Source organism: Sitophilus oryzae, unplaced genomic scaffold, assembly GCF_002938485.1.
Source record: "Sitophilus oryzae breed Bouriz unplaced genomic scaffold, Soryzae_2.0 scaffold_1716_pilon_pilon, whole genome shotgun sequence".
Taxonomy (NCBI): domain Eukaryota; kingdom Metazoa; phylum Arthropoda; class Insecta; order Coleoptera; family Curculionidae; genus Sitophilus; species Sitophilus oryzae.
Window position 1 is genome coordinate 2,282,359 of NW_022146409.1, and position 253,606 is coordinate 2,535,964.

Sequence of the window (253,606 nt, forward strand, 5' to 3'; positions counted from 1 at the left end):
TTCGTCCGGTTCTGCCTATGTTATTACTACGGTGGTCCGGTCTGTATATTTATTATTTACTTCATAATTATTACTAGGATATCAAATATATAATAAAATATAATTCCTATATGCATTATAATTCACATTACAGGTCATTATAATCTATAATGTCCTTCCTATAGGAAAAAAATATATTGTTATTGATAAATAATCCCTAGAAACACATTGGCCAACTTTGTATTGGCCAAGGTGTGGCACAGATTACTCTGCACATTAAAGATTCACCAGAAATTATTAATCATTGTATATTAAAAAATATCCAAATACATATACTGAAATTAATGGTGATTAAAAATATAAATTCCATAAGCACCACAGACTTTAAGATACAATAATGCCCATCGTGTGAGAAATGTACTTGGCTTGTAATGGGCTAAACTAAGTATATCTCTTATTACCCAACTCTGGCATTATCGTAATACTAAAGCCCTTGTTGCATAAATAGCTAAAATAGACAGTGACAGGCTTATAGACTGATCTCTTTGTAATTTACTTTTAATGATAAACGTAAATATTCCTGTATTTTCGACATATAGACCCGAACATAAGAAGTCATTCTATAAATGTGATGTTTATAGATCTAGAATTAGAATCTCTGTAAATTGTGATCTCTACAACTTCGCAGGTCGAAGATTTAGTCATCTTAGTGTAATTTTATATATAGTCTTTGAGATTTATATTCGGACCATAATAAATAAACTGACTAAATGTTTTTAACCTTAGACAATCCATATTAGATTATAATTAGTTTTAGGATAAGTGAAATGCAACTTGATTGATGGTAGTCGATATATTGAAAGGAACGGAGAGAAGTGAATGAAAAATTAATATATAAATAATTTAAAATACAGCTCTACAATAATGAGCTAAAATTTATCAGCAAACAGAAAAAGTCTGATATTTTTTTAAATATTAAGAACACTTTCATATTTAAGTTAAAGAACTACCAATTTTTCCCTATGAGGCGACGGGTTTTTAAGATATAGGTAATTCTTATTAATTTTTCTAATAAGAAAATATATTTAAAACATTTACCTATAAATTAAAATTTTACTTAATTTTTACATAAAAACCATATCCATATTTAGAGAAATAATGTAATCCTATACCCTGGTCTATAGTTTTGGAACTATTTTTGTAACATTTAACAATAAAGTTACTTTCATAACCAAATAAATTGTGAAATATTTTAAACCAAAACCGTTGATTGAAGAAATAAGAAGATGCGCAACCTTATGGGCGATTTCGTGGCACAAAACATCTCCGAGATGTAACTGGCGTTATCGTTAGCCTGTCCGAGATTTAGTTTAGTTCTGCGCCGCTGCGCGCTGATAGTCGTTAACAGCGCAGCGGATAAAGAATTCTGTACCGTAGTTCTTCTTTCAGTCGACAGAGTAAGTGGTTGCCGGAGACACTGTTGCCAGAACTACGTATTAATCCGCAGATTTATGGAGTACAGTACGTTAATAATACGGATTTTCTATTATTAAATTATTTAATATAGTATTATATAATAAAACGAAGAACGGCGTCGGAGTCACACAACAGAGAGGCTTAACTTAATCTTCGCTAGTGTATATGTGCACTAGCGTTCAAGATACCCTGTTGTTTGTACGAAGACTTACAAGATGACGAGGAAAAGATATCCAAATTAAAGAAAGTCCAAAGCTTCTTCCATGGATGGCGGTTGTGGAGCAGGTTGTGGAGCAGTATATCAAAAGCCCCCACGCAAAGAGATTAAGGAGAAGAAACAGTTGGCTTGGAAATGAAGATTACTGTTATTGCATATGTAAAATATTATGGTCTGGGTAGTAAGTGGTTTATTCTATGTTTAGGACGAATAAATGGTTAATACATAAACGCGGGTTTTTCATGCAAAAATATTTTTGTAAAACGTATTACAGATATTACACATTTTAATATGGCAACACTGTAGTTTTCAGTTCCACATTGTTCCACACCGTTTTCGGTATGCCTTTGCTGGCCGAATTAGAAAAAATAAGTGTTTTAATGCTTTGGCCGCAGAACGATTGGTGGCTCCACCGTACAGCACTTGAGACGTAAGGGGAAATCAAATCAGCATTGTCACGAATTCGCCCGTTAGGTTGCGTATAACCAATGCTTTCAATCAACACCAAAACTAATAATTAAACTGCCTCTATAGTTTCATCTAAAATATAAGAATGATTATTAATTTAATTTTCCACCTTTTAATAACTGTTTGCTGTATGGCAAATATACAAAATAATGTATTGATTTATCTATCGATTTTCTCTATAGTCGATGAAGTCTTTTTGATTTACTTTTTTTACCTTTAATACTAAAGTTATATTCATAACCAAATAAATTGTGAAATATTTTTGAAATACATTACAACCTTTATAATTTTCTATTACCGATGTTAGTGAAAGCTACTACTAAGCTCTATAGTTTCATCAAAAGTAAGAATGATCATCTTTTTTAATTTTCCATTTTTTAAATAAAAATAACAAGATAGTAAAAGTTTAAATATTACACTATTCCTACCTGTACGCCCTTCAAATTTTAAAATTGAGTTCCTTAAACTATACAGTAAGTAAATATGTATACCATATTGTAGTATACAACAAACCAAAAAGGGATAATAGGTAATTTAAAAACGCCAAAATTATCATCGATTGTCATTCCCAGTCGTCTTTGGCACCGTTTTTTTTTCGATCGTATGGTAGATCTAAAATTAGAGCAAACAGATTGTAAATAAAACTTAATTTTCTACAACCATATAACCTTAAATAAAAGAAAACAGCTATAGAAATAATAAGAAAACAATAACAATTAATCGTTTTAAAAACAGTTAAATTACTTACAAAATATAAAAATTTACCAAAATTTTAGTGTAGCCGAATTAATAATAATCACATTTTTCTATGGTAGGTACGTTTTATTTCAAGTTACATAAAAGGTTTTTTTAATCGATTCAGAATCTGAAAACGTATAAATCTATGTAACTTATTAAAACTCCATTCTTTTGTGGTATTGTCATTATAATTAATAATAATTTCAAACTGCAAAACAAATTGATGTATGCAATTATTATATTAATTATTAATACTAAATCTGGATGTTTAATAAAATCAGTCTTTCAATTTATTATCAGTAATAATTATAGGATCCCGAATAAAATTCGAACCCGCCACCACTGCTAAAATTAATACCCTTAATTAATTCAGCATTATCTCTATGCACATCTGCGGGCTCGTGTTTTCCATTCCAGATCAAAATGTTTATTCGAACCGACATATATCGAACGTTTGTGTGTGTGTACATATATATCTGCTCGTTCAATCATTTTGTACTTCACGCATATATAATTGTTAAAGCTGGTATTCTAAAAAAATGTAAATTCCAATTGAATAGTTAATTAACTGTGTATTTTTAGATTAATATATATGTGTTATCTATTTACTGAATGTTTAATAAAAATGAGATACTTCTATCATAACTTATTCGGTGTTGTATATAATATACTATTTGTCTAAATATTTTCATGTTATAATCTTTACTGTCAATGTTAATAAATGTTAAATAAAAGGGAAATAAATGACAGCTATTAGTATTTCTTAATCTGCCAAATGTCATTGCTACAAGAGCATTCTGTCCCCCATATCCTATAAAACATATATATGGATCAAAGGCCTGTATTTATCATTATACATTCAGTTTTGCCAAAATAAATTTAAGCTAGTATATTATACGACTAAGGCTAAGCGCAAATTGAGTCGCGTTTATCGCGTGTGACATGACCTGGCGCGACTGACATGACGCGACGCGCCACACATGCTTCGTAGTGATGCGCAAATTGGGATGCAGTTTTTCAATAACTAACCTCTGCAACCGTATAAAAGCGTCTGCATTAAGATGTCTGAACAAACTCATCGAAATAATTATTGGTTTATTACTAAACTTTAGTTATGAATCAGAATCAGTTGATTCCGAAGAAAAAAGTTTATTCTATTCTAAATACGCGACGCGCCTATAACTGTGTCTCAACTACAGAGACGCGCGCTGGTCAGGTAGCGTGCGACAAAACTCGCGTCGCGCCATGTCATGTAATACGCGATATACGCGACTCAATTTGCGCTTAGCCTAAAAGTACAGTAAACTACTTATATAAGTACATATTTTATAGCACCACTATAAGTCAATAACGACTTGGACCACTTAGTCCGATTTTTTCTGCTTTAATCATCTATCAAACAAAACTGACTATTTCCGCCATGATCGCTGCTTGTATATCCTTGTTTCTCTCGCTCGTTGTTTCTCGAACTTTCGACACGCCATCTCTCAATTTTTCTTGAAATCATCGCGGCCTGTACAAAACAAATCTTCGGCGTGTACATAGTGCCATCTCTCAGCTTCGCCATCGACTCTATAGAACAAGCTAGACTATTTTTCTTATAGAAATCTGCCATTACAATTTGATTACACTAGAGATCTCTTTTCCGTTAGGGCTGGTCGTTTCATCTTTTATCAATAGATGTCGACTCGCTTGTGGCCTGTAACTAGTGATGGGAAATTCGGATTTTTTTCGAGAGTCGATTCTTTGGTTCCAGATTCCAGATCATCCCAAAGATCCGGATCTTTATCGTATCTATTCTCAGCTCACAAATAATTTTTTGTTTATGCCTTATTATTTTTGCATTGGTGTAATTTTTTTTGTTTTGCTTTTTAATTGCCTTGGTGATCTGGCACCCAGAATAGGAAAACTGTTTTTTTACAACCTAATTTGTTCAGCTTCTCTAGGCATTCTTTGACCAACTTCAAATTGATGGTTACTGAGTTGATCGCTTTTAGTGCTGCTTGACTATCGGATAAGATGGCTATTTCCTATTTTCGATAGTTCCTATCTAAGATAAAGCTACGCGTCTTTCGATAGCGTTAGATTTCTGCCTGAAAGGTGCTGGAGTAGGTGCCCCTTGATTCGGAGTATTTAGTTTTCGGTCCAAATACCTATCCCTATCCTTGCTTTGGTTTTGGAAGCATCAGTATACCTGGTATGCTGATGCCATATGTGAAGTAAAAGACCATACCATAACGTGGTATAGTATACCACGTTATGGTATGGTCTTTTACATCCCGAGGAAACGTTTCTACCCAATCCTTTTTATTGCTCAATGCTACTATCGGTACTTTATTGACATTTAAATATTTTTCATTATAAGGGATATGTAAATAAAGAAAAATCCAAGAAAGTGTCAAAATCGTTCAAAAAAAGCGGCATAACGACAAAAACGTAGAACTGTCCGTCCTCTCAAGATCAATCCTACAAAAATTTGGGAGTCTATAACTATGACTCTATGACTATTAGTCTAGGCGCAAATTGAGTCGCGTCTATCGCGTGTGACATGACCTGGCGCGACGCGAGTTTTTGTAGACTACAGAAATGAATGGGACAGCGCAAATTGGCAACAAAACGGAGCGCGACCCGCGTGATCTGACCAGCGCGCGTCTCTGTAGTTCAGGCTAGGCGCAAATTGAGTCGCGTGTGACATGACCTGGCGCGACGCGTGTGTTTTGACTCGTGTATTTCAGACACAGTTTCGGCCTCGCTTTCCCGTGCATTATTTTTTATTATTGAATACAGTAAAATATCTACTTCGGCATCATATCTGATTCTGATTCAGAACTAAAGTTTAGTAACAATAATTGTTTCTATGGCGAATCAAACATTTTTATGCAGTCGTTTTTATACGATCGCAGAGCGAGTCACTGAATAACTGCGTCCCAATTTGCGGACCACCACGCAGCGCGTCGCGTCATGCCGGTCGCGCCAGGTCATGTCACACGCGATTTTATTTGCGCTTAGCCTCAGTTTTTCACGCGTCGCGTGCCCCGCGTTCGCGTGCGTTATTTTTATTATTGAATACTGTAAGAAATTTTCTTCGGAATCATCTGGTTCTGATTCAGAACTAAAGTTTAGTAACAATAATTGTTTCGATTGCAAATCAGACATTTTATGCAGACGTTTTTATACGGTCGCAGAGGTGAGTCACTGAAAAACTGCGTCCCAATTTGCAGACCACTACGAATCGCGTGTGGCGCGTCGCGTCAGCCGCGCCAGGTAATGTTACACACGGCTCAATTTGCGCCTAGCCGTAGTCGCATTTACAGAGGAAGCCAAGAGCGTATGTCCTTTCCGTAATGTGGTCGTCCATTATTCCGTCCTGAGACAACCCCTATTTGCGGCATCTTTTTGATTGGCACCCTGTTAAAACGTGTATTCCCCTATTCATAAATATACGTAAAAATTAGGTTTTAAGTAAAAATAATACTGACGGAGTTCTATTATCGACGAGTCTGAATGTTTTCATTAATAAATATATTGTTTTCACTATTTTCACAAGTTTCAGCCTTCAGAAGAGTGACAAAACTTTTTTGACAGCGCGTTTGAGGTAGCGCTGACGCTTTGTGTCCCCATACTGCCCTGTCTGACTGTTATATTTTTGTTTTACATTGTATTCATCTACAAATTTTCAGCCTTCAGAAGACAGTTTGGACGTGTTAATTAAAATTACACCTTCGCGCGCTTCTCAGCGCCAGGTATCCCGTAACTGCCCAGACAGCACAGTGACATTAAAGACATCTATAAGACAACTTGTTTCAACATTACTGACATCTCAAAGACGTCTATTTTCAACATCTTTAAGACTTCTTGAGTACAATGTCTTTAAGATATATTTTAACAATGTACCATTGCGATAAAAAAAGTAGTACAAGAATTAGTAGTCCCAGATAGAACTCCTGGTCTATAAGGATATCGAGAAGTGGATATCGTCGAACAATACAATTATGCCATCTTTTTAGGCATTACCATGAATTTGGTAATAATTGGTAGGTATACGTCTATACGTGGCGAAATAAAAGTATAAAAAAATTACCTACTTTTAAAAATGGGCAATTTTTTAAGTTTTTTTTTATTTTATTATAGACCAGCAGATTAAATCATATTTTGTTGTACTACTTTTTTTTATCGCAATGGTACTTAAGATGTCTTTTAATATGAATGAAAATGGGAAACAATGGTGAATTATAAAATAAAACATCTTCTTGGACTGGCATTATTGTCTTTAATTTTTAAATTAAGCATGTTTCTCTCAGATGAGTTACACTGACCAATATGAAGTGAACAGTTAACATTTTATAATAGTGATATATCTGACCGAAACGTTATGTATTGGTATTTTCTTCTTGGACAACAACTATATATATAGCATGTGTTATCACGCGCATCTAATATATGAATCATAGAAATAAGATAATTGTTCAAATATATCTAACAACCTAAATGTTTTAAACTTACCTGGCTTACCTACAATATCAGCTTTAACTTCTTTGATCAGCTTTAATGGTGAAATTTTGGTAAATTCTCTGATGAAACTTTATATCACGTCCCTTTGCCAAATGGTTTTGCGCGCCTTTTTACAACTTACAACAACGACAAGAACAAACATTTTCCGCGGGTTTTTTCAGAGATTTTCGATCACATAACCTGACATAACCTCACATCAACATCGACCACAACCACAAAAGATAACTGTCACGCCTGTCAATCGTCATATTTGCGCCTATAAATTAAATCAGGATAATGTTTTTATTTCTGTTAAGTATCTGAGTAAGCTGAGTATCGCCTACTCTAGAAAAAAAACGAGAATAGAAAAAATTAAAAATCTCTAAAAATTTCTAATCATTTCTAATGTCATTTTAGAGACGTCCTAAAGATGTTTTATTTCGTCATTTTATGAATATCTTTAAAATAATGTCCAAAAGTTGTCTTATTTTAGTCTTTAGGCGTTAAGATCTAATTAAGATATAAAAAAGACTTTAACACTAAAATGCAATCAATTTTGAAAATATGGGCCTTCAGAAAACTCTTGCATGTTTTTGCACCCGGCCCTTGGACTATATGGCAAAACTTGATGCCACCATCTGATTTCGATCATAGGGTATTTCTGTTTCATCGGTCACCTTCCCGACATCGTCACGCAGTTTCGTCCTACCCCTTTAACTCATAAGTAGGTATCTATTATTATTATTTCACTGAATGTTTTTAATAGCGTACATTACTACTGGAGCAAATTATATCGCCGCTCCGGAAAACGATACAATTTCACAAAGGCAAAAATTACACTTTAAAATTAAAAATATCTATAATAGGAAATAGCCGTGATTTATTAATTATTGCACTTTTGGGTTAAAAAACTTTTTTTTCATTTTCACACTTCTGTAAAATTGACCGTTCTTCCGGAGCGACGATATGTATTTAGAAAATAAAAACAGAAATAAATTTAAAATGAATCTTTATTTATCGACGCAATTTTTTTAAGTAAAAACTTTTTTTAAATGCAATGCCACTATAACTAAAGGCGAACATTGAAACAAAATCGATACAAAAAATGTTATCGGATACACCGCACATCTAAAGGTGGAATGACTTCAATTAAAATTATATTATTATTATTATTACGTTTAAACATACGAACAAAAAATAATATTTAATATTTGATCAATAATATTAATGGTGTATCTGTTACTTAAAATTGTATACACTGGTTTTAATCGTTAAAATAATTATAATTGACCGCAATCAGCTACAGTGATCTTCTTCGAGGTCTTGCCGGACTGTGAACCAAGAGATTCGATTTTCTTAACTACGTCCATTCCTTCAACGACTCCTCCGAAGACAACATGCCTAAAACAAAGAAAAACAACGTTAGAACTTGAAAATGAGAAGTAATATCGACAACAATTTTCAACATAAAGAAATATCTAAAATTAAAAAAAAAACAGTTTATTTGTTCAAATAAAGAAACGAAAAAAAAATAAAAATTAGCTATAGATAGTAATTTTCAAGTGAAGTAAATAGATACGTTAAATAAATAAATCAAGTAGTAAGTAGTAAAAACCAGGGGGGTGACAGTAAACCGGAAAATTGGAAACAGTTGTGGCGCGGTTCTACCCAGGCAGAAAGCATGGCCTTCTAGACTGTCCTAGACAAAAATCTGAATATTTCTATATGATTTCTGTCAATTTGCTACATGAACATTTTTTATGTAATGCTCTATGTCCTGTTCCTTTGTCTTTGTCTGTAACAACGTCAGTCTCTGAGGCCTCTGGCAAGGTCGGGCGCCATTTTAATTTTTGCCGTTTAGATTTGATTGGAAGTTTGTTTCTGATATTTCGGCTGAAATTTATAAGTACAAAGATGTTTTTTGATATAAAGTTCCTTGTTAACACTTTAATAAAGTATATATGATATTAATTACATGAAGAAAATGATGAAATCGACGTTTCGGCGTGTAGCAGGTATGGGCCATATTATAGGTAAAAATAGGTAATATATTAACTGTTTTTATATTTTTTTAGCTTTAAACCCAAGGATCTTGGGATATTCTTTCAAGGATTTTTCCGTATCTCTACTTTAAAGACTGATCGGTGATTTTGAGCAATTGAAAGCAAGTTATACAAGGTAAATTATGATTATTGAACTATTATTAGCCTACGTTAAATTTCTACAAGATGAACAGAAATGCGTAATTACATATCACATAGGTACCTATTATGTATTTTCATAGCAATAATGCTATAAATCTATGTATGTAGATTATTTTTAAAATACAAATGAGGTATTAGATGTATATGTATCATATTTTTTATTCATTTTATTTTCATTCAAGTCCTGTTTGATTTAATTCACAAAAGTCTTATGTAGGTACCTATATTTATATTTTTTACATATTTTTTTTGATTCCAGGTTTTGTGTGGGTTCCGGTTGCCTTTTTCCTGCTTCCAGTTATTTATCCGTGAAGCTGTGAAAACATTTATTTATCTTCAAGTTTCTGTAAGTCAATGCACTGTTACTTTACTAATTCGCTTTAACACAGCATCTCTGATATTATTTAAATATTTAATATTGATACAGTAGTTTATTGGTTTATAGCTCTTTAATTGTGTTGATTTGCATATTTACATTGTTCTAAATTCCAAATAAATATTTTTGAGTAATTTTGTTGTATTATTTACTACTAGAAAGAGTAAAAAGTATATTAACCCTCATTTAAACCTCCCGAACAGCCCGCCATTAAAAACCGGAAACGGAAATAAATTTCATAAAATTGAAATTGTCATGTCTATGTCATGTCAAATGTCCCAGCCGCCATATCTGAAAATTAGTTACCCAGGCAGCCACGCTGTTTCCATAATTTAACATTGACTTGACACTTCTTCTTGTATTTATTATTTTATGGTAAAAACTAGTAACATGATATTAAATAACCAATAAAAAATTTTGCAAACAAAATGTTTGTTAACCTTTTGATATTTTTATTAAGGTATATTTGAATATTGAAAATTTAATGTCATTTTTCGATATATACAGCCCCACTTCTGTCGGTAACGAAATAGGTCAAAGTTGAAATCAATTTATTGCGAATTTTATATATTTATGGATATACAAAAGACGTAAATCAGTTGCTTTAAAACAAAATAAAAACTATGTGAGTATTTTTGAAGATTTTGATATTTGCAATTTCAGATTGCATGATTGTTGATAATAATAATAAATCAAAAAATAACTGTAAAAATGTGTCCTAGAAAACTAAAAAATATTTCTATATGAGGTACCTATAACAGATAATAAATCGAAAAATAATTGTAAATGTTATAAAACTATATAAAAATATCTATTCATCAATTTAAATGTTGGACCGATTTTTGAAGTAATTTCGTGTGAATCCATTAGACCGCTAAACGCAGGGATTTATTTTAAAATTTATGACAAAAATATGTGACAAAAATTCGCTGTTCGAATACATATCATTTGCAAAGTCTAGTGCAGAACCTATTAGGTTCTAATATAGAGACTATATCTTCATTCCCGAGAATTTAGAATCGTCAGAAAATATGTTGGTTTTTTGAAACAGTTGTATGTCTCCAAATTCCTACCAAAATTTTGATCTGCAGTAAGTACTATACACTTTGGCATTAGATATTTTATTAGGAGTAAAAATTATACTTTTTTGACGATGATGTACCTTTGAAGGACCATCTATTAGCCTATCTAGCCTCTATCTTTGAAGGACCATCTATTCCGACTAGAGAGAGGCACAAAAAGTACATTTTTACTCTGAATAGAATACTTTTTTAAACGTTACAAATAATCTTTAATCAATTTCAAACATTGCAAATAATATAAGCAGTAATCGAGCAACAATTATTTGTACTCTCATTGAATTTGACAGTTAATATCAGTTTAATAATATATTTCTGTACTTTTGTGCTTAGGCGTAACAGTCCTTTACTTTTATGCCTAGGCGTTAAAATGACAAAAATTAATACTTTTGAGACGTTTGAAAAAAAATCCGGTTGACCTGAAGGGAGCGATTTTTTTGCGGAATATATTGGTGACTGATGTGGAAAAATGACACGCGCCGTAGAATTGTTAATGTTATCGGTATCGGGCAGAGTAATAAAGATTTAGCCATTCAGAATAGGACTTTAATTGGAAATAAGTCCTAGTCGTTTGGAAATCCGATTTAAATATAAAAAACCTGATTTAAATATAAAAAACTGATTTAAATAAAAAAAATCTGATTTTTTTGTTAAAAAAATCATGATTTTTCCCAACCACTGTTTAAATATAATATGACTAAAAAGTTTTTATGATCAAGTTTGCAATCTATATAGAGATACCAACGATGCATAGATTTTTTTTTGTGATGTTTGCAACACTGATTCTTATTTTTTATTTAATCTATCAATACATCGATCGGCACATGAACGCATTAAACAAGTTGCAACAGAGACACCTTACACAAATGTTAAGAACCAAATGGTTCCCTCACGTATCAAACGCATCGGTCCTTGAAAAAACTATCTGCGAGAGCGCTATTTTAAGTCAAGATTACTAAGTCCCGCTTAAGATTGGCTGATAACGTATGCAGGGTGCAAGAAAACAGCTACCAAAATATCTTCTTTACTATGAGCTTGTTTTTGAGGATATTTTCCATGAAAACTTAAAGGGGATAAGCATGCAGAATCAGTGGGAGGAAGCAGCGCACAACAGAGAAGAATTATAAACAAAATATAGCAAATGAGAAGAATTATAAACTCAATTAACAAAGACAACCAAAAACTAAAAAGGCAACAAAGTAATGAAATTTTTGAATGTCCGGAGTGCGAAAGAGATAACATCCCGTATAGGGCTTTTCAATCACAGAAAAGCATGAGAGAAAACGCCATGCATACCCATCTTCTGATGCGAACTGAAGCCAGGCGAACCAGACCGGTAAACTACGGTAAAGAGCGATTCCTGAAAAACATCGGTTTGATACGGAACGGTTTGGTAAAATACTGGAAACGTCAAATGTTGACGTTTTCTAAATTTCAATACCTCTATTATAAAATTTATTTTTTTTATGCATTTTTAATGTACCTATATTATCTGCTTTTACGTTTGCTTCTTCTTTTCAATAGAGTTTAATATTGAAAAGTACTTTATTAATAAACAGTTAAACTCGTTAGACAGCTCAAGTGAAGATCCAATATTAAGACAGATCAATAATAAATAAACAAATCTAATCAATATTTATATTTTTATAGCTCACAAAACATTCACGATTATTTGTCTTGTTTTTCATGTTTTCTTTAAATGTTCCTGACTTTAAGAAACAATGACTGCATGATAAGTTTAAATGGTCCTAAAAAGTAATTCTATTTAGTTAATGAAATTTATTTATACTTGCCTACCTCCATTGCTTTTGGACGTAAATACAAAATATTATTACAAATTTTAGAAATTAAATGAGAATTTCACTCGAACTTCCAATATTTGCTTGATTTGGTTTGGTTTGATTTATTCACATAAATGACATTGATCGACAAGCAAAACCAGAAAAACCAGCATTCTCGCGCTGGTTAGTTTGGTGACAGTTATAACCGAATTTTTCAGGAACCGTGTTCTGTAATAAGAAAACTTTCAGGAAACCGATAGAAACGGAACATAAAACCATAACCAAGGTAAGCAACGGAATACACCCTTAATTCACATTCAAATGCTTTATCTGGCCATATTTTCGATCTAATCTGTCGAAATATTCCTTGATTGGTTGGACAGACTATACACTGTTCCAATGGAATACTTTATCTCGATTTTTTAACTGGACAGTAAAATTAACTTATGCAAGAACTTTCTGTGATGAGCACTCTTACTTGTTGAAAGATAAACATATTTTTTTTTCTATGTTAACAGTTCACATTGCTTAATGCAGTTTAATGGTACAATTTTATAGTGTTGAACATTTATAAGTAAAAATAAGCGATGATTTTAAGTATGTAACTAGGTATAGGTTAAGTACAGACATAAAATATAAGACGAGTTTCCCTAATAAAAAGGTGGCAAGTCACTACCCACCGACATTAAAAAAATCAAACACGGGGACCTGATCGATACCAGTTGTGTGTGCAACTGCTAATTTCCTTAATTCTTTATGTGGCTGGCTGGAAACGGAAACAGAAAGTTATTTATTCATACTCAAATTACCTAATTCATCACTGTACTGTACGACATAGGCATGTAGATATGTACACAGAAGAAACAAATTGCAGTACAAACACATGCAAAAGGTTAATAGTAGTTATTTTCTCCAATAAAACGTACTTTAAAATATCCTGAAGAAAGATATGTAATTTGGTATAAGTTTACTAGTAATTCAGTATAAAGGGTGACAATTTAAAAAAAAACTCATAGACGTGTTCCTGGGGTCGAAATATACCACCCCTGAAAATATTTGCACTTATTTAAGACTCACCCTGTATATTCTTTATTTTGCGATTTTTTTTAAAATGTCAAATATGACATACCCGAGAGCAATAGAATATTTTTAATGCCATTTTAATACAAAAACTACTGCCAAAGTTAAAATTTCACTTAAATCAATAAATAAAAAATCCCATGCGATGCGGACCTTATCCTGTGATCCTTTAAAAGGTGTAGCATTAAAGCATTAATAGAGAATGTAGGCGGGAACTCAGGAAGTGTTAATGATTGAGCTTAAGAAAAAATATTTATTTATAGATAAATCGATGTGTATTATCTTGAAGTTCAAAAGTTCCCCGCTAGTTAACATTGCCATTTTACACAGGGTGTTTCAAAAAACATGATTTTCAAAAACACAATCTTTCGTGGGGAGACTGCTCACGTAAAAATAAGACGTATTTTTCATATCAACATAGGTCCTATTCTGCTTTGTTTCATAGCTACAGAGTGTTAAAATCTTAATATTCTTTCGATTTATTATAATTTTCTTCTAAGTACTTTTAGCGTTTCGAATTAAATTTTGAGGGTAACAGTTACTATAAGTGCTACATTTTAATGCTAAATGTGTAGGCGGTTTAATGCCAACTAAAAGTTATCTCTTGATATTTTGTCGAATTCGGCCTTCTTGGTGGGATAAACGCAATGTTATTAATCACAATAATTAATAAAATTAAAATAAAAATAAAATTAATAAATTATATATTTTACCTAATTTATTATTAAAAATTAGTACCATTCGTTGTTATTATTACTCCAACCTTCAGCAATTTCAAATAAAAAAATAATAGTATTCAAGATAATTACAAAAGACCTAATTTAAAAAAAAATTTAACATCCTGTAACTCTAAAACTACATATGCATTTCTACACCCATGTTAATAGAAACATGGGGTGTTCCAAAAGTTGTTTTTCTTGTCATAAGATTTTTAAAATATACTTTTTCTTTTTTAATACGTCTCTCATGTTATATCTCGACATGTAAACAAATTATTAAACACCATTACGAAGAAACAATGTTAAAATTCCCCCATTTTCTACTCAGTCAAGTTTTCAATGCTATTTTTTGCATTCATCTATGGAGGCTTTCAAAAGTTGTTTTTCAAAAATAAAAACTTATATTAGTATTATCTAATTTTTTTTGATAGTCCTGGATAAAGTATTGTTTTCTACTCGCATATAATGGCTGTTAGTCACTTGGATGATTCCGTCCGAAGTCATAAGCTTCATCCGCGTGAATAACAGCCATTATATGCTCGTTCAATAATATACTATTAACACCCTGTAGCTATGAAATAAAGCAGAACAGGACCTATGTTGATATGAAAAATAAATCATATTTTTAAGTGAGGAATCTCCCCACGAGAGATCGCACGTTTTTTGAAACACCCTGTATAAGTGAACGGATTGTAAGAAGATTAAACGAAGCAAATCTTATGTCAAGAATGCCTGCTTTGGGACCACAACTTACTAGGTCTGTTGACTAGGACCAAAAACAAAGGCGTGGTTTTAATGTAAAAATTACGAAATAACGTTAGTGTCTTCTTCAAAAGCTATCATCTCTAACAAAAATAAAACTATTGAGATGAACCAAAAACAAACTATAGAGAAAGAATGTAGTCTGATGATAAAATGATTTTTACATTCCTTCCTGTCGTAAACATACTCCACATGGTGTTTCTAACTTTCACCAAAATATGATGAACATTTTGTTTCCCCTAGTATAATTGACAGACAGAAACTTTCATTTTTAAATTAGAAAGAGGTACTAAAAACTCAAATAATTTAGCTACATATTGTTTAAAAACTCATCAAAATGGGCCGATTAGAACAAAATATATTAAACTTTAAAATACATCAAAATTTTAAGATGCCCGTTTCAGTCAGCATCAGCAATAATCACTAGAACTTGAACCATCTGATATTTACCTGTTATCTAACCAGGAGGTTTTGACCGTGGTGATGAAGAACTGTGATCCGTTGGTGTCAGGTCCGGCGTTGGCCATCGACATGATACCGGGTCCCGTGTGCTTCAGGGTGAAGTTCTCGTCTTCGAACTTGTTGCCGTAGATTGACTTGCCACCGGTGCCGTTGTGAGCGGTGAAGTCGCCACCTTGGCACATGAAGTTGGGGATGACGCGGTGGAAGGTGGAGCCCTTGTAGCCGAAACCCTTTTCGCCGGTACAGAGGGCGCGGAAGTTCTCCGCGGTTCTTGGAACGACGTCGGATCGGAGCTGGAAAGGGTCGGATAAGAAAAGATTAATACCATAAAGAACTTTAAAAGTAAAAATTTACGTATATTTGACCATTATATCGCCCAGTCCCAGTAATGTAAAAATTAGGGATATGCTAGTCTATCAAAACGTTAGTGCTGTAAAGAATAATATACTAAGGGCTGGCAAAGGTTAGTTTTGGGCCGAGATTTCCATATGTAAGAAGAGTACAATGTGTTTATAATGTACTGAACAAAGACAGAACAGTAGAAACGTTGCCGAACATATGAAATAAACCGAGAAACTATGCACATTGCTAAGAGACGTGGAAGGGGACTTAGCAGATTCATCGCGGTCGACCGGTTGACCCAATCAGTACTTAAAATTCTAGGGAAATGTGTATATCATGCGTTCAGCTTCACGATTTTATTTATTTAATTATGTCTCGTGATACTATATTTGTTTATTTATTAACGAATCGTTGTAATTTTCCCTATAGCTTGTAAATTTTTAAGTGCAAGTTAGAAACACTTGCACTTTTGGTAAAAATAAGTGGAATTGAGTTGATCGCCCTATTAGAATTCAAAATTGAACTCAAACTCAACTCAATTCAAAAATCGATATCTCGAAATCCATTAGAAATAATTGATTGTAGTTTTTTCAAAAAGAATTCTTAATATTTCTGCTATATTTTCTTCGCAGACAGTATGTGAAAACCTTTATAAATAAAACTTACACGTTTGCTGAAAATTGCAATGCATAAAAATTAATCGATAGGTTTTTCAAAATTTTTAAAGGGGAAGAAACAAGCCTATCAAATTTTTCTTATTTAAACATTTTGTAAAAGATCCGAGCTTCAAAATAAATAAAAAGTTTCAATATCTAAAGTAGTCCTTGAGTTATCGCGTGTTATGTGTTAAAAAGTTGGGTTTTTAAATTATGGCGATTACTGACGTTATCGCGTTATAAAAAAATTGACACACTAACGATATCCTTATAATTCCATTTCAGATGCTCAGAAATATATCTAATGATTTTATCTACTTATCTTTTTCAAAAAAGTATTTTAAAAATAAGCGGTTTGCGATCGCGATTTTGCTTTACTTGATAGGGAAAGGCGTACCGGAAAAATGTGGCAACACCGCAACAGCACACCGTCGCATTTCTCTCACTCCGACTTAATAAGATCCCTATGCAATTTACTACACATGTAAATAATGACCCAAAAGTAAGAGCTGGCAACTTTTGGCACGGTATATAAACGAAGGTCCGATATTCGGTTAATATCGACATTACCCGGTTAATCTTGAGAATAACACACAACAAAACAACCAAAAACAAAACCAAACCCAAACATTAACCTGTTAATGTCGACATTAAGCGGACATCGGACTTTAACCGTAACATATACATTTCATTAGATTTTTAAACATAAAACTCTTTTTTACACGACAATTTAATCGTCGCTAAATGAAATACATCTAATAAAAAATAAAAAGAAGCACCTAAAGCGACTATTTGAGAGATAAATAAATTAACGACTTTACAAAGAAAATTGGGAAATCGTTGTTTTTAGAATTATGAATTTTGTTATAGCTTGTTTGATAGGTTTATATTAAAATATCCTATGATCTCTTTAGTTATAGCTGTATTTCATTAATATTAACATTTTAATGGCTTTCTTGACCACGCACATAAAACAAAAATATATTAAAAAGGCTGAAATTATTACACTGTTTAAAAAAGAAATAATTATGAGATAAGTGTTAAAAGATAATATTATATTTATTGGAATGGAAATCTTGCAATACGGTACCAAAGATGATGTTTCGACTTTTCTTCAGACAAAATAAAATTACTTAACACGTATAATTTTTGTCTATTTTTCACCTCTTATTTGACCTCAAATCCAAGGAGGCAATACAGAAAGAGGTATATAGGAGGGCTAAACCTAAACCGTGGAAGGGTATGTATACCCTCGTAGGAGGTAGATGTCTACTCCTCGGAGGATGAACATCAAAAATGAATGCCAGAGGAGGGTGGGAAATACCCTGTCCCCCATACAACAGAAAGCTCCCCATGTATGATGAGTTATATCAAGAAAGGGGGACACAATAAATCTTTAAGGTCGCGGGTCGCGGTGATTAATCCCTATTCTACACATATATACTTCTCATTCTACTTGCATTAAAACTGATAGTTTTACTGACGTTTGTAGAAGAAATAAATTATATCTGGACGCTCTATAAAATATGTACGATATACAAATTATACACGAACAAATCCTTGCCAAAAATATTTTTGTATTTCCAGACATTTTAATGCGCTCATTCATAAGTTCAGCCTAATTTACTTTTCCACTTGCATAAATTCGTTAAAATACACCCACATTACAATTAGTAAAACTAGATACAAACTGAAAAGCTTTTATAAAATATAGAAATAATTCATTAGAATTAATTCATTTTTCAATTACATAATGTAAAGAACAAGTTAAATTAACGAAATAAAAAGTAAAAAACAATGAAAAACGAATTGAGCATTCCGTCTCTTTCTTTTATACCAATTATACCATATCGGCAAGCGACTGTCTTGGTATTCTGTACTTTACTTATTATACATGGGTATAGGAATAGGACTGAATTGATATGGCGATATTCTAAGTCAGAGGAAGAAAACTGCGAAGTGTTTATTCTATAACCACTTAATCCGACACCTTACTTCATGAGCTTAGAAAAAGACTTGCTCTCATATCTTTGTTCAATACATATTATAGTACTTAGCGTATTGAGTGGTACTCTTCGTACACGCGAATATCAACACCCAAAGCCAGATCTTGCTCCTTGTATCTCTGGAGGAATATTGGTGGCAAACTTCCACTTTTTTTTTATTGTATGTGGATGTGGATGGTATCGAGCGTGATTAATGTATGTTGATGTTTATTTCGGCATAACCTAACTTAATCCATTAAATTTATCACTGTCCATTCGCAAATAATTGCAGTAATATTCAGACTTCATTTTGTCAACAAAATCATATGACTAAATTGTTGTCTGTTCAACGACTTTTTAGCCTACAATCTGCGTTTTTTTTATCGTATAATTATAGGTAGCGACTATGTAACGACAATGCGAGTGACTTATTAAGGAAATGAAATATATTGACTTAAGAAGTTATTGCAATAAGCTGACGATATATGTGTTTACATTTAGTTCACGCTTTTCTATATTAAGAAACAAAGTGTAAACATGAGTCCATTAGTAAGTCTAAGTCCAGAATCCGCTTAAAATTACTTATAATGGCTGATAATCGGACACTCGCCGAGTCATCATCAATAAATGTCATATACAGGGCTGTACACAGTATGTACCCTTATGTCTTTACAAAGGATTTTTTTTTATTACTGACATTTTTCAATGCGACAATGATTAGAATGGTCATTAAAGGATTCAGTACTGAAAAAATTTCCAGTTCAGGGGCTTGGAACACCCTCAAAAAGAAAATTCTACTCCTCCAACTCCCAATGGATGACATACCAAGAATTTATAACTTCGAGAAACACCTCAATCCCCAATATTGTATTGAACAATAAAGAGGATTGGAAAAGAAAAACGTTTGCTCAGAATGTAAAAGACCGTACCATAACGTGGTACACTGATGCCTCCAAAACCAAAGCAGGGACAGGAATAGGAGTATTTAGGTCGAAAACTAAATACTCCGAACCAATGGGCACTACCCTAGATCATATACTTACATGAATACATCAACGCCATAAGTTTAGCATTAAAAATATATCTCCAACATCACGACGTACCATTTTCAAACCTTCTTTATTACACTTATGAAACGTTCACTAGCTTTTTCCGAGGACCTTAATTTGCGCATGCGCATTAAAAGTTGCACGTATTTCCCAAATAATCAAAATTTAATACGGTTTAGAAAATACAAATCATAGGTACAAATTATACATTGTTATGGAATGGAAACCAAGTTTTCATTGTCATCATATTGTCACAATCATATGTCATAATATTATTTACATATTGTAACGACGCGCGACGCTTGGTTTTTTGCGTTTTTTATTTTAAAAATTGTATTAATTACTCTTTTATCGACCACTTTTACCTATATAGCCAAGGATGCAAGTGTCTCAGTGAGAAATTAATTATAAGTTTGCGCAATAATTATATTTCCATTTTTTTTCGTTGGACTTACTAAATACTCGTAAAAATTACTAGAAAGTGTTTGGTGTGTGGAAGTTCTAATATAAAGGTCCTCGAATTATCTTTTCATGGGTATAGGTAAAGTATTCAGTTGTTTTATTTATATTAAACCACATGGCATACTTGTATTTTTTATATAATTTAATTGTTGTGACAGTAATTCCATTTATTGTTCAAATATATGCATTTTACAAATTAAATTTTTAAAATTAATGTTCAAATTTGGCGCGTGGACGATTGGTCCTCGACAAGGATAGATGGAGTAGAAGCACCACGTGTGCAACGGTGCTTGTCAGATATAACACCCTCCGAATTTGGCATTTATTTATATATCAGTCGAAAGCATACACTTAAATAAGAATTTTAAGCAAAAAAAAATTGCAGATGAACCACAATTTATTGAAAAATAAATAAATTGAAAGTGCATTTTTAGGTTATGAAGTTGTATAAGCGTGTAATTATTGTAAAATATGACGATTATATGCATTTTTTTATTAATATAAAGGTCAGAATTAATCATTGAGGAGCATTAATAAGTCATAAATCAAAAATAGAGTTGGTGATATCTTTTGTAATATTTGCCTGATCGATTTAACTCTTTCGATTCAAACTTGCCGCCGTAGCCGTCTGTCACCATTTGTTGTTAAGGATGTAAGCTGCGTGAGCATTGTTGCCAAGGTTATTTCTTGTTTGTATGATACATAATACCGTATGATCGAAAAAAAAACGGCGTCCAGTTGGCTTGGAAATGACGATCGATGACATTCCCCATATAATTTTACATATAAAATGACAGCGATGTTCATTTCATAGCCATGGCTTACGCCGTTTTTTTTCGATCATACGGTACGTTACATGATACAAAAAAAGTGTTGAAACCGAAAGAGTTTTGATTGCGTTGGTTTCAACCTTTTCGTGAGGGTGTTAATCTTTTGTTTTGTTTTTTATTTTAATACGAATCTGATTGCTTTCACTTGATTTTACGTGCCGGTCGCCGGACGAACAAATTCTTATACAATAGCGCTGTCACGATAAGAACAGATTATAAGTTATTTTAAAATCAAGACATTGAAAGCACTCAGATTCGTATAAAAATATAAAAAAAAACAACAGATTAACCCCCAAAGAGGTTGAAACCAACGCAATCAAAACTCTTTCGTGCAACTTTATAGTTATAAATAGTCAGATCTTGTAGGCAAAATATCAGCTATGGGTAGGAGCAGTTCCTCAGGCGATCGCCTTTTCTTGATTTTAAAATAATTTATAATCTGTTCTTAACGCGAGTTTTCTTCCGACCAGCACGTGTTTTTTTAATGAACCTTTCAAGAAGAAATGAATGAATCTGGCAACGCCGACAAAATTTGGAGGAGTTTTCGCATATAAAGTAGCCTGCTCTAGCAATAATTAGATGTTTATTTTTTCATTAAATTATGGATCATCCACACTTTTTTTGGCTTGAAATACTTATTTCGATGTATGCTTTCGAGTGATATAAAAAAAAGTACAAAATTCGGAGGGTGTTATATCTGGCAAGCACCGTTATTTATTATTATTATTATTTAACAAATGGATAGTAAAATGAAAGCTTAACAATGAATTTTTATATTATTCGAAATAAAGATGGGAGATGGTCTGTCCAACAGGAGGATCCAGCAATGCCAGTTGTGTCGTCATTATAATTCACAGGCATATTGTATTTTCTGTTTTTTTTTGGGATGTTGTCTATCGAAATCTCTCCTGATTTGTTGGGGAGATTATAGTATGTTTATGATTCAACAAAAATTACTTTTCAATAGCCCAATTCAAATAGAACAAGAAAAAAAATGATAACACGTAACATAATGATAAAAATATGAACTACGAACTATAATTATTATTATATGTATGTATATAGTTTATCTAACCAAGGTTCTTTGATAAAATTAAAAAATAAGATCAACCAAAACTTGTATTATAAAATTAGACTTTATTAAAAATATTCAACATTTTCTACACACTTTTATACAAACACGTAGAAAATTAATGTTCTACGTGTCGTGACCCAACCCTGATCATGATGGAACTAATTTTAAGTGTGTAACAAGTAACAAGTATACAGAAAAAAAGTATGTACTTGTATAAAAAAACATAAATAAAGCTTGATATTCAATTTTCATAGTTTTGAGAAAAAGAATGCATAAGTACCATATTTTCTGTTAATTGCATTTTTTATGTTATTAATATCTACAAATAGGTATTTTGTCTAAATATATTAATTTTGAATCGAGTTTTGAATATTAAAATAGACATATTTACATGCCATAATTTTACAAGATAATTATCGACAAGTTAAGTGATATTAAATATTAATTACATAATCTTATTATCTGAAATAAGATTTTTTAGAGGAAAATGAAAAAAAAATCGGCAGCCAATAAATTAATGAGATAAAAAATATTGCAAAGCTGAATATGTTGAGTCATACTGTAGGTATATGATGAGTAATCTCAATTGTATTAAAAAAAACACATCACTTGGAACAAAGTTCAAGATCTTGAGATACCAAAATACTTCAAAAACCTGATAGGAAGTGAAGAGAGACAAATTGAAGCAATCCTTTGTGTGATGAAATGAAAGAAGTAGCTAGCTTAGCAAAGCCAATCGTTTTTAGCCTAATAAGTAATAGCCATTGGCTAAAGACCTGTAGACAAATTGGTCACTGGCTTATTTATATGAATGCCTTGCCTCCTGTATAAATACCTGCTGTTGTAGAGATAGGTAGGTATAAAAATACCATAAAGGCAATATCATGTATATCATAGGTTGGCTGGAAAATTTAATTGTCTTATTCATTCTAAATGAATGACAAGCACGGCAATCGCTATTCTACTAATTTCCCGGACTTTTATAAAAGTGGGTCACTTAGGTCATGTCATGATTTGTGTAGAATGAAAACAATGAAACAAACAAAATAAAATTCGTGTACAATAAAATTCACATTCAACAATAGTACAAGAATGTAGGTATTTCTTCTCTTAATGAATATAAGTTAAAAACAGAACATTCTAATGGCAAAAATGGTATAATTTACCTATATTACCTACAACCATTAATATAAATTGCCGGAAATATCGCACATACAATTTATTAATGTTATAAGAGATAAATCTTGTTAGTCATAAGAAATTTCCATTAAGTTATGCTTCTTTATTAGGTTATTATTCACTTATAAATGCACGACGATTTATTTACCTTATAAATAATTCCTGTTCATCATAAGATTATTTAGTTAAGTATGAATAAATTTGACAAACTACTAAATAGCGTTATCTACTAAAGAGAATCGTAAATCTCTATATATAGTCAAAAAAACTCAGTTCGTTGCACATGATTACTGTGATCTATGCAGTGGAAAATTACTGTTCTCTGTAGAAACTAGAAAAGTAATTTGCCGGCAACCGTGTTAAAAAAGAAAGAAAACGATTGAATCCTGACATTGGAAATATGCGAGTTCGATGAGTAACAAAATATTAACAATCCCATATTAACATATAAGGACATCTCGCAACAGAACCTTGAAAGAAAGCCGGTTGCTCGTTGTTTATGGGTGGAACAAGATACGATAACGAAAAAAGTAATTATCTCGTCCATAAACAAAGATTAAAGTCTACTAAACTAAACTACTACCTAAATCCCAACTCTAACAAACGACAACTGTAACATATGTGAATAAATTAATAAGTAAACCGGCATATAAAAAATCAAGCATGGTGGTTGTCAGAAAATGTGACTACTTTCTAGGGGGCTTCGCTTACAATTGAAGAAACAAAAATAGTGTGTTTAGCTTACCTCAATTACGATACGCCCCAAAGGCTGATTATCAGCAGCCATATCGAAGAAAACTCGTGGATGAGCCATTTTACTGCACAAATTTCTTAAAATCGACGTATCCAAACCAGACCGCAAAGTTGTACACCGACCGGCGAATGCGCTTTGAAGCGAAATGGAAGCGGCTTGACGAGAGAGAACGAAGAGGGCCATATTTACAGGAAGTACAACGTGAATCAAAAGTGTTCTAGAAAATTTCAAATAAAATTTAGAGAAAAAATAGTTATTTAACAAAGTTGAAATTTATTATTAATGAATTATTGAACATTAAGTCTTTTTTTAATGATTATGAAATTTACTTCAGTTAAAAATATACTAAAAATAAATACCACATGCTCGTTTTAATGAAGTAAAAGAGCGCACGTTCAAATCTTAGTTCCTCAGATTAAAAATAAAAATGACTTAATCTTTAACATATCCATTAAAAATGAACAAATAGAAATATATCTCAAGTATTCCTTGTTTTTAGGATATATGTTCAGTCCTTTATACAATATGAATAAATAATTAAAATTTAAAAACAATTAAAAGATTTCAAAAACGCATATCATAGAAAAATTTCGGAACGTCTTATTTTCTAAATGACATTTGACGGGACGATTTAATTTGACATTCGTTCAAAACAAAATGGTTGCATGTTGCATTTTCTAAAGTGACATATGATCAATCAACAAGAAATATAAACTTTTATTTTTATTGTACTTTTTAAAATGAGTAACTTGGGAAACTATAACAAAAATGCTATTTGGGGAAATAAGCCTGTTATGAATCAAGGTAATACTTTACCGCCACAGATGGGGACGTTAAACAATTTAAATCACTCCGGAATGGTTCCCTTTCAACAACAGCATCAGCAAGTTTTTCAAAATATGGGACTTAATCAACCAAACATAGGACTTGGACTACAACAAATGGCCAACAATCAATTAAACGCGTCTTTAGCTTCAAACCCTATATTTCAACAGCAACTTGGTGCTGTTACTTATCCAAATCCGAGAGCTTTAAATCCAACTGCATTTCAAACACAACCTCCCAATAGTAATCTACAAAACAATTCTACCCCAGGTTTGAAATACGGTAAAGTTTGATTTTTTTATAATAAATGTTTTTTAGGAGTTAAACAAAGAGTATTCAAGGGCATCATAACTCAAGTTCATGATAATTTTGGATTTGTAGACGATGAGGTTTTTTTTCAGTGGAATGTTTGTGATAAAGGTTCCAACCCTGTTGTAGGCGATAGAGTTCTAGTGGAAGCTTCTTTTAATACATCAATGCCTTTCAAATGGAATGCCACTCGTATTCAGGTTTTACAAGGCAATCAGCATGCCTCTAGAGATCCCAGAAACAGTAGTGGTGTGGGAAATTCTAAAGTATATTCTTCAAATTCAAGTTCCTACAATGCAGTCCCACCTCCTCTTGATAATGGTAATGGGTTTAATAGACGTGGTGATAATAGAGATTTTGGTAGAGACAGATCAAAACCTTCAATTGGGGAGAGAAGAAATAGGTCTAGGGATAGAGAGGACGATGATCTAGATAGGAAAAGAAGAAGAGATGAGAGAATGAAAGAAAGGGAGAGGGAGGAAAAAGATAGGAAGTCTCCAATAAGAAGGAGGTCGAGATCGCCTAAAGTTAGAAGAAGGCCTAGAGCGGTGCCAAGATATATGGTACAAATACCCAAAATCGCTTTAGATTTGTAAGTTAATTTACTATATTATATTTAGTGTTTTAATAGAGAAACTGTTTCCATTTGTGAACGAGGAATGTTTGTGAATGTTTAGGATCATTGTGCAAGAATGTTCCCTTATAAGAACATGTATGAGCATAGCCATTTTTTATAGTGATTCTTTATTTTTGAGTCTAAATAGCATAAGCTGTCTTTGTCTCAGGGCAAAGTTCTCCAGAAATAAATGCTCAAACACCATTGTTCTAAAATAGTTCCATGTCAGGTATTCTATTTTAAATTTTCACTCTCACATCAGCCACACACAGCTGACAATTACAGTAATGTGATTCAAATATATTTTTACACTAAAGTTGTACCTTTTTAAATGGAATGCTGTATATTTTTTTCATTGAGTGAATAAGCCATAATATTAATATTCGAAAAATACCATCATGTCAGTCTATGGGTCTGTACCAAATGGTTTTTGAGATATGGCCATTTTAAAATTACTTTCCCACACCTTTAAAAACTCGCACAATTCAAAAATCACAAATTATTGTAACTTTTTTACTGTTTGTATGTTATAGTAGTTTCTTCGCCAAAAATATTAATACTGTACTAGATACTAACCAGTGGCGGACTAAGCCTGTCGGGAGCCCGGGACGACAAAGCTAAATGTGGCCCCCGGTCTATAATAATGATGTACTTCTAATTCACATTTTATAAAAATTGAATGAAGTATGTATAATGGTTGACAAAACTCAAGTATTTATACAGGGTGTCCCAGGCTGAGCCTGCGTTAGAAGTTTCTAGAGAACTACAATATCTAGATACAAGATTTTGTGCATATCATTGTTTCACAATGAGATCTATTGATTAAAAATATTTTCAATATGGCGGCACTTTCGGAAGTACCGTAAGTTGACAGCAACTTACTTATTTTAAATGGGTGACATCATTTTTTATTACATACTTAAATTCTCTGTAAAATTTTGTGAATTTTGATATTAAACACTCTATAGCTAACGTTAACCGTTTTTTGAGAAAAAAAAATATAATAATTGTTGGGAGGAAAAAACTGCCTGTCAAAAATATGTATATAGCCTAAACGTCAAATTTAGTAATTGCCACAGCCACTGTACCATAAAGAGAAGACATGTGGCTATCTATGTCAAAAATTAAATTGTCCGAATGTCATGTAATAATGGTCACAGCTGTCATGGAACTGAGCGATTAAAAAATTATGATAAATCATTTTTTTTTAAATGGAAATTCACTTTTTTTATTTCACTCGTGAAAGGGCTTTCGATACTTTCGTTTTTAAAATTTGTTACTTTTTGACTTCCTGTACCTCAAATAATTCGTTTTTAAGTTATTTAAGATTTAGCTTTAAAGTATGTCCCTGGATTGTCTTCATAAGAGGAAAAACTTTTTTATAATTGATATTTTGAGAAAAATGCATTCTTCATAAAAAAATTTGCTTGTTTTAAAATGGTTAATCCCGTTTATACTTTTCCAAATTTCCTAGGCGTTTTTGAAAAAATTAAAAAAAAACATGAAAATATGGTTGAATTTTTTCCAAATCCCAAAAATCTAAACGCGTTTCTATGGTAATATATCTGCTTTTCCTACAATGGTGTGGATTTACACTAAAATTGATACACCTGTCTTAGACAAAAATAAAAACAATAGTTTAAATTAATTTTGCAATGATTTTTTTACTTGAAGTGTCACAAGGACAGTTTTACATACAAGAAGAGAAAATTATTGTCATCTAGTATCTAGTTTTTGACTTACCCTGTATATACTAACATAATTTATGAATATAATTCATTTTAGTATAAGTAGTTTGGCAAAGATTTAAAAATAATTTAACTTACTAGTTTATAATTTAGGAAAGCTTTAAACGTAGTTTAAAAATGGTCATATTTCAAAAGCCTCCAATAGAACAGCTCACGTGGAGATTATTTGGAACACTGGCCCACCCTGTATATGATTATAATATAACTTAATATTTAGGGCTCAAGCAGACGTACTCGAAATAAAAAGAAGATATAACAATTTGTATATACCCTCTGATTTTTTTCACACCTACGTACGCTGGGTAGACGCCTTTCCACCAGACAAACCTTATGCACTAAATAAGCCTTGCTTGTTTAATATTATGAATAAGGAACTGGAATCTGTAACTGAAAATGATGCAGTCCTGGAACCGGCAGATGCTGATTATAGATTCTGCGCTAAGGTAATAAAATATGTGTTGTTTTTGTGCAGAGTAATTGCAAAAATCCATCTATAGGTTCTATAATCAATTTTGTTTAAGTACAGACCTAATATTTTAGGATACCATATTCACTTGTCTAGGGTGTCTCAATTAGGGATGGGGATTTTTTTTTGGATATATCGATAACTATCCATAGATCAAATAATAATAGGTGACTTTAAAATTATCAATATATGAACATAGGAATATAAATAATCATATACATATCAAATATATACGGATTATCGCCTATCCCTGCAATGTGTTGGAGTTGAAGCCGAGTTAGAGACAACTAGATAATCGGTCCATGTATATTTCACATAAGTTCGTCTGTTAGGCAGATACTGGCGCAACAGTGCAACTCCAAAATTCCGAATATCGATTAGCCAGGATTAGCCAGTTGTCGAATGGGAACGCAAACGAAAGCCGTACGAAATTGGACGGAGCCATACGAATGAACAGCTGGTTTTTTTTTTTTTTTTTTTTTTGTTGGTGAGGGGGTGGTTGAAAAATCTTTTATAGACGAATAGTGATCATTTCCATGGCCTTCTCGAGAGAGATGGTCATAGAAATAACCCCTAGACAGTGTGGGACTCGTGTTGATACCCACTAAAAAAAGTCCACCTCCGAGGAATCAGCCGCCGAAGAATGGTCAGCTATTATTCCTGCTAATATGTGGGGAAGAAAAAAAAAGGGGGGGTGTGTGGGGTAATGGGAGGACTATATTATGAGAAGGGGGGGGACAAAATTAATTGTCTAGATGAATGGTTTTAAGATGGGAGTATTTGAAGTTTCTATAGTCCTCGGAACAGCTGGTGCTAGCGTCTAGTCTCTTATTGGTCTGGATATCCGATCGATAATTTAAAATCCTGGCTTGCGCACTACGCTTGAGCACAGCTAACTGAGCGACTTATGCAAATTCCTTCAGAAGATTTATATACCCATTTCACCGGCTTGGCTTCACAGAATGCAGTTAGGAGTCGATATTCTTTAGTTAATATATACAGGGTGTCCCAGGCTGAGCGTGCATTAAAAGTTTCTAGAGAACCACAATATCTAGATCGGAGATTTTTTGCAAATTATTGTTTTACAAAGAGATCTACTGATTAAAAATATTTTCAATATGGCGGCACTTCCGGAAATACCGGAAGTTGACAGCAACTTACTTATTTTAAATGGGTGCCCCCAGTTTTTATTACATACTTAGGTTTTCTGTAAAATTTTATCAATATTGATGTTAAACACTCTATATCTAACATTAACCGTTTTTGAGAAAAAAATATTTAAAATTTTTGGGCGAAAAAAACTACCTGTCAAAAAAATTTGTATAGCCTAAAAGTCAAATTTAGTGATTACCACAGCCACTGTGACATAAAGAGAAGACATGTGGCTATCTATTTCAAAAATTAAATTGTTCAAATGTCATATAATAATGGCGGTAGCTGTCATGGAATTGAGCGTTTAAAAAATTATCATAAATAATTTTTTTCAAATGGAAACCCCTTTTTTTATTTCACTAATAAAAAGGTTTTTTAATTCATTACTTTTTAACTATACATGTTCCTATACCTAAAATAAATTGTTTTTAAGTTATTTAAGATTTAATTTGAAAACGTATATTTTTCTTGATTTTATCTAGCCTTCCTTTGACATTAAGTGTCAAACGGTCAGACAGTTTACTTCCATCTGTCAAAAAACGAATTATTTGAATTTCCTATATTATAAATACTGTCTCAGTTTAAAAAGTGTATTTATAAAAATATATCTCCGTATTTTCGCTCTTTAGTGATATCTAATAGTTGATATTATTAATAATATTCCATATGGTCGAAAAAAAAAACAGCGCAAAGTTGGCTCGGAAATGATGCTGTCTTTTTGAACAAAGCGTCACAATATGACATGGCCAGATCTATTGTTTTACATCGCTTGACGTTTAAAGTCATAGGGTACTGGTTAAAATCAAGAAAAATATACGCTGTGCAACAAAATCTTAAATAACTTTTAAAAGATTTATTTTTAGGTATAGGAATATGTATAGTCAAAAAGTAACGAATTGAAAAGCATTTTCACTAGTGAAATAAAAAAAGTCGGTTCCGTTTGAAAAAAATGATTTATGATAATTTTTTAATCGCTCAATTCTATGACAGCTGCGGCCATTATTATATGAAATTCGAACAATTTAATTTTTGAAATAGATAGCTACATCTTTATAGCATCATCTTTATGACATAGTGGCTGTGGTAATCACCAAATTTGACGTTTAGGCTATACACATATTTTTGACAGGTAGTTTTTTTCGTCCAAAAATTTTAAATGTTTTTTTTTCTCAAAAAACGGTGATTGTTAGATATAGAGTGTTCAATATCAAAATTCATAAAATTTTACAGATAATTTAAGTATGTAATAAAAAATGGGGGCACCCATTTAAAATAAGTCAACTTCCGGTATTTCCGGAAGTGACGCCATATTGAAAATATTTTTAATCGATAGATCTCATTGTGAAACTATGATGTGCAAAAAATCTCCGAGCTAGATGTTGTAGTTCTCTAGAAACTTCTAATGCACGATCAGCCTGGGACACCCTGTATATGTAAATATTATATGAATAATATAATATTTGAACATATCGATATATCGGTCACCTATCCATATATATGGTGTGTGCATTTCAAAATTGGCTCACCCCTATAACATTTTCATTTTTTAGCCGACCATACCAATAGGTATCGGCAAAAAAAAAGGATTAGGATCGGCAAAAAAAAAGTTTTTTTAATTTCACTCAAAATGAGGGGTCACAAATGGGTCATAAATGACTTAAATACAAAATGTTTTCGTGGTGTCTGTCTGTCTGTCTGTCCGTCTGTCCGACTGTAACACTATAACTCAAAAACCGCTGAACCGATTTTAACCAAATTTGGCACAAAAATACTGTGGCACCCGAGAATCTGGCCATTAGTTTTTGGTGGGGTGGGGGTTGGTAAGGGGGTATAGGAGGGGGTTAAATACTTAAAAAAATCGTAACTCCAAAATTACAGTAGCTAGCGAAACGCGGATTTCAAATTAAGATTAGGAATAATATTTGCAACAAAATTTGTAATAACATCAAAATCAGTCAAAGTCGCAGTTTTCGAGATATTAACATATTTTAGTATGGGCGGCTATACGTGCCTCCCGGTGCCAATTTTTTTAATAAAAAACGAGATTTGGTATGTTAGTATTTTTGTAGTTTAGTTATTATGTTTGTATTTGGTATACGTCTCTTAACCTGTGGTCCGTGGAGTATGTGTATGGGGGTCCGCCGTCTTATCTATGAACATTTGAATTAATAACTAAATGTCTCAGCAAGTCTCGTAATCATTAAGCTTAGCACGCTGAACGCTCGTAGATATATTTTCTCGATTGCCTTTATTGTAATCTAGTCCAAAGACAATTACAAGAGGCACTGACAAAAACATAAGCATAATATATTAGATATAACGTACTGCAATAATAGCCTTTAGTCAAATGCTAGACCATATCAAAAAATCATTACTCAATGCCAAAAACACTGGTAGCGTTTTTGGAATCCTCAGGTGAGGAAATGTTGCCAACGCAAGTAGAAGACGAAATGATCAAACACCTCCGCGGTTTGAGTTCATCTTTTCGGGAATATTTCTCAGAACCAGACAGAAGTAAAAACTGGATAACAGACTGAAAAAATGAATTAATAGAAATATCATGTCATTCAGCTTTAAAAAATAATTTCAAAGAAACTTCTTTAATTTTTGGGTGAATTTAAAAAACGTTTATAAAGAAATATCAGAAGTAGCACTGAAACATTTACTGCTTTTCTCATCCATAATACCTCTGTGAAAAGGCATTCTCTACTCTTAAATACTTCACAAACAAATACAGCAACAGATTACAATTGGGATCCGATTTGAGATTATAACTAAGTAAAAACATCAACACGCATATTACTAATTTAGTTGCAAGAAAGCAGCACCAACCTTCACATTAATACAGTATTTTTAATTTTTATTAAAATGTATTTTTTGTACTAAAATAATTTATTCTAAAATTTCTGTGTTTTTTTAATTAGGGGGTCCTTGAAATTGTGCTTAATTTTTAGGGGTCCACGAACTGAAAAAGGTTAAGAAACGCTGGTATACCGGGTGCGTCTCAAAAGTGGCTTACCCTTATAACTTTTTTTATTTTTTCAGATATAACAATATTTGGTATGTTAGTATATGCACAGATTATACAGATTATAATCTTTGTTTTTTCTTTATTGTTTTTCGTGGTTCCAATTTTCGGAATCGGGCACTAGTTAGGTGACTAGTTTGCGCACATAGCACGCTCACTTATGGCCTCTAAAATTGTGCACAGCGCCTGACCGGCACAGTTATTAGAGAGATATCGGAAAACCGAATAGCGTCATCCAGTATTTACGCGTACCTTATCATGGTTACGATATGCGCGAGTCAATTTTTAACGCAACACCCGCTAATAACGTTACCGCCTGACGTAATTTGCGGATCAATTACACCAAGAGCTCTTTCTAAATAACCTCTGATAACGTTTAAAAATTGCTTAAATGGGCATGTGCGGGTATTTGACAACAGGAGTCGGCAGGCGAGATCTTTTATTTTAGGTTATGTTTGAATTGTTTTGAATTATTGCTTTAGTTTTATTAGGTAATTTGATATTTAAGTAGCTGGGGGATTAGTTTTAATTAAATAAATATGGCCCAAAATATGGATTCCACCTCTTCCAATACTAAAGAACCTATAAAGAGTCTTAGGTTTGCAGCAGATGACGACTTAGCCCTTCTAAGAGAATTTGTTGCTTGTTGCCCTAAACCCACTGACAGACGTTGAACAATAAAGCACTGGAAATAAGTACTTTAGCCCTTTAGTTTTAAAATACCTAGTAAACAAAACAATTTCAAAGTTTTAAATTCAAAGTTAGGTTAAGTTTAAATAGCGGACGCAACGCGATCAGAATTCTTTCCGATCCGATAACTATAAAGCTGTAGGCACACTGGCGCGATCACGGCCGCGATCACGATCACGATCAGGGATTTAAGTATACAAACACTTTATTGCTGCCCTGATCGTGAAGGTGATCGCGGCCGTGATCCCACCAGTGTGCGTGTAGCTTAAATGAAGAGAGTTAATATCACCTCACGTAAAGGAAATAACACCTGGCCTTATTAACGTCCATGCACGCTATTCGGTTTAGCGATATCTCTCTATTACGCTGTTTATTGTTATTTTACGCGAGTTTATTTTTGCGCACAGGAAATTTGACTCGTTTGCACATCGTCATAAAAAACAATTTTCGTACCACGAATTAGGGACAAGATTTTTATCTGTATACTTATAGGATACCTAATCTGTGGTATATGACATAAATTATTAAATATTCAATTGTTATCGGTCACTTCCGGTTTCACCGGAAATGACTACAACTTTTGATTTTTAAATGGCACCCTCGGTATTTTTTTTCTTTATTCGATAGAAAATGACGCTCTGAATCGAATGACATATCATATGTCAACTTTTGACATTTTGGCATATAGTTTATTTGAAATTGCAACATGCGGTTCATAACGACAATTTGACTCAAAATACCAAGTGTGTGGTATCAAATTATTCGTAAAAAAATGCTTTTTCCAAATATGCTAATGAGCCACCCTCGTTCCATTTGTAAAAATTGAGATATGATTAAAAATACGATTTGGGCATCTTTTAACCGGTCAGGACAACACACTAAAAACATTAGACGATCAAATCTATTTTTCCAAGGCTTCTTGATTAAAAATTAGTGTTTTTAACACAGTCATGGCACTCTAGATTGAAATTTAAAATAGAATTTGTTTTTGAGTGACTATGTCAAAAATTGACAATGTCATTCGATTCAGAATGTCATTTTCTATCAAATAAAGTAAAAAAATACTGAGGGTGCTATTTAAAACTCAAAAGTTGTAAAGTGACCGAAAACAATTGAATATGTCAATCAATCCCAATTTATGTCATATACTAACATACCAAATCTCGTTGTTTTATCTAAAAAAATAAAGAAGTTATAGGGGTGAGCCACTTTTGAGACGCACCCGGTATAATAATAAATAATTGTTTTTGGTCACTTCCTGTTTCACCGGAAATGACTACAACTTTTGGTTTTTAAATGATACCCTTGGTATATTTTTACTTTATTCAATTGAAAATGACACTCTGTATAGAATGACATATCATATGTCAACATTTGATATTTTCGCATACAAAAAACTCGTATTGTAAATCTAGAGTGCCATGGCTGTGTTAAAAACATTAATTTTTAATCAAGGTGCCTTGGAAAAATAGATTTGATTATCCAATGTTTTTCGTGTCTTGTCCTGACTGATTAAAAGATGCCCAAATTGTTTTTTTAATCATATCTCAATTTTTTTAAGTGAAACAATGGGGGCTCATTAGCATATTTGGAAAAAGCATTTTTTTTACAAATAATTTGGCACCACATGCTTGTTATTTCGAGTCAAATGTCGTTATGAACCACATGTTACAATTTCAAATAAACCGTATGCGAAAATATCAAAAGTTGACATATGATGTCATTTTATTCAGTCATTTTTTATCGAATAAAGTAAAAAATACCGAGGGTGTCCAAACCAAATTTAAAATACAATTTTTTTGACAGAAATGTCAAAAGTTGATATATGATAATATGTTATTCTATTCAGAGTGTCATTTTCTATCGAATAAAGTAAAAAAAATACGGACGGTGTCCAAACCAAATTTAAAATACGATTTTTTTGTAAACAAAAATGTCCAAAGTTGGCATAGTATGATATGTTATTCTATTCAGAGTGTCGTTTTCCATCGAATAAAGTAAAAAAATACCAATAGTGCCCAAACCAACGTTAGAACCCACATTGCACAGACTATATTGTTTGGACAGACGCGGACTCTCCCCTACTCTTTGAAACACCCTGTACAAGTGAAGATATTATCCTGAAATAAAAATGTCCCAAAATTAAGTTCTTTATTGTAGGTCATACATAGATGTCAGACACAATGGAAGGGTCCAGGGGAATAACTTGATAAGCGGCAATTTCTAAATTTTTGTATTTGACAATATTATACGAGTAGTAGGTCTAACTGATCCCTAGAAAATATATAAACTCTGCAGAGCAATTAGTTCTTAAACCCTAGGATATATATACATATATATTTATGCCTAGTACCTATAAATAAAGAATACACGGAAAGAACCTGATAACCACCAGCCGTCTGGTGCTTTCCTGTAAAATTAGTATAATGGCACTTATTATGTTTTTCCCCTGGACTCTTCAATTATACAAGGCTTTGTGTATAAAAAAATCTTTATTTAAGGTAATGTTAATGAGTATAACTGGTATAGAGGAAATTTATCAGAGGTGTTTTGCTATGGCCGAAGATAAAGATCGCAGAGATAGAGACAGTGAAGACAGAGATTTCGTTCATCCCACTCGATTGATAAACTTTTTAGTGGGCCTACGAGGAAAGAACGAAACTATGGCCATAGGGGGCCCTTGGAGTCCGTCTCTGGATGGCGAAAATCCGGATAAAGATCCTTCAGTATTAATAAAAACCGCAATTAGAACCTGCAAGGCTTTGACTGGAATCGATCTGTCAAATTGTACCCAATGGTAAGTTATGAAATGGTAATTTTTATGGATATGACCTGGATAAATATGTGGTGTCTTTATATGTGCCATAGATATGAATTAAGCTGCCTGTATTTTTCTTCAATTTTTGTGAAATTTGATATGTTTTAACGAGCATTATTATGCACTTCGATACTTGTAGGTATCTTAAAAATTACTATTGATGATAAAACTTTATGGCGAATGTCATTGATCGTTATTTCTAAGGTAACTTGATACCATTTCTTCGTACTAAGTGTATTTGTTAATTATTTATAAAAAACAGTTTAGTCAAACCATCACTAATGTATATCTCAAACAGCCTGATAGCACAAGAGCCTAATTATAAATGCAAAAAGCGTTTTCTTGTGTACAGTGTAACATGCCAAAAGATGGGACCAATTTCAATATTCCAGTAAAATTCAGACAGCTTTGACACGTTTGTAGATGGACACATCCGGTACGTTAACAATAGGGCAATAAAAACCGTCGTTTAACAATAGGGCAATAAAGATATTCATGGTTAGAAGAACCAGCTGTACCAAACCTGAGAAGGTCCTGACTGCACTAGTGTGGGGTATTAGCGTTTTAAGATTTATTTTAAGTTTTGTTAAAATATATTTTGTTACACAACGTAAAATAATATGATAATTTTAGCATTTATTTTTTTATTTAGTTTCAAATAGTTAATGATATTAGAAAAGGCAGAAAACACATACCATGGAAAATCTTATTTTTAACACAGGTTGTCAATGAGGAAAATGCATGTTTTTAAATAATGGTTTTAAAAAATAGTTCATATAATTACAAATTGAACAAAAAAAATCGTTGATATTGGTTAAGAAATGCCTCTAATATAAAATAATTAAATATTGTTAATTTAAATGGCCGGGCAAACGCTCTCTACCGCGCCTTGCCGCTGTGACGTCACCCGCCGTTCTTCTGGTTGAGTGGAGCCAGACGCGTGTTTATTTTACACAGTTTGCTTTTAAAGGCTGTTGAATCCGAGTCAAAATTTTAGTTATTTGTGTTAATTAATACATAATTAGTAGTGATATTTATAAATAGTAATGGATGAGCGAAAACAGAAAAAAATGGTCCAAGGCCAAAAGACAAACGTTAAATTATCCTCTATTTTTACGATTTATTGTTGTGAAGATCATTTTGATGTAAGTTCATATATTTATGTATATTGTCTTACATAGGTATATGAAATTTGAATGTATGTACTGGGTTATTCATTATATTTTGACACCCACATACAGCCTTAACTGCAAGTTTTAGAAGAAAACATTAAATAAAAAAGTTGCATGGTTTTTTATATACTCTCTTTTAAAATTAATTCTAGTTATACAGGGTGTCTCAAAAAAGGTGGTGCAGAAAATTGTAGGTATTTTTCGCTTTTCAACTGTCAATATTTCGTAAACATTTGAAGATAGGTATAGGATATTATACATGAGATATATCTAGAATATCTAGAAATTTCCGAAGAATCCAAAACTATATAGGGTGTTTCACTTAAAAAAGTAACTTAATTTTGGCGTTTGCTTATGGGACACCTTGTATAATATTTTCATTACCGATAAACAATTTATTTCCTATAATTTCGTAAAAAAAACAATCTTTAAAAATAACAAGGGTAAGGGGGTGTCAATATATAAAAAAAAACTTTCTTTTCCACGCTATGCTGTGAGTTATTTTTCCACGTACTAAACAAATATTTTTGTCTCTTTTCACTTCTACATAACCTACAGCATTATCTCCATACGTCTCCCTATCTGATCTGAAAAATAAGTTTATAACATTAATTTATAACTATATAAAAGTTCGTAACAGTAGGTACCTACTTATACTAAAATATGCCTCAGTACTACAAAGAATAAATGTTTCATACCTCTCTATTTTTTTCCTAGTAATTCAGCACCAATAAATTGGGAATATGTATTTATAAAAGCAGCCAACATAAAAGCATCGACTTTTGGCAAATTATCTGATTGTGCTTTTACAAACCCGGAATCTGCCATTACTTAAAAAATTCTCAAAACACACGACACATACAAATAATAACTGCACAAAAACGCATCCTTCAATCAACGCTAAAAGCAACAAAAATGTCTTAGTACGCCACCTAAATACGTACATAAACGGAACACGTCTGGCTGCTGCTGGCCATCGCGCGTCGACGAGAACGGCGGGTGACGTCAGACCAATAGAATATCGTTTCAATTCGCGAGGCGTCGTTTGCGTTATCCATAGTATTTTAATAGCCCGTTTTATAAAATTGTGGTACTGCTTTCAAGAAAAAAGTTTTTTTTTTGCATTTACACATATTCTAATAAATTGAACAGTTTCTGGCGAAAAATAAAATATATGCATCTTCCTCATTGCGGTTTACTTACTGGGAATAGTGTAGATGGGAACAATACTGTTAATTCAATATGATGGTTAGAGAACTGTTACTATTATTAATAAATAACAATTAATATGCGACTATACAGGGTGTCTCAAATTTGAGCCTTGCACTGGGAACTCGGAAATTAGAGAGATACGAAGTCAATTAAATGAAGGCATAATTGTGCAATTTGGTACTGATCAGAATACCACCTAAACAGTTTAAAAATTCCCAAACCTTCTGAAGATTTTTGAATAAAAAGCCAATACATTTTCAACGCAATTTCATTTCTGTTTTTATAATTCTTAAGGTAGCATTTGATGACCATCAAATTGCGCAACTTTGCCACCATTTAACTAACCTCGTATCTCTTCTAGTTTGCGAGATCCCAATGATGAGGCTTTTAATTTGGGATAGGTTTGGTTAGGTTGGTCGAAATTGGTCTGTTTTAACAGAGAAAACATATTTCCAGACTAGATAGAGCAAAACCGACATAGATGTTTTCATGAGCTTGATTTCTGAGACACGCATAAACTGATGGTTGCTCCGAAAATATAACATAAAATCAGTTCGATGAGATTGATGCCATGCCACTTTTAACCAGGCATAGGAGTAAGCAAATCATTTTTTTTTCTTCGGAAAGCATAAACCATCGGTAGCTTTGTCGACAAGCTAGCGTCAAATCGCAGGGCCTCAATCTCATCGAACTGATGAATTTTATATCGTGGGGAGATTTCCTCACCTAAAAATAAGATTTATTTTTCATATGGACATGGGTCCGATTCTGTTTTGTTTTGTAGCTATAAAGGATTAGTCTTCATCTTTTTTGATTTATTATAATTTTCGTCCAAGTGCTTTTAGCGATTCGAATTAAATTTTGAAGGTAAAAGTTACTATAAGAATGATATACAGATTGTTAACTGGACGGTTACTTATTGGGGAACAGAATGGCAACACTGCCTACATTCCAAATGAGTATTAAGCTAACCTGCCGATTCGTCCCGTCGCCGTTGCGTCGTCTCGACGAGCGGGCCGAGGTTGCCATATTTCAACCATAAAGCTCTCGACGCAAGTAATAAACAAATTAACAACCTGTATTTTAATGCAGAGAAAGTGTCGACATATTCACCAGGGCCGTGCATATGGGTTACCACTGGAATTTTTTTTGTAAGAAAAATATGTGCGCCACTGACTTTTTTCTCTTGTGAGTATTGTATAGACTTTTAAATGTTGATTAAAAGCTGTCTCTTGATATTTTGTCGATTTCGGTCTCCTTGATGAGATAAGAGCAATTTAATTAATTTGCCTTAATCCAATTCTATAATGGCAACCTTTAAAAAATGTTAATGTCATCAACTTGCTAAATTATGTAAAATAGTACATAGTACTCATTGATTCCTCGTAAAAAAATTGAATAAAAGTTCCTATAAACATGGGTGCGGAAATGCATAGTTTTAAAGTTACGGGATGTTAAAACTTTTAAAAAATAGTCCTTTTGTAATTATCTTAAAGACCATTATTTGCTGTAGGTAGCACTGTGTTATACATTTTAATAAAATGTAGTAATATAAATTACATTAAATAAATAATTTATTAATTTTATTTTTATTTTATTATTTGTGATTAATAAAATTGCGTTTATCTCATCGACAAGATCAAACTGGACAAAATATGAAGATACAACTTTCAAACGGCATTAAATGGCCTACACAATTTTGCTAGTAAAAGAAAAAAGTCAGTGGCGCACATGTTTTTTTTTAGAAAAATATTCCAGTGTTAACCCATATGCACGTCCCTGGTAAATTTTTCGACCCTTTTTTAGCAATAAAATATGTAGGGCTCATAGTAACTTTCACCCTCCAAATTTCATTCGAATCGCTAAAAGCACTTGGAGGAAACTTTTATAAATCGAAAAAAAATGAAGACTTAATTCCCCTGTAACTACAACACAAAACAGAATCGGACCCATGTTGATATGAAAAATAAATCTTATTTTACATGAGGAATCTCCCACGAGATATGGCTCATGTTTTTTGAAACACTGTATTTTCGGAGCAACTTAGCTATTGCTAGTCGAGTAAAATAACACAGCGCGGCGATCTCGATATAACGTGGCCATGGAAAAAGGTGTGCGAAAAATATTAAAACTATTAATTTTGTTTTGTTAATCCGAGTTGAGTTGTGGTTGTCTGAATAGTCGACGGAGCAAGAGAATATAGCATATAATAAGTATAAATGAAAAATGCAAACATTTGAATTCGCGGTTATGTTAACTGGGCTTTAGTGTTTATTTTTGCTGAACATTCTGACAAAAGTAACTACTACTCTCATAGCCTTTTTACATAAAAGGCAGCTAAATTCTGTCTATTGGTATTATATTACCAAAAACATTTATGTACATACATACATACCTTCTCCTCGATACCGCTGATAGCATCGGGAGACTAGCTGTCTGTAGCAGGACCGAGTGTGCGTCGTCACGACCTACTCTCCACTCCTCAATTATTATTTCTGCCGTTGCTGTTGATTTTTTTGTTCATTCTGACAAACCGTCTATATTCCCGCCCATAGGTACCGCTTCGTGGAGCTGTATTATCGGCGCAACGAGACCACGCACAAGGGCAAAACGGTACCGGCTAGAGTCGAGACCGTGGTTCTCTTCTTGCCCGACGTGTGGAGCTGCCTGCCCACGCGCCTCGAGTGGGACGGACTACGGCAGAGCTACCGCAGTCGCCTGGAAAAGATCCTGAAAGTTGGGGAGGAATCGGACGACGGCAACAGCGTCAACACCGCCGCCGCCGCCTCCGCTACCAGCACCACAGATGAAAAGGCACCGACTTTTATTTCTATACGTATAAGATAACTAAAGATAGTCAAGTCATTAAAAACACATAGGCTAGGTATTACTGTCGCTGTGAGCTGTGGCTGGGCCAGACTTCATACTCTCTCAGACGCCAATATTTTTTATCTCTTTTTTTTCTACACTGAACGAACGATGATTTGAATGAATGACAGGGCGTGAGGTATATGTGTGTCAAAAACATACCCGGTTTTACATTAATCAAAAATATTAATTTTATATTATCCACTATACAGGACGAGGATTCAGCTGCTGAGAAACTGGAACCTACCCATTATTCGCAGCTGGATACTAAGTGGATGACGGTGGTGGATTTGCGTAACGAATTGAAGGCGAGAAATCAGAGTTTTAAAGGTCTGAAGTCGCAGTTGATCGCTCGTCTTAACAAGATACTGAAAGCTGAAGCACAGAAAGATGGGGAAGAGACCGTAGAGAAAGAAAATGGAGATGATGTTGAGATGGAAGCAGTGCCGGAAGAAAAAGAAGAAAAAGAAAAGAAAGTCGAAGTAAGTAAAAACTTTTATATCCAAGTAAATTATGCAGGGTCGCTGATATGTATGGGAACCATGGTACAAAGGAAACAAGGTATGATCGATAGCGGCTTCAATTTCGTTCAGTTTGCGTATATCACCTGTGGCGTCATATGCCATACAAAAACATATCCATATTGTTCAATTTCCACTAATAAAAAAGACCTAAAATAGGGAAGATTTAGGACATAACCTCAAATGTTATGTCAAATCATGAAGCTTGACATTTGAAAAGTTATGACACATTTATTATATGTCATCTGTTTGATAATTTGAAATTGGCGCGCGGAGCTTGCCGACCAATGGTGCCGCTTATCACCTGTGACGTAGTGACCAACCTGCGCAATATCATACCTAGTTTTCTTTGTATCATGTATAGGAACGGTTGATTATTAGGTAAAATATAAGAGGTACCCTTAGGAGGTACCACAAAAAGTTAATTACAAAAGTTATAGGGTTTTTAAATATCTATTAGCGGGTAATTAATTTAAGTATCCAGGGCCGGGGGGCGGTCGTAAAGTCGTGGCACATCAAAGTTTTATTTTTTTTTAAATGGAACTCCCTGTATATTATTACATATTTCAGTTCTTCCAAAGAGTAGATAAGACAAGAGACGACAGTGAACAAAGAAGTCGAATTTAGCGAGAGAGACGCAAATATATTAAAATTTAAAGGTCCCATCAAGTCCCATTTTGTCTGTTGCCGAGTATATTTCTTTGAAAAATAAACAAGATTTTCTGAAAATAAATTAATAATATAAGAAGGATATAAGTAACGTATGTTAATACGGAAATGTAAATTTTTAGTTTAGGTTGGTTTAGGTTCTTTTTTCGCAATATACTGATAATAACAAAGAAACAGAATGTCTGTAGTTGATCGATTTCAAAGATAAACAGATAAAATCTGAAAATCTGACAACGGCGTATTTTATTTATTCTAACCTATGATTTTAGGACGCTAATCAGCTGTGCTAATCAGGCTTAAACATAAACAAATCTGATTAGTTGTTTTCTTGCATTTTTGCCTTATAAAGACTGCAAAAATAGGTCTTATTCTTCGACAAACATAATATTTCACTCTTTTCCAAAGGATCCTGAAAAGTATTTTCATAGAAATATACTATATAATTATGTTATTAAACTAAATGTAATCCATAGTTCGAAGACATGGTTAGAAGCTTGTAATATATTTTTACAAAAAAAATTGAGCAACTCTATTTTTTTGTACGTAAACTCCACATTGGGATATTACACTTGTTCAAGTCCATATGTAAAAAAAATACACGTAAATAAAATATTTCTTACAAATCGACTTGGTCACTTTATCTTGTTTACCAACGATATACAAAATATTGCTTTTATTATCTTTATTCCCCGACAAATATGTTTCTAATTATAATTTATTTTATATAATATTTAGAAAACTCTTTTTTTTTCGTTTCTATTTATTTCTTTACCCATACAGTAACTATTTAAAAGCTATACAGGCAAGTTTTAATAATAGTCTATTTCATATTTCCTGCGAAAAAATTACGAAAATTTAAAGGGACAAGCGAGACGAGGTCACTCTCCCCACCACTCAAACATGAAAGGTACCGCGCTAACTGTCGTCTCTTGTCTTATCTACTCTTTGGTTCTTCCTTCAATACTAAGCAAAAATCGAAATACCCATAATGTACCTTAAACCAACCGTTTCCGAGTTATTTACTCTTAAAAATCACTTAAACCATTCGATTTAATTAATTTCGATGCGTTTGGTTTCATTTAATGATGTCATTCTGCGGAAATGAATTCGATACGAATATTCGATAGAAAATTAAATTCTGAATAGAATGACAAATCATACATATATGTCAACTTTTGACATCTTGACGGAAACAAAATAGTATTTTAAATTTCATTCTAGGGTGTCACAACAATAAATGTAACAGTTTGACTGGAAATACCAAATATGTAATACCAAATTATTCATAAAAAATGCTTTTTCCAACTACGCTAATGAGCCACTCACGTTTCATTTGAAAAATTTGAGATACGATTAAAAATACGATTTGACCAGGACAAGACACAGAAAATGCCCCTTGATTAAAAATTAGTGTTTTTAACCCAGACTTTTTTTTTAAATAAAACTCTTTTTTTGGCGAATCAATTTGCGACTTTGGCTTATTTTGAACCTTTTATCTTTTAACAAATTGTCAAATAAAAAAAATATTAGCTCAAAGATACAAATATTATATCTTGTCAATGTTAAGTTTTGAATCTATCATATATTCGAAAAAAAACGACGTCCAGTTGGCTTGGAAATGACGATCGATGACATACCCCATGCAATTTTACATATAAAACTGACAGCGTTCTTCATTTCATAGCCATCGCTGACGCCGTTTTTTTTTCGATCATAATGTATTTCTATCAGGTGGAAGAGAAAAAATTAGATGAACAACAAAAACGTCTGTTGGAGAAACGTTACACGCTGCCTGAACAGCCGCATCTTATCGTACATCCATCCAAAACAGCCAAGTCTGGAAAATTCGACTGCACAACTATGTCGCTGTCTTTGTTACTTGACTACCGTCCAGAGGATACCAAAGAACATTCTTTTGAGGTACATTATTCTATATTAGGAATATATAGATTACGTTAAATATTTTATATTGCATAACTGTCAAAAAATGATAAATTTTCCTTTAATGCTACCTGAAAGTTCAAAGAAGTATTTAAAATGTTCACATTTTATCGCTATTTAGGTGTCGCTTTTCGCCGAACTATTCAACGAAATGTTAATGAGAGATTTCGGTTTTAACATTTTTAAAGCCCTGTACGAATTACCTCAAAAGCCAAAGGAAAAGGAGGAGGACAAAAAGAAAAAAGACGATAAAAAAAGCGACGAAAAGAAGAAAGAAAAGAGAGAGGAGGAAAAGAAGGACAAAAAAGATGATGAGAAAGAGAAGAAATCTGAAGAAAGGTAATTTTACACTTTTTTGTTATTTAGGGAATTAGAAAATATTCCCAACAAATTATTTTTTCATTATTGAGTTTATATTTGAAGGGTCCAGGGGAAAAACTTAATAAGTGCCAATTTCTTAATTTTAGAATTTTACAATGTTATAGTAGGTTAAAATATAGAATACACGACAAGTACCTGATAACTACCAGCCATCCGGTGTCCTGTAAAATCAGTGAAATAGCACTTATCACGTTTTTCCCCTGGACCATTCATTTATTTTATAATTTATCCTGCATTGTTTTTTTATAAAAAAATTGTGCGTGCTATATGAGCATATTTCAAATGAAACTTCTTACTAACAGCTATTGAATTGAAGGATTTGAAGGACATGTTTGAAAAAATGTAGTTTGAAATGTTGAAAAAGAAATACATTAATAAATAATTTGCTTCATTTTCACCAAATTTGTATTAAAATGACCGTCTGTCCGTCTGAGGACTCCATTCCGGTACCTCTATTTACGTGTTGAGTTTGGCTCCAATCGACCCATAATTAAGAAAAACATCCTAGTGATTTCGTCCATTTAGAGGCATCGGCTCGAAACGTCGAGGGCGTCATCCTGTAGCCCGTCTCCAATTATGCCAAAATCGACCCACATTATTCTTCAATGTCAAATCCTTAGATGAAGATGTTAACGAAACGTCGTATCCAACTTTGCAGAGTGAGACCGTATGCATCGTCGTACCTCACATAGCCTACCCACCAAATTTTGTAGCGATCGGACGACATCAACTTTGACGTTTCTTACGTCAAAACTAACTGCCACAGTGACACGTGTCGTACGCGGTCAAGTTGGCCTTGGTCCAATCTATCGTCATACCAAATTTCATTTAAGTCGGACGTTTTTTTTGCCATTGATGATGGAGTTTCATAGCGCACGAAACGTCGTCAAAATATCGTGAAAAGAGGATCTACATTCCGAGTTTCAGCCCCCTAGCTCACATAGGGCTTATAAATTGCATACTTACATAGATATTCAAAGAAAAATAAATTATACAATAATTGTGAGATTGTATGATTTATTTTTATATTGACTCTGATTGTATTGGTTTTCTTCAGTAGGATTATTATAATTATTTTATTGTATTTCTTAGTGATTCTAAAAAAGACAAGGAAGATGAAGACAAAAAGAAAGAACACATTAGGGATTCGAAGAGAGAAGATCGCAAGTCCGACGACAGTGAAGATGAAGAGGATGACGATCAAGAGGACAGAAAGGATAAGAGAGATAAAGACAAGAAAAAGAAAGAACGTGTTAAACTGTACACGAGAGACAAACATTTGTTGTTATCCTTCGTGTATTTTGATCAAACTCACTGTGGATATATTTTTGATAAAGATATTGAAGAGTTGCTATATACTTTAGGTAAGATTTTTCTTTCATATTAACATACTTCTGAGGTTTTAAACGTTTTTATGATTAGCATTATTAATTGATGATTACAACCTAAAGAATAGAGAAAATGAGGTGTATTAATTAATTCTGCGAGAGGTTCTAATATGGCCGATCTAACTTCCGGTTGATCAGTGGCGTTCGATTTTTTTTAATGTTATAATGAAAGTAGGATGCATTCGCCAATTTGCTGTGTTTTTTTTTCTGTTGAGTGAAATAATATTAATTAAAATAGATGAAAAATGAACAATTATCATTACATAATTATGAATATTAATGAAAATACATAAAATTAACGAAGGTATCCTAATTATATTTGACTGGTAATAAATAATGCGGAAATATGCAAAAATAAAAACGAGTTGAAATAAAAAAGTATTTTTGGTATGGTTTGATAATTAATGTTATATTCTTAATCATCGATTCACAATATTAAATATCTGTGTAAACTAAACGTGTATCCATAGCAATGTTATACCCCACTGGCAAGGTTTGGGTTTGGGTTGGGATTTCCGTATGTAAGAAGAGTACAATGCATTTATAATGTACTGAACAAAGAGAGAAAAGTAAAAACGTTGCCAAACGTATGAAATATACCGAGAAACTGTATACATTGCTAAGAGACGTGGAAGGGAATATGGCAGCTTCGTCGCGGTCGACACTGGCACACTGCATAAACTAAACATAAAATTTAAATCCAGTACTTAGAATTCCAGGGAAGGGTGTACATCGTGCGTTCAGCTTCACAATTTAATTACGTCTTATACTTTATTTGTTTAATTATTAACGGATTGATGTAATTTTCCTTATAGCTTGTAAATTATTAAATGCAAGTTAGAAATTAAACGGCGACTCTAAAATGCCCAGACCACTTTTGGTAAAAATAAGTGAAATTGAGTTGGTGCTAGACAGTGGTCGGTGCTATTAGAAGACTGAATTCAAAAATCAATATATCGAAATTTATTAGAAATAAATGATTGTGGCTTTTTTTAAATTCTTAATGTTTCTGCTATATTTTGTTCTGACAGTATGTGAAAATCTTTACAGACAAAAAAGTTACATGATTGCCGAATATTACCATACACTAAAAGTTGATGGACGCTTTTTAAAAAAATTTTGAATGGAAAAAACAAGTCTATCAAATTTTTCTCATTTAAACATTTTGTTGAAGATCCGAACTTCAGGATAAAAAAAGAAAGTTTCAATATCTAAAGTGGTTCTTGAGTTATCTTGTATATGTGTTAAGAAGATGAATTTTCAAATTACCGCGATTATTGACGTATTATGCATCATTATAAAAAAATGGACACCATAATGATATTCTTATAACTCGATTTCAGATGCCCAGAAACATATGCAATTATTTTATCTAGTTATCTTACCAAAAAAAACTTAGAAATAAGCGTCTTTTGACCAGGGAAACCCGCACTTGTATCTCCGGCAAATGTGGCAACGCCGCCACAGCTCACCGTCGCATTTTTCTCACACTGACTTAAAAGATTCCTACGCGATTCACTTCCACACACGTAAATACCGACCCAGTTGAATTACTGCCAGCGCGATATACCCAATTACCTTTTACCTCATTAATTGCAGGTTTAAGTCTGTCCAGATCGCAAGTGAAGAAACTCGTTAGCAAAGTGGTAACGAGAGATTCGTTGCATTATAGAAAGTTGACGGACAAACCAAAAGAAGAAGAGAAAGATCAGGAGGAAGCTGAAGAAATTCAGAGCGCAAAAGCAATAGATTGGCACGAAATTGCTCAGGGCAACAGAAAATTGCTTTCAATATTTTCCAGTGATGAAACTTCTTCGGTTAAGAAATCCAGCAATGAAGATGCAGAAAATTCTAATTCCGATAGCGGTAAGTTTTATAGAAATTTAGAAAAAAAAGAAAATTGAAATCAGTAATTTTAATTATTTGATTTAATATTAATATACATTATGTCCCCGAATTGTCTTTCTAACAGTGCCATACTCTGTACAGAGCGTCGGCTACCTCTCGCATGTACTTATATGTGTCATCAGTACTTTACAAGTACACGAGACCTACTGTTTATCGCCGAATCCGAACAGCACTATTTGAGAGGCTGTACAAGGCAAATATACTCAAGGTGGTTTGCCATTGCCTTCCTTGAGGTGGCGGCTCACTGGTCGCTCTATTTAGATAAATAAATATTTTTATTTAAATAAATAAAGCGGCCGTACTGGCTGAGGATCGAACCCAGTACCATCTCATCTCTTGCACCGCAGATCGACCCACTGCTTAAACACTGACACACTGCTCCAACAATTGAACTGCTTGAGGCTATGGCCGGCCACGGATTGTCTTTACAAGAGGAAAATCTTTTTTATTATGGACATTTTGAGAAAAATGCATTCTTCATAAAAAAAATTGCTTGTTCTAAAATGGTTAATCTGGTTTATACTTTTCCAAATTTCCATACCGTTTTAGAGAAAACTTAAAAAAACATGAAAATATTATTGAATTCCTAAGTCCTAAAAATTAATAGGCTTTTCTATGGTAATATCATTCCGAATTCATTCCTTGGTAGATTGTTAGAATTTTAATTAATGTAATATTATTTGCTGTTTTAATAATGATAAAGAAGCACAAAATTTATTTAGTTCAGTGCTACGAAATGGGTCATAATAGTTATTGGAAAATGTAATAGTTTAACATCAGCAATGTATAAAAAAAATGACGTTAGTAGAGGGAGATGGCCGATTCACCATCCTCCACAATGTGGAGGAGGTGGAGGAGTGACTAACATTAATTATTAATATGTATAATAGGCTAATAAACAAGAATAAGCAGGTTTGAACCGCTTTAAACCGCTTTAAAATAGAAATAAACAGGTTTGAACAAAAAAATGAACAGGTCTGTTGTTTAAAGCTAAAAAACGGTTCAAAACAGTTCAAAAGCGGTTCAAAGCGGTTCAAACCTGTTTATTCTTGTTTATTAGCCTATTATACATATTAATAATTAATGTTAGTCACTCCTCCACCTCCTCCACATTGTGGAGGATGGTGAATCGGCCATCTCCCTCTACTGACGTTAATCAAAATTAATAAGAACTATGTATCAAAGAATGAAATCGAAATGATATTACCATAGAAACGCCTTTTGATTTTAGGACTTAAAAATTCAATCATATTTTCATGTTTTTCCAATTTTCTCTAAAATGGTATGGAGATTTGGAAAAGTTTAAACGGGATTAAACCATTTTTGAACAAGCAAAAATTGTTATGAAGAATGCATTTTGCTCTAAATGCCATTAATAAAAAGTTTTTCCTCTTGTAAAGACAATTCGGGGACATACTGTATATGATTGATGGTAGAGAGCTGTCGTACCTTACCGATACCGACGATTTTACAGAATAGCGCCCCAGGTGTTATTTCCTTTACGTGAGGAGGTATTAACTCTCTTCATTTAAGCTACACGCACACTGGTGCGATCACGGCCGTGATCACGATCACGATCAGGGCGGCAATAAAGTGTTTGTACACTTAAATCCTTGATCGTGATCGTGATCGTGATCGCGGCCGTGATCGCGCCAGTGTGCATACAGCTTTATAGTTATCGGATCAAAAAGAATTCTGATCGCGTTGCGTCCGCTATTTGTTTACTAGGTATTTTAAAACTAAAGGGCTGAAGTGCTTATTTCCAGTGCTTTATTGTTCAACGTCTACCAGTGGGTTTAGGACAACAAGCAACAAATTCTCTTAGAAGGGCTAAGTTGTCATCTGCTGTAAACCTAAGACTCTTTATAGGTTCTTTAGTATTGGAAGAGGTGGAATCCATATTTTGGGCCATATTTATTTAATTAAAACTAATCCCCAAGCTACTTAAATATCAAATTACCTAATAAAAATAAAGCAATAATTCAAAACAATTCAAACATCAACAGCCGGCCGGCTCCGGTTGTCAAATACCCGCACATGCCCATTTAAGCAATTTTTAAACGTTATCAGAGGTTATTTAGAAAGAGCGCTTGGTGTAATTGATCCGCAAATTACGTCAAGCGGTAACGTTATTAGCGGGTGTTGCGTTAAAAATTGACTCGCGCATATCGTAACCATGATAAGGTACGCGTAAATACTGGATGACGCTATTCGGTTTTCCGATATCTCTATAATAACTGTGCCGGTCAGGCGCTGTGCACAATTTTAGAGGCCATAAGTGGGCGTGCTATGTGCACAAACTAGTCACCTAACTAGTGCCCGATTCCGAAAATTGGAACCACGAAAAACAATAAAGAAAAAACAAAGATTATAATCTGTATAATCTGTGCTACTAACTACCGAATTTTGTCGACCGGCGGAAATTACTGGGAGAGTGGTGCTACTAGATGTTTATACTATGGATTAATGTCAAGCCGGTAAAAAAATTAACCTCTAAGACCAAAGTCCGCATAAGAGTTTAAAGTGCTTAAATAACGATGATAATAAATTCGGACATCAATCATATACAGTATGTCCCCGAATTGTCTTTACAAGAGGAAAAACTTTTTATTAATGGCATTTAGAGCAAAATGCATTCTTCATAACAATTTTTGCTTGTTCAAAAATGGTTTAATCCCGTTTAAACTTTTCCAAATCTCCATACCATTTTAGAGAAAATTGGAAAAACATGAAAATATGATTGAATTTTTAAGTCCTAAAATCAAAAGGCGTTTCTATGGTAATATCATTTCGATTTCATTCTTTGATACATAGTTCTTATTAATTTTGATTAACGTCAGTAGAGGGAGATGGCCGATTCACCATCCTCCACAATGTGGAGGAGGTGGAGGAGTGACTAACATTAATTACTAATATGTATAATAGGCTAATAAACAAGAATAAACAGGTTTGAACCGCTTTGAACCGCTTTTGAACTGTTTTGAACCGCTTTTTAGCTTTAAACAACAGACCTGTTCATTTTTTTGTTCAAACCTGTTTATTTCTATTTTAAAGCGGTTTAAAGCGGTTCAAACCTGTTTATTCTTGTTTATTAGCCTATTATACATATTAATAATTAATGTTAGTCACTCCTCCACCTCCTCCACATTGTGGAGGATGGTGAATCGGCCATCTCCCTCTACTAACGTCATTTTTTTTATACATTGCTGATATTAAACTATTACATTTTCCAATAACTATTATGACCCATTTCGTAGCACTGAACTAAATAAATTTTGTGCTTTTTTATCATTTTAAAACAGCAAATAATATTACATTAATTAAAATTCTAACAATCTACCAAGAAATGAATTCGGAATGATATTACCACAGAAAAGCCTATTAATTTTTAGGACTTAGGAATTCAATAATATTTTCATGTTTTTTTAAGTTTTCTCTAAAACGGTATGGAAATCTGGAAAAGTATAAACCAGATTAACCATTTTAGAACAAGCAAATTTTTTTATGAAGAATGCATTTTTCTCAAAATGTCCATAATAAAAAAGATTTTCCTCTTGTAAAGACAATCCGTGGCCGGCCATAGCCTCAAGCAGTTCAATTGTTGGAGCAGTGTGTCAGTGTTTAAGCAGTGGGTCGATCTGCGGTGCAAGTGATGAGATGGTACTGGGTTCGATCCTCAGCCAGTACGGCCGCTTTATTTATTTAAATAAAAATATTTATTTATCTAAATAGAGCGACCAGTGAGCCGCCACCTCAAGGAAGGCAATGGCAAACCACCTTGAGTATATTTGCCTTGTACAGCCTCTCAAATAGTGCTGTTCGGATTCGGCGATAAACAGTACACAACACCCGCTAATAACGTTACCGCTTGACGTAATTTGCGGATCAATTACACCAAGCGCTCTTTCTAAATAACCTCTGATAACGTTTAAAAATTGCTTAAATGGGCATGTGCGGGTATTTGACAACCGGAGCCGGCCGGCTGTTGATGTTTGAATTGTTTTGAATTATTGCTTTATTTTTATTAGGTAATTTGATATTTAAGTAGCTTGGGGATTAATTTTAATTAAATAAATATGGCCCAAAATATGGATTCCACCTCTTCCAATACTAAAGAACCTATAAAGAGTCTTAGGTTTACAGCAGATGACGACTTAGCCCTTCTAAGAGAATTTGTTGCTTGTTGCCCTAAACCCACTGGCAGACGTTGAACAATAAAGCACTGGAAATAAGCACTTCAGCCCTTTACTTTTAAAATACCTAGTAAACAAATAGCGGACGCAACGCGATCAGAATTCTTTTTGATCCGATAACTATAAAGCTGTATGCACACTGGCGCGATCACGGCCGCGATCACGATCACGATCACGATCAAGGATTTAAGTGTACAAACACTTTATTGCCGCCCTGATCGTGATCACGGCCGTGATCGCACCAGTGTGCGTGTAGCTTAAATGAAGAGAGTTAATACCTCCTCACGTAAAGGAAATAACACCTGGGGCGCTATTCTGTAAAATCGTCGGTATCGGTAAGTTACGACAGCTCTCGATACGTATTTGTATATAGTAAAAATGTGTTAATTGTTGTTGCCATAGTTACCGATCGGTCCTATGGCAGATATCGCAAATTTGTACCGACGAAAATCGGTATCTCTACCGTGCCCTTGTCAACCTCACGGTAGAGATACCGAGAGTCGTCGGTACAAATTTGCGATATCTGTCATAGGGCCGATCGAAAACTATGACAACAACAATCAACACGACGCTCATTGGCCGTACGTACCGATAGCTGTCGGTAACTTGCCGATACCGACGATTGTACAGAATAGCGCCCCTGGCTTTATTAACGTCCATGCATGCTATTCGGTTTAGCGATATCTCTCTATTACGCTGTTTATTGTTATTTTACGCGAGTTTATTTTTGCGCACAGGAAATTTGACTCGTTTGCACATCGTCATAAAAAACAATTTTCGTACCACGAATTAGGGACAAGATTTTTATCTGTATACTTATAGAATACCTAATCTGTGTTAGTAGCTTGTAGAGCGTTTCAGATGCAATCAATCCATCGTTCGCGCTGCGAGAGTCAAGCGTTTCGTCCCAGAACAGCATGGATGTAAAAAAAGTCAATACCAAAATGTGCATATACTTACCGTACCTTATACTTTACTCAACAAAAGATTTATTTTGTTTTAAATGAATCTGCGAGGTCTCTGGCTAAATTTTGACAAAATTTCGATTTCAAATTCATTTTTCGCCTCTTGTACCAATCTGCTTTATTTGCAAACTCGAGCGAAAATTTGCTCTAGTACCCGAGTATTATCACTCGATTATTGTAATCGCTCTAACCTTGAGTACTCGATTATCTAAATTCATCGGTTAACCCAAAATTTTCATTTTTAAAAATATTTTTAACCACCATTTGTTTTAAGGATTAACGGTGTACCAAGGAGCTGTGGTGGATATTGGAAAACTCCTCTCCCAACTAGAACGAAGCGAAAAAGCCAGAATAGAAACGGAACAGCTAATGGTGGATCTTAAAAACGAAAATAACAAGCTGTCCGAAAAATACAGCAAGTCAAATTCGACGATTAAGCATCTCACTACCGAAGCGAAAGATTACAAAGAGAAATTAAGAAGTACGAGGATGCCTTAGGACGCGCAAACGTAAGTTTTCACTTTTTATGTCTCTTTCTTAACGGTTTCATCGTCATCATAATCATCATTTTCAGCTTATTCAACCATTTCCGATTATGGTGTACACTCCCTCACATATTTAGATACTTTCTTTGTAGTTGGGCCCTTGTAGTTGGCTATGCAGGCCTAAGTTATCCCGACCCAGTTCCTAATATCATGGTCCCATCTCAGATTCCGTCTTCTTCTAGGTCTCTTAATGTGTGGTACCATGCAGTATTGTGGTGCAGCTGTTGCCCGTCCTTCTTGCCAGGTGTTCTGCCCATTGCCACTTGAGGGATTTGATTCTGTGGATGATATTACCTGGATCTTTTGTCACATCCACTCTATTCTTTTACGGTCTTTCTTGGTTATTCCCAGCATATTTCGTTCCATTGAGCGTTGTGCGACCTGCAATTTCCTTATAATGTCCGTTTTAAATATCCAAGTTGCTCGTACATAGGTCATGACTGGTACTACACATTGGTCAAATGTTTTCTTCTTTAGATAAAGTGGCATTCTAGATTTGAATATGATGAGTTTCTTCCATAGGTACTCCATAATAACTTAATTCTTCTGTTGATTTCTGGTCAGTAGAGATCCCGAGCTGTGTATTAGTTGTCCCAAATATATATATTTTACTATTTCCAGTGTTCATTTTTACTACCAACCTCTATTTTTTCAGGCACATGCTAAGTTGTTCCAGACAACTTTGATAGACATCCGCGATAAGATTGAGCCAGTCTTAAAAACGGCGTCTCACAAAGAAGAAAGGAAGGACAAAGACAGGGATAGCGACAAAAAGAAACACGATGATGGAAAATCGAAGTGGGAAAGAGATAGAGACACCGTGAAACGAGATACCGACAAAGAAGTAAAAAAAGACCAAGAAATTAAAAAAGAACCTAAAGAAAAAGATGAAACTAAAAAGGAAACCGAACCTGTTAAAAAGAAAGAACAAGAGACCGACGAAAAGAAAGAAGAAAATCAAAAAAGTGAATCAACAGAAAAAGAATCAAAATAGTCGGGTTAATGTGAGTTTGAATTTGTACTACTTAAGTGTTTGGGAAATATTTTTTGTTTTCTTTTTATTAAAGGGGTTTAGTAATTTTGCACACAATAGGAGTAAAGCGAAAGCGTTCTTTTTATTAATACTATTAAAGTAGGGTTGCTTCTTATTCAGCTTAGTTGTAAATGTTTTGGTTCTTCACTTTCGGTTCAATATTTTTAATAAACTTTTTGAGACAGACGTGGGTTTTATTATATATTTTTAAGTTCAACATCATAAGTTCACATTAATATCATGAAGTTATAGGTGTTAGAAAGAAAGGTATTGAAATAAAGAATAAAAGACAGTATAGAACATTTAAAGACACTTAAAAAAATACAACTAAGTGATGCTAAAAAATATTAAAAAGAAAAAAAAAGTTACAAAGAAGATATTAAACTAAAATAATAAAAACAAAGTACAATATATAAAAAGAGTGGATGAAATTAAACATTGTTAAAGAAGTTATCTACAGAATTATAAGAAAATAATTTTAAAAAAAGTGCTCTTAAGAATCTGATTTAAGATAGACATTCGAGTTAAGCTTCATTCAGAACTTCAAAATTGGGGGAATAAGTGGTTTCAATTAGCGTTTAAGTTTGTTCCTCTTATTTCAATGTAAGCATTCAAAATGTCGAAATTAATGGTAGTAATTTTCAATTACTCGAAAAAGTTAACAAAACCTTTAGCTTCATTCAGAACCTCGCAATTAGCGGTTCACACTTTATACTTTCATTTACACTTTATACTTTTTAGTTTATGATCATTCACAATGTCTCAAAAATAAATTAAAATTAATAGAATATCCTAGAACAACTTGAGGTAGTCAGTAGTGATAGAGAAAGCCCAATATTTAGCTTATACAGGTAAATACAGGTTATACAGGTAAATACAGTTACTTATAGGGGAACAGAATGGCAACACTGCCTATCGAGAACGCATGCACTTATAGGGTTTTCTGCCGACTAGTCCCGTCGCGTTATCTATCGACGAGCGGGCCGAGGTTGCCATATTGCCACATTGCCGCGAGTAATAAACAAATTAACAACCTGTATAACAATAAACTTTTGATTTCTAACTACAATTTCTCTTGACGGATGATAATAAAAGGCGAAAATGGAATTCACACTGCAAATTTTTAAGTATAATTAATGGAAAAGTTAAAAGTTTGTTAACTTTTTCTACTAATTGAAAATTACTACCACTAATTTTGACGTTCTGAATGTTTACATTGAAATTAGAGGAACAAATTTATACGCTAATTGGAACCACTAATTTTGGTTATGAATGAATGGAATGATTGAATGGGGCTTTATAACGATATGTGGTATTATTTTGACTTCTTTGACAGTTAATGTGTGTCATAATAAGCCTTAACGCCGCTATTTAAAAACATTATGTTCTCAATTGAGAAACTGTATTTTTTTTTAAATATAAATAAATGTAATTAACTTAAAACATACCTATGTTTCTATTAAATATTACATTGAGTCACTGAATCGACATTTGGTATGTTAGTATATGACATAAATTAGGATTGATTGACCTATTCATTTGTTTTAGATCACTTCCTGTTTCACCGGAAATGACTACAACTTTTGATTTTTGAATGGTACCCCTTGGTACTTTGTTACTTTATTCGATAGAAAATGACATATCATATGTCAACTTTTGACATTTCGAATATGGTTTATTTGAAATTACAACATGCGATTTATAAGGACATTTTGACTCGAAGTACCAAGTGTGTGGTACCAAATTATTCGTAAAAAATGTTTTTGCCAAATATGGTAAGCCCCCTCGTTCCATTTGAAAAAATTAAGATTTGATTAAAAATACGATTTTTTCGCATCTTTTAACCGGCCAGGAGAAGACACTATAAACAATAGACGATCAAATCTCAAAGCTCCTTGATTAAAAATTAGCGTTTTTAACCGTCATGGCACTCTAGATTGAAATTTAAAATATAATTTTGTTTTAAGCGGAAACGTCAAAAGTTGACATTTGATATGTCATTCTATTCAGAGTGTCATTTTCTTACCGAATAAAATAGAAAAATACCGAGAGTGCCATTTAAAAATTAAAAGTTGTAGTCATTTCCGGTGAAACAGGAAGTGGTCGAAAACAATTGAATACGTCCATTAATCCTAATTTATGTCATATACTAACATACCAAATCTCGTTTTTTTATCTAAAAAAGTAAAAGTTATAGGGGTAAGCCACTTTTAAGACGCACCCGGTATATTCATCCGTTGCGTATCTGAGGGACAAAATTTTCATGACCTGCATCGACAATGCTTCGAAATAAACTAAATCAAGCGATCAAGCGAATCGCTCGCTACTTACTACTTGCCGTTCATTACCGAAATAGTATAGTAGCCCGGTACATGACTGGTATACGGCCGGTATAGTAGCTCGCCGAGTCACTTATTATAAATTATCTAGGAGGGAATCCAGAATTACTACTTGAAGATATTGTTTACTCTTTTGTATATAAATTAGTAGTGGGAACTATCGAATGAATACTATCGAAACATTCGATAGTTGCAATTCATTCGAATAATTCGATAGCTAGTAAGAAAACATTCGTTGAAAACTATTCGAATAAAAATTATCGAATAGATGCGTCATCTGCCTTGAAATATTGTATTCTAGTAATTCGGCACCAAAAACCATTCATTTATAAAATTCATTCATTTATGAAATTCATTTATTCGTCAGGATCGATTATAATAAAATATTAACTGGATTTTAGTTGTCGCCCGGCGACGTAGGTTTCTTTCCGAGAAACCCGACAGCAGTCGGTGGCAATGCTATGAAAGAAGCCGGCATCTTTGATTTTTTGCGGAGTCATAAAGATAAGGACACATTATTTTTTTTATTGAGGTGCTAGTATTTACACAGAAAATACATTATGAAGGGCGCTGTTGCCATATATTGGTATTAGTTGATATTAGCAAAGAATATTATTGTTTGTCTTTAGTTAGTTAGGGATAGTATGTCTATATATTTTGCATTTTTTTTATTAATATTCTGTTGTTACACTGCAATAATACTTGTTATTTTGGATGTAGGAAAATGATTTTTAATGTTTTTAAGCAAAGATTGGTTTAATAAAAAATAATAATAACAGTAATGATTTGTTATACCTATTAACAACAAAATTTAAAATAATTTAATATATTTTTTTACGTAGTAGCAAAATATAAACAACAAATTAGATGTCAAAATCATTTATATTAGATCCTATTTAAAAATAATATAGTCTTTAAATTTTTTGGCAACGTTGGTTTATTAAATAATAATAATTACAGAACTAATTTGTTATATTAACAACAAACTTTAAAATCATGAAATATAAACATTTATTAATTTTCTAAGCATGCAGTGTAATGGAAGGAAAATATAAATAAAAAATTAGAAATCAAAATTATTTACATTAGGTACTTTGTATTACTATTTAAAAATAATATTTACTTTTACTGGCATTTACTTTAAAAAATAAATGCAATATTTCTTTGCAAAAAACTACATGTAAGAGAATTAGCATAAACAAAATACCAACATCGTTAACTTTTTTTTAAATTGGCATGTGTAAAACTTTCAATTTAATTTTCTCATCCTATAGTTTGAGTTCGATAACATTTACTTAACCACATTACTTAAATATGATTATTAAGTTCAACTAATTCATATTATTAAAACATCTAAAATACAAATATGTATTTTTAAAATTAATTCTAAGTTCATCTCATCTCTCTTAAAAATTGCTTCTTCTCAAAATTTCCCATTAAAAAATAGACCATATACCATATAAAATAAAATAATTGAAAGATCGGGCTACGGAAAATCACACAAATTTTCGGAAAAATTTTGACCACCTGCACACGCACACAATCGTCAATTTAAAAAAAAACTACTATTCTAGTATTTTAAATATTTTAATAAACGCAAAAATAGCACAGTATTTATAAGGCGAAGTTATAAAAATTTGGAAGAAATAATAATGCACTCACGCACACAAAAATCAAACGAATACTAAATTTCATTTATCAAAAGCATTCGATAGCAACGATAACCATTTAGTCGCACGGCGAGGTTGTCACATATGCTTTAGTATACAAATGAATGAATGATTTTATTCGAATAAAACCATTCGATAGTTGAAATCATTCATTCATTAACCATTCGATAGTGTAATTCATTCGATAGTTCCCATCGCTAATATAAATATAATTTTAAATTACTTAACCACAGCCAACAAAACTGAAAATACAGATAGTAAAAGTTAGATTAAGATGAGTTTACAAATTTTATCAGACTTCAAATAAATCAATACTATTTTGCAGTGGACTTGCTGCTAAGTCTTGCGGACTTAAGTTATGTTAAAAACCGGAGATAGAAGAATAACTTAAGGAAATAAAATAGATTTAAGCGTAGTTTACACGGGCAAGTAAATTATTGCAAGTATATGTCTGAGAGCACTTCTACCAAACTTGCATAATGTAAACAGTATCCGAAGGCACTCTCCCAGCAAGTCACAAAACTGGCGGGGAAGTGGTTGCGACGAAAGACGCTTGCAAGTGTAAACAGGTTGGGAGAGTGCTCTGGCAAGTTAAAATTTATTTCCGTCTTGTTGAAAGTTTTTGGTGCAAGTGATTTTCGAAGGCGTGTTAAATAACGATATTAACGGAGTATGTGGTTGACAGAAGATACCATCACTTTGATTAACTTATTTGAAGGATTTCCGGAATTGTGTCAAAAAAATCGAAAATTTACAGAGATAGAGCTAAAAAGCAAAAAGCAATCAAATTTATAGCTGACAAATTCAACACAACTGAGGCTGAGATTCAGTGGAAGCTACATACTATTCGTACCCAAGCAAACCAGGAGTGGAACAAAATTATAAAAAGAAAAAGTAAAATCGACTTCTGACATTCGCAGAAAATGATTTAAATGCTTTGGGTCTTCATTTCTTTTTTTTAATAACATCGCGTAAGCTCCAAGACTAGGCCTTCTGGCAATCCATTCTTTAACCCATATATTCTTTTTCTAGATTTTCTTGACTGTTTGCGTAAAATTGCAACAAGAAGAGCAGTGGCTGCAGCTCTCTTTTTACGGCGCGACATTTTCCTACTAAACAATATACTTGTGCAATATACACTATACCGTGTATACGTGCATGCAATTTCTTGCTGAAAGCATATGCCTAGAAAGTACTTGTTGCAAGAAATTGCTTTAAAATTTGCTTAAATGTAAACACTATCGCAAGTTACTCTAGCAAGTTCTATCGCAATTTTCTATCCCGTGTAAACTACGCTTACAAAAAAAAAACCTCAAATCTCTATCTTGCCTTGGAATTCAGTTTGAAAAAGATACATTAAATAGTTTACACTTATTTCGCAATAAACCAACAACATACTGAATTGAAAATATGTTTATTATTAATAAAATCATGAAGTCTTATCTATTTTACATCATTTGTCACTTGGATAAAAGTATTTTATTTCAATTAAAACATACCTCGTCTCATAAAAAATATGTATATTTCAGATAAACAAATATTTCCTATTAAACAAATGGTAAAAATCTTCAAAGTTTTATTCAAATCTTTATAAACTACATATAAATATAAACATTTCAATTGAGAAAAAATCTCATGGCATTAACTTTGAAGAATTTCTAAATATAAAGTTTATTTTCTTTAACACATAAACATATATGCAAAAAAGTAACTGAGGAACACAATTTCAGATAAAAGCTTAATTTCTAAAAATTATTTATAATAGGATAATTAACAATAAATAAATATTTACATATTAGAAAGTGCACTTAATGATACATACATAATATCATAGCCTTATGTTAAAAAAATAATATTGTTTGTAATTATTTAAAATTTCATTATAATTCTTTAAAAATTATTGATTTCTCAAATTGTTCAAAAAATTGATACTACTTGCTCTTCACAGGACATGGTATAATAAATTCTTTTTCCTATGTTAATTTTGATCTCATTTTCATAAGGCTATCACATTTTAACATTCTATAAACAAGTATTGCTTGCTATCTGAGGCACTACCATTATCATTATAACAGCGCTAATAACACACAGACGAAAAAATTAAGTACTTAAACGTTACAAAATACAACGATACTATCACATTTCAATGGAATGTTTGAATCCGACTTGAATAAATACAATTATATTAGATTTAAATTGCCTAAGTCTAAGTGGGTGACAGGATATTAATTATTGTATCTTTTTTTCTATCACTTTTCTTTTTGGTCCACCCAGAAATTTCATTTAAAATTATGATAATTACAGGTGCCAAAACATATTTTCTAGAGTACAAAATACAGGCTGCCCAGAAGTTCTTAGTTCGTAGATCTATTAGTCTAAGAGTTAGCAATGTTTTCGAGAAAGTATTTTAAGACGTCTGGCTCTTTGATATATCTTTTACTATGCTCTCTGGAACAGCATGCGGCCACGTCTGGCTGCCGATACCTGTTGCGTTCACTACTGCGCATCGGAAGAAGATTCAATATTTTTTTTTTAATTTAGTCCTATAAATCCTAGTATTGAATATAAATCGAACATGTCTCCATAGCGCAGTGCGTAGAGTTTCCGAATACGAACCGAGAATTCCGAGTTCGAATCCGGGTCAGGTTTTTTTATTTTATTTTCGTTTATATTCTGATAGTAAAGTATTAAACAATTCTGGAGATTCAAAAAAAAACAAATATATAATACATTACTATCAGAATATAAACGAAAATAAAATAAAAAAGTTTTTGCCCCGACTCGGATTCGAACTCTAAACACCTCGCTTAATAAACGAAACCTCTACGCGCTGAGCTCTGGAGACTCGGTCGGTTTATATTCAATACTAGAATTTAAAGGACTAATAAAAATATAGGATCTTCTTTCAATGCGCAGTAGGGAACGCAACGTTTACCGGCAGCCAGACAGGCCGCATGCTGTTCCAGAGAGCATAGTAAAAGATATATCAAAGAGCCAGACGTCTTAAAATACTTGTTTTTCCGACGTTGCTATCTCTCGTACTATATCTAATAGAAGCGACATCGCAACAAGCATAGAAATATCATTTTATTTTTGGCTTTACTATATCTATCAGTGAAGTTTAACAAAGACAGCGAGGAGGTCCTTGCCAAACGTTAATATGAAGTGGAAATATATAGTCTATTCAGCAAGAAAATACCCTATGATTGAAAAAAAGAATGTCACAGTAGACTTTGAAATAAAAATCTTTGAAAAAAAAATTTCAATTTCTGTTAGGCCGAATTCTATACGTCATATGACAATAATAATAATAATAATAATCTACGTCATATATGACAATAATAAAATAACTTTTTTTTGACAATTTGTCAAAAGTTTTCATACACAAATCTATTTTCAAAAAACATTACTAAATTAAAATGCTTATAAATTTTTCGTTTCTCTCAAAACTTTTTGATTTTTTTTTTCATTTAACTATTATTACTCTGGATTCTTGATGTTATTTTAATAAACGGGATTCCCCAACATAAATTATTATTAATTACTTTTTCACACGCCACTTTTTTGTATTGCATGGTATATATGATATCGATAGATAATATCCAAAAAATGATAAAATACCGAGTTAAAATGATAAGCGGCAACTATCACTGTCATTATATTCTCTCATTGAACAAATTAAGCATCTTGTATTTTAGTTTTTACATTTGAAAAAAGCTTTAGATATATAACAACTATTATCGTTGCTATAATCTATTCAACAGGAGGATTCCTGACAGTAACAGTTGTGTCTGTAATTTTAATACACAGGCATTTTTGGATGTCGTCTGTCGACTCGTCTTTCCTGACCTGATATAAAATATACTATTAATAAATTCATTTCAGATATGGCAAAGTCACACTGACATGATATTATGCTTAGTTTGACGCCATTTCTATTGGATCACACGGTATTTTATTATATAAAATAAGAACATTTTTTCAATTAATGGCAGTCATGTTTGACATATTAATTAAAAGTTACCCCTTTTAGACGCAATCTAAGAAAATGAAATAACATTCTGGTAACATAAACGATATATGAAAACCTGGTCATCCTGTATCATCACAAAATAAAAAGCACAGAAGAAATACTTCAATTCTTGGAATTAACTACTTAGGATGTGTTCCATATATCTGATATTCAAACAAATTTATTAACATACGGTTTATGCACGGAACAACATTCCCAGTAACCAAGTAATTTATCCTATTCAAAATTGGTTACTATCAGATATAAATGAAACACACTTAAAATATTTGGGAAACTATTTACTTATTATATGTCAAAAAAAAGGAAAAGGTTTATTTATATTCCACTTTATATTTCAGTTATTTGACTTGACTATTGTGAATTAACCTTGAGAAGCTATAAAATAGAGATAGCTAAAGTATGTTCAACGAGCTAGAGAAGATTTCGATAAATAAAATCTAAAAAACGACAGGAAATTCGATTGACATGTGAATTAAAATTACATATCACAAGTCACTGTCATGTATCCGATCTTAGGACAGACTTTAGTAAATTCTATCCACAGAGAGATGATGTGACAGTGCAGATTGCAGATGTCTGCCATTTAAATTCAAAAGTAGATGTATTTCCTGTCATCTCTAATCTCGTTGGACATAGTTCAGATAGACAGTAATCTAAATTGCCCTTAATTTGCCTTAAAGACATTGCTTTTTATGACAGTATATCAAACTTTTGTTGAAATATCAAAAAATTGGAAAATCTTGAAATATCCCTTCTGTGGAGTCTATATTCTGTGAGGAGGTGAGCGTCAAAAATTCTCAGCCTGACAAAGATTCTGGTGTTTCACGACGCTAAAATGTTGAGGCGTCATTGGTTCGTCTTATTGACTTGAACCAAAATATTTGTTGTTGAAATGGTAGATCCAGATATAATCTTAGATCTTGCTTATACTTAATGAAGACTAAAAAAGGAGTAAAGGCGGAATTACATTGAATTCACGTGAACACACATGAGCAATAAATTTGATGAGACCGATGTTTTGCATTTATTTTATTAATCAACACATCAAGGGTGAACACATTATTGTCACTTGGGGGATTCATGTGAAATCACGTGATATTGCGATTGTTTCGCGCTCAAATATTCTGTTTTAACATCAATTTCGTGAGGGGTGAAAATGTAAGGGTTGGAAAATGGAAGCAATTCTAATAGAAAAAATGCGTTTACACGAGGTGCTTTACAATAACCGATCAACAAATTACTCACTTTTCAAATTAATGTCATGAACCCATTGCCTAGTTTTAATATTATCAGCAACCACAAGTAAACCACATGCGTTTTCTAAATCTTCTTCAAACTCAGAAGATGAAGATGAAGAACTATTTATTTGATTCATTAGTACGTTAAGTAGAGGACCTAAGTTGTTAAACTTGAGAAGAACGCTGAATGAACGAGAAATGGCTTTCGGTTCATAATAAAATGCGCATAATATAAAAGAACGACGTGATACTAATGTGTTTCGTTTAAACCACACGTGAACTCACTTTTACTGTGATAGCATGTGAACTCACGTGACGTGACAGTAATGTAATTCCGCCTTAATAGTATTTTGATATTAATGTATAGTAGAAAGAAGCGACATCATGGAAATACTTTCCTTTACCAGTTTTGCCAAGGCAAATCATCTGACACATTTGAATTTGGTTTAATTTTGTTAAAACGGGTTTGTTAAAAATTGTTGAGCCTATCCTACTATATAATTTAAATTAACATGTTAAAGAAACAAAATACCCACTAATAAATCACAATAACCACAATTGAAGCTAAATGTTCCTCGCGGTTGCGCTAATTTTGTTGGTTTAATTCGTTCTTAAGGCCGCTTTACAGTTTTGCTGCAACTTTTCTTGCATGCGTGCGCCTTCTGACATTTTTAAAAAGTTGCTAGTCTTTTTATTCAAATGTTTATATACTTTATATTCATCTTAGATCTACCTTTTTTAGACTCATATATTTTGACACTTACCTTTAAGTGTGCCATGAAATTTAATAATCTAATTGTACTATCAAAAATGGTACAATACACAGTTAAATACCATAATACACAATTTAATGCACATATTACAATTTGCTTGAAATATACTATAAAAATACAACATGCATTAAAATTCTATATATAAAAATTATCTAAACAACTAACTATGTATAAGAAAAATCGCTTCATTTTAAATATCATAAAGAGTTTATATATTTGTAATTATTAAAAATGTTTAGTCACACAATGGAGGACTCGCACAAGCACGCCCGCTTATGGCCTCTAAAATTGTGCACAGCGCCTGACCGGCCCAGTTATTACGCTGTTTAAACGGGAGTTTATTTTTGCGCACAAGAAAATTTACTCGTTTGCTCATCGTCATAAAAAACAATTTTCGTACCACGAATTAGGGACAAGATATTTTTATCTGTATACTTATAGGATACCTAATCTGACACGACAATTCACACTATCCGTTCCGTTTCTCTTCCGTTCCATATCCTTTCCTGGAGCCGCTATCGATCATACCTTGTCTTCTTTGTATCATGTTGTGAAACTATTGTAAGAGTCAAAACAGTAGAAATGTCAAATAGGAGTTTCCTACTGAGTTTGGAAATATCTATATCCTTATTATCTAGTTTTTTTTTCATTGCTTCAATAATTATCTTTTCAGTGGAGTTTAATGTTAAATACTTTGTAAATGAACTGTATAACTCGTCAGACAGTTCAAGTCTTTTTTTTGTCAAAAAAGAGATTGAAAGACAATTAATAAACTCACCAGAAAAAAAAACAGACTTTTGCGCAGGTTAATTTGGCGAATAATGGCAAATATTTTTCAGTATTCGTAATATTAAAAATTTCACTCAAAACATAAGACACAGAACAGAAAACCATAACAATAGTAATAAAGGGAATACAGCCTCAGTTTATGCCCGTATCTAAACACAAATATACCATCATAGTTGCGCGTTGGTGTAACTTTTAAGTATGACATTTCTTATTAACAATTACCAAAAATGTTATATACTGATTTTTTTAAGAATGATTTTGCATAAACATTGATTAGTTTTCAATTTTTTATCTACCAATAAAATTTAGTCACTACGAAAATTTTTATTTTGTCAATATTTGGAAAATTTAGAACACACACACACACAGTCCCTGCATATTAATTCTTAATTTATGGATGATATATTAACACCTATTTTCCAAAAATAATTTAACAATTATTTAACTACATTTATTTTATTCTGCTTCAAACCCCAATTAATAGATGTCTAGTATATAGTAATTAATATTAGATACATTTGCATCCCCATATAAAATTTAATATATAGGGACTGGTCAAAATATTCGGAAAATTGACAAAAAATCGAAACAATCGTCAAGTGACAAAATTTGGAAGGTGGATATGGAATGGGAATCTAAAAAATACCCCAACAAAATATTCTTCTTCTTACAGTACCATACTCTATACAGAGTGTCGGCTACCTCTCGCATGTACCTGGTGATGTGGGTCATCAGTGTTTAACAAGTACACGGCACCTATTTGATAGGCTGTACAAGGCAAATATACTCAAGGTGGTTTGCCATTGCCTTCATTGAGGTGGCGGCTCGCTGGTCGCTCTATTTAGATAAATATCTTTATTTAAATAAATAAAGCGACCGTACTGACTGAGGATCAAACCCAATATCATTCCATCTCTCGCACCGCAGATTGACAGAATACTGCTTGCGCTACGGTCGGCCATCACAAACAAATTAATAAAAATATTAATAAATAACAATTGAGACAGAAAAAAAAACGTACGTGTGAAATGTGCTTTAAATTTCGCGATTATTTTTAATGTTTCAAATAGATAAATAAGCGTTTTTACTCGCCCCATTAACGCCCACAATGTGGTTGACTGGTCGGTGATGCTTTTGCTGTGGAGTCTTCAATGTATCTTTTAAGCCAATTTTTTAATGTAGTTTTTTGAGAAGGTTTTGATGTCCAAAAATGGAATAAAAAAAATTTCGAAAGATTGACTATTAACAAAGTTATTAACTCAATCCAACCCTTCCGACTGCAAACCCAGTAGTTCCTAGATTTTCTTTCTCACTAGTCAGTCGTTACTACTGTCTGCTTAATAAATAAGGATACTTTTCGACATTTTTAATAAGAAATGTCAAATTTTACATATAAACCAAGTCGCACAACTATGAGGGTAATTTAATTTAAGGTTTTAGACAAACAAAACTAAGTGCGTTACCTAAGTCCACTTGCAATAACTAAAAAATCATAACTTTTTTGCGGAGACTGTATATGGAATATACGCATTTTTGGAAATTATTATCAAAGATGTTTATGTGTATATTTTTTTTGTAAGTTAAATAAATACATTTTTTATTATAATTTAATTGACACAAATATCAAATACTTTTAAATATGTATACTTAGTGCTTATTCTGAAAGAAAAAAAAATAATTTTCAAATTCTAGGAAACACCATAAAAAACGTAGATATTTCCCATTCATTTGCTACAGAAGAAATATAAAACCATTTTAAGATGTGTGCAAAACTTGTTTGAAATTATAACATATTAAAAAAATTATCTTTTTGCTGTAGATTATTTTTTTACTTCTATAAAATGTTTAGCTTAGTACTGCTCTGATTAAATAAAAAATAAGTACATTAAAAAATGTAAAATAAGTTTTTCTAAACAACTTAACAAAATTAAAATAATATAAAAACTAATTTAAAAAAACACATTCAAAAACTGAAATGCATTATCGTTACATTAATACTGCTCTTCGAATCTTTTAAAAATGTTGTTAATAAAAGGAAGCTTAAAGCCACTAGTTGCAATAAATAATTATTTAAGTACAAATCTGAGTGTAAAGTACAATGTTACAGCCTTTTATTTTGTCCTATATTCAACAGGCTATAACTTTTTTTATAAACAGAATATAACTCTATTTGATACAATTTTTAAAAAATTTAATACACGACACTTAATACTGTATGACCAAAAAAAACGGTGTCCAGTTGGCTTAGAAATGACGATCGATGATATTTTATATATAATTCTACACATAAAATGACAGCGATCTTCATATCATAGCCATCGCTGACGCCGTTTTTTTCGATCATATTGTACTACATATAGGGTATTCCATTTCACATTAAAAAAAAATATTGTTAACATTGTAGAATAAATATGATAGTTGCCACTGACAGTTGACAGTGTACGATTTTGACATTTTTGATAACGCACATCAGCAAAAAAAATAAAAACACTAAATCACCACAATACTTTTACTTTTACACTGGACGCACGCATGTTAGCATCATCAGCAGATGATTAAGCGTCCAGTGTAAAAGTAATAGTGTTTTGGTGAATTGCGGTGATTTAGTATTTTTATTTTGCTGTTCAACGCCAAAGGTCCCAACCCCCAACTGTAACGCACATCAAAACATAATAAAAATGCTACAATTTGCTTTTTTAATTACCGTCTTATCTCAAAAAATAAAAGAAAGAAAAGAAATTTAAAGCCTGTTAAAAATTTGAGAAATAAAATACTAACACTGTATAAAAAATATCGGACGTTTTGATAGACAGTATATCCATCAATAAACAAATTTGACTAAAAAATAAACACTAGGACGTATTTTACACTCTATATTTTGTCCAAGGTACTTTTTTTTCTGCTATGGTTTTTGATGTCCTTGTACAAAATATGTTTTAGTTTTTCTCTTTTCATTGTTTTTTTTTGCTTTAAACAGATTTACTAATCTGTATACAAAAAACGAAATGACGGAAGGTACTTACATTATTTGACGAAACGTGGAATCGAAAGATTTTCAGTGCTTAAAATCGATAATTCTTAGATTTAAAATTGTTGCTGTATTATTTATAAAAAAGACTTATTTGTCTTACTGTATGACGCAACATCTTTTGGGTTTGGCGTATTCTACGTTTTCTTGTGTCGTGTCGCCGGTAAACCTGATGATATCCGTGGAATTCGAATTTTGGGGCGACGACTCTGATTCGTCTAAGCTACCCACCGGAGATGCGTTGCTGTTTCTAATTTGCATCCTTTGCTTCTTAAGGTCAGCTAATGTTCCGTTGCCATTTATTGTCACAACCACATGAACAGTTACCTAAATAATAAAAATCGGGTGTTTTACTATGTTTAAATTTATTGAATTTTGTTATAAAGTTTAGTTGATATAATCAAATAAATACAGTATGATCGAAAAAAAACGGCGTCCAGTTGGCTTGGAAATGACGATCGATGTCATTTCCCATATAAAATGACAGCGATCTTCATTTCATAGCCATCGCTGACGCCGTTTTTATTCGATCATACGGTATTAGTGATGGAAAAAACCGATTAATTTCAATAATCGAGTACTCGAGTATCAAGCGATTGCAATAACCGAGTGATCACTCGAGCGAAATATCGCTCGTATTTAAAAATGCGGTTTTTTGTTCGTCGCATGTTGTAAGTACTCGTTAACGCCAAGCAGTAAGCTGCGTGCGCAGGGCACATATTCTTTCGGTAATGAACGGCAAGTAGTAAGTAGCGAGCGATTCGCTTGATCGCTTGATTTAGTTTATTTCGAAGCATTGTCGATGCAGGTCGTCGAAATTTTGTCCCTCAGATACGCAACGGATGAATATACCGGGTGCGTCTTAAAAGTGGCTCACCCCCTATAACTTTTTTATTTTTTCAGATAAAACAACAAGATTTGGTATGTTAGTATATGACCTAAATTAGGATTGATTGACATATTCAATTGTTTTCGGTCACTTCCGGTTTCACCGAAAATGACTACAACTTTTGATTTTCAAATCGTACCCTCGGTATTTTTTTTACTTTATTCGGTAGAAAATGACACTCTGAATAGAATGACATATCACATGTCAACTTTTGACATATTCGCATATGGTTTATTTGAAATTGTAACATGCGGTTCATAACGACAATTTGACTCGAAGTACCAAGTGTGTGGTATCAAATTATTTGTAAAAAAATATTTTTCGAAATATGCTAATGAGCCACCCTCGTTCCATTTGAAAAAAATTGAGATATGATCAAAAATATGATTTGGGCATCTTTTAACCGGCCAGGGCAAGACACTAAAACCATTAGACGATCAAATCTATTTTTCCAAGGCTTCTTGATTAAAAATTAGTGTTTTTAACACAGCCATGGCACTCTAGATTGAAATTTAAAATACAATTTGTTTTTAAGCGAATATGTCAAAAGTTGGTATATGATACGTCATTCTATTTAGAATGTCATTTTCTATCGAATAAAGTAAAAAAATACCGAGGGTGCCATTTAAAAATCAAAAATTGTAGTAATTTCCGGTGAAACAGGAAGTGACAGAAAACAATTGAATACGTCCATCAATCCTAATTTATGTCATATACTCACATGCCAAATCTCATTTTTTATCTAAAAAAAATAAAAAAGTAATAGGGGTGAGCCACTTTTGGGACGCACCCGGTATATACGGCGTCGTATAAATTTACTACCTGCAATGTATGTCGTATGTCACATTAAAATCGGATTTCAACACAGCCATTTTAACACAGCCATGGCACTCTAGATTGAAATTTAAAATACAATTTGTTTTTAAGCGAATATGTCAAAAGTTGATATATGATACGTCATTTTATTTAGAATGTAATTTTCTATCGAATAAAGTAAAAAAAATACCGATGGTGCCATTTAAAAACCAAAAATTGTAGTCATTTCCGGTGAAACAGGAAGTGACAGAAAACAATTGAATACGTCCATCAATCCTAATTTATGTCATATACTCACATGCCAAATCTCATTTTTTATCTAAAAAAAATAAAAAAGTAATAGTTGTGAGCCACTTTTGAGACGTACCCGGTATATACGGCGTCGTATAAATTTGCTACCTGCAATGTATGTAGAAAATTCGCTCGGCTTTTTATCGAGTATGTCGTATGTCACATTAAAATCGGATTTCAATTTATTTCATTCTAGGATCGCTTGCGTTCGTCGCTTGGTACTCGTCACTTGCATCGCTCGTTCATAATCGAGCGATGTCGGTTATTTCAATAATCGAGTACTCGAGCAAATTTTCGCTCGAGTTATCCCATCACTAATAAATGTATCTCTAAAATAAATGGAATCGACGGCACGATTAAGAAATATTGATAGGTTCATACTTCGTGAATTAGTCCTAAGTTTATCCTTAACATTAACCTAAGATTAACCCTAAGAAATTAACCTTAAGAAAAAAAAGAAATGCCGTTTATACTCCTAAAATAATCAATATACTCGTAAGCGCTTGCGCTCATATAAATCATATGTTTTGAACTAACCTAAATTCACAATTATTTTTAAAATTTCTAATACTAGAGAAACTAATTTTTACATTAATAATTTCCAGACCAAAAAATACATAATTTATTAACATTTATAAACCGTCAAATTCAACATGTCAGATATTATTTCGAGAATTCTTAAAACCCCTAGTTTTGAGCATGCGCGATTCTATTTTGAACTAAGCTTGATTTTCATGCGTCCGCTATCCGTTGATACGATGGTCCGATATTAATTTTATTGGTTGAATTTAAAGACTTTGGTTGGTTAGAAACGGTTAACCAATCGAAGCCTTTAAATTCAACCAATAAAATTAATATCGTATCGTCGGACAACGGATGCATGAAAATCAAGCTTTAGCATTAGCCCTAAGAATATAAAATACCCAACCTATTAGGACTAGGGCTAATGTTAGGATCGATACAACGGCAGCATGAACGCTAGCGTTCGTTTGTTATAACGTTAACGTTTTAACGTTAACGTTACGTATATTCTTGGGGTTAGGACTAATGTTAGTGTTATGGCCACGATACACATAAATGTTTAAGTATGTCGTTGTTATGGCTAAGATCGGAAGCATGTACCCACCAGAAATTAAATTTTACATTATTTGTCACTAGTTTAAACAGGGGCCTAAAAATTCTGACGTCACTTATGAGCACTTACCATGATAAGCATCATTAAATAACGGAGAAATATGGCAACGATGTGCGGTGTTATGACTGTTTCTCAGAAGTGCGTTGTGTCGCTGGGGACACTTCAAAGAATCAATGAGATTTGTATAAAATTCAAACAGCTGTCAAATTTGAATATAGTACAAATTTTGTTGGTTCTTTGAAGTGTCACCAGGGACACGTCAAAAGAACCAATGAGATTTGTACAGAATTTAAACAGAGCTGTCAATTTTAAATTTAGTACAGCTCTCATTGGTTGTTTAAAGTGTCAAACAGAACCTGGTGCTGAGAACGGGGCTTAAGGGATGTGTTACTTTGACAACTTTGACAGTTAAAATGCCATAATAAACGTTTCACGCTAATAAATAATATGTCACTATACGGGCCCTGGTCACTTTATTTGGTGGTCAGTATTTTACTAGAAAATATTCTAATAAATAACACAACACTGGAAATAGTAGAAGAATACATATATTTGGTTTGGTTATGAACGGTTGGGAAACTGCAGGTCGCACAAAGCTCAATGGACCGAAATATGCTAGTAATAACCAAGAAAGACCGTAAAAGAATAGAGTGGATACGACAAAAGGACCCAGATAATAGATGTCATCCACAGAATCAAATCCCTCGAGTGGCAATGAGCAGGATACATGGCAAGAAGGACAGATAACAGATGGACCGCAAAGATACAGCATGGTACCCAAGAAGAATTAAGAGACCTAGAAAAAGACCAAACCTAAGATGGGATCATGATATTAAGAAATTAGCAAGGATAATTTCATTAGTTAAAAATATAAAATTAAATCTTAAATTAATGTAAAATTAAGCAAATTCTAATCTAGTCAATATACAGAGAGGAGTAAGACAGGGATGTGTGCTGCCTCCTTCGTTATTTAATGTTTATTCTGAGGCAATTTTTTCGGAAGCTTTCTCTTCAACAGATTGCGGTATTAAAGTCAACGGCGAAGTCATTAACAACATTAGATTTGCCGATGACACAGTTCTTATTGCCGACTCTGATACTGGTCTCCAGAGTTTAGTGGAACGACTTGAAGGCTCCTGTAAGAAATACGGGATGAAGATCAATTCTCTTAAAACTAAGGTCTACAAGTTCAAATATTGGGGTCCTGGATAGTTTAACACCTTGAACAACGACGTGGAAATAAAAATCGGAATAGAACAAGCGAGAAATGCATTTTTAAAAATGAAGAACGTCTTCCAGAACCCCAGATTGGACCTTGAGTTGAGAACTAGGCTCGTTCAGTGTTATGTTTGGTCAATCCTATTATACGGAGCAGAAACATGGACACTGAAAGTTCAAGAGATGAATCGCCTCGAATCGTTCGAAACATATGGATATATCGAAGAATGCTTAAAATTCCATGCACAGCCCATATCACAAATACCGAAGTCTACAACAGAATAGGCAGAGAAAGAGAATTGCTCAATATAATAAAAATAAGAAAAACATCATACTTAGGGCATATATTGAGAAATGAAAAATACCCCGTCTTACAATTAATAGTTAAAGGTAAAATTGAAGGAAAAAGAGGTCTCGGCAGGAAGAAACTATCTTGGTTGAGAAACATCAGAAACTGGACTCACCTAACTTTTGAAGAACTTATAAGGAAAGCCGAGAATCGTGAAGATTTTGCCAATGTGATCGCCAACCTCCACGAAAGAGACGTACGTAACGAAGAAGAATAAGTCAATATGTGAAATATTAGGTTTTGTTTTGGTCCGTTTATAAAATTGAGAAATTAATTGGAAAAAAAAATAAGGCTAACAAAATTGTATTAAGATCGATTAACCCTGTATAAAGATAATACAAAAGATGAGCTTACCTTGCCGTTTACATCGGTGGTATACGTTTTTTCTTTCGAATCTAATATTCCACCGTCTATCGTCGAATCGTTGTCTTTACCATCTGGGTCTCTCCTGTCAAGAGTTTGTAAAGCGCCTAACAATACCAATAAAAAATCAATAATACTATATCAAATAGTTTTGTAAATACTTACCGGTGTTTGAATCTAACGTGTCTATTCTTTGCTTGTTGTTATTCGTAAGATTGTAATCTAGATTGTTGTTGATTGGTGCGCCGTTACGGACAGCGCTTATTGGAGGAATGTTCGAAGATATGTCGTTATTATCCAGTTCCTGGAACACAGATTATTTGTTATTGGTTCTTTTAAAAATGTATAATTACTTATTTGATAACTATTTCGATTGCTTTAATTGAATAAAAATGGTAAGCTAATTATATTAATAATAATATTCTAGGATCTAAAAACCGGCGTCAGAGTTGGCTTGGAAGAGAAGGTCACTGTCATTTGATACAGAGTGGCGTCTCTCATACGACGCGGGGGCTCCAAAGGGAACGGTAGTTTATATTGAAATAGAATTTTGGAGCATGTAGGTTAATTGAAAGAATTTTATAAAAATATATAGGATTCCACAGGGTGTTTCCAAAGAAAGCAGTTAGGCATCAATGTCGTGTTTTTTTTTAAATGGAACACCCTATGTATTAATTAATTTATTTCGAATTCTAAAAAAATAGAGTGAATTTCATTAAAGAAGCATGTCTAAAATGTAAGATTTTTGACATATTTTACATTTTGTGAATATGAATATTTTAAAAAAATAATTTTAAACAGCTACCTAAGTTATAATCTTAGTAATATACCCTTTATAGCTTGATATTAAATTAAAATAAGCATTGTATGTTAAATCATATTAAAATTTGACCCGAATAGTTGTACAGGGTGAGACAAAATTGATATTAAACATTGGTCACTTGTAAAACCAAGTTACTCTTTTATTTTATGCAAAACACCCAGTATATTACTCTGAGATTCAATGGGGCTATTAAGAAAAGAACATCTAAACGAAAAATAAAAGAGGCTTTTTTAATACAGTCTAATAAAAATAAATGTATTGCTCAGGCATCTGTAGAAGTTAGTAGTGTATATATATATATATTAGTGTATATAGTATTAATATAGTATATTAAATAGTAGTGTATATAGTATTAAAAAAAAACAAATATTTAATACTTAATATACTATAAGAATATAAACAAAAATGAAATAAAAAAGTCTTTGCCCTGACTTGGATTCGAACTCTGAATCATACTCTACGCACTGCTCTATGGAGACATGTTCGATTTATATTCAATACTAGAATTTAAAGGACTAATCGAAATATAGGATCTTCTTTCAATGCGCAGTAGAGAACGCAACGTTTACCGGCAGCCAGACGGGCATGCTGTTCTAGAGAGCATAGTAAAAGATATATCAAAAAGCCAGACGTCTTAAAATACTAGTTTTTCCGACGTTGCTAGCTCTCGTACTATTATGTTTTGTTCTCAAAACTCTCAAGAACTAATAGCAAATCGATATTTATTGAAGACGTTTTAATTGATATCAGAATAAATTTATCACTTGCCAAATTAATTACTACGATTTTTTGATGATCATTAAAGACAGAAAATTTGCATATAAACATCGATTTTGGATTTAAAAACTATTTATCAAGACACAATGTTAGAAAAACTATGTAAAAAACGTGATGTTCCAGTGGGTAATTTTCGAATAAAAAAATAAGCCGATAAAAATAAATAAAAAAAAACTCTAAATGACTTACTTTATATGACAGACATACGACAGTTGTTTTTCTTCGTCTGATCATTTTATTTTAGCCCAGACCACTGTCGCACACAAGCAAAAAGAAATAAGCTTCTTTGTACCGAGTTGAGCTAAGTAATTATATAAAAACATGATTTTTATTGTTTTCACTTAAAGAATTTTTTCATATTTCTAAAGATTTATAAGTTATGCTTGCGGCAACGACGTGTCGGGCAAGAAAAAAAAGTATTATTAGTCTTAAGTTAATTATTGATGGCTTAACATCAAACTTTCCTGCAAGTGTAGCCCATATGTTCACTCATACGAAAAACGTTAAATAATTAATTGGTCTAAACGCATCTTAGTCCAATAATTATTTTAATGATTAGTAAAATATATTTAATGGCGTATGATTTAATACACAACATACAGTGACCGTTAAAAAGTTTCACTAAAAAATCGTAAAACTTTTTATAACTATTGATTTATATAAAACCAATATTCATATAAAAATGTACACAGGTGGTCCAAACTATATTCCGGAAACTTCGGCAGTATATTCTGCAGATAAAAATAAGTAAAAAAGTTAGTATGTCCTAAAATGCTTAGTTTTGGAGATACAGGATGTAGAAGTTTCATTTTTATTTCGATTTTTTCCAAATAATTTATGAAGTAACGCCAATATTTGGAGGAAAATTGGCGTCTGGGAGTTTTTTGACATGAGAAATTTGACTTTGATGTCAATATGACTCCTACGTGATGTTTCCTCCCTGTAGGGTGCGCCACCTATATGTGTTTTAACTGTTTTGAAGAGTAATAACTTTTCTCTTCCGATAATAACTTGTCTTTTGGTAAAAATCACTATGGGCAACCGTTTTCAAGATATTTAGAATGGAAATAGTCAATACATGCCATTATTGACAAAAAATAAACACGTTGAGTAGATAGTTTGATAGTTATTTGACTGAAATAATAAATTTGGGAAGTTTTTATTTTTTTTAAATGAATCATAATTAAATTTTTCGGAAAAATAATGATAAAACAGTTTCTATTAAACTTTTGGAACAAAAAACTTTTCAAATTTATTATTTCAGTCTAATAACTATTTAGTCGACAGGTTTAATTTATGTCAATGATGACAGGTATTGATCATTTCGATTCCAAATATCTCACCATAACTCGTAACGATTTTTACCAAGATACTTTTTTTATGTAAAAAACGTCGTAAATGTATATTTTTTTACTCAGTAGTTTTATACAGGTACGGACAAAAAGTTATTACTCTTCAAAACAGTTAATAAATATGTAGGTGGCGCTCTCTACAAGTAGGAGTCAAAGCAAACTTGATCGTACAACATTTTGACTGTATGGTACTTACCGAGCCACTACCAGCTTGCAACCTTAACCTAGCTTCTTCAACGGCGTCTCTTCTTGCAGTCAAGCCTTTATCTCTCAAGGACGTTCTACGGACGGACTGGGTCCTGGTGTTACTCTGGGATCGCTTCACTTTCCTCTTCGCTTCCGCTTGTTTCTTGATTTCCTGTTCCGTTTTCAGTTCTAGTATACGCTCTTTGATTTCTGGATCTTCGCAGATGTCTGTTAAGAAATATTTACATATGAAGATAGATATAAAAGCAAGGCTTTTCTAATTCGGTTAAATATAAAGAAATACATCAATCATCTGAGCTATCGCTTCTGTGATTAAACTCTATATAACGAGTCAGGGAAGATTTCGACACACGATATCCAAAAAATGACAGAAAAACACATTTTTCCTGTAAATTAAAATGACAGACACAACTGTCACTATCACGGATCTTTCCGTTGGATAGACTACATTTGTAACAGCAACTGTGTGAAAGCAGCGTTTGGAGAAGCGTTGGGCTTCTCAAAAAGAATATACAAAAAAAATTAGTCTAATAACAAATATTTTCCTGACACAGACGCCATCTACTAAAGTCTGCCTAACGAGTCAGATTTTTCCAGTCAGTCATTTCGACAGATGATAACAAATAACAAAATAAAATTTACCTGTGAATTAAAATGATGTATTCTCTCATTGGACATAAATATTCAAAAATATACATACATAACATAAATCTTGGTAAATAACAAAATATTTCATATTATTATAGCTTTTTAGTCTTACCTCATTAGCTAACAAAGTCCGTTATTAGACTTTGTTATAACCCTATATCATATTATACAGGGTGGCGCACCCCATTCGCCTCGGTTGATTATACGAAAAAGGAAAGATTAGAAACAAAATATTTTATGGGTAAATGTGGGAAGACAATATGCATAATTTAAAAATTATTTTGAAATGTACAGGGTATGTCAGAAATAAGATCCACCCCAAAGTTATATTTTTTCTTATGGAACACCCGGTATTTTATTTTATATTTGGATCCGTGAACACAAAATAAGGCATTTATTATAAGAGTTAAATATGTTTAGAAGCTTTGGTTTTTGAGATATTTAAGGGTATTTAAATATGCATGCTATAATAAAAAAGACTGTTAACACCCTGTACAGCTTGTCAGAATTAATTCTTGTGTTGACTTTTAAGTCAAAGTAATAAGCTTTACTGAAAAATTTGATTGCTTCGTTTAGTGTATACAGGGGTATCAAAAATTTATGGTCTATTTTAAATATTTATTTTCCATAAAACCCTGTATTTTTTTAAATAAATCGAAGCAGATTCAAATGCTCTTTCAAACTATATTAGGGTTTCCTATACCATCTAACTCATATTTTGAATAAAGAACATTGTTTCAAAAAAATGGCAATCAAGAGGGTAGTGTGTCGTCATGGCAAGTTTCTAGTGACAGTTAGTAGCTATTTTCAAAATCGAAATTAGTTTATAAACTTTATTTAAATTTATACCAGTTTCCTTTTATTTAATTTACCCCTATAATAGTTTAATAAATAATATTTATTAAATATGTATTTATTATTCTATCAAGAACAACGAAGAAATAGTTCTGTAATTTATTTTACGGTGACTTGTAGATATATGGATTTTCTATAAAAGAGCCAAATACGGCAAATTCATTTTCTTCACTTCCAACGACAGGTGGAATGCTGCCTAATAGGTTTTTTATAAACCACACTACCAGCTCTGAGAAATAGAACAAGTAATTTTTCAAAGGAACGCTTATCAGGAAGATTCATATTTGAATATCTTTGAGCAAAAGCTCTTGAGACCAAGAAGCAATTTTCTTCATAAAATAAAATCACTAGTAACATATCCATTCGTTTCGCTAGCAGATACTGCTGTATTTTCTTGATAAATTAATGAATACTTAAACTGTTGTAGGTAAATTTAAGTAAACTGTTACAAATCTACATAATAATGTCCATAAACCAATGTCGATTTTGAAAATAGTTACTAAATGTCCCTAGAAAATTGTCATGGCGACACCAGCCATCTTGATTGCAATTTTATTAAAAAATTGCTTTTTATTCAAAATCTGAGCTAGATAGATATAGAAAATCCTAATATAGTGTGAAAGAGCATTTGAATCTGCTTGGATTTATTAAAAAAAAATACAGGGTGTTGCATTTGAAATAACTAAGTTTTTATATAAAATAAATCCTTAAAGTAGATCTCAGCAATTTTTGGTACTCCTGTATAAATTTAAGGAAGCAATAACATTTTTCAGTAAGGTTTATTTCCCCACCTTTAAACTCAGCACAAGATTAAAGTCTGAAAAGTAATGTACAGGGTGTTAATAGTCTATTCTATTGTAGCATGCATATATAAATATCTTTAAATATCTCAAAAACCAAAGATTTTAAACATATTTAACCCTTATAATATATGCCTTTTTTTGGGCCCAAGAATCCAAAAATGAAATAAAATACTGGGTGTTCCATAAGAAAAAATATAACTTTGGTATGGATCTTAGTTCTGAAACACTCTGTATATTTCAAAATAATTTTAAATTGTGCACATTGCCTCCCCACATATACCCATAAAATATTTTGTTTCCACATCTTTCCGTTTTCGTATAATCAACCGAGGCGAATGAGGTGCGCCACCCTGTATACTTACATGGATAAGTAAATCGCTATGGAAACTGTCGCAAACATATCAACGACTTCCATTTATCTTCTTTTTTTGTTGCGGTGCTTCTACTCTATCTATCCTTGTCGAGGACCTATCGTCCGCGCGCCAAATTTGAACATTAATTTTAAAAATTTAATTTGTAAAATGCTTATATTTGAACAATAAACTGAATGTTTACTGTCACAAAAATTAAATTATATAAAAAATACATTTAGCCATTCCATACGAATATCAATATTCTTAGGAACTCTAACAAGAAAGTATGCATGTGGCTTAATATAAATAAAAGAACAACTGAATACTTTACTTGCATATGAAAAGATAATTCGGGGACCATTCTGTTAGAACTTTCACACACTAAACACTTTCTAGTAATTTTTACGAGTATTTAGAAAGTCCAACGAAAAAAGAAATAAAAATATAATTGCACAAACTTAAAATTAACTTCTCACTGAACTCACTTGCATCCTTGGCTATATAAAAGCGGTCGATGAAAGAGTAATTAATACAATTTTTAAATTAAAAAAAACCCAAAAAACAAGAGTAGTTACACAATGGAAATAAGATTATGAAATATGATTATGACAAGATTATGGCAATATGATGGCCTCTGATGGCAATGAAAAGTTGGTTTTCATAACAATGTATAATTTGTACTTTCTAAACCGTATAAAATTGTGATTATTTTGGAAAAACGTTTAATGCACATGCGCAAAGTAAGGTGCTCGAGAAAGACAAACCTATTGAACGTTTCATAAGTGCAATAAAGAAAGTTTGAAAATGGCATGTCGTGATGGAGACATATTTTTTAATGCTAAACTTATGGCGTTGATTTATCCACGTACTAGGTTGATCTAGGGATATAACTATCATTAAATAATGTCTAAATGTTGACCTTATCTAAAGAAAATCTATCAGAACTTCAACATTAGATGAGTCTATGAGAAATATCTACAGATCTCCATATAGCTAAATTTAGCTTTTATCAGGGGCGGCCCTAGTAGCACTGGAAGATGGTGAGGCACATTAGAAGAGAATTTTTATTAGTATGTATATAGGGTGACCATTAGTACGAGGAAGTCAAATATCTTCGTAGTTGACAAATATATGAAAAAAACTTCTATATAAACAAAGTGCATATCCTAAAAAAATATTTTCTGTAAAATTGCAATCGCATTACCATTTTTCTGTACAGAATTGGGTTCAGCATAAAATTCAGCATACTTCACACTATTGATTTATTTGAAGCACTGTATATGGGGGATTTCCATGATAATTCATATTTGAAAAATTTCATTTTTTAAAAAGTAGTAAAAACCTGGAGTGAATTTAACTTATTGATATATTATTGCTTAACTATGTATATAGCGATACTGCTATGTAGGACAAAAGAAGAAATCCGAGAAAAATTCACATTATTTTATACAGGGATTTATTTATGGCACGGCCAACATTGCAATATTATAATGCTATATCTCAATTTTTTTAAATGCAATACACACTGTATATTATTTTTAGTATTTTAAATACCTACAGACTTAAAAAGCGCAGATTTTTGTATTTAAAATATTTCTAAATTTTTAGCAGTTGCCTTAAGCCTTATGTAATATAATTCGCTGTAATATACCGTATGATCGAATAAAAACGGCGTCAGCGATGGCTATGAAATGAAGATCGCTGTCATTTTATATGTAAAATTATATGGGAAATATCATCGATCGTCATTTTCAAGCCAACTGGACGCCGTTTTTTTTTCGATCATACGGTACCTATTACATAGGGCTATTGCAACAGTAAATTTTTATCAAAACGACCTCAGGATATTTTGTCTTATATATTTTACTCTGTATGGTAAAATTTTGTTTTTCTACCAATCCTATAAAAATAAAACAAAATGAAATCTCTGTAACAGGTTGCTTTACTTTTTGACTATACAGTACACAATTTATCTAGAAATGATTCGTATTCGAAAAACTTTACCTGGGAAGTCCTCTGATGATGCATGGTCCCTCTAAATCATCATATCAATCAACAAGTCACTGCCCACTTTTTAGGTATTTACTTAATACGTTGTAATCAGTAAGACGAGTAATTAAACATGCAATTCACATTAAAAAACGTATATATTAATCAATTAGAGACAAAACAGTGCAATAACCGGCAGAGTTAATTCAAACTAATACAAATTCCCAAATAATGCAATTCTGCATTTTCAGCCTGTCGCCAGCTGTCGCCTAAAATCTCTCAGGCTGATCGCCGGGAACTGATCGGGAAGTGATACATATATTTAACGAATGGCTTTTAAGGTTTAAATTTACATTTGAGGCTCGCCTCAATACGGTCTTTTTACGCGCTACTACTCCATACATTTTATCTCTCTTCAACTAAAGGTTTTGCCTATGCTTTTTCTTTTCATTCTATAGATTTAAGATTCCAGTGAACGCTGTCGCTCCGTCAATGCGATATACCACAATGCGTTAGACAAGGAAAGACGAGAGGCAAACCTCTGCACATATACTTCTTAAAGAACAAATGAGATGGATATATATATCGTCGTTTGTCGCATATGGGAAAGGAAGCGCGTTTAAAGGAATACCATCGACGTAATTTATTGTAGAATGACGGATAAAAAATACAATTATTATTGATGCAAATAGGGAAAAAAAATATAAAATTGTGATTAAAGATGTATCGATTAATACGTGTAATTCTTCAAATGTATTGGTGAGGCACTGCCTCATCTGCCTCATAGGACAAGCCGCCCCTGGCTTTTATATAGTTTTTTCTTTATTCTTTTTGTTTTTGCTTTTAACGATGGAGAGAAGTTAAACCAGTGAAACATCAAGTGTATTTGATGGTCAGGCAAATTTGTTTGTAAGTAAATAGCCACTGATGAAAATCTGGTTTCTGTTTAGATTTTAACGACGGCATTTTTTGGCAAAAAACACAAAAATAGACTACTAAGTCTTACTCTACTGAAAGACAAATTGCATATGAAGCATAATGGGCAAAATTCCTTTGAAATTCTAACCGAAAAACCGATGATTTTACTTTTTTAAAATGAACTGAATAGTAGATTGCCAGTGTTGATATGAAACATCTCATATTCTAGAATTAATTAGATAGACATTTTGCCCTTATTTTAATAAATGGTAAAATGTATACCTGAAGGTGTTTCTTCGTTTCGATTTCTTGCATTCAAATTGGCCCCTGCTTGAGCCAGCATCTCTAAAACTTCTATCTGTAAAAAAATAAAACAACTGTCATTTTTAATTAGTAAGCAACAAATAAGGAACTAAAAATACCTACATCTTTCTAATTCCAACCAAAGCAAATCTGACTTTCTACAAAAAATTAATTATTTTGATAAAAAAAAAGGTAAAAAGGAGGCAATTTTAGGTTATCCAGAAAAAGAGGTAAATCTCTATTAATTTCTTTTACGTTTTTGTTAAGCAATTAAATTTATCATATTATTTTTAACAAGCTAGTAATTTTAATAAGTTAGCACTTGGCAATGCCACAGCATGTGTATCATATGTTTAGTTATAACGATATGATTTAATAATAAGATATGGAGTATGCTTTTCAGAACGCTCCTGGGTAGTGAGAGCAAATTTAGTATTTCATTCAAATTTAATTCTTTTTGTCTTACTCGCTAGTAAATTTGAATAAGATATGTCTATTTGACTCTTGGACATTTTTCATATAGTTAACCAGTATCAAGAAAAAAACATCTTAGTCTTGAGAATAAGTGTTTAATAAAAAAATGCGTAGGATGATCATTTGGTAATGTAAATTAACATATTTAATTCAACGTCCACTATTACACAATTTAGGCCTTATCGCACTTACATGATTTTTTTTCATAAAACGATCTGAGAAATCGCATCTAAATCATTGTTTTATTTTATTTGAAAACGTCTTGTATATTTTAATCTGAATGGTTCAAAGAATGAAATATGCATCTAACTAGATGTTTCAGAATTATTCTTTATAAAGTGTAAATTAAGGTAATAAATAAGATTAAAAGATTAATTAATAAAATTAAACAAAACAAAGTATGAGTACTAATATTTTTAATCGTTTAATCAATTAATTATTAATACTTTTGTTCTTAATATCTTTCTTTTTACCTTTTGAAATAGAAAGAAAATAATATATAAGTGTTCTGAAGACCTTCTTCATGAATAAAATAAAGAAAAATGTTACTTTCTGAACGGCGAAAAATACTTACGTGACCCCAGCAAGCTGCCGCATGCGATGGCTGCCAATCATCTTTATCCTTCACGTCTGTCCTTACACCGTGCTCTAATAAAAACTCCACTACCGAAAGATACCCGTTGGCTGCCGCAATGTGAAGCTGCAATAAAAGAGAAATATACCATACCTATAGATACTCTCATGAATTAAAAATATCTCGATTATATAAAATGTCACATTTTAAGAGTCTATTACGCTGTACTGTTCGGGTCTAATTTCCTTCTTCATTTGTGTAAAAATACCTAGCCAGTTTTACATAAAACGTTAAATGCCGAACGCTTATTTTGCTACTTTTTCGGACTAGTGAAATGGACTCTTAAGTCCATAACATTCTTTTGTATCTTGGTATGTAGTACAGCGTACAAAAATCAGTGTAACAATTAAATTAATTTAAAATTACTCTTATGCTATAGTGGAAATTCCTAGAATTTTTCTACTTTCGACATATTATGATATCGTGTATGGTAATATTTTTTGTGATTAAACAAAACAATACTGTATGATGGATGAAAAAAAAACGCGTTGACTGAAATGAAGATTGATGTCATTCCTTACAAAACATATTTAAATAAACAGCAGTATATTTTATAGCTCGCTACCTATATACACGCGGCAGAGAGTCCACGTGGACTAGACGAGTATGTCACGGCAAAACACACCATTCAAAAATGACAGATGATATTTCAATTTTATTGGTTTGACGGAACGATGAGCGACAAACGGATGCCGACGCGTATGAACTCGCCTTTAGATTTTTGAAGCTTGTCAAAGTCTTGCCAAATTATAAGTTATAATTTTGTGTCAAATTATGTCAAATATCTGCGTTATGGAAGATGATGCATTTTGATTCGTGTTATTACGTGTATTTTGTGTCTTTTGAAGTCTAGTGGAGGAAAAATCGAGGAAAAATTAACTGTAGACCCAGAGCACAGTTTATAGTTAATATTCACTGCCCAGGCAGAAAGTCTTATACACCAATAAAGTTACCATCAATAAAGTTTGTATACCATCTCGTCGTAGATAAGTGCATCTCGTATATGGGTACAAGGATCGTACTAAAGATATACTAAAAAATGGAGTACCTACCAAGCTGTAAAATATCACACGATAGGCAAATAATGGATTTTAGTACTGCAGAAAAATAATGTCAACAGGTACTGATTAAAAAAAATTAAGATTAAAGTTAATTAATCAACCTTTAAGATATAAAATTTTGTAAATGTTATTATTAATAAAATAGTTTGTTTTATGTATGTTGTTTTATTTATTCCTGTAGAATATTACAAATTTGTATTTGTACATAAGTTATATTGATTAATATAATAATAAATGCGGGAAGTTTCTTGAAGCTTGTAAGTAACAAATAGTTCTTTTTTATATTCTTTCTATGAGGTGTTTTGTTCTTGTTTGTTTTGTATTAACACATACCGTTTTTTTTTAATAAAATAACTCGATTACGTTCAGTTTTATACAGTTTTTTTTTCACAATATTTTGAAGTAATCACTTGTCAGTCAAATTTTAAATATATTAACTTCTTTACGGATGCTTCGTAGCTACAGAACGCATAGATGTACTGTTAGGTGGCAGACATAAATGTGTGTTATTTTTGACACTGCATTACAGCCCCTATTTAGAATATTTTGATTTTAAGAGAGATTAAACTTTTATTATATAACTGTTTTTACTTGTAGATACCGACTTATTTTTATTTAAAAAGAAATCTATTTTAATTGCAACCTAATACAATACATTTTACAAATATACAACATAATATCGTCGCTTATCTCGCGTAAAGGCGAAAAATTATTAAACTGAAAAATCGAAGAAATGAGTTATGTCACTTGAGACTTCCTACAGGCACAACTTTTATCTCACAAAGTGCTGTAACTGTATCTCTCACGATATCAAGGTAGTGATCGTATTTGGATTCAACGTACTATCTTACAAAAATTACAAGTTCAATACCAGGTAATTTTTTATTTTCTGAGACAGTGGATGATATAGAAAAAACTACTGAATAAGTATAGTATCTTGCTTCATTTGCAAGTGGAGGACGGCTTCAAAAAGGGAAAATTCTCTGTAGTTAAAGTGGCACAATTTTCCAAATAATCATCAAAGTTACGGAAAAAAGTAACAATAGAAAAGTGTACCATCGGTTAAAAAAATAAAATACTTTAGGTTATAACCATTAGTTTAGTGATACAAAATAAAAAAAACTTTATTTTTCAAAATTAAAAGTGTTTTATAATAAATAGCATTCTAACATAATATTAATCACACACTGGACCTCTATTAATGCACAGAAAAGAAAAGAGGGAAATTGTTTATTATTACTATATTCAAAAATAACGCGCAGATACGATATTTTGAATTGAAAGCAAATTCCAAGCTGTTGTTTTCATATTTAACTTGTTTGTTTTTAAATATTTCCAAAATATTATTTACAACAATCGACATACAAATAACTCAACTATTCCAGCAGTGTTATAAACTTTTTCATTGTTAATTTTTCAAATTAAATTTGCATGCATGTTACTGCAAAAAAAGTTGTCATTTATTTTAATTCACAAATTAAGTATGTCCGTGGTAATTGTATAGAAACAGTTATAAGAAAAAAAGTTCAATACACACAACCAAACTTATATGGAATCGCTCTTTATTTCTGACTAAATTTCTTGCAAGGATAAAAATTAGTATACAACTTTAAGATAAGGCTTTTTGTTGTAAATAAACATGATAATAAAGAATAATTGACTGCCGCTATTTATTTTCTTTTGATTTACTTTGTGTTCAGTAGTAAAATCACGATTGTCCGGTAATTTCCATTCTATCCAAAAAAATAAAAAAACGCCTTAAGATGGATTAACAGATGTACAGAGGGAAAGAATTATTGCTCTTACCGAACAAGGAATGCTCAAAAGAGACGTAGCAGAGATCGTAGGCGTTACCCAGGGTGTTGTATCGAAACCAAGCAAGGTACTTGGAATTAGGAATACACAAGGATAGGCCCAGACAAAGTCGTCAAAGAGTCACAACTGAACAAGACCGCATTGTGTGGAAAATCGCTAGACTAAATCCCAATGTTTCTCATCCAGAGCTACAAAGATAACTTCTGGCAGCTACAGGTGTGAACGTTTCAGTTGAAACCATAAGAAAAAGGCTTCGTGCCCGAGGGTTTTACAGTAGGAGAGAGTTACGGATACCACAGTTATCTCGGCAAAATAAAATTGACCGGCTAAATTGATGCCTTCAACATCAAAACTGGACAACTGAGAATTGACAAAATGTTCTTTTTTCGGATGAGACCAGAATTGGCCTAAGATCAGATAACCATCGAATTCGGGTTCTCAAGCTCCAGGACGACTAGCGAGACTTCTGTACCAAGATATAAAGTAGGAACTGTAATGTTCTGGGGAGGTATTATACTGGGAGCAAAAACTCCATTGTTACCACTTCAACAAACTTTTAACGAGTGGGAGATATGTTGATTTGGTGCTAGAACCAATCGTTAGTCTTTCGAGAGCTGCAATTGGGGATAATTTTAACTTCATGCACGACAGTGCACCTCCCCATACCAGCAGAGTGACTAGAGAATATCTTGAAATGGAAGGTGTCAGTTTTGGACTGGCCTGCATGTTTACCAGATTTAAATCCTATCGAACCCTTATGGGACTAGTTCAAAAGAAGGGTTAGAGCTCGTCGAAACAATCCAGGAAATCTTGCACAGCCTTAAAACATACCCCAAGACAACATTGATAATTTAATAAGAAGCATGCCAGCGCGGATAGAAGCTTGCATAAGGGTTAGAGGTGGCAATAACAAATATTAATATTTTCAATTTTCTTTTTGTTTTTGCTTTTTTGCCATTAAAAATTTAAATCTTAATTTGGTTTTTTAGAAAACCAAAAAAATACCATTTTGATTATTTTGGGAACCGATTAATTTTTTTATTGATATATGGATTATTTTTCATTAAAACTCATTGGTAAGGAGTGAGTTTTATTCATAAACACAATATCTTCATACGTCTCGAAAATTATGAAAAATTATAGATGATTCCATATAAGTTTGATTGTGTGTATATTTTATAGTAGTTGACTATGTCATTAAATATCGCATCTATTTATCATACTAAACAACTTATTTGCATAATTTGAAAACTTATGTAAACATTTCGGGCGAATTAACATTTTTAAACCAAATACAATTAACATGAAATTAAAGAAATCTAACACCCTACATCAATGAGAATCCTACAGAAATAGAGGGAGTACAAGCCATCAAAACTTGTCCATCCAGAAAAGACAATAATTTCAATAGACGCCCAAAAATCGACAGAAAATACAATCTATTTTTGAATAAAAATGACAGTCATGTATTTTCTCGTGGGACAGACCTAGAGAATATTGAAAAATATTAGATTTAGGCAGATAAAATAAATAAGATTAAAATAGACATTCTAACAAGAAACCCCTATTAAAACTAAACTCCCACTCATTGTCAATTTTAAGGACGCTACAACTTATACAGAAAATAAATAATATCAAGTAAATTAAGTTTAAATAAAAGAAACTATCAAAAATGATTAAAAGTATCGTACCGGTGTGGCGCCTTGAAAGTCGTACTGATCCAAACTTTCCCCTTTTTGTACCATAATCCTCATATCGTTCAGCATCTGCCTCTCGGTGCTCGCTCTGGTTTCGTCTATCAGTTGCTGGGTAACTCCGTTCTTCGCCATCTCGCTCTCTATGTAATCCAAGGCTTGTTCATCCTCGCAAATGTCGTAGGGCATGTTACCATCGGCGTTTACCGCTAAAAGATTCGCACCCCTCGAGATTAATATCCTAAAAAAAAAACGAAATTTGAAGGAAATTTTATTAGTTAAATTACGAATTTTTGGTATAAATTAATTGTGTTGTGATACTTTAAGCTTAAAATTTTTTACAAGGAGACCTTGCAGTCGAACATTGTTCTTTTTAGAACCTATTTTAGTGCGAAATGGTACAAAATAGCTTAATAGCCGTTGCAAAAAAAAACTTATCGCAACCTTATTAGTACAGAACAACAAACAAAAAATGTAATATACCAAATACCCTGTGAATGCGATAAATTTTACATTGGTGAAACATCTAGACCCTTAAATGTTAGAACTAAAGAACATAAAGATTATTTAAGAAAGGGAAATTTTCACAAATCTAAGATATGTCAGCATTCTTGGGACACAGGGCACAGAATAAATTTTAATAACGCCAAAACTATAATGAAAGAAGCGATAGCCTCTAAAAGAAAAATAAAAGAGGCTTTTTTAATTCAATCTAATAAAAATAAATGTATTGCTCATGGATTTGTAGATGTTAGTAATGCATGGCAATCGCTTCTTTGATTTTAAAGAACAATAGATACAAGATAAATAAACATAAAATACGTAAAATTTAAAAATAATCATACAGAAAGTTTGGGGCTTTTTGGTTTTACCCATAGGTTTTACCTTATTAAGTAATTGTTATCAGGTAGTAAGTAATTGTTAATTTTAAAGTTTAAATATCAAGTTAAAAATGTCATTTTAACAGAACGTCAACGGTTTCTTGTAGACGTATCTGTTTTAAAAAAAGTAGTGTTCTGGAATAGTTGAATTTAAATATTTTAAATGTTTTTTTTCTCTATTCTTTGTATTTTTTTGCTTCCGACGACGGAAAGAGATAACTTTCCGAAACGTTAAGCATTTTTTTTTGCTTTGTTAGGCAAATTTGTATTACCGTAAACATAACTTCTAACAAGCAGCGTCCGTTTAGGTTTAACGCAGAAGTGTTTACAAAAAATAATTATTTTATTTTGTAGATTTTCTTGCAGCAGTGGCGAAATACCCATACAGGATTTTTTTGGAAAGATGAATCCGCCACATAGGTATAGACATTTTTTTGTTTATATTATAATTAATTTATTTTTGTTTTCTAAAATCTTTTGATTAAAAGAAAATATGTAAAAGTAGACAACGCTATGCCGATCAAGCTTAATCAAGCGACTAAAAGTTCATTTGGTATGATCTATATCAACAACTCCTATAATACCATTTTGTAGGAGTTAATATCTATATACACATACACATATTTAAATTTAAAAAATATATCATATATTTTAATGATGAAATTAATATATAATTCCACTATAATAACCACAAATTTAGATCTAACTAAATTTAATAATCGTATCTACATATATCTTCAAATTCCGTATCCATAACGTGGATTTAAAAAATATCACAATAAACCATAATTATTATTTGGAATGTGTTTACACCATAGCGCTGATACCAAAACTATATAGGAAATCAGAACAAACAAGTTTCAACTGATAATACAACAGGAAAAAGAACATGGCATTTCTAAACTATTGTTCATCTGATGAATTGATTACTAACTGTATAAATAAATAAATAGCTCTTGTTTTTTCTAAATTTCCAATTCTAGACTTATGGCCAGTTTAAGACCGAAATATTTCTCTGTGCGACGTCAAATAACCAGTGCGTGTCAATATATTTTATACTTTTTTTTCAGATTTCAATACATTAAAATTTTCACAAAAACTTGAGACAATACACGTACCTAACTAGTTTTAAATGACCACATGTAGCTGCCGCGTGCAATGGTGTCCATTTTTCGCTGTCTTCCGCATTGACATTCGCTCCGTATTCCAGTAAAAGTGACAACATGGGTTCGTTGTCATCTATGCAACACTGGTGCAAGGCCGTCAGTCCATCTTCGTTGCAAGAATCTGGACTCACGCCTTTCATTAGCAATCTTCTTACTGAAATAAAAGAAACAGGGATTTATAATAGTAATTTTAGCATAAAACCTACGACCTTCGTCATCGAACTAATAAAACACATTAAACATAATACCATACATTAAGTTTTTTGAAACAAGGCATGAGCCGTGGATAAAGAAACTAATATTAGTACAGTATGATGGAAAAAACGCTGTCCAGTTGGCAATCGATGATATTTTCCATGTAATTTTACATATAAAATTACAGCAATATCCATTTAAAAGCCATCTCTCGATCATATTGAATTTCAAAATCAATTTTTTGGCAACAAAAAACCTACAGCTATGGCACTGGCTGCTCGTGAATAGAATTATCATAGAATATAGTAGCTTCAAGAGACCTAGAGGAAGGCCAAACTTGAGATGGGACTATGATATTAGGAATTTGGACCCAAATACAAAAAAAGTATCTAAATATGAGAGGGAGGCTACACCATAATTGGAAATGGTTGAATAAGCAGAAAATGATGATGATGAATGATGAATGATAGTAGCTTACAATGTAATGTGTACCAAAATTAATTTAAATAACTTGAGAGGTTGGGGTATAAAAACATCCGAAGTCAAAACCAGAAAACTTTTAAATGGCTGGCAAGATTTTTATACAGATTGGCGAATGTAGTATACACCAACATTATAGACGCAATTAACAGCCGCAAGGTCAACAAATTCAAAACAGCTATATCAAGTCTGGAAGACATTAAAAATTATGTACCAATTTAAGCTGAGGCAACCTGGTATACAGATGATTGAAGAACTTCAGTGGAAGTAGGAGCTAGCTGGAATAGTAGGGATGACCAAAGAGTAGCTCCCCAAGATGACCACAGTAGATTACCAAATAAAAGCTAATTTTGTGGAAGAAATAATAAGGCAACGGAGAACACACCGTTCTGTTGTCATCTTCAAAGGTAGCAAAACAGCACTATAGGTACTTGATTCCATAGTAGTTAATTATAGACTAGTATGAGATTGTGATGCTCTAAATACAATGGGAGAACGTTGCAAAATTACGTTACCTTGAGCACAGTCCTCGAGGACACGAGCATCACAACAGCATCGAAATGCAAATGAAATGCCCAAAGGAGATCCATCAGTACAATCCACTGGATCCTAAACTTTCTGCAGTGCTGCAAATTATATGAAAAAAATACTCTAGAATGGTCAAAACATTCGCCAAAGCAGAGAAAAATTGTTGGTAGACCTAATAAGCAAAAAATGAAAATTGTCAAAACTTAGTAGTTGTTACCAGCAGGGCCTTGCAAGATCCTTAGACATTTAAAGCTGGCGGGATTAACAGACAAAGTTATCTGTAGACTCTACCAATCAGAATATGAAACGACAGACAACATTCAGTCATGGTGATGATATGTATGGCAATGTCTAATAAATGGACGTCTCCTTGTACTTGGCGAGATGGCTATCTATTGTCAAAGACCTATATGAAAAGTTACAGATTATTACATTTTCTGGAAAATATACGACTGGAGAATGTAATTTAGAGATCAGACGACTACAATAAATATGTAAAGATCGCAGTTGTCAAAAGCTACCTCATAAAATCTAATATCTTATCTAATACAGTGGCTACTGCAAGTTGGTGTAAAAAAGTGGCACTGGCAAAAGAGGTCGAATGCAGGCTCTGCATGCAAAAGGTAGAAACTAGGAAAACATCAAAATATCTTGTCCAGCCGGGAGCCATGGGAACAATAACTCAAATTTAATTATAAAGTAAAACTGTGCTGGACTTAGATTAAGACATCATTAATTACTTTGTAGAAGTGTTTAATAAAAACTGGATATAATTTCAACTCTATTAATAGCTAGGAAAAAAAATGTTGTAAAGAATTGTTACCTTCGTCTATGTCGTTTCTAGCTGCAGCTTCCAATAACACCACGCTGTCCTCAAACACGATGCCTCTTTTGTTGCTCTTCAACTGTTTGTTGTTCTTCTTATGCTCCTTGTCCTTCTGCGTGTACAGCTTCAGTTGCTGACTGCGCCTCTTCCTGGCGAGCATCAGCCTATCTTGGGTGGGCATCTGTTCGATGCGGGGCATTTCTTCTATTAATTGAGCGTGCTCCATCTTTGAGGATGATTCTAGATTATGTACATATAGTATCAGTCTTTATTCTGAAAGAAAAAAAAACATACCATTAGTCACAGTATTTCTTTTTCCTAAATCCAGTGATCAAAAATCCCGGGATTGAATGCCCTAGTTGGTAATCAACTACATCATCACTATATTGAAATCATTGAAAAAAAACAATAGACTACAATAGTGAACCTAAAGAACATTTAAATAATAATGTAAATTAAATAATGGCCAAACCATAGTGTAATGTTTAACTTTATTGCTAATAAAGACAAGTTTATTATTATTATTATTTTCCGTGGGTAGAATAAAATGCTTATCCTCTTAATCTATTATACAACATTTTATAGCCATTATCCACTAATACTAATTACTAAATAATGAATGAAAATAAAAGGAGGAAGGTTTATTAAAACTTAAGTTTTTATTTTCTTTTAATTATAATTTATCACGAACTTTGATTTTAATACTGATTTAAATTTTCAAAAATCATGTGTTTTAAATCATAGATTGAAATCGTTTCAGTACTGAACATTTCAGATTAAAAATTATTTCTATAAACTCTTCTTAAAAGCGTTTAAAGAAAAACACACCATCCTACGTTTCATACTTGAACTTTTCGTACCTCAGCAAGTCATTTAAACAATTACTGTTTTAAACTTGATTCATTTCAACAGTAGTAACTATTATAGGTCAACTTAATACTTTAACTTTACTTTATGTTAAATAAGTTTAGTTTGACCTACAGTAAATTCGTTAATATATGATATGTTTATTTGTCAAATAATCTATATTTCGATATACACACTAAAAGAAAGAATATAGTAAATATACTATAATGTGATAATGTTGAATCAAATATACAGGGTGTCCCAAAAATAAGTGCAGATATTTTAAGGGTGGTAGATCTGGTCAAAAGAAACATATTTTCTCTTTGCCATTTTTAAAATAAATTGAAAATAACCGAATTATTTAACTTAGAAAATAAAAAAAAAACAATTTGTCATTAGTTCGAAATAAAGATTTTCGTAAACCTCATAAAAGTGATGTTTTAGTTACTATTCGGTAGTTACCGTTAGGTTTGGTCGGTTTTCACTAAAAGGGTATGTACTAAAAATAATTAATGTGTTTTTTTTTTCTAGAACTATTAGTAATGGGCACTGTACGCACATTTCAATAACCATGTTCATTCTCAGAAAACTTTGCAAGTATAATAATTACGAAAAATTCTGTTAATAAGTTTTCTTTCATTACCAAATTAGAACTTCTGCATGGGATGCGATAATCACATTAACATCCTCGGCATATTTTCTATTGTTAACAATATCTATTTATCTTCTCGATATTATCTTAAAAGGCAAACGGTAGTATACTCTAAAATAGTGATCGTAATAGTATTTAACCTTCGGCTATTCCAAATATGTCACATTTAATGGATGATCTGTATTGTTGTCGGTTCAGCTTACAACGTATACCGTTGAGTGGTGATTATTTTTGAATTAATTTGCCCACGTAAAATAAAGCCAGCTTTTATATCATTCTGTATTAATTCCTTGTTAAGTATTCTTAAATTTATTTTATTATTTTAAGTATTCTAAAATTTATATGATATACTATTATTTCTTTCCCTGCTGCGAACCCACAAATGGATGTTCGTGATCACATTTGTCCACTCTTTTTTACTTGAGTAAAAAATGTACATGTACTGCCAAAAAACATTTTACTGCCTAGAGACTAGCGAGTGCCAGTGACTGCGAAGAAAACTGCCTAAGTCTGTCGTAAGACTGATGCCAACGACTGCCAAAATGTAATTCCAAGAGTTAGACCCCCTCGACCCCTCGATTCTTCCACTGTCATCCTTCCATCCATCCACTCCCATCCTTCCATCACGTTCACTGTCTGACATTGCGAAGCCATGACATCCTCTTCCTGCCAACACCCCATTCTTTACCTTAATCTTTCCTTCAATTATCAACTATTGGAATTGGTATATCTCCTTATGTATCACATGACCTAGATATATGCTGCTTTTGGGCGTTTGATTGTGCCCAGCACTTCAGCAGTCTTTATTGATCATTCTGAAAATCTCATTGTTTGTCCTTTATGCATGGAATATTTAGCACACGCCTATAAATCCACATTTCAAATGCTTCGATCTTGTTCATACTGCACACATTTAGTGTCCATTCCTCCATACCATAATGTAATACCGGCCAGACATATAACACTTTACAAATCTAATCTTACAGCTACAGAGAGAAGGTAGAATGACTAGGAGGGGGTTCATCACCGCGACCTTAAAGATCTATTGTGTCCCTCATTCTCGGGTTATAACTCATCACACAGTCTATAACTCATCCTACATGGACATTTTCCTGTTGCAGGGAAGACAGGGCATTTCCCATCATCTGACATTCGGACAGTATATGTTCTTCCTCCGAGGACTGGACATCTACCTCCTACGAGGGTATACACCCTTCCACAGTTGGGGTTTGGCCCTCCGCACCCTTCACAGTCGAGGAGCTTGACTCCGGCTGAGAAGGAGGCTGGAGGTTTGAGAAGGAGGCTGGTCCATTTTGTCCACTTCTTTAACTTGGTTAACTTATCCTTAGGCTAAGATCGAAATCAGTATAGGTGGACACTTTTCTGAACTTCATAAACGCACTGCGGGTAGTTTCAATTCGACATCTGATTTCGGTACCGGATTTCATACAGTCACGTTCCTAAACATTTAAATTTATTTTCTCGTTCTATTGATTCATTGATCAGACTTGCGTTTTGAAATTCTTGTGGCTTGCGAGTAATTATCATGAATTTAGTCTTCTTGGTGTTGATATTAAGGCTCATGTTCTTACTGCTGTCACCAATATTGAGCATATCTTGCAAATCTTCCATTTTATCTGCAATTAGAACTGTATCGTCCGCATAACATATGTTATTGACTCTCACATCATTCACCTTAATGTCCACATTACGCTGATTTAGGGCTTCCTGAAAGATGATTAAAATAAAGCCGTTTTTGTCAACACCGACAAGTGCTGTAAAACGAACTAATGCTGGGTTCCTCAGTGGACAACATCACGCCTTGCTGCCCCCCAACGTGAGAATGCCTTACTCTAGTATATTGTACGCTCAGTAGTTTTAGGATTTAGATTAGTGGACACTTATTCAAAATTAAAGACAATAATTCCAGTCCAAAAAGATATTTTATTTCCAATAAATAAAAATATTGCAGACATGTTACAGAGAACATATACTGTATAATTATAAAAAAAGTGTGTAGATATTGTCTAGCTATTCTGATAGACAGTCTGTGTTGTAATTTTATTCAATCATAATTAACATTAAACCTAAATATATCGTTTTAACAATATGTATATCAAACTTTAAATTAATCAAATGATTTAAGCAAACTGGATGTTTATTTAAATCATTTTCTGGGCGTCGATAACAAATTTTATTTTAACAATTTTCCCAACTCAGTCTCCCAAATCGTTAAAAAATATGAACCTTGAAATTTCAATTCAAATTTAGTTAGAGCTATTAAAAATAAAACTAAAAATGTAAGGCGTGAGCTGTAGATACATTTATAAAATCGATTTTAGTATACAGGGTGACTCTTTTTAATATTGTAAAAAATACATTACTTGTATAAGACCAAACAATTTTTGACCAAAATGGGTTAACAACTGACAGTATCAATAATTACAACAATATATTGTCAAATTTCAATTAAGTTTAAATATTTTTCTGAGTCTCTGAAATCATCAAGATTTTTCTTAATTATGGGTCGATTGGAACCAAACTCGACATGTGGATAAAAGTACCCGAATGGGAGTCCTCAGATGGACAAACGGTCATTTTAATACAAATTTTGTGAACGTGAATCAAATTATTTATTAATTTTTAATTTATTACTTTTTCGACATTTCAAACTACACTTTTTTCAAACATGTCCTTCAAATCCTTCAATTTAATAGTTGTAGAGGACATAAAAATAAAGGGAGAACTAAGATCACCCTATGATAAGCAAAGACAGAAATACAGTCTAATCTGTAGTAGGTAGTAGGTCTACCAGCAGGACATTGTAAACTTAATAGGCATCTAAAGCTGATGGGATTAACCAAAGAAGTCAATCTGAAGAAGAAACGACAGAAGACAGAACACATTTTATGTCTGGGAAATGTGCGATTTTTTGTACTAGACAAATATATCAGTATCAGTATCTAATACTAATATATCAATATCAGTATCCAAGTTGCCGGACTTTTTGAACATGGATCAGGAAAAGACCACAATATATGTAAAAACGCCGCAGTGGCACAGACCGATAGCCACTTCAAAAATTAGGCGTCTAGCTTAGGCTCATCCTTTCATAATTCTATAAGAATATCCAGGAAAGAATTTGTGTAAAACTTCTGAATTGTTCCAAATGATTACATTGAACGCACTACACTAATATATTATTGTATAGTCTTGTAAACGAAGGTTGAAACCACGGCTTAATTTGTCGACCGGGACTTTTCAGGCAGATGGTGTGTTCGCTGGGGAGTAGTTTAGGGAAAAAATTGTAACACCGTGCTGGTAACAAAAATTGCTCCAAATGGCAAATATCTGCCAAAATATGCAGTTTACAAAATTTTTCTTGGAATAAAAAATGAACCTTAGGTAATTCTACCTACTAAAATGGACCTTATAATTTTTTACGTAAATTAGTAGTGTTCGAGATATTATGCCTCGTAAATCCCTGAATTTTCTCTCCAAGTCTTAACGTTCCGGAGATAGATTTCATAAGCGTATCATTGATTGATGAGACAAATTGTTTAATAACTCGGCTAAAATTTAATATTTTTTGATTATTCAAAGTTCATTTAAAAGGTAGAATCAACAGATATCACATTTTGGAACTTATTTGAAATTTGTCACATTTTATGATAATAAAAAAAACCGGGCAATCATTCCATGGCCCAAAAATTTGCAGATTTTTACAAACTTATTCATATTTTCACTAATAATAGCTTATTTGTCGGCCTATTAACCACGTACGAGCTAGCCCGACAGGACAGATTAGTTTTGCATTCATTCCACAAGGCCTTATTATCTAGTTCCTCCTGAGTATCTCAATTTTGAAGAAAATGGACATAAACTAGTACTAATCTAAGGTAGAGGTGTGTAGTTCGTGAACGAACTAGTTCCAATGAACTATTCCGACCCCGGAATGAAAGGAACTAGTTCCTGGTTTCTCAAAGAACTAGTTCCTCAGGACCTATTCCGGGATCGAGACTGTGACCGATATAGAATGATATGCGACGGCGACAGATCGGCTAGCGCGCGTAGCCCGATTGTAGGCAGGAGTGGGGAGTGCCAACCGCACGTTATCGGATCCGGACCTAGAGGAACTAAACCACAGAATATACTAACGAAAAAGAAGCCCAAGTTCCTTGTAATAAATCGGTTCCATTTTCGTAACGCCATCTCTCGACAGAGCTGACATTTACAGGTTAGCCAAAGGGGTGCGGGGCCGGGGGAAAAAAAATTGTAAAATACACTTTTTTTTTAATTATTTTTATTCGCTATTTGCAATTTCATTTTTAAAACATATTATCTGAAACAATCACATAATATGTCTTAAAAATAAAATTACAAACGGAAACAAAAGGAATTAAATAATCTGAAAATCTACAAAGTTTATTGATAAAAAAGTTAGGCTATGCTTGGCTATGCAAAATGATATATTAAGGATAACCAATTTGGTATAACATTGTTAAAGAAACATTAACAAATCATAACATATCAGATCATAGAACTAAAAAAGTACTATTACATAAAAACAGGTGATACAATACTTCAAAATTAATTTTAACATAATATCAAAACCGAAAAATCAAACTGCAAACACAACCACACTTATCACAACAGAAATTAACACACACTTCCGCGGCAAATGTCCAAGAAAGACTGATCATTCTGATTGGTCCTGGTCCGGTCGTGGCTCACGTCGTAATGTCGGTAAGCAAAATCCCTGTCCAAAATCTTGACGATCAGCGCCATCACCCGTCATAATTGGGAAACTTTTGCTGGAACCATTTTGAATATTTCACTTACATGGCCCTGAACTAAACTAAATAAAAGACTAGTTTACGTACGTACGAATCGGGCCAGCGCGATCGGTGCTAGGCAGGAGTGGGGAGTGCCAGCCATATGCCGTATGTTATCGGATCCGGACCTAAAGGAACTAGAGGAACTAAATAAAAGGCTAGTTTACGTATGGATCAGCCTGCGCGATTGATGCTAGGCAGGCGTGGGGAGTGCCAGCCGTATGTTATCGGATCCGGACATAGAGGAACTATTCAAAGACTAGTTCACAGGAATCTATTCAGTCGGCAGATCCGAGATATAATACAAGGCGACAACGATGGATTCGGCCTTGTCTATTGCCACAGCCGGCGCGGCGTAATTACCACAGAAAATTGTCGTGGATACTGTTTTTGATTTTTAGTTTGTTTTTTAAATATTTTATGGGAATGTTTCACTTTAGGTCCCTAAAATTAAGAAATATCTTATAAAACGAAGTAGATATTCTGAATTTTTAGTGAGGAAAAATGCAATTTTTCGTAAAATTTTTGTAGTATTTGCTCTAATTGATTTGTGATATAGTTTTTTAAACTCTGATTTGAGTTTCTTTTTTATATTTTTTATCTGCAATAAAACTTACCTATAAGGGAAATTAAAATAACTTTCGTTGCACATCATAATACGACCACCAGCAAACTCCATAAGACGACGCATGGTGTCATTGATGACGTGGAACAAAAGTTGTTTGAATTTTCCAATATATATTTTGTATACTCCAATTTCCCTATATATATTTTTAACATACACAATTACACGTCTCGTTATATCTCCGTACATTATAAAAATTATACAGATCATACTGTGAATAGTTCTGACTGACAATGAAACGCATTAGCAAGCAAGGGGGATGTCAATGTTAGTCGGGAACTATTGTGAACTAAAGACCTAGTTCAAGGAACTATTTCCCTGGAGGAACTAGAACTAAGGAACTAGTTCCTCCCCAGGAACTAGAATTCCCACTAGTGATCTAAGGGGACGAATTGTTTCCCTTGAGCCTTCTTAATACCTACGAATTTTTCTATACAAATAACAATTCACTGAACAGTTAAGTACAGTTTCTGCCAAACGAACTGTGTTTATTGAAGGATAGAAACCCATTGCTATTTTCTTTGTTGACGAAAACAACCACCGGCGATGCAAAATCTCAAAAATGTTCCTTATTATGGAAACTCCAGTTGCTGTTTTAAGAATCACTCTTTGTATTAAAAGTAATGAAAATGGGTCAAATTTCCTATTAAATTTTATCTCACAATATTAAAGAGAAATATTTATGGCCAAAAACTCGTGATATATGGTTAGCTATAAATCAGAGCTGCATATTGATACAATCTACACGTTTGCATACGATAAAAAATAAATTGGGTATTGACCAAACTGTCAACTGTGCTGCGAATTTATAATTCATTTTAGTTCAATTTGTGATACACCTACACTACTATACATTTTAATATACATGGGTATAGCTACAAAAAAGCTATTAATAGATTAGAGGAAAAAATTGGCTGAAAATAAACAAATAGAGTGTAATTAACATTTTGCACATTTGGAAGAATCTATAGGTAAGTAGATTGGAATTTACTATATGAATATTGATCTATTCATCTGCGACCTTTTCAGATCTATTGTGTAAAACCTATTATCTCTAAATTATATTTTCTCGTCATATTCTTTTCAAAATGTCTAAAGCCTGCTATTCATTATTCGTTGATGAAACGTTGATGCGCGAATCTTGGCATAGTGGGGATAACGCAGTGCGTCCAAACGATGCGCGGAACGTCGGTTTTTGGATCATCAAAGGGAAAATCACCAACCGACGAATCGATCTCGTATCTCATTCGTAGTTGTTGGTTTAGCAGTGCGCCTGTTTAGTGTTACAGTTGTAATGCATTAAGAAGTTTACAAGTAAATGTCACATGCGACTGACTCCTGTTCAAGCACCTCTACAAAGATGGAATGGAAAACCGATATTGTTTTCACATTTGTGAAGAAAATACAGAGCGACAAAAACATAAAAAAATCGAAACAAGGTGCTTTAAAACGCATTGCTGAAAACGAGTAACACAAAAACATGAAAAAAATCGATCAGTAAATTTTGTTACAAAATTGTAGCATGGTAAATGTATTATCAACTGATATAAATATATCTGCTGTTACTTAGTTTAATCAAAAATTCAGGTTTTCTTGTAGCAATGAGTCTGATATATTTATAAACAAGCTCTTGGAGCAATCGCTGCAAAACGGAATGGAAACGCTGTAGTCAGTAGTACTACAAAAAGTTGTAGTAAAATTTGCTTATGGTTGGCGTAGTAATTGAAACCGTTGTCGAGCAGGTTGTGACAATTTTATAAAGTCATCATCAGGGGAGAGAAAATATGGCGGACGTGTATACAGGGTGAGTTTCCTACGATGTTCTCTATGGGCATCTCGGAAACTACTTGAGATAGAGAGTCGGTTAAATGGGGAAAGAATTGCAGTTTTGTGAGGTCATAAATATGCGCCTTTTAGATTTATGAAAAAGTTCATGGCTTACTAGATATTTCGAAAAAAACAAATTTTGGCTATTTTAAAAATTGTCCCTAATTCCATTATAATCTATTTTAGACAAAAAATGTTCAGATAAAAGTTGTAGATAATCACATTTCTAATGAGGTTGTGTTCTCCGATTTTTTCTAAAACCTGTCATTTTTGACATGACACAAACATATGTTTTTTTAAATGGAAACCATAGTTGGCCATGACTTTATAAAAAGTGCCATTTATCAAGCTTTTCAGCGATATAAGCTATAATATGTTTTCTTCGAAAATTTATCGAGTTATAGCCAATTCTTATCTTTCTTGACTAACTTCACTTAGTTAGCCATGGAAACAAGTTCAATCGTCGTTGCTCTCAGAAATGTGAAATTGTCACATCCAATCTTTGTAAATTAAAATAAACAAAAATTGTAAATATATTTTTTTTAAATGAAGAAAAGCGTGTAGGTTCAACTTTTCTTAACCATACAAGATACGTTGACCAGTGAAAGTTACTAACGTATTTTAGAGAACGGTTTCCAATGGTGTTCTAATTTTGTTATGATTTATAACTTATAAAAAGACAAAATATATTATTAAACGGCTCTTTACAATTTACATTACACAAACTAAAACTTAAAAAAATAATCAATACATACACGTTATTTTAGAAAATGTTCAAAAAATCCGCAATTGTTTTGAGTACATAAATGCATCTTTTTAAAACTAAATTTCTAGCTATTGTCACAGAACGACCGGTCGACTTAGTTAAACTTCTCCTGTTCCACCTCTTCGAGTGCCTCTCATAAGTTCTTTTGTAAACCTTGTTGTTAACCATACCGCATAAAAAAATGTTTAAATGGATAGGTCAGGTGACCGAGAGACCCATGCAATTGGTCCACCTCTTTCTGTCCCTAAGTCTACATAATTATGATAATAAAATAATTTTTAACATTTCTTACATTGTGGGGGGGCGGGGGTTGGTGTGTCATAATGAAAGTTATGTTGAAACCACTCTATTAATGCGCGAGTATCTAAATTTAACTTTTCTAACATGTCTTGAAAACCGTTCTCTAAAAAACATAAGTAACGTTCACCGGTCAACGTATTCTCGAAACTGTATGGCCAAGAAAAGTTGAACCAATAATCCTACACGCTTTTATTCATTTGAAAAACTCGTATTTACAATTTTTGTTTATTTTAATTTACAAAGATTGAATGTGACAATTTCACATTTCTGAGAGCAACGACGATTGAACTTGTTTCCATGGCTAACTAAGTGAAATCAGTCAAGAAAGATAAGAATTGGCTATAACTCAGTAATTTTGTGAAAGAAACAAACTATAGCTTATATCGCTGAAAAGCTTAAAAAATGACGGTATTTATGGAGTCATGGCCAACTATGGTTTCCATTTAAAAAAACATATGTTTGTGTCATATGTCAAAAATGACAGGCTTTAGAAAAAATCGGAGAGCACAGTCTCATTAGGGTTGTGATTATCTACAACTTTTACCTGAAAACTTTTGTCTAAAATAGATTATAATGGAATTAGGGACAATTTTTAAAATAGCCAAAATTTGTTTTTTTCGAAATATCTAGTAAGCCATGAACTTTTTCGAAAATCTGAAAAGCGCATATTTATGACCCCACAAAACTGCAATTCTTTTCCCATTTAACTGACTCTCTATCTCCAGTAGTTTCCGAGATACCCATAGAGAACATCCTAGGAAACTCACCCTGTATGTGTGGAATTTGTGATCGTGCTGTAAAGGCAAATCACACAGCAATTGAGTGTGCTACATGTTGTGCTTGGGTCCACAAAGGATCTTCCGGTCTCGGTAAGGTGGAGTATGACAAAATTGTTGCCGAATTTCGGAAAAATAAGACTCATAAGTGGGACTGTAAAAAGTGTAAGAAGACTGAGGTTAGGAGACTATCATTTGGAGTCGTCCGCGACGCATCTATTTCTATATATGCGAAAATTTTCTCTGCAATATGTGGTATTGGTTAAGAGCGTATTGTAGTAATTAGTAGGTACTACAAAAATATTTAAGAATTGCCGATAAGCAATTTAGATATCACTACAATTTGTAGTTTTGGTTAAGATCGAAAATGTCGTTTACAATCTTTGAGGAATTATTACTTAAAATGCAGTTTACGACCTCTAAATACTTCTATATTAAAACCTTCTACAAATCTATGAACTGCTTCTGCAACTTTTTAACTACAAAAAATTGGCGCCGGGAGGCACGTATAGTCGCCGATACTAAAATATGTTAATAAAAAGTTGGTAGGCAGTTCTTTCAGTTTCAAAGTAAAGGAATTTTTCCAATTTTTTTTTATCTCAAAAACTGCGTCTTTGACTGATTTTGATGTTATTACAAATTTTGTTGCAAACATTATTCCTAATCTTAAATTGAAAACCGCGTTTCGCTAGCTACTGTAATTTTGTAGTTACGATTATTATTTTGTAGCCACAGTATTTTTGTGCCAAATTTGGTTAAAATCGGTTTAGCGGTTTTTGACTGATAGTGTTACAGACAGACGGACAGACACCATAAAAATATTTTGTATTTAGGTAATTTATGACCCAAATAACTCATTTTGAGTGAAATTAAAAAAACTTTTTTTTGCCGATCTTAGCCTACCATACCTGTTGGTATGGTCGGCTAAAAAATAGTAAATATTGCTACAACTTGTATTTGGCCCATATACTACTATAGTTTGCAACAAAGGATTTTACAATTGTAGCATTATTTACAACAACATTTTTCGTAAACGATGTCATCGGCGAAATCAAGAAGAAAATCTCTTCCAGATCGATCGACACTACAGGTACAGTAGAAAGGTATTCTGTACTCAAAAGCAAAAGCATGTCTTCTAAATCCATTTTGGCGCTATCTAGAGTTTTCTGGTGTGTTGTCACACAATGGACGAATTTCCAAACGTATTATCGAAATGCATCAACGCACTTTGAGTAGGATGTAATGCCGGGCCAAACCAAGCAGACAAAACAAGACAGAAACATTCATGTTTTACGACAAAATTGCGACAAATCCAATACATTTCTGCGACATTTTTGTCTCATTTTTGTTTTGTTTCAAAATTCGGAGACTTTTCAATATCCCGTCTCGAGTCGGTAAAGATCAAAGTTTCTATGTTTTGTTCGTATTTTTTACTACAAGTTGTGGGCGCAGTGTGGATGGCGTGTGCTGCCAACAGTAGGAGACCAGTGAAATCACACATGGTTAATAAAACTCATTCGCAACAACTAAACTTTTGACTTTGTTGTACTTTTGTCCTTGCGGTGTGGACAATTTGTCTCAAGTTTGTCTTGTCAGAATTCCCCATTTTTTGTCGCAAGTTTGTCTTGTTTTTGTCCCAAAATCGTGTTTACTTTTTGTCGCCTTGGTCTGGACCCGGCATAACGCATCGGTTCGTCAATGACGTTTTTAAGAATTTGCATTAACGAAAAGCATTACGAATCGCATTAACGCTCAGTGAGTATCTGACTTGACATCTAAAAGATTCTTTGCCAATGAGTTATTGTCGCTCTAGTACAAAAAAACACCCATTTCTTAGGCTATCGCATTATCACAGAATATGATTTGCTCTTTCTTCTTCTTTGCTCCTTATTAGTAGAATCAGCACATGGCCTCGTCTATTTAAATCAATTATAAATTCTCTATTAGTAGACCCGCTTAAAGAACTCACTTTTGACAGTTTCGCTTAGCTTCTCAGCTTTTCCTGTCCTTCTATGAACCAAATCATACGTAACGCCTACGTGGATAATAATTTCGTTTTGTGATAAGTGAGTCAAATGCCTTCAATCCAGAGACCAACGGGAGACCACTGCCTTTCAGCTGATTAAATATCTAATATTGAAGTGATTCTACTTTAGGTAAATATAAATTTAAAAAAAAACTTTAAAGTTTTTCCCATTATAAAAAAATATATACCAACGTATTTCATTGATTTTTTTGTTATTTTTTGAAGACCTAAATACCTCCCAATCGAAAATGATAGGGGATATTTATAAATTTTGTTTATTTTTTCACTCTCAGATAGAAGTGGTATTATCCACAAGAAACCGAAATTACGCCAACGATTGCATAAATATTTATTGAACTTTTCTGGAAATCTGGATAAATATTAGGCAAGAGAAAAGGCGTTTTTTTCGTAAATGGTTACTTTCGTAACCGTATATGTATTGACCGTTTCTATCATACAGGGTGATTTACAGCCAAAAACAGGTCTATATGTTTATGGAGAGGGTGATAAGATTTTTTTGAAACTTTGGATTCTTACATAAAAGCTCGTGATCCATCGACTTAAAATATTTATAGCGTTACAATGTTGCTACTTCATTTAAAAATGTGTAGCAGATTTATTATTTTAAATAGAATACCAGGTATTTTATAAATTTTTGATCATTTTCATTCTCTACAATCTTTTTAGCCGACCATACCAACAGGTATGGTAGGTTATTAAGATCGGCAATTTATTTTTTTAATTTCACTCAAAATGAGTTATTTGGGTCATAAATGACCAAAATACAAAATATTTTCATGGTGTCTGTCTGTCTGTCCGTCTGTAACACGATAACCCAAAAACCGCTAAACCGATTTTAACCAAACTTGAAGGGTTGGCATGATTTAAATCAAATGATTTAAATCATGATTTAAATCGCGATTTAAATCAAGTGATTTTTTTAATTTTAATCATGTGAAAAAAATATTTTATTGAAACTTTATAATAAATAAAAAAATAACTGTAAAAGTTGTAAAAATGTGTCCTAAAAAAATATAAAAAATATTTCGATATCAGATATAACAGATAATAAATCGAAAAATAATTGTAAATGTTATAAAACTATATAAAAATATCTATTCATCTATTTAAATGTTGGACCGATTTTTGAAGTAATTTCGTGTGAATCCATTAGACCGCTAAACGCAGGGATTTATTTTAAGATTTATGTATAAGTGACAAAAATTCGCTGTTCGAATACATATCATTTGCAAAGTCTAGTGCAGAGTTATAGGTTCTTCTAATATAGAGACTATATCTTCATTCCCGAGAATCTAGAATCGTTGTCAGAAAACATGTTGGTTTATTTTTTTTGAAACGGTTGTACGTTACAAAATTCCTACCGAAATTTTGATCTGCAGTAAGTACTTTACACTTAGACTGTTTCCGAACAATAGTATATTGTTTTAGGAGTAAAAATTATACTCTTTTTGACGATGCTGTACCTCTGAAGGACCATCTAGCCTATCTAGCCTCTACCTTTGAAGGGCCATCTATTCCGACTAGAGTGAGGCACAAAAAGTATAATTTTACTCTGAATAGAACATTTTTTTTAAACATTACAAATAGTTTTTCAATTTCAAACATTGCAAATAATATAAGCAGTAATCGAGCAACAATTATTTTTACTCTCGTTGAATTTGACACTTAATATCAGTTTGATAATATATTTTTGTACTTTTGTGGTTAGGCGTAACAGTCCTTTTCTTTTATGCCTAGGCGTTAAAATGACAAAAATTAATACTTTTGAAACGTTTGAAAAAAATGTTATGGGTATCGGGCAGAGTTATAAAGATTTAGCCATTTAGGATAGGACTTTAATTGGAAATAAGTCCTAGTCATTTGGAAATCCGACATAAATATTGTTTTGAATTAAAATAAAAAAAAACTGATTTTTTTAAATTTTTTTAAAAAAATCATGATTTTTTCCAACCCTGCCCTATTTGGCACAAAAATACTGTGGCACCCGAGAATCTGGCCATTAGTTTTTGGTGGGGGTGGGGGGTTGGTAAGAGGTATGGGAGGGGGTTAAAAATTTTAAAAAATCGTAACTCCAAAATTACAGTAGCTAGCGAAACGCGGTTTTCAATTTAAGATTAGGAATAATATTTTCAAAAAAATTTGTAATAACATCAAAATCAGTCAAAGTCAAAGATCCCAGGTGGCGGATAGGAGAAATAACCGCGGATCAAAATTGGAAAAATCCCTTTACTTTGAAACTAAAAGAACTGCCTACCAACTTTTTATTAACATATTTTAGTATGGGCGGCTGTACGTGCCTACCGGCGCCAACTTTTTTTATAGCTCGAAATAAAAATTAAAAGTGTAGTATCTATTGGAAAAAAAATGATTTAGAATAATAATTGGCAAGATCATGATTTCGGTATTTCTATTGCCTTTCAAAGATTTACCATTATAAGTTCCTACTCCAGATTGAAATTCAAAAGACTATCTGAGTAGCAAAAAAACCGCATACTTTTTCCATTGATTTTGCTACTTTATCGTTTAACAGATATCAACATGTCGATCTAAAATCGGTCCTTTAGAAAAAAATGGACTTTTTTATTTAGTACCTTTTTTTTACCATGGCCTATTTTTCGTTTCTTAGATTTTCATAAGAACTCGTAGAAAACGAATTAAATTTGAAATTTCGTCAAAATCGAAAAACGCAAATATCTCGGAAACGGTAACTAGCTAAACGACCAGTGATGCCTCTACGGATAGAGCTAGTGGAGCCGTATAATCGCCCCATTTAAACTGTGTTTCGAAAATTTCCACGAAAATATGGCACTAATGTTCTCCAATGCAAGGCAAAAATTCAGAACGCAATGAAGACTTTAAGGTAACATAAAGGCCCTTTAATATCACCGTTGATTGAAGAAATAAGAAGATGCGCCACCTTATGGGCGATTTTGTGGCACAAAACATGTCCGAGATATAGCTGGCGTTACCGTCAGCCTGTCCGAGATTTAGTTTAGCTGTGCGCCGCTGCGCGCTGATAGTCGTTTACACTGCAGCGGATAAAGAATACTGTACCGTAGTTCTGCTTTTCGTCGACAGAGTGAGCGGTTGCCGGAGACAGTGTTGCCAGAACTACGGATTAATCCGTACACTTCCGGATTTTGGGTACAGTACGTTAATAATACGGATTTTCTATCATTAAACAATTTAATATAATATATGATTAAACAAAGGACGGTGTCAGAGTTGGCTTGGAAATTAAAATCGCTGTTATTTCATATGTAAAATATTATGGTAAATGTCAATAATCGTCATTTCCAAGCCAACTAAATTACTTTTTTCGATCATACGAAATATTCAGTACCTATAAAAGAATTTTTATTTTTGTTGTTTATTCTATGTTTAACGCATACATTTTCAACACATAAACGCGGATTTGGCATCCAAAGATATTTTCGTCAAACGTATTACAGATATTACACATTTTAATATGGCAACACTGTCGCTTTCAGTTCCACACCGTCTTCGAAATGCCTTGGCTGGCCGAATTAGGGAAAATAAGTGTTTTATGCGTTGGCCGCAGAACGATTGCTGGCTCCACCGTACAGCACTTGAGACGTAAGGGGAAATCAAATCAGCCTTGTCACGAATTCGCCCAGTACGTTGCGTATCTTCCCAATTCTTTCAATCAACGGTATAACTAATATTTATTGGAATATAAAATACTTACTGATGACTAATAGGTCTGGCGTGTAATTTTTCCTTCAACAATATATTTTTGAAGTAAAATTAACGAGAAAATTAACTAAAAAAAAACATGTTTTTGTATAAGCCTGTACTTCAAAATAATTCTATTTCAGATCTCTTGTATTAATAAAAGATTAAATATTATTAAATATTGATTATATAATTAATCGGTAAGAAGTGGGAAAAACAAAACAGTTAATTGAATTTTTCCGTCCCATGTTTTCCTGAAGCTTATTGATGGCAAGCCCATTAAACTTTGTTACACCTTTATTAACGCTTGAACAATAATTGCAGCTATTATGTGACTGTCAAAGAATGATGTATGAAAAGCTGCCATAAAAGTGTTTACGAAAAGCAAGTTGAAAAGGCTCTATAAAAGCATTCATAGCCCATTGTAACATAAAATTAATAGCCAATAACTGTTAGTTGGATAATTGAAAACTTCCAGCTTTTTTCACCAAACTGTTCAGTTACTGCATTTTTCCTCTTATTCAAATCAAACATTTAATTATTTTAAATTACATATTTTTTAGTTAAATATAGAAATACTATCTGTATTACTGTGTAAAAAACGTTTCGACTGTTTTTTACTGTACATATTTGGAAAAATAAGGATATTTTTTCTTTGTTAGGCAAATTTGTATAACTGTAAACATAACTTCTGACAAGCAGTGTCCGTTTAGGTTTAACGCAGAAGTGTTGACAAAAAATAACTATTTTATTTTGTAGATTTTCTTGCAACGCAGTGGTGAAATACCCATAAAGGATTTTTTTTGCACTTTGTTCTAGTTCAAGTATCACATTTTTAGAGTTGCACTGTTAACAAGATAACATAATTAATAGAAAATGAATTTATTACACAGAGTGTTCCAGTGTCTTGTAGCATGCCTTTTAACAGTTCACAACGAAAGAATATTCTTATTTTGAATAAAAAATAATTTGCCATAACCCGGAAGGAACCGAAATTCAAGTTTGATGAAGAAACCGCGGATTGAGTCTGAATTCAAGTCTATAGTGACAGTTGTGTCACTGTCATGTATTGTGGTCATGTATCTTCTGTCATTTTTGGATATCGTCCATCGAAATGATCCTGGAAATGGAAGACCTTACCGTTGTTTCGACTTAAATCAAACCTTAATCAAACAGTGTTGAAAATATTAATAGTTTCGTTAACATTTTTCCATTCAGTCACCTTTCACCTTTAAAAACTTTTGAAGATGTATTATAAAAATCATATTAGGCTCCGCAGATGTGATAACGGTTTGATAATTCTTATGTATTATTTATTAATGAATAATAGACAAAGCGTATCTAGTACGGTATTACAATATGAATAAAAAACACGAATATCAAGTCGATCTAAAAATAAATATTAGATATCGCACAGGCTGATCGTTTCATCATCAATCTCTATTAAAAATAGTAGAGATTAAATTTTAGGTTTAAGATTTGTCAGATTAATTAATTAATAGATAACAAAATAAGTAGGTGTATGTGTATTAAATGATCTTACATATTTTCCATTTACTGACTAATAATTGATAATACAGTTTGAGAAAAAATATTATCCCAAATATTTATACCTAAATTCTTCTTACGGAACTGGGAATTCTTCTTGGGCTACTGTTCTGTATAGAGGAGACCTTTATAGGTGTGTGTAGTGTATTACAAGTATACAGGGGTGGTACAAATTCGAAGTACGAGCATTGGTATCTCGGTTATCGTAATAGATACGAAGATAGTTAAATTGGGCAAAGTTGCGCCTTGGGATGCTTACCAAGATGCCGTCAAAAAAGTTTTATAAATTTCAAGGATTGCTGAGTTCTGAGTTTTTTGGAAAAAACGGATTTTTTTGAAAATCAATTTTATTGTTTCCTGGCGTTACTTTTAAGAAAATTAAAAAAAAACTAATTGCACATTCTCATAGCCACTTTATTAGGGCTATCTGATAGTATGTTTAAATTTTCAAATTAGCTGATAATTAATGAGATACAAAGGCCGACTTAATTTTTTTAAATACCGACCTGCATTTTTTATTTCAATTTTTGAAAGAATTTGGTCTCCTGAGTACGACGATATGCCACACTTTATACTTTTTTTGTGTTCCGGACATTTGAACACAATTTATTTAAACTAATTTCAAGTCCGGCTCTGTTTTTTTTAAATATTCAATCCATTCATCGTTACATAAGCCTTCAAACTTAACAATGATGTGGAGTAAAATATTGAATACGGAAAATCAAATGCAATAAAAAAAAATAATATAATATAATATAAACAATCCAATCATTTCCCGGAAGGTGGATTGGAAATGATAGAGCACAGTATAATGGCCAGTGAGGTTCCTGTACCTGTCGCCAAGTCATTAGTTGGCGTTCCAGGGGGTCATTACTTAACGTTATTTGTAAAAGTAAAAATAATATTTTTCAACATTTACAATAAAGAAATAGCCACTAATTTACTAAATGCAGTCGGAAGTATAGGAAGAAGATATGTTCAAAGAACTATAACTAAAATTGAACGAATAATAAATTTGTGCATTAGGGAGGGTGGTACGTTGTAAGTGGTAACCCTTTCAAACATGTAGAACATTAGAAACTAGTTTGTAGAAGTTGATTTATTTACAATAACTACGATTAATATTATGCATATAATTAGATCCTACACTGAGAATTTCAAATTCACAATAAAAAAAGTTAAAAATAATATCTTTAATTTGATGACCTGGATATTATTTATTTGAATCTTTCAATTGACTCGATTTTCCTTATTCAATGTTAATTAGCACTGATCAATATTGTTGAGATGAATATAATCAGATTAAATAATTTAAAAAACCAGAGACGGACTTGAAATTATTTTAAACAATAATTAAATAGTTTTGTTGTTGTTACCTATAACCGTTAGGTACCCATAACAAAAAAAAGTATAAAGTGTGGCATATCATTGTACTCAGGAGACTTTAAAAAATGCATGTCCGCATTTAATAAAATTAAATTGGCCTATCAGCTAAATTGAAAATCTAAAAATACTATCGGATAGCCCTAATAAAGTGGCTATGAGAATGTGCAATTAGTTTTTTACGACAAGAAAAAATAAAATTGATTTTCAAAAAAATCCGGTTTTTCCAAAAAACTCAGCAGTCCTTGAAATTTTAAAACTTTTTTGATGGCCTCTTGGTGAACATCCCAAGGCGCAACTTTGCCCCAATTTAACCATCTTCGTATACAGGGTTGTTCACCACATACGACACGGCGTATTGTAGCTAAACAATTAGATTTTTACAAATTGTAAGTTTTGGGTTCGTTGAAGGACTATTAGAGCTACAATTTAAAAATATTTTTACAAGATACAGAGTGCCCCAAATAAATAAAAAATATCAAAGTTGTATTTTTTTAAACGGAACACCCTGTATATTATTGCAGTTTTAGTTTCTACGATTAAAATAAAGGCAAATTTGATTAAGGTTTATTACACTTAAACCTTACCGTTTTTGAAATATTTTCAATTTTGTGAAATTGCAATATAAATTTTAAGGCTTCATTTCTCCGAGGTTATCAAAGTTTTTAATACTAAATATTTATTGAAGTTTATTTATTGATCAGTTATTGTGTTGCAATAATAAAAATTATACTAACTTATACATAGTGTCTAAAAATTTATTTTAAATAATTACTAGCTTTAAACGGCAATAACTTATTTAATCTAAATGAAACAGCCTGTATATTTTATAAGAATCAGATGCACAATTTAATTGTCTATCAAATTGTATTATACCACTTTTTACCTATCCCTTGAAGTTTTCGTAGAAAATGCATTTTCTTTCAATTTAGACCTCATTTATCAATATACCCATGGAATGTTGACATTTTAGATTGTTTTTTAAACAACAATGTATAAGTTAGTAATATTATCGTTTTTATTAAAACGATAATATTACTAGCCCATTTGCATGCAAAAAGAAACTACTTTATAAAAGAGTATGCCATTAATTAAATATACCACCAGTATTTCCGCCCAAATACTAATTAATTACATACTTAATTGTGTTCGTTAATAAATTATTCTAAATAAATGCGGATTTGAATCAGAAATGAATATAATAATAAGTTATGAAAATGAACGTCTCTGTTGTTATAAATAAGCATTTGTCAAAAAATGAAATATAATTTTTAAGGTGTTAGTTTTTCACCACACTGTCTAATACACATACATAATTCAGTTTTTTAGTATTTGGAACAATTATTATTAATCAACGCAAACAGTCAATTACTGTAGTTTGAATACTGAAATCATGTTAATTGGTCCTCTTTAACAAATATTTAAACAGTTTTTTTTTTTATTTTTTAATGAAATAAACGAACTATATCGAAAATATTAGTATCTGTACTCTTTAGAAATTTGGTATATCTTTAAAAATAATCTAAAATGTCAGTATTCCATGGGTATATTGATAAATGAGTTCTAAATTACAAAAAAATGCATTTTTTACGGAAACTTGAAGAGATAGGTAATAAATGGTTTAATACAATTTGATAGACAATTAAATTGTGCATCTGATTCTCATAAAATATACAGGGTGTTCCATTTAAATTAAACAAGTTATTGCCGTTTAAAGTTAATAATTATTTAAAATAAATATTTAGACACTCTGTATAAGGTAGTAAAATTTTTATTATTGCAACACAATAACTGATCAATAAGTAAACTTCAGTAAATATTTAGTATTAAAAACTTTGATACCCTCGGAGAAATGAAGCCTTAAAATTTATACTGCAATTTCACAAAATTGAAAATATTTCAAAAACGGTAAGGTTTAAGTGTAATAAACCTTAATCAAATTTACCTTTATTTTAATCGTAGAAACTAAAAATGTAATAATATACAGGGTGTTCCATTTAAAAAAATACAACTTTGATATTTTTTATTTATTTGGGACACTCTGTATCTTGTAAAAATATTTTTAAATTATAGCTCTAATAGTCCTTCAACGAACCCAAAACTTACAATTTGTAAAAATCTAATCGTTTAGCTACAGTATTCCGTGTCGTATGTGGTGAACAACCCTGTATATTACAGTTTCCGAGATACCAATGCTCGTACCTCGAATTTGTAGCACCCTGTATACCGGGTGGTGTATCGGCGTTGGAAACATAAGAAATCTGATAAATATTTTGAACTGAGCAATTATTGGTTCTCCTGTTAATTTTACAGCGAAGTCGTAAATAGTTCCTTTTGAGGTCTCCATATGCTAAATACACATGCAAAATTTGAAAACTTTGGACAAGCCAATTATAACTAATTGAAGAAAAACTGCACCTATTTTTTAATTAAAACTGAACTGAACAGGTGCATTTAGGTGTGTGCAAAACTAAGCAAGTGCAAAACTTTTCAATTTACGATTTTATCAATGCCAAATTGTATTTCCTAAACATTAAGCTTTTATCTAATTCAAACAAGTTTTAAATTATAAAAATGCATTTCAAACATACTAACCGTAGGTACTATCATATGATCGAAGGAAAACGGCGTCAGCGATGGCTAGGAAATAAAGATCGCTGTCACTTTATATGTAAAATTACATATATAGGGAATTTATTGATGCTCATTTCCAAGCCAACTGGACGCGGTTTTTTTCGATCATACGATATAAGGTAGTATAGTCTGTCCAACGACAAAATCCTTGACAGTGATAGATGTGTCTGTCATTTTAATTTCAAAGTAGTTTATTTTATATTTTTTATTTTATATTTTAAAATAAGTTGATACAATTGGAACGCATAATTAATATATTTAAATTTTGAGTGACAAGTGATTACTTCAAAATATTGTAAAAAAACTGTATAAAACTGAAAAATCTAATCTTGGTTAATTATTAACACTAATCTTAATGTTTTTCTGCAGTACTAAAATTTATTATTTACCTATCGTGTGATGTTATTTTACAGATACTCCAGTTTTTGGTACCATAAACGAGATGGTATACATCTTTATTTGTGCCTAATACAACTTTCTGGCCATAGTCTCTGGTAAACTGTGTCTCTGGCGGTCTCTGTGCACCGAATATTAACTGTAAGCTATGGTCTGGGTCAACACTTAATTTTCCCTCGAGTTTTCCTCCACTTAATTATTAAAAGCACGGAGCACAAATAACGACACAGTCCAAAATGCAAAATGCAAAATATTTATCATTTCTATTTGACATAATTTGACACAAAATTATAACCTATAATTTGGCAAGAGTTTGACAATTCTCAAAAATCTTAGTGCGGCGTTACACGGTCCGTTTTTGCGGCATCCCGTTTTGCAGGATGCCGCAGAAACGGATCGTGGCCTCCAATTATACGATCCTGCAAAAACGGATTGCGGGACCTTCGTGCAGCTACGACGCACATTTTGATATTGTGTGGCAGACGCGAAGGAACTATGTCCCTTTCAAAATTAAATATTGTTTTATTACTTGAAGCTACAAATTTATTACGAGAGCCGAAATGCCGTAAAACCTGGGTTCATCCTTTTAATTCCGAACGCGAAAGAAGACGAAGATTTGAAAATTTTATTCTAAATTACAATGAAATTTTATTCGAAAGTACAATGATAAATTCTTTGGCTACTATCGGATGTCTCAAAAATCTTTTGATGTGTTGCTTGAAATATTGAGACCCAACATCACGAAACAAAACACTGTAGCATTTTTTATTTCCTTTAATAAAATTGAATTTAAAAATCTATTTTTATTTAAATTTCTTAGTATTGGCGCCATCTATTTGCTAGGTGCCAAAGATATCAAACTTCATTTATAACAGTTCACTTCTCTTGTTTATTAGCGCCATCTATTCGCTATATGCCAAACTTCCTTAATTGCATTTCCCTTGTCCCGATATTTAATTTTTATTAGCGCCATCTATTCGCTATATGCCAAACTTCCTTAATTGCATTTCACTTGTCTGAATCTCACTTCGCTGTGGATTGCGATTTTCTGTTCTAATGATTTCGATCATATGATATCACTTTTTTCTCTCTCTTTTTCTTTTTTCTGGGAATTTGGATCTGAAGGAGACGCGTGTTTCGGCGTCCGACAAATTTTCCAGTGAAAAGCACTCTGCATACACTTTTCGATTTCGATTGCATGGGTATCCGATTTGGAGATTTGAAAACCTTGTAAAGTATGCAATCCGGAGTATAGATCGTATTTTTTTGGATTCTTCCTGGAATGATCACCTTATTTCCGTTTGTTATTTCGTTTATTTGAGTATTTAATTACTGGTTTGGATCGGCATATGGTTTGAATATATTTGTGCAAAGCTGATTTTCAGACCAGTAACTACCACATGGTACTCAGTAACTACCACATGGTACTCAGTAACTACCACATGGTACTCAGTAATTACCACATGGTATGCAGTAATAATGCCGTAATTATTGTATGTTTCACCCACTTTCGTTTTGTGTGGACCTATGCAGACCTTAAGACAGTGTTCCTGACATTACAATCGTTCTTTTGGCTAATATCGAAGACTTCTCCTGCCATAGTCATCTGCATCCACTTCTGTTAGTCTGGAGAATACCTAACTACCTGTTTACATCATAAGAAACTATATACAGATAAGTCTTAAGTTTGATACACAAGGTACGCTTTTATTCTATAATTTTTGAGACAACAGATTTAATAACCTGGTAAATTATCACTATTTATCCCACATATTGTAGTCAAAATTATTTTTTATTTAACGTTATAAGTTATAATTTGATTCGTACAGTACACTCTTACTTAGCTATGATATTTTATATGAAAATGATTAACACATATTCATTTTAAAGGTTTTTGTACACGACATGGTTCGAAACATCATCGTATTGAGACATACATAAATTTCACCTGTTTTTATATTAAGTAGCTTACTTAGTTCAAAAATTCGAATCTATTTAAAATAACTTGCGGTTTTATTGGGATCACTGTGACTAATTGATGATACTTGTGTTCGTTTTCAATAAATGTTTAATGTAGGATAGTTATTTCTCTGACTTTTATTCCTGATAAACATAATAGACCCTTAATGCTGTTGATTACTTTATTTTAGCTATGTTGTGATATCGTAATTTTCTTTTTGGTTTCTTACTTTACCACTCTCATAAACAAAGTAAGTGGCGCCCTTTTCACTGTCTTTGATCATACCTATTTGAATTCTTAACATCAATATTAAAATCTCTGCAGCCTAAATTTGTTATCATTTTTTTTAATATTTAACAACATTAGAAAGTCACTGTGAGTCAGAAGCCTTACCTACGAACCCAGCTTTCCTCTAACCCTGAGCAACGGATTCTTTTTTCATTCTATTTGGGTAACGACAGAAAAGTCGTCACAACACGACAATGAAGATTCACCCATGTCCTTTGTCGTGCATCTTTGTTGGAATATTCAAGGTTTGATTTGTCCCAAAGGGCAGGTAGCCCATGAATCAGCTCGATAAATTGGTCCATATCAAACATATTTTGCTTTTCGCGATCAAAGCGGCATACCGCAGAAACGTACCGTGCTACAGTTTACATTCAACTGACTCTGTCGTCACCAAGGTTCCCGCATCCCGCAATCCTGCATTGCGGCAGCATGTCGCCGCACATCCCGCAAAAACGGATGGTGTTACATCTGCCATGCCATCTCATGCGATATTGCCATACCGCAAAACGGGACCCGCAGTGCGGGACCTGCAAAAACGGACCGTGTAACGCCGCACTTAAGTCGAGTTCATACGCATATGCATCCATTTGTCGTTCATCGTTGCGTCAAACCAATAATATTTAAATATGATCTGTCATTTTTGATAAAAATGACTTTTATTGAAATAAACCAATAAAACTGGTTAAAAACAACAAGAGACGACGCATGACGTATTTATTTATAAACCCATCCATAGTTAACTTGAAAAATATTAGAAACTTTTTTTAGTGAAATAAATGGATTGGTATGGAAGTCATCTGCTTTTTTCTGTCATCGTCTGTCGAAATCTTACCTAAGAATAAAAACAGAGTATAGCGTAGATATAAAATTAGATTTGACTATGACAAATTCGTAGGTAGACAATTTAAGGTATGTTGACATTTGCCTGGTTTTGCATTGTTGCCTGTTTTAATAAATAATTTTAATTTAAAAATAAATGCAGTTTTTCATAAATTAGTTAAAAACCACTTGACCAAAGTTATTCAAATTTGGCGACCTCTAAAAACGTATTTACGACTTCGTTTAAAATCAACAGGGGAGCCAATAATTGGACAGTTAAAATTTTTTATCGGATTTCCTATGTTTCGTCAGCGTCATATACTGAAATCCGCCAATTCCTGAAATGCCTAGTCGTTTCACGTATTGCCGGCGCAAACAGCGAAACTCTTCAATTGGTATATGGTTTGTCTGTACGACTCGGGCATTCCCTGTAATGACGGAATTATTTCAGTGAAACTCTGTAAATAATTGAATCGTTTCAGTTAAAATGTTTGACGGTTTTAGGCAACAAATGTATTTATTGTTAACATTTAATCAGTGTATTTTAGGTGGAATGAACTATAATTTCAAGTTTAAATTTTATTCGATAAAAAGAAATCAAATAGCGAGCGGTTTGTTTCACGATTTTATTGTCACCCGCGGTATAAATACTTAATCCTGTTATCCGTTACAAAACGCGACAAAAATGCCTTTCAGTTAAAAATTCGTTTTAAGTAAAAACTTTACGGAAAAGTTATTGGTACTAAACGGTTACATTCAAAGACATATTACGTACGTATTACAAAAGCTAAAATTATTCAATCACTATGTTATTATAGTATTCGTATTTATTTATAGCAATGACCTTTAATTCGCTGAATGCAAGAAAACACGTGCTTGAAATTCTAGCAGCTAATAAAGACTTAAAGAAACGTATGTTGGATTTAATAGAGCAACTCGAAAACTATAAAACTAAGAAAAAAAAATGCCCCAGAGAGAATTCCATACATTTTTCAGTCACCAAATTATTATTTTTGAAAAGCAATACACCTGCGCGAATCAAAAACCAGTGGACGCCTTATACCGGACAACTGTGCCATCATTTACCACCGTGAAATGTTGGGCAGCTGGTTATAAATGCTATAATGGCAGCTGATTACCAATAGTACCAGCTTGGGAGATGGAGACACTGAAGAACTCTAGATACGGCTAACAAATGCAATCATTGATGATAATACTGCCCAAGTTCGCCAAATGCTGCTAGACAACCCTCGACTTAAGTGTTTTGACATTTTCCAATCCAGATTTGAACATGAGAGCTTTATGTGCGTTGAATTGGTGTTTTAACTCTTGCTCACTCTGAACTTTCAAACTACTCAAAAGAAAAACTACAAAAAGACTAGAGTGAAAATCCCAAATAGGAAACCTAGATCTCCCTGTAGGTATACAAGGTTTAAAAAAACATGTGCCATCTATTATAGGGAGATTCCCCACGTAAAAATGCACCCATCCATACATATATAAAAGCTCAAAGGTTTTTTTTGTTACATCCATCCCGCCGAAACCGCTTCACCAATCTTGATGATTCTTTTTTTAAATAGAAAGTATATCTAGATTTGTTATGAAGTATTTTTATATTGCTTAATGGGCTATTTCTTTGTGTAAAACGACTAAATACTAAAACATACCTGAAAAACACCTACACACAATACCCCCAGAAATAAATTATTTCTCATTGTCAGTTAGATTATATATCAAGTTTTTAGATATTTTAAGGGTCAGTAATACCGTCAGCTTTAGATACATAAATATTAGCACAAAGGTTCGTTTAAATGACTTTAGTGAATTAGTTACGCAGAGCGATTTTAGGAAATTCATTCTCTTAGAGTGTAAAATTATATCGAACAATTTGTTGTATGAAAATTCCTTACCTATCTGGTCTAGAATGAAATTCTACAGAAAGAATTAGAAGAGATTTTTGAAATTCATCAACAAAATGGGTAAAGTTAGTTAAAATTTATATAAACATTCATGACCACTGTATTATACACATAAAAATTTGCACAAAGGATCATTTAAAAGACGTGAGTTAATTATCTGGACATAGCGAATTTATAAAATTCATACCCTTAGGGAGTAGAATAGGGAATGAAAGTTTGCTGTACGAAAATGCATTACTATAACATCTGGAAGTATAAAACTTTAGACAAGGGTTTATTTAGTGACATCAATAATATAACGAAATATTTCTTCTTCAAACCATCCTTCTTAAAATAAAAAATAACGTAGTAGTAGGGTAGAGTATTAGTGCTCTTGGAAAATAAAAATAAATCAGGGAAGTAGGGTAGTATATCAAGAAAAGCGACAATTGAAAACTTCAATTTTCAATTGAAAACTTTATATGTCAAATCTATTTATTTTAGTAATACAGTTTATATGGGACCATAGGTAGGATTCTATCCACAGAGGGTAAATAGTCATTTGACTATTTTAGTAACGGTAGTATACTTTGACCCCAGAAACACGATTATCACTCCAGTAACACGATTTTTTTGCGAATTTTTTTTGGAAAAATTGGAAAATATGGAAAATAATACCCAAAAAAAAAATCGACAATTCCAAACTTTCATATGAAACACGAGTAGCTCTAAAATTGTTAATAACGTAGTTTAAATAGTGTATTTGTAAGGCTTACTGGCTCTATGCTTAAATAGTTAAATAATCATTTAAATCAATGCATAAACGATTCGAGGTGTAACGCGAACGAAGTCGCGGGACAAAGCTAGTAAGATTTATTTTTCAAATCAGCATGGGTCCGATACTGCTTTGTTTCGTAGCTACAGGAGGTTAAAATCTTATTTTTTTTTTCGATTTATTATAATTTTCTTCCAAGTGCTTTTAGCGATTCGAATGAAATTTGGGGAGTAAAAGTTACTATGAGTGCTACCTCCTTACTATGAAGACGTAACCCCATGTAACTATATACGAAACAAAACAGAATCGGACCTAGAATTTTTTTTAGAATTTAGAATGAGTGGGAGGGGGGTTAATCACTTCGACCTTACAGATCCATTGTGTCCCCCTTTCTTGAATCATAACTCATCATACAGTCCCAGGGCTTTGACAAAAGCCAGTATCTGGGACGGTTTTATAGAGGGTAGTTCTCCATCTCCAATATCAGTCGTACCAAAAATTCATGGCACGAATGGTTGTCGTCTCGGCACTCAGTGATGAGGTGTACTGGTGTTTCCCCATCTTCCCACAGAATCTGCATTCGCCGTTTTCTTCTTAGTTTCAATCTACTGAGGTGTTCATTGAGGGAGACAGTGTCCTGTTAAAAACCCCGTGACAACTGGAAGATTGTTCAGACCCAGGAAGATCTGTGATTTTCTTGGATCATAAGCCTCAAAAACTTCTTTTCGAGTGTCCTAGACCATTGCAAGATTTCCATTCCAGGTTGCGGATGGAATCTTCCAAGTTCTTGAGTTCCTCCTTGAGTTGGTTACCACTTGGAAAGCAGAACGGTTCTGGTCCAGTTAGTGGAGTGTTCGCTCCTTTTCTACCTAGATTATTTGCTTTTTCATTGCCTTTTATCCCTTGGTGAGCAGGCACCCAGTGTAGGAGGACTTTGTTTTCTTTGCCTAATTTATTCAGCTTCTCTATGTATTCTTTGACCAATTTCGAATTGATTGATACTGAGTTGATCGCCTTTAACGCTGCTTGACTATCAGACAAGATGGCTATTTCTTGTTTCCGATAGTTCCTATCTAAGATAAGTTGTACGCATCTCTCGATAGCGTAGATTTCTGCCTGTAGGATACTAGGGTAAGTGCCCATTGGTTCGGAGTAATTAGCTCTCGGCCCAATATTAATATCGGACCTATATTAATATGAAAAATAAATTTTATTTTTACGGGAGGAATCTCCCCACGAGATATGGCACATGTTTTTAGAAACACCCTGTATAACCAAGATATAGCATTTACCAGATTTCAAATTCCCACGATATGCGGTTATCGAGACAAACCATTGTGACCAAGGGACACAAAAGGGATTTGAAAAGGTTTCATTTTGTGTGTACGGTGCGAAACCCTAAAAATAAACTTCATCTCCAATTTTTTCTTTCGAGTTTCGAGTATGTAAACCACAAACGAGTCTTGCGGCCGTAGTGGAGAGCCTCCAATAGGAGAACCCTTTGTTAAAATAAAAAAACAGCGTAATATACTTCAAGCTCACATTTTTTATAATAATTTTTTTATGATTTTTTATCTTTTCCCACTCTTATTACTGTATGTTAGTCGCCATAATATTTTTATAAAAATATTAAAAACAAATTTTACAATGCACAAGCATACTGTTAATTGAAATCGACTGGAATTCAGTCGCGCGTATCATTATTTGTAAATATGGATTAAAAATGTTTACGTCAATGAACCAGTTAGTATAGATAGTAATTATATTTCTTTTTGGATAATAGTATTCTTTGGACAATAGATATATATATTTTTTTGAAGGTTGTATTCTTGGGATTATAGTCCGTAACAAAAATGTTTTTAAGTCAAAAGCATTGAGTCATTGTTTCCGTTTTGATCTATATTAGATCTTTATCAACAATATCCTGCAAAATAAATACATCAGTAATCTAATGTAAAACAGAAAAAATTTAATGGTGGGTTCATTCTTCCTATCTTAACCCTCATAACACTAAAGCGGCCCTCACACGATCAATAATATTGTCAATATGTTGGATTATTACAATATTATTGAGCGTTTGAGCGTACATATTGAAATACTTTCAATATATTGAAGGATTTTCGGGACCCTGAATATACTCGACAATATTAAAGGCGGAGCTAGTCATATTGACAATATATTGATGATTGAAGGTTGTATTCTTGGGATTATGGTCCGTAACAAAAATGTTTCTAAGTCAAAAGCATTGAGTTATTGTTTCCGTTTTGATCTATATTAGATCTTTATCAACAATATCCTGCAAAATAAATACATCAGTAATCTAATGTAAAACAGAAAAAATTTAATGGTGGGTTCATTCTTCCTATCTTAACCCTCATAACACTAAAGCGGCCCTCACACGATCAATAATATTGTCAATATGTTGGATTATTGACAATATTATTGAGCGTTTGAGCGTACATATTGAAATACTTTCAATATATTGAAGGATTTTCGGGACCCTGAATATACTCGACAATATTAAAGGCGGAGCTAGTCATATTGACAATATATTGATGATTGAAGGTTGTATTCTTGGGATTATGGTCCGTAACAAAAATGTTTTTAAGTCAAAAGCATTGAGTTATTGTTTCCGTTTTGATCTATATTAGATCTTTATCAATAATATCCTGCAAAATAAATACATCAGTAATCTAATGTAAAACAGAAAAAATTTAATGGTGGGTTCATTCTTCCTATCTTAACCCTCATAACACTAAAGCGGCCCTCACACGATCAATAATATTGTCAATATGTTGGATTATTGACAATATTATTGAGCGTTTGAGCGTACATATTGAAATACTTTCAATATATTGATGGATTTTCGGGACCCTGAAAATACTCGACAATATTAAAGGCGGAGCTAGTCATATTGACAATATATTGATCGTTAGGTCACATGATTGACAAGATTTGAATAAACTATGGCGGTATTTGGTAACCATGGCGGAAGACGGAACATCGCCGTCGTTGTTTTCACCAGTTTTGGATCGCAATTATCAGCCTCCTGTTTCTTAACGTACTCTAGAAGATTTAGTTGGCTAAACGTTTTTCTTTTTGATATGTATTTTTTCCTCGATTTTTTCTCACTTACATATGCCAAAATGATGGCAATACACGCTTTTATTATTTTTTATTTTTTGGTATAGGGTATAATTCACACTTAATATCTGCACAAAACTTAATATTGATATATGTAGTGACCGTGTCAGGCCACCTTTTGAATATTGATAAAAGACAATAAAAAATATTGGCAATATTATTGATCGTGTGAGGGCCGCTTAACATTAGTCCTAACCTCAAGAATATGAATCAACGTTAACGAACGCTAGCGTTCATGCTTCCGTTGTATCGATCCTAGAATGTAGAATGTTTAGGAGGGGGTTAATCACCGCGACCTTACAGATCTATTGTGTGTTCCCCTTTCTTGAGTTATAATAGGTTATAACCATAGACCTAAAATAAAATATAGACTACACTTACGTACGCGGACAAACAACCTTTTTTGTACACATGTTTACTTCTGGGTACAGTCGACCGAGCCTTCCTCATCCAGCCTGTTGTCACGTCTTTAATATTATCAATATTTTTTTCTTGTTATATATTGAGATATTAATACTACAGTTTAATAAAGTAGGTTTTAATATTCCATAGATGTATTAAATAGTCCTTATACTACTAAATTATAAGTCGGATACTGTTTAATAAGGATAAGTTCTTTACAATATGACAACACCGATTAGAGGCGAGGGAGCCTATTCATTCATTTATTACCTTGTAGTACGCGTCGCACGTGTGCGGTAAAGCTTTGTTGCCGCTATATCCCCGGCTGTATTAACGCATTTTCTTAGCTTGTAGTCTTTAATTGTTTATTTTATTGACTTTTTCTGTTCAAGAACTATAAAATATGGTTCGTCAGTGCCAAATTTGCAAGAAATTTGACTTAAATAATCCATTTAAGTCTTGAAACAACTTTCGACCGGTAGGCAACTCTCAATATACCCATTAGGAGTAAGTGGCGTTGTTGTAGAAAGGCGCTTATTTAGATAATATTTTAGTAAAATGTAAAATCTGAATTTTTTCTCTTACATTACATTATTTACTTACTTACATTGTAACAAAATCATAATTATAACCCTGTTAATAATTAATAATGCTTTTATTAAAAATATATTCCGGTTTATTCTAAAATTATCTTGAGAATCTAAAATAACATACAAGAATTTTAAAATGATATTACATTATGAAGCAATATTTTTTAATATACCGGGTCGTCTCAAAAGTGGCTCGCCCCTATAACTTTTTTATTTTTTCAGATAAAAAAAACAGATTTGTATGTTAGTAGGTATATGACATAAATTAGGATTTATTGACGTATTCAATTGTTTTTGGTATCTTCCTGTTTCACGGAAATGATTACATCTTTTGATTTTTAAAGGCACCTTCGGTATATTGCTACTTTATTCGATAAAAAATGATACTCTGAATAGAATGGCATATCATATGTCAACTTTTGACATTGTCGCTTAAAAACAAATCGTATTTTAAATTTCAATCCAGGGTGCCATGGTGTTGTTAAAAACACTAAGTTTTAATCAAGGAGCCTTGGAAAAATAGTTTTGATCGTCTAATAGGTTTCGTGTCTTGTCTAGGCCGGTTAAAAGATGTACAAATCGTATTTTTAATCATACATATGTCAATTTTTTCAAATGGAACAAGGGTGACTCATTAGCATATTTGGAAAAAGCATTTTTTTATGAATATTGTTGCGGGCCGGTGTGGACTCGACCTAACCTCACAATATGGCCCGCCCTCGGATGACCTTAACATCGCATAGACACCGCAATGATTCATTCGTTCGAGAAGAATCGAGTCCCACTGGAATGGACTAGTACATACGAGAACATTCGAAAACCTTCTCTACGCACCTAACGATCTATGGACAATTCTAGAGTTCTTTACCTGTCGGTATAAAAGCCGGTGGCGGTGGCCTACAGGGGGCAGTTATAAATATACCAGTGCGGTTGACGCGCTAAAATTCAAAATAAATTCTTAGTTATAAATCGTTTGTAAATAGTTCTATAAGTCTTTTATCGTTATTGTTTTTGTTAATTAGTGTTAAATAAATAGTGTTTAAATAAATTGTGACTTTCTATCCACACGGAACCGACGAAAAACGTAACAATATTGATACCACACACTTGGTATTTCGAGTCAAATTGTCGTTATGAACCGCGTGTTACAATTACAATTAAACCATATGCGAAAATGTCAAAAGTTGACATGTGATATGTCATTCTATTCAGAGTGTCATTTTCTATCGAATAAAGTAGAAATATACTGAGGGTGCCGTTTAAAAATTAAAAGTTATAGTCATTTCCGGTGAAACAGGAAGTGACCAAAAACAATTGAATGCGTCAATCAATCCTAATTTATTTCATATACTAACATACTAAATCTTGTTTTTTTATTTGAAAATATAAAAAAATTATGGGGATGAGCCACTTTTGAGACGCACCCGGTATAATAAAGACAGTACCGAGTTAAATAAATGTAGTTTTTATTTTATAACTCAGTTTTTATGGTTATAACTCATCATACAGTCTCAGGGCTTTGACAAAAACCGGTATCTGAGACGGCTCCACAGAGGCCCCCTCTCCAGCTTCGACATCAGCCGTACCAAAGTTTATGGCATGAACGCTTGTCGTCTCGGCGCACTCAGTGATAAGGTGTTCTGGTGTTTCCCCACAGAATCTGCATTCCCCGTTGTTTCTCAGCTTCAATCTACTGAGGTGTTCGTTGAGGAGATAGTGTCCTGTTAGAATCCGTGAATCCGTTAGTCCCGTGACAATCGGAAGATTGTTTTTACTTAAATCATAAGTCATAATTCTGAGGAACTTTTTCGAGTATCTTAGACCGTTGGAGGATTCCCATTCCAAGTTACGGATGGAGTCCTCCAGGTTCTTCAGTTCCGCTTCAAGCTGGTTTCCGCTTGGAAAGCAGAACGGTTCTGGTCCAGTTAGTGGAGTGTTCGCTCCTTTACTAGCTAGATCGTTTGCTTTTTCATTGCCTTCTATCGCTTGGTGAGCGGGTACCCAGAGTAGGAGGACTTTATTTTCTTTGCCCTTGTTCAGCCTCTCTGGGCATTCTTTGACCAACTTCGAATTGATGGTTACTGAGTTGATCGCTTTTAGTGCTGCTTGACTATCGGATCTGATGGTTTAGGATAATCTAAGTTAATTTATTTCCTGTTTTAGAAAGTTTCTATCTAAGATAAATTGTACGCATCTTTCGATAGGGTAGATTTCTGCCTGAAGGATGCTGGGGTAGGTGCCCATTGGCTCGGAGTATTTAATTTTCGGCTCAAATGCTCTTATCCCTGTCCCTGCTTTGGTTTTGGAAGCATCAGTATACCACGCTATGGTACTGTATCGATACTAACATTAGCCTTAGTCCTAACAAGTTGGGATATTTTATATTCTAGGGCTAATGCTAATTCAAAACTGAATTGCGCATTCTCAAAACTAGGTGTTTCTCGAAATAATATCTATAGCGAATTCTCGAAATATCTGACATGTTGAATATGACGGTTTATAAATTTTAATAAATAATGTATATTTGATCTAGAAATTATTAATGCAAAAATTAGTTTCTCTAGTATTAGAAATTTTAAAAATAATTGTTAATTTAGGTTAGTTCAAAACATACGTTTTATATGAGCGCAAGCGCTTACGAGAATATTGAATATTTTCTTAAAACAAGCAGACAAGTAGAACGGCATTTTCTTAAGTTCTTAACCCTCAACTGGCGTGGTGGGGTCCAGCGGACCCCAAGCACTATTTAAACCTCTGTAAAATGGTTACGTTTAAGAATTAGGCCTTACCGCGCCATTTACCTTTAAGTTAGTGTCCCAATATGCAAGTGTTAAAGGCGCACTTGATTTTATCAAGTATTGTTCCTACCCATAGTTCCTACCAGTGGGGGCTAAAGTTTCATTGGGATCTATGTGGCACCACCACGCCAAGAATGTTACATTATTAGGATGGTGGGTAGTCTAAAAAGTGTGCCCCACTGGGACGCTTATTTTGAGGAAGCAGTAATTGAGTGGTTTGATGAAGTTAAAGAGGGTTAAGTGAGATGAAGACCATCGAGACATTGATTTTTCCCCGAAAAGTAACTCCGATTCTGAATCTCTTACTTATAGAAGAGAGAAAATTGAATAATCAATACTAGAAAAGAAAGAGATGAGGTATATGGCAACCATATGTCAATGAAGAAATGACAAAAAACAAAAATCTCATGAATCAAATGTGCACGATCCATGTGCGGCAAATGCAGATCCTATATTAGCATGAACTGTATTTGAAAAAGTTATGTACATTCAAGGTTTGCAGTTTTGTTGAAAATAATTTATGTTTATTACTTTAGCTTCACATTTCAGTTGTTTGTACTTTTAATAATACGGTAAAATCATAAAATATATATGTTTTTAATTTCTATGGGTTTCTTAGCCAATTTATATTTCTATTAAAAAATTCCTAAAAAATGCGTTTTTCTTTATTTTTGTGTCCATTCTTATTAATTTTTTGAATATTAATGAAATTGTTTGCTTACAAGTTTGACAATATTGTAAACAGTGTTAAAATAACAAGTTTTTTTTATAAAATCTCTTCATCATGTACTTTAAACTGAAAAAAAATTGGGGTCCGTCGGACTCCAGCACGCCATAAGCGTTACAAAAATTCACCACGCCAGTTGAGGGTTAAGGTTAATACCTTAGAGTTGAGTTAATATTAAGGATAAGGTTAGGACTAAATCACGAAGTATGAACCCACCATAAAAACTTACGTCATAAACTTCAAAAGGGGAATAAAATTGTATACCTATATACATTTTAACACAGATTAATTTCTCGAATTATTCGCCTGGTGCATACTTTTTCTATGAACGACTGTTGATATGGATATGGAATAATCGATAGTTTTGTTGCAGTCATTTCTGGTGAAACAGAAAGTGACCAAAAACAATTGAATACGTCAATCAATCCTAATTTTTGTCATATACTAACATACCAAATATGTTTTTTTTATTTGAAAAAATAAAAAAGTTATAGGGATGAGCCACTATTGAGACGCACCCGGTATACTACTTAATAAAATCATAAATACTACATAAAATATATATTTTCTAGTTAAAATACCAAGCATTCTTTCATCGAACAGATGTTCCAAGACACGACATACGGAGATTTATAAACCGTAAAGGATTTTAACCCCTAGCAATTTTCTATGCGATCCATTTCCCCCATTTTCTTTAGACTTTCCCATTTCAAAGCCGTACCACGTACATAAATAAATAGAAATTTCGCGTGTTTACTATACGGCACGGCTACGTATGTACATTGTACATATAAAGCTGTTTTTTAAGAAAAAATGTCTATTTGTGTAGTACGTAGACAAGTTCAGTTTCAATTTTATTATTCCTTAATTTGTTTACTGCTTGTGCTGCACTTTACGCATTAGAAAATTATTATTTAATTTTTATATTTTGCCTACGGAGCCGGAGGTAGAAAAAAATAGATAACAACTTTTAAACATTATTGTTTGTCGAAGTATCCTCCACGAAAGGAAATGCATTTTTGAATCCGTCGGAACCAATTCTGAACGCAGTTATTCCACTGGCACCTTCAAAATTGCGTTTTTGAAGACACTGACTGCATCTTCTGGGGGCTGGAACTTTTGACTACGCAGTTCATTCTTAACTTTTGGAAAAGTAAAAGAGTCGTTAGGACTTAGATCAGGACTGTATGGAGGATAGTCGACCAATTCGATGCTTTCTTGCTTTAAAAACTCAATTGTTTTTAAAGCTGTGTGGGTACTTGCATAGTCTTGGTGGAGGGCTATTCGTCGTTGGGGTGATTTTTCGAAACTCGGCAACTACTTCCAGTAAACAAATAGATATGTACCAATCAGTAGTAATAGTTCTTTGATCCTGCAGAGGAATTGTTGCTACATGACCCGCTTTTGAGACAAATGTCGTCACCATCCTTTTGGAAATACTTCGAGAACGGGTAATTGTCGTCAGTTTTGGTTTATCTCGGAACACCCAAAGAGCCGACCAACGTTTATTTTCGGGTTCATAAGAGTGTGATAATACTGTATATATTTTTTGAGTTTCCTGCGTTCAACCGATGTAGACACTAATTGACTCTAATTGCTTTCTATTCTGTCTTCAACAGATGCGGTATCCAACGAGAAACTATTTTTTTACAGATAATTCTTAAGGTAAAATGTTTTGAATTGATGCCCAATGATACAATTTCACGATATGTGACATGTCGATCTTCTTGGATCAGCTTACGTACAGCATTGACATTTTCCTGGGCGACTGCCGTTGTTGGTGGACCTATTCTTGAATCGTCGCTAAGACTAATCCATCCACGTTTAAATTCTCCATAACAACGAGAAATTGGCGACTAATGTGATGCTTCATTGCCGAAAACAGAAACCAACTCGGCAAGGCATTCGTTGAGACAATTCTTCGAAAATTGTAAAAAATTATTGCGCGAAAAATTTATATCGGGTTACTTAATACCATCTTTCGACTGACTCGTCAAGAAATTTTTCAACTGTGGATCAAACAAAAATTAAAAACAATCTACATTTGTCACTTTGGATGATTCCTCCAAGATGATCATTAAAAGTGACACATAAACAAACACTAGTGACTTGTAAATGACGTGTACTTGTAAATTACTTATACAGGGTTGTTCACGACATACGACACGGAGTATTGTAGCTAAACGATTAGATTTTTACAAATTGTAAGTTTTGTGTTCGTTAAAGGACTATTAAAGCTACAATTTATAAACATTTTTACAAGATACAGAGTGTCCCAAATAAATAAAAAATATCAAAGTTGTATTTTTTTAAATGGAACACCCTGTATATTATTACATTTTTAGTTCTACGATTAAAATAAAAGTAAATTTGATTAAGGTTTATCACACTTAAACCTTCAATTTTGTGAAATTGCAGTAAAATTTTTAAGGCTTCGTTTCTCCAAGGGTATCAAAGATTTTAATACTAAATATTTACTGAAGTTTGAGTATTGATCAGTTATTGTGTTGCAATAATAAAAATAATACTACCTCATACAGAGTGCCTAAAAATTTATTTTAAATAATTTCTAGCTTTAAACGGCAATAACTTGTTTAATTTAAATGGAAGACCCTGCATATTTTAGAAGAATCAGATGCACACTTTAATTGTCCATCAAATTGTTTTTTACCATTTTTTACCTATCTCTTCAAGTTTTCGTAGAAAATGCATTTTCTTATAATTTAGACCTCATTTATCAATATACCCATGGAATATTGAGATTTTAGATTGTTTTTAAAGCAACAGATGTACAAAATGTACATGTGCTAAAAGCGATAATATTGCTAGCCTATTTGTATACAAAAATAAAACTATTTAAATCAAGAGTATACCATTAATTAAATATACTACCATTATTTATTATTTCCGCCCAAATATTAATTAATTACATATTTAATTGTGTTGGTTAATAAATTATTCTAAATAAATGTGGATTTGGAATCAGAAATCAATATAATAATAAGTTATGAAAATGAACGTCTCTGTTGTTATAAATAAGTATTCGTCAAAAAATGAAATAAAATGTTTAAGGTGTTACTTTTTACCACACTGTCTAATACACATACAAAATTCAGTTTTTTAGTATTTGGAGCAATTATTATTAATCCACGCAAACAGTCAATTAATGTAGTTTGAATACTGGAATCATATTAATTGGTCCTCTTTTAGAATTATTTAAATATTTTTTTTTATTTTTTAATGACATAAACGAACTATATCGACAATATTAGTATATGTACCCTTTAAAAATTTGTTACATCTTTAAAAATAATCTAAAATGTCAATATTCCATGGCTATATTGATAATTGAGGTCTAAATTATAAGAAAATGCATTTTCTACGAAAACCTGAAGACATAGGTAAAAAATGATATAATACTATTTAATAGACAATTAAATTGTGCATCTGATTCTCATAAAATATATATAGTGTGTTCCATTTAAATTAAAGAAGTTATTACCCTTTAAAGCTAGTTATTATTTAAAATAAATTTTTAGACACTCTGTATAAGGCAATATAATTTTTATTATTGCAACACAAAATTTAGTAAATAGAAATACTTCAGTACAATATTTGGTTTTAAAAAATGAAATACGCCTAGAGAAATAAAGCATTAAAATTATTACTGTATTTTGACAAAAACCTAAATATTTCAAAAACGGTAAGATTAAAATGCGGTAAACCTTAATCAAATTTACCTCCATTTTAATCGTAGAAACTAAAAATGCAATAATATACAGGGTGTTCCATTTAAAAAATACAACTTTGATATTTTTTATTTATTTGGGAGAATCTGTATCTCGTAAAAATATTTTTAAATTGTAGCTCTAATAGTCCTTCAACGAACCCAAAACTTACAATTTGCAAAAATCTAATAGTTTAGCTACAATACTCCGCGTCGTATGTGATGAACAACCCTGTATACATTCCCCGGCACGAAAAACGGACACCTTAAAATTTTGATATATTTTAAAATTTAATATATTTTGTTCTAGTGGGCCGATTTTGATGATTTCTTAAGCAAGTTGTAGCTAAATTATTTGACTTTTTAGTGGTATCCCTTTGTATGTCACTGTCATTGAAAAGTCATACTATTATTGTTTATTGACGTTTACTCCTTTGGTTTACTCTAATAGAGATGGTTTTAAGTTCTGAAGTGGCGGCTATTCCTGCTTTAATTGAATATGGCAGAGATCAACTTTTGGACTTAAAACCATATCTGCTAGAGTAACTGCCTAACAGACAATAATATAATATAATTTTCCAAAGACAGTGACATTACATAAATCATAAACACTATTTTATAGGTTTGTTGACTAGGACCAAAAGGACAAGGGCATTGTTTTAATGTAAAAAATACGAAAAAATATTAGTGTCTTCTTCAAAAGCGAATATATCCAAAAAAAAAGCTATTGAGATGAATCAAAAAACAAACTATTGAGGAAAGATACACTTAGATGATAGAGTGATTTTTTAATTCCTTGCTTCGTTAACGTACTCCACAGGGTATTGCAAACATTCACCAAATATATAAACATTTTGTTTCTCCTCGTATAATTGACAGATGGAAGTTTCATTTTTAATTTCGAAAGAGATACTAAAAGTCAAATAATTTAGCTACAAATTTCTTAAAAAATCATAAAAATCGGCCCACTGGAACAAAATATATTAAACTTTAAAATACATCAAAATTTTAAAGTGTCCGTTTTTCGTGCCGGTAAGTGTATTAAATATCTACAAAAGATGTACAAAGTAGGGTCCTACAAATCATTTATGTATAATTGAAACTTTCACAATTATTTTTTTTTGATACTAACAATTATTTGCTGGGCGTTAAGCCCAAACAACACGGTACAAAGAATTGTTGTTACTGCATTACAATAACTGGTTTCTAGAATGCTAAAGTGATTGGCAAAACCGTACCTAATCTTTACAAATACGATATTCATACATATCTACAGCATAAGTAGGTACGTGAAATATATTTTATAGATCGGACCAAGAAAAGAGAAAGGACAAATATTTGCAAATTGTTATATCGACTAAATAAATATTCCTTATGTACACATTAAATCTGCACATAGATACGTACCTACATAATCAGTATGCACTAAAAAGTTTGCAATAAAAGGGGAAAATCTATATATACTAATATATAAAATCCTTAAGTGACTGACATACTGATTAATCACGATCCTGCTCAAACCACTCAATGTAAGAAGCTCAATTTTGGCATACAGGTTGATCCTAGGGTATAGAGAGGTTCGATAAGAAGAGATTTTTCGAAATTCCAGTTCCAAGAGGGTGAAACTACCCCTCAAATATTACAATATTTTTTATTTAAAAAACGGCCAAGTTTCCGAAAAAACGCTTAAACATGTATATTTTATTTTGTTTTCTTACATTTGTTTTAAGATTTTTTAAAAATGTATACAGGGTGTTTCGAAAAATCTGGTCATTGATTAATCACGATCCTGCTTAAACCGCTTGACGTAAAAAGCTGATTTTTGGAAAACAGATTGACTTTAGGGTGTAGAGGTTCGATAAGAAGGGATTTTTCGAACCTCTAAGGGGGCGAAACGTAAATTCTAAGGGGGTGAAACTATCCTTCAAATATTAAAATATTTTTTATTTAAAAATCGGCGAGTTTTTCGGAAAAACTCTTAAACACGTATATTTTATTTTGTTGTTTTACATATTTTAAGATTTTTTATAAATTTATACAGGGTGTTTCATAAAATATGACCATTGAGTAATTACGATTCTGCTTAAACTGCTTGACGTTTAAAGCTGATTTTTGGCAAACACATTGACTGTGGGGTGTAGAGGTTCGATAAGGAGGGGTTTCTCGAATCTCAAATTCCAAGAGGGTAAAAACGCCCCTCAAATATTACAATATTTGTTATTTAAAAAACGGTTAGTCTTTCGGGAAAACGCTTGGACAAGCATAATTTATTTGGTTTTTTTACATATTTTAAAATTTTTTAAAAAATGATACAGGGTGTTCCACAAAGTTGGGTAATTTCTTAACCACGATTCTGCTTAAACTGCTTGACATTAAAAGCTTATTTTTGGCAAACGGTACACGCTAGTATATTTATAAAAATGATACTATTCTCTATTCTAAACAAAAAAAATGAAATTTCCTTTCTATACATAATTGGTACCCTAATTTATACAATTATGGACAGTAATAAAATTGTTCTGTGCACTGTTCCAGTGCGAACTTTTCAGATCTATTGTGGTTTGTAGTACGCTTTTGCAACGTGGCAGAAGGTTTCTGGGCCTATGGAGCTATTAAATATAATTTGTATGCCTATAATTCTCGAAATTAACTATAAAATAGATAAGATTAGTCAATCAAATTGTATATTTTGCTTAACACCCAGATTTGTATGTCATCAGATTCGAAGACATTCTTTAACACCGTCATTATTGTGGTTGTCCCAGCTGTATACCTTAATGTCAAATAATTTCATCATTATTAAATAATTATTCAAATTTTGCCGATACCGCTTAATACATACCTATAACGCAAAAGAAATTATAAAACTTAAGTTTTATAAGAAAAAAAAAAGATAATTAATTCTAGCTAAATAAAAATTCCTAAATATAACGTTATATGCATATTAGGTATATTACAGGAACATAAAATACAGACATATACAGGATGTAAATAAATAAATGTAAAAATATTGGTTAGTTATTCAACAGTTTTCAACAAAACTGTACAATGGGCTATGTCACCTCAAATGCAACGAATAAATAATAACTCCTAATGAACGAGTACAAAAAAATCATGGATAACATAAATCTACCAATCCACGAAGATATTAAAGAAGCAAATCCTAATAGACTGCGCTCCACACGACCACCTACCAAAACGGCAAAGCTGACAATCAAGATGATGTTTGGTTTAAATCACGATTAAAATCTTGATATACTCTGACAGCTTGGGCACTTAAAGAAGCATCACCATTCATGCAATCAGTGAGATCGAAAACTGTGATGGATTACCGAGAAGCACTGTCCTGGCTGCGTCAAGGTAAACAGGAAAAGGTCCTGGCCGCGTCAGGGCCACTCTGTGCTGGGTGCCAAGCCACGGCAATGTGGTGGGCAACCAGGGAGCAACCAGGCAACCATCTTTAAGCAATAAACGGTATTCCATCGCATATCACTTGGAAGTAGTAGTTCTAGTCATTTCCGGTGAAACGGGAACTGACCAAAAACAATTGAATACGTCAATCAATCCTGATTTATATCATATCTGACACTTGCTTGGGATCATCCTCCACAAGTGGCACACAAGCTACCACCTTCTTCAGCAAGGGTCGGCAGCCTACCTCTAGACCCAATAAGCGACACAAGCTACCGTTTCGTCTACCCGGCCTGGGTCAACCAGGCGGGCTAGACGATCCTCTGAGAGTCGGTCTTAGCGGAGCAGAAGCACGGAGATACTTCCAATTGCTCCACGAAGGACTTGCTCCAGGGAAAGCAAAAGCGAAAACACTCCTGCGAAAAGGGGAGAGTAAAGAAACCAAGAAACAACCTAATTCATCTCCATCAAAGGGCAAGAGAGGGAGCGAGAACCTCTCACCTCTTCTCCGGCAGGGAGAACAACCAAACCGGCAGGGAGAGAAAAAAGCCAGGATGGAAAGCCGTCCAACACCGGGAGGCAAGCAGGGACCTATCTATCACCAGCTTTGCCGCTATTGCTGGACAAGTGAAAATGGCGGTGCTGCCAAAGGATTTCCCAGAGGTTGCTCTGACTACCGACCAGCAAAAACTCTAGAAGAGGCTATACTGGACAAAGTAGTGGCGATCGGATCGCAACACAACGATCTACCAAATGTGAAATCTCTATCTCTATAAATATCTATCTACATAAATTGTGTATCTCAAGAATCGGCGAATTGGTTGGTGGAAATCGCACCTAAGCTTAAAAATTGGCAAGGGCCGGAACTGGTTGCAGTGAAGGGAGAAAACATCCCTAAAGGGGCGGCCATCACGGTCTTTCTTCCGAGGAGCAAGGGGAAAGACACCACCTACCTGCCGAGCCTTATGCAGGGTCAGAACTTCAATGTAAGGACATCGAGTTGGCAATTCATCAACTCGAGGGAGGAGGGTCATGGTCAGGTCCTCACAATAGGAATTGACCTCAAATCCAAGGAGGCAATAAAGAAAGAGGGACATATCCTCTATTATAGATACGGGACAACACCGGTATCAGATCTAAGGAGAGACCAAGTTAAAGAGGTAGAGAAAATGGAGACAGATCCTCCAGTCTCCACCTCACGGGTGCCTCAGCCGGAGGCAAGCTCCTTGACGGTGAAGGGCGGCACGGAGGGCCAAACTCCAACCGTGGAAGGGTGTGGACCTTCGGAGGAAGAACTGTTGTCAGAGGTGGATGGGAAATACCTTGTCCCCTCTACAACAGGGGTATGATGGGTTATAGACTGTGACTCTAGGAAGGGGGGCACAATAGACCTTCAGTCGCATTCTACTTTCTATCATATACTGACGTACGTATGAGAGGCACCACCCTGTATATAAAAATATGTGTTAATTTGACCCAACTACAAAACTATTTTTAGTTTCATAAATTATTTTTTATCACGCAAATACAAAAATACCTCGAAAAATACCTAGTATTTGTATAGCTATTTAGTAAATTAGAAAACCTCTTTAATTAGGTTTTTAGAGTAATGATTGCCACGTAAAAAATAACACTTCTAGGGCATCTGTAATTACACTAACACCAGAATTTATGTAATTTCAGAGAACCAATAATAGATAGGTATAAACAAAGGTATAAATTAAGACGAGCAACCCAACAACAAAAACAGAAAAATATACCGGGTGCGTCTCAAAGTTGCTCAGCCCCTATAACTTTTTTATTTTTTCAGATAAAAAAACGAGATTTGGTATGTTAGTATATGACATAAATTTGGGATTTATTGACGTATTCAATTGTTTTCGGCCACTTCCTGTTTCACCGGAAATTACTACAACTTTGATTTTTAAATGGCACCCTCGGGATTTTTTTACTTTATTTTACACTCTGAATAGAATGACATATCAAATGTCAACTTTTGACATTTTTGCTTAAAACAAAATTGTATTTAAAATTTTTAAATTTCAATCTAGAGTGACATACAGTAGTGGCCAAAATTATAGCAACTTTTAATATTCTTGAACATTTTATTGAAAACTTAAAATTGGCGAGTAGTTTATAATTTATTTTTATTGTATTTCACTCAAATATTTGTTTACTATGTATACAATTTTTTATCATCACACTATCGTCAAATGGAAATACATTTTAAATTTTTTGATGGACAAAAATATAGCAACTATTTTTTGTAAAGATAATATTCAATCAGGTTCAGACATTTTGGCGAAATGAAAACGCAGTAATAAAGTATATTTATCGGTAAAAATGGGTCGTGGTAAAACTGGGTCTCCCGAAGTTAGGGATATTATTATTCGACGATTTTTAAATGGCGAAAAAAAAGTTCGGATTGCCCAAAGTTTGTTATTAAATAAGTCCGTTATATCACGTATTGTGAAAAAATATCAAGAAACAGGATCGCCAAAAAAAACAAAAAATACAGGAAGGCCTAGAAAAACAACAAGAAGAATTGATAAAACTATTTTGCGGATTGCTCAGAAAAATCCATTTATGACTTACACACACAAACTGTCAACGAAATTAGCAATTCTGGCAATGTAAATTTCATTTCAAGGACTGTTAGAAGGAGATTAGTTGATGCTGGATGATTTGGCCGCAGGCTGCCAAAAAAACCACTTCTCTCAAAAAAAAATGTGAAGACCCGATTGGAGTTTGCTAAAAATTACTGTAACTGGACACATCAAAAAAGTAGTTTTTAGCAATGAATCCAAATTCAATCTATTCAGAAGTGATGGAATTGCTTATGTGAGGCACCCTGTAGGAAAAAGGCTGAATATAAAATATATTTCACTTACTGTGAAACATGGGGGCGGTTCCATACAGGTTTGGGGGTGTTTTTCGGGCTACGGCATGGGTCCACTCTTCAGAATAAATGGAATAATGGACCGGTTTCTGTCTAAAGACATTCTACAAAATCAAATGATTCCTTATTTGGAAGAAAAAAAAAATGCCTGTAGATGCTATTTTTCAACAAGATAATGACCCCAAGCACAAATCCAAACTGGTGACAGAGTATTTAAGAGATGAAATAATCGATTTATTACCATGGCCTTCACAGTCTCCAGATCTTAACCCGATTGAAAACATTTGGAACTATGTGGACACAAAAATCCGGGATCAAAACTACAGCAACTTGGATCAACTTTTTGAAGCACTACAGAATGCCTGGAAAGCAATAGATGAACAGTATATAACCAATTTGCTGCAATTTATGCCCAGAAGGTGTGAAGGGGTCATCAGACAGAAAGGATATTATACGAAATATTAATTATTTTCATGTTTTCTATTTATTTCAAAATATTTTCAAATTAATTTGTAAAAGTTGCTATAATTTTGTCCACAAGAATATACACATTATTTTATTATACGTTTTTTAACAATGTCCTTAAAATAGACATCTAGACTTCAACATTTTATTTGGGTGAATAGGAAAATTGATACCTATTACTTTGTAGGCAATTTTATATTCCAATTTTAAAAATTGCTATAATTTTGGCCACTACTGTAGCTGAGTTATTTTCTATTGAATAAAGTAAAACAACCGAGGGTGCTATTTAAAAATCAAAAGTTGCAGTCATTTCCGGTGAAACAGAAAGTGACTAAAAACAATTAAATACGTCTATCAATCCGAATTTATCTCGTTTTTTTATTTGAAAAAATAAAAAAGTTATAGGGGTGAGCCACTTTTGAGACGCACCCGGTATTTAACATGGCAGTCTAATTTTATAGTTAATAAAATGAAGGTAAATGATAATAAACTATAAGCACTTCAGATTCTAGATATAAAATACAATGAATATTATTGTGATGTGATCAGCGCTTAAATAAAATTCATGATAAAATACAGGTAGCTACATTATAATAGGTACTCAATTGGTAGTCAACGATATACCGAGACCGAGACGTGCACTTATACATTACCTAAATTACACTTTTTTATTATAATTATAATAGGCACCCAGTAGGTAGGTATTTAGGTATGTTGACTTTTTAAGGTACCCAAGCTCAAGCGCTCTATTCAGGTACCTACTTAAGCTACCGTAAATCCGGCTTTTTAAAATGTTTTAAGGTCCGTTGTTTGTACTAAAAACATCCCAGCCTCTATGTGGGAAATATTTCTGTATTATTCTTTAATATTTATATATTTATTTTAAAACTCAAACTACTTAAATGTATTAGGTATCATAAAAAATATTAAATATCTATAAAAATACCGTGAGCACCAATAAAAAGAAACAAAATATTTATATTTACCTTTTGTAATAATCTTGTAGCCCGTGTAATAAAAGATCACGATTCACTGTCAATGATAAAATAAAAACCACATCAACTCAGCTTGCACATCATTGCACTGATTTTTCAATAAAATATGAAAAAATGTTATTTCACAATAAAGACAATTTTGAGAAAATTTAAATTCCAGTTCGCGTTTTGGAGATTAAAACTTTGAACAAAAATAATACCCAACCTACTTAGGTAATTTGTAATTTTTAACTGCTAATTTTCAGATTTACCTATGTATCTTTTTATCTAATCTTATCAACTAGCTAACTTAATTCACGACATTATGTTATGTCAAAAAAAAATGGAAAATAATAACAAATTTGTTGAATTAAATTGGTATAAAATATGTACTTTACATGTATATTTCATTCCCTGGTATAAATCTTTATAAAAATTGTAAAAAAAATAAATAATATGCCATAAAAAAGAAGAAATAAATTGCTGTATGAAAATGATAATAAGATGTATTATTTACACTTATATTTACTAAGATAAGTACCTAAAATAAAGTATTTACTTATCATTTGATTAATTATGAAAAAACATTTCTTATAATGAACTAAAGAATCCAATGCGGTAATTGATTAACACTTGCATATTTAATATATTAAACAAACAAACAAAGAGATAATACTTGTATAAAGTAGTTAAATGATTGAATAAACAAAGAACTGTGGTAACTGAAGACTTGGAGGAACTTAAATAATTAACTAGCACTTCTTGTAATATAGGTATTACAATAAATAATAAAATAATAGAGTACACATGGAAGTTCAATAATAAATTCGTAATTCTTTACCTGTGTAAACAAACAGGAGGATAATCTCTTTCTTGATCTCTATGATAAAACACTAATATCACAGCTTCTTCGGAAGTAATACATGAATGGTCTAAGCACTGAATCTAAGAGTAAAACACGTCGAGAAAACCATAATGCAATTTTTCGTTTCTTTTAAAATGCACTTTTGACATTACTGACACATATTTTTACATATTTTTCTTTTTCTTTACGTTACTCTTTACAGATGACCACCACTTTCACGCTGCAACAAAAACTGCAAGAAGTGACAAAAACGGTATGCGGTTGTCAAACAAATATTTCCGCCTCAGCTGTGTTGCAAGTGGTAAGTGGTAGGCAGCACAATATACACTTTAAGCGTATATCTGGTTGCCAAAAATTATTACCTTCATTAATTTTAGTTATTTAGAGTTATTTATTATAAGGCAAAATACAAAAAAAATAGCCACAATTAAAAGTATTAATTAATGTAATATTTCAATACTTTCAATACTATATTATATATTACCGGTATACCTGAAATGGCAGAAATCTTAACATGTAATGTACAGGGTGACCCAGGCTGCTGAAAAAAAATTATATTCAGGTTTCTTTAAATCACTCAGTAAATATAGATTTTAAAATATAACGTTGGATAAATGATTGATTTATGAAACAAAATACAAAGGGCGTTGATATGCTATTTGATATCCGAGATAAAAATAAATATAGTTTTCAATTGACTCTGTATAATTAAGTATATCAAAGCAATTTAGCCTATTCTAGACTTACTTACCTAGTTTAGAAAACCTTATCTAAATACCGTATGATTGACAAAAACGGTGTCCAGTTGGCTTGGAAATGAACATAGATGACATTCCCCATATAAAAAGACAGCGATCTTCATTTCATAGGTAACGCCGTTTTTTTTTCGATCATATTTATTTTATACGAATGTCATCAACCGTCATTTCTTGACGCTTTTTTTTGTTCGGTCGTATTATTTGAATTTTAAATGCTACCTAATTTTAATAACTACTATACAGTATAGTTTCAGTTAAAAAAAAAATAATTTGACATTTTAGGGTTTTGAAAATGTAGAATGTAGACACTATAAAAATGCCCATACATCCGTAATACTGCCCAAATATTGTATACAAATATTTTGTGTTAAAATAAAACAATATGGAGCTTCCTATGAATACTGTGTCACCCTGTAGATACAGTTGAATCAAGATCAAGCATCTTTAGACCAAGAAGCAGAAAACTATCTACTCTTTGCAAAGACATTATGACTCTTTACTTAAAAAAATGCAGATAAATAATTCTTATAGAAAATTTGTAATTGCCAACTTGTGAAGCTACTTGATCAAACATTTTTGGATAGAATGATAGCATAGTATTCTAAAAGTAAAACAAATTCTGTAACAATTTTATAATCGATTTAATGTAACAACCTTAATATATTTACAGTCTTATTTAATTTAAATGACTACCGTTCGTTCTAGTTTTAGAAACTTAATAAATATGTCAAGTAAAATAATACAAAGGGTGTAAATACTTCCAAAATGTGCGGTTCTGGTTGGTGTTCTGTGAATTAGCTGTGCCAGGTAACTGTGACATTTCTTCGCTTACAGGTTGTTCAACCTTTTTTACTAAGGCACCTAAAACACCACATAATTAAACATAATCTAGATGTTAACGGTTAATTTCGTTTATAGCCCAGTCAAATAAGACAAATTGGTGGAAAAATAGAGTTTTGAAAATGGTTTTAACCAATTCCTCTAGACTATACTCTGTTTTTTTTTCTCAGGTAAGATTTCGACAGATAGTGACAGAAGAAAAGCAGATGACGTCCATACCAATCTATTTATTTTCCCAAAAAAAGTTTCTAATATTTTTTAAGTTAACTATGGATGGGTTTAAATATAAATCCGTCATGCGTCATCTCTTGTTGTTTTTAACCAGTTCTATTGGTTTATTTCAAAAATGACAGATCATATCTCAATTTTATTGGTTTGACGGAACGATGAACGACAAACGGACGCCGATGCGTCTGAACTCGCCTTTAAAATTTTGAGAGTTGTCAAAGTCTTACCAAATTATAGGTTATAATTTTGTGTCAACTTATGTCAAACACCCTGCGTTTTTTTCAAATCCCTGTGTTATTACGTGTGTTTTGTGTCTTTTGAAGTGAAGTGGAGAAAAAATCGAGGGAAAATTAACTGTAGACCCAGAGTACAGTTTATAGTTAATACTCGGTGCCCAGGCAGAAAGTCTTATACAGCAATAAAGTTACCATCAATAAAGTGTGTATACCATCTCGTCATAGATAAGTGCATCTCGTATATGGTACAAGAATCGTACTAAACATATTCTAAAAACTGGAGTAGCTGTTAAATAACGACAACATACGATAAGTAAATAATGGATTTTAGTAATGAAGAAAAATAATGTCAAAAGGTACTGGTTAAAAAAATTTAAATTAAAGTTAATCAACCTTTAAGCTTCATTCAGAACCTCGAAATCAGTGGAATAAATTAGTAGTTTCAATCAGCTGTAGAAGTTTGTTCACCTAATTTTAATGTAAGCATTCAGAACGCCATAATTAGTGGCAGTAATTTTCAATTATTGGAAAAAGTTATCAAACTTTTGACTTTCCCACTAATTATACTTCAAAATTTGCGAGGAATGTCATTTTGGCCTTTGATTATCACCCGTCAAGAAAAATTTTGGTTAGAAATCAAAAGTTTATTGTTTTATAAGCTAAATATTCTGCGCAGGCGGGTGACAGTAAACCGGAAAATTGGAAACAGTTGTGGCGCGGTTCTACCCAGGCAGAAAGCATGGCCTTCTAGACTGTCCTAGACAAAAATCTGAATATTTCTATATGATTTCTGCCAATTTCTGCTACGGAACATTTTTATGCACGTCGGCGTCCTGTTCTTTTGTCTTTTGTCTGTGTGTCAGCGTCAGCTCCGGAGGCCTCTGGCAAGGTCGGGCGCATGTCGGGCGCCATTTTAATTTTTGCCGTTTAGATTTGATTGGAAGTTTGTTTCTGATATTTCGGCTGAAATTTATAAGTACAAAGATGTTTTTTGACATAAATTTCCTTGTTAACACTTTAATATAGTATATATGATATTAATTACATGAAGAAAATAATGAAATCGACGTTTCTGCGTGTAGCAGGTATGGGTCATATTATAGGTAAAAATAGGTAATATATTAACTGTTTTTATATTTTTTTAGCTTTAAACCCAAGGATCTTGGGATATTCTTTGCCAAGGATTTTTCCGTATCTCTACTTTAAAGACTGATCGGTGATTTTGAGCAATTGAAAGCAAGTTACACAAGGTAAATTATGATTATTGAACTATTATTAGCCTACATTAATTTTCTACAAGATGAACAGAAATGCGTAGTTACATATCACATAGGTACCTATTATGTATTTTCATAGCAATAATGCTATAAATCTATGTATGTAGATTATTTTTAAAATACAAATGAGGTATTAGATGTATATGTATCATATTTTTATTCATTTTATTTTCATTCAAGTCCTGTTTGATTTAATTCACAAAAGTCTTATGTCGGTACCTATATTTATGTTTTTTACATATTTTTTTTGATTCCAGGTTTTGTGTGGGTTCCGGTTGCCTTTTTCCTGCTTCCAGTTATTTAGTTTTATGCCCGTGAAGCTGTGAAAACATTTATTTATCTTCAAGTTTCTGTAAGTCAATGCACTGTTACTTTACTAATTCACTTTAACACAGCATCTCTCATATTATTTAAATATTTGATATTGATACAGTAGTTTATTGGTTTATAGCTCTTTAGTTGTGTTGATTTGCATATTTACATTGTTCTAAATTCCAAATAAGTATTTTTGAGTAATTGTTGTATTATTTACTACTAGAAAGTGTAAAAAGTATATTAACCCTCATTTAAACCTCCTGAACAGCCTGCAATTAAAAACCGGAAACGGAAATAAATTTCATAAAATTGAAATTGTCATGTCTATGTCATGTCAAATGTCCCAGCCGCCATATCTGAAAATTAGTTACCCAGGCAGCCACGCTGTTTCCATAATTTAACATTGACTTGACACTTCTTGTATTTATTATTTTATGATTCTGCGTTCTCTATGGATACAACAGAATACCGCAAGCTGTTGCTAGGATATTTTATTAATTTTAATTGTTTTTTGAAACCACTAATTTATTCCACTAATTGGGAGGTTCTGAATGAAGCTTTCGGGAATGAAATTCGGCAAGTGTAATTATTAATAAAATAGTTTGTCTTATTTATGTTGTTTTATTTACTTCTGTGGAATATTACAAATTTGTATTTGTACATAAGTTATATTGATAAATATAATAAATGCGGGAAGTTTCTTGGAGCTTGAAAGTAAGAAATAGTTATTTTTTATACTTTTTGGTATATATGGTGTTTTGTTCTTGTTTGTTTTGTACTAACACATACCGTTTGTTTTAAATAAAATAACTCGATTAGATTTTTTCAGTTTTATACAGTTTTTTTTCACAATATTTTGAAGTAATCACTTGTCACTCAAATTTTAAGTATATTAATTTCCTGCTATGCGTTCCAATTGTACCAACATATTTCTTTGTAAAATAAAATAAACTACTTTGAAATTAAAATGACAGACACATCCATCACTGTCAAGGATCTTGTCGTTGGACAGACTATAGCTGGTGTCGAAAGACAGACGGTGAACTTGAGAAGTGGGGAGGGGTTAAATGTCATTTTTTTAGAGAAGGGTCTCATAAAAGTAATGATTTGGCGGTCGGTAGACCTTAAATTAGGTTAATGTCTCGATTACCGTGTTTTGATTGCTTTGGTTTCCTTTTTGTCTAAATTGAATGTTTTGTATCAAATTTTTATTATTAACAAATGTCAACCGCCAAGTTATTACTGCTTCGGGTCGCATGTCATTTTTTAACTTTTTCAGTTATATCCTTATCTCAGAAAATATGATACCTACGAAAAAATATACTATAGGCCTGGTTCATTTCAGTTGATTTCAAAAAATTCCGACCGCAGCGCACTTTACAGCAGAAATCAGAAATTATCAATAAATGGTACACGCCGCCGGCGCCGCCGTCATGTAGATCGCATTAAAATAATATTGAAATCGGGGTTTTGTCGTAATATTTAAGTTTTTTAGTTTTTTGCTAGTTCAGTTATTCAGACTATAAAACACTCAGGTACGACGTTTGTGTGATGTAACGCTGTTTCGGGTAGTAAAAAATAAGCGAAAAAGAATTCGAACTAGTCGTCTTGTTGTGTGGTGACAATTTCAAATGTTAATAAAATTGCACAAAAAAAAATGTTAACGCGAAAAAGAGAGCGTAATTAGGGCGTTGTTGGGTGCAATAACATTCAATAACTCAACCTTTCCCGGATATTCAACTCTCCCGAAACAACATTTTATAGCTTCATAGTTTCTCACACCGATTTGATGAAAAGCAAAAACTGATTCAAGCAGTTCGACGAAACAAGTGAGTAGACAAAGAGCTCGTTACATAATCAAAAAATTAAATAGACATATACTATGAAAGGATGAAATATAATTTGGAATATTAATGGTATACTTTTTTAATCAACAAGTGATTAAATGTTTTATGAACATCTTCTAAAATTATAATTATGTACTTTTAAAAAATGTCGTTATAGCCGAAATAGCTCCAACTATGCCCCACTAGCAAAACCGGTGATAAAACTATGCTCGCTACTCGCTACCGTAGTTGAACGCATCTATTTTTTTTTAACTGGAATAATAAATTATAATGCAAGTTAGACCTTCTGAAGATATCAAAATATTTACCTGTTTATTTTTTTTGTTTAGAATTTCCACGAATTATACTTTCTAACACTTATTTTAGAATAATTATACAGGGTGCTACAAATTCGAGGTACGAGCATTGGTAACTCGGTAACCGTAACAGATACGAACATGGTCAAATTAGGGCAAAGTTGCCGCTTTGGGATGTTCACCAAAATGCCATCAAAAAAGTTTTAAAAATTTCAAGGATTGCTGAGTTTTTTGGAAAAAACGGATATTTTTGAAAACCAATTTTATTTTTTCCTGTCGATACTTTTTAGAAAATCAAAAAACTAATTGCACATTCTCATAACTACTTTATTAGGGCTATCTGATAGGATTTTTAGATGTTCAAATTAGCTAATGATTTGTGAGATAGAGAGGCCAACTTAATTTTTTTAAATACGGACCTGCATTTTTTATTTCAAATTTTGAAAGAACTCGCTTTCCTGAGTACAATAATATGCCACACTTATTGTTTTTTTTTGTTTTGGAAATTTGGACACAATTTATTTAAACTAATTTCAAGCCAGGCTCTGTTTTTTTTTAATATTTAATATATTCATCGTTATAATATTGATAAGCTTTCAAACTTAACAGTGACGTGGGTTGAGTACAGAAAATCAAATGCAATAAAATAATAAAAAATAATATAAATAAAATGTAATATCGACAATCAAATCATTTCCCCAAAAGATGGATTGGAAATGGTAGGTATAAATTTGTGCAATAGGGAGGGTGGTAACCTTTTCCAACATGTAGACTATGTAAAGCATTAGAAACTAGTTTGTATAAGTTAATTTATTCATAATAACTACGATTAATATTATGCAAATTATTAGATCGTACACTGGGAATTTCAAATTCACAATAAGAAAAGTTAAAAATAATATATTTAAATTGCTGATCTGGATATATTATTTATTTGAATCTTTCAATTGGCTCAATTTTCCTTATTCAATGTTAATTAGCACTGATCAATATTGTTGCGATGAATATAATCAGATTAAATAATTTAAAAAACAGAGTCGAACTTAACATTTTTTTAAATAATAATTAAATAGTTTTGTTGCTGTTAAGGTATCCAAAACAAAAAAATATATAAAGTGTGGCACATCATTGTACTCAGGAGACTGAGTTCTTTCAAAATCTGAAATAAAAAATGCAGGTCCGTATTTAAAAAAATTAAGTTGGTTTCGTATTAAGTTGGTTTCGTATCTCACAAATTATGAGCTAGTTTGAAAATCTAAAAACACCATCAGATAGCTCTAATAAAGTGGCTATGAGAATGTGCAATTAGTTTTTTAATTTCCTAAAGAGTGTGGGCAGGAAAAAATAAAATTGATTTTCAAAAAAATCCGTTTTTTCTAAAAAACTCAGCAATCTTTGAAATTTTTAAAACTTTCTCGATGGCATCTTGGTGAACATCCTAAAGAGCAACTTTGCCCCAATTTAACCATGTTCGTATCTATTACGGTTACAGAGATAGCAATGCTCGTACCTCGAATTTGTAGCACCCTGTATACTAATTTTTTCGTTTACTCCTATTTGTATGTGTTCGTTATTTACGATATGCTCGGGCGTGGCAGCACCGGCGGAGAATGCATCAAGCCTATATAGAAAATTGAAGCTACTTTTTCAATAGAAGAAAATTCTCTAACCTTTTAAAGGTGCGTATTCATTATCCGAACGAACGAACGAACGAATGAAAGTGCGGTATATTTAGACGGGGACCAAACGCATGCGGCCGTTCGTTCGTTCGTTCGCTCGACCATCCGTTTCGAGTCGGTACATCAAAGGCGTTCGCCAACAAATGCCTCCGGTCTTCTCGTGCGGTTCTATCGTACGGTCCCCGTCCATACCACTAGCGAACATTCGTTCGCTCGTTCGTTCGTTCGTACGGATAATGAATACGCACCTTAAGAGTTACATGGTTGACAAAAGTAACATGATTTCCCATATTTTATTTTTAGCATTTAAAAACAAATTACTGTCTTAACCTGTAACATTAATAAGGGTGATATTAAGAGGCCTTTAAGTTATCTCACAAGTCTTCTTTGTATTATGATTTTTGTCATCCACTGGCCCCCGAGCGTTAGTGCACACAAACAATTAACACTAACAAGCAAGTGAGAAAAAATCAGTGCCCCCATGCCTGAATACGGCATAAAAACACAGCATTTTGGCGAAAAAGCCATACCGGTTCATGATATATGATATTGATCAAACAGTTGAAGATCTTTATCTTCGGTTGCAGTGGATTTTTCTAAAGGTGGGATTCCACCAAGCGCGCAAAATGTTCGAGATTTTTAGCAAACATTTTTAGTCTCAAAATTTGCTTGGTGGAGACGGTGCTCACGCGGTGTTTTGCAAACGTTTGCAATCATTTGTTTGTGTTCCGGTCGACGTCGGTACATCAAAGTGATTCGCTGTTTGTGCGCATTTAGTGGAGACGCTTTCACAGCATACGGTTCGAGTTTTTGATCAATTCTGTTTCCGTTTACAAGTGAACGTATTTTATTGAAAGGCAATAATAATAATCGAGGGACAATGAAAAATGTTTACCTATGTGTTCTCTTGCGTTTTTTATCATTCGGCTGTTTAATTAAGGCAGAAATTAATAAAAAAGCTGCGGCACTAACAATTTGTTTTCGTCTCGGAACCATTTTTTTTTGCGCGCAATCAAGTCGGATCGATGACAAATGTTCGCAAACTATTGTTTTTGATCCCAGTGGTGACAAAATGTTTTAATGTAATTGCGAACGTTTGAAAATAATTACGAACATTTGCAAACGTTTGCTGTAAATGCTTTTTTGGTGGATACACGGCTTAAGGCTAATCAGCACATTAGTCAGTAGCATTGGCTGAGGTAGTATTTGTAGATCTTGTTTCTTTAATACATTATGTACATAATGTAGGTTTTGATTTTTTTTGATTACTCAAAAATATGAAGTAAAAAAAACAACAGAAAGCCTTTATGTTAACAAATAACCTGGGCATTCAAGAGTAATTTATGTGAACGAATCGCGTTTAAAAATTTTAAAATCACAGTATATAGTAAAAGTGATAAATAAAAAATCATAATATTGTATTTGGTTACCACTACTTGAAAGAAAAACATGCAATGAAAAGAAATGCGTATTTCGGAAACAATAAGTCCGGGAGAAAAAAATGTACAGAATCATTTTTAGAGAATTTTGTCAGCTTATTTTTGTATGTAAAGTGTTTTTCTGTGGAAGTCATAGTTTCTGAGACATAAGTGAAGATATGAAGAAATTGACATCCCCCATCCCCCACCTGACTGTATAAAACAATTATCAAACTCAAGGAATTTCTTGCACCAATGGGCCTTTTTTTGACTAATTTGGGATATTAGTTTAATTTAGTCTTTTTAAGCTGGATTTATAAACACGGGAGTTGACATAAACATAATATCTTCGTAATATGGCATCGTAAGTAGTAGATTAAATTTCATAAAATAAAACCCAGAAAAGCTACAGTGGTTCTCAAAATTTAACCAAAAAACAATGTTTTTCTTAAGTTTTCAAAGTAAAATAACTCTGTTATTTTGGAGTTATTTTAAAAACGGTAAAGAGAAAATATGTTTCTTTTATCGGGATCTACCAGCCCTGAAAATATGTGCACTTATTTAAGACTCACTCTGTATAAACTGAAATAATAAAACAATAAGAGTAATTTTACAATGCATAGGCGCCGCCTCTTTTCTGTAGTTCACAAGACCGACAGGCGCTTACTCATTGGCTGCTGTTCCAACTACCGAACGTCGCGAAATGCCGATTAAACAGTGACCATTTCTAAACTACGTTGAAAATAAAAGTAAAACGAACTGCCAACGTTTCGACGAACTGACTTCATAAATGCGTGCGTTCTTGAACAGTTCTCAACTGAACTGCCGTGTTTATAAATCCAACTTTATTCAAAGAACTTTTTGAATACCTGATTTAATTATTTCTGATCTTTTAAATTCTAACAATTTTTCGTTGGCTTTCCTCTGGATATCTTCATACACCTGTAAGAGTACCAAGGACAACCTCTCATTCGAGCAATAATCTAACTTATTCTTTTCCTCTTCCTCTCTGCGTAGTCGCTCTTCTTCTTGCAGAGCCTGACATGCTTTACTTACACCTTTGTTTAAACAGTAGTCTTTGTACTTTTTACTTGCGTTTCTTAGTTTGGCCAGAAAATCTGGCATCGCCGATTTTGCCACCCACGTCGTCACGCTGGATGGAATATTGACGCCAGGGTTGTCAAAATATGTCAAACTGAATTCAATACCTAGAAAGAGAGAACGGTCTCAATTTCGAAGTGCTTTAGATCAGTCTAAAAAAACTGACTTCATATTGCAAATTACAAACAAAAAAAGGAAAAATTAAAAAAAGGACATTTAGAACACAGTTACCGATGGAAGATTAAATTGGCTATTCCTCTAACATTATAAAGAATATTTAGTTTTAATCATCGTCTAACATTATTAATTACAATATAGTAAAAAAATATATTTCCAAAACTTAAAATCGTAAACTGCAGGGTAATACGCAGTGACTAACTGTTTTGGCGGTCCGCCGTTTATAATCTACGTTAAACTATTTAAAAAATGGTCTAATTATTTATTATTTTTGAATGGATTTATATCAAACCATGTTATCATTATATATAAAAGTATTATTATCATTTCACTGAGATTTATGAAAAAAAGTTCTTTGCCTTGGGTACAGATACCGTAACCTTTTGGAAATAGCTCAAAACGAAACAAAATTGAACGAGAACTAGACAAACCGGAGTAGGTCAAGACAACTGGAAATAAACCGAAATGCGACAAAGTTGGGCGACGAAACGCGACCTTGACCTGCTTCGAAGAGTTCCCCGCATAGTGTGGAGCGTGTTTAAAACATATTATAACCCCTTCAACGAATTGGGGAATATTTCGACAAACGATATAAAAAAAGAAAAGACGATATACCTATGAATTATAATACCAGACACAACTGTCACTGTTAGATCCTCCTGTTGGGCAGACCATCTATATTTCAAATAATATAAAAATCATAGTTAAGCTTTTATGACATAGTATTATCTATTTGTTACATAATATTGATTTATTTCTTGTACCAATCATTGTGTAGTAATGAAGTATTTAAAACAAATAGAAGCGCAAAAAATGGCTTTCAATATACAAAACTAATTTTTAAAATTTAAAGAAAGCTTCCATTCTTCTCAATGAGACCTGGTTTAAATTAAAAGGAAGTATAAAAAATACTCAAAGTCCCGGTCTCAACCTTAATATTAAATTAACCTAATCTAACAGTGACACGTGTTTCGCTCATACGAGCATCATCAGACAAATACAATTAAAGTCAATCCACACACACGTTCACATTTTACATATTAAAAGAACACTAAACGTTGAGACCGAGACTTTGAGTCTTTTTTATACTCCCTTTTAATTAAAACTAATTTTATACATCAGAATATCTAGAAAATGTAGATAATAAGTTGGAGTAGAAAATTAATATTCTACGTGTAGAAAATACGGTAGAATATGTGGAATTATCTATCTACCCATCCCTGAATATGACAAATATTTTCAAAATAGTAAATACACACGTATCAGTTATATCTTGATTAACAAATTTTAATGGTCTATATTTTTAGTAATTGTTGACAACGCAGTGAAAATACGCTCCAACTTAGCATTCACGCCTAAGTTCTGCGAATGCTCAGTAGCGTATTCAGAGAGAAGAATAGGGTTATATGATAATCGTGTTCTAGAAAGAAATAAATAGAAAAATGCATGTGAAAGTCCCGTAAACAAAGTCGTGTGTAATATACATATGGTAATATCCACGAAGTTTACAAGATCTAAAGTTTAAACTCATGGTACAAAGAATACAAGGTATGATCGATAGCGGCTCCAATTTCGTTCAGTTCGCGCATACCACCTGTGACGTCACCAGGAAAATAATGAATAAATAAAAAATAAAGAAAGTTGACAGGAGATCTGCATTTTTTGGGGTTATGGCTCTGGTTATGGTTAAGAATTGTTTATTTTTAAGACTTTTAGTTCGTTTAATTTAATAATTACTAAAACCAGCAGTTCCAAAAATATATTTAAAAATAATAATTATCTATTAACATGGATTTGGACGATAGGTAAGAATACTGAATTTATTTCTATATTCGGTATAAAATTGTTTATTAGGTTTTTAGTTTGCGATGTTTATGGTAAATAATTTTCATTTTCATTGCCTCTGAATTCACATGAGGACAGAGTTGAGGATATCTATGGAAAAGTAACCACAAGAGGAATTGTTACATCATTTAAAAAATATTGGGAAGTTTATTGTTTCCCATCGAAAAGTAGAAAATGCCAATGCAGATGAACGTATTGTAATTGTGATAGAAGTAATTCTAAGGGTGAAGTTTATTATAATTAGTGGAAGTAATACCAAGGGTGAAGTTTATTATAATTAGTGACCTCTGCTTCTTTTTATATGTAGAAGTTTCTGGTTTTGAGAATAAATCGGTTGAACGACACCCAAAATTTAAAGGAAGTATTTGCATACCCAGAATATGCCCATCAAGGATTATATAGCTCAAATTTCCTTTAATGGTAGGCAATTATTCAATGCAAATTAACTTTTTAAGTGACTAAAATATTAAATAGTTTACAATATGGTATATCACTAAAAATATATTACTTTTAGGTACAATTAGGGCCCGATACATTTCAAAAAGTAGAATATTATTTTATATTAAATGAGGTATTGTACTAACAATCAATTTATATTAATAACGGAGATTAAAAATAACGGAATAAATAGTTCTTTTTTTTTTTATACTACAAAAATAAACTATAGAATACAACAGTATTTAAAAAATAAAATAAAAAAGTTATGTCCCGGCCGAGATTCGAACTCCGGTCTCTCGCTTCCTAGCCTGACTCCTTACGCACTGCTCCACAGTAACTTGCTTAGCGATAATTCAATGACGGTATATAAACAAAAAAACAGGTTTATAACAATATCTTGACGATTTGAACTGGCGCGCGGAGCGTGCTGACCAATAGCGCCTGTTATCACCTGTGACGTAGCGACCAACCTGCGCAATATCATACCTTGTATTCTTTGTACCATGGTTTAAACTAGTTAAACACAATAATATCACGGATTATAATATAATAGCTCCCGTATATAGCGTTTAACGCCTTGGGAGTAGCAAGGTACAGCTTGCTATACTAGAGCCGTTCGGTATACAAAGGAAGGTAATGTGGCTAGCACTACGCTTCAACCGCCTATTATTACCTCAGGATTGTGAATCCCAAGTACTCATTTAAGGCCGAGTCGACGATATTACGGATTATACAGATTATAAACTTATCGTCAAAAGCACTATTTTTAGTGGTTCCAATTTTCGAAGTCGCGCACTAGTTAGGTTACTAGTTTGTGCACAAGCACGCCTACTTATGGCCTCTAAAATTGTGCACAGCGCCTGATCGGCCTTGTGACCGGCCCAATTATTACGCTGTTCAAACGGGAGTTTATTTTTGCGCACAAGAAAATTTACTCGTTTGCTCATCGTCATAAAAAACAATTTTCGTACCACGAATTAGGGACAAGATTTTTATCTGTATACTTATAGGATACCTAATCTGTGATAATATTAACTAGTTTAAACGATTATTTATATATACATAAGTTATAGACACTAAAGCAGTATTATTTTATACATACCAGGTTGTTTGATGTCCGTATAAGGTTTAATGACCATACATGACCAGTATTCTTCAACTCTAAATTTATCTGGATATTTAGGAAATCGAGGATATTCCGTTGTTTTATTGATAATCATGAGCGTTTTTGAATCCTCAAAAACTTTGTACCTTCTGTTGAAAACGTAGTCTCTATTTACAAACAGTCTCTGAAATGATTTAAAGCTATGAAATAACTATTTTTTTTTGTCACAAATTTGCCTAACACCTAAAAGACTAAGATTGTATAAACACTAATAAACAGGTATAATCATCAGAGGTGGAACGAATCCTATGCATTGTAGAATTTTATTATTTTATTCATCTATTTTTTCATAATTATAGAATGTTTAGGAGGGTGGTTAATCACCACGACCTTACAGATCTATTGTACGTTCCTCTTTCTTGAGTTATAACGAGTTATAACTCATCATTTGAGAGTCAGGGCTCTCAAAAAAACTCAGGGCTTTGACAAAAGCCAGTATCTCAGACGGCTCCACAGAGGATAGCTCTCCATCTCTGACATCGGCTGTACCAAAATTTATGGCACGAACGGTTGTCGTCTCGGCGCACTCAGTGATGAGGTGTTCTGGTGTTTCCCCATTTTCCCCACAGAATCTACCGTCAGCTTCAATCTACCGAAGTGTTCGTTGAGGAGACAGCGTACTGTTAGAAACCCCGGGACAATCCGAAGATTGTTCTTACTTAAATCAAGGAAAATTTTTAATTTTTCTCGGTGGTAAGTGGTGAGAAATTTTTTGAGTGTCTTAGACCGTTGGAGGATTCCCATTCCAAGTTACAGATGGATTATACCAGGTGCATGAGTTCCGCTTTAAGTTGGTTTCCGCTTGAACGGTTCTGGGGCGCTATTCTGTACAATCGTCGGTATCGGTAAGTTACTGACAGCTATCGGTACGTATTTGTATATAGTAAAAATGTGTTAATTGTTGTTGTCATAGTTATCGATCGGCCCTATGGCAGAAGTCGCACATTTGTACCGACGAAAATCGGTATTTCTACCATGTTCTTGTTAACCCCACGGTAGAGATACCGATAGTCGTCGGTACAGATTTGCTATATGTCCTATTAATGACAGCTAAAACTATGACAACAACAATTAACACGACGCTCATTGGCCGCTATTCTGGGGCCCCCTGGGGCGTTATTCTGTACAATCGTCGGTATCGGTAAGTTACCGACAGCTATCGGTACGTACGGCCAATGAGCGTCGTGTTGATTGTTGTTGCCATAGTTACCGATCGGCCCTATGGCAGATATCGCAAATTTGTACCGACGACTCTCGGTAGTCTCGGTATCTCTACCGTGAGGTTAACAAAGGCACGGTAGAGATACCGTTTTTGATCGGTACAAATTTGCGATATCTGCCATAGGACCGATCGGTAACTATGACAACCAACAATTAACACATTTTTACTATATACAAATACGTACCGAGAGCTGTCGTAACTTACCGATACCGACGATTGTACAGAATAGCGCCCCTGGTCCAGTTAATGGAGTGTTTGCTCATTTTCTAGTTAGATCGTTTGCTTTTTCATTGCCTTCTATCCCTTGGTGAGTGGGCACCCAGAGTAGGACTTTTTCTTACATAATTACTGGTTTCAAACTTATTTGCAAACCCTGATGACGCTAGTAATATAGAATTTGGTATGTAGTCTGTCTAACGAGTTAATACTTGACGGTGACAGTTGTCCGTCATTTTAATTCATGGGTAAATCACTTTCTGTCATTTTAAGGGTGTCGTTTGTCAAAACCTTGCATGACTCGTTGGACAGACTTTATTGCCTAAAAAAACTAGCCAGAGACAAGACTAGTATAAGTGCAAATATTTCTCGGGGTAGTATATTTCGACCCCAGAAACACATCTATGAGTTTTTTTTGGCAAAGAAAAAATTTAAAATTTAGAATTTTTTGAAGAGTTTTGATTTTTAGCCGACCATACCAATAGGTATGGTTGTTACATATTTTAGTATGGGCGGCTGTAGTGCCTCCCGGCGCCATTTTTTTATTTTCAGTTAAAAAACATCGTCGTCAAAATATGTTTCAATACCGTTTGATAGAGAATTATCCCGTGGTCTAAAAGGAATTTTTAAGAATGTCAATTATAAACTTGTGTATAGTGCTAATAATAAATTACAACAATTATTAGGTAATCCAAAGGATAAAACACCTCCACTGGAAAGGTCGGGTATTTATGAAATTTCTTGTAAAGATTGTAATCAGAAATATGTTGGGCAAACTAGAAGATCAATATTAATTAGATTTAAGGAACATTTAGCTCAGATAAGATATGGTAGACCGGATAAATCTTGCGTTGCCGAAGATATTGTTGATAAAGGACATTGTATAGATCTTAATAATTTAAAATTAATTAAACAAGTCTCAAATTACAGGCAATTAGATGCATATGAAAGCATCAGAATTAATAAATGTAAAGATAGTATGAACAGAGACAGAGACAACGGTCCTATTCCTTCAAGTTCTTTGTTCGTACTACTCTAGTGACGGAAATCTAACTGTTACGCTCGATGGGCTCTGGCTCGGTTGGCTAGATCTTGCCACGCCCACTCGGTGCCCACTGAGCGAGTATATAAACGCTCAAATTGTAGATTGTAGTTTAGTTTATAATCATCTGCTGATGATGCTAACATGGTTAGCGAAACGCGCGTCCAGTGTAAAAGTGTTTTGGTGTATTGTGGTGATATAGTGTTTTATTTTGCTAAAAAACATAACATCTTGATAATATTGCAACATAGGTAGTAGATCAAATTTACAAGAAAAAAAAACAGAAAATATCCAGTGGTTCTCAAATCTGTATATTGACTATATCTTCCGCATGATCGTAACCTGGAATGGGAATGATCCAACGGTCTAAGACACTCAGAAGAAATGTCTCAGAACTTAAGACAGAGAAAAATCAAAGATTTTCCTTGATTTAAGTAAGAACAATCTTACAACTGTAACGGGGTTTCTAACAGAAACTGTCTCCTCAATAAAACATCTCAGTAGACTGAAGCTAAGAAACAACGGCGAATGCAGATTCTGTGGGAGAAAATGCGCCGAGACGACAACCATGTAACTTTGGAACGACCAATATCGGAGACGGAAAATATATTTTTTTCAGGGTTTTACTAATCATACAGTCTCAGAGCTTTGACAAAGCCCTGTAAAAAACCTTATCATAGTTTTTATATAACCGATAACTGAAATCTGAATTTGGTATTTAATTAATAACGATAAATAAATAAATAACATCCTCCTTATCATTACAAGGAAAAAGCAATATTATGTTAGCAATTAGCACTATCTATTACTACTAATATTTTTGAAGGTCAAATGATACCAAAACTGTTAGATATTGTATTTTTTAAATAAGCAATTTATTTCATATGCACTACTTTTCCTTTTTTTAGATTAGATAGAACGAAGATGTCCGAAGTTAAAAATTAAGATCTTTTTGTACCTACGATTTTGCAAATTTATTTGAGGTTTAGATATTGATTACAGAACGTCTATATGTTCTGTAACTACGGGGCATCCGTAAGGAGGGAAACGATATTCTCTGCTACCGTTTAATCGATGTTTCTCGTAAAAAATTAGACGACGCTTCTATCAATAAAAATTCAACAAATTTGCAAGTAGCCAATGAAATGAGTGGGCGGAGTGTTTCATGCAGACTCTCTACCGCTTTTATACAGGGTGTTTCAGAAAACATGTGCCATCTCTCGTGGGGAGATTCCTCACATAAAAATAAGATTTATTTTTCATATCAACTTAGGTCTTATCAACTTATTGTATTCATATCAACTTATTGTAGGTAAATTAAATAAAAATAATTGTTATAAATTTTAATAAAGTCCATAAACTAATGTCGATTTTGAAAATAGCTACTAATATCACTAGAAAATTGCCAAGGCGACACCAGCCATATTGATTACAATTTTATTGAAAAATCGCTTTTTATTCAAAATCTGAGCCAGATAGGTATAGGAAACCCTAATATAGTTTGAAAGAGCATTTAAATCTGCTTCGACTTATTTAAAAAAATGCATAGTGTTGCATTTAAAATAACGAAGTTTTTATGTAAAATAAATATTTAAAATAGACCAGCAATTTTTGATACCCCTGTATACATTTAAGGAAGCAATCAAAATTTTTAGTAAAGTTTATTTCTCTGGCGTGAAAGTCAGGCACATGAATTAATTCTGAAAAGTAATGTACAAAGTGTTGACAAACTTTTTTATTATAGCATGTATATGTAAATATGTTTAAATATCTCAAAAACCAAAGCTTTAAAACATATCATATCAAAAACCCTTATAATAAATGCCCTTTTTTGGGCCCATGAATACAAAAATGAAATAAAATACCGGGTGTTCCATAAGAAAAAATATAACTTTGATATGGATCTTACTTTTGAAACACCCTGTATATTTCAAAATTATTTTAAAATGTGCCCACATTACCTCCCCACATATACCCATAAAATATTTTGTTTCTATATCATTCCGTTTTCGTATAACCAACCGATGCGAATGAGGTGCGCCACCCCCGATATATTTTACATAACTTATTATTAATTATTACTACTATTAGTCCAAACTTCAGCAATTAATAATGGTATTTAAAATAATTACAAAAAAAACTATTTTAAAAGGTTTAACATCCAGTAACTCTAAAACTATGCATTTCCATACCTATGTTTATAAACCTTTTTTATATTTTTTGATTCAATGAGTACTTATTTAAAACTTTCGCAATTTAATAATATTACATTTTTTTAAAGGTTGCTGTTAGTAGACTTGGATCCAGGCAAATTAATAAAATTGCGTTTATCTCATCAAGAAGACCGAAATCGGCAAAATATCAAGAGACAACTATTAATCGGCATATCGGCATTAAACTGCTTACATTATTTCACTAACAAGAGAAAAAAGTTTGTGGCGTACATGCTTTTTTTAGAAAACTTTTAGAAATATTCCACACGTCGTCCCTGGTGAATATGTCGACACTTTTTAGCTTTAAAATATGTGGCATTTGTAGTAACTTTTACCCTGAAAATTTTATTCGAAACGCTAAAAGTCCTTGGAAGAAAATTATAATAAATCGAAAAAATATTAAAACTTTGACACCTTGTAGCTACAAAACAAAGCAGAATCGGACCTATGTTAATATGAAAAATAAATTTTATTTCTTTCCACATGAGATGGCACATGTTTTTTGAAATACCCTGTATAGGTAACAATTTATAAAATATATTGCTGTTTATTTAAATGCTTTTTATCCGCATTCTTTTCATAGACACAGATCCAGTTGATGTACTTTACCTAATATACCTCTCTAACAATAATAATTTTTTATTAAAACCTGGTAATATTTTTTTTTCTCTATTTTACCGTTATTCTGCGATAAAACTCTTCCATGCATATGGTTCCACTGCAAAACTTACCGGCCATTGCATTTCCCAATATAAAATATCACTGTCTGATCCTGTATCCCTTTCCCCAACTTCTAACTGTATCGCTGTCGTGTCCCATTCCTTACGATAATCCGTGTCGACTTGAACTTGTAAAAAATCCTCTGCAGTTACATCGTGATATGAACCATACACTTTATATTCGAATAAGCCATTTCCATAAGGACGTTTCCAGACAAGCAGGTCATCTTTCGCTATAAATGGTACCCAGTCATCGTAAGTGTTGCTAGTAAGACTTCCAGTACTGCTCTATAATTATAAGTAACAATAAAAAAAACAAATTAAATTAATACAATACTAATGTTGCCCCAATAAAAAAGAGTTGAAGATGGTTGAAATTATCATGATGTATGTACCTATTGTTATAAACTGTGTTTCATAAAAATCGGTTTAGTAGAAGTAGTTTGATTTTAATTTTCCCTCTACACTATGCGTGAAACAGCTCGAAGTAGGTCATTGTTCGTTTCCTTGTTTTGTCTCGGCTTATTTTCATTTCATAAAACGCTAATTGCGGAGAAGGGCGTGGGGCAGTGGCGGCTCGTCAGGGTAGGCAAGGTAGGCGGCGCCTACCCTAAGATTTTGGCAGAATTTAAGCGGTTTATTACATTACATTATTTACTATTGATGTTGCCAATACATAAAAATACTGTTAATACACGGAAGTGTGTTTTAATAATCAATATTATTTTAATATTTGTGGTCTTGTAGATTAAAATATTCACTACAGCTGGGTACGCTGACTGTGCCGCTGCGTTAGAAAACAAAATAATTTTGACCGTTGCAGTGCCTTTGTTCGGCGATTTCTACATCGCCTACTATCAGAGTCGATGTACGACGTACGACAGTCTTCTGTCTCTATCTAGCTCATCGTGCGGTAGCGACACAACGTAAGTCGGAGTTGTATCGTATTAAGGCGGGGCTTAGACGAAATTTCCGGTCGCCTTCGCATGAAGTCGTGGAGGCTCGGTAGGCTTAGAACTTAAGGGGATATTCCCGATATTTCATTCACACATTTCGTTAAGGGGATATTTCATATGATTCATTACACGTAGCATTTAAAACTTTTATATGAAAATTCAAAAAACGTTTAAGCAAATTGGAAACATTTTTCGAGCTTATCCGAGATTATTAAAAATGATATAACCGATTGTATTTCAGAACACGCCACAGAAATAGAAGAATCCGAAATAAAAAAGCGCGTTATTTTATTCGGTGCAAGGAGACGATACAACAGAAATTACAGGAAAGTGACAAAAGTCTCAGTGTGCTATTTCAATTTTGCGAATTTTATTTTATGAAATATTAGATAACATTGTTATATACATTTAGAAATAAGGTTTGCAGATAGGTTGGGGGTACAACTTGGGGAAAATAGACACAACTAAAATTTTGTCGCCTACCCAGTCACACGGGTCACGAGCCGTAACTGGCGTATCCTGTTATCTCGTTCAATTTCTTTTTGTTTCGAACTGTTTCCACGTCGTATCGGTACTTAAACCCGAGTCAAAGAACTTTTTTCATAAATCTCAGTGAAATAAGTAAACCTACACGTGTCTAAAAAATATTTGTTGTTAACAATATTACTTTAATTACATCTTGTTATGTTGATATATTCCACAAGATTAACATTTGAACACGAGTTTATAATATGTATAGGAGATATTTAAGAATAAAACTTTTCACTTAATATAAGAATATAATTACAATATTTTTATTATTAATTTGTTTATATTAATTATTCATTATAATAAATACTATTATTATTTATTAGAATGAATAATTAATATACAAAATTGTAAATATTATGGTTGTTTACGGCCTTAATTTATTAATATATCTGTACTATTGCTTGATGAGCAACATCATCAATATGTCGAGCTGATTAGAAAAAATGATTGACTGACCAATGTCAACACGGACATTTTTTAAAAGCAATGGTCTTTTATTGTGTTTAAGAGAAAACTGTAAACGATAATTTTGTTAGTACCCACCATGGTTTGATATAAATCCATTCAAAAATAAGAAATAATTAGACGATTTTTTAAATAGTTTTGTATATATTTTCTTCATGGGGCGCAACATCTGGATTATAAGCCAATAAATAACGCACCGCTAGTTAGTCACTATCGCCACCCTGCCCTACAGTTTTACGATTTTAAGTTTTGGAAATACATATATTTTTTTTACTAGTTGTAGTTAATAATAATAGACAATAATTAAAACTAAATATTCTTGTGTAACCTTACAGGAATAGCCAATTTAATCTACTCTCGGTATATGTTTCATGGTGATATACATGACCACCTAACTCGCAATCGCGATAATATACTCCCTGATTTTCACACTTTCAAGGACCAGGAGAGGAACTGACTACCATGGTATAAAATTTCTGGGCGTACTTCCATTACACATTAGAGAAGCTGATGCAAAACAATTTTGTACAAAAATTAAGGGCTATTTATTACAAAAGTCCTTTTATTCAATTGAGGAATACCTTAATAATAGCTTTGATGACCTATTGTGACTGTGCGACTCTTACCTGTTTTGTTGACATATCTATATTATATTTTATCTTTTTATTACTTTACACTTATTCTGTTACTTAGCTTTAGTTTGATAACAATGTTTGTGTAACTGTATGTATTAGTAAATTTATTCTGGATCATTTTAAGCTTAATGTTTTCTGTTAGTTGTCAAATTTTCATATGTTATCATTTTTTCATTTATCTGTTGGTTGTCAATCTATAAATTTTTGTTGCAATAAGCATGGGTGATTGAACCTGTATTTATTTTAATTTTTTGACGTGTAAGAGCATTATTTGTATTATTACCAGTAAATATCTATCTATCTATCTATCTATGTTTTTTAAATGCACTATTTTTCATATTAGTTTAGTATAGTGGTATTCCATTATACTCCATTACAAACTAACGATATTTATTTGTACTCCATGTTTACTTATGTTTCTGAAGCCTGATCTGAACAAAGTTTGATCTTGAATAATTCGCGAAGTAGTACGAAGAATGTAGTCACCTACAAAAGTTTTGTCGATTTCATGGAAACATTTCGCGAATAGTGTAGAGACCGTTTTACATGTAAACAGTACAAGTTAGTCCAAAGTTTGTAAAAAACTTATTTCTTACTTTCGATTTAATACTGGTTGAACTACTACTGTTAGACTTTCCATCTGGAGAATTCATTGTATTTTCTTTCAGAACTTCAATATAATCAAGGTCATCTAAATGTTTCTCAAACTCTTCGTCTCTTATTCTATTATCTTCCCAGTTGAAGAGTGATATACCTACATAAAAAAAGATAAATACAATACAAAAAAAATATAGATGATAATTCCATTTTTAAGAACAAAGAGTTGCCTTCGTATCTTCGTATAGCGGGTGTTTCTCAAAAGTGGCTCACCCCTATAAATTTTTTATTTTTTTTTAGATAAAAAACGAGATTTGGTATGTTAGTAATGACATAAATTAGGATTGTTTGATGTATTCAATTCTTTTCAGTCACTTCCTGTTTCACCAGAAATGACTATAACTTTTGGTGTTTAAATGACACTCTGAATAGAATGGCATATAACATGTCAATTTTTGACATTTTTGCTCAAAACAAATGGTAGTTTAAATTTCAATCTAGAGTGCCATAACTTTCTTAAACACTAATTTTTAATCAAGGACCCTTGGAAAAATTTATTTTATCGTCTGTTTTTCGTGTCTTGTCCTGCCTGTTTAAAAAATACCCAAATCGTATTTTTAATCATACCTTAATTTTTTCAAGGGTGGCTCATTAGCATATTTGGGAAAAGCATTTTTTGATGAATAATTCGATACCACACACTTGGTATTTCGAGTCAAATTGTTGTTATAAACCAATTCAAATAATTACAATTAATTGAATTATTAATTACAATTTCAAATAAACTATTCTATTCAGAGTGTAATTTTCTATTGAATAAACTAAAAAAATACTGAGGGTACCTATCATTTAAAAAGTAAAAGTTGTCATTTTCGGTGTAAGCGGAAGTGACCTAAAACAACTGTATACGTCAATCAATACTGACTTATATTGTATACTAACTAACCAAATTTCATTTTTTTTATCTGAAAGAAGAAAAAAGTTATAGGGGTGAGCCACTTTTGAGAAACACCCGGTATGTAACATTTTTTCATTGCTCTTTTCTCAACAAACTTATTTGAATATGTAAATGATAGTCAGGAAGCAATTTCATTTTTTCAATATGTTTTCATAAAAAAATACAAAATTAATTGCTTGTACAGGGTGAACAAAAATCACAATACATACCTATTATTGATTTTAATAAAAAATATTACACCACAGGGATGACATTAGGTGCATGGATGCCTATACTAGTCACTGATGTATTTAGGTAAAATTATAATTTGGATTTGTCATATTCAGTGTTCAAACAGTTTAAAACTCTTTTATTTGACAATAATTTTTTATCCCTCAATTCCATCAAACAAAAAAAAATCTAGTGCAGTGGAGTCAGTATAGATCTTTCTTATCTCTAGGTGCACAATTTGATCATATAGTACTTAACAAGAAAAAAAATTAGGCTGTAGTGCTATTTTTGCTTATATTCTTTTACTTGGTAAATATGATTATGCAAATTAATATTGAATAACTAGGTATACAATTACAAGAAGTTAACAAAGTCATGTATAACTTTGTAGAGAAATACCAAACCAAATTATTTTATATAAAAATCTTTATTATTTAAAAAGCAATTGCCTGCCTCGCACTTATTCCCTGTACAGGGTGCTACTGGTATACTCAGGGAGATATACTTTAATTTTGGTTCAGAATAAACAAATGGCTTTGTAGGGAAACTCTAAAGAGTTTCATAAAGAATGGGATATGAGAATTAAAAAAGAATGTCCTCTTTTAACTTTTAGAAAGTTTTAAGATTTTTTTATAACCTATATTTATATTAATTACTTGATGGAAATGTTTATATTTAGCGCAATAATAATAAACTGTATTGTAGCTACTTTATAATAAACACTAGTCTATATGACACGTTCTAAAAATAGTAAGACGTAAAATAAATGTTAATATTTTGATCTATTTTTACAATTACTGTAATATGCTTTGTACTCTAGCAGATGCAGAGGTCATAAAAATAAACTACCTACTTATGAAAACACTCAAGTGTTAATATCCATAAGAGAAAAAAACTAGTTAATGTTTATCAAAATGCTTGTTAGTGCTTTAAAGATAAATTATTAACTAACTATCTTCAAACCCTGAAACATGCTATTTCATTTCCACAGTTAAATAATTACACAATTACAGATCAATAATGAAACAACTTAATCTAATTTTGATTACATCACTGTGATATTATAAAGTGGGTACCTACAGCTTTATTCTATAGTTTAAGAAAATTGTCTAAACAGTGTAAATGACCATACCTGTAGCACCTATTATAAATTCTCTCCCATTACGAGTGAAACTAATTCTTAACCTCCTCACAAGTTCTTTCAGAGCTCTTTCTTCCCACAACCTCGAATATAAACTAAACATTTGTTGCCCTCTTCTTACCCTTTGAGCAATAACACACTCAAACTGTCTTATCCACATCTTGAAAGTCTTTTCCGAATTCGATTTCCTGAACAGATTTTCCTTCAGAACTTTTGCTTTGTCAATTATGCTGCTCAGTTTATCTTTCAAGTCCTTTACGTCTTTCCATTTAGAGAATTGCCGTCGCATTACAGTCCCTTTGGCAAAAGTGAAACCCTCTATGCACTTTTCCGCTAGTGCTCCCTTCATGTTGGGAGTTCCGAGGGGGCTCAAATTTTGTGATAATTTTCGAGCGTACATGATTTGATAACGCCACAATGTCTTTTTAAACACTAATCGATGATTTTTACTGAAATGATACCGAAATGAATGCTGAAAACTGATTAGAAGAGAACAAATTATGTTGTAAACATGTCTATATCTGGACTGGAATTTTGACAGACAATAGTTGGTGGGGAAGGGAGGCACATGCCGGTTTTGAAGGAAACACACCTGAGATAAACATCCACGTAGAGCAGGTAGGTTAGGCAACTGGAAATTAGTTTCAAATAGATAAAGAAATCATTAATTAATTTTAGGCAAATTTTAGGTAATTATCGTCAGTTATCATATGGCATACATTAATCTGACGAGATTGTAAGTTTTTTGTATGATTAATATATCAAAAAGGTTAGTTACAAGCTGGTAAGTATAATGTCACAATACTTTTCTGTGTTTTCTGTTCATTAATGATCAATTCTTCTTACATGAATTTGTTACTTTTTATCAGTAATATTTATTTTAAAATTAGCACATGTGCTCACGGTTTCCACGTGTTGGAATTTTCCAAGAATTTTCTAAAGAAAATCACTAGGACCCAGGATATCATTTGTTTATATAACTATCCCTGTTTTACATCATGTGTAACAAGGCAAGCGACTGTTTCATGACTTGTTTGTAAATTAAATGAATATACTGTTTTGCGGGAAAGTTAAAATTTAAATTGAGCTTAATGTATTTTACAAGGATTTTACTGAATGTATCAAAATGAACTGCGTTACATACAGGGAGATCGACTAGCCCAAAAATAGTTTATCAGTTATCTATCCTACTTAAGATTTTCACTGGATTTTTTTATAAAATATAGATACTGGCAATGATAGCGCATATTATATATTCTTTAGTTATTGATATAAAGTGATTTAAATATATCTTTATAATAGAGTTGGGGTTTCTAAAATGGGGAATAGATATATTGTTTCCTCTGTGTATTTGTCATAAAATTCTCATTCTAAAAATATCTTAAAATTTAATCCATACCTACATAGTTGTGAAATAGGTAGGTACGTACCTTTGGTAGGTACCTAATTAATTGTTAATCTAAGCTAACTAATAGAGATTTCTACAGTATTCTCTGCACTTTTATACCTCTCGAAATTATTAAGCGGAAGTAGAATTAGAATTTAGAATTTAGAATGAGTGGGAGGGGGTTTTTCACTTCGACCTTACAGATCCATTGTGTCCCCCTTTCTTGAATCATAACTCATCATACAGTCCCAGGGCTTTGACAAAAGCCAGTATCTGGGACGGTTTTATAGAGGGTAGTTCTCCATCTCCAATATCAGTCGTACCAAAATTCATGGCACGAATGGTTGTCGTCTCGGCGCACTCAGTGATGAGGTGTAACTGAAGTTTTTTAATTGAAAATATTTATAATCGGAGGCGTGTGGTACATGGAAGCGGTGAATGCGGCGCTTCCTTAAAGGTGCGTATTCATTATCCGAACGAACGAACGAACGAAAGTGCGGTATATTTAGACGGGGACCGAACGCATGCGGCCGTTCGTTCGCTCGACCATCCGTTTCGAGTCGGTACATCAAAGGCGTTCGCCAACAAATGCCTCCGGTCTTCTCGTGCGGTTCTATCGTACGGTCCCCGTCCATACCACTAGCGAACATTCGTTCGTTCGTTCGTTCGACGAATGAAAGTGCGGTATATTTAGACGGGGACCGAACGCATGCGGCCGTTCGTTCGTTCGTTCGCTCGACCATCCGTTTCGAGTCGGTACATCAAAGGCGTTCGCCAACAAATGCCTTCGGTCTTCTCGTGCGGTCCCCGTCCATACCACTAGCGAACATTCGTTCGTTCGTGCGGATAATAAATACGCACCTTAAGGTGCGTATTCATTATCCGAACGAGCGAACGAACGAACGAATGAAAGTGCGGTATATTTAGACGGGGACCGAACGCATGCGGCCGTTCGTTCGTTCGTTCGCTCGACCATCCGTTTCGAGTCGGTACATCAAAGGCGTTCGCGTCCGGTCTTCCCGTGCGATTCTATCGTACGGTCCCCGTCCATACCACTAGCGAACATTCGTTCGTTCGTTCGTTCGTTCGTTCGTTCGGACATTTTTTGTATTTAAAGTATTTCAAAATTATTAATAGTTTTCCGGATACACGCAGTATTATTTCATATGGCGCTTTCAATGGTAAAATACGAGAGAGAAATCATTAGGCGGCTTTGATACAAATTTACTGTGGAAACAATTTTGAAATACTCTAAATACAAAAAATGTTCATTTTTTAATTCTCCATCTATTGAAAAAATAATATACAGGGTGTTTCATTTAAAAAAAAAACGAAGAAAAATTATTTTATATTTTAGAAAGTTTGGCGTAGAATTTTGAACATCCTGTATGATTTACGATTTCCATATTTATAGCAAAGTAATTACAGACCATCTAAAGTATATATCTAATATAGTTTTGAATTCAGGAGAGTCCTTGTGTTATTAACAATTTTTTTGAGAGGCTGAAAAAATCGAAATATATTTACTCTTACTCATGTCTTAGGATTATGTAAAGTGATCTGAAAGGAAGCCAAAAATGCAGTAATATACAGGGTGAGCCACCCTATAGAAGTTAAAATATTTTCCTGAAATACATCCTAGTACATACTTTAGGTTTGCACTTAAACAAAATTCCCAAGTTTTTTATTCTAGGAGCTACAGATGCCCGACACACTATTGCCGGACTCTGTATGTATAGAGTTAGTATAATAGCAGTTAAAGGTGAGTTCATATACATATGCATCCATGATGCATAGGGTTCAAAACCGGGAAATCCCGGTACCGGAAGTAACGTGAATTCCTGGTTCTTTTGAGACATCAAAGAACCGGCAAACAAATCAAAATTATTAATTCCTGGTTCTTTCGGTACTTTCGGAACTCGGTAACAATAATTAAAAAAATATTTTTATACTTTCCAGCGGTCGCAATCAAACTCTTCTAAATGAGTAGTGATGCTATATTGTTATTCTTACTTCTGAACTTCTTTTGAAGTTACTATATTGTTTATTAGCAATTATTGAAGTTTAAATTTGATATTTTATTATTAAGTATAATGTTGTTCAATGTATAGTTAGTTTAATTTTATGTTATGTTTTTATTCCTCAAATTTAGTTAAATTAGTTTACTTATGTTCTTTGATGTAAATTTTAAGTTACCCATTTTTTCTTTGCCTGTGTTCATCTTAATATTCTCATGACTGATTACTTAAGAATTTGATATTATTTTCATTAAAAATCTCAATTTTTTTTATCGATTTTACAATTGAAAACCATTCCTTGCTTTTTAATTGATGAACTAGCACCATCACTGCACAAAAATTAGATAGTTCCGAAAGTAGCGAAAAAACGGGAAATCTCGGTTCCTAAAGCCGCGTCCAAGCTAAGCGAACAAAATGTTCGCGAACATATATAATTAAACAGATATTAAGTGAAAATTGTGAGATAGGTAGATTTATAAATAATAAAGCCAACAACTACAGCTAGCCTAGGCCTATTAAGGAGGGAACGCACTAGGCGGTCGCGGTCTTGGCTGAGCTCAGCTGAGCTGTTCTCAATCTAAACAAAAATTAGTCGCATTTCGTAGTTGCAACAGTACTGCTCGCGGTCTCTTTTGTTTATATAAAATGAGTTCTATGGAAGAGGTCTTTTTTTGGTTCTTCTGTTTGAAGAAGATTGCATTTTCTTTGCTGATTGGCATAGTTCTTATCAACAGGATCATATAGTTCCGTGTATTTTTCAACTAAGACTTTCAACTAAAAGTTTTTCGTCTTCCATATTCCACCATGTGCGAAATCATTATGCACGCAAAACGAATAAAATGAAAAACTAAAAACAGTCTCTGGATCGTACAGGTTAATGTAGGCACGTATGTTGCCGAATATAGACGATAGAAACGCGAAAAAAATAGTACGCGATCAAAGAAAAACGCGCATTTGGCGTTCCCGACCACGTCTCAAAGGATACGAAAAAAAATTACACGATCAAATATATGTTTCCAAAGTTCTTTGACTACAAATTAATAGTTTTAACTCAGTCTTGGCACTCTAGATTGAAATTTAAAATGCTATTTTTATTTAATTGGAAATGTCTAAAATTGACGTATGGTATGTCATTCTATTCAGAATGTCATTTTCTATCAAATAAAGTAAAAGTACTTAGGATACAATCTAAAAATCCAAAGTTGTAGTCATTTCCGGTGAAACAGGAAGCGACCGAAGGTAATTGAATACGTCAATCAATCCCGATTTATGTCATATACTAACAAACCAAATTTCGTTGTATTATCTGAAAAAATAAAAAAAGTATAAAAGGAGAGCCCCTTTTGAGAAACACCTGATAGAATTGGCTGAAAATGAATACAGGTCTTAAAAATACACTATAATGAGTAATCTACCAAAAGACCCCTGTGATCCTCCGCCTGCTAAATATTGATACGATAACGACAAAAGTTCTTAAAATGTTTACCGGTTAATTTATTTAATAAAATGCTTGCACTGTAGTTTTCTCAGCTTTGCATCAATTTTGTTTTGCTACAGAGTTTCTTTGTTTTTTTTGCAAGCATCAGCCAATACAATAAAAGCAGCGGCCCCAATTTTCACCTTATCATCCATATTTATTTTTTCAACTCACATTAAGCTGGACACTCGAAAAAACAGCGATTGCCTAAACGCATCCTAGATCTATAGAACTGTTTTTCGACGAGATTTGACGTTTCTAATAGTAAAATTAAATAAACTGCTCTCTTTAAACCCATTTTACAAACTAGAAATGTAAAAAACAGTCTCACAAGACGCTGAACTGACGCTTCCAGCCTGAACGCCTCGACGCAACGCTCGGCGCTCTCAGCCTGAACGTACCTCAATGGGTCGCCCGTTGTTTCGTCACTCCAATCGTATTCAAGTATGAGCTGTGGTTTTTGAAATAAACGAATACAATTGCATAAAACCAACGACGGCCGAGGAATTTAAGTACCACTAATATGAAATTATAGGTAGTGGATTATATTATAATGATGTCGAATGCTATAGGTATACAGAAATATTTTCGACTTTTTTTTATTACCTTTACCGCATTGCTTCCCCTTCTAAAAATTTTACCGAACGCTACTGTTAACGCCCTGATTACGCCTGTTTCTAGTTCAATAGTCAATTTTTGTTATTATGATTGGTTAGTTTAGAAAAGAGCCAATTATTAATACCTACTAGAATAATTCGCCATGTTATAATTTTTATAGAGCATTTATACGTAAAAAAATCTAAATATATTTTTATATTTCAGAAACCATTCTGTATAATGTCTCGAAAAAAAAACTTTTTTAAGATATGACCCCCCTAAGAAGTATATTACATCACTCGGTATAGTGTGTATGACCATAATGTAGTGTTTACTGAATAAGAATTTTATGGAAAATATACAGAGCAAATAATGTATACAGGGTGTTTCTTAGGTGGTCTAAAAAATTTAGAATGTGATTTCTCATCGCTTTTTAAGAAACAAAGCTTATATGAACATGCGGTCTAAAGTATTTTCTTTTTGATATACAGAGTGTTAAAAATTAAAAAATACTGAGTTTAATCGGCTGGAAATAAATGGCACGCCACTGCGTTTTTCCTAGTAAACGATTTCTCTTTCTTAATTACCAGCACTTTTTTAAAGAACATTTTTTCTCGAAAACTAAAACCATGCCCCAGAACAATAATTGGAAATATTAGTCTTATTAAATAGGAATCAACAATCTAGAAAAAAATGTTTCCTTGAAAAAAAAAGCAGTGGCATCCCATTTATTTTAATCAATAATTAATCCAAGGGTGTCTGCGTACGGATGCCACTGATTCAAGTAGAAAAAAAAACAGTTAATGAAAATAAACTCCCTTTACATACATTTGGAAACCACATGGCAAAAAAAATTTCCTGCTTTCAAGCTGTGTTTCAAAAAATACTAAAAAGTCAAATAATTTGGCAACACACTGCTTAAAAAATCATCAGAATCGGCCCATTAAATCAAAATATATTAACCTTCAAAATGCATCAAAGTTTTAAGTTGCCCATTTTTCGTGCCGGTGAATGTATTTCAAAAACTATACATTTTAGTCATATACTTTTCTAATGAAACAAATCTTTATTTTTTTACTAGAATCCAAAAATCAATTAATATATAGGGTGTTTCATTACAAAAAACATAACTTTAATATGTAGGGTAACTTTTTTTGGTGACACTCTGTAGAACTTTACATAATTTTAGAAAATGCTTTAAATTGATTTACATAAGCTCACAAAATTTCTTTTTTTAGTAAAACAAAATATTTTATTAATAATAACACTTATTTAGATTAGAATTGTATACCTTAAAAGTTGGTTAATTAACTTTAATTTTAATTTTTTAAACCAGTATCTTTTGACATTATCTCTTTGCAGTACTAAAATGTATTATTTACCTATCATGTGCTGCTATTTTAGAGATACTAAAGGCACATATTAGGTATCCTATAAGTATACAGATAAAAATCTTGTCCCTAATTCGTGGTACCAAAATTGTTTTTTATGACGATGTGCAAACGAGTCAAATTTCCTGTGCGCAAAAATAAACTCGCGTAAAATAACAATAAACAGCGTAATAGAGAGATATCGCTAAACCGAATAGCGTGCATAGACGTTAATAAGGCCAGGTGTTGTTTCCTTTACTTGAGGTGGTATTAACTCTCTTCATTTATAGTTATCGGATCGGAAAGAATTCTGATCGCGTCGCGTCCGCTATTTAAACTTAACCTAACTTTGGATTTAAAACTTTGAAATTGTTTTGTTTACTAGGTATTTTAAAACTAAAGGGCTAAAGTACTTATTTCCAGTGCTTTATTGTTCAACGTCCGGTTTAGGGCAACAAGCAACAAATTCTCTTAGAAGGGCTAAGTCGTCATCTGCTGTAAACCTAAGACTCTTTATAGGTTCTTTAGTATTGGAAGAGGTGGAATCCATATTTTGGGCCATATTTATTTAATTAAAACTAATCCCAGCTACTTAAATATCAAATTACCTAATAAAACTAAAGCAATAATCCAAAACAATTCAAACATAACCTAAAATAAAAGATCTCGCCGGCCGGCTCCGGTTGTCAAGTACCCGAACATGCCCATTTAAGCAATTTTTAAACGTTATCAGAGGTTATTTAGAAAAAGCGCTTAGTGTAATTGATCCGCAAATTACGTCAGGCGGTAACGTTCTTAGCGGGTGTTGCATTAAAAATTGACTCGCGCATATCGTAACCATGATAAGGTACGCGTAAATACTGGATGACGCTATTCGGTTTTCCCAAATACGTTTAAAATAAAGTATACGGAGGATACCGCTTAAATTCCTGTCCCGATATTGAAGGATGGCTATAGAATTTCAATGCATTTCCTACATAAATCTATCCTTGGTTTGTAGGAGGTTTGACTAAACAAGGATGAACCTATGTTTTGAAACCATTCGACTCGATTTTCTGTCCTCCTTCAATACTGGGACGTAAATCCTCTCATTGCTCTTATGGGGAGGCCGTCGTATATTTTATTTAAACGTATTTGGGTTTTCCGATATCTCTCTAATAACTGTGCCGGTCAGGCGCTGTGCACAATTTTAGAGGCCATAAGTGGGCGTGCTATGTGCGCAAACTAGTCACCTAACTAGTGCCCGATTCCGAAAATTGGAACCACGAAAAACAATAAAGAAAAAACAAAGATTATAATCTGTATAATCTGTGCTAAAGGATACTCCAGTTTTTGGTACCATACGAGATGTATGTAACTAGCGTGAACTTGTAACTGTGTATGTAACTAGCGTGATGCTATAAATCTCGTTCCGAGTTCCGAGGCTGTTCTATTAGAGACGGCATTGCGTCAGCATGGCCAAGGCATGGCCGCAAGTTGCTAACCTAATAAAATTAACACTAGAAAAGCCCGCGGGAACTGTCAAATTCAAAGTTATTCGTTTCACAGACTGTATAAACCCATCTATAGTTAACTAAAAAAATATTAGAAACTTTTTTAGTGAAATAAATAGATTGGTATGGGACGTCATCTGCTTTTCTTCTGCCATCGTCTGTCGAAATCTTACCTGAGAAAAAAAAACAGAGTATATAATTATTATATTATTAGTGTTAATTTTTGACAAGTTTTAAGTATGGCAATTTTTAGTAAATGACGTCTAGATATTGATCTCGCCAAAATCATCACCGATTGTCAATCTCCAGCCGTCTTTGAAGCCGTTGTTTTTTCGAATCATACGGTATAGTATACAATACTATAGTATTTTATGCACCGTGTGTATTTTGATTCAACTATCCATACATCCATTATACATATATAAAAGCTCAAAGGTTTTTTTTGTTACATCCATTCCGCCGAAACCGCTTCACCAATCTTGATGATTCTTTTTTTAAATGAAAGGTTGTATATGTCTAGATTTGTTATGAAGTATTTTTATATTGTTTAATGGTTATTTCTTTGTGTAAAACGACTAAATACTAAAACATACCTGAAAAACACCTACAAACAATACCTCTAGAAATAAATTATTTGTCATTGTCAGTTAGATTATATATCAAGTTTTTAGATATTTTAGGGATCAGTTAAAACCGCCAGCCTTAGATACATAAATATTAGTACAAAGGTTCGTTTATGGCATTAGTGATTAGTGAATTAGCTACGCAAAGTGATTTTAGGAAATTCATCCTCTTTCCTCTTAGAGTGTAAAATTATGTCGAACAATTTGTTGTATGAAAATTCCTTACTATCTGGTCTAGAAGAATGAAATTATACAGAAAGAATTAGAAGAGATTATTGAAATTCATCAACCAAATGGGTAAAGTTAGTAAAAATTTATATAAACCAACAGAGGTCACGACTCTGGATTATACACACAAAAAGGATCATTTAAAAGACATTAGTTAATTATTTGAACATAGAGAATTTATGAAATTCATACCCATAGGGAGTAGAATAGGGAATGAAAATTTGTTGTGCGAAAATGCATTACTATAACATCTAGAAGTATAGAATGGTATACAAGGATTTATTTAGTGACATCAATAATATGAACAAAATCTTTCTTCTCAAACCATCCTTCTAGGAATAAAAAATAACGTATAAAGAGAGTATTAATGCTCTTGAAAAATAAAAATAAATCAGGGAAGTATTCAAGAAAAGCAACAATTGGAAACTTCAAATTCAATTGAAAACTTTATATGTCAAAGCTTTTTATATGTAAAGCTTGATTTTCATGCATCCGTTGTCCGACGATACGATATTAATTTTATTGGTTGAATTTAAAGGCTTCGATTGGTTAACCGTTTCTAACCAATCGATAACGGATGCATGAAAATCAAACTTAATACAGTTTATATGGGACCATAGGTAGGGTTCTATCTATAGAGAGTCATTTCACTGTTTATTATTTTCGAGAGATTTTCTTTCTCCAGATTTTGCAAAATTTCGACTTTGATCCGATTTCTAAAACACCCTATACATAATTTAGAAATAAAAAACCACATCCACCCTCTTTCCAACCATACATAATTATTAGTTTCAGTCTATGGAAGTAGTTTGAAATTTGAGAAAAAGTGTTAAAAAGCAAGATATCGAAATCATTTTTGGGCCAAAATTGAACTTCTTTGAAATAGTTTGATTTCGATAACAGCTTCTAGAATTATTAAGGTTATTTAACTTTTTAGATTTTTTTTAGTTTTTAGTTAAAAACCACAATTTCTTGATAATATGGCCACATAGGTGGTAGATTAAATTATTAGACAGAAAAACCCGAAAAGCTCCCGTGGTTCTCAAAATTTAAGCAAAAAAAATTTTTTTTTGGAAATTTTTTAAAGTAAAATATCTCGTGATTTTGGAGTTATTTGAAAAACGGTAAAGAGAAAATATGTTCATTTTATCGAGATCTACCAGCCGTGAAAATATATCACTTATTCAAGACTCGCCCTGTATAATACCCAGAAGAATCGACAATTGCTAACTTTCATATGAAATACGAGTAGCTCTAAAATTCTTAAAAACATAGTTTTAATATTGCATTTGTAAGGCTCACTAGCTCTATCTATAAAGAAGTAAACAATCATTTAAATCAATGCATGAACCAGGTGTAACGCGAACGTAATCGCTGGAAAAAGCTAGTTAATATTAATCATTATTTTTTTTTGCTATTCCGTCAAGCACTTATAGATACTTAATTTTTTAACACATTTATTTTAGACTTGTTACTTGATCTCAAGGACATATCTATTTAAAATTTAAAATATTTTAGCGTTGAACCACGGTGAACCATGAACAAGTATGCAGGGATAATGTTTAATTGACCCAATTTAAACCACTGTTGCAATCGAAGCTTTTAAAGATGATTTTTTAATAATAGCGCAACATTTGTTTAAAATTAACAAGAAATAAATCACTGTTCTTATTTGTTTCAGTCAATTTTTTAATGGATATCAGACAATCATGAGTAACAAAGCTGCGAGTGAAACAAATCAACCTAAAGTTTTGATTATCGGTGCGGGAGCTGCTGGTATTGCTGCCGCAACTAAATTATTAAAAAATGGGTTTGAAGACGTTACTATTCTTGAAGCCGAGGATAGGATTGGGGGTAGAATACACTCTGTAGAATTTGGGGGAACAGTGATAGATTTAGGAGCACAATGGGTAAGTGAGAGTGGCCAGTTCTTCATAAGTTCATAAAATAATTAGAAAACGTATGTACAAGTTTACGATTTCTGCAAATTCGACTTTTTAGGTGGATAAATTTACGTCAAATAATTACTAGCTTTAAACGGCAATAACTTGTTTAATTTAAATGGACACCCTGTATATTTTACCGGAGAATGAGATGCACAATTTAATTATCTACCAATTAGTATTATACCATTTTTTATCTCTTGAATTTTTTGTAGAAAATGCATTTTCTTATAATTTAGACCATTTATCATATGCCCATGGAATATTGATATTTTAGATTATTTTTAAAGTACCAAATTTTCAAAGAGTACAGATACTAATATTGTCGATATAGTTCGCTTACTTTATTATAAAATAAAAATAAACTGTTTAAATATTGTTGTGAATGAGGATCAATTAAACGATCCCAGTAATCAAACTACATTAATTAACTGTTTGCATTGATTAATAATAATTGCTCTAAATACGAAAAAACTGAATTTTGTATGTGTATTAGTTAAAGTTGTAAATAGTAACATCTTATAAAAAATGTTATTTCATTTTTTGACGAATGGTAATTTATAACAACAGGGACGTTCACATTCATAACTTGTTATAATATTGATTTCTGATTCAAATCCACAATTATTTAGAATATTTTATTAACTAACACAATTAAGTAAAGTAATTAAGTAATATTTGGATGAAAATAATGGTGGTATTTTTAATTAGTATACTCTTTTACAAATATTTAAATAGTTTTCTTTTTGTAAACAAATGGGCTAGTAATATTATCGATTATCGGTTTAAGCATCTGTACATTTTGTACATTTTTTGCTTTAAAAAAATATCCAAAATGTCAATATTTCATGGGTATATTGATAAATGAGGTCTAAATTATAAGGAAATGCATTTTCTACGAAAACTTGAAGAGACTGGTAAGGCATTGTATAATACAATTTGATAGACAATTAAATTGTGCATCTAATTTACATGTTTAATGTCTGGACTGTACCTTACTATTTTCCAGTTTATTTGTTTTTCTAAACTTTTAGGATTAATAATTATAAATAATGAGGTAGATGAAAACTATTCCCACTTTTGCCAGAGTCAGTATTCCTTCTCTACAAAATGGCATTATTCATTTTTCAAATGCCACTATCCGACGTTTCGAATTCGAGATACCATTATCGACTTTCTTAATTTAAATACGGGCCTGGATCTCTTATTTTACTATTCAGTGCTCTTAATAGACCATAATACCTGGTTCGTCTCAAAAGTCGCTCACCCCTATAACTTTTATTTTTTCAGATAAAAAAAACGAGATTTAGTATGTCAGTATATGACATAAATTGGGATTGATTGATATATTCAATTGTTTTCGGTTACTTCCTGTTTCACCGGAAATGACTACATCTTTTGATTTATAAATGGCACCCTCGGTATTTTTTTACTTTATTCGATTGAAAATGACACTTGAATGACATATCATGTCAACTTTTGACATATTTGCTCAAAAACAAATTGTATTTTAAATTTTAATCTAGAGTGCCATGACTGTGATAAAAACACTAGTTTTAATCACGGAGCCTTGGAAAAATAGATTTGATCGTTTAATGTTTTTAGTGTCTTATCCTGGCCGGTTAAAATATGCCCAAATCGTATTTTTAATAATATCTCAATTTTATTCAAATGGAACGAGGGTGGACATTAACATATTTTGAAAAAGCATTCTTTTACGAATAATTTGATACCACACACTTGGTATTTCGAGTCAAATTTTCGTTATGAACCGCATGTTACAATTTCAAATAAACCATATGCGAAAATGTCAAAAGTTGACATATGATATGTAGAATGACATATCATATTCAGAGTGTGATTTTCTATCGAATAGAGTAAAAAAATATCGAGGGTGCCGTTTAAAAATCAAAAGTTGTAGTCATTTCCGGTGAAACCGGAAGTTTCAATTGAATATGTCAATCAAACAAATTGAATATGTCAATCAATCCCAATTTATGTCATATTCTAACATACCAATCTCGTTGTTTTATCTGTTAAAATAAAAAAGTTATTGGGGTGAGCCACTTTTGAGACGCACCCGGTATAAGCTTATTATTTAACTTTTTTTAGAAAATCAGCTTTTTATCACCTATAGTGACTATTAATGAGATCATTATGGTACAGTTTATAGCTCCCAATGACTAAAGAATACAAGGACCAATACTACCCGAGACCAAATTGTTACCATGTTCCCAAACAGTGCCGTGCCCCATATTTTTCTTCACTAACTTGCTTGAAGCTTAGGCTTGAAGAGATACTTATATTTTTGTTAAATGTTTTGACTACGCCTATGGTGTATGCTGTTATTTCCTGGTATCATACTAATCTATACCAATATATAAAATTACGAAGGAACAGAATTAAATTATTCTGGGTGCCGGGCCACAGCGGTATCCAAGGCAACGAAAAAGCCGATGAGCTAGCTAGGCAGAGATCATCGGCATCCTAACTTGGTCCAGAGCCAGTACTGGGAATACCCAAATGTATGGCCCGTAGTGCACTAAAACTCTGGCTCAAGGAAAAGCACAATGTCCACTGGAGAAACAGACAGGGACACAGGCACAGCAAGGCTTTTATCCAAGGACCTAATGCTTAGCAGGAATAAAGTGCGGATTACAACAGGCCTCTTGACAGGAAACATGGCTGTCGAGTATTATCTGAACAAGCTCAACCTGTATCAAGGAAGTCTTTGCTGCAGACTCTGCGATAAAGATCCTGAAACAGCGGAGCATATAATATGTCATTGCGAGGCTCTGGATCGCAAGCGACACTCTTTACTTGGGAAAGCTAGGCTAGAACCGGAGGAACTATGCTCCCATCCTATCAAGGACCTGCATAAGCTAGTGCAGGGCACAGGGATAGGAGAATGGGTGCAGATATAGAAGGGGGACAAACACAATAGGCCTCACAGGTCGCAGTGTTTCCGGCAGAGGACGGCCCCTTGTTATGGAAAAAAATATATATATAAAATCCTTAAGTGACTGACATACTGATTAATCACGATCCTGCTCAAACCACGCAACGTAAGAAGCTCAATTTTGGCATACAGGTTGATTCTAAGGTGTAGAGGTTCGATAAGAAGGGATTTTTCGAAATTCCAGTTCCAAGAGGGTGAAACCACCCCTCAAATATTACAATCTTTTTTATTTAAAAAACGGTCGTTTCCGAAAAAACGCTTAAACACGTATATTTTATTTTGTTTTTTTTTACATATTTTAAGATTTTTTAAAAACTTATACAGGGTGTTTCGAAAAATCTGGTCATTGATTAATCACGATCCTGCTTAAAGCGCTTGACATAAAAAGCTGATTTTTGTAAAACAGATTGATTTTAGGGTGTAGAGGTTCGATAACAAGGGATTTTTCGAAACTGGAATTCTAAGCGGGTGAAACTATCCCTCAAATATTTTAATATTTTTTATTTAAAAACCGGTGAGTTTTTCGGAAAAACTCTTAAACACGTATATTTTATTTTGTTGTTTTACATATTTTAAGATTTTTTATAAATTTATACAGGGTGTTTCATAAAATATGACCATTGAGTAATCACGATTCTGCTTAAACTGCTTGACTGATTTTTGGCAAACGGATTGACTGTGGGGTGTAGATGTTCGATAAGGAGGGGTTTCTCGAATCTCAAATTCCAAGAGGGTGAAAACGCCCCTCAAATATTACAATATTTGTTATTTAAAAAACGGTTAGTCTTTCGGGAAAACGCTTGGACAAGCATAATTTATTTGGTTTTTTACATATTTTGAAATTTTTTAAAAAATCATACAGGGTGTTCCAAAAAGTTGGGTAATTTCTCAACCACGATTCTGCTTAAACTGCTTGACGTAAGAAGCTTATTTTTGGTAAACGGATTTTTCGAAAGTCAAATGCCAACGAGATGAAACTACCCCTCAAATATTACCAAGTTATATAATAATATCGCCATATTGTTTTCTCTCATGCTGACATAAATGTGAGAAAATTTTATCCAGTTTGTATGTTAATGGAAATTCTTGCTTTGCTTTATCATCACCATTACAAATGATTAATTCGACGCGAACGAAGTCGCTGGTACACGCTAGTTAATTATAAAAAAACACATTAAAATGTTAACAAAAGCTGACAAAAAGTACAAAACTAGTATCAACGTATAGCACATACCAAGTACATATAATACCAGGAAAATAATTATCAAATTCAATAAAGAGATGCTAAACGGGTGGAGTGGATTGTTTATTTACCTATGAAATGTAACTCCTGGCTCTTTCTTACTGTTGCGGCTTTTACACTTGAAAGCCGAACAGATCAATATTGCAATAGAGTTTATATAAAGTTCACTACACACAACAATCTTAATTAAAAATCGTTAAAATTATCCCTGGTGACATCCGTAATCTCCAAAAAATTGGCGTCTAACAAAAAAAATTCTGCGTGTCCTTTTATTCTTTAGTCATTGATGGTTCCACAAATAGAGCAAAAATATACACTTTTTTTGACATCAAGATAATTCAAATCGGTCCATTCAAAATAGAAATATCGATATTTGAATGTAAAATGTTTCCCCGCAATCTTCCTCATCTCACTTTATTTTTGACAATAAAACTCATTTTCAGGTACACGGAGAAAAAGGCAACACCGTATACGAACTTGTAAAAGACTTAAATGTCCTCGGTTCTCACAGTAGTAGTTCATATGATAAGTATAATTTTTTCATATCTGACCAATCGAAATTGAATAAAAATTTACTAGATAGATTATATGACATTGCCTCAGATATACTGGAGGATTCTGAAGCGTTTGTGAGGCACGGTGGAGTTATTAATGAATACTTCACAAAGCAGTAAGTAGTTTATAACGTTCTTATAACTGAAGAATAGAATATTTCGTTATTATGTAAGTCTTCAAGGGAAGACATCCTAAAATTGCAGCTGTAAATCAATGTAGCTATGAATTAAAATGACAGATAACCTATCACTGTACCGTAGGATCGAGAAAAAACGGCGTCAACGATGGTTATGAAATGAAGATCGCTGTCATTTCATATGTAAATTTATATGGGAAATGTCATCGATCCTCATTTCCGAGCCAACTGGACGCCGTTTTTATTCGATCATACGGTATTTTTTCGTTGGACAGACTTTAATGCCAGCCTTAAAGTAACATACAAAAAATGACTCATGAATTCAATTTACGTGGGCATTAAAATGACAGATACAACTTTCAGTGTCATGTGTCCTCTCCTTGGACAGACTATCCTAGATCATATATACTTACGTGGATACATCAACGCCATAAGTTTAGCATTAAAAAATATGTCTCCAACATCACGACATGCCATTTTCAAATCTTCTTTATTGCACTTATGAAACGTTCAATAGGTTTGTCTTTCTCGAGGACCTGACTTTACGCATGCGCATTAAAAGTGGCACGTATTTCCAAAATAGTTACAATTTTATCCGGTTTAGAAAGTACAAATTATACATTGTTATGAAAACCAACTTTTCATTGTTCAAATATATGCATTTTACAAATTAAATTTTTAAAATTAATGTCCAAATTTGGCGCGTGGGCGATAGGTCCTCGACAAGTATAGATAGAGTAGAAGCACCGCGTGTGCAACAAAAAAAGAAGATAAATGGAAGTCGTTGATATGTTTGGGACAGTTTCCATAGTGATTTACTTAGCAAGTATATATGATCTAGGCAGACTATAAACGATATACTGCACATATATACATATAGCCTGTCCAATGACTCAGGAAAGATTTCGACAGATGATATCCAAAAAATTATAGAAAATACAATTTGCTTGTAAAATAAAATAACAATCACAACTGTCACTGTCATGGATGATCTCGTTGGATATACTATACTTAGATCTTAGATACTATAGAAATATTAATCATAACATACATCATAAAATAAACACACACTCTTCACATACGTCTAGACATTTATGCAAACATCTTACAACACAAGTTGCTGTACTTGTGTAAATCTAAGCTTACGCAAGTAGTTGTGTGGCTGGCATAACATTCATCTGTAGTGTCAAATACGATATGAATTGGTTTTTTGTTACATTTTTAAATAATGGTACGAGGGTTGTTTTTATATTTGTGTGGTGCGTCTCAAAAGTGTCCCACCCATATAACTTTTTTATTTTTCAGATAAAAAACGAAATTTGGTATGTTAGTATATGACATAAATTAAGATTGATTGTCGTATTTAATTATTTTCGGTCACTTCTTGTTTTAGCGGAAATGATTACAAATGTTGATTTTTAAATAGCACCCTCGTTATTTTTTTTTTACTTTATTCGATAGAAAATGTCACTCTGAATAGAGTGACATATCACTTGTCAACTTTTGACATTTTCGCATATGGTTTATTTAAAATTATAATATGCGGGTCATAACGACAATTTTACTCAAAATACCAAGTATGTGGTACCAAATTATTCGTAAAAAAATATTTTTCCAAATACGCTAATGAGCCATACTCGTTCCATTTGAAAAAATTGAGATATGATTAAAAATACGATTTGGGCATCTTTTAATCGACTAGGACAAGACACCAAAACCATTAGACGATCAAATCTGTTTTTCCAAGGCTCCTTGATTAAAAATTAGTGTTTTTAACACAGCCATAGCACTCTAGATTGAAATCTAAAATAAGATTTTTTAAGCGAATATGTCAAAAGCTAATATACCGGGTGCGTCTCAAAAGTGGCTCACCCCTATAACTTTTTTTATTTTTTAACATAAAACAACGAGATTTGGTATGTTAGTATATGACACAAATTAGGATTGATTGACGTATTCAGTTGTTTTCGGTCACTCCCGGTTTCACCGGAAATGGCTTCAACTTTTTATTTTTAAATGGCGCCCTTGGAATTTTTTTACTTTATTCGATAGAAAATGACACTCCGAATAGAATAACATATCATATGTCACATTTTTGCATATGGTTTATTTGAAATTGTAACATGCGGTTCATAACGACAATTTGACTCGAAATACCAAGTGTGTGGTATCAAATTATTCGTAAAAAAATGCTTTTTCCAAATACATATGCTAATGAGCCAACCTCGATTCCATTTGAAAAAAAATTGATATATGATTAAAAATACGATTTGGGCATCTTTTAACCGGCTAGGACAAAACACTAAAAACATTAGAAGATCAAATCTATTTTTCGAAGGCTCTTTGATGACATGGCACTCTAGATTGAGATTTAAAATATAATTTGTTTTTGAACGAATATGTCAAAAGTTGACATATGATACGTCATTCTATTTAGAATGTCATTTTCTATCGAATAAAGTAAAAAAATACCATTTAAAAAGTTGTAGTCATTTCCGGTAAAACAGGAAGTGACCCAAACAATTATAAATACCGAGTTAAATACGTCAATCAATCCTAATTTTTGTCATATACTAACATACCAAATCTTATTTTTTTATCTGAAAAAATAAAACAGTTATAGGGATGAGCCACTTTTGAGACGCACCAGGTATGCTCTGTCATTCTATTCAGAATGTCATTTTCTATCGAATAAAGTAAAAAATACCGATGGTGCCATTTAATAATCAAAGGTTGTAGTCATTTCCGGTGAAACAGAAAGTGACCGAAAACAATTAAATACGTCAATTAAACCTAATTTATGTCATGTACTAACATACCAAATCTCGTTTCGTTATTTGAAAAAAAAAACATAAAGGTTATTGGGGTGAGCTAAAGTCCCTAGATATATATATCTAGGTCCCGAGATATATATCTAAAGTCCCTAGATATATATATCTAGGGACTTTAGGATGAGCCACTTTTGAAAATGCACCCGGTATAGAGGTAGAAAACAACAGTAGATAACTTTCAAAGACTATTGTTTTTCAAAGTATTCTCCACGAAGAGAAATGCATTTTTGCATCCGTTGGAACCAATTCTGAAAGCAATTTTTCCACTCTCTTGCTGTGAACTTCAAAATTGCTATTTTGATTTTGAAGTGGTTTGGCCCTCGTATATTACTAACATTAATTTAAATACTTTTAGCTACTATGAACAAGTTTTGTCTGAATTTGGCAAAGATAACAAGGACGTTATTCATGTCGCCGAATTGTTGGAAGAATGGATCAGTAAATTTGCGTTGTGCCTGGATCCCGCTGAATCCTGGAATCAAATATATTCTGACGGTTTTAGAACGTACGTGAACTGCGGTGGTAATCCGTTATTGCATTGGAAAGATAAAGGCTACCGCACTCTTTTTAATATATTAATGGTAAGTACACCTTTATAAGTAGGGTAATATCACAGAGTATTTATTAGACAGCCAGTTGACTTCGCTGGTTTTTGAGTACTTGCGCTGCACCTGCAACGCCTTTTCTCGTACATATTCAAGCAGTCAGAGCACTAGTCCCATTAGAGCTTAGAGCACTCAGAGACGCTGAGTTCTTTAACACAGGCGGGTTGTTTATTTTTACGTATTTTTTTTTTTTGTTTTTTTAAGATTTTGTTAAGTAATTTTTCTAAAAGAACTCTTAGCTGCTTCAACTGCTTCCCTATTTGCTTCCGAATCAGCATCAATTCCTTTAGTTTTTCTGCTGCTGCGGATTTTTTATTTTTCATATACATGGCATGCTTTTATACAGGGTGTCCCAATATTCCGGCAGATAACCCACCACTTGTGACGATCAAAACACTGAAGGAAGCTGTAGAAAATACCATCAAGACCAAGCAGCAAGAGACGTGGCAACATCGTGAAGACTGCCTCTACGAAGACTGTGGCCAGTGATTGATAGCAAAAAGACAACTACTAGAGCACAAAAAGAACCTAGTACGCATAATTGTAGGTGTCATCACTGGAAACTGTTCCACGGGGGTAAACCTCGTGAGATGGAAGATTTCCAGCGACTACTTTAGAGAATGAGGAGAGGAAGAAGAGACCATAGAGCACCTGCTGTGCCACTGTCCGGCATATAATACCGACGCTTTAAAACTTTAGGGTAATGTTTTTTGGAGTGACTAGAGGAAGCAGCAGAAGCCAAAATCAGCGACATCGGGAATTTTGCAAAGAGCTGGAAGTGCTTTAACGCAAAGAAAGAATGAAAGGGGGCCAGGGGAGAGACAATAACACAGGATCCCAAACCCCAGCAACCTAACCTAACGTTCGGGTTTATTTTTGATTGATGCCCTCTAACGGACAAACAAAGCACTTTTGTATAGAGGTAAATTATGGCTCATTTGTCTGTGCATTTCTAGGTCCAGAGAATATTGAAACTCCCTGGATATTTTGTAGGTCTGTTTTGGAAAAAAAACTCTCAATTTTTTGATTCCAATCGCTATATAGGTAAGTTTGCGCAGACCAAATTCAAATAGGCTCTGTGTCCGCTGAAATTAGGCCTGCTCAGTCGGCCGGAACTTCCCACATACGTACCCATTTAACTGCACAAACCAGGTTTAAACAGGCCTGTGTGATAAAATTGAACGTCTGTGGGAGCCTTTAGTTTTTGTAAACCAGTGCTCAATGGACCTCAGAATTCGACCTGTTACATAATAAGATACACGACGTACCCAGAGTTCCATTTACATGATCGTAAGTTGGTTGGCTGTCTAATAAATAAGCTGTCGTAATACATATTGAATCTAAATTCCATTGTCTTTAGGGTCGATCAAATGAAATTTATTTAAATATTTAGCATATATTCTTTGCTACAATACATAAGATACATAATATATTATTTTTGTTACTATATTAAAATTTATTTTAGAAAAATACATCGTTGGAAAGTAAAATACAATTAAACAAAGAAGTTACCAAAATATCTTGGACCAAAAATATTAACTGTCCCAACAAGGTAACAGTCCAATGTTCTGATGGTTCTGTTTATTATGCCGATCATATTATTGTAACCGTATCTCTGACTGTACTAAAAGACTTTTTTGAAAACGTATTTGTGCCAAAACCTTCGAAGGCAAAAATAGAGGCTGTTAAGCAGATTCCGTTGGGTAATATTATAAAGATATTCTTGAAATTTCCAAGGAAATGGTGGTCAGACGATGTGCCCGACTTTAGTTTTTTGTGGACCAAGGAAGACAAGGAGAAACTGTTGGAAGAATTTTCAGAAGGACCCGTATTTAATGGAAGGTAATACCGGGTGCGTCTCAAAAGTGGCTCACCCCTATAACTTTTTTATTTTTTCAGATAAGAAAACGAGATTGGGTATGTTAGTATATGACATAAGTCAACTTTTGACATTTTTGCTAAAAACAAAATTGTATTTTAAATGTCCATCTAGAGTGACATGGCTGTGTTAAAAACACTAACTTCTAATCAAAAAGTGTTGGAAAATAGATTTGATCGTCTAATGTTTTTAATGTCTTGTCCTGGCCTTGAAAAGATGCCTAAATAGTATTTTTAATCATATCTGAAATGTTTGAAATGGAACGATATTTGGAAAAAGCATTTTTTTTACGAATAATTTTATACCACACATATGGTATTTCAACTCAAATTGCCGTTACGAACCGCTTGTTGCAATTTTAAATAAACCATATTCAAAAATGTCAAAAGTTGACATATGATATGTCAGTCTATTCAGAGTGTCATTTTCTATGGAATAAATTAAAAATATATACTGAGGATGCCATTTAAAAATCAAAAGTTGTAGTCATTTCCGGATTGGAACAGGAAGTGACCGAAAACAATTGAATACGTAAATCAATCCTAATTTATGTCATAAACTAACATACCAAATCTCGTTTTCTTATCTGAAAAAATAAAAAAGATATAGGGGTGAGCCACTTTTGAGACTCACCCAGTATATTGGTAAAATTTATTAAATTAATAATCCATACGATCGAAAAAAAAGCGGCGTCATAGATGGCTTGGAAATAAAGATCACTGTCGTTTTGTTTGTAAAATTAACTTTTGGAATGTCATCGAATGTCATTTCTAAGGTAACTGGGTGCTGTTTTTTTTTTCGTTTATACGGTAGTATACAGGGTGATTTAGGGTAGAGGGTAGGTTATCCCCGTTTTTGGACAATCTAAATTATTTGTAGCAATGCCAATATTTACGTTTTTGTTTTACTTTTCAGATTATGGTTGCAAGATCTTTTTGGCTTCTATAGTGTCGAATCCCATCCAGATATTCTTCTTGGATGGCTTGTGGGACCGATGACTAAACAAGTTGAATTGATTCCAGAAGAGACGTTGTTAAAAGGCAGCATGTTTCTTTTAAGAAAATTTTTGAGTAAAAATTATGATATACCTGAAGCAGAACACATAATTAGGTATGGCTGTAATGTAAATTTACAAAATGACTTCTTTGAAAGGTTTTTTTTTAACCTGAATGTGATCTACAGGGTGTTTCAAAAAACACGTGCCATATCTCTATAAAAATTAAATTTGTTTTTCATAACATCATCATAGGTCCAATCATATACATATAGCTAAATATATTCAGCATAATCTCTAAAATGTGAAGCTGAAACAGCGAAAGAGAAATATCAATCCTGCATAAGTCTATTTCACCTGGATATTCATTTAACTGCGCATGCCTGAAGAAGTTTTCATTGGTCGGTGTTTTTAAAGGGAAGTGGTTGACTGACATTTCACCTAATCTTCAACTTTATTTATATTTTTATTAATTATAACACATTATCATGGAGTTGGAAAAATATCAAAAAATAGTTGGAAACAATAAACTAAACAAAAACACTCTTTTACTCGCACAAGTAAAAAGTAATCCAAACAGAACTAAAACAACAAACATTAAATACTATGCATTTCGGCACCTATTTTTATATGAATATTTTCTCATATTTTTTGATGTGGAACCAATGAATACTTATTTAACACTTTGGCTAGTTAATAACATTAAAAAAATTTAAAGGATGTTATTAGACTTCGATTAAAGCAAATTAATAAAATTCTGTTTATCTCATTAAGGAGACTGAAATCGAGAACATATCAAGAGAGAACTTTTAATCGCCATTAAACGGCCAGCACAGCTGTGCTAACAAGAGAAAAAAATCAGTGTCGCACAGGTATTTTTTAATAGAAATATTCCAGTGAAAATTCATAATAACTTCAATCGAATCGCTAAAAGCATTTGGAAGAAAATTATAATAAATCGAAAAGAACAATTTAAACTCTAATCACCTGAAGGAAAATTATAATATATTGAAAAAAATAAAGATTTTAACCGCAGATAACATAACAGAGTTCTCTGTGTTTTAATCCTCTATAGCTACGAAACATAGCCAGAATCGGACCTGTAATGGTATACAAAATAAATCTTATTTTTACGTGAGGAATCTCCCTACGAAATACAACACATGTGTTTTTTGAATGCGGACAAAAAGGAAAGGGAGGGGGAGACAAAAAGTGGGCTGTTGTATTTATAGTAGCTATTTTTTCTATACAAATGTAGGATTATGCATTAAAGTGCTGCCCCAAGCAGCATTTGGACGTCGGGACAACGTTGTGTCACTCGACCAAACGTCGGGGCGCCACGTCGGCACAACCTCGTGCCAACCCTAGTCTGCACTAGTTTGGAGAATAATTTTTGGGTCGAAACGACGTTGGATACCGACGTTGGCTAGAAGCCTAATTTAGTACAAACTGCAACGTTGTTTAAAATCCTAATTCACAGAAATACAAAACTAATATGGCGTCTAAGTCGCGTTTTATCCTAAATTGGGATAATTATAGTAAAAATATTATTTTTATGATTTAGTTAGAGACATATGTCAGATGGCAGTGAAGGAAAACAAAACAAAAGTATTTAAGTGTGGAGGATGTTTGAAGATCATAATTATTGAAACTTTAACCGACTCTGTTACTCGTTACCCAAGGCAAAAAAGTTAAACGCAAACAACTTTATTGATAAATGTATTGTTTCTACTTTGAAAAATACTAATGGGCCTTAAAATTAAAGAAGTTTTAAAAATTTTCTTGAATTTTTTTTAGTAAAATGAGGATAATTTATTCGCAGTCGAAAAAATTGTTTCCGCATGTTTTTTAGGGTCAAATATTAGTTAGTTAATGTATTCAAAAAGCAGGAATTGCTATTTTAGGAACGAAACATTTTCTTATTTAACAACATGGCGGCTTTCACTTTGTTGTTTTGGAGATTAAGATGGAGTAGTTCGAGTAGTCGCATACTGAACTAATAAAGTCGCAGTTCGGCCTTAACAGGTAGTATACTAGTCGCAAGATTGCCTAATTTAGTCATCCTAGAGTCTAGCTTGTGCCGCCCTCTATAATCTAAATAAACAAGGGAGTGGATAAACTATCCCCAACTAGCATTTATAGTGGCAGATACGTAACTGCTACTATCAAAGCCACTACAAAGTGGGCAGTGACCATCGGCGGCTACGTCGTATATTCGTAGCTGCTAAGTAACTGCGACCAAAATGGGGAAAGATTTTGAGTAGCCGGGTAGTGTCTTGGGTAGTTTTTGCCACTAAAAGAGTTACTATGATGTGTTACTATAAAGTAGCCTACTGGTGAATGCGACTTATCCGGTACGAACCTGCCTAGTTGCTGGGCCGTGGCAGCCAAGTGTTATCCATCGACATGTGGAACTTTCGTTAAACTGTTGAACTTTATTCGCAGCGACTCCTTCATGCAATTTCACATTTCATAAAAATAAATGTCACGATGAAAAATAATTATGGAAGCCATTAATATTTTTTCGTTATTTGTTATTTACCGTGCGATTTTAACGCCTTTTTTAGGTAAATTCCAGAACGCAATCAACTTTACCGAATAAAATAGTGGGTTTATATAACAAAATTTTCGAGCGCCTCTCAAAATATTTCAAATTATTATATTATTTGCAATCGAAACTCATGGTTGTAATTAAAAAATAATAATAATTTGCTTGAAACCGGGGTCAAACTTTAAAATATTAGTCCACCAACAAAATAACTAAGGAAAAAAGCTTTAATCTAGGTATATTTAGCTCAAAAACGCATAATGTTTGAACCATTTGGCTGTTCGTCTAAAAATTCATGAAAAAAATATGGCCGTTTAATCCGAGTAATACTGTATAGTTCCATATGCTTCCACAAAGTACCGGGAACAATAACATATTAGTCCAACCCTTCCCGTTTGGACCTTTAAAATCTTCGGATTGATAAAGTGACAATTGTAGCTACCCAAAGGCGACTTTATAGAAACAATAACTTTTTTGGAACTACATGGTCAACGATTCTTTGGAACCATAAAGTGATTTTTTCCAAGAAAGTTCCCTGCGCCACCAAATTGCCACTTAATTGGAGCGTTATGCTACACTGATCGTGGCAGTGGCGACTATACATTCCATTGGTACCATTATAACGTTCCGCCTTGTCATTTGAAGTTATTTTTTAGTTATTGTGCATTTTCTATTATTAGTGTTTCTATATTATAGTTCCACTTCTTTATTATTTGTATAATGTTTTGTATTATCTTTTGTTTGTTTGTTTGTGTACTTTGTTTGCTTGTTTGTTTACTTTGTTTACTTTACCTTCATCTACAAATTGTAATTTTTTTTTGACAATAAAGGCATTCATTTATTTATATTATTCAGAGCTACATGAGGTATAGAGTATTTTAACGCCCACTCTTTTAGCTCTTGTTTTATATTGTTGTTGGTTCTCAAATTAGTTCTCCTCTGAGATTCAGTTTCAAATGAACTAACACTACACTCATCTACAGAAACAGCTTCAAAAATGTCTCAGTCACTACCTGATATATGATGTTCATCAGTAGGATTATAGAAAGATGTAGTTTTTGTTTCTGATGTTGATGCATCGGCTCGCAGTGATTCCTTTTGTTTAATTCTAACCTTTTAATTTAAGGATTTTTCAAAATTTTAATAAAGCTTAAAAGCAAGTAAAAGAAAACACTAAAACAGTAGCACACGATGCAATCTGAGGCAATTATATTTATTAGGGTATATTAAGTTACGGTCACTATAAAGTAGCCGTTTTTGATCCCCGTGACTTTTTAGTGGCAATGGATGAGCGACGGCTACTTTACAGTAACCTAGGAAGGTAGCAGTAACCATTTTGCTACTTTCAATGCTACTATAAATTAGAAGTAACTAGGTGTCGTGGCCGCGACTACCCCGTAACTTAAATTGTTACTATAAAGTAACAAAAACTTAATGTAGGCATTATGGTAGCACTTGTTAGTAACCCCTACTTTGAAAACTTACTATAAAGTTTTTGGTCTTTTATGGTGTCATATACGAAGATTCGGGTAGTTCCAGCCACTTCTTTAAATTACATGTTTGCGACTTGCAATCGGGGTGTTTGTTTTCCACTTTTATGGTAGGTAGGCACTAACCGGTTACTCTCGAAATATACTTCAAAGTTACTATTCCTTATAGAGTAATATTTTAAGTGGCAGAGTGGGCCTAGGAACTATACTTTAGGGATGCTTTAGGGGCAGTGACATTTTAAAAAGGACTGGGAACTATATTTGCTAGGTGGGTCGGTAATATATGTCGATGTATATTTAAATTTAGTTTTATATGTACCTTTCTTATGTCCCATTTTAATTAAGTTTTTTTTTTATAAAAACAAAAACAGCACTGAACTGTCTGACTGAACAGAACAATGAAGTGAAAATTTAAGATTTAAGGTCATGGTTCAATACAGTTGCAAAAAGGTAGTGACTCGACGTCCTACCAACGTAAGAATAAGGAAATATAAACAACGTTGGAATTAGTAAAACAGACGACGTTTGCATAACGTTGGAATAGGTCCTGAAACTGACGTCGGAAAACTCTATATTGTCCAACGTTGTAACTACGTTGTCCGAATCACCTAAAGATCACTTAAGCAAAAAAGGTTACACGACAACGTTTATTCGACGTCGCAGAAGCTTCTACTTTGCTGTAGTACTAGTCCAACGTCGGCACAACGTTATAAAAACGTTTAAATTTATTTTAATACCTAAGGTAGGGAGCTAACTATTTTTTGTAACTAATCCAACGTTGTGTTTAGTAAACATGTGGCCGCAAGTCGTGAAAATGCTACTTGGGTAATTATATCTATTACGGTCAATAGTCGAATTCGGGCAATGCCTGAGAAAAATACGCAAATCTAAGTAGTTTTGAGTAAGGAATATTTCCCAAACCCGAAAAATTAATTTTATTTTATTATTTTTTTTTGCTTTAGTGTGATTTGATTGCATTGGTTTCACTCTTTTTGGTTGGATTGGTTATTTGGTGAGTTGGTTAGCGTGGTTATTTGGCGGGTGTAATTCATTGGTTAGTTGGTTTTTCGGGTTTGGGAAATATTCCTTGCTCAAAACTAGATTTGCGTATTTCGACTATTGAGCGTAGCATATCTATTAAAAAAGCGCTATTACAGATGCACAATAAAACTGTAATAAAATATAAAAAAATAATCTAATATATAAAATTTCGTTGTCACAGTTTTAGTTACCATACTCCACCCGAAACGGCTTAACCGATTTTGGTGAAATTTTATATGTATATTCAATAAGTCTGAGAATAGGTTAAGTGATAAGGATGGTTTACCCCTATTTTTTAATTTATTTTTTTGGATAATTTTTTTGATGATGTGATTTGGTTTGGTTTGGTAAAAAACACATACAACCCTAAATTTTCACCCCTTTGCCATTAACCTCTATTTTTTAATAGCGATATTAGTAATTCAATAATTATTTTCAACCTCGTGAATAAAAATGACTGAAAATATTTATATGGCAAAACAACGTTGGCCTGGTCAGCTAGTAAAATATAAAAGTCTGCCCAGTGAAATAAAAGAAGATTTCAACTTACGACATTCAAGAATTGGCAGAAATAAATATTTACTTTTTAATTTAAATGACCAGCTAACAATTATTTACTTATTAGGCTATATTCTGTCTATAGATAAAATATTTTACCAAGCTTTCATGCAAAAATTACATTGTATTCAATATATTTTTAATAAATACTTTTGATTTTTGTAATGATAGGTCGACTTGGGGAACTAATGCTCATTTCAAAGGAACATATTCATATGTTAATGCTGAATCAACAGATTCTGATGAAGTAAGACGTCAAATTATTGAGCCTTTAAACTGTGATGGTAAAGATGTAGTTCTTTTTGCTGGAGAAGCTACTCATAGGAAATACTTTTCTACTGTACATGGAGCTGTTGACTCTGGTTATAGAGAAGCAGACCGGCTAATACAATTTTACAAGTAAGTAAGTGGAGCATAGTCAGATTTATGTCAGAAAGTGGTTTGCATTTCCTTCTTTCTTTTAGTTTATAAGAGCATTTAACATATTCTTTGACGAATTTCTGCTTTAAGTGTATGACCTTAAGGCATTTTAAATATATGAATAATTAAACTATAATCTGTTTACTCTTCAGGGGTATTTTCCTGTGAGAGTAATTAAATTTATTATGATGTCATTACTTTAGAATTTTAATTAAAATGCCAACCCAAGGGCTAAAATATAATTATATAATATCGAGTCTCTTTTCAAAAGCTTTCATTTAGTCAGAGGCGATCATATCTACTCTTATCTATACTAAAAAGGAATCATTTCTGTGAACTAAGCTGAAGTTTATAAGTGGATAAAGCTAATACGTTTAATATACATTCAGAATTTCATTTACAGTGTATCTTGACATAATTTCTAGTCTTGAAACTTTTTACATTTTAATAAAGTTTTACTCATTTTTATGCCTGTTTAGTAAATGGTCTCAAGAAAAAACGATTTTCATTTCAAACGCCGCTATGTTGTTTTTTTATCGTACGTTTTATCTAAAGAACAGTTATATTTCTGAAGCTTTAATTAATATATTGAATATTATATTGTCTGCTCAGCGATCGTTCAACGTTACTTCATCATTATCTGTCAAATATGCGTTTTAGGGTATGCCTGAGATCAGCTCATATTGCTTACAAAAATTTTAAATACGTTCTGAAATTATTAGATTAAGTTCACTTTTTATTATATTCAAATAGATATGATAGACCTTTATTCATTTTGATCGTTTAAATTTTGATTGATCTTTTGATTTGTGTTTACATAAGACTATACGCGTTTGTATTGTAATTACTTCATATTTCATTACTTCATCGACTAGGAAAAAGACCTGTGTCTTTTTTCTCGCGTAAAATAACTAATAAATTTTGCAATGAGAACTTGTTCATTCTCGCTAAATCAGCAACGCATTTTAGAAATAAAAAAATTGAATTTCAAATTAAAAATTAAAATTGTTTGACAGCCTAATCAAATTTTAATTTTGACGATCGATGTCCGCCAATTTTAATTTTTATTGATCGATGTCCGCCAATAAAATTTTAACCGAAAATCAAACGACAATGGCAATTACTAAAAACAAATTTTGACAGTGATCAATATCCGTTAATAAAATTGAAACCCCAAATCAAATGACAATGACAATTAGTAAAAACAATGTGCAGTAATTTACAAAATGTTGAAAACGTGACGTTGAACGATGGCTGAACAAACTATATGCCTCCTATGTATGTCACTAAATTTGATCTAACCTAACGCTGATGCACATTGTTTAAGCACTTTATACCGTGCTGGCAACTGTTACTTTTGGGTCGGTATTTACATGATGTGTGGAAGTAAATTGCATAGGGATCTTATTAAAGTGGGAGTGAGAGAAACGCGACCGTGTACTGTTGCAGCGTTGCCGGTACGCCTTTCCCTATCAAGTAAAGTAAAATTACGATCGCAAACCGCTTATTTTTAATTAATACCTTTTTTTCGAAAAGATAACTAGATAAAATCATTAGATATGTTTCTGAGCATCTGAAATGGAATTATAAGAATATCGTTAGGGTGTCCATTTTTTTATAACGAGAAAACGTCAGTAATCGCGATAATTTAAAAACTCAACTTTTTAACACATAACACGCTATAACTCAAGAACCACTTTAGATATTGCAACTTTTTTATTTTGAAGATCGGACCTTTTACAATATGTTTAAGATAAATACAAATAAGAAAAATTCGATAAGAGAGGTTCTTCTTTTCCATTCAAAAATTTTAAGCAACCCGTCCATTTACTTTTAGTGCATAGCAATTTTCAGCAATTGTGTAACTTTTTTATTTATAAAGATTTTCACTACTTTCTGCGAAGAAAATATGGCAGAAATATTAAGAAAGTTTTTGAAAAAAATACAATCAATTATTTCTAATAGATTTCTAGATTTATGAATTCAGACTTCTAATAGCGCGATCACTGTCGCACACCAACTCATTTCCACTTATTTTTACCAAAAATGCAGGTGTTTCTAACTTAAAAATTTACAAGCTATAGGGAAAATTACAACCACTCGTTAATAAACAAATCACGTCACGAGACGTAATTAAATCCTGAAGCTGAACGCATGATGTAGGGGAGGTCGGGGCATGATGACGAACGGGGCAAGATGACGAAGTACTGATTTAAAGAAAACTGTACATCCTAAAAATCCCATTTATTTTTCTATAAATTCCTTTAGGTGTATAATACGTCGGGTTACACATAGATGGAGCTATAGGTTTTGCATCGGGTTTAAAAAATCATAACCGCATTGTATTATACTCTTCTTACATACGGAAATCTCGACCCAAGACTAAACTTTGCCAGTCCTTAGTATATTATATGAAAATTAAATAAAATACAAAATAAAAATATGAAAACAGATCTACATGGATATAATTTATCTATAGTTCATATCAAATAAACTTTTAGTCACGTGATAAGCTCGACCGGTACAGCGTTAGAAACAAAATATTTTATGTGTACATGTGCATAATTTAAAATTATTTTGAAATGACAGTACCATTTACGCTCTCTGGTTTGCAGATTTTTCCCCCACGAAAAAAAATGTGTCTGCCCATTGCCACTTGAGGAATTTGACTTTATGGATGACATCTATTACCTGGGTCTTTTGTTGTATCCACTCTATTCTTTTACGGTCTCTCTTGGTTATTCCCAGCATATTTCCAGTTCCATTGAGCATTGTGTGACCGGCAGTTTCCTTATAATGTTCGTCTTTTTTAAGTGTCTAGGTTTGGCATGCATAGGACCATGACTGGTAGTAGACACATTGGTCGAATGTTTCTTCTTTAGATAAAGTGGCATTCTAATTTTGAATACGAATGAGTTTTTTCATCAGTTAGCATGGAGTACTTCATGCTCACTGAACTCTTCTGTTGATTTCTGGATGTAGTAGAGATCCCGAACTGTGTATTAGTTGTCGCAAATATATATATTCTTCTGCTATTTCCATTGTTATGTTATTTTTTAGAAAATCTTTTATGTGTACATGTAGGTCGATGTACAGGGTAATTTAAGACAATTTGCATAATTTAAAATTATTTTGAAATGTACAGGGTGTGTCAGAACTAAGATCCATATCAAAGTTATATTTTTTCTTATGGAACACCCGGTATTTTATTTTGGATTTTGGATTAAAGTAAGGCATTTATTATAAGGGTTTAATATGTCTAAAAGCTTTGGTTTTTGAGATATTTAAAGATATTTAAATATGCATGCTATAATAAAAAGATTTGTCAACACCTTGTACATTACTTTTCAGAATTAATTCTGGTGCTGACTTTCAAGCCAGAGAAATAAACTTTACTAAAAAAATTTATTGCTTCCTTAAATTTATACAGGGGTATCAAAATTTGCTGGTCTATTTTAACTATTTATTTTACATAAAAACTTCGTTATTTCAAATGCAACACTATGTATTTTTTTAAATAAATCGAAGCAGATTTAAATACTTTTTCAAACTATATTAGGGTTTCCTATACCTATCTGGCTCAGATTTTGAATAAAAACGATTTTTCAATAAAACTGTAATCAAGGTGGCTGGTGTCGCCATGGCAATTTTCTAGTAACACTTAGTAGCTATTTCCAAAACCGACATTAGTTTATGGACTTTATTTAAATTTATAACAGTTTACTTTTTATTTAGTTTACCTAGAACAGTTTAATAAGTAAGCATTTATTATTTTGTCAAGAAAAATAAAGGAGTAGTTCTTTGATTTATATTACACTTGTAGATATAAGCACAGATTAGGTATCCTATAAGTATACAGATAAAAATTTTGTCCCTAATTCGTGGTACGAAAATTGTTTTTTATGACGATGTGCAAACGAGTCAAATTTCCTGTGCGCAAAAATAAACTCGCGTAAAATAACAATAAACAGCGTAATAGAGAGATTTCGCTAAACCGAATAGCGTGCATGGACGTTAATAAGGCCAGGTATTATTTCCTTTACGTGAGGTGGTATTAACTCTCTTCATTTATAGTTATCGGATCGGAAAGAATTCTGATCGCGTCGCGTCCGCTATTTAAACTTAACCTAACTTTGAATTTAAAACTTTGAACTTGTTTTGTTTACTAGGTATTTTAAAACTAAAGGGCTAAAGTGCTTATTTCCAGTGCTTTATTGTTCAACGTCTGCCAATGGGTTTAGGGCAACAAGCAACAAATTCTCTTAGAAGGGCTAAGTCGTCATCTGCTGTAAACCTAAGACTCTTTATAGGTTCTTTAGTATTGGAAGAGGTGGAATCCATATTTATTTAATTAAAACTAATCCCAGCTACTTAAATATCAAATTACCTAATAAAACTAAAGCAATAATTCAAAACAATTTAAACATAACCTAAAATAAAAGATCTCGCCGGTCGGCTCCGGTTGTCAAATACCCGCACATACCCATTTAAGCAATTTTTAAACGTTATCAGAGGTTATTTAGAAAGAACGCTTGGTGTAATTGATCCTCAAATTACGTCAGGCGGTAATGTTATTAGCGGGTGTTGCGTTTACTCGCGCATATCGTAACCATGATAAGGTACGCGTAAATACTGGATGACGCTATTCGGTTTTCCGATATCTCTCTAATAACTGTGCCGGTCAGGCGCTGTGCACAATTTTAGAGGCCATAAGTGGGCGTGCTATGTGCGCAAACTAGTCACCTAACTAGTGCCCGATTCCGAAAATTGGAACCACGAAAAACAATAAAGAAAAAACAAAGATTATAATCTGCATAATCTGTGATATAAGTATTGGATTTTCTATAAAGAACCAATTAAGGCAAATTCATTTTCTTCACTTCCAACGACAGGTTTCTGCCTAATAGGTTTTTCATCAGCTCTGCGAAATAGGAAAAGTAATTTTTCAAAGGAACGCTTATCAGGAAGATTCCTATTTGGATATCTTTGAGTATAAACCCTTCAGGCCAACAAGCAATTGTCCTCACAAAATAAAATCACTAGTAACATATGCATTCCTTATGCCAGCAGATACTGCTTCATTTTTCTTGATAAAATTATAAATATTTACTTATTAATATTATTGTAGGTAAATTGAATAAAAATAACCTGTTATAAATTTAAATAAAGTCCATAAAATAATGTCGATTTTAAAATAGCTACTAAGTGTCACTAGAAAATTGCCATGGCGACACCAGCCATCTTGATTACAATTTTATTGAAAAATCGCTTTTTATTCAAAATCTGAGCCAGATAGGTATAGGAAACCCTAATATGGTTTGAAAGAGTATTTATATCTGCTTTGACTTATTTAAAAAAATACATAGTGTTGTATTTGAAATAACGAAGTTTTTATGTAAAATAAATAGTTAAAATAGACCAGCAATTTTTGATACCTCTGTATACATTTAAGGAAGCAATCACATTTTTTAGTTAAGTTTATTTCTCTGGCTTGAAAGTCAGCACCAGAATTAATTCTGAAAAGTAATGTACAAGGTGTTGACAAACCTTTTTATTATAGCATGCATATTTAAATATCTTTAAATATTTCAAAAACCAAAGCTTTTAGACATATCAAACCCTTATAATACATGCCTTATTTTAAGTCCAAGAATCCAAAAATGAAATAAAATACCAGGTGTTCCATAAGAAAAAATAAAACTTTGGTATGGATCTTAATTCTGACACACCCTGTACATTTCAAAATAATTTTAAATTTTGCACATTGCCTTCGCACATATACCCATAAAATAGTTTGTTTCTACATCTTTCCGTTTTCGTATAATCAACCGAGGCGAATGAGGTGCGCCACCCTGTGTAAACAGTTATTACTATTTACATCAACAAAACTCACCTTCTTAACAGCACTTAAGGGACATAAAAGGCCATTACTACCGCTTTTTCGTTCAACGGGAAACTGGTTGTAATGGCCCTTTCCATAAGTTGCGATGAGTTTTTTACGGCTACTAAGCTATCTTGTACACATCACACTAAAAGAGGTTCTAAAAAGAACAGTGTTCGTCTGCAAGGTCTGCTAGTAAACATTTTTAAGCTTGAAGTATCACAACACTGTTATTTAAACCAAAAACTCAAATGAGTAATAAAAAACTAATGTGTCAAAACGAATGACAATGTCAGGACATAAATAAATAAATGTGGCAACTTGACATTTTTTTACAGCAGAGCTACCACCTGAATCCCCAGCGGAAAATTTAAATTCCAGTTAGTTAGCCCGGCGCCGAATATGTCAATCGTCGGCGCCGAATTGGCAACAATGAATTTAAAAATTGCGCCCTCGATTACGTATCTAAAAGTTTAATTGGTATCAAATATACATGGATAATTACATAGATTAAGGCTGTTTTTTAATGTTTATTTAATCTTTGGATTTTTCAGGTCTGTTAACATTTGAAACTGATTGCTTTTTGGTTAAAAGCGTTAGCTGCCCATCCTAAATGCTAATATTTTTAACTCAATAATAACTATACTAATATAATAATAATCAATACTAACATATACTGTTGCTTTTTGTATTTCTTTCTAAATGCTTCAAAGGGAACAACTATACGTATATATGGGACCACATTTTTGGAGATGTCATATTTTAAATAACGATATATTATATACTTATTACTATTTAAAAATAAATGATTTTAATCAGTCTTATAGCATTTCATCTTATAGTGTAGAATGTTTTACTATTTTTTACGACATTTTTTTTGGTGATTTTCTCAGAATATTCTGCTTCTTTATGTGATGTTATTGTCTTCTGTGTTATAATTATTATAAAAAAATTCTCAATGGCAGACACCTCTTCAATGTGCATGTATGTATTACTTTACTTTCGTTCAATCCACTCAAAATTATTATCAATATTTTACAAAATTTATTTAATACAGGAAACGTCAAAACCACAAAATTGTTATAGTAGGAGCAGGAATGGCAGGGTTAGGAGCTGCATCTGAGTTGATGCAAAACAACGTAGAAGAGTTTGTAATATTAGAAAGTCAAGACAGGCCTGGAGGAAGAATTGAAACCATTATGGTCGATCATAAACCTTTAGATTTGGGAGCTCAGTGGTTACATGGGAAAGATAATCCTTTGTATCATTTAGCAATGAAACATGATCTTCTTTCAGGTATGTAAGGTATGTTAAGGAAAATATATGATATTGCTCTTTATAGTACAAAATTATCGTTATACAAAGACTGAGGAAGAAGAATATCAAAACTTAAAAAAAACAAAGCCTCTTAATTAAATTTAATGGTTTGTCAACCCATGGCACTCTAGACTGAAATTTAAATAGTATTTTTTAAGGGAAGGTATCGAAACTTGACATAGGATATGCCATTCTATTCAGAATACAAAAGAAGCTATCATTTAGAAATCAAAAGTTGGTGAAACAGAAAGTAAACCAAACTTATTGAATACTTCAATCAATCTCAATTTATGTTTAACATCATTATCATCCTTAGCTTATTCAACCATTTCCAATTGTGGTGTAGCCTTCCTCACATTTTAGATATTCTCTTTGTAGATTGGCTAGGCGGGCCCAAGTTATCCCTTCTGATATCCTAATATCCAGGTCCCATCTCAGGTTTGGTATTCTTCTAGGTCTCTTAACTCCTCGTGGAATTTTTGTGGTCCATCTGGTGTCCGTCCTTCTTGCCAGGTGTCCTGCCCATTGCCACTTTTGGGATTTGATTCCGTGGATGACATCTATTACCTGGGTCTTTTGTCGTATCCAATCTATTCTTTTACGGTCTTTTTTGGGTATTCCCTGCATATTTCGTTCCATTGAAGATTGTGCGACCTGAAGTTTCCTTATAATGTTCGTTTTAAGTGTCCAGGTTTCGCATGCATAGGTCATGACTGGTACTACACATTGGTCGAATGTTTTTTTCTTTACATAAGGTGGCATTCTAGAGATGAATATGATTGAGTTACTTCCATAAGTACTCCATGCTAACTTAATTCTTCTGTTGCTATCTGGTAGTAGATATCCTCAGCTGTGTATGAGTTGTCCCAAATATACAGGGTGGGTCTTAAATAAGTGCAAACATTTTCAGGGGTGATATATTTCTACTCCAGGAACCACGTCTACGAGGTTTTTGTAAAAATGTGTTTAGGTGTATCATGTAAATGATTACTCGATTGTTGCCATGCTAATACTAATTTATTCTACCTTCGTATAATATAAATTCATAATGTTCGATGGATTATTGCTATGGTTGTTAAATATTAAAACTAGGTTACCTTAATACTAATTAATGTTAATATAGTAAACGCCACGAATGTTTGGGAGTGATTCATCGCTTGATGAAGTTAGAATCGACACGCGCGCTATCATTTTTACATTAACAACGTATATTTTTATCGCAGACGTAGGTTCGGTCTAATCATCTGCCTGCGCTCCTCCTACTTATTCTAAAATGTTAGCGTGATTGACAAAGACGATACTATATCGCGTTTCTTTGATTGATTCGTTTTTGTGCGTCAGTCCATTGGTGTGCTTGCAGGGCGACCAATGGGGCATTCCATTTTATATTTATAACCAAATATATGTTTTGACAAGACTTTGACAGTTAAAACAACAAATTACAACAGATTATATATTGATTATTATAATGACTTGAAACACCACGGCACTGGAATTAAGTTTTATGTGACCTTGAACAGATTAGTTCACATGGTAGCGACCGATAAATCACTCCCAAACATTCGTGGCCTTTACTATAGCAGAGTTTACTGAGACTGGCCAGTTTCTAGAAAATGTAATTCGACCAATAAAAAATTAATTATCATTTAAGTACTCTAAAATAGAAATTATTATCAACCCTAAATTAAATTTCAATACGTGTTATCGTGATAATTAAGTATAACATAATTGCCACTTAACTGCTTATATAGTAATTTAATTCTACGCTGTGTTTGTCATAATGTGGATCAACCTGCTCTCACTACCGGTTTCGGAGCCCTACTCCATCATCAGGTGAGCTTGGGTAGATCCACAAAATGACAACCACAGCGCAGAGATAGTTAATTCCGACTTGTCGGAAAGTGTCGATTAGATATTAAGTCCCGAACGGGAGATAGCGGCCTGCGTGCAATGGTAGTACTTTCGTACCACCAGGGCGCAACTAACGGTGTTGAAAATTTTAACGCGGTTGAAAATTTGTGACTAATGTTTAAAATGTTCGACAACTGCTCTAAAACTTCATTTCGATATTCGGTACCCATATCTGTTCTAATTTCCTTCATAGGGCCAAATACTAAAATAACATTTTCTACTATTGCTTTTGCCACCGTAAGAGCTTCTTTATTTGGAACAGGTGCAATGACCACATATTTGGTTAATTCGCACTGTATTATTATGTAGTTACAGCGTAAGCATTATTATTTTCGCTTTTTGTAAATGGGCCAATAGTATCTATCGAAACAATATCAAACGGTTGTTGTGGAGTAGGCGTAATTACCATGGGTTCAATGTGTTTAATTTTGCTTTTGTTGGCATTTCTTGCAATTTTTTACGTAGGTAGCAACATCACGAGATAAATTTTTCCAACGGCATTATGATCTTAACTTCTTCAAAAGTGTCTTGTCCACAATGTCCTCCTGTCAATGGATTATCATGCAATTGTTGTATCAATTTCAATTTTTCTTCTTCCTCTGTAATTACTTTGGGTTCCCTGTATAGATATATTCTAGTATTTTCTAAAAAATCTTGGCCTACTAATTTAAAATCGCTTATCGTGTATGATTTGAATATTTCATCATTTATATTTAATTTAAGTTTTTCCAGCTTATCTTCACTAGCCATTTGTTGAAGCTGAGACAACACTTTCAGTAAGGAAAAATTGTCATTAGTGAAACATATCATTCTTTCAGCGCTAAACTTCTTTTTTCCATATTTTTCCATAATTATCCGTAGACAATCTGGCTTAATTATAAACTTTAAAGTAGGAACAGGGAATAAATCGTAATCATTATTTCGCAAAAAAAATTGAAAATCGTGCATTTTCTTTTAAATTTATCTGTATATTTTTCGAAAACTTTTTCTTCACCGCACAACCATACAAGTATCTTAATGGAGTTAACTCGCCTGTATTGTACAATATTTTATCTACGTCTAATTATAAAAACACACAATGAATTTTAAAAATTATTGTACTTAACTATATACCTATCCTAAAAATCAATTACCTTAATACCTTTGTTCAAATAACACCAATGTCAATATGACAGTAAATAATATTCATGTCACTAGTTTAAAAAATGAGCGATTCGGAAAGTATTTCCTCTCACACTGAAGAAGAGGCATTCAGAGCCATTTCTGGATTGCTTCCAGCAAGATCTGTATGAATATACATACTTAAGTATGAAAAATGGTGCACCGAAAAAAAAGTACACAACTATGGAAATGAAAAGGAACTCATAACATATTTTTCCAGTTTAGTGCAAAATAAATGTTTTACAAAATATTTTTTTCTCTTTGGTAGTGAACTAAGCAAGGAGTGCGGTAATGAAAACGCGTGAGTTAAGAAGCTCTTAACTCACTCAAAATGCGTGAGTTAAGAGTTTCTTAACACACTGACGTAGATAAAATGTTTTAAATGTTATTACACGCATCACATTTGAAATATACCCAATCTTATTTTTCAGATGAAATGTCAGAAGAAGGCTTAGGTCTCTACGTCAGAGGTAATGGCGAAATTGTAGATTCCTTTACAGTAGAACGGACCAGTTTTGAAATAGGAAAGATTCTAGAGGACTGTCAAAATTTCACAAACTCGGATGACCATCCTCCTTCAATAGAAAGCTACTTGAAACAGCGATTTGACAGTTACATAAACTGCCACTCGAACATGAACGAAAGAGAAGTTTTAAGAGAATTATACGATTGGCACCTGAGGTTCCAAGTAATCGACAATTCTTGCCTGAGTCTGTCAAAACTAAGTGCCAAAAGCTGGGGCGATTACGTATGTTTGGACGATGTGGCTCACTACAACCTAAAATACGGGTACAATTCCTTAGTCGAAGTGATTTTGGACGATTTACCTAAAGGCTGTGTCAAATATAATAGCGAAGTTACCAGAATATATTATGAGAATGACAATAAAGTAGTGTTAGAGCTTTCTGATAAGCAAGTTATTGTCTGTGATCATTTGATATTAACACCTTCGTTGGGAGTTTTAAAGACTTTCGGGAATCTCTCCGATATTCTTCCAGAAAATATAGTTGGCAGTATTGAAAGGATGGGATTTGCTGGGATATGCAAAATTTATTTGTTTTATGAAGATCGATGGTGGGGTGATAGTAGAGGTAAGTATTTTCTATTAATACATTTTTTTTTAATTTATAGTTTCAAAATGTATTATTGAATATTTCGTTGTTTAGTGACCTCAAAATCCACTCAGATGTAAAAAAAAGTCAACGGAAGAATTTTTGGTCTAGTTTTTTTAAAATGTTATATTTCTTTAATTTTTAGTCTTATTTCTTTGATTTTTTAGCAAAGTTTATATAAATATATCAACTTTAATTCGTAATCTCAGTTTATTATAAACTTATTAGTATTAGTATTGGTTGTATTAGTATTGGACTTATTATACAGGGTTAATCGGAGAGTTGTTTTTTTCCCTATATTTAGAACGTCCTGTGCAATAATTTCGTGAGCAAATTTTCCTAAAACATTATTTTTCGGTCAGAACCATGACTTCTGAATATTTTGTTTTTAACTCACGTCAACACATGCCTTGGTTAATTTTTAAGAGCAAAATAAACTTGCCACAAACATTTTGCAATTTTTTCCATTATCGTTACTTTTTGATATTATTCTACATAATGATGAGCTGGCGATCGTTTGGCGATTATTGTTGTGTACGATTGAATATGGTTCTTAGTGTCGAAGATTGTGCAAGTCATTGATCTTGTTATTGATCTTGGCTGAAATTATGAATATTTGCTTGATTCTTGAAGAAGAATGGGAAAACATAACACAATATATTTGCAGCCTCATTAACAGTATGAACCGACGGCTACAGACAGTTATAGTAGCCGGGGGAAGCAATACAAAATATTAGAGTAAAGTTTTTTTGTTTGTTTGTACAGTTAGTTATTACAGTTATTTTTTTAATATCCTTAGTTCTGTTAGTGTTACTAATATTTATTAAAACTATACCTACATATATCGTTATTGTTTAAAGTTTTTTTTTTAATTTTAATATAGAGTTCTAATCAGTGTCGGTATGACACTTTGAATAAGAAGACTAAGGAAGGAGCATATCAAAAATCTTAGGTACACCGCGATGGGCCTCAAATATGGCCGACTTAAATTCCGGTTTATCAGTGTCGTTCTAATTTTATTTAAAAATTGTAAAACTATGATGTAGGGTAGATGACTATGATGTAGGGTAGACTCAATAATTTGTTGTTTTATTTTACGTTGTGAATAAATGTTGGTAGTTATTAAAATTGTTATAAAACTATGTAATTGTAATAAAAATAGATAAGTTATAATAAGTATTTATTACCACTAACATCCGATACGCTACTGAAGCAGGTAAGTCAAATTAACGTATCTAAATTCTTTGACAAGTAATAAATAAAAGCTAAAATGCAAGAAAAATATATAATTTAGTTAATTTAAGTGAATTTCATAAATGATCGGTTTACTACACGTATGTATATTATATAGTCACTTACTAGCGCGAAAAGTTGTTCCATTATTTCACTCAATTTTTGCCGAGATCTACCGCACGCTACACAACCAACTATTTTAGAGTCTTTTTCGATAAATCGCGATAGTGTCACTGTTAATTTAAGTGCTGCCACAATTTCCATCTAGATTTACTACCTTTATACAACTATCAGTAGTAGAATAAATAATAAATAACATAAAATAAGCTCCGTAAAGACTGACAAATCCACAAAATTTCAAATCAAATTCAAATGTGTCAAATGAATCGTCAAACAGAACTGTCAAGGATCCCCACCCTAGAGTGCTTTTATGGTGCTTTTTCCGCCCACCATGCATGAATACATGGATAGCATTATGCTCCTTACTTACGGCCGTATTCATAGCCGATCGCCAGCCTCCCGCTGGCGGGAGCTTTCCCGAAATTCTTCGTTCTTATTTCAGAGTCGAGCGCTCTCCGAGTAACGCGTGCGCACATCCGTCATATAGAGTAACCGCTCTCTCGCCGGCGGGCGGTTGGATAAGTATTTTTTTTCCGTTTCATAGTCGATCTCCAGGCGAAGAACACTTGCGCAGTTTAAACCCCATCCGGTGATTTTCGGCCGGCGACTGGAGCATGTCCTTACCATCTCCGGGCGGTCCGCCAGTTTAGTATGCTTTATTTCTCTAGTTGAAAGAAGCACCAAGCAAACTGAATTAATTATGGATATTTATAATATTGTGACGATTAACGAGAACGATGACATTCGTATTTTTGAGGCCATTATTCATTACATTTGAGGCATATGAATTCCGTCCGTCTATTTGACCATTTAAATGTTTTATCGTTTTGTTTTTGTTATGTTTATGATTTTTTATTTTTCCTATTGTTTTTACGTTTATTCCATTAATTCTCTTTGTAATTTACACAAACTGGAAAAAATATACCAAATTCACCAAACATCAGTCATCTACACAAAACAAAAATACCTAGAGCCAATTTAAAAATATAAATTACTTCTACTCTGGTCATATTTTCCCTTAAAATAATTTTAAAATCCTTAACACAGCACCAATAGGTTAAGGTTAAGGTCTATAAAAATTTATAAACGTAATAGAAACGAATCCATAAAACTTTCAAATAAAACCGAACAGACCTATGGAATTCCCCATTATGTAAATTATTAACTTAATATCCTTTTTATTATGACCCAAAAATATACCTAGCCAAAAAAAATATGTATATAAAAAATTGTAAATCTTTTTACTATAAGTGAAGGATTACGAAGATATTATTCATTACTTTAAAACAAATTATAACAAAATAATGGACACATCAATTAAATATTTAAATTACCCAATATCAATAAGATATTTAAATTATTAATATTTAAATATTTAGAGAATGTTAAAGTTCGTATAACCGATTTTGTGTAGAAAAAGGAAGAAAACATGTTCCCTGTTGTTAAAACCCTCCACCCGAAGTGAAATTTTGTTGGCGACGCGCCGTCATTTTCGCCAGCAAGCGGTGCCCTGGCGGCCGACTATGAAAGAGCTTTTTTTCTCTCCCGATATCGAAGCGCTCGCCGGAGAAATCTTCGGCGAGCGCTTCTTTTCGGCGGGCGGCTGGCGCTCGACTATGAATACGGCCGTTAGTCTTCTTATTCAAAGGTATGACATTACCATCGTAATCACCAACGCCACCTCGTGATATTAAAAAATAACATTTTAATGTAATGATAGTCGAAAAAAATACAAATTGTTGGTGGCAAGTTCATTACGCTCTAAAAAATTTACCAAGATATGTGTTTTCATAAAGAAAATGCTCAGGAGGTTGTAATCGATTTGTTTTGATCGCTCTGGTTGTGATCGAAAAATGATTTTTAGGAAAAGTAACGCACGAAGTTATTGTACAGTGTGTTTTAAAGTTAAGGTAAAAAAAACTTCAATTAACTCTGTATAATAAGCCAAATACTAAAGTTGATAAAAAACTGAGTTTATGAATTAAAGTTGGTAGATTTATTACACAGTTTGCTAAAAAATTCTTGAAAATAGGGCTAAAGTAAAAAAAAAAAATAAAACACTTTAAAAACTTCTCTGTTGCACGAAAAAATTCTGTTGCATTTTTTTGCGTCTGAGTGTAGTTAAAGTTGTTTTTGTTTGTTTGGAGGTGCGTCCCAATAAATTTCAGGTTTTTTATTTAGTGTGGTTAGTTGACGTCTGGAGCCCTGAGTAAGACAATGTATTTGTGGAAACGTCGACAAGTCACTAAATAGAAAACTTGAGTTTTATTGTGACCCATATGCAAACAAATACTCTCTACCCTCCATAGAATTTCCTTTTTTTATCAAATCAAAATGAAAACTTTTAAAACTTAAAGACCATAGTAGGAACTAACACGAGAGGAGTTATAACAAGAATAAATTGTTGGAAAATAATATCTTTTCCACGTCGATTCCTAGCAAATATTTGCTTTCGGTGCACAGCTTTGCCGGACATAGCGAGGTCACTACAAATATTCAAACCTCATAAACGGTAGAGAGTCGATAGCAGGTATTTGCATACACCGTTCCAAACATTTTTATCGGCATTTAACAAAATGTTTAATGCTTATTCGACACTTTTTCGATATGTATTTTACTCACTGATACGTATTACTACGTAAATATCATAGGTTAGAATATTTTTAAACTGGGGTTCACACACACACATAACTAAAAATTTCAGTGGAGAAAATTTTGAAAGGAAAGTTCTTACATAAAATAATTGCAGTGTATTTATCCCAGTACGTTTATCAAAAAATATTTTGGGTTCTAATTTATACAAGTCTGGGTGTTTCAATAATTTTTATAACACTTTTTTTTATTAAAAAAATTAGGACATAAGTTTATTAAATATACAGGGTGGTGCACGTCATTCGCCTCGGTTGATTATACGAAAACGGAAAGACGTAGAAACAAAATATTTTATAGGTATATGTGGGAAGGCAATGTGCATAATTTAAAATTATTTTGAAATGTACAGGGTATGTCAGAAATAAGATCCACATCAAAGTTATATTTTTTTTCTTATGGAACACCCGGTATTTTATTTTTGGATCCTTGGACACAAAATAAGGCATTTATTATAAGGGTTAAATATGTTTACAAGCTTTGGTTTATGAGATATTTAAAAATATTTAAATATGCATGCTATAATAAAAAGGATTCTCAAGACCCTGTACATGATTTTTCAGAATTAATTCTTGTGCTTACTTTTAAGCCTGAGAATTAAACTTTACTAAAAAATTTGATTGCTTTCTTAAATATATACAAGGATATCACAAATTGCTGGTCTACTTTAAATATTTATTTTACATAAAAACTTAGTTATTTCAAATGCAACACTCTGTATTTTTTAAAATAAGTCGAAACAGATTTAAATACTCTTTCAAACTATATTACGGTTTCCTATTCCTATCAGATTTTGAATAAAGAGCAATTTTTCAATAAAATGCCAACCAAGAGGGCTGGTGTCGTCATGGTAATTTTCTAGTGACGGTTTGGCTGTTTCAAAATCGAAATTAGTTTATGGACATTATTTAAATTTATAGCAGTTTACTTTTATTTAAAATACCTACAATTGTTTAATAAATAAGTATTTATTATTTTATCAAGCAAAACGAATTAGTTCTTTGATTTATATTAGGATGACTTGTAGACTTGTAGATATATTGGATTTTCTATAAAAGAGCCAATTAAGGGCAAATTCATTTTCTTCACTTCCAGCGAGAGGTTTATGCTTAATAGTTCTTTCATATACCACACTATCAGCTCTGCGAAATAGGAATAGTAATTTTTCATAGCAACAATTATCAAGAAAATTTCTATTTAGATATCTTTGAGCATAACCAACATGAGATACAGGCTAGAGACATCGATTTCTGACGTCACCGCAATAGTCGGGCTTTTGAATTGTGCCATATGGTACTGCATATAGTTTTTGCATAAATAATAGTATTTATTGATAGTTTTGCCAGATATAAATATGAAAAATATTATACACAAAGGTATTAAAAAATAACATTAACTTTTTATCGCGTTAAAGTAATTGAATAGCATTAAAATTTAGATCTAAAACGCGAATATTAATATGAAATAAACAACAGCATAAGATGAACAGAATAAAATCCAGATAATAAAAAGCATGTCCTAAAATTGCGTTAGCGAGTATTTAGCAGCTAGTAATAATATACCTTGTGATAAAGTTTCGAAATATTAAAAAATATGAAAACTATACTTTATGGACAAGTTAAGAAAATGTATTGTATATGATAAGGGCAGAATACATTTTAAAGTTTAATTAAAAGTAATTGTAAAAATTTGCCTAACATATTTAAAGAATGTGGATATCAGGTAGAATTAACTTTTTCCATAAATCGTAAATAAAAAGTTAAAGATATTTTTTTATATAAAATACTGAAATAGAGTACAATTCATTTAATTTCTTTAAAATATATTGCCATTTCATAATAATAAGAATAATTTTCAATATTTATTTCATCCTGAATTTCCAAATCTTGTTTTCTTTCATCGGGATGTTTTCTCTTTATGGGAACATGCACACTCATAAGAGGGTTGATTTGGAAAAATTGTAGGCACAGCATCTTCTGTAGGTTTTGGACGTGACTTAGTTACATTTAATATTGTTGGGAAAGAGAATGTAGACAGATCCTGAGTACTGATTATAATTGCTGCTACAAGGCACAGGCACAGAACAATGTCGCGGCATTTTTTATTTCACAAAGTAAAAATAAAGAAGACTCTTTTACCTAAAATTACACGTCACTTACGTTGGTTTAACACTATATACTAACACTAACGCTATTAATTATGTTTTTATATATATTCCCCAACTTTTTCTTAGCCCGGACACACAGCCGGCATCGCCGGTGTTACTATAATTTTTACCGAAAGTATGTTTTTTTTCGCGGGTACGATGTTATGAATCGGATCTAGATAGTTCACTATTCACTCAAAATTATTTAATATAATTTTATTAGTATAGAAACGCGTAAAAAAACACAGATTTGTTGCGAAACTAATGAAAACAATTGATTTGTTTACGACTACTAATTCTCGACCACTTCGGTACAACTGTCAAAACAGTCAAACCTTGAATATGACGTTAGCCACGCTTTGAGCACAAACTCTTCAGACCAACAAGCACAGTCGCGGAGCGTGGGTTAGAGGCGCCCGGCGCGGAGAGCCTCTAGAAGAGAGGTTTGATGCCCCAACAGAATCCGTCCGCCGCCTTTATGACAATTTTTTGTCGCCCTACAGGTACTTGGAATATCGCGGCCCGGGGCGGTCCGCCCCCGCCTTGCTACGCCACTGAACAAGCAATTTTTCACAAAATAAGATCTCTAGTAACATATCCATTCCTTCTACCAGCAGATACTGCTTCAGTTTTCTTGATAAATTATATATACTTTACTTATTAAACTATTGTAGATAAACTAAATAAAAGTAAACTGTTATAAATTTAAATAAAGTTCATAAACTAATGTCGATTTTGAAAATAGCTACTGTCACTAGAAAATAGATGGCGACACCAGCCATCTTAATAACCCTAATATAGTTTGAAAGAGCATTTAAATCTACTTCTATTTGTTTTAAAAAATAGGGGGTGTTTACGAAGTTTTTATGGGGTGTACAAAGTTTTTATGTAAAATAAATATTTAAAATAGATCAGCAATTTTTGGTACCGCTGTATACATTTCAAGAAGCAATCAAAATTTTCAGTAAAGTTTATTTCTCTATCTTTAAACTCAGCACAAGAATTAATTATAAGTTTATAATATTTTCTACTATAGCCTGGCGTATTTAATTATCCTTAAATATCTCAAAAATCAAAGTTTTTAAGCATATTTAACCCTTACAATTTTTTTAGGTCCAAGAATCCAAAAATGAAATAAAATACCCGTTGTTTGGTTTGGTAAGGTGTTTGGTTTGGTTAGGTTTGGTTATTTCTCAGTACAGGGTGTTGACTATAGACTTAACATTTTAAGTCTATGGTGTTGACAAACTTTTTTATTATAGCATGCATATTTAAATATCTTTAAATATCCCAAAAACCAAAGCATTTAAACATATTAAACCCTTATAATAAATGCCTTATTTCATGCCCAAGAATCCAGAAATGAAATAAAATACAGGATGTGTGTGTGTGTGTGTTCCATAAGAAAAAATATAACTTTGGTATGGATCTTAATTCTACAACACTCTGTACATTTCAAATAATAATTATATTAATATTAATAATTTTAAATTATGCACATTGCTTCCCCACCTAATCCCATAATTTTTTTTGTTTCTACATCTTTCCGTTTTTGTATTAGTAACCGAGACGAATGAGGTGCGCCATCCGGTAATTTTTTGTAAAATGTTATTAAATCGTCTTTTCTCTTTTAGGTTTTCAATTATTGTGGAACAAAGAGTGCAACTTTTCCGAAAAATACTCGTGGCTTCGTCACGTGACCGGCTTTGACGAAGTATTTAATCACCCGAATGCCCTAATGACCTGGGTCGGGGGTGTTGCGGTCGAGGAAGTAGAGAGCTTGGCCAGCGATAAAATTGGGAAACAATGCACCGATTTGCTGCGGAAGTTTATCCCGAGCTATGCAGTTCCGCTGCCGAGTCGAGTGATTAGGTTTGATTTTCTTTTTTATTTTTTGATTTTTACTAGATCTTTCCTCAATAAAATAGTCATTGAACGTTTTAGTGTGGGTTTATCCTAGGTCACACTTATATCACAAAAAATACTCTAAAATTTCATAAAAACCACAATGGACCACGCGTAATGCATCCATTGTGGTTTTTACGGAATTTTATTTTAGAGTACCAACTACTTGTAGAGAATAATTTTATTATACAGGGTGGTCCGAACTGTATTCCGGAAACTTCGGCAGCATATTTTGCAGATAAAAATAAGTAAAAAAGTTTGTATAAATGTATGTCCAAAATGCTTAGTTTCGTAGATACAGGGTGTAGAACTATCATTTATATTTTTCCAAATAATTTCATTAATCAAGTCAATTCTAGTCAATCAAGTAACGTCAATATTTGTTTGAAAATTGGTGTCTGGAAGTTTTTCGATATTTTATTTTGATGTCAATATGACTCCTACTTGTACAGGGCGCCACCTGCATATTTCTTAACTGGTATGAAGAGTAATAACTTTTCGCTCGTACCTGTATATAACTACTCAGTAAAAACATATACATCTACGACGTTTTTTACGTCAAAAAGGTCTCTTGATAAAAATCGCTACGAGTAATGGTTCTCGAGATATTTGGAATCGACGCTATCAATACCTGTCGTCATCGCCAAAATGTAGTGGTTATTTTCATTTTAAATATCTTGAGAACGGTTGCTCATAGCCGATTTTTACCAAGAAACATTTTTATATAAAAAATGTTGTTACGTTGTTACGTAAACGGAACTGTAATTTTTTTACCCAGTAGTTTTATACCTTTGAATAAGAAGACTAAGGAAGGAGCATAATGCTATCCATGTATTCATGCATGGTGGGCGGAAAAGGCACCATAAAAGCTCTCTAGGGTGGGGATCCTTGACAGTTCTGTTTGACGATTCATTTGACACATTTGCATTTGATTTGAAATTTTGTGGATTTGTCAGTCTTTATGGAGCTTATTTTATGTTATTTATTATTTATTCTACTACTGATAGTTGTATAAAGGTAGTAAATCGAGATGGAAATTGTGGCAGAACTTAAATTAACAGTGACACTATCGCGATTTATGGAAAAAGACTCTAAAATAGTTGGTTGTGTAGCGTGCGGTAGATCTCGGCAAAAATTGAGTGAAATAATGGAACAACTTTTCGCTAGTAAGTGACTATATAATATACATACGTGTAGTAAGCCGATCATTTATGAAATTCACTTAAATTAACTAAATTATATATTTTTCTTGCATTTTAGCTTTTATTTATTACTTGTCAAAGAATTTAGATACGTTAATTTGACTTACCTGCTTCAGTAGCGTATCGGATGTTTGTGTTAATAAATACTTATTATAACTTATCTATTTTTATTAGAATTATATATTTTTATAACAATTTTAATAACTACCAACATTTATTCACAACGTAAAATAAAACAACAAATTATTGAGTCTACCCCACGTCTACCCTACATCATAGTTTTACATTTTTTAAATAAAATTAGAACGACACTGATAAACCGGAATTTAAGTCGGCCATATTTGAGGCCCATCGCGGTGTACCTAAGATTTTTGATATGCTCTTTCCTTAGTCTTTTTATTCAAAGTTTTATACAGGTACGGACGAAAAATTATTATTCTTCAAAACAGTTAAAACACATGTAGGTGGCGCCTGCTACAAATATGAGTCATATTGACATCAAAATCAAATTGTTCATGTTAAAAAACTCTCCCAGGCACCAATTTTCATCTAAATTTTGACGTTAGTAAGTTACTTCAGAAATTACTTGGAAAAAAATCGAAATAAAGATGAAACTTTTACACCCTGTATCTCCGAAACTAAATATTTTAGGACATACATTTATACGAACTTTTTTGATTTATTTTTATCTGCAAAATATGCTGCCAAAGTTTCTAGAATACAATTCGGACCACCCTGTACCGGGTGGCCATCTTAGAATGGACGCCGCCGGCTGTATCTCAGAAACTACTTATTTGGGAAAAAAATTCTAATAAGTAAATCGACCAAGAGAAATAGTTGGATATTATTTTCAAGTTCGAAAAATGTCCGGTAGGGGGCGTTTTTCTGATAGCAAATCAGAAAACAGGGTATTTCTCAAAAATATGCAGGTGAACAGGTATTTTAAATATTACTATTGTAATCATCGAGAAATTTGTAATTTTTTTGATATAGAGTATTTTGCTCTATCTCATAAAATAAAGTCGTGGGGGAAGGTTAAACTTGATTAAAATAAGGATAATTTAAGGTTAACCGATTTAAACAAACTAGGTCTCGTTTAAAAGAGCTTTTCATTTTTAATGATCTCCAATATAAATTTTGTTTCCATAATTTTTTTCGTGGTAGCTAGAGGGCGTTGTTTGGCATCATAACAGATATTGCGCTTTTGCATAAAAAAATTAAATAGGAGGCTATATTTCTCTTTGCACAGTTAAATAGAGCACAATATTTCCAAAATATCAGGGCAAACCGCGCAACTTTCTATCTTCTCTCTAACCGGAGATATTAAGACAGCAAATCATGTTAGACTGCTGCTTAGGATTATATTATGGTCTAAAAATTATAGTAGTAGGCTAGGAAACAAAAAGAGGTAAATGGGTTACGTCAAAATATCAAAACGTTTAAGTTCAGTTTTCATGCATCCGAATTTCGGGCGTTTTCTTAAAAAAATTACGTCATAAATATTTAAACGTATTTATGTAACATTATCGTCCATCCATATAATTTTTCCGAATTGCTTGGTTAATTATACGTAGGGAATAATTTTCAATGATTTCTCTTGGTCGATTTACCTATTAGAATTTTTTTCCCAAAGTTATACGATAGGTAAGTAGTTTCTGAGATACAGCCGGCGACCATTCTTACTTGGCCACCCGGTATATAGGGTTATTCACCTCATTCGACAAGGAGTATTGTAGCCACACGATGAGGTTTTTAGAAATTGTGAATGATGGGATCGGGGAACTACTAAAACTATAATTTAAAATTATTTTCAAAAAGTACAGTGTCCCAAATAGATAAAAAAAATATCATTTTAAATGAAACACCCTGTATATTATTATGTTTTTAGTTTCTACGATTAAAATAAAGGTAAATTTAATTAAGGTTTGCTGTACTTTAATCTTACCGTTTTTGAAATATTTACGTTTTTGTGAAAATGCAGTAACTATTATTATAATGCTTCATTTCTCTAGACGTATTTAAGTTTTTAAAACCAAATATTGTACTGAAGTTATTCTGTTTACTAAATTTTGTGTTGCAAGAATAAATATAATACTACCTTATACAGAGTGTCTAAAAATTTGTTTTAAATAATTACTAGTTTTAAACGGCAATAACTTGTTTAATTTAAATGGAACACATTGTAAATTTTACGAGAATTAGATGCACAATTTAATTGTCTATCAAATTATAATATACCATTTTAAGGCTGATTCATGGTACACCGGGCCGTACCCGAGCCGGGCACGTTCCGTAAAGTAGACACCGAGCCACGTCCGGGCCTTCAATAATATGCTACACCGAGTGGACAACGGGGATCATGTCCGTGCCGATTATAATCTAGAAAACAGTGTTGCCGCAGTGGTACATTTGTACCAAATTTGATACTTTTAATTCTATTTGGTACAGTGGTACTACATTTTCAAATCCAGGATGATTTGGTACAATAATTATTTTCCACGCGCACCGAAAATGAATAGATATTTAATAATTATTGTCGTTGATATTGCATTAAACGCGCTTACCGATACCATTCGGAGAAAAATCCGCATTAATTAACGACGTATTATAAACGTTGTAATGTCTATAGCGTTGCCTATATTAAATAACCCGAAGAAAAAACTTGAAAATTTACTGTTTCTAACATGCTTCTATATTTGCGTTTTTTTTAAATAAAATTTAAGTTTTCCAAGTATTGTGTGTAGTATTAGAATTACTTAGAATTCTTCAACCTATACATACTTATAATTGGGTTTTCTGAATTTCTATTTCATGTTTTTCGTCTCGATTTGTGTCTTTCTCCAGGAAGTTTTTTTATGTAGAAATTTATGAAGAAATTCACAGCGACCAAACCGGTTAAAGTCATTTGCAGATGTATTTTGTTGTGCTTTAAAAAATTGTACCAAAGTGGTACATTTTTAGTTTATAATGTGGTACGCGCTAAAACTTGGGTGCGGCAACACTGCTAGAAAACAGTCGCTATAGGCCCGTAGACGAACGAAGTATTTAGCCCGAGCGACTCATTTATGTTTGCCGCAACGGGGCCGGACCGTAGCGGATCCGAGGAAAAATGTACACCGACATTTCTCGGACGGGGCACGGACGCGTTCCGGCGAAGCTCGGCCGTGCTCGGCTTAGCATGAATGCATAAGTATAAATAACATTTGACAATGTTTGGCCGTGCCTTCACCGTCGCACGGCCCCGGCCCGTCACGGTGTACCATGAATCAGCCTTTAAAGTTTCTTGCAGGATAGCTCTAGAGCCTCAAAAAATACCATACTTTAGTCTGTCCATAGATAAAAGACTTATACTATTAAATAGATAGGCAACTTATAATACATTTCAATTTTATTATACAAGGGCGCCTCTGGTAGTCGGAGGAAGAAATACTAATGGAGGAGAGGGGTGCGGGGAAGGGGGTTGTTTTAGTTAATTTAAAATAAATTTAGACATACATGTAAGAACACTTTGTGTGCTTTTAATTAGGTAGAACATATTATAAACGATAAATCAACTTAATTAAAAGCATACAAAGTGTTCTTATATGTCGGATATTAATTAAAAAAAATATTAAAAAGACTAGAAATAGTATATATTAAGTTGTTACAGTTATAATTTAATCTTTGGCAGTTTTCAGCAAATAGCAGGCAGTTTTACATAATTTTTCTCCCTTTGAAGTGAATTGGAAACGGCTATATAATTTTGGTATAGGCAAAATTCCCAGTTTGTTTCCGTTTGAGACCTGAAATAATAAAAACAAATTAAATTAGATGTAATCATCTGCTGATCATGCTAATATAACGCAACGCGTGTCCTTAATTCCTTACATGCATCGTAAAAAAAATTAAATAACTGCTCAGCAAGTAGCATTTATTCGCAGTACTAATTTTAAAAAATCTATAACTGTAAATAGATATGTTTAATTTACTTACCATTGTATCCTTCGGAAACCAGGTGTACAACAATTAAACTCCATGATAAAAAATAATTAAGAGTCTATACAAAACACAAATTGTCCCACCATTTTTAAAAAACATATTGTCTAAAACAGAATACTGTCAAAAAATCTGAAGGACTTTAATTTTACAACAATTCGACAAATCAAAACGAAATCAAACCGTAAAATCACAACAAAAGCGTCTTGTCTCGTGACAGTTAAAAATCAAATTTTATTATTGTCAGATATTGACATTTGCATTATTAATATTGACAGTCTGATTGACAGTTTTAATATTTTGCGCCTCTGCATCTTGGAGGAAAAACTATTTTTAATGAACTGTCATTTCCATTTAAGTTTCCCAGCCATGAGTCTGTCTAATGAGATGATCCACGAAAGTGACAGCCTGTCATTTTAATTCACTGATAAATAATATTTTCTGTCATTTTTTGGATTTCATACATCTACGATGTACTTCTTTGGCTCGTTAAACAAGCTTAATATATTTAGTTATAGTATCCTCTACAGAATAAAGTGAATAACCTTATATTCAAGGCTATGGTCGAACCTCCAGACGCTCATTTTTATTATGTCGTTTAAATTCAAAAAGTGACACTCTTTAGTAAGTATATTTTTTATAAAATTTCCATGTGCAGTTGAGACGCTAAGCATGATAACCCCGTTATCTGGTGAATACTAAAAAAGTACTTTTAAAGTTAAAATATCTTGAACGTTGTCGTTGAGTAATCCGTTCATTTCCCCCTTATCCAGGATTTTTTGTTCCACGTTTTCTCTATAAATATTAACGCGAAATGTCTGGCACACACGGCAACGATTTTACCCAAAAATTATCAGTTGGATTTAAAAAAATACTTTTTTTTTCAAACGTCACAAAAGTATTAATTTTTGCGACGTGATTGACAATATAAAAAGTCATTACACTTTTACGCCTAAGCATAACAGTACGGAAATATATTATTAAACTGACATAAGTGTCAAATTCAACGATCGTAACCATAGTTTCTCGATATATAATTACTTACAAGGTATTGCTTTTAAATCTTTTTATACTATTTCGAACGTTTGAAATTGTTTAAAAAATTATTTGTGGCGTTTGAAAAAAATAGCATGTTCTATTCTGAGTAAAAATGACATTTTGTGCCTCGCCTGTACTGTCAAACGTACCTCGCCGTAAAGTGTCACACCCTGTATATAAGACAATATACTATTGTCTTATGTACAGGTTGTTCGAAAAATGCACTGCCAAATTTCAGGTGGTAATTTAGTATGAGAGCTAGCAACGTCGAAAAAAACAAGTATTTTAAGACGTCTGGCTCTTTGATATATCTTTTACTATGCTCTCTAGAATAGCATGCGGTCCGTCTGGCTGCAGGTAAACGTTGCGTTCCCTACTGCGCATTGAAAGAAGATCCTATATTTTTATTAGTCCTTTAAATTCTAGTATTGAATATAAACCGACCGAGTCATAGCTCAGCGCGTAGAGGTTCTGCTTGTCAAGCGAGGAGTCTGAGTTCGAATCCGGGTCAGTGCAAAAACTTTTTTATTTTATTTTCGTTTATATTCTGATAATAAAGTATTAAATATTTGTTTTTTTTTTGACTATCAGAATTATTTAATACTTTACTATCAGAATATAAACGAAAATAAAATAAAAACGTTTTTGCCCTGACCCGGATTCGAACTCTGAATCCTCGGTTCGTAGTCGGAAACTCTACGCACTGCGCTATGGAGACATGTTCGATTTATATTCAATACTAGAATTTATAGGACTAAATTTAAAAAAAATATATATATGATCTTCTTCCGATGCGCAGTAGTGAACGCAACGGGTATCGGCAGCCAGACGGGCCGCATGCTATTCCAGAGAGCATAGTAAAAGATATATCAAAGAGCCAGACGTCTTAAAATACTTTCTCGAAAACGTTGCTAGCTCTTATACTAATTCTTATAAATACAGTTTCAGAAATGCATAGTTTTAACGATACGTGTCCTTCCTTAACTTTTAGGGGAGAGTGTTGTACCTTGGGACATTTTTTTTTATTTTAATTTTTTTCTCGCCATTTTAATTTTAATTTTAATCTAATCATGACCAGCATATATAGTGGTATTTTGACTACACGCAGTAAAATTTATAAAAGGCTAGATTTGTATTATCAACTAACCAATTGAGATAATATTCTTAGTTGCTAATTGTTCCAACGTACAGTTGGATCTTGTACCTTAGGACAACTTTAATTGTACCTTGAGACAACATTAATTATAATAAATAAACGAATAAGACACAAACGAAATATATAAAACATTTTTATTAATACATGTTAAAAGACATAAAGTCTGTAGAAAAAGACAATTGTTCCATTCGACGTTCTGAACCTCCGACTGCTGTTGGTTTTGGTAATTTTCTTAAAATATCCAGTTCGCTGATTTCATATATTTCCCCAGCCCTCACATATTTGTTACTATTCATAACCTTTTTTAGATAGACAACCTCAAAACTTCTCTTCTCCAGAATTTTTTTTATTTCCGCTATGTAATGACGTACAGATTTTTTTCCTTTCAATTCTATTAATACAAAGTCTCCTTCCGAAATAGTGGAATTTTCTGCCTCTATATCTTGTTCCAGTTCCAAAGTTTCCTTCTCAACTAGCTTTTCAAAATAGTTGTCTTCATCACTTGTAGAATCCTGCATAGCTATCTCGACATTCTCATCATCATCGGAACTTTCTTCAAAAACTTTCTTGGTCACTTTTTTTATTTTACTTAGCTTTTTGGATTGTTTTTTTAAATATTCAATTTCTATCTCATTTTTTTCTGGAGTTTCCGTTAATATTCTTGACTTTCCTCTCTTTCTGCCACCTTTACTTTTTCTTGGCGCAGCTTTTGGATATGGTCTTATTGCTTCAAGACTCACAAAATTTATTTGTGTTGGCGACGGGTTTTTATTTGGATGAGATGGACCGGGTTCGTTAACATTTTCTGGGTTTGGTTGATCTGTTATAAAGGCAAAGAACTCGTCTTCACCGAATATTTAAGGAGCAAATACCTGTCACACAAAACCGCTTTGTAATATTTTGCTGAGTAAACGCCTTTGGATAAGCTTTTCAACAATTTCAGCAATTTGGTAGAGACTTATTGGTTTTCCTGGATTTTGAACCATCCATTCACTAACAGCCTGATTGTAATAGGTCTTATAAGGCCCAAATACAGTTCGATCCAAAGGTTGGAGTTTGTGCGAAATGTGTGGTGGGAATGTTAACAACACAACACCATTGAATTTTGCAAGATCATGATTATCGTATACCAATAACACTGGATTGTCCTTTGAAGGCTTAACATGAATGATAAAATGCCTCATGTATTGGAGAAATATTTTTTCGTTGGACCAACCTGAAGGATTGGCAGCTCCAACCGTACCTGGGGGTGCCCCATTCAACATATGTTATTTAAAGTGAACTCGCGGGAAAATTAACATCGGAGGTACGTGGTTACCTATAGCACTAATACCAGCAATCATGGTGATATTAATTCCACGTTCTCCTGAAGTCATGCAGCCTACTTGATTAGCCCCTCTTGGAGCTACAATACGTGGTGGAACATGAACTGTGGTATTACCAGTCTCATCCACATTATATATGTTGCTGGGTGGAAATTTGTACTTTTCTAGACTGTCTTTGAGTTTTGAGAAAGAAACATTAACGTTGGCTTTATTAGAGCTGGTGGAACGTGACAAACTTGTTGCCTCTGCTTTTCTTAATGATAAATTTCTATGCCGTCTTAAAAACCATCGAAGCCATTCCCTGCCTGCCTTATGTTCTTCTTTCCACTTATTGGGAATTTTCTTGTTATTTTTAACGGCGTACTGATAAGCTAATAAACGAATTTCTTGTTTATTAAGACCATAATGGAGTCGAGATGAAAACAACAAATATGTCTCTAGCTGCTTCTCTTCTTCCGATGTAAATATGTGCTTTACTGCATTTGTAGCCGTATATTCGAAAGCTGGCTTGCCAGATTCACGGTGTGCCTTTAAATGGCGGGCTAAAGTTGATTTGGTAACCCCGGGATATTTCGCTGCTGCATCTCTTATACATAGATTATTATGCAAGACCCGATTAGCAGCGAGTTGAAGATTAGCAGCATCAACAGGATCTCTTTTCTTTCCGGTTTTACTTCGTGGCATTTTGCTGAAACAACAATAGTTACTTTTTTCTTGATAAAAAAGGTAGTAAGTAAGTATTTCTGAAACTGATTTCATAGAAATGTATATGCATGTACCTTGGGACAGTCCTAAGGTACGTGCAAACTTCTGTCCCAAGGTACATGTTTTACGCCTCAACCGATTTTTGTTGCTAATTTCTTTTTAGGTTAGGAAATTTAAATTTGTGTATGTACAAAATATATAGAAAGAAACTGAATTATATACCTACATAATTAGATTTTCACAAAACTCCCACGTGAAGCCGTAGCACACACAGACTTTAATGAACAAAAATTAGTTTTATGTACTGAAATTAAAAATTAAATTGTCTCCAGCACGTGCACTGTCTTAGATCGTCAAAGCAATTAAGAAGGATAACTATCTTCACACAATTCATACTAAATTTGAATATTTCCGTTGCTCCGCAAGAGATGGTGCTAGTAGTGCTTTTGTCTCAAGGTACATGCGTCCCAAGGTACAACACTCTCCCCTAATTTAAAATATGTTTTTGGTAATTATCTTAAATACACTCTAGATGATTTTCCTTAAATTTTTAAGCCCTAATTTACGCATAATTAAATTTAATAATTAAATATTAAGTAAAATGGAGTCCCAGAGGACATCTTATCTAAAATAATTGTGAAAATAAAGCAACTGAAAATAACTTTTTCTCCTGTATCATATGAATATCTAGTACTGTTTTTGAGAAAAAATAAAACCAATTTATTGCATGTCTCTGGATTCCATTAGAGAAATAAATTAAAAAATTAAATTTCAATTTCCAACTACACCCACCGACCGGCACGAAAAACGAGCACCTTAAAATTTAAATGTATTTTGTTCTAGTGGGTCGATTTTGATGGTTTTTAAAGCAATTCGTAGCTATATTATTCGACTTTTTAGTATCTCTTTCTAAATTAAAAATGAAAGTTTCCTTTATATTTGTCAATTATACGCGGGAAACAAAATGTTGAATTTTTGGTGAAAGTTTGAAACATCCTGTGAAATATGTTAACTAAGCAAGGATTTTAAAATTTATTTTATCATCTAGGTACTTTTTTCCTCGATAGTTTGTTTTTTGATTCATCTCAATAGCTTTATTTTTATTGGAGATATTCGCTTTTAAATAAGACAGTAACGATTTACAGCAATTTTAGCATTGATTTTGGGCCCTCATCAGTACACTTATAAATTAGTGTTTTTTGTTTTTGTAATGTCTCTGTCATTGAAAAGTCTTATTATTACTGTTTATTGACGCTTACTCTAGTAGATATGGTTATAAGATCTGAAGTATCGGCGTAGACCAATGCCATTTACTAGAGATAGATTGGAGACTGATATAAAACAAATGGGTCCGTCATTTAGGGCCACCTGGTGATCCGGAAGAAACTAATGGAGAGTTTTGGCATAACATAATTTTACGTTCCGTTACTTATTAACGCTAACTAAAGCGGTGACGTTATTCAAGCGCAAAATTAATTTTTGTAAAATATAAAATAATAAATTTAGACTTTTTTACTACAATTTATGTTTTATTAGATCATTAGAAGTGTCATAGTCAAAACAAAATTAAAATTATGACTACATACATTTGAAACACCAACAATAGAGCAAATAGCGCATTTTTTTTTGTTTAACGAATAACTAATTAACTGTTACGAAAAATACTATATATTACCAACTATGTACTTACTTATTTATGATTAAACAATTTTTTTATTTGGTTCATAAATTTATCATTTCTAAAATGTCAAAATGACTTTAATAGAAAAGTTTAGTATCTAACACCGAAAATGATGATTGAACTGAAATCACCGAACCACAGATTATACAGATTATAAACTTATCGTCAAAAGCATTGTTTTTCGTGGTACCAATTTTCGCGCAATAGTTGGGTTACTAGTTTGCCCACATAGCACGCCCACTTATGGCATCTAAAATTGTGCACAGTGCCTGACCGGCCTTGTGACCAGTCCAGTTAATAATAATAATAATAATAAAGTGTATTTTCTTTTTATTATACTGTATATACCAGGGGGACAGCCTAAGCCCAATATGGTTTTGTCTAGCGATGAACCCACTCAATATTATGCTTAAGAACAGTACATATGGATATAAAATTAATAGCCAAACGAACTACCGAATGTCACACTTGATGTACATGGACGACCTAAAACTATACGCTAGTAACGAACATCAGTTACAAAGCATGCTTGAATTAGTCAGTAGATTTAGCGAGAAAATCAAAATGGAATTTGGACTGAACAAATGTGCTGCAGCTCATTACAAAAAAGGGAAATTCAAAGACACACTGAATATAAAGCTAATGAACGAAATAGAAATCAACACTCTCAAAGAACCAGCTTACAAATATCTAGGCATGTTGCAGACCGGCCAAATTAAAGACAGGACAATGAGAGATATTACTAAAGAAAAATATTTAAAACGTGTGAAAACAGTTGTCCGAACATACTTACCTGGAAAAGAAAAAATTATAGCAATTAATAGCTGGGCAGTACCTTTAATTACCTGCACATACGGTGTGCTGAAGTGGAGCGATACCGAATTGAAGGAAATGGATAGAGCTACTCGTAAAATATTAACGAAGAACCGAATGCATCATCCTATTGCATCCACTGCAAGATTATACTTACCTCGAACAAATGGGGGCAGGGGACTTTCAAACCTAGAGGATATTTGCAGAAAACAAATAAGCAGTTGACAAAAATATTTTAACAACAAAGAAACCACTTTACATCGGGCAATAAGAACCAAGGCGCTACACGGAAAATACTTTACTGAATTGGATGCAGATTGTGTAGACAAAAGTAAATCAGTAAAATACCTAACGGAAATTCCACTTACCGGCGAAACTGAAGGGTTTATATGCGCTATTCAGGATCAGGTGATAGCTACAAGATCACACAGGAAGTTTATTCTGAAAGAAAACATAACGGACAGATGTAGAATGTGTAACCAATTTTCAGAATCCATACAACACATAAGTTCAGGTTGTCCCACGTTAGCACAAACTAGTTATACAGAAAGGCATAATAACATAGCAAAAATAATCCATTTAGAACTGTCACTAATTTTTGGTTTACAGTCTGTGCAGACGAAGTATTTCAATTACACCCTAGAACCTGTAATGGAAAATAGCAGCCATAAACTATATTGGGATACACTTATTTTAACAGATAAAACAGTATTACATAATAAACCCGATATACTCTGGATAAACAAATACAAGAAAGAATGCTTCATAATTGATATTGCCGTACCATTAGACCAGAATCTTCAAAAAACTGCAACAGAAAAAATACAGAAGTATCAAGATCTTGCATATGGATTAAAAAGAGTATACCAGCTCAATAAAGCCATTGTTTTACCTTTTGTAATCTCTGCCAATGGACTTATTCATAAAGATTTTACAAGGAACACGGAATTATTGAAATTAAACCCAAAGCTTACCAACGAGTGCTTAAAAGCAGCCATATTGGGAACAGTGAGAATTGTTCGAAAAGTGCTTAATATTTAGAAGACCCTGAACTAGAGCAGTTCTGGTCAAGAAACCAAACCTACCGAGTTAATCGTGAAAAAAAAGTGTCTTGATTGATTTATATAAATTAGATTGTGCAAAAAATATATTTGAATAAATAAATAAGTTGGCGACATTCAGCATAAGTGCTGCTCTTCCATGCAACCAACAAAAATTATAACAATAATGATGAAAAAAGTTTAACAAAAAGAAAAGTTCAAGATAATATCACAATTAGAAAATCAACAGGTTTTTTACAAAAATCATATTAAAATTACATTAAAAGGAATCCTAACTAACTTTTTTTACAGAAATTAAGAAGTTTTCTCTAAAAAGTTTTCCCTAGAAAGGCTTTGACTCGCTTCTTAACGCAATATAGGCATTCAGCCTTCTTTATATCTGTAGGCAGGTCATTATAGATATTTATGGCGTTGTATGGCGTTGTATGACACTTTTCATATTGTGCAGTTTTGTGCCTGGGAGTATCATACAGACCCCTGTAACGAGTGTTTAAGACATGAATATCCGAACGTGGTATTAACTTAGCGTACAAATATTCTGGTTTTTTAGACATATTAATTCTATAAACTAAACACGATAAATGATACTTATAGCGCTGTTCAAGATTCAACCATTTTGTGTTTTTAAAGGCACCAGTTATGTGATCAAATTTACGCAAATTGTGAATAAATCTAAGATAAGAGTTTTGGATTTTCTGTAGGGTATATTTATTATGAGATGTTAATGTGGACCAATAGAGGTCACACAGTAGGATCATCACAGTAGAATAGCCTGGCTAAAATCAGTGATTCGCATAGCTGCTTTTTGATATTAGGATCCAGAATATCTTTATTCAAATAAAGCATTTTTAGTTTCCCTACACTATTCTGAACCAATGAAGAAATATGTCTAGAGTACTGCAAATCTGTATCTAAATATATGCCAAGATTTTTACAATTGTCAGTAAACTCAAGATTAATATTATTTAACTGGATCACAAAGTCATTCCCGTTCTTCAACTCTAACCTATCCTTACCAAACAATAGAATCTTAGTTTTAGTCTCGTTTAATTGTAAATTATGTATGTTAGATATTTGATAAATATTATTAAGATCTTCGTTAATCTGTGTGCAAGCCACTGTTGCGGCGTCTTTTGAAAAAGTGTAATATAATTGGGTGTCATCCGCATATTGATGGGATCTACAGTAATTCAATTTACATGGAAATCAGCTGTATATATAGAAAATAAAATAGGTCCAAGAATGCTTTCTTGTAGCACTCCCTGATCAACATTCACCCAGCAAGAAACCTCATCACCAATTCTAACCCTCTAACGTCTATCTTTTAAGTAACTATTAAAAAATGATACCACATCGTCACTAAACCCAAAATAATGAAGTTTTTGAAGTAATATATTATGATGTAAAGTGTCAAATGCCTTGCTGAAGTCGAGCATTATAAGACACGTATTTAATCCATCATCGCAAACTTTGTAAATATCATCAGTGACTTGCAGCAAGGCTGTAGTAGTACTATATCCAGCTCTAAAACCCGACTGCGTACTAGGTAAAATTTTAGTGTTTTCAATATACGTTATCATTTGTTCATAAATAATTTTTTCAGTAACTTTTGATATTGTCGGAAGCAGGCTTATTGGGCGAAAGTGATTCAGTTCATGCGGATTGCTGATCTTAGGTATTGGAATAATATCTGCATCTCTCCAAACTGCTGGATATACTCCGTTTTTAAGACAGTAATTTATTATGTAGGTCATGTGAGTGCTTAAATGAGGAAAAACCAAGGATAACATTTTTAAGTTTATGAAATCGGGTCCATTAGCATTTGATTTAATTTTACGGAACGTATTATCAAAAGTTTCAATTGATATTTCCTTAAAATTAAATTGTTGTTGTATATCTTTACGAATGTTGATATAGTCAGAATTGACACTATTATACATTGTATTACATTGTGGAACAGAATTAATAAAAAAATTCATAAATTCGTTTGGATTTCCCTCACTAACTGTATTCACTCCCGACGTAAACTTCAAATTTTTTAATGTTTTCCAAAAGTTGCCACGATCTGTCTTGAACTTGTAAGTAAGATATGCCTTTTTTCAGATTTTATGGATGCATTAACAAAATTTCTAAGATTTTTATATTCGATGTAAGAGTTATCTGTCTTTTTAGTTTTAAATTTTTGATATGCCTTCTTTTTAAGTTTAATCATTAATTTTAAGTTATCAGTAAGCCACGGAGCTGCTTGTTTCGTAATTCTAATTGTTTTCAAAGGGGCATAAATATTAAACAACTCTAAAAGCTGAACATTCCAGAACATTAGCATATCATTAACATCACTCATATATTTTAGACAATTCCAATCAATCGCTAACATATCCCGTTTAAACAAATCATAGTTAAGTTTAGAAAAGTCACGATAAGTTATGAAACGAGGTTCCTCTTTAGAATAACTGATTTTCAGTTCAGCCACAACCATAGAGTGATCCGACATATCAATCATATCAATAACGTATGAACTAGTCACAATATCAGTATTATTTTAACGATAACATCTAATAAAGTCCCGGTGGAAGGCCGAGTGGCTGACCCGATTATCTGGCTTAGTCCAAGTTTCTCCAAAAATGAACCAAACCTTACACTATAAGAGTCAGTGGTGTTAGAAATGTTTAAATTTTGATTGCCACCAAACACGATATAATCAAATTCTGAAACATAAGTAAAAATTATATTCTCTAAGTCATCCAGTGCTGCTATAACATTCACATCAGGAGGCCTGTATAACGCTCCCAAACACATTCTCTTACCTGACAAAGAGATCGACACCCAGATACTCTCCAGGCCGCTTTGTACTGCCGCATGTGTTAAAATTTTAAATTTTATATTATCCTTAATGTAGAATGCAACTCCACCTCTTCTTGATTCTCTATCTTTTCTAATAAGTTTATAGTGTAGGATGTTGAAGCTATTACTACTGGGTATATTAGAAGTTAGCCATGTCTCTCAAAGACCTATTATTTCGAAAGAATCATCCAACAATTGCTCACAAAACAAATCAAAACCCGTTGCTATAGATCGAAAATTAAAATGTGCAAATCTTAAATTGGTTAAAGTACGCTCTTTAAACGGGAGTTTATTTTTGCGCACAGGATATTTTTCTCGTTTGCTCATGCTCATAAAAAACAATTTTCGTACCACGAATTAAGGACAAGATTTTTATTTGTATACTTATAGGATACCTAATCTGTGACCGAACTTTCCGACAAATCAAGAATATCTGAATTAATAATTATTTTATTAATGATTTAAAAATAACTTGACAGATCACCAACATTTTGTCAACTAGACCATGGACGGTACTCAATATAGAGAATGTCATGTCATCTTTATATATAAGTTAGAAACCTGTACTTTAACGTCTTTTGCTTTAATAGAGACTTTTTAAGCCCCTTATTCGATCAGCTTTATACGTTATCCGTTATTTAGAGCATGCGCATTGATACAAAAATAAGGGATTACCCTATTAGTGGATAGCGTTTGCCGCTATTTAGGTTCAAATAAACGGTACGCTATTACGGGATACATTTTAGCACGGTTGCCAAGTGTAATACTTATTTGGATTATAATCAAAGAAGAAAGAAAAGAAAACTGCTACAAAAGGGTAAAAAATAATACGTAAAATAGTTCCTAAATATATACTTTTTTGTAGTCTTCTTTTGTCCATCAAAATAATATAACCAACATATTTGAGTGACAAAAATTGGCAACGCCAAGATGTAGTGTCCAAGTTGATGGTTGACACTTGACATCTTGACATTTACAAAATTTAACGTTAACGTTTGACAGATGACGTGTTAAATAAACGGCTCAAAATCTAAAATGACAGTACCTGGCCAACAAATGTTGTCGGTTATTTTTCACCATCTGCGCATGATCAGTATAACGTTTAGCGTTTTACGTCATTTACCAAATAGACGACCTAAAAACTCTCTAATGTCTGGCGATGCGGACGAAACTAAATTTGTAGTTCTATAAAATTACCATTGAGTGTATAGGGCCTCAGAATTGACTTGCTGCTTTAGTTGATCATGGTATAGATCAACTTTTGAACTTAAAAACATATATTTTAATCCAAAACCATATATTAATAATCTGCCTAACAGGCAATAATATGATTTTTCAAAGACAGTGACATTACATAAACCATAAACATTATTTTGTAGGTCTGTTGACTAGGACCAAAGAAAAAGGCCATCCATAGGTTTAATGTAAAAATAATATATATATATATATATATATATATATATATATATATATATATATATATATATATATATATATATATATATATATATATATATATATATATATATATATATATATATATATATATATATATATATATATATATATATATATATATATATATATATATATATATATATATATATATATATATATATATATATATATATATATATATATATATATATATATATATATATATATATATATATATATATATATATATATATATATATATATATATATATTCATATTCTACACATTCATATTCTATCAAATAAAGTAAATAAATACCGAGGGTGTCATTTAAAAATCAAAAGTTGTAGTAATTTCCGGTGAAACAGGAAGTGATTAAAAACAATTGAACACGTCAATCAATTCTAATTTATGCCATATACTAACATACGAAATCTCGTTTTTTTTATTTGAAAAAATAAAAAAGTTATAGGGGGTGAGCCACTTTTGAGACGCAATTAATATGTTGCCATACGGTATGCCATATTAAAACAATTGCCATACATTACTAACATCTACAGATGCATGACCAATATATTTATTTTTATTAGATTGTATTGAAAAAGCCTCTTTTATTTTTCTTTTATAGGCTATCGCCTTCTTTCATTATAATTTTTCATTGTTAAAATCTATTCTGTGCCCTGTGTCCCATGAATGCTGACAAATCTTAGATTTGTGAAAGTCGCTCTTAAATAATCTTTATGTTCTTTAATTCGAATATTTAAGGGTCTAAATGTTTCACCAATATAAAATTTATCACATTCACATTTATATTATTTTCTATAGTTATATTTTAATAAAGAACACTAAAATAAAGGTGGCTTTAAATCGCGTATGCGCGATTTATATTTTTACTCCATATTCAGATTTAAAAATATCTGCATCTTTTATATACCACCGCGCTTTGAGTTTTTACTCTATATTCGTAAATTCAAATACGAATTTTGCAGCGTAGGTTGTACACATACATGAATGTTGTACCATATTTCCAACGTTCATATATAGTTCAATTCAAACGCTGATCTGAATCCCACTTTAAATTTCACGACGATTGCAATATAAGTTTGCTGCCGAACGAACAAAAAGCAATATGATTCAAATTTGCGAATTCGTTTCTAGGTGCTTATTGCTTTATCAGGCAACGCATTTATTGTGACTGCTTTGCAAACGATACGATAATTTCTATGAAAGTAATAACGTTGATTAAGGGAATTAGGAAGATACGCAGCCTAATGAGCAAATTCGTGACGAGGCTGATTTGATTTCCCCTTATAGACGGAGAGCCAGCAAAGAAAAAGGTCTCTGAATTTACCAAAGCCAGTTCTTAGACAGTTGATTACAGTTGTTATGTACATACATATACCGCGGTCAGTCAAGCTAAGATTAGAACAGGGACCTCTGGGACGTGGTTAAAGTTGTGAAGATAACTTACGCAATGAATTTACTAAGGTTGAAAATCGTTATACATTATTATATATTATATATAAATAACGGCAATGTTAGTCAGTCAGCGGAACAGTGCTGGTCAGTCGTCCCCAATATAGGTAAAAAAATTAATTATATAATTTATATAATATTAATAATTTTAATTTTAACATTGATCGATGTCCGTCAATAAAATTATAACCCCAAATCAAATATTAATAAATATTAATCAATATTCAAAAATCAATATATTATTTTTTTACGTATATTGCGGACGACTGACCAGCACTGTTCCGCTATTCAGCTGACTGACTAACATTGCCGTTATTTATGTATAATATAAACTTACGTGCATAGAAATCGGCCCACTGTGAACTTTTGGTTTTAACTCTGTCTTTTATAATCTATTTATCATGGCGAGTAAAAAATATGAGCTGTTTCAAAGACAATTTAACATGCTTTAATATGAGCATAAATTTATTCAGAGTACTTATCGTTTATATGCGTACCAATGGGTAAACAAATAAAAGGTATTTGTGTTGTGGTGACAATAAGAATAACAAACTTGTCAAATATTGCAATTACTACCTTTGTAATCGAAATTTTCACATTGTTCTTTTGTTCTTTGATTAGTTGTGTTTCATTGTTTGATTAGTGTTTCAATTTAATGCATACATCACCGGAAAAAGCCGCCCAAGTAATCGCTTTAATCGTAAATGGACTTAAACAGAGAGCTGTAGCTCGGCAACTACATATGACACGCGGAGCGGTTCGAAGAGTGTGTGAACGATATGAGGAGACTCGATCCTTTCGTAGTCGACCTGGAACTGGTAGAAAGAGATATACAACGGATCGTGATGACCGCTTTATTGTGTCAACAATGTTAAGAAATCGGCGTCTTAATGCTATTCAGGTGCAACAACAGCTCCGTGAAACACGAGGAGTGACTATCGTAGTCAGTGGACAGTAAGACGAAGATTGAAGGAAAGTAACATGACCCCCAAAACACCCGCAATTGGTCCAAAACTTACCCCAGCTCATCGTCAAGCACGCCTGCGTTTTGCATTGGAACAACTGAATTCGACACTAGAACAATGGGAATATGTTTTATTCTCAGATGAGACCAGGATATGCCTCTATGGTAGCGACCAAAGAAGAAAAATGTACCGGAGGCCAGGTGAGCGATTCGCAGAATGCTGCATTGAGGAGCGGATTGCTTATGGAGGTGGTTCCTGCATGATCTGGGATGTAATTTCTATGACTTCGCGAAGCGACCCAGTTTTCATCCATTGGGGCGACAGTCGCGTCGGCGCGGGAGAGGAGCTTTAACTGGTGCTAGGTATATTGAGGAGATTTTAGCAGTTCATGTGGTACCTTACGTCGACTACATTGGAAACGAATTCACTTTTATGCATGACAATGCGAAGGCACACACATCAAGAATCGTATATGATTACATTTCAGAAGTCGGATTTCGGGTTATGGAATGGCCAGCATGCAGTCCAGACTTAAACCCGATAGAACATTTATGGGATGAGCTAAAACGAAGAATTCGTACTAGACGAAGAGCCCCAACTTCCCCAAAGTTCATTGTTGCAGTAGAGGAAGAGTGGCTTAACATCACGCAAGAAAAAATATCAAATTTGATCGAATCTATGCCAAATCGTATGAGAGATGTTGTTAGAGCAAGAGGGGGTCATACCCATTATTGAAAATTTAGTTTAGTTAATTGTCCATAAATAAATAAATAAATAATAACATACACCTCTTAGTAATAAAAAACGATAATTTGTTTCATGCATTAATTTAATAATTTTAATTCAAAGAAACCAAAATACAAATTAATATCTCTAAACTATTTTCAAAGAATATGAAATTGTCTTTCAAACAGCATGTATTTTTTCTTAATGTGACAAATAGATTCTAAAAAATATATAGTTAACTTTAAAATTTTGCCTTGGGCCGATTTCTATGCACGCAAGTGTATAATAATGTATAACGATTTTCAGTCTTAGACAACTTTGACGACGTCCCAGATGTCCCTGTTTTAATCTTCGCTTCCGCGGTATAAGTATGTACATAACTACTGTGTAATCAACCGTCTAAAAACTGGCTTTGGTAAATTCAGAGATTTTTTTCGGCGCTGCCTCTTAGACTATTACGGTCTCAAGTGCTTTACGGTAGAGCCACTACTCGTTCTGCGGCCAACGCATGAAACTCATTTTCTCTAATTCGCCAAGCGAAGGCATACCTAAGAAGGTGTGGAACTGAAAGCAACAGTGTTGCCATATTAAAACGTGTAATATCTGTAATACGTTTGATGAAATGTCAATAAGGTTGATCGCCAATAAGGTTACGCATCTTCTTATTTCTTCAATCAACGGTAATAGTGATGCAAATTATATACCGTACGATAGAAAAAAACGGTGTCAAAGACGGCTGGAAAATAAAAATCGATGATAATTTTGACATAGTAGAAGCCATTTACTATAAATTGATATAAAACTTGTCAAAAGTTAACACTAATTACGGAAATACGTCCAGAAAGGATAGAACGTTTCCAGACAAAAATATATTTCCAAAATTAACTATTTATGTAACAAGTTGCGAAATGAAGTCGAGTTGGACAATGCGTCGAGTGCATAAAACACTATTTTTGCAACGAATTTCATACAAGATTTTTTGTGAAAGCGGATAATTTGAGATTTTCATGCTATTATTATTATTTATATTTAAACATTTTTTAAAATGTTCTGGTAATCGGTTTCTAATGCATTGTTTAATCATTGTTTCATGACAAAGTTCTGTCAGGTTCAAACGTCGCCGTATTTCCTACAAAGTTTTGTGAAAAAATGAGTGATAATGACGAGTCTTTGGATATTCAACAAGCTGCTGAAACTGCGCTATCCACGTTAGTGCCCGACAAGCCGAAAAACTTATACGAGACCGCCTACAACAACTTTGAAACCTGGGTCAAAGAAAAACATGTTGAGAATTTCACAGAAAAGGTATTGTAGCCTATTTCCTGAAGTTATCCACTATCTTAAAGCCTTCAACTCTGTGGATTCGATGCTCCGCACCATGATTTACCTGAACAGAAACGTAGATATTAGCAAATTCACAAACCTTATTGCATTTTTAAAAAGAAAAGCTTCCGGATATCAGGCAGAGAAATCAAAAGTATTTACAAAACTGGAAATAGAACGCTTTATGAATGAAGCCGATGACAAAGAATTCCTATTAGCTAAAGTTGTCTTAATCCTTGGAGTATTTGGAGTACGTAGGAGGGAAGAAATCACCTTTTTGGCCGTAGATGCCATTAAAGATTTTCAGTCATTTATTAGTAAGAATATTCCGAATACAAAAGCTCATTTTCCAAGAGTGTTTACGATTACTGAGGGACCAATAGATGGCATCAATTTCTTACCACTCAATGTGACACATTCTACACACCCTGCACAATACCCTGCCAGTTGGAATCAATACAATTTGGGGTATGCCAAAAAAGATTATTGGACTCTCCAACGCTATCGAATACACTGGTCATTGTTTCCGGCGCAGCTCTGCAACAATGCTGGCAGATTCAGGAGCGGACATAACAGTTTTAAAGCGACATGGAGGTTGGCGATCAAGCGCGGTTGCTGAAGGTTACATTGATAATTCAATTGAACAGAAAACCGAAATAGCAAAAAGACTCATGAGACAGAAAGATACGCCAAATAAGAAATTAAAAGCAGTTCACGTAGAAGCAGAAGCTACCAGCATTGCCAGTACAAGAAATTTACTTATTCCGACTCCTACAACTTGCATTTCTCTTAGAAACGAAAAGTTGGATGAATCTTTTATTCACTTTAATAATTTAAATAATTGTACCTTTAAGATTTATAATAAATAAATATTTTCGTTGTTTCTAACGTTTCATTTTTTACTTTTAGGCACTAGTGCCTAAACAAGTGTCAGTTTTAGATACTAGTGCCTAAAAGAATGTAATTTCGAATATCAAATAAATATCAAAAACTGTCAATTTCGAAAAGCTTTCACAAAAAATATTTTTTCTAGGATTTCATACTACATAATTTAAAAATAATTTGTTCTCAATATAAAAATAAATTATTACAACCTCCTTAAGGCCAAGTGGTAGTAAGCACCATTAAAAATAAAGAAGAGTACGGGCTTAGTAAATGACGTCTATGGCTTGAACTCACCAAAATTATCATCGATTCCTCAGCCGTCTTTGATGCCGGTACATCTTTTCTATCGTAAGGTACTTAACTGTAAAACATTGTTGAAACTAGTGTACTGGGTGGGTCAAATTCGAAACGGAAACACCCTTTTCTATAGGAAATAGACAAAAACTAATATCGGTGTCTGGAGCTCAATTTTTGTCAAAAACATGATGGTGAAAACCGCATATCGATATCTGTTACCGTTTCGGAGTTACAGGGCGTTTTTCAAAAATATGCATTTTTAACAAATCGCTGTAACTTTTTTGCAATGGAAAATTTTGTATTTTTATGAAAACATTTCCAAAGCACCTTTTTACGTAATGGTTTAAGTATGTTTTTTTTAAATTAAAAATTTAAGAATTTTCAACAGAAAATTTGATTTCTTATATGAGACACCCTGTATATTTTTAATTTATTGAAAAGAATTTAAAATTACCTTTCCAAAAATATAACACACTTGATATTTTGCTCGATTCCTCTTCGAGATATAGAGTATATAAGAATTCGCCCGCTTTAAATAAGTAGGCTTTGAACGGCACCGGCTGTAATGCAAAAAAATTCTAGCTGTGAACATCAATTAAAACGAAAATAATATTAGCTATGAGAGATGCAGAATTTTATAACAATTTAAAATATATTTAACCAAACCAAACCAAACCAAACCAAACCAAACCAAACCAAACACATTTAAACTATATCTAATAACAATAAAAATAAATAGCAAACCAAGACATGAGATTTTGCTACAGGTCGACATATCGACCGTCTTCTCTGTTATGGACAGACGGGGCTGTTTTTGAACATTTCTCGCGGAATTCATTAACTCAGTAGGGGTGAAAGATACCCTCTCCTAAATGCTAAGTATTTATAATTCTTGATTATACGGAAGAATAAGGAACCTTTATTCTTCCGCATCCTTATTCTTCCGCAAATATATCCATAGGATTATATCCATGGGCACTAAGTCAGGCGGCCTCGACGGCCAACGGCTGGGATCTTGGTAAGCTATTCAATTATTCTTGAAATTGACTACAAAAATTTGCTGATACTTCAGCGTTCTGAGACGGTGCGTCGTCTTGCTGGAAAAATATGTTTTCGAGTTCCATTAGGCATATCATCAATAAGGGGTCCAAAGCCTACTACTTAAAAGTGGCGAACTTGTAAAAAACTGTAAATATTCTGTATTTCGAAGGGGATTATAACAAAATATCAAGTGTGCTATATTTTTGGAAAGGTAATTTTAAATTCTTTTCAGTTAATTAAAAATATAGAGGGTGTCCCAAATAAAAAATCAATTTTTCTGTTGATAACTCTTAAATTATTAATTTTAAAAAAATTATACTTAAACCATTAAATTCTATGTAAAAAGGTGCTTTGAAAATGTTTTCATAGAAATACAAAATTTTCCATAGCAAAAAAGTTACAGCGATTTGTTAAAAATGCACATTTTGTAAAAACACCCCGTAACTCCGAAACGGTAACAGATATAGATGTGCTGTTTTCACCATCATGTTTTTGATGAAAACTGAGCTCCAGACACCGATATTAGTTTTCGTCTATCTCCTATAGAAAAGGGTGTTTCCATTTAAAAGCGTCGAATTTGACCCATTCTGTACGTATTTTGAAAATCAGTTGTTCTAACTTGATAGGGAAGTGAAGTGTACTTATCTTAAGATATGTCTGTCTTACTACATACTTGTAGAATGTTTGGGAGGGGGGTTAATCACCGCAACCTTACAGATCTATTGTGTGTTCCCCTTTCTTGAGTTATAACGAGTCACAACTCATCATACAGTCTCAGAGCTTTGACAAAACCCACTGTTTGAGACGGCTTCATAAAGGCTAGTCCTCCATCTCCGATATCAGTCGTACCAAAGTTTATGGTACGAATGGTTGTTGCCTCAGCGCACTCAGTGGTGAGGTTTTCTGGTGTTTTCCCATTTTCTCCACTGAATCTGCATTCTCCGTTGTTTCTTAGCTTCAATCTACTGAGCGGTTTGTTGAGGAGACAGTGTCCTATTAAAAAAAACTGTAAAAATCTAAAGATTGTTCTTACTTAAATCAAGGAAAATCGGTTGTAAGTTCTGAGAAATTTCTTCCAGTGTCTTAGACCGTTGGAGGAGTCCCATTCCAGGTTATGGATGGAGTCTTCCAGGTTCTTGAGTTCCGCTCTAAGTTGGTTTCTACTTGGAAAGCAAAACGGTTCTGACCCAGTTAGTGGAGTGTTCACTGTTTTTCTAGCTAGACTGTTTGCTTTTTCATTGCCTTCTATCCCTTGTTGAGCTGGCACTCAGAGTAGAAGGGCTTTATTTTCGATGCCTAATTTGTTCAGCTTCTCTAGGCATTCTTTGAACAACTTTGAACTGATGGTTACTGCTTGACATATACGCTATCAGATAAGATAGCTATTTCGTGTTTCCGATAGTACTTAGCGTAGATATGTCTATTTAAACTGTTCATGGGGTTCTAATTAATATAGACTTTTTAATAATCTACATTACTGCAAATGTCATTTTATATTAAAATTTTATTCTTTTTTTTGCAATTAAATACCACCAAATTTATTAAACCCCGTTTTCTCTATAAATAACCCTACTCCTGGTATTTCGCCTGGAAAAATTCACGGAAAATAATAATGTAAATGCAGCTAACTATACTTATATTAAACACGATTATTTAGCTTGAGTAAATAGCATCTTATTGCTAGTTTGCAAGAAAAAAGTCCAATTTTGCCAACAATTAAGTCCATAAATTTTGTCGGGCTTGGGGCTGTAACGATTATTATTCTTTTCGAGGAAAAGAAGCTTAGGAGCCGTTCTTATAAACTTAAAAAAATAATTTTTGAGAATCTGAGGCGATATCTCGTGCCAAAAACTGTTATTGCTAAGATAAAACTTTGCCTTTTTTAAAAGGAAACATTGTGGGTGCGTTTTTGGTTGAAGTGATTCATTTTTAATTAATTACTACATGCAAAACAAACGTATTGCGAAGATAATATAGAGAAACAAGGATAGAGAAGATGATTATGGAGAGAAATATCTCGTATATGCAATATTTCTATGAATTTTCTGAAAGTTTTAGATTAATAGTCCAGTCGAAATACTAAATCCCGTGAGTTTTTTAGGGTTTTTTATGATTCTGAGTAATTTTTAAAGTGTTAACGTTGAAATTAAGCATGGAAGTCACTTCGAAAATTTGCGTATTTGGTCGCTACATTGAATTATAGAAGCAGAAAAAAAAATAAAGGTGTAAATAAAAATAAGATGTTTCCTCTACAGATAGAGCTAGTGGAGCTCTATATTCACCCCATTTAAACTGTGTTTCGAAAATGTATAATTTCAGAGATATTTAATTTTAAAGGTTTCGATTGTCGATTTTCTGGATATACCCCTTTGAAAATCGAATTTGTTTTTTATTAAGTTTTTCCAAATCAAACCTGTTACGGTTAGAAGACGTTAATATAAGAATCCTAAATGCAATTTGACCCTTTTTTTAGGTTATGATGTATTTAAAAAAAATTGCCGAAAATTAAAAAATCTGTTTTTATTTTTTTTCTCACCCTGTATGTACTTTTTGATAAACTGTGTATGCTCAAAAATTTAACCAATCAATCTGCGTCGAGCCACGCCCATATCTGCAGATGATACTAAACTAATATCTACAAATTGAGTGTTTATACAGGGTGTGAAATAAGTGCAAGTATTTTAAGGGGTGGTAGATCTGGATAGAAGAAACATATTTTTTTCATCGTTTTTCAGATAAGTCCAAAATAACGGAGTTATTTTATTTTGAAAATTTCCAAAAAAAATATGATTTTTTGCTCAAATTTTGAGAACCACTGGATCTTTTCTGGATTTCTTTATTTATATTTCTATGTTGCCATATTATCAAAAAATTATGTTTTTTAACTGAAAACTAAAAAAAAATTCTAAAAAATTTTTCAAAAAATTTCGAATTTTCAATTTTAATATCTACAACACATTTTAAAAATGCTTGCTCCAAATATTAAAAAACTAAATTTTGTATGTGTATTAGACAAAAGTAAAAAGTTGTAGCTTTTTACTTTTGTCTAATACATATACAATTTTTTTTACTTTTTTCTTTTATTATTGCAACACCAATATCTGATCAATAAATAATCTTCAGTAAATATTTATATAGTATTATGTAAAAACTATGATACCCTTGGAGCAATGAAGTCTTAATTTTTTTATTGTAATTTCACAAATTGAAAATATTTAAAAAACGGTAAGATTTAAGCATGATAAAACTTAACCAAATTTGCCTTTATTTCAATCGTAGAGTCTAAAAATAGAATAATATACAGGGTGTTCCATTTAAAAAAAAAACAACTAAAATATTTTTTACTTATTTATTACATTCTGTATCTTGTAAAATTATTTTTAAATTGTAGCTCTAATAGTCCTTCAACGAACCCCAAACTTATAATTTGTATAAATCTAATCTTTTAGCTACAATACTCCATGTCATAAGTGATGAACAGTCCTGTGCAGGGTGGGTCAAATTCGACGCTTTTAAATGGAAACACCCTTTTCTATAGGAGATAGACAAAAACTAATATCGGTGTCTGGAGCTCAATTTTTGTCAAAAACATGATGGTGAAAACCGCATGTCGATATCTGTTACCGTTTCGGAGTTACGGGGTGTTTTTCAAAAATATGCATTTTTAACAAATCGCTGTAACTTTTTTCCTATGGAAAATTTTGTATTTCTATAAAAACATTTCCAAAGCACCTTTTTACGTAGAATTTAATGGTTTAAGTATATTTTTTTTTAAATTAATAATTAAGAATTATCAACAGAAAATTTGATTTTTAATATGGGACACCCTGTATATTTGTAATTTATTGAAAAGAATTTAAAATTACCTTTCCAAAAATATAACACACTTGATATTTTGCTCGATTTCTCTTCGAGATATAGAGTATATAAAAATTCGCCGGCTTTAAATAAGTAGGCTTTGAAGGGCAGCGGCTGTAATGCAAAAAAAAATTCTAGCTGTGAGCATCAATTAAAACAAAAATAATATTAGCTATGAGAGATGCAGAATTTTATAACAATTTAAAATATATTTAACCAACATCAACACATTTAAACTATATCTAATAACAATAAAAATAAATAGCAAACCAAAGCATGAGATTTTGCTACAGGTGTTCGACATATCGACTGTCTTCTGTTATGAACAGACGGGGCAGTTTTTGAACATTTCTCGCGAAATTCATTAACTCAGTGGGGGTGAAAGATACCCTCTCATAAGTATTTTTAATTCTTGTCTAGATTATACGGAAGAATAAGGAACCTTTATTCTTCCGCAAATATATAAATGGGATTAGATCCATGGGCATTAAGTCAGGCGGCCTTGGCGGCCAACGGCTGGGATCTTGGTTAGCTATCCAATTATTCTTGAAATTGGCTGCAAAAATTTGCTGATAACTTCAGCGATCAGAGGCGGCGCGTCGTCTTGCTGGAAAAATATGTTTCCAATAATGAGAATATGAGTTCCATTAAGGGCTTATTATCAATAAGGGATCCAAAGCCTAAAAATTCGGTATTTCGAAGGGGATTATGACAAAATATCAAGTGAGCTATATTTTTGGAAAGGTAATTTTAAATTCCTTTCAGTTAATTAAAAATATAGGGGTGTCTCATATAAAAAATCAATTTTTCTGTTGATAACCCTTAAATTATTAATTTTAAAAAATATATACTTAAACCATTAAATTCTACGTAAAAGGTGCTTCGGAAATGTTTTTTATAAAAATACAAAATTTTTCATAGCAAAAAAGTTACAGCGATTTATTAAAAATGCACATTTTTGAAAAACACCCGGTAACTCCGAAACGGTAACAGATATTGATGTGCGGTTTTCACCATCATGTTTTTGATGAAAATTGAGCTCCAGACACCGATATTAGTTTTTGTCTATCTCCTATAGAAAAGGGTGTTTCCATTTAAAAGCGTCGAATTTGACCCACCCTGTACAGGGTGGCGCCTCTCATACGCCACTAAAGCTCCAAAGAGAACGGTAATTAACTGAAAGCATTTTATAAAATTATGTAGAATTATACAGGGTGTCCCCAAAAAAATGTACACATCAAAGTTGTGTTATACCTTATATATTAATTGATTTTAGGATTCTAGGAAAAAAATAAAGGTGAGTTTTATTAAAGAAGCATATACCTAAAACCTAAGGATTTTGACATATTTCACATTTTGCGAAAATGAATAACAGCTATGTAAATTTTAGTTGACCTTGTATGGCCTGATATTTAATTACAGTAACTATGGTATGTTAAACCAAATTGAAATTTGACCCGAAAAGTTATACAGGGTGAGACAAAATTAATATGGAACATTAGTCATTTTCAAAAGCAAGTTACTCCTTTATTTTAAATGGAACACCCAGTATATTATTCCGGTGTTCAATGGGGAATTTATATATCTTCACAATATTATTAAGGTTGCTTATCTCTCAGAAAAAGATGTTCCTAGATATTTTAATTTTTATGATTTTGCGTCAGTAGATCTTTATTATTTGAAAAAATCTAGGGTAGCTGTGATATACCTTTTGTTAATTTCACAAAAATTTAAGAGTATTTGTAGAGTAATAATCAACGGTTATAAAAAGATACATTATTTACAGATTACTGAATTAAAACTAGACATAAACCTATAATTATGTGACAAAAATTAACTAGATGAAATGAAATGCTCAAAATGCTTCCTTTCCTGTTAATTGCATAAAATGATTGTCTTTTTAAAAGGATCTTTTCATTTTAAAATGCATTTGTGGAGTTCTACCTCAAACTCAGATCAAAAATCATGTAAATGAAAATATCTAGGAAAATCCTTGTTTGATGGGTAGGCAACCTTAATAGTATTTTGAAGAGACACGAATTCTCCATTGAATATCGGAATAATGCTTTCAATATTAATTTTGTCTCACCCTGTATAACTTTTTGGATCAAGTTTTAATTTGATTTAAAGTACAATAGTTAATTTAACTACATATTAGGCTATACCGGGTAAATTACAATTTAGGTAGCTTTTATAGTAATTTAAGAATTAACTCTTAATGGTTCGTTATTTCTAGAAAATGTTAAATATGTCAAAAACCTTACATTTTAGTCATATACTTCTCGTATAAAACTCAACTTTATTTTTCTCCCAGAATCCGAAAATCAATTAATATATAGCGTGTTTCATTATAAAAAACACAACTTTGATATGTAACTTTTTTGGGGGACACCCTGTAGAACACTCTATATTTTTAAAAAGTGCTGTGAATTAATATACATATGCTCACAAAATTTCATTTCAATACAAACTGTCGTTCTCCTTGGAACCTCCGCGGCGTATGTAAGGCGCCATCCGGTATACTATTTCAGCTTATTTATTCTCTTTTTCAGGACGAAATGGCTGACCAAGCCGTCGGTGAGGGGCAGTTATTGTCACATAACTCCGGAATGCGACGGCACAGGCTACGGAATCCGGACGATGGGCAAACCGGTCGTTGTGGACGGAGTGCCCCGCATCCTTCTGGCGGGGGAGGCTGTGCATCCCTCTCACTTTTCAACCACTCATGGGGCCTACGAGTCCGGTCAGCGCCAGGCTCAACTATTGAGCGAATATTTGAGGACTTCACAATGAAATAATTGAAGTTTTCGATGTGTAATTATAGTCTGTCCCACAGATAAATGAAACAAGTTTAGATTGGAAAGTGCCATTGACTATATAACCCCTACATAAGAACACTGTAAACACTAGTAGTGGGAACTATCGAATGAATACTATCAAAACATTCGATAGTTGCAATTCATTCGAATAATTCGATAGTTAGTAAGAAAACATTCGTTGAAAACTATTCGAATAAAAATTATCGAATAGATCCGTCATCTGCCTTGAACTATTGTATTCTAGTAATTCGGCAGCAAAAACCATTCATTTATAAAATTCATTCATTTATGAAATTCATTTATTCGTCAGGATCGATTATAATAAAATATTAACTGAATTTTAGTTGTCGCCCGGCGACGTAGGTTTCTTTCCGAGAAACCCGACAGGCAGTCGGTGGCAATGCTATGAAAGAAGCCGGCATCTTTGATTTTTTGCGGAGTCAGATGTAGATAAGGACACATTATTTTTTTTATTGAGGTGCTAGTATTTACACAGAAAATACATTATGAAGGGCGCTGTTGCCATATTTTGGTATTAGTTGATATTAGCAAAGAATATTATTGTTTGGCTTTAGTTAGTTAGGGATAGTATGTCTATATATTCTGCATTTTTTTATTAATATTCTGTTGTTACACTGCAATAATACTTGTTATTTTGGATGTAGGAAAATAAGTTTTAATATTTTTAAGCAAAGACTGGTTTAATAAATAATAATAACAGTAATAATTTGTTATACCTATTAACAACAAAATTTAAAATCATTTAATATAAATATTTTTTTTTAAGTAGTAGCAAAATATAAACAACAAATTAGATGTCAAAATTATTTATATTAGATCCTATTTAAAAATAATATAGTCTCTAAATTTTTTTGTGTGTGGCAACGTTGGTTTATTAAATAATAATAATTACAGAACTAATTTGTTATATTAACAACAAATTTTAAAATCATGAAATATAAACATTTATTAATTTTCTAAGCATGCAGTGTAATGAAAGGAAAATGTAAATAAAAAATTAGAAATCAAAATTATTTATATTAGGTGCTTTATATTACTATTTAAAAATTATTTTACTTTTACTGGCATTTACTTTAAAAAATAAATGAAATATTTCTTCGCAAAAAACTACATATAAGAGAATTAGCATAAACAAAATACAAACATCGTTAACTTTTTTTTTAATTGGCATGTGTAAAACTTTCATTTTAATTTTCTCACCCCATAGTTTGAGTTCGATAACCATTTACTTAACCACATTACTTAAATATGATTATTAAGTTCAACTAATACATATTATTGAAACATCTAAAATACAAATATGTATTTTTAAAATTAATTGTAAGTTCATCTCATCTCTCTTAAAAATTGCTACTTCTCAAAATTTCCCATTAAAAAATAGACCATATACCAAAATTAAATAATTGAAAGATCGGACTACGAAAAACCACACAAATTTTCGGAAAAATTTTGACCACCTGCACATGTACACAATCGTCAATAAATGAAATTAAAAAATAACTACTATTTTAATAAACGCAAAAATAGCACAGTATTTATACGGCGAAGTTATAAAAATTTGGAAGAACTAATAATGCACTGACGCATACAAAAATCAAACGAATACTAAATTTCATTTGTCAAAAGCATTCGATAGTCGTGGCTCAACGATAACCATTTAGTCCCACGGCGAGGTTGTCACATATGCTTTAGTATACAAATGAATGAATGATTTTATTCGAATAAAACCATTTGATAGTTGAAATCATTCATTCATTAACCATTCGATAGTCTAGTTCATTCGATAGTTCCCATCGCTAGTAAACACTATTTGGCGCTATTCTTGCAACGATCGCAACCCAAAGCTTTTGATAATTTCAAATCGGTTCGGCTTTTTCCGGAATTATGTCGCCAAGTATTGTTTATTCAAATTTATTATTATTTTCTTTTCATTTTATAAATAAAATACAGTGTGTTGCATAAAAAAACTTTGTTTTATATAAGGACATGTATGTGAAATACCTATAAAACATTGGAAACCGACGTTATGCCACGATCCACGATGGTTTTTGCAGTTCACAGTTCACAACACAGTTTTTTAGTTTTTAATGCTACTTTTTCACAATTATCACGGGTTTGAGTAAATTAAACTCACAAGATAACAATAATTATTTTAAGACTGGACGCTTTAAACACTTTTCGGTATTTTTTCAATGAGGGCGGTTTAAATTTTGAAAGATTTTATAATTTTTGAAAATTCTGACTTTGACAAGAGAAAATTATTTCTGTTATTGTTTGGCGATTGTTCTTAGTAGATCGCGTACAATGGTCGCGACCCAAAACAATTACATATTTTGACGGGCTTTCCAATCTAAATTTATTTCAAATTTATTTCTTTTATCTATGATTGAAATTTTTGATGTGTAATTATGTCTGTCCAACGACAAAATTTCTGACAGTGATAGATGTGTCTGTCATTTTAATTTCACAGAAGTTTATTTCATTTTACAGAGAAATAAGTTGGTATTATTGGAATGCAAAGCGGGAAATTAATCTAATTAAAATTTTAATTTCAAATTTCTTTCTTATGGAGTTATTTTATTTAGAAAATATACAGGTTGGTCCGAACTGTATTCAGGAAACTTCGGCAGAATATTCTGCAGATAAAATTAAGTAAAAAAGTGTCTATAAATATATGTCCTAAAATACTTAGTTTCGGAGATACAGGGTGTAGAAGTTTCATTTTAGTTTCTGAAGTAACGTCAATATTTGGATGAAAATTGGTGTCTGGAAGTTAAAATGGCTTTAAATTTTATTTTGATGTCAATATGGCTCCTATATGTAGGGGGCGCCATCTACATGGTGTTTTAAGTGTTTTGAAGAGTAATAACTTTTCGTTCGTACCTGTATAAAACTACTGAGTGAAAAAATATACATTTCCGTGAATAAAAAATGTCTCTTGGTAAAAATCGCTATGAGCAACCGTTTTCAAGATATTTCGAATGGAAATAGTCAATACATGTCATTATTAACAAAAAATCAACACGTTCAGTAGATAGTCATTTGACTGAAATAATAAATTTGTGAAATTTTTATTTTTTTAAATTAATCATAAATTTTTCTGCGGGAAAATGATAAAACAGTTTCTGTTTCTGAACTTTTAACACAAAAACATTTAAAATTTATGATTTCAGTTTCAATAACTATTTAGTAAACATGTTTTATTTATGTCAATGATGACAGGTATGGATAATTTCGATTCCAAATATCTCGAGGACCATTACTCGTGGCGATTTTTACCAAGAGATTTTTTTACGTAAAAAATAACTAATAAAGTATATGTATAAATCGTAAATGTATATTTTTTTACTCACCAGTTTTATACAGGTACGGACGAAAAGTTATTACCCTTCAAACTAGTTAAAAATATGTAGGTGGCGCCCAAGGACTATACACACAGAGGATAGCCGAGTTCCCACGAAATTTTTGCCGAAGCGTTACAAAGCGTTGACGTCACCATCAGTGCGCTTTCAAACGACGCCCATTTGAAATGTAGGGCAATATGAAGGATTTTTTAATCTAAGCAAATACATGGCCTTTTTTAAATTCTAACGGTGCAAGGCATTAGAATAAGGCACTAATACCTCCTTTAAACTATAAACCAAAAGTGTTTGGATGTTTAAAATTAATGGTTAACAATACATAAAAATCTGCTTAATAGTAGAGTGTAGCTGTAATGATAAGAGATATCAATTTAGTTATAATTATTTATATTGATTTGATCTTAATATTACATATTTTTGTAAAAAATTAGATCTGTATCTGAGAATTTTGGTGTGCTAAAGTTTATAAAAATAAATAATAGGTACATATACATACATTATTAATGTCATGTACATTATATACATAATAATAATATAATTATTATTTATCTTTTCCTGAGTCCTGACTGTCATTCACTGAATAACAAATTTCCTTTTATTAGTGGGTTTTGGGTAATGATTAAAACGTGCAAACATTTTTTATTTATATATCACAAGAAATCCTAATACATAAGTTTTATTAATTAACTATTTTTTTTATCTTGCGAATTTTACTTCGGTTACTGTCCGTCATAATAATTTCTCCGCTCTTTAGCACGGGACGTATTCTCATTTGCTGTTTTCAAGGATGTCGTATTGCCAACATTTGATTCAAAGTAGGAACTGCAGTTTTCTTTAAAACTCTGCGCAAGGGTAAACCTATAATAATATATCAATTTTATTTTTAGAATTTGTTTTTCATAGAAGTAAATTTGTTATTATCTACCTAACAGTTCATTTTGTAGGTCTCTTTCATAACCATTTGGTGTAAAATGTAAGTTTGTCTTCTCGTTTACACCGATTTATCCATTGCTTTCTGATTGTGGACGAAACTAAATCCTTTGCCTTAGGAAATTAATGAAATATCAAGCTGACACTTTCTTTCTTGAGTGTTAACCTATTGCTTTTGCTTAAAGCAACATAACAAATCTGACCAGGCATAATAAATTGTAACCTAAAACCACAAATTAATACATATTACAGAACATATTTCTCCTGCGTTTTATTGTGAAACCTACCAATAAGTTTTAAAACTAATTAAAAAACGATGTACAATATTCAAATGTCAAATAAATATCACACACGCTGAGTCTAGAGATGGTCTAGAGAGAGTCCGATAATAGACGATAAACACAGACAAAATATAGTTTAAGAAACAGAAATATTGTTTGTATATGGTCTTTCGAAGGTTATTATCACATCCAAAACGTTAAAACCATGTTAAAACGCTATAAAAATTAAAAAAATTGTCACTAAACACTGAAGACTGAAGAGAAAAGTCAAAAAATTACATGTAAACACGCTAAACGCTGCCGATTCTGCACTGATGACTACGTCACGACCGTTCGACCTTGAGTGCTCGACATGCCAACGTTGTTGTTACGGGAGTAATCTATCCTCTGTGTATATAGTCCTTGGGTGGCGCCCACTACAAGTAGGAGTCATAGTGACACACGTCAAAATAAAATTTCTTATGTCAAAAAACTCCCAAACACCAATTTTCATACAAATATTGACGTCACTTCATAAATTATTTGGAAAAAATAGAAATAGAAATGAAACTCCACTCTGTATCTCCGAAACTAAGCATTTTAGGACATACATTTATACGAAATTTTTTACTTCCTACCTTTATATAACTACTTTATTTTAGCTTAAAATAAAATGTATACTGCCCAGTATTCAGTACTTTACAATATATGAAACTCCATTCATTATGAAATGATGTTTTAAAAATATATTTGCATTGCATAAAAAAATAAAAATACATTAGTTATAGGTTAAATATGTTTATTTTATAAACATAATATAAAATATAATTTTAATTTAATTTTGTAACAAAAGGCTTGTATTATCGTTATAAAATTGTGTTTTTTACTAATTTTCTGGTTACACCCACGTAACAACAAATAAATAATATTTTAATGAAGTTATTGCGTAGTATTATTTAGTCAGAAAACTTATGAATATATTATACTTCCAAAATAATGTATCACATTATACTTTGTTAGTTTGTTGGAAAATTTTCGGATAATTTTATGTAAAATTGTGAAATAAATTGGTGAATATAAACAAATAACGCACAAGATGATTCAAACTTGGCATTTTAGGGTAATACTAGAAAATTAACCATAATATATAGGATGAGTCAACCTTATTTATTGAAATTGCTTTTATCTCATCAAGGAGGCCGAAATCGACAAAATATCAAGAGACAAATTTTAATCGGCATTAAACTGCTTACACTATTTCGCTAACAAGAGAAAAAAGTCAGTGGCGTACATGCTTTTTTTAGAAAAATATTCCAGTGAAAATTTCACACCTCTACTTTTCAACCAATAACATGCTTTAATGTTGACTAGTTACCATGGCAACTGAAAAAATTTCCGGAAATTTTTTCGAGGCGCCACGAAACTTTAGTGGAAATTTTTTGACAGTTGAAAAGGTTGAACTTAACAAATTGAAATTATTTTAAAATGTCATGTTGGATTAATATTTTTTTTTCAAATTTAGGTGTGAAATTTTCTTACCGAATACCACGCAAGCTTTAATTATTCCTGGAAATTTTCTTTCGGGCACGAATATTTTAGGAAAATTATCCCTCGTCTTCGACTCGGGATAATTTTCAAAATATTCGTGCCCTCAAAAAAATTTCCGAAAATAATTTAAGCTCTTGTGATATTATAAGTGATAATTCATATGCACGTGGATATGTCGACACTTTTTTAGATTTAAAATATGTCGCATTTATCGCAACTTTTACCCTCAAAATTTCATTCCAAAAGGTACAAATACTTGGAAGAAAATTATAATAAATCGAAAAATTATTAAGACTTAACACCCTGTAGCTACGAAACAAAGCAGAATCGGACCTATGTTGATATAAAAAATAAATCGTATTTTTACGTGAGGAATCTCCCCACGAGAGATATATGGCACATGTTTTTTGAAACACCCTGTATAAATCTCTATGAGCAATTATTTTAAGTGAAGTTTCGTCTTACTGTTGATTAAAGGACGAAACACTTAACAAAATGAACCTTTTAAATGTAATTGATGAGAAAAAACAATTTCTTTCAGTCGTGGTACAGATTTAACGCACTTCCTAAAAAATACTTTAATAGAAACTAATTTGTCTTACAGGTAGGTATAATTAATTAAATAAGATGTTTTTCCCTATTTTTTAGATATTATATGTACAGGGTGGGTCAAATTCGACGCTTTTAAATGGAAACACCCTTTTCTATAGAAGATAGACGAAAACTAATATCGGTGTCTGGAGCTCAATTTTCATCAAAAACATGATGGTGAAAAGCGCACATCAATATCTGTTACCGTTTCGGAGTTACGGGGTGTTTTTCAAAAATGTGCATCTTTATCAAATCGCTGTAACTTTTTTGCTATGGAAAATTTTGTATTTCTATGAAAACATTTCCAAAGCACCTTTTTACGTAGAATTTATAGGTTTAAGTATATATTTTTTTCAATTAACAATTTAAGAGTTATCAACAGAAACATTTATTTTTTATTTGGGACACCCTCTATATTTTTAATTATCTGAAAAGAATTTAAAATTACCTTTTCAAAAATATAGCACACTTGATATTTTGTTGCAATCCCCTTCGAAATACAGAATTTTTAGAAGTTCGCCACTTTTAACTAGTAGGCTTTGTACCCCTTATTGATGATATGCCCTTAATGGAACTCGAAAACATATTTTTCCAGCAAGACGATGCACTGCCTCTGAACGCTGAAGTTATCAGCAAATTTTTGCAGCCAATTTCAAGAATAATTGAATAGCTAACCAAGATCCCAGCCGTTGGTCGTCGAGGCCGCCTGACTTAGTGCTCATGGATCTAATCCTATGGATATATTGGCGGAAGATATAATCTAGACAAGAATTAGAAATACTTAGCAGTTATGAGAGGCTATCTTTCACCCCCACTGAGTTGATGAATTCCGCGAGAAATGTTCAAAAACTGCCCCGTCTGCCCATAACAGAAGACGGTCGATATGTCGAACACCTGTAGCAAAATCTCATGTCTTGGTTGTCACCCTGTACTTGTTATGTGCTCTACGTCGTTTTTTTCGTAATTAATTAGTAGGATACCACGGCATATACCATAGGCGTAGTCAAAATATTTATCGAAAATATAAAACGTCTTTTCAAGCAGCTATAAGTTAAGTAAGAAAAATATGTGCCGCGACACTGTTTGGAGGTGTGGTAACAATTTGGTCTCGGGTGTTATCTGTCCTTGTATTCTTTAGTCATTCAATATAAAAATAATAATATTTATATTGTTTTATTAGGAATTAGGAGTAAAAATTAAACTTTTCGTGGCGAGGCTGTACGTTGACGAGTGTTAGCGAGTCCGACATACAGCCGAGGAACAAAAAGTCATTTTTACTCCGAATAGAACATGCTAATTTTTTTCAAACAAATATTTTTTTAAACAATAAGCAAAGAAATATTTTTTTAAACAATTTCAAACGTTCCAAATAATATAAAAAGATTTAAAAGTCATTCCTTGTATGTAATTATACAGGGTGGTCCGAACTATATTCCGGAAACTTCGCCAGTATATTCTGCAAATAAAAATAAGTAAAAAAGTTCGTATAAATGTATGTCCTATAATGCTTAGTTTCAGAACTACAGGGTGTAGAAGTTTAATTCAATCAAATTTCTCATGCTAAAAAAACTCCCAGACACCAATTTTCATCCAAATATTGATGTTACTTCAGAAATTATTTGGAAACAATCGAAATAAAAATGAAACATCTACACCCTGTATCTCCGAAACTAAGCATTTTAGGACATACATTTATACGAACTTTTTTACTTATTTTTATCTGCAGAATATGTTGCCGAAATTTCCGGAATACAGTTTGGACCACCCTGTATATCGAGAAACTATATGTATAGCTACGGCTCGTTGAATTTGACACTTTATGTTAGTTTAATAATATAATTTTTCGTAGTTTTATGTTTAGGCGTAAAAATGCTTTACTTTTAAGCCTAGGCGATAAAATGACTTTTTTATATTGTCAATCACGTCGCAAAAATTAATATTTTTGTGACGTTTGAAAAAAAAAATTGCTTTTACACTGTATATAAAAAATAGCAAAAACGATATAGATATGCGTATTATGAGAGATTAAAACCATAGAAGACTTTTTTAACAAAAAATATAGGTATAGAGAATTATTTTAATTAAACAAAAAGTTATACACAAAAAGATTTTAACGAACAGACATTTTTAAAAGGGTTTTTCTGTAATCAAGGGTGCTCGAAACTTTTACTGAGAGAGACTATAAAGTGGAATATTTCACGAAATGCAAAAAAGTACTTACCTTTTTCGCTACTGCTTTTTCTTCTGGAAAAGCGAGGCATTGTGTAATTAAGGCTATTAAAGAGCTAATCATTTATTAAATTAAATTACATGAACTCTATCAATATTTACTTTTAATTCAAATTTGGCGAAATTAAACATGGTGTTATTTATTCAGATAGAAATTTAATAAAATATTTACAGGCTTGGTGCATTTCAGTTCGTTTTAAAAATCCCGACCGCAGCGCTCGATACGGCAGAAATTAGAAGTGCCGATGCCGGTATAAAGTATCTCACGCAGGTCCCGTTACCGTTTATGTCGTTCTTATTGAAATAGTATTAAAATCGTGGCTTTTTCATAATATTTAAGTATTTGGTTTTAACTAGTGCAGTTGTTGAAAACTTCGAAAATAAAACACTCAGGTACCAGGCTTGTGTGAGGGTGCAGCCACACTATCCTAAAAACGGCGTAACGGCGTAACGACCTTGAATCGATTTCCAGTAATTCTATTGGCTGAAATTTTTGACAGATGAATTTGACAGATAAAATTTCTGACAGATGAATGTTTCAGCCAATAGAATTACTCGAAATCTATTCAAGGTCATTACGCCGTTACGCCGATACGCTGTTTTTAGGATAGTGTGGTTGCACCCTGATGTAACGCTGTTTCGGGTAGTAAAAAATAAGTGAAAAAGAACCCGCACTAGGCGTCGTGTTGTGTTGTGACAATTTTAAATGTTAATAAAATTGTCGAAAAATATTAACACGTAAAGGAGGGCGGAATTATAGTCTGTCCAACGACAAGATCCTTGACAGTGATAGATGTGTCTATCACTTTAATTTCCAAGTATGTATACTTGTATTCATTTAAAACTTCCCAATATGGTGGACTTCAGTATGGGAGGCTTAAAAAACGAAAATCTCTAAACTGGAATCGACTGTACTTCAAATCGTTCAAATTGATAATCTGTGGTAAATCCAATTGAACTCTGACACTTGGCTGACATTGACGTTTACAGTTCCTTTTTCTAAATATTTTCATTATTTTTTGAGTTTTTATTCACAAATTTTACTTGATTTTGTTCTTTTATTTAACCTGCAACCTGTAGTACTAATTATATAGTTATATAGTTATAAATAATCTTTTCACCGATCAAGAATTGACAAATAGGCTGGAAGATATTCAAAATGTGTAAAACGCTTAAAAACGTATTAGAAAACATTGACTCGTTCACAAATTCGTGAAAATAAATTAGTCCAGATGTTTGTAAAAAGGTCTCTAATTATTTTGAGAAGTTTCCTCGTATCAGTAAT

At 32.6% G+C, this 253,606-nt stretch overlaps 5 protein-coding genes across 13 annotated transcripts; 2 read left to right on the plus strand and 3 right to left on the minus strand.

Annotated features, from left to right (window-relative positions):
- Positions 1 to 8,361: 8,361 nt before the first annotated feature.
- On the minus strand, positions 8,362 to 24,398 carry LOC115881353 (peptidyl-prolyl cis-trans isomerase). Its single transcript, XM_030898798.1, has 3 exons — positions 24,156 to 24,398; positions 15,821 to 16,125; positions 8,362 to 8,770 (listed from the first exon to the last, which is right to left on the minus strand). The coding sequence occupies exons 1-3, from the start codon at positions 24,345 to 24,347 to the stop codon at positions 8,650 to 8,652; spliced, it is 618 nt and encodes a 205-aa protein (XP_030754658.1). The 5' UTR covers positions 24,348 to 24,398; the 3' UTR covers positions 8,362 to 8,649.
- Positions 24,399 to 24,798: 400 nt separating this feature from the next.
- On the plus strand, positions 24,799 to 54,796 carry LOC115881352 (cell division cycle and apoptosis regulator protein 1-like). Its single transcript, XM_030898797.1, is given in 13 exon segments — positions 24,799 to 25,259; positions 25,308 to 25,890; positions 27,880 to 28,105; positions 35,500 to 35,795; positions 40,756 to 41,014; positions 41,281 to 41,550; positions 43,990 to 44,178; positions 44,321 to 44,538; positions 45,673 to 45,944; positions 47,568 to 47,834; positions 53,309 to 53,512; positions 53,515 to 53,543; positions 54,235 to 54,796. Coding segments are annotated over 13 exon segments (3,507 nt in total). The 5' UTR covers positions 24,799 to 24,904; the 3' UTR covers positions 54,574 to 54,796.
- Positions 54,797 to 68,422: 13,626 nt separating this feature from the next.
- On the minus strand, positions 68,423 to 140,683 carry LOC115881340 (protein phosphatase 1 regulatory inhibitor subunit 16B). 2 transcript variants are annotated; one of them, XM_030898784.1, is made up of 10 exons: positions 140,375 to 140,683; positions 92,323 to 92,598; positions 90,249 to 90,450; positions 88,247 to 88,490; positions 83,620 to 83,745; positions 82,551 to 82,626; positions 76,692 to 76,909; positions 73,709 to 73,847; positions 73,535 to 73,650; positions 68,423 to 68,809 (listed from the first exon to the last, which is right to left on the minus strand). In XM_030898784.1, exons 2-10 carry the CDS (start codon positions 92,549 to 92,551, stop codon positions 68,582 to 68,584), a joined length of 1,578 nt encoding a protein of 525 aa, XP_030754644.1. In that variant the 5' UTR covers positions 92,552 to 92,598; positions 140,375 to 140,683; the 3' UTR covers positions 68,423 to 68,581. The 2 variants fall into 2 exon arrangements, with proteins under 2 accessions (XP_030754644.1, XP_030754645.1); XM_030898785.1 differs by lacking the exon at positions 140,375 to 140,683 and adding an exon at positions 139,546 to 139,789.
- Positions 140,615 to 243,511, plus strand: LOC115881339 (spermine oxidase-like). 8 transcript variants are annotated; one of them, XM_030898783.1, is made up of 12 exons: positions 165,475 to 165,541; positions 165,602 to 165,612; positions 175,798 to 176,026; positions 180,705 to 180,931; positions 184,139 to 184,364; positions 185,854 to 186,230; positions 187,183 to 187,377; positions 193,070 to 193,297; positions 200,257 to 200,495; positions 204,020 to 204,679; positions 212,483 to 212,720; positions 243,114 to 243,511. In XM_030898783.1, the coding sequence occupies exons 3-12, from the start codon at positions 175,826 to 175,828 to the stop codon at positions 243,352 to 243,354; spliced, it is 2,832 nt and encodes a 943-aa protein (XP_030754643.1). In that variant the 5' UTR covers positions 165,475 to 165,541; positions 165,602 to 165,612; positions 175,798 to 175,825; the 3' UTR covers positions 243,355 to 243,511. The 8 variants fall into 8 exon arrangements, with proteins under 8 accessions (XP_030754642.1, XP_030754643.1, XP_030754637.1 ...); XM_030898777.1 differs by having other exon boundaries at positions 165,478 to 165,541; positions 165,602 to 165,707; positions 243,114 to 243,510; XM_030898778.1 differs by lacking the exon at positions 165,602 to 165,612 and adding an exon at positions 165,613 to 165,707 and having other exon boundaries at positions 165,485 to 165,541; positions 243,114 to 243,510.
- On the minus strand, positions 141,779 to 165,440 carry LOC115881341 (stAR-related lipid transfer protein 7, mitochondrial-like). Its single transcript, XM_030898786.1, has 6 exons — positions 164,915 to 165,440; positions 162,614 to 162,771; positions 159,443 to 159,718; positions 153,956 to 154,142; positions 150,162 to 150,500; positions 141,779 to 142,017 (listed from the first exon to the last, which is right to left on the minus strand). Exons 1-6 carry the CDS (start codon positions 165,321 to 165,323, stop codon positions 141,884 to 141,886), a joined length of 1,503 nt encoding a protein of 500 aa, XP_030754646.1. The 5' UTR covers positions 165,324 to 165,440; the 3' UTR covers positions 141,779 to 141,883.
- Positions 243,512 to 253,606: the final 10,095 nt, after the last annotated feature.

Coding starts and splice junctions, on each gene's coding strand:
- LOC115881353 (XM_030898798.1), bottom strand. CDS start 24,347: ATGGCCCTCTTCGTTCTCTCTCGTCAAGCCGCTTCCATTTCGCTTCAA. Junction 16,126..24,155: donor TGGGGCGTATCGTAATTGAG/GTAAGCTAAACA, acceptor GACCCTTTCCAG/CTCCGATCCGACGTCGTTCC. Junction 8,771..15,820: donor ACCTCCTGGTTAGATAACAG/GTAAATATCAGA, acceptor TCTTTGTTTTAG/GCATGTTGTCTTCGGAGGAG.
- LOC115881340 (XM_030898784.1), bottom strand. CDS start 92,551: ATGGAGCACGCTCAATTAATAGAAGAAATGCCCCGCATCGAACAGATG. Junction 76,910..82,550: donor AAACGAAGAAACACCTTCAG/GTATACATTTTA, acceptor ATTTCTTAACAG/ACATCTGCGAAGATCCAGAA. Junction 73,651..73,708: donor CACGTTAGATTCAAACACCG/GTAAGTATTTAC, acceptor TGGTATTGTTAG/GCGCTTTACAAACTCTTGAC.
- LOC115881341 (XM_030898786.1), bottom strand. CDS start 165,323: ATGTACGCTCGAAAATTATCACAAAATTTGAGCCCCCTCGGAACTCCC. Junction 162,772..164,914: donor ATTTATAATAGGTGCTACAG/GTATGGTCATTT, acceptor TTTTTTATGTAG/GTATATCACTCTTCAACTGG. Junction 154,143..159,442: donor ATTGGGAAATGCAATGGCCG/GTAAGTTTTGCA, acceptor AAATCATTTCAG/AGACTGTTTGTAAATAGAGA.
- LOC115881339 (XM_030898777.1), top strand. CDS start 165,673: ATGATTAATATATCAAAAAGGTTAGTTACAAGCTG. Junction 186,231..187,182: donor GGACCCGTATTTAATGGAAG/GTAATACCGGGT, acceptor TTTACTTTTCAG/ATTATGGTTGCAAGATCTTT. Junction 187,378..193,069: donor GAAGCAGAACACATAATTAG/GTATGGCTGTAA, acceptor TTGTAATGATAG/GTCGACTTGGGGAACTAATG.